The sequence below is a fragment of the Podarcis bocagei genome, assembly GCF_964188305.1.
Source record: "Podarcis bocagei genome assembly, chromosome: 9".
NCBI lineage: Eukaryota > Metazoa > Chordata > Lepidosauria > Squamata > Lacertidae > Podarcis > Podarcis bocagei.
The window spans coordinates 74,756,907-75,018,467 of record NC_138134.1 but is presented as its reverse complement, the minus strand read 5'-3'; the positions used below and the strand labels follow the sequence as shown (position 1 = coordinate 75,018,467).

The window sequence follows — 261,561 nt, the reverse complement described above, 5'->3', positions numbered from 1 at the left end:
CTAGCTGCGCTCCGCCAACTATTTGGCTGGCAGGTGCGCAGCTTCCCTCCCAAGCCTCTGCTAAAGATGGCCCTGCTCCCGGTCGCGCAGCCTTCCTGGGCTGCCTTTTTGGGCGCCTGACGCCGGAGAGTATGTCTGCCAGCACGTTTTCCTGCTTGATCGCCACTACCACGCTGGGGATCGGGGCAGTGGGGGAGGCAGAGGAGATTTTCCACCACCCTCTCCCTTGTTTTGGAGTTGCCGGGGGGGGGCGCCGGGGGGATCTTTGGACCACAGCGCCGGATATGCTTAAGACGGCCCTGGTGGGACAGCAGGGATGATAAAATTCTTGTCCTACAAACTCTTGCCACCTTTGCATACCTGAAATTGCGACCATGCACAATCTCTCATTCTGAGGCAGTACAAATGTCTAATGATCTAGGGATGCTTTCCCTTGCTTTCAGACTGATTCATCTTTGGATCATGCAAACTTTGAAGGACGGCTAGGTTGGGACAGGTCAGTAGGTATGTTCCTTGATCAGCATCTGAAAGTGGCTTTAAAGGTAAAGGGACCCCTGACCATTAGATCAAGTTGTGCCCAACTCTGGGGTTGCAGCGCTCATCTCGGTTTATTGGCCGAGGGAGCCAGCGTACAGCTTCCGGGTCATGTGGCCAGCATGACCAAGCCGCTTCTGGCGAACCAGAGCAGTGCACGGAAATGCCATTTACCTTCCCGCCGGAGTGGTACCTATTTATCTACTTGCACTTGACGTGCTTTCAAACTGCTAGGTGGGCAGGAGCAGGGACCGAGCAACGGGAGCTCACCCCGTCGCGGGGATTCGAACTGCCGACCTTCTGATCGGCAAGTCCTAGGCTCTGTGGTTTAACCCACAGCGCCACCCGCATCCCTGAAAGTGGCTTTAGCTGGTGGCTAAAAGTGAAAATGGTTTATCACTTCCCAGATTCTGCACATATTTTATGATTGATTGTCTTTCAATATTATTGAAAGCTGCCTTGGTAGAAAAGTAGGATAGGCATTTGTGGTGTGTGTGCATTATTGATAGGCACCCCAAAACAGAGGTGGGGGGGCAGCTCTCTCCCAACCCAGGGGAAGACCTCTTCATCCTTAACAGCTGCATAATCAAGGGGCTGAAAATTAAGCCTTATATGATGAACACTTGAAGGAGCTGGGTATGTTTAGGCTGGAAAAGAGGAGACTGAGAGGAGATATGATAGGCATCTTCAAATATCTTAAGGGCTGTGACATGAAGGGGGGAACACGCTTGTTTTCTCCTGCCCTGGAGGGTAGGACTCAAACCAATGGCTTCAAGTTGCAAGAAAGGAGATTCCGACTAAACATTCGGAAAAACTTTCTGACAGTAAGAACTGTTCGACAGTGGAATGGACTCCCATGAGAGGTGGTGGCCTCTGCTTCCTTGGTGGTTTTTAAGCAGAGGTTGGATGGCCATCTGTCATGGATGCTTTACCTGAGATTAGATGACCTTTGGGATCCCTTCCAACTCTTAAGATTCTATGATTCTATGAGAGGTTGCATTCAGCAAGCCCTGATTCCTCCAGACATCCACTTTCTCTCAAGCAGAGTGATGACAAACCAGTGCAAATATTTTTTGTCTGTGGTCTCATTGTCTCTTCTACTTAAGCAGATCTGAACTAATGTGAATTCATTCCGTAGGTCCATTCTTAACCCGAAACCGTTCTTAACCTGAGGCGCGCTTTCGCTAATGGGGCCTGCTGCTGCCACCGCACCACCGCTGTGCGATTTCCAGTCTCATCCTGGGGCAAACTTTGTAACCCGAGGTACTACTTCTGGGTAAGCAAAGTTTGTAACCCGAAGCATTTGTAACCTGAGGTGTTTTTAACCCGAGGTACCACTGTACAGTGATACCTCGGTTTTCGAACGTAATCTGTTCTGGAAGACCGTTTTGATTTCCAAAAAGTTCGAAAACAAAAAACTCAATTTGGAAAACTCAATACAGAGGCCGCATTTTCGACTTCCAAGGCATGTTTGAAAACCAAAGCATTTACTTCCAGGTTTACGGTGTTTGAAAACCGAAATGTTCGTCAACTGAGACATTTGAAAACTGGGGTACCACTGTGTATGTTCACCCAACTAAGGCAGAAGTGGAATCAAAGTACGCACCATAAATCATTCAGCTTTTCTCCCTGTTCAGTGAACTTTAACTCTGGAAAAAGCTATCCCGCGTCTCCAGCCTTTAAGCTAGACAGGAGCAGACAAGGGAAGGAGAACAGAGGCAGAGCACAGCAGCTCATAGCACAACACGGTGCAAATGAGCCAAGAGATCCTGTGCAAATGAGCCAATGCCCTCCTCATGTGATTAATTTGATGAAGGCTTTGCTCCCATAAGAGAGATCATCACCGCCTGTGAGGTTGCTGCCCCATCCACTGCCATGCTAAAACTAACATCTCTCAAAACATTCTTATTCTAATCATAACTGATTTATCAATCGCCTTCTAAGCTGCCTCCTCAAGGTGATGTGCACCGAAGATTCTGTATTTTTTGCACCATAACACTCACTTTTTTCCTCCTAGAAAGTAAGGGGAAATGTCTGTGTGTGTTATGGAGCAAATGCCTACGGATGGCGGGGGGATCTACTGTAGTCGTGAGCAGAGGATCCATGGTTCCCCTTCCTTCCCTCCTCCGTGGCTTGGTTTGAAACAGCAAAGCGGGAGAAGAGCCGCTGAGTGGGGAGGAGAGAGGGACAGAGAGCTTGCTTGCTTTAAAGGAGCAAAGCGGGAGAGGAGAGGAGCCGCTTACACAAGTGTAAGCGGCTCCTGTCCGGTTGGCTCCTTTAAAGCAACCATGCTCTCTGTCCCTCTCTCCTCCCCACTCAGCTCACTAAATAGCAGCAAAGTTTTTCAGCTTGCTAAGCCGGGGAGGTGTGAGAGAAGCAGAGCCTGCTTGCTTCAAAGGAGCAAAGTGGGAGAGGAGAGGAGCCTTCTCCTCTTATACCCCTCGCCTGCATTATTAGCAGTATCCTTCTCCACCCACCCCACGCGTGTTCCTTCTCCCCTTAAACCCCTCGCCTGCATTATTAGCAGCATCCTTCTCCACACACCCCACGCGTGCTCCTTGTCCCTTGAGTGCTTTTCCTTCCCTCCCCACCTAAAACGTGGTTACAAAGCATGGATCCACATGGATCCTCAGGATTTTTGCATTGGGCTACTCCAAACTCACCGTCAGATCACATGTCTGTGGCCACAGCATGAACCACAAAAATCATACATCCACTGTTTCGTTTAGAATTTTTTTTTTTCTTGTTTTCCTCCTCTAAAAACTATGTGATTGTTATGGTCGGGTGCGTGTTATAGAGCGAAAAATACGGTAATTAAAAACAGTTAAAGACGCAAAAAAGCAACAAATGCATTTGAAACAAGACTGAAACCCTGACAAGTTGACACTCTTGGTAAAAATCCACTTAGCCAGCCAGGAAAGCCTGTCAGAACAAAAATGCATTTGGCTGTTTCCAGAAAGGGCAGATGGCAGCTGTCTGTCCTATCATGACAGGACTGCTATTCCACAGAACAGGGGCAGCCACACTAAAAGCCCTGGTCTGAGTTACTCCAGAGAGGGGCTCTGAGATCTTGGGAACTTACAGGAGAAACTGCCCTGTGGACCACGGCCTTCTGCTGGGTGTTTAAGGGATAAGCCGGTCTCTCAATTATATATATGTTTAAGACAATAAACAGCAACAACAACAGCATCAAATTTAGTGGTGGGTTGCATGTTACTGTATTATTGCTAGGGTGGTGCTGTGGGTTAAACCACAGAGCCTAGGACTTGCCAATCAGAAGGTTGGCGGTTCGAATCCCCGTGACGTGGTGAGCTCCCGTTGCTCGGTCCCTGCTCCTGCCAACCTAGCAGTTCGAAAGCACGTCAAAGTGCAAGTAGATAAATAGGTACCACTCCAGCGGGAAGGTAAACAGCTGCTCTGTTTGGTTCACCAGAAGCAGCTTAGTCATGCTGGTCACATGTTATGTACTGAGTTGAATAGGATCCAAAATGCAGCAGTCTGGGGGGGTTCCGCTAGGGGCGCCACGGAAGATGGCCGACAATACCTTCTCTCCAGCTCACACGAGGTAATTTAGAGGCTGAGATGGAAGTAATCAGCCTCCCAAATTCTTCCCGGTGGAAGGGAAGATGCAGTCTCATCTGCGGCTGCCCACAAACCACCCCCAAGTTCATAAAGAAGGAGGGGGTGGGGACACTGGATGGAAAGCCCTCGAGGGAGCTCAGATCTCCTGGATGCTGTCTCTGTGAGCGCTCCAAGTTCCATTTCTTAAGATAAAAGATTGGATATAAGAATTATGGACATGCTTCGAGTGAAGAAAGGGTATTTAATCTGCTAATTAAGCCAGCCACTGAGGTGCCAAGAGTGATGGAGTGGAAGAAAGAAAATATCAAAGAATAACATCTATGCTGGTATGTTGAAACGGAACAGAAAGGAGGGGGGGGGTAAAACTTTTTCTTTTCCTACTACAATACTACTTAACAACCCTCCCCCCCCCCCGAAGAACCGTCTACATTACTTATAACAAGTGAGATCGGAAAATATAAACTGTGTGGAAATAATAATATTAACTAAAGCCTTTGTTCTTTGAAATATTTGGAAGAAGATAAAAGGCTCTCCTGTACACACTAGTTAATCGGGATCCACCATTATGAGACAGACTGAGTTGCAGAGATTGATAGTCATAGGGGGAGGCAAGCTCTTACTTTGATATTATATCTGTATTTCAAGATTTGGCAAACCTCCTCTGGAAAGACTAATGTTTGGTGCAACCTGTCTGAGAAAATTAATGAGCAAACGCCTAGATTTTATTTCATCGGAACTGAGAAAAGATGGCGTCTGCCACCCGAGAAGGACCTTTGGATGGATTCAGCATAAACACCAGCGTGTGAGGACCAGCTGCAAAAAAAAAAAAAAAAAAGGAGAGTCATACAAAGTTCATACAGAAGTATATTATTGCTCACTTCAGCTCGCCTGTGGAAACAACTCAGAGGCTATGAAAGAAAGAAGGATTACAACAAGAAGATTTAAAGAAAGGACTATTGGACACTCAAGGCAGTAGAAACATGAGATGATTGGACCCCACTGAACTCGAAGCATGGGAACCCCCAACAAAAAAATTATAATTTGGCAAAATATTTGGACTTTATGATATGTATTTGTACAATTTGGAATATTTAATGTGATTTGATTGGGTTGTTAAAATGGAAAACTTAATAAAAATTATTATATAAAAAAACCCAAAATGCAGCAGTCTGATTGGTCCTAGAACAATAGGATTCAGAATGCAGCAGTGTGATTGGTCCTAGAACAATGCAGCAGCATGATTGGTCCACAGGAGCCACCCAATCCAGCTCCAGGTGGAAGTGAACCCACAACCTGATTGGCCTACAGGAGAATCCCAAAAATAGCCAATCACGTGCAGCCCATAGTGTAAATAATGTATATAAAGCAAATATTTTGGGGGAACTTTCATTCCTCCTCACCATTATGAGCTGAATAAAGAGCATGAAATCCACTCTTGACTCCGAGTATATTTCACTACATGACCCGGAAGCTGTACGCCGGCTCCCGCGGCCAGTAAAGCGAGATGAGCGCTGCAACCCCAGAGTTGGTCATGACTGGATCTAATGGTCGGGGTCCCTTTACCTTTTGTTGTTGTTGTTTAGTCGTTTAGTCGTGTCCGACTCTTCGTGACCCCATGGACCAGAGCACGCCAGGGACTTCTGTCTTCCACTGCCTCCCGCAGTTTGGTCAGACTCATGTTTGTAGCTTCGAAGACAGTATCCAACCATCTCATCCTCTGTCGTCCCCTTCTCCTTGTGCCCTCCATCTTTCCCAACATCAGGGTCTTTTCCAGGGAGTCTTCTCTTCTCATGAGGTGGCCAAAGTATTGGAGCCTCAGCTTCACGATCTGTCCTTCCAGTGAGCACTCAGGGCTGATTTCCTTCAGAATGGATAGGTTTGATCTTCTTGCATTCCATGGGACTCTCAATAGTCTCCACCAGCACCATAATTCAAAAGCATCAATTCTTCGACGATCAGCCTTCTTTATGGTCCAGCTCTCACTTCCATACATCACTACTGGAAAAACCATAGCTTTTACTATACGGACCTTTGTTGGTAAGGTGATGTCTCTACTTTTTAAGATGCTGTCTAGGTTGGTCATTGCTTTCCTCCCAAGAAGCAGGCGTCTCTTAATTTCGTGACTGCTGTCACCATCTGCAGTGATCACGGAGCCCAAGAAAGTAAAATCTCTCACTGCCTCCATTTCTTCCCCTTCTATTTGCCAGGAGGTGATGGGACCAGTGGCCATGATCTTCGTTTTTTTTGATGTTGAGCTTCAGACCATATTTTGCGCTCTCCTCTTTTACCCTCAACAAAAGGTTCTTTAATTCCTCCTCACTTTCTGCCATCAAGGTTGTGTCATCCGCATATCTGAGGTTGTTGATATTTCTTCCAGCAATCTTAATTCCGGCTAGGGATTCATCCAGCCCAGCCTTTCGCATGATGAATTCTGCATATACGTTAAATAACCAGGGAGACAATATACAGCCTTGTCGCACTCCTTTCCCAATTTTGAACCAATCAGTTGTTCCATATCCAGTTCTAACTGTAGCTTCTTGTCCCACATAGAGATTTCTCAGGAGACAGATGAGGTGATCAGGCACTCCCATTTCTTTAAGAACTTGCCATAGTTTGCTGTGGTTGACACAGTCAAAGGCTTTTGCATAGTCAATGAAGCAGAAGTAGATGTCTTTCTGGAACTCTCTAACTTTCTCCATAATCCAGCTCATGTTTGCAATTTGGTCTCTGGTTCCTCTGCCTCTTCTAAATCCAGCTTGCACTTCTGGGAGTTCTCGGTCCACATACTGCTTGAGCCTTCCTTGTAGAATTTTAAGCATAACCTTGCTAGCGTGTGAAATGAGTGCAATTGTGCGGTAGTTGGAGCATTCTTTGGCACTGCCCTTCTTTGGGATTGGGATGTAGACTGATCTTCTCCAATCCTCTGGCCACTGCTGAGTTTTCCAAACTTGCTGGCATATTGAGTGTAGCACCTTAACAGCATCATCTTTTAAAATTTTAAATAGTTCAGCTGGAATACCATCACTTCCACTGGCCTTGTTATTTGCAGTGCTTTCTAAGGCCCATTTGACTTCACTCTCCAGGATGTCTGGCTCAAGGTCAGCAACCCCACTACCTGGGGTGTACGAGGCATCCATTTCTTTCTGGTATAATTCCTCTGTGTATTCTTGCCACCTCTTCTTGATGTCTTCTGCTTCTGTTAGGTCCTTACCACTTTTGTCCTTTATTATGGCAATCTTTGAACGAAATGTTCCTTTCATATCTCCAATTTTCTTGAACAGATCTCTGGTTCTTCCCATTCTGTTGTTTTCCTCTATTTCTTTGCATTGCTCGTTTAAGAAGGCCTTCTTATCTCTCCTTGCTATTTTTTGGAAATCTGCATTCAATTTCCTGTATCTTTCTCTATCTCCCTCGCATTTTGCTTGCCTTCTCTCCCCCGCTATTTGTAAGGCCTCATTGGACAGCCACTTTGCTTTCTTCCATTTCCTTTTCATTGGGATGCTTTTCATTGCTGCCTCCTGTACAATGTTACGAGCCTCCATCCATAGTTCTTCAGGCACTCTGTCTAGCAAATCTAAATCCTTAAACCTGTTCCTCACTTCCACTGTGTATTCATAAGGGATTTGATTTAGATTGTATCTTACCGGCCCAGTGTTTTTTCCTACTTTCTTCAGTTTAAGCTTGAATTTTGCTATAAGAAGCTGATGATCTGAGCCACAGTCAGCTCCAGGTCTTGTTTTTGCTGACTGTATTGAGCTTCTCCATCTTTGGCTGCAGAGAATATAATCAATCTGATTTCGATGCTGCCCATCTGGTGATGTCCACGTGTAGAGTTGTCTCTTGTGTTGTTGGAAAAGCGTGTTTGTGATGACCAGCTTGTTCTCTTGACAGAACTCTATTAGCCTTTGCCCTGCTTCATTTTGCTCTCCAAGGCCAAATTTGCCCGTTGTTTCTTTTATCTCTTGATTCCCTACTTTAGCATTCCAATCCCCTATAATGAGAAGAACATCCTTCTTTGGTGTCGCTTCTATAAGGTGTTGTAAGTCTTCATAGAATTGGTCAATTTCAGTTTCTTCAGCACCAGTAGTTGGTGCATAAACTTGGATTACTGTTATGTTAAAAGGTCTGCCTTGGATTCGTATCGAGATGATTCTATCATTTTTGAGATTGCATCCCAGTACTGCTTTCGCCACTCTTTTGTTGACTATGAGGGCCACTCCATTTCTTTTGCGGGTTTCTTGCCCACAGTAGTAGATATGATGGTCATCCGAACTGAATTCGCCCATTCCCGTCCATTTTAGTTCACTGATGCCCAGGATGTCAATATTTATTCTTGCCATCTCATTTTTGACCACCTCCAACTTACCCAAGTTCATGGTTCTTACATTCCAGGTTCCTATGCAATATTTTTCTTTACAGCATTGGACTTTCCTTTCGCTTCCAGGCATATTCGCAACTGAACGTCCTTTCGGCTTTAGCCCAGCCGCTTCATCAGCTCTGGATCTACTTGTACTTGTCCTCCGCTCTTCCCCAGTAGCATGTTGGACGCCTTCCGACCTGAGGGGCTCATCTTCCAGCGTCATAACTTTTATATGCCTGTTGTCTTTGTCCATGGAGTTTTCTTGGCAGGGATACTGGAGTGGCTTGCTGGTTCCTCCTCCAGGTGGATCACGTTTGGTCAAAACTCTCCACTATGACCTGTTCATCTTGGGTGCCCTGCTCAGCATAGTTCATAGCTTCTCTGAGTTATTCAAGCCCCTTCGCCACGGCAAGGCAGTGATCCATGAAGGGGCCCTTTACCTTTACCTTTACCAAATTCACCTATTAATACAGCAACTCTGAAGGGCAGTGATTGTATTGCAGGTCTTTGGGGAGGAGGAACAGAGAATGTATTGTGGACAGATTTCACAGCCTCCAACATTTCCCCAATGAAAATAGGGACGTCAATAATAATAATAATAATAATAATAATAATAATAATAATAATAAATGTTATTATTTATACCCTGCCCACTCTGGGTGGCTTCTAACGTATATAAAAACATAATAAAACATTAAACAATTTAAAAAATCTTCCCTATCTGTTGCGTTCGCAAAGTAAAGGAAGGACTGGACCCTGATTAAAAACAAGACACGAGGCTTTGACCAGCAAGGCTCTCGGAGAAAGTGCGTACACAACACCCCTCACCAGGCCATTTTATTAGCAAAAGAATCTTTTACACAGTGCTCGTAAGAACCAATCATATTTCCTCAGCATTTCATCAAACCCACGTGGGGAAAAAGTTACACTACAACACTAATTAGCATGCATATATTTTGGGGTAAATAAATTGAGAACTACAAAGGGGTAGTAAATAACTTGAGAACTACAAAGGGGTGCATCTGGCAACCCCAGAGGTGAGAAATAAACATGATAAGAAGGATGGCCAGAAAGACCAGATCACTACCACCTTCATGTGAGATCTGTTTCCTGGCTCCAAGATTAACATTTTAAGATTATATATAAGAAAACTACATCAAAGTAACTTGCCTACTATCTTTATGGCACAGGATGCCTGCCTGGCGAAGCAACTGCTGTGTACTGCTGTGTACGTGACGTGAGGAGAGAGAAATGGGCAGTAGAGTCAAAAGGGCCAGAGATGCAGAGGTGTAGATTGATCAAAAATCATATCAAAATAGTTTAAACCCAGTCAACGCAATGCTTTCATTGCTGACACAGATGGCTTACTCTATATTTGTTATAATTCCTCATAGCAATCCCACCTGATCACTACATCTCTGGATATTTGCACTCCTACACTATCAAGGGCTGCCTTCTAAAGGTTGTGGAGTTACTTATCTCCTTGACTTGGGGGGGGGGGGTCGCCAATACCCATACCCTCCAACATTTCTCCGATGAAAACAGGGACATCCTAAGGAAAAGTGGGGCATTCTGGGATCAAATCAGAACCCAGGACGGCTTCTATAAATCCAGGACTGTCCCTTGAAAATAGGGGCACTTGGAGGGTTTGAGCTTTTGCCCCTACCAAAACCAGATCTCCAAATGAAGCATAATTTGAGACTGTGGCACCTCTGGTTTTGTATCCCATGCTCTGTTAAATCTGTTCTGGGCTTCCTCCAACCCTCCAGGGCAGGTCTGGGGAAAGTGCAGGAGGTGGGCAGAGGTGGAGAAAGGGAGGGTGGTATTTCTACCGTGCACATAAATCATTGCACTAACAGAACAAGGGCACTAGGTATTTCTCATTGGTCCTAAGTATAGAGCAATGACAAGACTCCTGCATCTTTCATAGTACTAAATACTAAGGTGCAAAGTCCTGTCTTCTTTTGCAGCTGACTACTCTGTCCGAATGACCGATTAATCTGGATGAAGAGCAGGTCTGAAAAGCAGAGTGTGGTCCAATCTGAAGGCCAGCTTGTCTTTTTTAACACCATTCCACCAGCTCTGCTTTCCCTTAAGTTGGTTTTCTTCTTCAAGCCCAGCAAGAGGGAAACGCTAATTTGTTATGTTGTTCTGGTCATAACCACCTTGGCTTAAAGGCAGCTGTTAGGTAAGGAAGAAGATCAGTTTTCCAGACTGCATTAAGGAAATTACTGAAAAAGCAGTTGCATTAGAGAGAGCGGCAATCATGCAAGACCTTTTATTCCTGACTCAGAAGAGAATAAAGGAGATGCTAGGTCAGGGTGGCTGGTGCTTGGAGGTTATCTTCAAGTTATGGCCCTTTTGTGGTGTTTTTCTACAATCGTCTTGAAATATACTCGGCGTTGAGTGTGAATTTCATGCTCTTTGTTCAGCTCATAGTAGCAATGAATGAAACTTTCCCCAAAACGTCTAGCTATATATACATTATTTACACAATGGGCCCCACGTAATTGGCTAATTCCGGGCTGCTCCTGTAGGCCAATCAGGTCGCTGATTCACTTCCACCTGGAGCTGGATTGGGTGGCTCCTGCGGACCAATCAGACTGCTGCATTATGGATCCTATTGTTCTAGGATTCAGCTCAGTACATAACACATCTGAAAGTGGAACCAGAGCAGCACACAGAAACACCATTTACCTTCCCGCCGGAGTGGTACCTGTTTATCTACTTGCACTGTGATGTGCTTTTGAACTGCTAGGTTGGCAGGAGCAGGGACCGAGCAATAGGAGCTCACCCCATCACGGGGATTCGAACCGTCAACCTTCTGATTGGCAAGTCCTAGGCTCTGTGGTTTAACCACAGGGCTACCCGCGTCCCTAGGTACAACACTATATAGAATGCTATATAATCAGGCAATGCCCATTCCCAAAGCCAAGCTCCTTCTATTACATTTACTGTACTCAGAAGGAATTCTGTTGAGCAGCATTCCCCTGCAATCTGAATTAGAAGTTTCCTTCTTGTGACTTCTGCTTCTAATTGCTTCCTAATTGCAGGCTTCTGCTTCCAAAGTGCCTCTAATTTTATCTTAATTGCATGGGGCAGCTGAAGCATTACCGTATTTTTCACTCCATAGGGCACACCGGAGCATAGTGCGCACCTAGTTTTTAGGGGGGGGGGAATAAAGGGGGAAAACATATTTTTCCCCCAGCCCCAAAGAGCAAAGAAGACAAGACAGCGAGCGAAATCCATCCCACTGGCTGTCTTGGCTTCCTCTTTAGCCGTGCGCAACCTCTCCAGCCGGGAGAGGCTGTGCGTGGCTTTGGCAGAAGCCAAGACAGAGAGCGGGATGGATCCCGCTCGCTGTCTTGGCTTGGTTTTTAGCCGCGGGGCTGGGGCAGGGGAAGCCCAAGCTTCCCCCGACCCCAGCCACCAGAACAGGTTCGGGAGCGACGGCAAGGTTGCGTGCAGCCTTGCTGCCGCTCCCGGAGCTTGCGGGGCTGGGGGCGCGCTCCTAAGGCTTGTGGATAGCTGCCTGAAGCCCGGGGAGTGCAGTGGGAGTTGGCGCTGCGCTCCCCGGGCTTGAGGCTTCAGCCTGCAAGCCTTTGGAGCACGGCGGGAACTCCTGAAGCCTGGAGAGTGAGAGGGGTCGGTGCTCATCAAAAGCACGTCAAAGCACGGAGGGAGCGCACCCTCTGTGATTCGGAGGTTTCGCGTTGCTATCGCTGAAGCCAAGGAGCCTGCATTCGCTCCATAGGACAAACACACATTTCCCCTTCATTTTTGGAGGGGGAAAAGTGCGTCCTATAGAGCAAAAAATACGGTACATACAAATTGTCTTAGAATTGAGCCTTCTTCTTCCCTGAAAGGGGAAGGAACTTTTAATTACTGGCTTCCTCTCATCATGGTTTTCTTTCTTCCCTCTACAGCAAAATAATTGCACTCTATTGTTCTAACCAACTAAAGCAGGCTAAATTCACTACCAGTGTGGATTTGTGTCCAGAACACAGCTGCAATAAAACACCAGCGTTAAGGGGCCCAAAGTTTCCCCACCATGTATTTGAAAATATCAAGCGTTTCCCTGCATATATGACACAGGACAAAACATGCAACACAATGCAATAAAAGACTTTTATTATTTGCTGTGTGTTTACATTTCCGTCTCCAAATTTTTATTTTTTCTTTACGCTATTTAGGATATTCTTTGGATTCTTCTTTTTCTGAGGGCGTTCTGAAATACAAGTTGGAGAACCGATGTTTTGGAGGCTGCCTCCCCGCGGACTTCAGGGACGCACGCATTCCTCATCTTCGGTGCAGCTCTCTGTGGAAGAAAAGAGTAAACAAATATAAAAATTCCTGTGCTTTAATCTTCTGGCAAGCCTTTTGGGCTGGTCACAAAGTCTCCCCTGGTATTCTTGCAGTGAAGCTGGTAAACTGTGGCCTAGAGGATGTGAACTGTTAGGTGGATTTGTAGCTGTTTGACTAACTGAGGCCCAAAAGAACTCCCCAATGGTTCCTTGCAATCCTGGGAGAAAAGGACAAGTGGGGTGTCATCAAATTTGCAGATGACACCAAACTGGGAGGGGTAGCTAAAACCTCAGAGAATCAGGACTGAAGATGAGCTTCACAGATTGGAGAACTGGGCCCAAACTTTTTTAAAAAATGAATTTCCATAGGGACAAATGTAAGGTTTGACACGTAGGCAGGAATAACCAGGTGCACAAATATAGGATGGGTGACACCTGGCTTGACTGCAGAACATGTGAAAAGGATCTTGGGGTCTTAGTAGAGACCACAAGCTTAACATGAGAGAATAGTGTGATGCAGCAGCAAAAAAAGTGAATGCTAATCTAAGCTGCATCAACAGAACTCTAGTGTCCAGGTCCAAGGAAGTAACAATACTATTCTATTTTGCCTTGCTCAGACCCAACCTGGATCATTGTGTCCAACTCTGGTCACCACAGATTAATATTGACAAGCTGGAATGTGTTCAGAAGAGGGCGAACAGGGTGACCAAGGGTCTGGAACCCAAGCCTGATGAGGAATGGTTGAAGGAGTGTTGGGTATGTTTAGCCTGGGGAAGAGAAGACGGAGAGGTGAGATGAGCCGTCTTCAAATATCTGATGGGCTGCCCCATGGAAGACGCAGCAAGATTCTTTTCTGCTGCTCCAGGACCCAAAGCAATAGATTCAAATACAAGACAGAAGAGTCTGACTAAACATTAGGAAGAACGTTCTGAGTGTAGGAGCTGCTTGGCATTGGAAGTTTTTAATGGTAAGTCGGATGGTCCTCTGTCTTGTATGATCTAGTTGAGATTCCTGCATTGCAGGGGTTGTACTAAATGATCCTTGGTCATGACTTGTTAATGTGTCTTTGCCTTGGCGGTGGTTTTCCACTTGACTTTTCTGACTCACATTCCCCCTTCCTCTCTCCAGCACCCCCTCTTGCTGAGCTTCATCTCTCGCACACGGATACCCTTACCGACAGTGCAGCATGTGCCCGGCACTGCACATCTCCCGTCTTCACCGCACCACTTCCAGCCGGATGCGCAGGGGTCAGGCAGGTCATTTTCCTCCAGGCAGCGCTGAGTTTCCTCGGTGTCAATGAGGCAGCCAAATTCTTCTCCGCAGCAGATGCTGGGGCCAAAGCAGTTTCCTTTCATTTCAGGACCACAGGTGATGCACTGAGAGAGAGAGAGAGAGAGAGAGACAGAGAGATAGACAGAGAGAGAATGGGTGGTGCTGAGTTCGAGTTTGGCTACGGCAACGTGACTACAGGTATGCTGAACTAGATTGGTGTTTGGTCTGATCCAGCAGGGCTCACGAAAATCCATCCAGACCAACGTTCCCTGTCCCACAGCAACAAGCCGGGTGCTGCCAAGTACCCCACAAGCAGGGGAATCCCTGTCCCTGCCTTGGCTACTGGTATTCAGAGGTATATTACCTCTGAAGCTGAAGGTTTCATCCAACCATGCTGGCTAACACAGACCTGTCCCCTATGGGGTTTGGAACTTAACAGGTTAAGTTGTTCCCATGATGCCTCAGCATTCTGACGTCAGCTTTCGAAGCTGGGAGGAGTTTTCTCTCTTCTTCTCTGTTCTTTGAGGGAGAAGGTCGCAGTTTGCCATGGCTGCGGTGAGCCCAGGGGTTTTCTGGGGAATGTCGGAAGAAAAAGGACTGTAAATAGACAAACCGGGCTCTGTGTGTTTGTCGGAAGCTAAGTGAAGCTAAGTGACAGTTTTACCGCTGTGTTCACTCTGCTGAGGCGTGACTGGAGCGACTGGAGACGGAGCAGAGTCTCGCAGAGGAAGTGTGCCGGACCGGCCATAAAGAGCTAATTGGGGACCGTAAATCAATTAGCGGGGGTCACGCCAAATCAATAAATCGTACATCCCCCAGGATGGATTTCTCTAATTCCCCTTTCAAAACCATTTGAGGCTACAGTCCTATGCATATTGTCCTAGGTCTAAACACCATGGGTGACATCCCACTTAACGTTACTCAGGGTAGACACACTGAATTTAATACACATTATCATGATTATGACAACGTTTATATCCTACCTTTTCTCGAAGGAGTTCCAGGTGGTCACATTGCTCTCCCTCTCCCCATTTCATACAGGCATTGTATTAGTTAATCATTTTATATTTTATATTTCTCACCACATCTACCAGGCAGAGTGATGTGCCTCTCTCTGAATCTGTTTTCTATTTAGCAAAGTTCAGAAATGGACTTTCTTTTTACTCCAATCACACCAGGAATCTTCATTTGAACCGAGTGCCAATGTGAACGTTTGGCTCAACAAGCTGATCACAACCAATTAATATGTATTTCTTTAACAAATTTTATATCCCGCTTGATTGTAAGGAAGCCTTTAAGCAATTTGCAAAAAGTATTAAAATCATCTGAATAAAAGAAAAGTGTTTTAAGTAGGTGCTGAAGCTTAAAGTCAGGGATGGGGGACGTGCCGCTCTCTAGCTGGTGTTGCAATGCAGCTCACATCAGACCCCAGAGAACATGGCCAAATGCCCCAGAGGATACTGGGAGTTGTAGTCCAACAACATCTGGAGGACCTCAGCATCCCCACCCTTGCTTTACTTTACCATCCTGTACTTACTTACCTGGTTGCAAGTCCTACTGAACTCAATAAGGCTTACTTTTGAGTCGCTATGTCTAGGCTTGCACTGCACTCACATTTAATTAGTGAGGCATAAATTGAGGCCCTTGCAAAGGAATGGTCTTGCAGGAAGGCAGAGTACCTGCCATGCAGCTTGGAAAAGAGCGTTGAAAGGGAGTAAATGCTTCAGTACAAGTGCTGGTATGAAAAATACTTTAAAATCTAATCTGCAATGTTTCTAGTGCATGAGTTGTGCACAGAGCATGACCTTGTTGCTTCCCTGGAGGGAGGGTTTCACAATGTCCAGCTCACAGATAAATGAAGACACTGACACATGTCTAACCTATGGGTTAGTGGCAAGCTGTGGGCCAAATCTGAACCCCAAGCAACCACACTTGGCTCTGCTAGCCCTGCAAGCTTCTCTAGGGAACAGAAGTACAGAGAAGAGCAGCACTTAACACAGGCAACAGAAATGGGCCGGCATGGAAGGTTGAAAGCTGTGCTTCGAGATCCCTGCACCATTACTAAATTAAAGTCTTTCCTAAGATGCTTACTGTCTTATCTCCCTCTCATATAGACATATAAATCTACGGCAGCACACAACCCGTGTGTTCAGAACACCTTTAAAGCACCTAAATAATCCTGGGAATTGTAGTTTGTTAAGGGTCCTGGGAATTGTAGCTCTGTGAGGGGTAGACTGCCATTCCCAGGATTTGGGGCGGGTGCGCTTTAAATGTCCTTTAAAGCAGTGTTTCCCAACCTTTTTTGGGCAAAGGCACACTTGTTTGATGAAAAAAATCTCGAGGCACACCACCATTACAGCCCCGTGACGTCAGCGCGCAGCGTCGCGCCGGGAGGGACGCACGAAAGTGTAAGTTTCAATTTTTTTCCCTCCCCTCCTGTGTAAAGGGGAATGCACTCTGCTAAGTAAAGGCACTTGCCACAGCAGCGTCAACGTCACAGCACCCACCGGCACCCAAGAGAGAAGGGGTCTCAGCAGCCCTTTTGCCAGGAAGAGGAGCAAGAACTCTCTGTGAAGAGGAAGCCTTTAAGGCTTCCTTCTGTCCACTCTCTGTGAATTACCTGCCCGGAGCGGGTTTCTGGGGGGGGGGCGCTGCTGCCGGTGTCCTCCCCGTCGAGTCTGGCCTTGCCCGGCGCGTGGTGGCCGCCCTTTCCCACACTCTGCCGGCTGCGCTGCCAAGCCCCGCGGCTCGGCCTGTCAGCGTTACCGGGCTCGGCGGGCGGTAATTCCCGAAGAAAGCCGGCGGCGCTTGAAGAGCTGGCAAGCCCCCATTTGCATGTCTGTTTTCCGCAGCCCTTGGAGAGGATTAAGTTCCCTCCTTCCTGCCGGGGAACCTCCAAGCTTTGGGGTGGGGGGGGAGGAGGCAGCAAAGCGAGGCAGGAAGGAGAGCGCGGCTTGGCTGGGTGAGCTTTGGCAGGGGCAGGGAATGAGAGCCGCGAGGCGGGCGCTGCGGGCGGAAGCGCTGCCCGCCGAGCTCGCAGGCAGCCAGGTAGGCAGACGGCGAGAGCCCCGCGCTGGGCGGCCTCTCCTCGCCGCCGCCACCCCGCCTCTCGCCGCCCGACTCGCCCGCCTCCCTCCCACGGAGGTAGGCTGGTGTGCCGTGGGAGGGAGGCGGGCAAGTCGGGCGGCGAGCACACGCGGGGCGGCGAGCGAGCTCCCTCCCACATCCCATCGCCGCTCGCTTCGGCCGGCCTACTGGGCTGTCGCAGGCGGAAGGCCTGCGCATGCGCGAGGTTTTCGCGCCTTCCTCCAGTAGGCTGGCCGAAGCGAGCGGCGATGGGATGTGGGAGGGAGCTCGCTCGCCGCCCCGCGTGTGCTCGCCGCCGCCGCCCTGCCTCTCGCCGCCCGACTCGCCCGCCTCCCTCCCACGGAACACAAGGCAACGTTCCACGGCACACTAGTGTGCCGCGGAACACCGGTTGGGAAACACTGCTTTAAAGGAAGGGTCTTCTCTGCAGCCTTGAGGGAGCATTCCTTCACTCTTTTGCTACAGTAGTTGCAGCACCTCTCTCTCTTCCATAAGGAGCAGTGCTCCATCCCTGTAGAGCAGAAACAGGTCTGAGAGGCAGAGCAAAGCAGAAAAGGGATTAGGGACACAAAGACACCTTTGGAACAATTCCCCCAGCAAAGGAGCAGAGAAGCAGTCCCTTTCAGAGACAGGCGCATCAATTGAGATTTGCAGGTGCATCAATTGAGATCCTCTCCCCTCTCTCTCCCGCTCTCTCTCTCTCCCCCCTACCAGTCTGTATTCTTTGCGTTCTATGACTTCTCTCTTTCCTCGCCAATGCCAATTCTGGATGTCTGAGACTGATCTCTTTCCTCCCCGAGGGCAGTTTGTGATATAGCATGCCGAAGACAAGGTGAGTAGGCAGAGGACATAGACTAGAAGAGAGGTCTCAGGCATCTTGGTGGGCTTGCAAATCCCGCTCGCAGGCTGTCTTCCTCTCCTGGCTTCTGACTCCTTCCTGGACCACCTGGCTCTTTATACCCTTCGTAGCTCCCCTTTGCATTGATGCAACATCATGACCTTGATGGAGGCCCCGCCCCTCTCACTCTGGCCCCGCCCCTCAACTCCCTCCCCCCCTTTGCGTCCTCCTCCTCTGCCACGATTGCAGCCACCACAAAACAGCCATACGTCTGGAAGCTCAGGAATCAAGAAGTTTAAAAAGAATGGGAAATGTTTATAATGTATACACAAAATCATTGTAAACAGGTCAAAACATTAGCAGGATTTTAAATACACTTGTTGGGTCTTCATTGCGGTGGGTGGAGAAGGGACTGATTCTTCCTCATTTTCAGCCACCTTAGCTTCTGTGTGCAACGTTACTCCAGGAGATGAGTAACCTGCCTTGCAGAAGGAGGAAAGTCTGGAACGGGGATGTCTTGGCGATCTGAGGTGAGATACCCAGGTAGCGGAAGTTGCCCCCAGTTCCGCTCACCCCACAGAGGCAGCCTAAGGTCCCAATCGTTTACTGTGGCAGAAGACAAGGCTTCAGTAAAACAGTTCTGGATGTTGATACATACAGCTTTTGCAGATATATACATACCAGTAGAAAGTATCTCTGCTGCTCCAGCAGTTGAAGACGTAACACAGACTCCAAATCAATACTTCCGAACAGACTCCCTCACTTCACAAGCCTGACCCCAACACGCAGCACAAGACCCCGGACACAATGAGCTGATGTGCCAGAATCACTTATATGGGTGGCAATAGGCTGTTGTCATAGCAACTGGCTTGGCTGACCATGCGCCTGTTGGCTTATCTCATTCTTGGGGTGATTTACACTCATGAAGGAAATTAAACCCTTTCTTCGTGTCCAGTCTGCTGTTTATTCATGCTGGCATGTAACAGGGAAAGTGCTTTTGAAAATGAATTACAGTGGTACCTTGGTTCTTAAACGCCTTGGTACTCAAACGACTTGGAACCCAAACACTGCAAACCTGGAAGTAAATGTTCTGGTTTGCGAACTTTCTTCGGAAGTCGAAGATTCTCCGTTTTGAGTGTTATGCTTCCGATTTGAGTGCCACACTTCCGTTTTGACTGTTACGCTGATGTCTGTCTGTTTTTGCTATATATTTTTCATTTTTGCGGCTCTTTTTTGTTTTGCTTTTGTGACTGTGTGGAACCCAGTTCAGCTACTTATTGATTGATTGTGTGACTGCTGTACATTGTTTATTGCTTTCATTTTATGGATCAATTGTCTCGTTGTTTTAGAGGGTTTTTAAAAAAAGTTTCTGGAATGGATTAATCCATTTTGCATTAGTTTCTATGGGAAAACAATCCCTCTGGAATGGACTTGCGGAACGGATTAAGTTTGAGAACCAAGGTACCACTGTATCAGTATCAACAAGCAGGCAGTCATGTAAGAATAAGCCCTGCAACTAAGTTGGTGCCAAACATCTTGCTCTGCTTTCCTTTGGACCACATCAGCAAGGCTGAGAGGGGGTCTTGTCATCTGGGCAGGGTCATTATCCACCCTGCCCAGGTTTGCACCCCAAGGAGGTCATTTCAGTGCTGCGAAGGTAGAGGCACACTCCATTGTCTCGCAAGACAGACAGATGTCAACCACTAAAATTTAATAGTTACAGAATCTCTTTCCTTGCTGCATATAGCAATTGCTTATCCATATCAGATTTGTATGGTTCCACAGAGCAGAACCAGTAAAATTTAATAGGTACAGAATCTCTTTCCTTGCTTCGTATAGCAATTGCTTATCCATATCAGATTTGTATGGTTCCACAGAGCAGAAAAGAGGAGGTGTACATACGGTTGCCTGGATATCCCCATAGGCCCTCCCTGCCGCACAAAAAAGAGAGAGATTACTTACAACTGACCACCGTAAGATATCCAGTGCCTAGCTCCCCAGTTGCAACGTAGTGGCGGAGGATGCTTAACTCTCATCCTGTTGCAAAATGTTCAACAGTTGCATTGGAGACATTAACATGAGACTGCTGGGTGTGAAGGCTGTTTGATACCTCCATGTTTTGATTCAAGGACTGCCAATGTAGTGCCCATTGGTGAGTCAACCCTCACCAAACCTCCTCCCTCTGTTTTGCAGTGTTGTGCTTTGTTTGGGCCCAAAAAACTCCCCCCAACTCCAAGCAACTTCTCCTCAGATGCCCCCCCACGCCACCCCTGCAGTGCGGTCCCCAAAGGAAGACGCTTCCCAGACCTGACACCAGCAGGGAATGACCTTAGGAACGTGGAATTAATATGCAAGGGGGAATCTTTCAGTGCTGCGAAGGTAGAGGCACACTCCATTGTCTCGCAAGACAGACAGATGCCAAGCACTAAAATTTAATAGTTACAGAATCTCTTTCCTTGCTTTGTAGAGCAATTGCTTATCCATATCAGATTTGTATGGTTCCACAGAGCAGAACCAGTAAAATTTAATAGGTACAGAATCTCTTTCCTTGTTGCATATAGCAATTGCTTGTCCGTATCAGATTTGTATGGTTCCACAGAGCAGAACCAGTAAAATTTAATAGGTACAGAATCTCTTTCCTTGCTGCATATAGCAATTGCTAGTCCGTATCAGATTTGTATGGTTCCACAGAGCAGAAAGGAGGAGGTGTACCTCACAGTGGAACATACCCGTGTCTGGATATCCCCATAGGCAGTGGCGTAGCGTGGGTTGTCAGCACCCGGGGCAAGGCAAGTAATTTGCGCCCCTGCCAAGTAGGGGCAGAGAGCTTCGAGTGCGAGCGCGACCCCAGATGTTGCGCCAGGTGCAGCCGGCCCCCCTGCACCCCCCACGCTACGCCACTGCCCATAGGCCCTCCCTGCCACTCACAAAGAAGAGAGATGTCTGACAACTGACCCCCTTGAGATATCCAGTGCCTAGCTCCCCAGTTGCAATTTAGTAGCAGAGGTTGCTTCTTCTCAGATGCCCCCCCACCCCACCCCTGCAGTGTGGTCCCCCAAAGAAGACATTTCCCAGACCTGACACCAGCAGGGAATGACCTTAGGAACGTGGAATTAATATGCAATTTTGTGCTGACTTCCGGTTGGTCTCCTGGTATGGCAGCCGGGAGCTGTTTCAGCTGAAAAAGCCCCAGTGCTTTGAAGAAGGGCGAGACCACGAGAGCATCGTGGTTCCCCAAAAAAACCTCTCAGAGGGCCCATGGCTGCCCGGGCAGATTAGTATGGCAGATTCTGTGAAACGCCCTCCCATCAGATGTCAACAAAATAAACAACTACAGTGGTGCCCCGCAAGACGAACGCCTCGCAAGACAGAAAACTCGCTAGACGAAAGGGTTTTCCGTTTTGGAGGCGCTTCGCAAAACGAATTTCCCTATGGGCTTCCTTCGCAAGACGAAAGCCCATAGGGAAATCTCCGGGACAGCGGGGAAGCGCAGCGCGTCTTCCCCACTGTCCTCAGACCTCCTCCGAAGACTGGCGGTGGGGCGGAAAGCCCTTCTCCCCGTGCCAGCCTTCGGAAGGCTCCTCCGAAGGCTGGCGGTGGGGAGAAAAGCCCTTCTCCCCGAGCCAACCTTCGGAAGGCTCCTCCGAAGGCTGGCAGTGGGGCGGAAAGCCCTTCTCCCCGCACCAGCCTTCGGAAGGCTCCTCTGAAGGCTGGCGGTGGGGCAGAAAGCCCTTCTCCCCGCACCAGCCTTCGGAAGGCTCCTCCGAAGGCTGGCGGTGGGGCAGAAAGCCCTTCTCCCACCGCCAGCCTTCGGATGGCTGTCCTGAAGACTTGCGGTGGGAGGAGGGTTTTCCTTCCCACCGCCAACATTCAGAATGCTGTTCTGAATGTTGGCGGTGGGGAGGAAAAACCCTCCTCCCACCGCAAGCCCCGGGAACAGAGGAGAAGCGCTGCGCCCCTTCCCCTCTGTTCCCGTACGTGTCCTGAAGGCTTGCGGTGGGGAGAAAAGCCCTTCTCCGCACCGCCAGCCTGGCAAGCGGTTTCCATAGGAACACATTAATTGATTTTCAATGCATTCCTATGGGAAACCGTGCTTCACAAGACGAAAAACTCGCAAGAAGAAAAAACTTGCGGAACGAATTAATTTCCTCTTGCGAGGCACCACTGTATCCGACTTTTAGAAGACATCTGAAGACAGCCTTGTTAGGGAAGTTTTTAATGTTTGATGTACTTATTGTCAGTATTTTCACTGCCAACTATTGCAAAGGGTCACATGATCCAATGTTTACATTTCTTACCACTGTATGTATATGGGCGGAAGTCAAATCGACAACTTTTGCTCTTTGTTCTCTCTCCATACAGAGAGGATGTGTGAGAAGACGCTCCCACAGCACACCATTATTCTTTCAGTTTGTTTGTTTTCTTTGCTGTAAGTAAAATCCTTAATGCTACATTTCCTGCACAATCTTGTTTTTGCTGACTCTGCTAATGTGTGCACATATCTTTCGGATGTGTGTCGCTGCTGTGTATGGTACTCAGAGAACAAGGGGAGCGTCCTGTGATCTGTTATCGGTTATGGGTCCAGAATTGTGTGATTTATGGCGACATGATGGAAAGTGGGTCAAGTCCAGCTGCTAATTAGGCATGTCTGTCTGTTTTGCTGCTAGTTTGCCGATTAGCCTGAAAGAGAAGTGCTTTGCCAGTCATAAATATCTGCTGTTGTGGGCTGCATTTGCAGGCTGAAGAGAATGGCAGAGATGGCCGCAACCCAGGGTGGAAACAAGGCTTTCACATTTCCTTGCCTAGATGCGACGAACTACGCCACATGGAGCTTTCAAATGGAGAGTCTGCTGCTGCATGAGAAGCTATGGCATGTCGTGTCGGAGGACACCCCAGCCCCACTCATGAATGCATGGACTGCCGCAGATTGGAGGGCTAGAGGCATGATTGCATTGAGAGTCTCTGACGCCCAATTACTGATGATGAAGGGTCTTTTAGGGGATTCCCCGCATCGCCGGTCGGTGAAAGAGAGGAGGAGGCATCAGAGGATCTCACCAGGGGTGAAGGGGGTCCTGAGGAGGGGGTGGATGTCAGGGAACTGCCATCAGTGCCGAAGGGAGAGAGCAAAAGCCAGATGCATTATAGAGAGCCTCCAGGGATCGGGATAAGTAGCTCCTCTTCCGGGTCCAGTGGAGAGGAGGCGCAGACGTCGGAAATGGCGAGGCGGTCCCAGGACTCCTTGCCTGGGAGAAGCGAGGAGGGAAGGGGTCCTCCACTGCCCATGCCCTCTCTGCGCAGAAGGCATTCGCGCAGAGAGGGACGGTGCAAACTGGGCGTAAAGGAGCTTCTTTGTTGGAGGAAGCTCAAGAAACGCCCACTCACGGATTCTGCCAGCGATTGAGTCAGCCACGGGACGGGCGAGTGGTGCTCCGGACAGATAAAGTTTACTTTCACAGCCAGCCAGGGAGATATTTGCCTGCTTGCTCACGAGCAACCCCTTGGAACCATAACACCAAGGTAGCACTGTATCGGTATCAACAAGCAGGCAGTCATGTAAGAATAAGCCCTGCAACTAAGTTGGTGCCAAACGTCTTGCTCTGATTCTTTTGGACCACATCAGCAAGGCTGAGAGGGGGTCTTGTCATCTGGGCAGGGTCATTATCCACCCTGCCCAGGTTTGCACCCCAAGGAGGTCATTTCAGTGCTGCGAAGGTAGAGGCACACTCCATTGTCTCGCAAGACAGACAGATGCCAACCACTAAAACTTAATAGGTACAGAATCTCTTTCCTTGCTTTGTAGAGCAATTGCTTATCCATATCAGATTTGTATGGTTCCACAGAGCAGAACCAGTAAAACTTAATAGGTACAGAATCTCTTTCCTTGCTTCGTATAGCAATTGCTTATCCATATCAGATTTGTATGGTTCCACAGAGCAGAACCAGTAAAACCTATATAGGTACAGAATCTCTTTCCTTGCTGCATATAGCAATTGCTTATCCATATCAGATTTGTATGGTTCCACAGAGCAGAAGAGGTGTACCTCACAGTGGAACATACCCGTGTCTGGATATCCCCATAGGCAGTGGCGTAGCGTGGGTTGTCAGCACCCGGGGCAAGGCAAGTAATTTGCGCCCCTGCCAAGTAGGGGCAGAGAGCTGCGAGTGTGAGCGCCCCCCCCAGATGTTGCCCCCGGTGCAGCCGGCCCCCCTGCACCCCCACGCTACGCCACTGCCCATAGGCCCTCCCTGCCACACACAAAGAAGAGAGATGACTGACAATGTAAATATGACATAATAGGCATCACTGAAACCTGGTGGGATAAGTCCCACGACTGGAATGTAATAATGGGGGGATACAATCTATTTCAGAGAAACAGACCAGACAAGAAAGGAGGAGGAGTGGCGTTATATGTCAGGGATGTGTATACCTGTGAAGAGATCCAAGATTTAGAACCTCAAAGCCAAAGTGAGAGCATTTGGGTCAAAATTAAGGGAGAGAAGAATAACAGAGACCTCATTGTGGGAGTTTACTATAGATCCCCAAGCCAAACGGAGGACATAGATGATGCCTTCCTGGAACAGATGGCCAAGCATGCAAAAGGAAGGGAGATAGTAGTAATGGGGGACTTCAATTACCCGGATATTTGTTGGACGTCAAACTCAGCCAAGAGCATAAGGTCAAACAGATTCCTCACTGGCCTTGCAGACAACTTCATTGTCCAGAAAGTGGGAGAAGCAACAAGAGGAACAGCCATTTTAGATCTGGTCCTAACCAATGTTGATGACCTGGTTAGTGGGGTAGATGTGGAAGGATCATTAGGCGCGAGTGATCATGCTCTTCTGAAGTTTACTATACAGCGGAAAGGAGCAGCCAAGCATACTAGGACTCAATTTCTTGACTTTAAGAAAGCCGACTTCATAAAACTTAGGGAGGTGCTGGGTGAGATCCCATGGACAGCAATACTAAAAGGAAAGGGAGTTCATGATGGCTGGGAGTTTGTTAAGAGGGAGATAGTAAAAGCACAACGTCAGGCAATACCAATGAGACGGAAACATGGAAGGTGCCTAAAGAAGCCAGGGTGGCTATCTAAAGAACTTTTAACTGAATTAAGATTAAAAAAGGATGTGTACAAAAAATGGAAAAGGGGGGAAACCACCTGTCAGGGAACTGCCATCGGAGGAACAGGTGGGGAGAGGGCTCACGGAGGCTGGGAGGGAATCAGCAGCGAAAGCAGGGACCAGCAGGGGGAGAGATGGGTCTCTGGAGGAAGGTCTCATGAATGCGGAGAGAGACGCAGCAGCTAAAGCAGGAACTAGCAGGGAAGAGGGAGGGCTCAGGGACACGTCCAGCGAGAACAGCGGGGAGGTGTCAGAAGCTCCCATAGGGAGACCCATTCCTCGCCGGAAGCTGTCACGTCGTGAGTCCAGAAGACGTGTTTCCGTTAAGGAGCTTCTATGCTGGAAGCGCTTCCGAAAACAACCACTGTCGGAATCTGCAAGTGACTAGGGCAGACATGTCTGAGGAGCTCTGTCACACACAGAGGTTTGTGGAGTTGCACAAACTCTGAGGGATCACGATTTTACGCACAAGCAGCTAATCATCCCATCACAGCATTCCGACAGTCTCTGTAAGCTGCCTGTGCAGGAGAAGGCATCATGAGCGACCCAGCCGGAACCGGAGAGGCAGGAGTTGGAGCGGGTCCAAGCTTGGAAGAAAGGTACCGAGCGTTGGAAATCCAACTGGCGCTGCAGACGGCGAGGCTTGAGGAGAGAAGGGCTCAGGATGCAGACAAGAAGGGGAGAGCCACCCAGTTCAACAGAAAGGTACCAGGATTGGTGCAGAAGTTTGGGGGGGGGGACCCCAAGGACTACCATGCCTTTAGGACAGAGATGCAATATGCCCTCAATGTGCAGTTTGATGAATTCCCTGATGAGGAATCGCGAGTGGCTTTCGTGATTGGGCATCTTGAGAGGGGGGCGAGGGACTGGGTTCGACCCCTGATGGCAACGCACAATGACGTCCTAAAGGACACCATGAAGTTCTTTCGTGCAATGGATCTCATGTTTTCCAGCGATATTGAGGAGGGAGTGGTGCGCAGACAGCTAATGGCTTGCAAGCAGGGAAGCCGATCTGTCCGTGAGTACTGGACTGAGTTCACCATGCTGGTTCACAGATTGGGGTGGGATTTATCGGCGGCACCCATTCAAATGCTTTTTGAAGGCCTTGCTTCGGCTGTGAAAGACGAACTTTCCCGGGGTCCTAGGGCGGATTCTATGGATCAGCTGACTAAATCTGCGCTGACCATAGGAGCGCGCCAGGAGGCGAGAGCTTTGGAGAGGTGGGAAGGGAAGGGGGAACGCTGGAAGGAGTTCCGCATTCCTGACATTCCAGAGACAACTTTCCCGCCGGCAGAGCCGATGGAAATCGGAACAGCGCGCGCGCGCGCAGTTTCAAAACCCAGTGAGGGGGGAAAGAAGGAGGGAAAAGGCGCCCGGAAATGCTATCTCTGCCAACAGCCAGGTCACTTTGCCAGAGTCTGCCCCCAGAGGAAGGAATGGCAAGGGATGGTGGGAGCTGTTGAAGGAAGAGAGGAGGGAAAACCGGAGCAGGTAAAAGCCAACGCCTGGTTGCCACAGTCGGGGCACAGCAGCCAGGCCGAAGAGCAGTGAAAGTGCCCATGCCAGAAGCTCCTCAACCTGCTCTAGTGATTGAAGTGTCGCTAGAGCTGCAAAATGGACACCCCCTAAAGATAAAGGTGCTGTTGGACTCAGGCAGCTCCTGCAATTTTATGAGCAAAGAGTTTGCTGCTGAACACCAGATACAGACGATCCCTTTAAGCAACCCCCTGCAGGTGACCACGATCGATGGCAGGGAGTTGTTGGGAGGAGAAGTCAGCTTGCAGACCGTCCCAATGATAATGAGGGTGGCAAGGCACACAGAACTGATAGCGTTTAATGTGGCCACCTTGGGAGGGGCTCCTATTATTTTGGGGATGAGCTGGCTAGCGCTACATGATCCGCTGGTGGGCTGGAATCAGAGAGTGGTTTCCTTTGGTTCAGCACATTGCTTAGAACACTGCAAAGGGGGAAAGGGTTCAGCAGGGGCCCAAGCCACCCTAGCAGGGACGGAAGTAATGGAGAAGGTGAAGGTACCACCACAATACGCAGATCTCAGCGACGTGTTCAGCGAGAAGGAAGCTGACCAACTACCCCCACATAGGCCCTTTGACTGTCAAATCAATTTACCCCCTGGAGCACAGCTTCCTGTAGGCAAGTTGTATGCCATGTCAGACAGAGAAATGCAGGAGCTAAGAGAGTTCATTGACAAGAACCTGAAGAGAGGCTTCATCAGAGAGTCCAAAGCAGCGGGAGGTAGCCCAGTGTTTTTTGTGGATAAGAAACACACGGACAAGCCGAGACTGGTGTGTGACTTCAGGGGGTTAAATGCAGTGACAGAACCAGTGGCTTTCCCTATGCCCAGGATTGACGACATTTTGACCAGGGTGCGGAAGGGAAAGATTTTTACAAAGCTGGACCTAAGGGGGGCGTACAACCTGATACGTATAAGGAAAGGGGATGAATGGAAAACCACCATGTTCACCCCTTTGGGGGCATTTGAATATCTCGTTATGCCATTTGGCTTACAAGCAGGCTCGGCGTGCTTCCAATCGTTTATGAACCACGTATTGGGGCCTTTGCTTTACAAGAATTGCGTGGCCTTCCTAGATGACGTGTTGGTGTATTCTGAGAATGAGGAGCAGCATGTGAGAGACGTCAGAGAAGTGTTGAGCAGGCTGCAAGCCAACAGGCTGTGGGTGAAACTGGAGAAGTGTCAGTTTCATACCAAGGAGGTGGAATTCCTGGGGTACCGCCTGTCAGACAAGGGATTGGCCATGGATCCTGGCAAGGTCCAGGCAGTGCTGGAATGGAAAACACCCAAAACCAAGAAGGATGTGCAGAGGTTCCTAGGGTTTGGGAACTTTTATCGTAAGTTCATCCGAAACTTTGCCCACCTGACGGCGCCCATAACGGACTGTCTCAGCAGTAAGAAGAAATTTGTTTGGACTGCGGAGGCGGAGCGAGCGTTTGAGGAACTAAAAAGGGCCTTCGCCTCTGAAGGACAACTTCTGCATGTGGATTTACAAAAAAAGCTGAGAGTCGAAACAGACGCATCAGACCGAGCCATAGGGGCGGTGCTTCTTCTGCAGCCAGGGAAGGAGGAGTCAGAGTGGAGACCGTGTGCCTTTTTTTCGCGAAAGCTGAACAAATCCGAGAGGAACTACACGGTGTACGACCGAGAACTTCTTGCTATTCATGAGGCTTTCCGGAGATGGAGGCACCTGCTAATTGGTGCACAACATAAGGTGCAAGTGTGCACTGACCATAAGAACCTAGAGTATTGGAGAACGGCGCGAGTGCTCAACCAACGGCAGTTGAGATGGGCCCAGGAGTTCTCCAAATTTAACTTTGAGATTTGTTACGTGCCAGGCCCAGAGAACGTTAGGGCGGACGCTCTCTCACGCAAACCTGAATATTTGGAGGGGGAGGGAGTACCCGAAGAAACACATGTCATTCCAGAGGACCGCTGGGTGTGTGGGGCGGCATTGGTGGGGCAAAGGGAACTGGTAGAGGGTACGGTGCATGATGAATACGCCCAGGACAAACTCAGGGGTCTCAGGAGGGAGGGAGACAAACCCGGGGGTTTTGAGGAGAGAAACGGGGCGTTGTATTACAAGGGAGCGTTATATATACCTGAAGGTGATTTGAGGGAGAAGGTACTCAAGCAACTGCACAATAGCCCCACAGCAGGGCATTTTGGGCAACACAAAACCATGTGGCTGGTTACCAGGGAATTTTGGTGGCCCAAGGTCAGGGAAGATGTGCGGGAGTATGTGAGAGGGTGTGACCAATGCCAGCGAGCCAAGGGGGAGAGGCGGGCACCGGCAGGGTTATTAGAACCACTACCCACACCTGAAAGACCATGGGAAACAGTGGCAATAGATTTCATGACTGATCTGCCAAGGTCCAGAGGGAAAACAGCCATCATGGTTGTGGTAGACCTGTTAACCAAAATGGCCCACTTTATAGCCTGCTCACATGCTGTCACGGCAGAAGAAACCGCTAAATTGTTTGTAGAAAATGTGTTTAGGTTGCATGGCGCCCCCTTGAGGGTGGTTTCAGACCGAGGGAAACAATTTACTTCCAGGTTCTGGAGGAAGCTCATGAGCTTACTGCATGTAGAGGTCAATTTTTCGACTGCCCGGCATCCTGAAACCAACGGGCAGGCGGAAAGAGCCAATGGCATCCTCCAGCAATATTTGAGGTGTTATGTGAATGACAGAGAGAATGATTGGGTGGAGAAGCTGGCGTTGGCAGAATTTGCCTACAACAATGCGGAGAACGTGTCCACGGGGATGAGCCCCTTTTTGGCTAATTACGGGTGCCATCCCCGAGCTTTCCCAGGGGGGGAAGGGGAGAACTGGAGCGTTCCAGCTGCCGAACAGTTCGTAGAAGAAATGGAAGCGATCCATCGCCAGCTCCAACTTAACTTAAACAGGGCCAAGGAGGAATATAAGAGGCAGGCAGACAAAAACAGAAGAGAAGGTGAAACCATTAGGGTGGGGGACCAGGTGTGGCTCTCAACCCAAGGGTTACCATTCAAAGGGGGTTGTAAGAAGTTAAGACCCAAAAGACTGGGCCCATTTGAAGTCACGCAACAGGTCAACCCAGTGGCTTTCAGACTCCGGTTACTGAACCACATGAAGCTGCATCCAGTTTTCCACAGGTCGTTGCTGTCACCGTATAAAGGGGACAGAGAAGGGAGGGTCACTCGGGGACCAGCAATGGAGGAGAAGGAACACAGCTACCATGTAGCGGAGATTCTCGACTCCAGGTGGAAGGGAGATCAAGTAGAGTATTTGGTAACGTGGGAAGGGGAACCGGAGTCGGAAAACACCTGGGTCATGGCAGAGGATGTCAATGACGAGGTTTTAATAGAAACGTTTCATCAGAGGTTCCCACGTAAACCTCAGCCAGTGGCGAGGTTCCGGAGGGAATACTTTGCCACCACCGACGAAGAAGAAGAGTTGGAGGGGTTCACTGATTCCGAGGAGGAGGAGGATTCAGCGAGCCGGAACGGAGACCGATGGAGGGAAATGTTCGAGACGTCTGAAGATGAAGAGGATTCTTTTCGGGGTTTTACCTCCTCACCGCCCAGAGGAGAGGGAATGGGCGGGGGTGAAGGGGGTCCTGGAGGGGAGGTGGATGTCAGGGAACTGCCATCGGAGGAACAGGTGGGGAGAGGGCTCACGGAGGCTGGGAGGGAATCAGCAGCGAAAGCAGGGACCAGCAGGGGGAGAGATGGATCTCTGGAGGAAGGTCTCACGAATGCGGAGAGAGACGCAGCAGCTAAAGCAGGAACTAGCAGGGAAGAGGGAGGGCTCAGGGACACGTCCAGCGAGAACAGCGGGGAGGTGTCAGAAGCTCTCATAGGGAGACCCATTCCTCGCCGGAAGCTGTCACGTCGTGAGTCCAGAAGACGTGTTTCCGTTAAGGAGCTTCTATGCTGGAAGCGCTTCCGAAAACAACCACTGTCGGAATCTGCAAGTGACTAGGGCAGACATGTCTGAGGAGCTCTGTCACACACAGAGGTTTGTGGAGTTGCACAAACTCTGAGGGATCACGATTTTACGCACAAGCAGCTAATCATCCCATCACACCACCAAAGAGGAATTCAAACAAATAGCCAGCACGTGTAGACACAAAGTCAGAAAAGCTAAAGCACAGAATGAACTCAGGCTTGCTAGAGAGGTTAAAAGCAACAAAAAAGGCTTTTATGGGTATGTTCGTAGCAAAAGGAAGAACAAAGAAACAGTGGGGTCACTCAGAGGAGAAGATGGTGAAATGCAAACAGGGGACACAGAAAGGGCTGAACTCCTCAATGCCTTCTTTGCCTCAGTCTTCTCCGATAAAGAAAACAATGCCCGACCTGAAGAATTTGGAGCAAATGATTCAGCAAAGGAAACACAGCCCAGAATAACTAAGGAGATAGTACAAGAATATTTGGCTAGTTTAGATGTATTCAAGTCTCCAGGGCCAGATGAACTGCATCCAAGAGTATTAAAAGAACTGGCAGATGTGATCTCAGAACCACTGGCAGTCATCTTTGAGAATTCCTGGAGAACAGGCGAAGTCCCGGCAGACTGGAGGAGGGCAAATGTTGTCCCTATTTTCAAAAAGGGGAAAAGAGAGGACCCAAATAATTACCGCCCAGTCAGTCTGACATCAATAGCAGGGAAGATTCTGGAGCAGATCATTAAGCAAACAGTCTGTGAGCACCTAGAAAGGAATGCTGTGATCACCAATAGTCAGCATGGATTTCTGAAAAATAAGTCATGTCAGACTAACCTGATCTCGTTTTTTGACAGAATTACAAGCCTGGTAGATGAAGGGAACGCAGTGGATGTAGCCTGCCTTGATTTCAGCAAGGCATTTGACAAGGTGCCCCATGATATTCTTGTAAAGAAGCTGGTAAAATGCGGTCTTGACTATGCTACCACTCAGTAGATTTGTAACTGGCTGACTGACCGAACCCAAAGGGTGCTCATCAATGGTTCCTCTTCATCCTGGAGAAGAGTGACTAGTGGGGTGCCACAGGGTTCTGTCTTGGGCCCGGTCTTATTCAACATCTTTATCAACGACTTGGATGATGGACTCAAGAGCATCCTGATCAAATTTGCAGATGACACCAAACTGGGAGGGGTGGCTAACTGTTAGGATATTTCCGTTCCACCTTAAAAAGGAGCAGGCTTTGAGAGTCACAGAGTCTGCGCATGTCCTGTTCACAGGATGTTTATGCTTGCTGTTCCTTTCGATTTCTTCAGTCGGTCAGAGACGCTGACAAAGAACGGTCATGTTTTTCTTTGTTCTGTTCTACGCTAAATAAAGTCTGTAAATATGCTAAATATACTCTTCTGCGGTGCAGCTTTCTGCCTGTGTTTCTGCTGATAAACATTGTGCACAAGCCTGGAATGTGGCAATCTATTTCGAGGTTTCGTGTCGCTAACTGCTGGATCTGCCTGTCTACGGGAGATCGATGGACGTCCGGCAGCCGGCTTGGGGCCATGATGGACAATATCTCCCTGGCAGTTTCCCAACAACTAGGTTTCGGGCCCAGATTCACAGCACCTACAGGAGAGTAAATGCTGCAACAGACTGCGTTTGAGGTACGTGGGGAAAGCGAAAGAAAAGAGGGAGGCTTTTGGCTTTTCTGTTTACCTCGCAAGGAGCCTTTGGAGCTCCAGCAGCTTAATTGGCCTGGGAGCCGAGCCAGAGAGTTCGTGATTAATGAGCTGCCAAGATAAGGAGTCTCTGAAGTTAAAAAGGCTCAAAGACTCAACTCAAGAACTACCGTCCCATCTCACTCCTAAACGTGGATTACAAAATTTTTGCTGATATCTTAGCAAATAGATTGAAAAAAGTTTTAAACGAAGTAATACATAAAGACCAAGCAGGCTTTCTCCCTGGCAGGCATTTGTCTGACAACACCAGGAATATCGTTGACGTTTTGGAGTTATTACAGACAAATTTGAACACAAAAGCAGTTTTGATCTTTATAGATGCAGAGAAGGCCTTTGATAACATATCTTGGAAATTTATGAAGAAAAATCTGGAAGGGATGGGTGTGGGAAGGGCGTTCCAAAATGGTATTGAAGCAATTTATTCAGAACAAAAAGCTAAACTGATAGTAAACAATGTGGTGACAGAGGAGTTTAAAATTGAAAAAGGGACACGACAGGGATGCCCCCTATCACCCTTGTTATTTATTTCTGTCCTGGAGGTGTTGCTGAATTTGATTAGGAAGGACCAGCAGGTGGAAGGAATACAGGTCGGAGAAAAACAATATAAATTGAAGGCCTTTGCAGACGATTTGGTTTTGACAGTACAGGAGCCAGAAACTAGTACAAAAAGAGCTTTAGAGCTAATTTCTGAATTTGGTCGGGTAGCGGGATTCAAGTTGAACAAACAAAAAACTAAGGTTTTGGCAAAAAATATGACACCTTCAGAAATAGAGGGGTTTCAGAAGGAAACAGAATTAAATGTGGTAACAAAAGTGAAATACCTGGGGGTTAACTTGACCGGGAGAAACTTGAATTTGTTCAAAGACAACTATGAGAAATGTTGGTCTGAAATTAAAAGGGACTTAGAAATTTGGTCAAGATCGAAACTTTCCTTGTTGGGAAGGATCGCAGCAGTGAAAATGAATGTATTGCCAAGAATGTTATTTTTGTTTCAAACCCTCCAGATCGTGGACAGAGTGGAGTGTTTTGGAAAGTGGCAGAAGGACATCACGAAGTTTGTCTGGCAGGGCAAAAAGCCCCGAATAAAATTTAAGATACTAACAGATGCGAAGGAAAGAGGGGGATTTGCCCTGCCGGACTTAAGATTGTATTATGAAGCTGCATCCTTCTGCTGGATGAAGGATTGGTTTCTGTTAGAAAACACTGATGTCCTAGATTTGGAAGGGCATAGCAATGCTTTCGGGTGGCATGCATACTTGTGGTATGACAAGGTAAAGTCTCATAAACTGTTTAAAAACCATATTGTCAGGAAAGCTCTATTTATTGTCTGGACTAAATACAAGGACTTACTTGAAAATAAGACCCCGAGGTGGCTATCACCGACGGAGGCTAAAGCCATTAAACTACGTAATATGGAGAGTGGCTGGGCAAAATACTGTGAGTTAATAGAAAGAGATGGTGATACTTGGAGGTTGCAGAGCTTTGAAAAATTGAAGGGAAAGGTGCGAGACTGGTTTCATTATGCCCAAATTTTAGAGGTGTTTAAAAAGGATAAAAAAATTGGTTTCCAGGTGGAAAAATCAAAACTAGAGACAGAACTACTTGAACCTAAGACGAAAGTGCTTTCAAGAATGTATAACTTGTTGCTTAAATGGAATACTCAAGATGAAACAGTTAAATCAGCTATGATAAAATGGGCTCAGGACATTGGGTACAACATTATGTTTGAAGACTGGGAAAGGTTATGGACCACCGGTATGAAATTCACGGCATGTAGTGCCTTAAAAGAAAACATTATGAAAATGGTATACAGGTGGTACATGACCCCAGTCAAACTTGCAAAGATATACCATCTGTCTGACAATAAATGTTGGAAATGTAAGGAGGCTGAAGGAACATTCTTTCACCTCTGGTGGACATGCCCGAGGGTGAAGGCTTTTTGGGAAATGATTTACAATGAGTTGAAAAAGGTGTTTAAGTACACCTTTCACAAGAAACCAGAGGCCTTCCTCCTGGGCATTGTGGGCCAGAGAGTGTCAAAGAAAGATAGAACTTTCTTTTTATATGCAACTACAGCAGCAAGAATCCTTATAGCTAAACATTGGAAGGCACAGGAGTTACCCACGCCGGAAGAGTGGCATTCGCAGCTGATGGACTACATGGAACTGGCCGAAATGACCGGCAGAATCCGAGATCTGGGAGAAGAGGCAGTAGAAGAGGATTGGAAAAAATTTAAGGATTATCTACAAAAACATTATAAGTTATATGAATGTTGAGAATTTGCTAAGTTTTTGGGAAAAACATGCTTCAGCATTGAGATCTATAAATGATGGAAAATAAGTTATGATTTTGAAAAGTATAAATTACAGATTATATAACTAAATGAAAGCACAAAAACACATAAAATAAGGTATCAATTTGCTGTTTATTTTTATTGTAAAGAAAGCAGGGGATGGAAGATCTGGGGAAGTCCAGTTGATTACGAAAATAGATTTGGAAAAATGAATTTTCTTTTATAATTTCTTTTTTTTTCCTGTAAAATCGCTTTTGTTATGTTGTTGACGATGTCTTCTGACCTTGGAAAAAAAGCAATAAAAAAATTTATTTTTTAAAAAAAAGAAGTTAAAAAGGCTCACGGCTCAAGCAAAAAGCTGGAAATGGAGTTTTTCCAAGCTTCTGAGGCAAATGCTGACTGTCCTAAGTTAAATGCGAAAAATTATGAAACCTGGGCAAAATGGTGTGAAAGTTTGCTGCGTCAGTTTAGGGTGTGGCATGCCATATCTGAGCCCCCCCCCCCCCGGTTCCTCTGACAGAGAGATGGAAAGCCGATGATTCGAAGGCGATAGACGTAATAGTCTTATCCGTATCTCTTGAGGAAATTAAGATGCTGGCTGGCAACACCACTGCACATGGAATGTGGAATGCTTTGAAAGCTGCTCATTTGCCAGTAATCCCAGCCCAGAGTTTGACTGCATCGGAGGTCCTAGCTGTTTCCCAGAATGCGAGTGAATGCAGGGATGCTGAGGGCACCGGTTGCAAGCTGCAGGGGGAGCTGACCGTCACGTCATCCCAGGCAGCATTCCAGCCTCCAGGGGGAGCCAAGGAGTCAGCAGCTGAGAGCTCTGTTTCTCGTGAGAACCAAGGTCATCGCCTTTGCAGAGGCCGGAAAGGCAAAGGTAAACACAGGCAGACGCCTGCAGATGGCCAGGAGCAGTGGGAGGGTGAAGAGCCCGCGCCAGGGAAAAACAAAGCGATGTTTGCTGGCACAGCTTCACCAAAGACTAAAGGCACGTCTGCTGACCAGAAGCAGGGGGGCAAGCTGCAAAAGCCCACGCCAGTGGAAAACAAGGTTTTGCTTGCTGGCACAGCTTCACCAAAGGCTAAAGGCACGTCTGCTGGCCAGGAGCAGGGGGGCAAGCTGCAAAAGCCCACACCAGTGGAAAACAAGGGTTTGCTTGCTGTAAAGACTGCTCCAACAGCCAAAGGCAGATTTATTGTTGATTCAGGTGCGACCCGCCACGTCTCGAAGGACCGCCACCTCTTTATCTCCTTCAAGCCTCAGGAAGGTGAGATCCACCTGGCTGATGGAAGGACGTTGCAAATTGCAGGAGAAGGGACTGTGAAACTTGCAAGTCTGCACACTACCATCAGTAATGTACTTTTTGTTTCAGGAGCTGCGAGCAACTTGCTTAGCGTCCCACAGCTTACTGGGCGTGGTTTTCAGATTTCCTTCAAGAGGAGCGTCTGTGTCATCAGTAAAGGCAAAGAGGACTATTTGCATGCAAAGTTTATGGATGGTTTGTTCCATATAACTTATGATGACACTGCTGTTGTATCTAATGCTGATTCTTGTTGTGTTGCACAAACTAACAAAGTTCTTCATGCAGGTTGCATTCACGATGCACATCGAAGGTTTTGTCACCTCTCTTGGAAGGCACTGGCCAAGATGCCAGAGGTGGTTGAGGGTTTGAACATCAAACACTGTAAATTTCACATGAAATGTGTATCTTGTGCAGAGAACAAGGTGAAGGTTGCTCCAAAAGGCAAGGAGTCTAGCAGGCAGACTTCCAAACCCTACCAGCTAGTGCATGCGGACCTGGTTGGGCCACTTGCGCCCTCTTTAGGAGGAGCAAGGTACTTCATGATTCTGATTGATTCTTTTTCCAGGTACATTCATGTGTTTTTGCTCGAACAGAAATCGCAAGCGTTTCCGAAGTTTAAGGCATTCTGTGCTTGGTTGGAAAATGTGCACGGTAAACGTATTGCCTGTTTGTTTACTGATCGGGGCGGGGAGTTCACTTCTCAGCAGTTTGAAGCTTTCCTGACTGAGAAGGGAATCCAGCATGACATGTCAACGCCCAGATCGCCATGGATGAATGGGCTTGCGGAGCGGGCAAATCAGACATTGCTGCAAGGAATCAAAACCTTGTTGCATGATGCCAATCTCCCTGATAAGTTTTGGGGGGAAGCTCTAGGGAATTTGGTTTATTCTTTTAATCGCAGATTGTCATCACCCATTGGCTGTACTCCCTATGAGAAGATGTTTGGCAAGAAGCCCAACATCAAGCACATGAGAATCTTTGGTTCTGACATGTGGGTACGCACCCCACAAACCAACAAGCTTGGGAAGCGTGGGGCACATGGTTTGTTCATGGGGTACGAAAAAGGTGCATACAGGGTATGGATGACTAACTCTAAGTCCATTAAGTTCACAAGGAGTGTTGAGTACAATCCTAAGTGGGGGGAAAATGTGGGAATTTTCCAGAGTTACCCAGAGGAGGATGAAGGTGATGTCAAGCAAGCAGCTAAAGCTGAGGAAGCTGCTGATGATGATGAGGATGATGATGATGATGATGATGATGATCAGAGTTCGGATTCCAGTTCAGTGGGCGGCGCTGCTGCTGCTGGTGTCAGTGACAGTGATGACACAGCAGACTACAAGAGCGCAAAGGCCTCAGTCAGACCATCTGATGCGTCTGACAATGAACTGGAAGAACCACTGTTCACAATTGGTCACTTTTCTCCTAAGAAAGAGGAGATGAGTCCAGAAGACTTGCGTCTAGTACGTAGGTCTGAAAGGGTGACCAAGGGCAGACCTCCAAAGAGGTATGCTGATGAGTTTGCTAAGACAGCAACTGCTGTTCTTAGTAGCTCAGAGAAGGTATGGGAACCTTCAAGCTTCAAAGAGGTTCAGGAGTTGACCTCTAAAGATGCTGAGCCTTGGCTTAATGCCATGAAGGCTGAAGTTGATTCCTTGAACAGGAACCAAACTTGGGAACTGGTACCGGTAGTCCCAGGAATGAGACTGGTTGGCAGCAAATGGGTCTTCAAGGCCAAGACAGACCAGAATGGCAAGGTAGTCAGACACAAAGCCAGATTGGTTGCCAGAGGTTTTTCACAGGTACCAGAACAGGATTACCACGAAACCTACTCACCCACAGTCAAATATGAGAGCATTCGGCTGATGCTCAAGATCGCTGCGGAGGAGAAACTGCATGTTTCCCATCATGACATTAATACAGCTTTTTTGTACGGGATTTTGAACGAGGAGCTGTTCATGCTTCCACCTGATGGGATGGAGATACAGAAGGGAATGGTCTGTAAACTGTGGAAATCCTTATATGGTCTCAAGCAGAGTGCCAGGTGTTGGAACACAAAACTCACTGAGACATTGCTTTCTCTAGGTTTTAACCAGGGCAAAGCTGATCCATGTGTGTTTGTCAAGGAGGAGGGGCAAAACAAACTGTATTGTTTATGTTTTCTTGATGATCTTCTGATGTTTTGGAAGAATCAGGCTTTTTACCAAAGCACCCTAGCTCAGCTGAAGGAGCACTTTGACATGAAGGATCTTGGTGAGGTATCCAACTATCTTTCTCTGCAGGTGGAGAGAGACCAAGCAGGTAATTTTCTGGTACACCAAACACAGAAAATTGCTGATGTATTAACCAGGTTGAATTTGGTTGATGCAAACCCAGCAGACACACCGATGGTGACAGGTTACCAGGTAGACAGTACTGCTGAAGCGTTTTCTGACACAACGTTGTACAGATGCATTCTAGGCAAGATGAATTTCATTGCCAGATGTTCAAGACCTGACATAGCTGTAAGCTGTAATCTGCTTAGCAGACATGCCAACAATCCTACGGTTCAGGATTGGAAAGCTCTGAAGCGCATAGCCCGCTATTTGAAAGGGACTATGCACTACAGGCTGAGGTTCACCAGTCAGAAGACTGGAGGTCTTGAAATCTTTGCAGATGCAAGTTTTGGAAGTGACACCACGGATGGTACAAGCACTTCTGGAGTATGCTACATGTACAACCACTGCCTGTTTGACTGGTTGTGCAAGAAGCAAACAACAGTGAGCCTAAGTTCCTGTGAAGCAGAACTCAATGCTCTGTCATTTTCACTCATGGATTGTGAATGGTTGATGCAACTGTTTAAGGACATCAGAGTGTCTGTAAAATGTCCTGTACAAGTGTATCAAGACAATAGATCGTGTTTGGCTTTGCTGAACTCCGAGAGTTGCAAGCATAGAACCAAGTACTTGCAGATTAAGCTACATCGTGCGAGGGAGTGTATTCAGAAAGGACTTATTCAGGTGTCCTACATGCCAGGAAATGAAATTCCTGCTGCTCTGTTGTCTAAGGCAGTGTTTCCCAACCTTTTTTGGGCAAAGGCACACTTGTTTGATGAAAAAAATCTCGCGGCACACCACCATTACAGCCCCGTGACGTCAGCGCGCAGCGTCACGCCGGGAGGGACGCACGAAAGTGAAAGTTTTCAATTTTTTTCCCTCCCCCTTGCCGGGGAACCTCCAAGCTTTGGGGGTGGGGGGGAGGAGGCAGCAAAGCGAGGGACTGAGGGACGGCGGCAGCTGAGGTGGCGGCTGTTGTGGTGGTGGCGGCGATAGCGGGCGGAGGAGGGGGCGGCGGCGGGGCCGAGGTGGCCGGCGGCGGTGGGGGAGGCGGCGGCGGGTGGAGCAGGAGGGCGGCCGAGGCCGGTGAGGGAGTAGGGTTGCCCGGGGCTTGAGGAGCCGTCGCCGGGAGTTGCTGCTGGTGTTGTTGCTGCTGCTGCCCGGACATGCCGGCCTCCTCCTCGTCCGCTGTCTCGCGCTCCTCCCTTTTGCACGCACTGCCCTGCCGCCGCCCCATTGGCTGGGTCCTGTCAGCTGATCCTGTGTTATTTCCTGTGTGTGTGTGTGAGGGGAGAATGGAGAGAGAAACCTCGGCACCACCACCGCGGAGCCGCCCCCGGCTCGACGCGGATCCTCGCCGCCGCCGCCTCTCACCGCCCGACTCGCCCGCCTCCCTCCCACGGCACACCAGCCAACGTCTCACGGCACACTAGTGTGCCGCGGAACACCGGTTGGGAAACACTGGTCTAAGGTTGTTAACAGAGAACAACTTAAGGTTTATGTACAAAGGTTGCAATTGGGTTGAACCACAGGTACTACAGGTTACACGGAAAGGGGGAGGATGTTAGGATATTTCCGTTCCACCTTAAAAAGGAGCAGGCTTTGAGAGTCACAGAGTCTGCGCATGTCCTGTTCACAGGATGTTTATGCTTGCTGTTCCTTTCGATTTCTTCAGTCGGTCAGAGACGCTGACAAAGAACGGTCATGTTTTTCTTTGATTCTGTTCTACGCTAAATAAAGTCTGTAAATATGCTAAATATGCTCTTCTGCGGTGCAGCTTTCTGCCTGTGTTTCTGCTGATAAACATTGTGCACAAGCCTGGAATGTGGCAATCTATTTCGAGGTTTCGTGTCGCTAACTGCTGGATCTGCCTGTCTACGGGAGATCGATGGACGTCCGGCAGCCGGCTTGGGGCCATGATGGACAATATCTCCCTGGCAGTTTCCCAACACTAACACCCCAGAGGACAGGATCACACTTCAAAACGACCTTGACAGATTAGAGAACTGGGCAAAAACAAACAAGATGAATTTTAACAGGGAGAAATGTAAAGTATTGCACTTGGGCAAAAAAAATGAGAGGCACAAATACAAGATGGGGGACACCTGGCTTGAGAGCAGTACATGTGAAAAGGATCTAGGAGTCTTGGTTGACCACAAACTTGACATGAGCCAACAGTGTGACGCGGCAGCTAAAAAAGCCAATGCAATTCTGAGCTGCATCAATAGGAGTATAGCATCTAGATCAAGGGAAGTAATAGTGCCACTGTATTCTGCTCTGGTCAGACCTCACCTGGAGTACTGTGTCCAGTTCTGGGCACCACAGTTCAAGAAGGACACTGACAAACTGGAACGTGTCCAGAGGAGGGCAACCAAAATGGCCAAAGGCCTGGAAACGATGCCTTATGAGGAACGGCTAAGGGAGCTGGGCATGTTTAGCCTGGAGAAGAGGTTGTTAAGGGGTGATATGATAGCCATGTTCAAATATATAAAAGGATGTCACATAGAGGAGGGAGAAAGGTTGTTTTCTGTTGCTCCAGAGAAGCAGACACGGAGCAATGGATCCAAACTACAAGAAAGAAGATTCCACCTAAACATTAGGAAGAACTTCCTGACAGTAAGAGCTGATTCAAGGACTGCCAATGTAGTGCCGATTGGTGAGTCAACCCTCACCAAACCTCCTCCCTCTGTTTTGCAGTGTTGTGCTTGGTTTGGGCACAAACAACTCCCCCCAACTCCAAGCAACTTCTCCTCCGATGCCCCCCCCACACCACCCCTGCAGTGCGGTCCCCAAAGGAAGACGCTTCCCAGACCTGACACCAGCAGGGAATGACCTTAGGAACGTGGAATTAATATGCAAGGGGGAATCTTGTGACTTGCAAAGGCATCAATGAACCCCTCTCAGAGGGCCCGTTGCTGCCTGCGCAGATCAGCATGGCAGATTCTGTGGAACACCTTCCCATCAGATGTCAAGGAAATAAACAACTATCCGACTTTTAGAAGACTTCTGAAGGCAGCCCTGTTTGGGGAAGCTTTTAATGTTTGATGTATTTATCATGTTTTTAATATTCTATTGGGAGCCGCCCAGAGTGGCTGGGGAAACCCAGCCAGATGGGTGGGTATAAACAACTAAATAAATAAATAATGCACTGACAAAAGGCCAGACTCCGAAAACATGGGAAGAAGCGTATATCACATTAATTCCCAGACAAAGAACAGATTTAATGAATGTAAAGAATTATAGACCAATTTTGTTGTTAAATAATGATTATAAACGTTTTGCTAATATTCTAGCAAATCGATTTAAGTTGATTTTAAATCAGGGCTTTCTTCCTGGTTGAGAGACAGGAATGACAAGCAAGCCGCATTGAATTTCATAGACACAGAAAAGGCATTTGACAACATTTCTTGGTACTTTATGAAGAAAAATTGGGAATTGATGGGTTTGGGGAGTGGGTTTTTGAAAGGGATAGAAGCAACTTATTCAGAACAAAAAGCGATGTTAATAGTTAATAATGTTTTGACAGATAATTTTGAAATTTCTAAAGGAACAAGACAGGGGTGACCATTATCACCTTTATTGTTCATATCAGTTTTAGAGATTCTGGTACAAAAGTTAAGAGAGACACAAGGTGTAAAAGGAATTAAAGTGGGCACAAAGGAATACAAGTTAAAAGCCTTTGCAGATGACTTGGTACTAACGTTAGAAGAGCCACAAGCCAGTGTAACGGAAGCATTGGAAGCAAATGAAGAGTTTGGGCAATTAGCAGATTTTAAAGCCCACACAAAAATGATGGTTAAAAGTATGAATCAGGAACAAATTAAAGAATTACAAGATAAAACAGGAATTTTGGTGGTCAAAAAGGTAAAAATTTGGGTACCTGGTTGACTCCCCAAAACATAAATCTATTTAAAGATAATTATGTATCTGTGTGGAAAGAGGTCAAAAGAAATTTAGAAATATGGGGGAGATTGAAATTGTCATTCTGGGGAAGAATCTCTGTGATAAAGATGAATGTACTACCCAAAATGTTATTCTTATTTCAGACAATCCCAGTGATTAGCGGAATAGGACAGTTTAAATATTGGCAAAAAGCGTTGTCAAGATTTATCTGGTGGGGAAGAAACCTAGAATAAACTTCTTACAGATAAAAAAGAAAGAGGCGGCTTCTTGCCACCGGTTTTAAAGATATATTATGAAGCGTCCTGTCTGATTTGGCTAAGGGATTGGATGAAATTAGAAAACACAGATGTATTAGATTTGGAAGGTTATGGAAACAGATTTGGGTGGCATGCATATTTGTGGTATGACAAAGTTAAATTACACAGAGGCTTCCTGAATCATGCAATAAGAAAACTGTTCTATGAAGTATGGGTTAGATATAAATAATTATTTGAACACTAAAAACCATTGTGGGTCTCACCAGCAGAAGCAATTTCAGTCAAGAGGTTAAATATGAAAGACAATTGGCCTACATATAGGGAGTTGTTAATGGAAAGTGATAAAGTGTTAAAAATGAAACCATGTGACGAAACGTGTGATAAGTTAACAGGTTGGCTACAGTACCACCAAATAAATGACATATTTAAAAAAGACAAAACAAAGAACGGCTTTGAGACTTCTAGATCGAAGCTGGAAACCGAATATTAGAAAGTAAAACAAAAATCCTACCAAAAATGTATGAGTTACTTCTAGAATGGCATACAAAAGATGAGGAAATTAAGGAAGTAATGATAAAATGGGCAATAGATATTGGGCATAACACTGAATTTGATAAATGATCAAGCCTATGGAATATGGGTATGAAATTTACCGCATGCATGACAACAAAAGAAAACATAATGAAAATGATGTATAGGTGGTATTTGACTCCTACCAAATTAGCGAAAATGTATAGAATGAGAAATAAGAATTGTTGGAAATGTAAGGTAAAAGAAGGAGATTTCTATCACATGTGGTGGACGTGTGACAAAGTTAAACTATTTTGGTATAGTATTTATGGTGGAGCGAGATGAATAGTCCAATTAGGAGATGACCATTTTGGGCTATTATGGACCTGCAGGGGAAGCGCTAGGGCTACGCGTTCCCCTGAAAAAGCCCCACAGAAGAGTGGGGTCTCAAGGGCACCAGCCAAATGAGGAGCAACTTGCCGCAATCTCCCTGCTACCTTGCTGCTGTGTTAGCAGCTAGTGGGAGGGTGGGAGCAAGAAGCGGCTTGAGTCTGTTCATGGAGATATCGCAGTCTGGTAGCTGAAGCCACAAGTCGCCACCGAAAGCAACAGATTTTCCAAGCAAGGTTGTTAATGGCAAAATTTCTGGACTTTTTAAAGCTTAATTTGGACTTTAAAAGCAATTTGGCGAAGACAGAAACTAAACAGGAAGTTGACTTCCATCTTCTGACTGCCACCCAAGTTGGAAAGGGCTTCTTTTCTATATTTGAAAGAGGAAGGGAGGATGTAAAGAGGAAGCCCTGGGCAAGAAGATGGGGATTTTAGCTTCAACAGGAACCCTCACCCCCAGTCTATCAATGGCTGTATATGATCCTTCAAGCCATTTGATTTGGTCTTCTTTCTTCCAAAGAAGGGAACGAGCGACAAGTGACGATGACACCGAGAGGTGCTTGACTCAGAGACTTTTGGGGTCAGGCAGGGCTGTCGCTTGGTGATGCACAACATGCTTTCTGTGCATATGCAGACCGCTGTAGGCTGTCTACACATGTTGCCAGCTTGAAATGAGGCCGTGCTGTTCATTTTCTCGATTCGGATCGAAGCTGGTCTGGGGTGGGGGTGAGCAAATGCAGCATTTCATAATAAAACCACAGCACAGAGATGGATTGTGGCCACCAACACTGTGTGTACGCCGCTTCCCAAATCGTCATCAGGAGCACACTGGATGAAGAACCAATGGAAATGTGAGCACAGCATCATGCTCAACCCTTTACACCTTCCTACCTCCTTGCATCTGAGGTGACTTGTACTGGCAGACAACGATCCATAGGCGTAGCAAGCAACACTTACTAGCATCTCCTGCTTGTTCAGGCATTCCTCGACCTTAATGGGGGTGAGATCGCGGCTTGGCTCACTTCCTTGAGTCTTCCGTTCTGGAGCCACCTGCTCTGCTGGTGCTTCTTCAGTGCACAATGAGCATAAGAAGAGCTTGACCGCTGGATCAGGCCAAAGGTCCACGTCTCTTCTCAGAGGGGACTGCAAGCAAGGCACGAGTGCCACAGCGCTCTCTACGCCATGCTTCTGATTCCTAGCGACTGGTATTCAGAGGCTTACTGTCTCTGACAATGGAGGGACAATGTAGTAGCCACTGACACTCATCCTCCATGCAATGGTCTAACTCTCCTTTTAAAGTCATCTAGGTTTGTGGCCATCATTGTTTCCTGTGGAAGGGAGTTCCAAAGTTTAACTATGAGCTGTGTGAAGTAGGACCTCCTTTTGTCTGTCCCGAATTTTCCAACATTCTGCTTCATTGAGTGGCTCTGCATTTCATCCAGTTGCAGATATATCTATTCCCTTGGAGTCTGTCTGATCAGTCTTATCAAAGCAAGGCTTGCCAGTGTGGAGACGAGTCTAGCGATGGCGCCGTAAGTTGGATTTGCAACTTTCCTGCCCTCTCAGTCTAATGATGTCATAACAGTGGAGTAGATAACAGAATATCCTACATTACCCTCTGAATCTCATCCCTAATGAGTTGCCTTTTAATAGTCCTGACAATTTAAAGTCGGTGACCTGAACGTTCTTGAATTCACAAGTGAGGAACAAGGTCCTCTTTGACCTCTGAATCTGACCTCCTGCGCCCCGTTTAAGTGCCAAATATTAAGGCACAAGAGAGTAGGTAGCAAGTTTGCTTCCTGGACAACGGTTAAGAGCCTGATGGTCAATTAGTAAAGCTAAAAGTGCATTACAGAGCAAAGGCGTTCAATGCGATTAAGAGTTTCAAGTCCTTGTCTGCAGCTGCAGAGTTGATGAAAGTGCTAACTGACTCTAACGAAGGTCAGGCAAAAAGGAACAGGTATGGCAGCAACAGATATTAGCCCCGGTTTCATTAATAGTCAGTATTTCTCATTTATATTCAGCATCACTGTCATTGCACCCTTGAAGAAAAAGAACCAATCCTCTCCCAGTAAGCCACTCTAAACCTTGTTTGTAAATATGTGTGTAACAGCAATCATGGCAGCCCATGTGGACCACAAGGTTTGGAAAGTTGGGCAGATCTCCTTTTGCTACACCAGGGTGGGAAGCCTCAGGCCAAAGGGACAATTGCACCACTCAGGTCATCTCTATCTGTCCCTCAAAGTCTCCCTAAGCCAGATACAGTGGTACCTTGGAAGTCGGTTCCAAAACCAAGGTGTCCTTCCCCATAGAAAGTTATGCAAAATGGATTAATCCGTTCCAGACACTTTTAAAAACAACTCCTAAGACAGAATAGAATAGAATAGAATTTATTATTTATATCCCGCCCATCTGGCTGGGTTTCCCCAGCCACTCTGGGCAGCTTCAAAGAGTATTAAAATACAGTGGTCTGTTAAACATTAAAAGCTTCCCTAAAGAGGGCTGCCTTATCTGAAGTCTTCTAAAACTCTGGTAGTTGTTCTTCTCTTTGACATCTGGTGGGAGGGCGTTCCACAGGGAGGGCGCCACTACCGAGAAGGCCCTCTGCCTGGTTCCCTGTAACTTGGCTTCTCGCAGTGAGGGAACCACCAGAAGGCCCTTGGTGCTGGACCTCAGTGTCCAGGCAGAATGATGGGGGTGGAGACGCTCCTTCGGGTATACTGGGCTGAGGCTATTTAGAGCTTTGAAGGCCAGCACCAACTCTTTGAATTGTGCTCGGAAACGTACTGGGAGCCAATGTAGGTCTCTCAGGACCAGTGTTATGTGGTCTTGCCGGCCGCCCTCAGTCACCAGTCTAGCTGCTGCATTCTGGATTAGTTGTAGTTTCTGGGTCACCTTCAAAGGTAGCTCCACATAGAGCGCATTGCAGTAGTCCAAGCAGGAGATAACCGGAGCATGCACCACTCTGGCCAGACAGTCTGTGGGCAGGTAGGGTCTCAGCCTGTGTACCAGATGGAGCTGGTAGACAGCTGCCCTGGACACAGCAATTTAACATTACTTTTACTCTCTAACGAGACCATCGATCCATAAAATGAAAGCAATAAACAATGCACTGCAGTCATACAATCCATCAATCGGTAGCTGAACCGGGTTCCACACAGACACACACACACACACACACACAGAGCCGCAAAAACAAAAACACAAAACAAATAGCAAAAACAGACAGACCACAGCGTAACACTCAAAATGGAAGCATGACACTCAAAACAGAAGTGTGGCGCTCAAACAGAGCACGTTCGGCTTCCGAAAAAATTTCACAAACCGGAAGACTTACTTCCGGGTTTGCAGTGTTTGGGTTCCAAGTTGTTTGAGTACCAAGGCGTTTGAAGAACCGAGATACCACTGTACAACACTCCTCATCCTTGCTCGCATCCTCCTTGAAGGTTTTTGCCTGGCTGGAATATGTCATTGAATGTTTCTTCCTTGCCTGTGTGGAAGACAGAGAATGATGTGTCAGAGTAGGGGGTGGGAATAGCCATAGAAACACAGAACTGTACAGTTGGAAGGGATATCAAGGGTCAGCTAGTCTAGGGTTGCCACATTTGTTCTGGCCAAATACAGGGCGGGGGGGGCAGGGCAGTTGGGGAAGTGATTTATACTTTCTCCATTTGGAGCCGAAATGATTTCAAAGCAAGCCATTACAATCTATTATAGAATCATAGAATCATAGAGTTGGAAGAGACCACGAGGGCCATCGAGTCCAACCCCCTGCCAAGCAGGAAACACCATCAGAGCACTCCTGACATATGGTTGTCAAGTCTCTGCTTAAAGACCTCCAAAGTAGGAGACTCCACCACACTCCTTGGCAGCAAATTCCACTGTCAAACAGCTCTTACTGTCAGGAAGTTCTTCCTAATGTTTAGGTGGAATCTTCTTTCTTGTAGTTTGGAGCCATTGCTCCGTGTCCGCTTCTCTGGAGCAGCAGAAAACAACCTTTCTCCCTCCTCTATGTGACATCCTTTTATATATTTGAACATGGCTATCATATCACCCCTTAACCTCCTCTTCTCCAGGCTAAACATGCCCAGCTCCCTTAGCCGTTCCTCATAAGGCATCGTTTCCAGGCCTTTGACCATTTTGGTTGCCCTCCTCTGGACACGTTCCAGTTTGTCAGTGTCCTTCTTGAATTGTGGTGCCCAGAACTGGACACAGTACTCCAGGTGAGGTCTGACCAGAGCAGAATACAGTGGCACTATTACTTCCCTTGATCTAGATGCTATACTCCTATTGATGCAGCCCAGAATTGCATTGGCTTTTTTAGCTGCCGCGTCACACTGTTGGCTCATGTCAAGTTTGTGGTCAACCAAGACTCCTAGATCCTTTTCACATGTACTGCTCTCAAGCCAGGTCTCACCCATCTTGTATTTGTGCCTCTCATTTTTTTTGCCCAAGTGTAATACTTTACATTTCTCCCTGTTAAAATTCATCTTGTTTGTTTTTGCCCAGTTCTCTAATCTGTCAAGGTCGTTTTGAAGTGTGATCCTGTCCTCTGGGGTGTTAGCCACCCCTCCCAGTTTGGTGTCATCTGCAAATTTGATCAGGATGCCCTTGAGTCCATCATCCAAGTCGTTGATAAAGATGTTGAATAAGACCGGGCCCAAGACAGAACCCTGTGGCACCCCACTAGTCACTCTTCTCCAGGATGAAGAGGAACCATTGATGAGCACCCTTTGGGTTCGGTCAGTCAGCCAGTTACAAATCCACTGCGGCCTAACAGGATGGCCCCAGCACACTGGGGTGTGGAGAGGATTAAGGGACTGGTAGGCATTGGGGACCAATCTGAGTCGTTTTTGCATTTAATGGCGAACCTACCTAATTCACACTTTCTGAAACAATACGCCGAAACACAACCGTCCTTCAAAACCTGCACTTTTCCAAATTTTGCAATGTAGCCCAAGTAATGCATGCAAAAATGGATATCCTAGGGTTAGGTGTGCATATATTGGTGAAAATAGCGTACAGAAATGCACTTAGGAAGAAGACAAACCTATGGTTGTGTACAGTATATGTGGCAAAATGCATACGGAAATGTGTTCTGTTGTGAGAAAATCAGCCTAAAAAGCTGACAAGTTTTGCTGAGAACTTTAAAACAATAAGAAATAAAATTGCAAACTGAGAGAAACCGAAATTGACAGATCTGTCCATCCCTAGCAGAGGAAAGGGGCAAAGGGTGCAGCAAGAATAGGAATAAGAATAAAATTATTTATACCCCACCCTCCCTGGCCAGAGCCAGGCTCAGGGCGGCCAACAACAGTAAAATTACAGTAAAAATATAACAGGGGAGGGAAAAAACCAATTTAAAATAAAGGTTAAAATGCAATTTAAAATGCAGCCTCATCAAAACCATAAGGGGAGGGAAGCATAGGGGCCAGGCGGAACAGCTCTGTCTTGCAGGCCCTGCGGAAAGATGTCAAATTCCGCAGGGCCCTAGTCTCTTGTGACAGAGCATTCCACCAAGTTGGGGCCAGTACTGAAAAGGCCCTGGCCCTACTTGAGACCAATCTAACCACCTTGTGACCTGGGACCTCCCAAATGTTGTCATTTGTGGACCTTAAAGTCCTCCGCGGGGCATACCAGAAGAGGCGGTCCCGTAGGTAAGAGGGTCCTAGGCCACATAGGGCTTTAAAGGTCAAAACCAGCACCTTAAACCTGACCAATGGTTGCACATCCTTCTTCAAACTTGCAATGTGGAGATATCAGGAACAGGGCCTATTCCATTTTAAAGATCATTAGTTATTGAAACACCAAAGGCTGCAGAGAGTTAGATTTGGAATCCCTTAATTCTGAGAGTTGACCCTACCAAGCTACAAGAACTCATCTGACTTGGAGTGAACTTGCGCCTTATTTTTATCCAAGTGGGTGAGAGGAATGGCTTACCCTCTTTTTTCATTTATGCCAACCCATTTCTAGTAAACTGCACGCACGATAGAACATAACGCTAACTGGAATGGATTCTATACTTCAGCAGCCTAAGAAGAAGTTAAGGCCGCTCTTTGTGCACCATCTACTGGTTCAGTAGACACACTCTGTGCATAGAAACAACTTTTTGACTTGGGCAAAGAGATCCAAAATAACTATAAGCCCTCTTTGGAGAACGCCTGGCCTGAAACGAAAGTTTCAGGAGCATTAGCACAAGTGATTTAAATGTTTTTAATTGCCTTAAGTATGTTACTATTTTATTTTTAATAGTACGGCTTTACCACTTTGGTGTTTGCCGTCCTAGGCTCCATTGGAAGACGCAACCATAAACTTAGAAGGGACCACGAGGCTCATTGTTATTTACTGAGTTGAATAGGATCCAAAAGGCAGCAGTCTGATTGGTCCTAGAACAATAGGATTCAGAATGCAGCAGTCTGATTGGTCCTAGAACAATAGGATTCAGAATGCAGCAGTCTGATTGGTCCTAGAACAATAGGATTCAGAATGCAGCAGTCTGATTGGTCCTAGAACAATAGGATTCAGAATGCAGCAGTCTGATTGGTCCTAGAACTATAGGATTCAGAATGCTGATTGGTCCACAGGAGCCACCCTATCCAGCTCCAGGTGGAAGGGAATCCGCAACCTGATTGGCCTACAGGAGAATCCCGGAATTAGCCAATCACGTGGGGCCCATTGTGTAAATAATGTATATAAAGCAGACATTCTGGGGGAACTCCTATTCCTCCTCACCACTATGAGCTGAATAAAGAGCATGAAATCCACTCTCCACTTGGAGTATATTTCACTCATCCTAGTCCAAGCCCTTGCAATGCAGGAACCTTTTGCCCAACATGGGGCTCGAACCCACAACCCTGTGTTTAAGAGCCTCACGCTCTAGCCACTGAGCTATTCCAACAGGAAATCTTAAACATTTTCATTGTCTCCGCTAGAAGTTGAGTCTTTAGTGTTGGCAGGCCCAAGCTGTGGAACCCTCTTCCAGATGAGACAGGCCTATGCACCATTTAAATTTTAAAAAATGAATTTCTACCATTTAAAAGGTCATTTTGTACTGTTTTCATGCTGTTTTATATTTTACTGTATATTAACATCTTATATTGTATGAATAGTTGATATATGCTGGGTAAATACTATTACTGTACTGGGACGCAGGTGGCGCTGTGGGTTAAACCACAGAGCCTCTTGGGCTTTCCAGTCGGAAGGTCGGCAGTTCGAATCCCCGCGGCGGGGTGAGCTCCCGTTGCTCAGTCCCTGCTCCTGCCAACCTAGCAGTTCGAAAGCATGAAGTGCAAGTAGATAAATAGGTACCGCTCCAGTGGGAAGGTAAATGGCGTTTCCGTGCGCTGCTCTGGTTCGCCAGAAGTGGCTTGGTCATGCTGGCCACATGACCCAGAAGCTGTACACTGGTTCCCGCGGTCAGTAAAACGAGATGAGCACCGCAATCCCTGAGTCGTCCGCGACTGGACCTAATGGTCGGGGTCCCTTTACCTTTACCTTTACTATTACTGTATAAAATAAATAGATCTAATAATAATGGGTGGTGTTTGTGCTTTCCACAAACAGATGTCCTCCTAAAATCTCAGGAGGTTTTTTCCGAGAGGGCTATGGCCTAGGCCAGAGTCTCACACAGATCAGATCTCCCCCAAATCCAGGGGGAAAGTATGTCAGATCTCCCGAAAGCCCAATGAAAAGTATTCATATTCTCCTCCCCAACCTCGGGTGACATCAAAGACTTCTTCAATTAGGGAGAAGTCTTGGCCTTTGATGCATCTTCCACCCAGTTTGGAACGAAACGGGAGAGAAAATTGCCCATATTTCAGTGGCCTCACATCTGCGACCTTGTCTTATTAGACATGACACTTGGCGTGAAGAGCAATGCCTTCTGCTTTTTAAGAGAAATGAGTAACAAGGGCTATAGCACGGCTCAACAGGCCTGTCCACCAGTATATATATGCCTACGGCCGTAAGGGCAAAAACCAGAAGGACCTTCTCCATTCCTGCTCCTCAAGAGAAGCAGCTGGTGGCAACCAGGACGACCATGTCTTACAATATGCTAGCCTTCTGCTTGCTTTGGCTCCTGGCTCTCTCTTCGGCTTGCTACATCCAGAATTGCCCCATTGGAGGGAAGCGCTCCCTTCTGGACATGGAAGTCAGAAAGGTAGGTCATGGCAGGTTTACGGCAAGGTGGGAGAGGGCTTTGGCTCAGTGTTAAGAGCATCTGCATGCAGAAGACTGCAGGTTCAATCCCTGGGCTCTCCATATCAGACCGGGAAAGAATTCTGTCTGTTGGTGTGGGTGTTTGTGTTTGTGTGTGTGTGTGTGTGTGTGTGTGTGTGTGTGTGTGTGTGCTTTAAATGCATGGTTTGCATGCCATCCAAACCACTTCAACTGTAAACATCGCCAGACATCGGATTATGTAAACCAGACTTGGATGAAGCTACATTTTCCCCGTTTTGTGCCCCACACCAGTGCATCTCCTGTGGTCCAAGAAACAGAGGGCATTGCTTTGGTCCCAACATCTGTTGCGGGGAAGAACTCGGCTGTTACTTTGGCACAGCGGAAACCATGAGATGCCAGGAAGAGAACTTCCTCCCAACGCCTTGTGAGTCTGGAAGGAAGCCGTGCGGCAACAGCGGAGGGACTTGCGCAGCATCAGGCATCTGCTGCAACAATGGTGAGGACATCTCTCCATCAGAAACCCACCCTTTTCCTTTTCTTTTAAAAATATTTTTTATTGGATTTTATATCTTTATAAAATAACCAGCACATAACAAACAAAATACAGAGCCCTCTTTCCCCCCCTATGACTTCCCTCAACTTCCTTTTCTGGTTTTTTGCATAATAACTTCTCCTGCACCTTACTTTGTTTTATCTTAATATTGAGTTCTCTATATTGCTTGTTGTTGTACTCTTATCTTATTTAACAACCTCTTTGTAGTTTCTATATTTGTTTTAGTTGACTGTAAGTGTTCACTCAAACCCTGCTAGTGAGTTCATCTCTTTCCATTGTTTCTGTATATACAACATGAATGGTTCCCATTCTTTTTTAAAGTCTCTGCAGTATTGTCTTTATCTCTAAGTCTTTTCATCAGTTTTTACCATTTCAGCATATTCCATCAGCTTTCCTTGCCATTCTTCTGTTGTTGGAATTTTGTTGCTTTCCCATTTTGGGCTAGCAATGTCCTTGTCACGGTTGCAGCTTACATGAAAAGTTTATTCTTCACTTTTGGCTGAAACCCGCCCTTTTTACCCATAACATTCATTGCTATGCTGTCCGTATCTATGCAGCGCCATGTGGTTTCCGGCACTTGTGCTTTCCACAGTGCGCATATCGCCCTTTTTGCTTTTTCAAGTGAACGCGATTTGGTTTCTGCTAGTTGGAAATTGCTGTAGGCATAGAAAATTGCTGCTGCTACAGCTGCTGTCGAGCTCGGCTACATAAAGCCAGTTTAGATGTGGGTAGGAACTCTGTCCTTATGCAGAGGTTCAAGTCAACATGTGGATGATGGGGATGGGAACCCCAGGTGTTATGTACTGAGTTGAACCCATTTATATGCTTTTTAAACATCCACAAATTGCTGCCGGGAAACAGGCGTGAGTTCATTTGTTACCTGCTGTGGAATACATGCAGTGAAATGATATTTTTGAATGAAAAGTGGCTTTTCTTAGAATCATAGAACTGCAGAGTTGAAGGGAACCCAAGAGTCATCTAGTCCAACCCCCTGCAATGCAACTACTTCTTAGCACAAGGTTACCAGATTTTTTTCAATGAATCCGGGGACGCTTTTCAGCTTCAGTTAGGATTTTGTCAGTGGACTGATTTGTAACCTTATCTTAGCAACTAGTTGATGCCAGCCTAAGCAAATCAACATTACCCTGCAATATGCCGCTCCCCCTGCATCTTATGTGATGCCGAGGAGCATGAAAGAGTACTTAAAATGGCCAAGAGTTGGCTAGAATACTGTTTTCTCATTTTTACGTTTTCCGTTTCCCTCTTGACAACTGTCAGGGACTAAGGCTTGGGCAGCTGAAAGGGACCAGAACTCTCTTGATGAGGTGTGGGGAACCATCAGGAACAAGGGCAGGGTGTGTGTGTGTGCAAATGCAGCCCTCTAAGCCTCTCTGGCCCTTGGGTCTCTCCCCAGCCCACACCTGCTCCCCAATCCTGCTTTGCACCCTTCTTGAATGTTTTTGCACGGCAGGAATGTTCCTCGATTATGCCTCTTGCTTGTGTGTATGGAGAATAGAGAGGAGGGTATGTGAGAAACTAGGGACGCGGGTGGTGCTGTGGGTTAAACCACAGAGCCTAGGTCTTGCCAATCAGAAGGTCTGCGGTTCGAATCCTCGCCGGATCCCTCGGCCAGTAAAGCGAGATGAGCGCTATAACCCCAGAGTTGGCCATGACTGGACCTAATGGTCAGGGGTCCCTTTACCTTTTTATGTGAGAAACTAGCCAACTGTAAAACTAGCCAAAGGTAAAATCTGCATGCACCGCCCCACCCACTTTTGCCTGTGCCCCTGGAAGTTGTCTAGAAGAATATGCAGCTCTTGCCTTTAAAAGATTCCTCCTCACTTGACCATGTTCCCTGGAATTCCAGAGATATATTACCAGAAAGGAATTTGATAAGCTGCCTCTGTGTGTCTCCTCTAATCACGTAGGCAACACTTCTCCCCTCTCAAGATGTTGGCAGGTGCTCCTCGAATTTTGGCACTACAGTGGTACCTCGGGTTACATACGCTTCAGGTTACAGACTCCACTAACCCAGAAATAGTACCTCAGGTTAAGAACTTTGCTTCAGGATGAGAACAGAAATTGTGCTCCAGCGGCGCGGCGGCAGCAGGAGGCCCCATTAGCTAAAGTGGTGCTTCAGGTTAAGAACAGTTTCAGGTTAAGAACGGACCTCCAGAATGAATTAGGTTCTTAACCCGAGGTACCACTGTACAGACAGCTGTCCAGGTAGTCTCTGTTGTTGGGCTGGCTCAGTATGCAACCTGCCTTGGGCAGATCTGTTCCTATGATGATCAGAAACGGCCACAAAAGACGTGGCCCATGTTGGTTTCTTTTGACGAATTTCCTTGTCATTTCAGAGGGCTGCACGGTAGACTCTGCCTGTGACCAAGAATGAGAAGACAACAAGGAACAAGGATCACGTGAATCCACTTTTTGATTATGAATTTGCAGGCAACGCCAGTGGGACACGTCAAGTACACATGCTGGATGCCAACGGCCGACAAACATGTGCAAATTAAAAGTTGCATATCAGCAACAGAAGTCTATGATTTGTGTTCTCCTGGCTTTTCAATAAAGTTCTATTAGCATGTCTATTGCTTATGTCACTGTTCATCTGCTTAACAATATGGCATGGAAGGGGGATACATTTGTTTATTCATTCATTTACTTGGGTCATTGTTTGCCTGTTGGCAAAAAAAAAAAAGTCTGCCAAGACTACCATAAAAAGATTTTTAAAGCACACATTAAAACAGAAAAATGTATTATTGCAAATTCTCAAAAAATGCTACAAATCGCAGCAAGAACTAGTCACAATTCCAACCAATCTCAACCTCCCAAGACTTGGTGGAATAGAAAGGGCCTGTTTCAAGAGCACACATAGTGCAGGGTAGAATAGGCAATGATCAGCAGCTAGAGAAGGGCTTTTAGCAATGTGTAATAATTGGAGGGAGGCGAGGTAACAGGCAGTGTAAGAACTCAAGTACACAACAATGTCCCCATTTCCATCTGAAATGTTGGAGTGCATGGAAGAAACACTTCGTAAAGGAAAGCATGGCGGCTCTCTGAGGTAATAACAATAACCCTTTGACGGGGCCTTCTTGGTAGTGGCTCCCCACTTGTGCAAGGCTTTCCATCATTCTTAACATTCAGGAGAAATTTTGAAAGCAGGCACTTTGGAAAATTCTGTTCCCGGCATCCTTGGAATTATTAGCTGTGAGGATATATTACTGTTTAATTTTGTTATTCTTATTTTTAATTGTACTGCTTCGCTGTTTGCCACCCTGGGCTCCTTTGGTGGGACAGGCAGGTGAGAATAATGCTAATAATTTAGCAATAATAATACCCGTGAGGGGGACCAGGAGCTGAGGCGTGGTTCCCCCCGCTCGTTTTATTTTATTATTTGCTGCATCCCACCTTTTCTCCTCCAAGGAGCTCAAGGTGGGCTACATGCCTCTCCCCACTCATTTAATCCCCCACAATAACCCTGCAAGGCAGGCTAAACGCTTAACTTGAGTGACAGGGAAGAGAAACTACATTTCCCATCACGCCCACACCCTACTTCCGGTGCCCTGCCCGCCCTCCAGCAGATGAGGCGCCGTCTTTCCTGCTCATTTCCTTGATTGACAGCGAGAGGGAGGACTACGTTTCCCGTCATGCTCACGCCCTATTTCCGGTGTCCTACACACCCTGCCTTCATTCTTTCCGCCTGCTTTTATTTCTGAGGTAGGCCGCGCTCGGGTCTCACCCGCCTCACGGGCCCAGCAAATACGGGGCCTAATAGCAGGAGACGGGAGTAGCGAAAGCGAGAAAACCATCCGTAGCCCGGGTCTACTTCCGGTGTGTAGGCCACAAGGAATCGAGTTGAGGAGGAAGACTCCATTTCCCATCGTGCCTCAGCCCCACTTCCGGTGCTTGGAGCCGCTCGTGAGGAAAAAGACAGCGAGGAAACTACATTTCCCATACTGCCCCAGTCCAGCTTCCGGCGTGCGGACTTTTCCCTCAGGCTTTTGCTTCCGCTCTAACCGCCGCCGCCGCCGGGATGCTTCGCGGGCTGGTCCCCTTCTCCGGCCGGGGCGGCCTTCTGGGCCGGAGCCTGGCGCCGCTCCTGGCCGCGCCTTCGCGGGGCCGCAAGACGCGCCACGACCCCCCGGCCAAATCCAAAGCCGGCAGGGTCAAGGTGCCGCCGCCCGTCGACCCGGCCGAGCTGCTGGTGGTGCTGGGCCGCTACGAGCGCTATAGGCGGGTCATGACCGCCCTCAGGTGAGGCGCTGGGGAAGCCTGTCACTCAGCCCTGCCGGCCAATCAGGGCAGCCGGCGGGCCCCTGGAGGCGGGGCCACGCGGACCTCGAAGGGGAGTTTGGGGTGCAAGTGGGGGGAAGGCGAAGTGGGGGGCCGGGCTCTGGTTCCTTTCCCTTTCTCTGCTGCGCCAATTTATTTAGATTCAGGTAGGTAGGTAGGTAGGGAGCCGTGTTGGGCTGAGGCAGTCGAGATAAATTTTAAAAATTTAAAAATTGTCCAGTAGCACCTTAGAGACCAACTAGGTTATTGGGAGAAAAGGAATGACAAACCTAGACAGCATCTTAAAAAGCAGAGACATCACCTTGCCAACAAAGGTCCGTATAGTTAAAGCTATGGTTTTCCCAGTAGTGATGTATGGAAGTGAGAGCTGGACCATAAAGAAGGCTGATCGCCAAAGAATTGATGCTTTTGAATTCTGGTGCTGGAGGAGACTCTGGAGAGTCCCATGGACTGCAAGAAGATCCAACCTCTCCATTCTGAAGGAAATCAGCCCTGGGTGCTCACTGGAAGGACAGATCGTGAAGCTGAGGCTCCAAGACTTTGGCCACCTCCTAAGAAGAGAAGACTCCCTGGAAAAGACCCTGATGCTGGGAAAGATGGAGGGCACAAGGAGAAGGGGACGACAGAGGACAAGATGGTGGGACAGTGTTCTCAAAGCTACCAGCATGAGTTTGACCAAACTGCAGGAGGCAGTGGAAGACAGGAGTGCCTGGTGTGCTCTGGTCCATGGGGTCACGAAGAGTCGGACACGACTAAACAACAACAACAAAAGTTTGTTCTGGATATAAGCTTTTGTGTGCATGAACACTTCTTCATGAATCTAGAATCATGGAGGAATCTAGAATCTCCATGAATCTAGAATTATGGAAGGCAGCACATTGAGCTGCATGAAATGGAAGAAGTGTGCATGCGAACTAAAGCTTATACTCAAAACAAACTTAGTTGGTCCCTAAGGTGCTACTGGACAATTTATTATTATTATTATTTGTTCCAATTTATTTAGTTATTATAGACCACAAGCTGAACACGAGCCTACAGGGTGATGCAGCAGCAGAATAAGTGAGTGCTATTCTAAGCTGCATCAACAGAAGTCTAGTGTCCAGATCAAGGGAAGTCATAGGTAAAGGGACCCCTGACTGTTAGGTCCAGTCATGGACGACTCTGGGCTTGCGGCACTCATCTCGCTTTACTGGCCGAGGGAGCCGGCGTACAGCTTCCGGGTCGTGTGGCCAGCATGACTAAGCTGCTTCTGGCGAACCAGAGCAGCACACGGAAATGCCATTTATCTTCCCACCACAGCAGTACCTATTTATCTACTTGCACTTTGACGTGCTTTTGAACTGCTAGGTTGGCAGGAGCCGGGACTGAGCAACGGGAGCTCACCCTGTCGCAGGGATTTGAACCGCCGACCTCCTGATTGGCAAGCCCTAGGCTCTGTGGTTTATACCACAGCGCCACCCATGTCCCACAGCAAAGTCATAGTCCTGTTCTATTCAGAATTGGACACAGAATTCCAAGTGTGGTCTAACCAAGGCAGAAGGGAAGTCATAGTCCTGTTCTATTCTGCCTTGGTTAGACCACACTTGGAATTCTGTGTCCAATTCTGGGCACCACAGTTGAAAAAGGATGTTGACAAGCTGGAAGTTGTGCAGAGGAGGGTGACTGAGATGGTCAAGGGTCTGGAAACTAAGCCTTATGAGGAACAGTTGATATGTGAACCGTCATCTAATATCTAAAGAGCTGCCACATGGAAGAGGGGGCAAGCTTGTTTTCTCCTGCTCTGGAGAGTAGGACTTGAACCAATAGCTTCAAGTTGCAAGACAGGATCTGTCATGGATGCTTTAATTAATTAATTAAGTATTTTTAAGTAATTTCGTTGTCCCCGAGAGGGGGCAATGACAATAAAGATATTATTATTATTATTATTATTATTATTATTATTATTATTATTATTATTATTAGTTGAGATTCATGCATTGCAGGGGGTTGGACTAGGTACAAAGATGTGGTGTGACAGCCATTTTCAAAATTGTGTTTGAAAGTCCCATTGTTCTGGGTGCTTTTTTTTTTTTTGCTACAGGGAATTTCATTAGCCTGAGCAGTTTCTGAGCTCTGGGCTCAGTACTGTGCCTAAGAATTCAGATTAAAACTGCAGAGTGGAAGGAAAGGAGGATGTTTTTCTGCCTCCCCACTTCCAGATACTCTCTGAAAACTGGAGAAGAGACCCTCTTAAGAATATTAGGGGGGTGGGCAGGGGAAGGACTAGACCATGTGATAAATGAACATAATATTTTAGCTGCAGTTCATTCATTTTCAGCTTTGTATTCTTGTTATTAAAAAAGTGTGCCTAGACATTCCAATGTTGCATCCATAACCTAAGTTTAAGGTGCCATTTAGATCCTAGCTTTCATATCTCAGTTTCTAACACTGCTTCAAGTGTCTGAAGGGCTGTCACATAGAGGCCAGGACTTGAACCAATGGCTTCAAGCTCCCAGAAAGGAGATTCAAACTTAAACATCAGGAAGAACATTCTGATAGTAAGAGCTGTTTGACAGTCTTGCTCAGGAGGTGGTGGACTCGCCCTTCTTGGAGGGTTTTAAGCAGAGTTTGGATGACCACCTGTCACATTGATTTAGTTGAGATTCCTGCATGGTAGGGGATTCTATGATTTATATATTAAATGTGTATATCACCCTTCATCTGAAGAGTTCAGGCAGTTCACAGCATAAAAATACAGTGGTGCCTCGCAAGACGAAAAGAATCCGTTCCGTGATTCTCTTCGTCTAGCGGTTTTTTCGTTTTGTGAAGCAAGCCCATTGACGGATTAGAGGATTAGCGCTATTAGCGGCTTTTAGCGGCTTATCAGCTTATCGGATCAGCTGATAAGCGGCTTAGAAAAGGGGGGGGGGGAACCCCGCAAGAACTCGCAAGACATTTTCGTCTTGCGAAGCAAGCCCATAGGAGATTCGTTTTGCGAAGCACCTCCAAAACGGAAAACTCTTTCGTCTAGCGAGTTTTCCGTCTTGCGAGGCATTCGTCTTGCGGGGCACCACTGCACAAGATAAAAACGCAACTGCGCAAACATAAGTTCTGAATGATTGATAGGCATTCATCAGGGTTGAGGGACCTGTGATGGGAGCTGTAGTTCAGTGACATCTGGAGGATCACAACCCTGCATATGACACATGGGGCCCTTGTGACTCTTGCCTCTGCAGGGAAGATATCAGTAACAAAGGGGCAGCTGCTTTTTTAACATTCCCTCCTATGCTCTCTACCAGAGGCGAGTTCAAAGAAGAGGTGCTGCGGAAACATTATGCAGAGAAGTTTGGGGAAGTCTGGAAGCAGAGAGAGGAGGCTGCAAACAAGGAGCATCAAGAGCTGATGGCCTGGAATGACGCAGAGAACAGACGTCTACGGGAACGGAGGTGAGCATGGCGTGTTGATTTTTAAATCTGCTGTTGATTTCATTACTCTTCTTGGCCTTTGGCTGTTTCTGTTGTCTTGAGAGCAGCAAGTGCTAAGTTCCTTCTGTGTCCCTAACCCCAGGGAGGAGCGCCTCCGAAAGGAAGCAGCAGCTGATCAAGAACGCCGACTGCTAGGAGCCCAGAATCGGGCTACCTATATGGAAGAAATTCTCAAGGAGAAGGAGAAAGAGGTGCTCCAGTTGCAGGTAGGGAAGCCAGCATGCTGCAAGCAGCTGCCTTCACTTTGACGCTTCTTCCTTAGAGCAATCTTTTTGCTACTGCGGACTGGTTAAATGTCAAAATGCTACCTAGTTTTGGTGATGCTTGGGGGACACAAAATAAAAGAGAAAGTTCATAAGAGAACAGCCAGGACTCCAACCAGGGTCCTTTGGCTATTGTTTTAGGTTACCAGAGGAGGGTGTGGCTGGGTTAACAGTGGTAGTAGTCCAGGTACAGCACTGGGGGGTTTTACTGAAGGCCACTGCTGCCTTTTCTCCAACCCTTTGGGCGCTGATGCAATGACGAAAGACTTGAAACGGACAACCCTGTGTGTGTGGAGTGTTGTTCAGGGGGAGAAATACTGTGTTTGTAAAATGCCTTCTTTTCCTCTTTTGCTGATGCAGGAAGAAGCCAAGAACTTCATCACCCCTGAAAATATAGATGAGCGGATTGAGGAGTGCCTAGACAACCCTCGCAACTACAATTTTGCCATTGATAAGGAAGGAAGGATAGCCAAGCGGAGCTTATTGCCTTAGCAACTCATACCAGAGGAGCCGGGCGTCCTGGTATTCCCTGCCAGAGTGGTTGAGTGTCCTTTCCATCCAGATGCCAGAGTCACTGTGAGGGGACCAGGACTGGCTTGCTCAACTTCATCAATAAGACTGCTTTGAGACATTCACCCTGAAATATGTATATCTTTGGGGTTTTATACTTCCAGAACATTGGTGCCCTTCTTGAAGACTTTGTTGCCGTTTTTCTGTAATAAAATATTGGGTTTCTCTTAGAGGTGTCATTCGCTATGTCCTGAGCATTTTAAAGGTCTATGGCAAAGAGGGGCCACAAAACTTCTCAGTGAGGATTGGGCACAGAATGGTGAGTGACCGTTGGGGAGGAAGCATGGAAATGGGGGTGGAACAGGGTGGATTCTCGTTCTCAGGCTAACCAAACACCAATTAGTGAACATGCGGCAATGTGAGTGGCAAAGAAAGCATATTACAGCTTGGTACCTGATTGGGCGGTTTTTTTTAGGATAGTTCAGAAGGGGAAGGATCCCTGGAGCTCTTGAGGGCTGACCTTGGCCAATTGGCTGCACATTTTGGGTATAATGTCGCTCATCTTCTGAGAGACTTTGACTCCATAGTTGTTGCAGTTCCAACTGAAGCACCAGGAAAGTGATGTTCAGCCCTCTCGGAGTTATGCTGTGGGCCCTGTTTTATCCCCAATGCTATCTAATATCTATATGAAGCCATTAGATGTGGCCCTCCATATCTTCTTCTGTGCTATACAGTGGCACCTCGGGTTACATACGCTTCAGGTTACAGACTCCGCTAACCTGGAAATAGTACCTCGGGTTAAGAACTTTGCTTCAGGATGAGAACAGAAATTGCACAGCAGTGGGAGGCCCCATTAGCTGAATTAACTGAAGTGGTGCTTCAGGTTAAGAACAGTTTCAGGTTAAGAACGGACCTCCGGAACAAATTAAGTTCTTAACCCGAGGTGCCACTGTACTGGCTGGGGCTGATGGAACAGCAGGTTCCCCATCCATGGTCTGACGGTACAAAACACTCTTTGGAAAATCCCCTTCTTGCTTCCAAACTACCTGCAATCAGAAGCATGCAAGAAGAGCTTACAGAATAAGACCAAACGCCCATCTAGTCCAGTAGAGCACGAGACTCTTATTAATCTCAGGGTCTTGGGTTCGTGCCCCACATTGGACAAAAGATTCCTGCATTGCAGAGAATTGGACGAGATGATTCTCGCGGTCCTTTCCAACTCTACAGTTCTTTGATTCTATGCTCACAGTAGCTAACCAGATGCCCATGGGAAGCCCCCTTGCAGGACGTGGGTGCAACAGCAGTCTCCCCACTTGTGATGCCCGGCAACTGCTATTGAGAGGCATCGTGTCACCTTGGCTAGCAGCCATTAATAGCCTTACCCTCAATGAATTTGTCTTGCCCCCTTTTCAAGCCTTTCAACCTGGTGGCCACCACTAGGTCTTCTGAGAGAGATTCGACCATTTAACCATGTGTCGTGGACCATGCTTCGAATTTCCCTGCAACTTTAGATTAAGTGGCCTACGAAGTGCAGCTTGAAACCTGTAAATGGTGATGTGTCTTTGGACACACATGCAGAGTGCAAACACAGATGTGTGTGTAGCAAAATAAAGTATTTTATTCAACATAATTGAGTTTTACAAGTGCATAAAGAGAACTCCCTGCAAATCTTCATTCTGACTGGACAACAGTAAACACAAATGCTTTTTTCAGTCACTAAAGTAGTACGTTCACATGCTGGGAATTTGAGTAAAGACTGCTGCAGTGTTCTTGAGAATTTGACAATGGGCTGGGCACATCACTCCCACAAACAGAACACATTAAGCTGAAGAGGAGGGGTGGGTCATCTGTTCAGGTGCAAAACGTTTCCCCAAAAAACATGCAAAGGGGCATCATTTTTTCTTCTGAAGTTGTCTTGCTAGCATGTCGGCCTGTTAAAATGAATGCAACAGCATATCAGCAATAAGGAATTGAATGTTCCAGAATGATCAAGGATCTACTTTGGTCTGAAAACATCTTAGCAGGGAACAGGTGCAGAACTAGTCCCCATTCATGCAAATACTAGTTAAATGAGTCCTACATGAACTGATTCTGTTGAAAAGGGTTGTGCACGAAAAGGATGTAGCATGAGGAAATATTCCCTGATCTGTGGAGACGCATGCATGCCAAGTTGCCACCTGATATGTCAACAAAATTAGGCTGGAGTAGGGGAGGTCAGTTAACAGCTATTAATGCATGCTGTACTCCTTTCCTACAGACCCCCAGGTATTAAGATCTGCACAGGAAGGCTCTCTTGGTATTATTATTATTATTATTATTATTTGTATACTGCCATTCATCTGCAGATCACAGGGCAGTTCTCAACATAAAAATACAACATAAAAGCACAAAATACATGCTAAAAACAAGAACAAGAAAACCCAAACCAATATCCCAACCCTCCACATCCACCCTGTTTAGTTCATCCATTCAGGTTACTTTGGGATTGTGGTGGCCCAGGAGAGGCCCAGTCTCCAAACTGCATAATTCCCTCCCTTGGCACCTTCACGATACAGCTTTCATCATATGCTGAAGTTACGCCTTTTTATTTGACACCTGAGATAATTTTGTAAGGACCCACCTCATTCTTCCGATTGTTAATTGTTTTAACTGATTTTAGCATCGAATATATATATATAGTTTGCCTTACCCAAAGAGCAGTTAAGAAATCGTCATCACTGTCATATTACTCTTTATCACTGGAAACAAACACCACATTTAGAGATTTTTCTGAAGACCAGGTGCCGTGGGACAAAGATCAGCACTGGGGCAAAGCCCTCCTTCCCAGTTTGTGGTCTTCCTGGAAGCTCAGCCTTTTCCCAGTGCTTCCCCCCCCCCCCCAGCAGCTGGCCTTAAGTGATGTACTGCTGCCTCCGAAGCTTTAAGACCCAACTACCGTACTTTTAGTTGTCACCAGCTGCCTTAAATGAGCCAATCGCAAGAGGAATTTGCAAAGCCCTGCAAAGATTAATCTCACTCTGCTCTCCTCCAAAGAGGCTCTGAATCTACAGTGCCACTCCCTTGCTTACCAGCAGAGTCTTCACAATTTTATCCCTCGGGATCTTCAGATAAGTGCAGTCTTCCCCGTCACATAATTTGATATCTTCAGAGACCTGAATTCAGAGCAAGAGAGAGAGAGAAGTGTGCTAAGGCAGCTCAACTGACTTAGGCAGGCGATGCCAGGGTAAGGACAGCATCGGCGTACCTCTGGACTTTGTGGCAAATCAATCTCTCTCTTCCCTCCCGGGTACCAGCCGTGGGACCAGTGCTGAGCGCTTGATAGATGCATGCTGATGGTGAGCATTATGCACAGAGAAAGCAGGAGGGACCTTTGGTATGCCATAGTGATGCCTGGAGCCTCACTGCCTCAATAAAATCTGCAGAGGGAGGGAGGAAGGGAAGAAAAAAAGCACTGGGAAGCTCTGCAAAGGCAGGAATTGTAAGGTGTTGTTTTCTAGCACCTTGGGTTACAGACGCTTCAGGTTACAGATGCTTCAGGTGACAGACTCTGCTAACCCAAAAATAGTACCTCGGGTTAAGAACTTTGCCCCAGGATGAGAACAGAAATCGTGCGGCGGCAGCGGGAGGCCCTATTAACTAAAGTGGTACCTTAGGTTAAGAACAGTTTCAGGTTAAGAATGGACCTCCGGAACGAATTAAGTACTTAACCCGAGGTACCACTGTATTGGGCCATTCCTACAGGACTGCCATTAATAACCAAGTTTCACATGGGCAGACTATGAAAGCCACAGGTGTGCAGACAACAGGTGCTGCCCCTTAACACATACGTATCGTGCCGATGTTGAAGGACTTGTACACTTTATTTACTACCCACTGAGTCAGTTTCGAGATCTTGTTGCTTAAAAGCAAAGCCCCAAACTACTCTGGACCAGGTCACCGGAAATACCAACTTCCCCTCCCTTGGCCATTAACACCATTAAGATCAACAAATGGGACTTGGGTGGGCTTGCCATGGTCTCGTGTTAATGCGGAGATGCGCTCTTTCACTGGTAGCAATAGTACTGCAGCATGCGCTTCCTGCAATGGCGATTCCACCAGCTTTTTGAAGACACACCTATTTTCACAGCCATTCCCTTGATCTCTCATCCTGTCTCCTGTTTTAATTCTTGTGTTGTTTTAATGGGATTGCTTTAAGTGGGGGCTTGAGCAGGACTTGGAACGCTTTGGAAGAGAGGTTACTGGGGTCCACCAGTGGCAGGGAGCAAGGTTTGCAGCTGCCCACCCCACCCTAATGATGTCTCCAAGTACTGAATTGTATTTTTCCCCCTTGGACTGACTGGCTAGCACCTATTTGCTTATATGGGAGTAAAATAGGAGGTCCCTGGAGACATGGTTGCTGTGCTCTTCATCCCAGCCCACATATAACTGGGGCAGGTACATTTCCCTCCTCCATTCCAATCCCTGAAACTGGTCACACTTACATCTGGATAACTGCAGACATTCTTCCTAAGGCTGCTGGAAAAAACTGCTATTTCTTCCATGGGGAGTCAGAGTAACCCACTGCCTTTTACAAAAAATAATAATAATTGCATCTACTGATGCTCATCCAACAGCAGTATTTTTTAACTGCAGTGGAAAGTGCTCTTTTTGCAAAGAGTGCATTATTCAGGCATTCAGTGCTCACATCAGCAGAAACCTTATCTGCTGAAAAAGATCCCCTTTTTCAAGCACCCTCCCTGTTGATGAATCTGTGGGGAGCACTTTGCAGCTATAGCTAGAAGTAATTCACAGAGATAAGCAAGGAACTACCTGGGGGTACCTTCAGCACAGCGCTATCGCAACTTGGCAAAAGATGGCAAACACCCAAAGGTAGAAACAGCACAAATATTGTCTGCCCTGGGAGATATATAAAACACATTTGCAATTAACATCTTTAGAACAAATCCCCTCCAACAAAACTAGCCAGATGTGACGCTTGGATTGCAAGTAAGGACATTGTTCAAGTTACCTGCAAGACACGAATTGTAAGAGAAGCTTAATGAAAAGTCTACTCACGGTGACTTGATTGCTTTTGCTCTTCTCCCTCTGTCCTGAAATTCCTCGGATGCTCCAGCAATTTGCTCTGGGTATTTATATTATTCTTTGTGTACTTCAGCGCAAGCAACTGGTTGCCCCATTGGCCAAGGCTGTTTGCTGACGTTTGCTGCATCAGACTCTACGGATGGCAACATGCATCTAAGCCTCCCTCCCATCAGGACGGTGCTCAGCTAATACTCTTTCAGCAATCTGTCTTCTGACCCTTTCATTTGGCAGGAAAACTGGGGAACTCTGGAGTGAAAAGGTTCAATGCATTCCAAAAATAATTGTTAGATGGGACCGCTTGCTGGTTGGAACTTCTGCAGCTTTGCATGACCCAGGCGGCTGCAGAGTCTGCTCTTTAAAGCCCACTAAAGGGTTGGAAAATGTATGGAATAGCTGTTGATAGACTCGTAGAATTGTAGAGTTGGAAAGGGACCACAGGGTCATCTAGCCTAACCCCCCTCCAATGCAGGAATCTTTTGCCCTGGACTTGAAGCCAGGACCCTGAGATTCAGAGTTGCGTGCTCTACTGCTCACCTCTGTAAAGCTAAAGGTAAAGGGACCCCTGACCAGGTCCAGTTGTGGCCAACTCGGGGGTTGCGGCGCTCATCTCGCTTTATTGGCCGAGGGAGCCGGCGTACAGCTTCTGGGTCATGTGGCCAGCATGACTAAGCCGCTTCTGGCGAACTAGAGCAGCACACGGAAACGCTATTTACCTTCCCACCAGAGAGGTACCTATTTATCTACTTGCACTTTGACATGCTTTTGAACTGCTAGGTTGGCAGGAGCTGGGACCGAGCAACGGGAGCTCACCCCGTTGCAGGGATTCAAACCGCTGACCTTCTGATCAGCAAGCCCTAGGCTCTGTGGTTTAACCCACAGCGCCACCCATGTCCCTTAGAGCTCGATAAAAATTGGCTACCAACGCCAGAGTGCCTGTGATATCACAGAATCTTAGAGTTGGGAGGGACCCCGACGGCCATCTAGCCCAATACCCTGCAGTGCAGGAATCTCAACTAAAGCATCCATGACACATGGCCGTCCACCACCTCTCTTGGGAGTCTGTTCCACTGCTGTACAGCTTTTATTGTAAGAATTTTTTTCTCCTCCAGAGCAGGAGAAAACAAGCATACTCCCTTCTCCATGTGATAGTCCTTAAGATATTTGAAGATGGCTCTCATATCTCCTCTCTGTCTCCTCTTCTCCAGGCTAAACATACCCAGCTCCTTCAACTGTTCCTCATAAGGCTTAGTTTCCAGACCCTTGACCATCTTGGTTGGCTTCCTCTGCACATGTTCCAGCTTATCAAGATCCTTCTGAAATTGTGGTACCCAGAATTGGACACAGTATTCCAAGTGTGGTCTGACCAAGGCAGAATAGAGTGGTACTATTACTTCCCTTGATCTGGACACTAGACTTCTGTGGACGCAGCCTAGAATAGCATTAGCTTTTTTTCACTGCTGCATCACACTGTGGACTCACATTCAGCTTGTGGTCCACCAAGACCCCTAGATCCTTTTCGCATGTACTGATAGTAAGCCAGGTGTCCCCCATCTTATATTTGGGCAGCTGGTTCTTCCCTCCTAAGTGCAGACCCTGACATTTGTCCCTATTGAAATTCATTTTGTTAGCTCGTGCCCAGTTCTCCAATCTGCTAAGGTCATTTTGAATTCTGATTCTGTCTTCTGCGGCATTAGCTACCCATCCCAGTTTGGTGTCATCTGCAAATTTGATGAGCATCCCCTCAATTCCTTCATCCAAATAATTTATAAAGATGCTGAACAACAACGGGCCCAGGACATCTGTATCAACAGCTGTTAACCACATTATTTTTAACCACAGTTTTTATCCGTGGGCTGTTGGGCTGCTGAATGGAAAAAAACAGTGGTGCAATTGGCTTCCAACAAGCACACAGAGCGCAAACAAGACTGAGTGTATGGGGGGGGGGTCGTTTAATTTCACTACACACAGGTGGTATAGTTACAATAAAAATTATTATTATTATTATTATTGTCGCTGTTTGTCCTTTTCTGCATTTCATTTTTAAAAACTTGTTTGGCCTTCCCAAATTATGGTGGAATGTAGACACATTTTAAAAACGAAACAAAAAACAAAACCCTGTGAAAATGCTTATTTTAAATACAAAAAGGGGTTTGGAAAAATATATTGAATTTGCCATTCGCTCACCATCTCCATCTACTGTCCCATTTGTATAATGCACTTAAAACGTTATATTTACAGCTGTACAGCTGAGTGTTTCTTTCATATCCCACAATAAATTCATTAGCCTATCGGTGCTGCAAGACTCTTCGTTTCATATTACTGCATGGAATTCTTACTGTATTTTTACAGCCGGGGAGAGACATTTCTGGATTTCTTTTTGCCTCAGGTGTTAAAATAACGATGCCCTTTGACTTGGGAGGCTCACGCTGTTTGCTGTTCTGCCTCAGGCAGCAAAATGTTTTTTGCTGGCTCTGCTTCCTCACCATGGCTTTGCATGCCAACAAGGCAGACATGTTGGCAGGGTATAAATAATAAAATTGTTGTTGTTGTTGTTGTTGTTGTTGTTGTTGTTGTTGTTGTTGTTGTGTACTTGGGTGTCCTATCACAGCTGCTGTGGCCTGGGGGAAGCCCAAACAAGCTTCATAAACACCTCCTTGCCACTCACCCCATCCCAGTTAAAGGCTATTACTCTTCAGAAGAAGCCCTCAAATTGTACAGAAGGTAATATTCTTTTGCGCAATCCCAACAATATGAAACACTGGGAGCCATTAAGCAGTCAAAATGCAGGCTGGGAGCTGTTTGCTCAAAGAGAAAGTGATCTGTCAAATAAGCAGGGTTAAATTAATTTTGCACACTTCCAGGTAAACAGAATGTTTGTAAAGTCATTTATTCCTCAGACATAAAAGGCCACGGAGACTTCAGACTCTTTTCAACAGCACATCATCCCATTCCAGGAGCCTCTAGATTCTTACTTTAAATATTCCTCTTAGCAGCTCCATCAGAGCCTGTCCAAATTTGTTAGGTGAATATCTCTTTACTGTTTTCAACAGGATGGAGGGGGTAAATAGCAGCCTCTATATGTGAACGCATCAGGACTGTGGCTGTGGGCCTGGGACAGCTCAGTGGGTAGAGCATGAGACTCTTAATCTCAGGGTTGTGCATTCAAGACCCACATCGGGGTCATGCATTCCTGGGGGGGTTGGACTAGATGACCCTCGTGGGGAAGACACAAGACCTACCCACTTTGGAAGAATGGCAGATGAAGATGATTGACTGTATGGGACTTGCAGAAATGACTGGCAGGATCCGGGACCAGGGAGAAGAGTCGGCAGAAGAAGATTGGAAAAAAATTAAGGACTATTTACAAAAATATTGTAAAATTAAGGAATGTTGAATGATGCTGGATTGAAATTAAGTGGTTTCAAGCTGTAACTATGATAAAACGACTTTCTTTTTGCAAGTAAGAATTTAAAGTTATAATAATCTAAGATATTGAGATTAGGATTTGCTGTACAAATAATTTAAACTGGGTATACAAGAAGGGGAGGTATGAGGAGGTCGGGGAAACAAGTTACAAGAAAATAAGGTGTGAAATCTAACTGTTTTTAATATTTTTATGTTTGTTTGTTTTTTTTGCAAAAAATTTGGAAATTTTAATAAATATCTTTAAAAAAAATAAATAGATGACCCTCGTGGTCCCCTCCAACTCTACAATTCTATGATTCTAAGCTTCTCTGAATACACATGTGCAGCATATACATGACCCTAAACCAATACATTGGGCTACAACATTTAATTTAAAACTGGTTAATCGAGATTCAAAATGACCTGAACAGATTGGGGAACGGGGTCCAAACTAACCAAATGAATTTCAAATGTAAGGCAGGAATAATCCGATGCACAAATGTAACATAGGGGACACCTGGCTTGCCAGTAGGTTGTGCGAAAGGGATCTAGGGGTCTTGGTGGACCACAAGCGCAACGTGAGTCAACAGGGTGATGCAGCAGCAGCAAAAAAAAGCTACTGCTATTCTAGGCTGCACCCATAGAAGTCTAGTGTCCCCTAGGGCTTTTTGCAATAAGGAAAGTAGCAGGAAAATGCGCTGGGAAGTGTGGGATGACAGAAAGATGCGCCAAGTAGCAAAAAAACACACAAACAAACCCAAAAAGCATACAAAAATGTATTATATTAGGGAAAATATGCTTTGTAAGAAAAAAAGCGTATATTAGGCAAAATTGCTTATAAAAATGTGTATCTTTGCACTATTCTGATGAATTTCCACAAGGACTTTTTAAAATCACAAACTGATGTGGAGCTGCGAAGAAAACTGAGCTTAAGTTTGGGAAAAATGTGAAACTCAGAGAAACCCAAACGGACAGATTCCTCCATCTCTATTTCTGAGACAACTTGGCTTGTTGGAGTAGGAGTGCCTTTGATGCCTGAAGTTTGGAGCAGCAAAAACTTCCTTCCTTGTGATATCAGGGCCATTCCTAAATTAAAATCGTACACACTCATGGCCTGATTAATCCTCTTTTCCAACCCCATGATTAGCACCTGGAAAAAACAACCACCAGCCTCCAATCCAGAGATACTCCAGAAGATTCTGTTCTGTGATTTCTCCACTACTAGGCAACACCACCACATCTGGGTCAAAGTCCCCCTGCCTCTAACAGTCCCTCAAGTAATTAAACAATGAAATACTCTTAACCTGATGCAAATTAATTGGTATGTAATATCACCTGCTCAAGGACTTAAACACAACCTAGTTGACACAGAGATGCAGAAATTCCAGCCCGCTCTCTGACATCTGACCAGCACATCAAATCCTTAAGCTACTTCCAGTCGCTCAACAGCTTCTGATCCAGATGTGGGAGACCGATTTCCTCTGCATTTGGAAACGGCAGGCAGGAAAACATCTTGCCAGTTATCACTAGATGGAAAGAAACATCTGCCACTTGGGCAAGAAGGCAGTTTAAACTTGGATGCTCATAGGAATTTTAGGATTGCAGTTTAAATATGCCCTATCTTAAACTTTTCCCAGTAGTGATGTATGGAAGTGAGAGCTGGGCCATAAAGAAGGCTGATCGCCGAAGAATTGATGCTTTTGAATTATGGTGCTGGAGGAGACTCTTGAGAGCCCCATGGACTGCAAGAAGATCAAATCTATCCATTCTGAAGGAAATCTGCCCTGAGTGCTCACTGGAAGGACAGATCGTGAAGCTGAGGCTCCAAGACTTTGGCCACCTCATGAGACGAGAAGACTCCCTGGAAAAGACCCTGATGTTGGGAAAGATGGAGGGCACAAGGAGAAGGGGACGACAGAGGACGAGATGGTTGGGCAGTGTTCTCGAAACTACCAGCATGAGTTTGACCAAACTGTGGAAGGCAGTGGAAGACAGGAGTGCCTGGCGTGCTCTGGTCCATGGGGTCACGAAGAGGCGGACACGACTAAACGACTAAACAACAACAACAAATCTTAAACTAGTAAGCTCCATTGACTACAGTGAAACCAGGGCCGGATTTAGGTTTAATGAGGCCCTAAGCTACTGAAAGTAATGGGGCCCTTTATATGTCCAGCTGTCTTTTGTCAACAACAAATTGTCACTGTTTTATGTGTTGAATATATGCTATATGGTAATTTATGGACCTAATAGGTACCTAAAGCCATTTGCACATAACAAAATATGTATTTTATCAAAGTAATTGGTGAACTGAATTTTTTGGGGGTGCCCCAAGAGAGTGGGGCCCTAAGCTATAGCTTGTTTAACTTATACGTAAATCTGGCACTGAGTGGGACTTACTTCTGAGTAGGCAGTCAGGCTCCACTGACAATAAAGGAATCAACACTTTCCATGTTTCCTAAGAAATGGCTGGCTGTGGAAGCAATCAAAGAATTTAAAGTGGTTTGGTTAGGGCTCCCATACGTCTGGGATTTCCCGAACATAGGCATGTCAGAAGTGTAGGTTTTGCACAAAAATAAAACAAAACTCAACAATTTTCACTTTTTGGCAACCCTAGGAAGGGCTTCAACAACATTTCCTTCATTTGATGCAGGTATTTTATTTTCAGGATTGACAGGTCTCCATTTTTGCTCCTACACACACTCCACTTTTCATAGTTCTCCAAGACGTGGAGGAGAGGAAAAAGGAAACCTGGGACATTGTGGGATGAAATAAAAAACCGGGGTGGCTCCTGTAATTCCAAGACTGTCCCTGGAAAATTGGGACACTTGGAGGGTATGTGGGCTCAGGGATGTTTTACGTGTTGCATGCTTACCAGATACATATTAAAGGTAAAGGTAAAGGGACCCCTGACCATTAGGTCCAGTCGCGGACGACTCTGGGGTTGCGGTGCACATGTCGCATTATTGGCCGAGGGAGCCGGCGTACAGCTTCCGGGTCATGTGGCCAGCAGGACTAAGCCGCTTCTGGTGAACCAGAGCAGCGCACGGAAACGCCGTTTACCTTCCCGCCGGAGCAGTACCTATTTATCCACTTGCACTTTGACCTGCTTTTGAACTGCTAGGTTGGCAGGAGCAGAGACCGAGCAACGGGAGCTCACCCCATTGCGGGGATTCGAACTGCCGACCTTCTGATTGGCAAGTCTTAGGCTCTGTGGTTTAACCCACAGCGCCACCTGTGTCCCTAGATACATATTACACACCCACAATTTGTACCTACCCAGCCTAGAGCAATTGCAAGGCACCAGGTTAGCAAAGGCTGAAGTAACCAGGCTCTGGGCAAGTAGATTTAAAACTTTGCTATTTCTGTAAGTCTGCACTGCTGAAACACCAGGGCTGTTTAACTGTTGTTTATTAAGAAGCATGGAGATAATTGGACATGGAGCTCATCATAAATGCAAAGCGGTCGCATTAATATCCCAAGCTGGAAGGTGCGTTGATATCCCAGGATGAAAGGTGTGCCAGAGGCAGAAGTGATGGATGGCGCTTTAGAGTGCGCGATCAATGCAAATATACTCTGCTTCGAGATGGCAGTGACAAGTTGGCGCTAGGAGCATTTCCTGGGTATTTCAATTCAATCCGGGAAGATCAAAGTGGAGTAAGAATATTTCCCTCCACCGGTGAGAAAACTCGCAAATCCTTTCCAAAATAGAAAACTTGCAAATCAAAAAAGTTTAAATAAGGCCACAACTAATTTTATCTCCTCTTGCCTTTGCACCCTTGGGTCTTCTAAACACAAGACTTTAATTGGATGCTGTTGTTGAGAGAATAAGGGTAATGTATACCGAAGAACAAACACAGGTAGCTGACTGCTAAAAATAAATTGAATTAGAGGTCCACTGCAGCGAAGCACCTCATTTCCTCCCGTGTCGTCGTGACAATCTCATAAGTCAGGCACTCGACAAGTTCTAAGCCAACAGCAGCCAGACAAACATTTGACGCTTTCATATTCAGCTCCTGATTCAACTTGCAAAGTTATCATCTCGCAGGTCAAAGTCTCTGCTAGACATAATTGGGCTGAGCAAACGGATGGGCTGTTTTGTTTTGTTAAACCTGTTGTTGAGATTTACGCCGTGCAACCCAGGGCGCCCAAATCACACATGGCATTTGCTCCTGCATCCCAACAATATTTACATTTTCATACCACCATTTGATAAGCCAATAACATAACAAGCGAAAAAAGAAAACAGGTCAGATGCTGGGGGTGATCTCACCAAGCGAGGCCTCTCTGTTTTGCCATTTTTCAGCAGCAGACTTACGCATGCTCTGGTTTAAAATTATTAATATGGGACCACAAAATGTTTAACGTTAGTGGAATTGCTTCCTCCCCGCTTGAAGATATCAACAACCCCCGATTTCATTTTAATTCCACTTCCCTTGAAGCACTCTGGAGTGATTAACAATAAAGACATGAGCATTTATAAAAACAGTGTCTAGACCATAGAATCATAGAAATTTAGAGTTGGAAGAGACCACGAGAGTCATCTAGTCCAACCCCCTTGCAATGCAGGAATTGTTTGCCCAATGTGGGGTTTGAACCTGTTATAAGAAGAAACTGCTCCCTTTCTCTTATGGGGTATCCAAGAGCCCATATAGAGTCCTTAAAAGATAACGGGACCCCCGACCATTAGGTCCAGTCGCGGACAACTCTGGGGTTGCAGTGCTTATCTCACTTTATTGGCCGAGGGAGCCGGCGTACAGCTTCCGGGTCATGTGGCCAGCATGACTAAGCCACTTCTGGCGAACCAGAGCAGCGCACGGAAACGGCATTTACCTTCCCGCCGGAGCGGTACCTATTTATCTACTTGCCCTTTGACGTGCTTTGGAACTGCTAGGTTGGCAGGAGCTGGGACCGAGCAACGGGAGCTCACCCTGTCAAGGGGATTCAAACCGCCGACCTTCTGATCAGCAAGCCGCAGACTCTGTGGTTCCCCAAATCAACACAGACTGTAGAAACTTCACACTGGACTTCAAGCATCTGACATTGTGTGCCTCCCCATTCTTCCTCCAGACTCTGGGTCCTTGGTTTCCAAATGAGATGCAAAAGCTGCTCTCATCAGAAAAGAGATTTGGGGAGCCATGTCATCAGCTGGTGTTGGGCCATTGTGCTTCATTAAGTCCAGGGTCAACGCAGCCATCTACCAGGAGATTTTGGAGCACTTCATGCTTCCTTCCGCAGACAAGCTTTATGGGGATGCTGATTTCATTTTCCAGCAGGACTTTGTCACCTGCCCACACTGCCAAAAGTACCAAAACCTGGTTCAATGCCCATGGGATTACTGTGCTTGATTGGCCAGCAAACTCACCTGACCTGAACCCCATAGAGAATCTATGGGGCATTGCTAAGAGACAGATGAGAGACATGAGACCGAGCAATGCAGAAGAGCTGAAGGCTGCTATTGAAGCTTCCTGGTCTTCCATAACACCTCAGCAGTGCCACAGGCTGATAGCATCCATGCCACACCGCAATGAGGCAGTAATTGATGCAAAAGGGGCCCAAACCAAGTACTGAGTACATATGCATGCTTCTACTTCTCAGAGGTCCAATATCGCTCTATTCGCAGTCCTTGTTTTGCTGATTTCATTTAATATTCTAATTTTCTGAGATTGTTAATTTGGGGTTTTCATCAGCTGTATGCCATAAACATCACAATTATAACAAATAAAGGCTTGACATATCTCGCTTTGCATGTCATGAATCTATCTCATATATTAGTTTCACCTTTTAAGTTGAATTACTGAAATAAATGAACTTTTCCACAATATTCTAATTTTCCGAGTTTCACCTGTATAAACTTGGAAAGTATAAATAAAAACTTTTTTTAAAAAAATAAAAGCAGGGCTAGGGACGTGTGACCTTTCTGACATGGCTGGAACCCATTGGCGCCAGCCAGCAGAGCCAATGGTCAGGGATCGTATGAGTTGCAGCCCAAGAAAACCCCAGAGGCCACTGCAGAAAAGCAGGAGAAAGGAAAAAGAGATTACATGGGTTCAGCCAAGCAAAGGCTTGCTTGGGAGTGAGAGAGAAATATGAGCATCTTTCCAAGTATGGTCCATGCTCTGATGTCAGGGCAGATGAGGTTGTGGGATCCAATGCTTAATCCGTGGGCTGAAGGATGCAGCTTGCCAGAAGCTCCCCAAGGTATGACCATGACCAGTTAATTCCATAATGCAGTGTTAATTGGGATGGCGGTGACCTTTCGATCAGCGTTGGCTTGCAGTCCGGTGGAAGCATTGGAATTGTAGCTTTGCAGAGAGGCAGCGGGGAGCCGGGCAAGGAAATGTCACGCGGATCTCTCTCGTGGAAGACAGAGCACTAGATGCCCTCAGGTCTTCCTCTTGCAGATGGCAGAGCGGATTGCTCTACGAACTCAGAGAACCCTTAATGTTGCTTATTCAGGGAGAGGGTCTGTTGTTCTAAAAATTCTGCCAAATTGAGACGGTGACTTCCAGGCTGCCAATCCACCGTCTGTTTAAAATTCTGTGTACGCTCCTCACCACACTGTGGTTAGAATGTTCTTTTCCAAGTTCCTAATAATTTAAAAGAATACACAGGGAAATCTTATCCTGCCCCTCCATCCTGTCAGCTACCCCCCCCCATGGCAGGAAGACTCTAAAGTTAATCTATGGAACTCTCTCCCCCCAGGAAGCAGTGTTGGCCTTAAAAGTTAGATGGACTTAAAAGGGGATTACAAAAATTCATGGAGAAAGCTATCAATGGCTACTAGTCATGGTGGCCATGCTCTACCTCCACAGCAACCTGTGGGTTTCCCACAGGTTGGCCACTGTGAGAACAGCATGCTGGACTAATGAGCCACTGGCTTGATCCAGCAAGCTCTTCTTATCCAGCAGTCCCAGCTGCAGCCCCAGTAAACGGACCACAGAGGAAGACCACACTTAGCAAACCTTCCACCAGTATAACTTCAAGTCTGCAAAAGACCTGACGCGCAGTTGAGTCTGGATGAGACAATCGCAGCAATGGAACCAGTTAGCGGAGGATATTCATCGGTGCAAAAGGCACACACATTTTCCATGCGTATTTGGCAGCTCTCCTTAAAACTGATAGCAGCAGGTGTCCGCAACAATGCGCCCCTATTCAGCAGCCGTTGCTACCCAAGTTCATTTCTGCAGTGGCCTCTTTTCATGACTGCAACGTGATTCAGCGACTCGTAAGCCTGCATGAGAACTTGCCCTGTCACTTGGCAGAAAGGGGTTTCATAAAAATCGCAGAATCGTTGGACGGGACCCTAAGGGACATCTAGTCCAGCCCCCTGCAATGCAGGAATTTCAACCCAGGGTTTCAAACCAGCCAACCACTTTGAGCAAAGGTTAAAAAGGCAACAAGAACATGTTTATAGAACTCAGCTGCCGCTTGATGCCTTGGCGATATAATTCTAACCCTGTGACTCCAATATTAATTCAGTGTTACAAGCATATCAGGGGGCATGTTTTAAATTGAGACCCCTTTTAATAGCTGGAGTTAGTTCAAATGAAATGGAGCCCATGAGGCCATTAATGGTTTGACAAAGAATGTAGCACATTGAGGAAGAAGGTGAGGAAACAGATGTAGAGCTTCTCCCAGAGGCCTAGTGCAAGGTGCTATGTGAAAACTTTGATGAGAGTACACAAAAATTGCAGCCAAGAAAACCAGTTTTCCCGCTGCCCTGAAATTAGCTGCAATGGGATGAATTCAACTTATTTCTGCCATTTGTTGTTGTTGTTTAGTTGTTTAGTCATGTCCGACTCTTCGTGACCCCATGGACCAGAACACGCCAGGCACTCCTGTCTTCCACTGTCTCCCGCAGTTTGGTCAGACTCATGCTGGTAGCTTCGAGAACACTGTCCAACCATCTCGTCCTCTGTCGCCCCCTTCTCCTTGTGCCCTTTCCCAACATCAGGGTCTTTTCCAGGGAGTCTTCTCTTCTCATGAAGTGGCCAAAGTATTGGAGCTTCAGCTTCAGAATCTTCTTGTAAACTTTGGGGAGGAAAGCTTTGATAAACCTAGAGCTGCTTCAAACACAGGAAATTGTAGAATTGCCAAGTTGGAAGGGACCCCAAGGGTCATCTAGTCCAACCCCCTTCAGGCTTGAACCACCAACCTTCTGTTTAGCAGCCAGAAAGTCCTTAACAGCCACACACTCTTCTGACACACCTTTGGGCTTGGCAAATGATCAGTGGCAAAATTAGTAGTGTACACTCATTCGACTGTGGAAAAATAATCCACAGGAAGATTCTACTGGAAACGACATGGTCCTGGCTTCACCATGTTGGGAATCAACTGCAGTTATGTGAAAGCAAGGCTTCAATGGAGCCTTAGAAAAGGCCGAGCCCTGGGGCTTTGTGCCATCGGCTGTTCCTTACCTTGAAGCAGCAGCTCCCGCTGGCTCTTCCGGGAAATGCTTTGGAGACCACAAAAAGTAAAAACCAGGACACCTCGAAAATATATTTGTACAATTACAATAACACCAGGAAAACAGACGTTTTTACACCTTTGAAATCACGGACGTTACTGGGCAGCCCTAGGAGAACCCAGCTTCCAATCTGGGATTTTACGTGGCGCTTGTTCAATACACTCTGCTCCGAAATGACTTTGTAATCAGGACCCAAATTCCAGGGGGCATGCATAGCCTAGTAGTGGTGAAAAGGACTTGCAAATCTGGGGTGCATGTTGATGCCTGGGATCCTTAACTCTCTCTCTTCCCCCCAAAAAGCCGTATCACACTACTATCAAGGTTTGCACCCAAGGTGGTCTGGCTTAACCAGTGATTTAGGGTTGCCATATCTCCTCTTTTTCAGGGGTCTCATTTCTGTCCGGGCGAATTTTTAAAATTTGCAAAAAATATCCGGGATTTGTTTGTTTCTCCTTCCCTGCTGGGCTGCCTCCTGCTTCTGCTTTATCAACGTGATTGGGGGGAAGAGAGAAAAAGGAAGGTGTTATGAACCACTACTTAATAGGCGGCTTACTTCTGTGTGCATTGGGGAGGGGGCGTGAATCAGCCAAGGATCTTTCTTGCCCGCTTATTGGATTTTGAGGTTCCCGTTTTGTATCATCATCCTGTACATATATCACAGCTTCTATAGCTTACATATAGCAGGGGTATTTAAAATGAGCATCATTATAGCCACCCGTAGTCAAAAGTAGAAGTAGGCAAATGTGTCCTCTTTTTTGCTCTTCAAAATATGGCAGCCCTAGCATAGAGCTAACCTATAATGAAACCCAGACATTGTTGTCATTATTGACACTAGTATAACCAGTATAAACCAGGCTCCCACTGGGGTGGTCAATACAGATGACCATTCTCAGTCTGACCCTTATGTTTATGTTTCCCTCCCCTTATGGTTTTGATCTATGGGCTACTTTTAAAATGAGGCTGCATTTTAACCTTCATTTTAAATTGGCTCCCCCCCCCCCGTTATGTTTTTACTGTGATTTTACTAGTGTTAGCCGCCCTGAGCCCAGCTCTGACCGGGGAGGGCTGGGTATAAATAAGTTTATTATTATTATTATTATTATTATTATTATTATTATTATTATTATTATTATTATTATTACAGTGGTGCCTCGCAAGACAAAAAGAATCCGTTCTGTGATTCTCTTCGTCTAGCGGTTTTTTCGTCTTGCAAAGCAAGCCCATTGACGGATTAGCGGATTAGCGCTATTAGCGGCTTATCTTAGAAAAGTGGGGGGGGAGGAAAAAAAACCCGCAGGAACTCGCAAGACATTTTCGTCTTGCGAAGCAAACCCATAGGAAATTCGTCTAGCAAAGCACCTCCAAAATGGAAAACCCTTTTGTCTAGCGGGTTTTCCGTCTTGCGAGGCATTCGTCTTGCGGGGCACCACTGTATTATGCAGCTGCACGTGATAGGTGGCAAAAGTCTCTGTACTTCTTTGCCAAGACAAATGCCACTAAACTCTTTCCAGGTGAGAGATCTCTAGGGAGCTCTAAGTTCAAGTCAATGTTCTATAAATCCATTTGGGGAACAGATTGTTTGAAAGCTGAAAGTGGTTTGGGGAGAAGTCGGCTTCAGCTCAGGCCAGTGGTTCTCAAGGGGTGTGGCAGGAGAGAACAGCAAGGTGTGGCGATTCAAGGACAATCAAAGAAACATTTCAGTGTAGTATAGTATCGAAATATGTTTTTATTTGCAGAATATGAATAGGTATCTTTTCAAAATGAGAGCAAGAGCGATACTGAGGACAACATTGTTGTGAACAGGGATTTTCAACTCGGAGGAATATGAAAGAACAGAAAAGAGAAAGGTTTCTTTGTGTTGATGTGGATGTGAGAGTTTGTCTGTCTCAAATTAGACAGGATATAAATGAGATTACCTGGCACAAGCAAGCTCACACCTCTCACTGAGTTTGTATACGTGCTTAAGGTACATATGTAAGAGGCTCGTTTATATTTTGGGAATGGTTCATGTTCTTATGTAGCTGCATTGCTTCATACTTTCTGGATATCCAATGATCATATTATAAAGCAGTTGTGTTCTATGTTATAAAACAAGCACTGCTAGTTGTTTCCTTTTGTTTTCCAATGTATTTCTTAGGATTAAAAAGCAATGGTGTGCATGAGCAAATCTTTATTTTGAAAGTGTGTCCCAGAGAAAAAAGTTTGAGAGCCACTAGATTAAACTCTCATAAGAACCAAAAAACAGAAGGCCAGCCAATGTCTAAGAGCACACAGGGGTATTTTGGGGCTTGTTAGCCAGCACACTTGAAAACGAGGTGATGGGACAGCAAACCAGTCAATATATCCTAATGAATGAGGGTTCAAACCCCAGGCCATTTGGCTTATCGTCCCGCCAGAACACACCCACCCACCCACACCCTGGACAATGTGATCCACGTTAACGTTGCTGTAAAAGAAATACGCAGGCCACTTAAAAAAAAAAGCATTTACTTAGTCAACAAAAAATAAATACAAGATATTAAGACATTCAGAATGAAGGCAGCATGGAGTTACAGCTACTGAAAACAAACAGAAGGGAAACGGCAACTTTTGCTCTGGCCTGCCTCAGCAGCCCTGATATATTCATGTGGCAGATCTGCGGGGTGGGGGGGGGGCAGCGTGTCATTTTTGGCACATAAGGGCTTTGCCCCTAAAGCTAAGACACCAACTGCGTGCACTCGCAGCAAAAAAAAAAAAAAAAAAAAAAAAACCACCCCACAATGGCAGCGGATACTGTTTTAAGCAGCATACAGACACCACGCTCTGAGCAGCTGTACGGTTGCACCATAGGCAGGTGTTTGTTCTGGGCAGAAAGTGCCCTGGCAAGACTTTGCCCCAGAGGACTTGAGGGCAGAAGTTGGCGATGCGAGCTGCACCATCGCACCTGGATTATGAGGGGCACACCAGACCAAGACCTCTTTTTTTAACACGGCCCCCCTTTGCTGCTTGGGGTTAAACAGGCGGTATATATTGCCATATACAAAGTCAGACCGCTTACTCTGGCTGGCAGCTACGCTCCAAGGTCCCACGTCTCAAACAGCTGACAATCCTTTTAGTAGGAAATGCCAGGGTTGTTTCAGGGGCCTCATGAATGCCATTCGCAGGTCGTCCCCCCACCATCTCTTAATGCATGTAGCTGTTCTTCCAACAACCTACTTAGCCTTGTGTGCCACTTACGCACATTCCTTTGAAAAGCATGCCACCTCTGTGATAAACGTTCTGTTAGAAGAATGCCATGTGGAAGCTAACAGAAGTAGGGAACCTGTGGCTCCCCGTATTCTGGTTGGGACTTCCAACTTCCACCAGACCAATCTCCAAGCCAGAGTCAGGGAGAAGGGTGGAAACTGCAGCCTTGCAACATCTGGAGAGCCATAGATTTCTGCATTCCTCGTTTACAAGGGCACCAAACAGGGTGGGCACAGCTCCACTGACTGCCAACTTAAGATGGTGGCCTAAGAATGCAATGCCTTGGGCCCCTGACCCTGAGAGCAAGACCAATTATGGATGCTTGTTGGTTCTCCTACTTGTGCCACCTGGGGGAAATTTCAGAAAAGGAATGAGATTGGCATCAGGCTGGCGACGTTGGACTCTCCCTCAAAATGGCTTTTGGGCAGCTAACTGGTAAGAGCTGCTAAGCAATGGGACCGAGAGTCCTAAAGCATACATGGTGCTTCAAAAGAATAAAAGGAACTCAACGGCTTTTGGAGATCATATCTGGTTTAGGCCAAAATCTGATTGCCAATCAGCTTGGCCACTTACAGGAGACGTTTAAGACGCATTCCTTGAGAAGGGTAGAAGCAGCAAAAAAGAGAGAAAACTTTGTAAAGCCACACCAGTGAGAAACTTCCATTGGCTTCCAAACAATTTTTTTATCTTAAAAACAAAACCACCTCTTGCAAGATGAGGACGTTCCAAAATAGCCAGAGACCAAGTTCTGATGCGATTCGGCAAATCCCAGTCGCATCAGAAGAAGCCAGCATGTTTAATGGGATGTGTCAAAACTGCATCACACACAGAGAAGGTGCAGAGTGAGCTGATCGCGTGTCTTTTACAACAAAAGTGGGCTACATACACCTTACAGAGCCAGGCACAACACCTCTGGTCAGTGTTCAGGCAGATGGTTCATACTTTTACATCAGTTCAGTTCTCCCACCCCCACTTCCCTCTTTGCAGAGAATTTGCATCTCAAATGTACTATAAAATGTGGGTAACTCAGCCACCATCTAGTCTATTCTAGTGGCAGAAAGTGAAAGTGTGCTTGGTACTTTATATATATATATATTTGCAGATAGACAATAGGATACATCTACTATTTAAGCCATGTATGAATATTACACCAAATAACCCCAGACATTTTTATATGGACTCGAGGGGCTGTGTTATTCACATGTTGTAATAAATTTGTGATTCGTAAAAAAAAAATCTGTATAGTAACTTTTAAAACCCTCTCCCTTGCTTTGAGCTGGATTGGACTGCGTGTGGGTTGTGAACAGACTCACCTCCCAAAGCTCTCTCTGCCACACTGGACTGCTTTGCTGTCTCTGCTTAGATTGATGGCACTCACAACTCCTGGCCTTTTGATGACAACGAGCCATTAATTGGGCCATGCATGTTAAACATGCACCGGCCTGCCATCACCCTAATGTATAGTCATTCACATCGGCCTAAGCTGGTAGGGAAAATGTGGAATGCTTAAGACGATCTCAGATCCAGGCCACAAAAGTCACACCTATCTATTTATTGTTGAAATTTATATCCTGCTTTCTGGGGGGGCGGGGGGAATGTTCACAGTGGCTAAGCACTCCACATGCTATGGCCAGATGGGACTCCTAAGCAATAAATGGGCGTTCAGGCCTGTGAAGACTGCAAGGGATCTCTTTAATTCTATTTCTAATGCCCGGCTATCTTGCCCCAAGTCAAGTACGCTCTTTATGATTATCCCATCCATCCCCTTGAAGGCGAAGGGATGGAGGTCACGCTTTTCCCACAGAGGGGGGTTGGCTGGTCCCTGGCAAACCAAATGTAAAACGAAATGAGACAATACCTCAAGCATACCTTGATAGAGACCTGCTTCCACAAAAAAATTGGGGTGGGGGAAACAAGAGGCCGGAGTGGTCAAGCTATTACCAAAAAATGGACACGGGAGCTGCATTTGCTTCAAATAAAGTCGATGGTTTTGCAAGGAGGCTCCTTTATTCCTACCCCCCCCCCATTTCTCCAAAGCTGAAGAAACCTGGGCCCAACCCAACAGGACCCTCGGCTGCGCAAACCCCACCGAAATGAACGGCCGGATGCTGCACAGCTTAATAGTGCTTTTTAACGGTGTTGCATTAACGGAAGAGCAACTTTCCCTTCCCAACGGCTATTCCAAACATCGGGATACTCCAGCTATAGGGGTTTGTTGCTTCAACAGCAGCCCTCAAACCCAGAACCCTGCAGGGAGGCCCAGTCTTCTAAGTTAGGGAGAGAAAAAACCCTGATCTTGAACACTATTTATAAGCCACTGGTTTGTTTGTTTTCCTTTTAAAATAAAAGGCCGATATGCAGAATCTCTTTTGGTTTTTTAAAAGGCTTTACTCCCTCAAGGAAAGAAAAAAAAAGATTTACAAAACAAAAACAGCCTGCATCAACTCTCCAGGAGAGAGATTTGACAATATTAATCCAAATATCACGCTATTTAATTCCCCAATAAAACATTGGAAAAAAAGTGCCTACAATCTCTTTCTAACACTTTTGCTACATATAAAATCTCCAGCTAATAGGAATCTTATGGTACCAACCCTCTAAAACAGTTAAGATATATACACATTTTTTGGGGGGCAGGGGATATTAACAAACAGAATATTACAAAGTATTAAAGAAGGCAACTCTTCTGTTGGGTGATTTTCATCTTCACTTGAAGTTGGCGTAGTCTGAAAAGGCGTCAATATATTCCTGAACCACTTTGTAGCAGAATTCGTACTGTTCCTGGAGATTAGGCAGAAAAGAAAACGCTGAGTTGGTCACGGAATGAATCGTCACTCTTCAGAGATGCTCTGGTCGCAAGGGAAGCTGCCTATTAATTACAGGATGACCAAAACCAGGTACCCCAACGACAAACGCTACTTTCAACAGACCATCTAGCTCAGCCCTGTCTAGACCAGTGTTCTTCAACCCTGATTTGACAGATATTGTTGGACTGAAACTTGCACCATCCCTGAACACTGGCTAAGCTAGCTGGGGAGACGGAGACTGTAGTCTAACATCACCTGGTGGCCCAAGCTTGAGGGATGCTCAATCTGAACTGACTGGCAGTAGCTCTGCGAGGTTTTTGACAGGTGTCCTCTCCAGCCCTACCTGGAAGCGCCATGGGTTGGAGCTGGGACCTTCTACACACAGAGCTTGCACATCACCACCACAATTCGGTGTCCGCTGGCATGGACCGGTCAGTGGATGGCTGACGGTTGGAGGGTTTGACCTGGATAGTGTTTTGGTTCCTCCAACTCTAAATTTTTGGCTTTGAGCAGAAATGGCCATTTCCACAACCAGAAACTGATGCTGGCCATAGCAAGAGGCACTCTAGCTCAGTGGCAGAGACCTGGGGGGCGGGGGTAAGAGGGCTTGTTGCATTCAGGCCCTGCTTATGGGTGCCCCCGTGGGCTATGGTCTTATGGGCTAGAAAGTCTTTGTATCCCAGTTCCTTACGCAGGTACAAGAGAGAGAGGAAAGAGATGGGGCTCTGATGGGCAGGAGGGAATGATAGGAACAGCTCACACTTGCAGGAGGCACCTTAAAGACCAACTAAGTTAGTTCTTGGTATGAGCTTTCGTGTGCATGCACACTTCTTCAGATACACTGAAACAGAAGTTGCCAGATCCTTCTATATAGTGAGAAGGTGGGGAGGGGTATTACTCAGAAGGGTGGTGGGAATGGGAGATTGGCAGATAGCTGAGATGAGCCTGTTGACGACTCTTAACGACTGCAATAGGTCTTACAGGAAAAGGCAAGGGGTGAGAAGGTGAAAAATGGCTTAGTCATATATAATGAGATAAGAATCCAATGTCTTTGTTCAATCCTATCTTCTACCTAAAATACACAAACCAGGAAATCCAGGACACCCCATCATTTCAGGTATTGGCACTATTACAGTGGGTGTCTCCGGTTATATGGACTCTGTTCTGAAACCATATGCCATCAGTGTTGGAGAGACCTGGTTTGAACAAAGACATTGGATTCTTATCTCATTATACATGACTAAGCCATTTTTCACCTTCTCACCCCTTGCCTTTTCCTGTAAGACCTATTGCAGTCGTTAAGAGTCATCAACAGGCTCATCTCAGCTATCTGCCAATCTCCCATTCCCACCACCCTTCTGAGTAATACCCCTCCCCACCTTCTCACTATATAGAAGGATCTGGCAACTTCTGTTTCAGTGTATCTGAAGAAGTGTGCATGCACACGAAAGCTCATACCAAGAACTAACTTAGTTGGTCTTTAAGGTGCTACTGGAAGGAATTTCTTTATTTTGACTATGGCAGACCAACACGGCTACCTATCTGTAACTTGGAGGAGGGAATTTCTTGCTGCTCCACCCACTCAGCCACCCAGCCTCACCCACCCACCCACTCCACAAACAGCAGCCCATACCTACCAGTGTTTGGACCATGTGCGGCCTCTGTAACCTCAAACTCTTCACTGTCTGAAAGACATCTAGAATTCCTTCAGCCTTGACTCTCTCCAAAACAGTGCCCAACGCACAGAAGGTCCCTGTTCGGCCAGCTCCAGCACTGGGGGGGGGGGGGGAGACAAAAGACAAAACAACAACACACCTGTGAGTAACAAACACAGGCCTTCCTGTTGCCTGAACCGCTCCGCTGTCAAGCAGCTCTTTCTGACAGTAAGAGCTGTTGACGGGAGACTAGATCCCCCTTAGAATATGGTGGCCTCTCCTTCCTTGGAGGTTTTTAAGCAGAGATTGGATGGCCATCTGTCAGGGATGCTTCAAGCTGAGATTCTGCATTGAAGTGGGGTTGGGCTAGATGACCCTCGGGTACCCTCCAACTCTACAATTATATGATGGAATAATAATAATAATAATAATAATAATAATAATAATAATAATAATAATAATTTATTTATACCCCGCCCATCTGGCTGAGTTTCCCCAGCCACTCTGGGTGGCTTCCAACTGAATATTAAAAACAAGACAGCATCAGACATAAAAAACTTCCCTAAGCAGGGCCACCTTCAGTTGTCTTTTAAAAGCAAAATAGTTGTTCATTGCCTTGACATCTGCTGGGGGGGCGTTCTACAGGGTAGGCGCCACTACCAAGAAGGCCCTCTGCCTGGTTCCCTGTAACCTCACTTCTCGTAGCGAGGGAACCGCCAGTAGGCCCTTGGCGCTGGACCTCAGTGTCTGGGCCGGACGATGGGGGTGGAGACGCTCCTTCAGGTATACAGGACTGAGGCCGTATACCCCATCTCCTGATCTGTGGCCCAAGGGAAATACTGGCACCAATCTTAACAGTGGTTACTGTCTAACCAGGACCTCAACCCAATCCCTGGTACCCTTAGGAGGCGTTGTGGCAATGCCAGCAACTTCATGCAACGTACTCCTTGCCACTAAAGCGCCTCTTGGGTAGCATGTTTTGCCAAGTCTTGCTGCCCAGAAATCTCGCAGCCCGTTTGATTACCTGCAGTGCACAGTAATGGGGTGGTTTCCGGACTGTTGCTGCTGCTTCTGCACAGCTGCAATGATGTTGATCATTCCTTTTCCATCAGTGGGGATGCCCACCTCCGGCCAGCCGTGGAAGTGGAACTGTCTGATCTGCCGGGTTTTGTTTTCCTGGTCAGGAAAAAAAAGAAAAGAGAAAATCTCAGAAAAGCCTGAATCTGAATCCAGGCAGACTCGGGGATGGGGGTTCCTCTGTAACCTCTGGAAACTGTCAAGTAGGCAAGCAATAGCAAGCTTGCTCTACTTGCTTTGCTAACCACATTCTTCACGGAGTTGCTGCCTGGTGAATAATATTTTTGGAGGACTGCTAGCATCCTGAGATGCATTTGCAGGAGGAATTAAAAGTTATCTCTCCAAGTATAAAAATCGGGTATACAGCAAGAAAAGCACGTGCCCTTAACCAGGCTACATACTCCTAGGACAGAGCTCTCCAAACTTTTCATGTTGGTGACATGCTTTTTGGACATGAATCATTTCACAACACAGTAATTCAGTCTTACTAGCAAACCAGAGAATAAGCTAACCCCCTTCCAGCAAAGGAAGCGTTCGCACAAGGCGCCGACACACTAACGTGTCGCGGTACACAGTTAGAAAAACTCAGTCCTAGGAGCTAACAAAAGGGATTGTTGTTGTTTTTTTTAAAAAAATTATACTTTTAAAGTTTATACATTTCACTAATTTTACAATCATTTGGGCATTTCAAAACTTGACTTCCTTCCCCCCCCTTCTGCTGTTCCTTAAATTTTATTTTTAATATCTTCTGCATATCCCAATCAACTTAATTTGCTCATTTATTCATCTACTTTCAATAGATACTCCTATGAAACTGCTGGTTGTTACAATAATCCTGCCAATGTTCTTATCGGTTTACAATTTATCTGTAAGCATTCAATAAACCATTTCCATTCTTTTATAAAAAGTTTGTTATCTCGATTTCTTATTCTTCTGGTAAGTTTCTCCATTTCTGCATATTCCATAAGTTTTTAAATCCATTCTTCCTTTGCTGGGACTTCTGCTTCTTTCCATTTTGGGGCAAGTCACATTCTTGCCGCTGAGCAAAAGGGATTGTTGATAGCAAAGGACTACGAGGGAAACCTTGGCTCCCATAAGACAAAGCAGCATTCTGCATTAAGTGGAGATGGAGAGATACAAAGGCTTCCCCGTGACTATTTTGCATCTCTGGAGTGGGCAATAAACAGTCACCGTTTCCCATGAACACTGGTAGAAGGAGAAGTGTAGGACCTGGGAAGTCAAGAGCCACCATCACTTCTCCCAGAATGCACAAGTTGCCCCAGCACCTACCCTGGTATTTGATACTAGCAGGTCCCGGACTGTGTAACTCTCACATTCCTCCTCTTTCTTCAACTCCACGGTTATATCTCCATAGGACACAGAGCTGTCAGAAGGCCAATACTGGGCACATTTCTCCTGAGCAGTCAGAAAGCAGGCAAGACAACAAAGGGGAAAGCAGTTAGACAGACAGCATAAGGATCCATGAGAATCCTTCGGAAAAACAATCTCTCAAAGGACCTGCTGATGGCATTTTACCATTGTACTGTGGAGAGTCTATTAACTTATGGTCTGTGCGTGTGGTTTGGGAGCTGCACGGTCAGGGGGAAAAACAATGCTGTCCAGGGTTGTAAAGACTGCGGAGAGAATAACTGGGTGCACTCTTCCCACCATGGATCAAATCTATGCTTCCAGGTGCTATAAGAAAGCTGCAGAGATAGCGCAGGATAGTGCGCACCCCGGAAATGATCTCTTTCAGCTTCTGCCTTCTGGAAGAAGGTGCAGGGTTATAAAGACTAGGACTAGCCGCCTGAGAAACAGTTTCTATCCAAATGCAATTTTGGTTTTAAACGCAGTTTAAGGAGTCTCTATGGGATTGTATTGTATTTTTAAAATAGGGTATCAGGGTTTTTAGGGGGCTAACCAGGCTGGGATAGCAGGCTTGTTGGTTTTGAATGTCTTTTATAGATTCCCCCCCCCCCCAATTTTGTTGTTCTGTATGGAACAATGACAATAAAGATGATAATATCGTATCCTCTAGATGACCAAACATGAGTTCCTCCCTGGCCTCCTTTCTGCCTCCCCCCCCCCCCAGTTCTTCTCAGGAGGGGGAACACGTGACAGTTCTGAGGAAGGCAATGGTCCTTTATAAAAAGGGGAGCCTGGGACATATATCGCAATGCTGAGAATTCTGAGCACAAAGGTATGGGGACAGGGACCAAGCCTGCATAGGTCTTCTTGCTAGATGCAGTGCTTACCTCATTTATCCTCTTGCTGGCTGAAAAGACATGACGAACTGATGAATCTGCCTCATGCCCTGCCGGACTACTGCACTGCCTACCCGAGAGGTGGCTCTCCAAGGTCTCAGGCAGAGGTCTGTCTTAGACCCGCTGCCTGGGATCCTTTTAAGGTACAGGTGATGGGGACCAAACACGAGGCTTTTCACACCCGCAGAGTGTGCTCTGTCACACTCCAAGAAGGGTGCAGGGCTCTACAGTTTCTCCCAATGGTTGCGTAGCGGGAGAGACTGAAGCCCATTAAAGGATTCAGCATCTTTGACGCTGAGCAATAATGCAATTATTACTGCAATGTGTTAAGACAGTTAGGAAGCTTTAGCTGGTGCAGAATTAGGTGGCCAGGTTGCTCATTGGGGCAAGGCGGTTTGAGCATCTCACACCGACCCTGGCCCGATTGCACTGCCAATTAGTTTCCAAGCCCAATTCAAAGTCCTGGTTATAAACTATAAAGCCTTAAATGGCTCAGGACCGCAATATCTCAAGGACCCAGACTCTGTGTTCATCACCTGAAGCCCTTCTTCGTGTGCCTCCTACATGTGCGGTCCAGAGGGTGGCAACACAAGAACAGGGCCTTTTCTGCAGTGGCTCCCCGTCTGTGGAATGCTCTCCCCAGGGAGGTTTGCCTGGCGCCTTCATTATATATTTTTATGTGCCAGGTGAAAATGTTCCACTTCAACTAGGCCTTGGGATGATTAATATTCTATAGCCTTTTAAATGTTTCTGTGCGAAGGGGGGGGGGGTTATTGTTTTCATGCTTGGGTTACACTTATTTACCGTATTTTTTGCACCATAACACTCACTTTTTTCCTCCTAGAAGGTAAGGGGAAATGTCTGTGCGTGTTATGGAGGAAATGCCTACGGGTGGCATGCCTACGGATTTTCCTCCTCTAAAAACTACGTGCGTGTTATGGTCGGGTGCGTGTTATAGAGCGAAAAATACGGGACTTGTTTTTATCCTGTATTTTATTCTGTGAACCTCCCTGAGACCTTATGATGAAGGGCAGTATATAAATCGAATAAATAAATAAAATTGTTGGAGTTAAAGGTTTTTTTGTTTTTTAAAAACACACACCCAATGGGAGCTATGCTCAGGCTTGAGTGTAGAATGCAACACTTTGTACTTTGTAGTGCAATTTATCCAGAAGACCAGGGGCATATATATGCACTAAGCAGCTCAAAGTGGCTTGTATATGGTTGGCCAAAGGCAGGCTTAGAGGACCAGGCACACTGAAGTTTCTACATCAGAACTGCACCACCTGCCTTCAGGCTCCCTGGAGACAATTCTTGCCCACTTCCCATTTGCTCACCTGACCCCTTTCTTCCAGCTCAGTCAACATAACAATGGAGCAAGACTTCCACTCCCAGATCATCCTCCAGAAGTCCTCTGTCGTGTGCTGGAGAGGGCCTTGGCTGGCTATGTAGGAATCCTTTTGGCGATAACCCTGGAATTTCAAGACATGGTTACTAGGAAGGGACGCAGCAGCGAGACTGGGCATACCCAAAGGCCAGAGAAATAGCTCCAGTAACATCTAACAACTATATATATATATTCTCTCTTTCTTCCTCCCTCCATTCAAGAAGAGGACGCAGAGAGAAAGGAGCTTAGCCACTGGAATGTGCCCAGCAAAGGCAGGAAATTGAATTCCCAGGTAAAAGGCCTACCAGTCATGAAAGGGCTTTACAACCCAGATACTTGGCAAGTAATGAGAGGAAGGAGGTTAAATGAGGCGAGCGCTGATGCAGTTCTCTGCTTAACATTGACACAGACTGACACCACAATACAGAAGACCACACTACGGTAATTAACGCAAGCTTTGTCAATCTAGAATGACCATGGCTCTGTTTTCCTACAACAATCGTGGATTAGACTCTCCATCCCTCCTACGCCTTTGCTGCTCTTTGAAAGCCACCCTGGTTGCTGGAATGTAATGCACGTAATTGATGCCTGGAGGAGACTCTTGAGAGTCCCATGGACTGCAAGAAGATCAAACCTATCCATTCTTAGGGAAATCAGCCCTGAGTGCTCACTGGAAGGACAGATCCTGAAGCTGAGGCTCCAATCCTTTGGCCACCTCATGAGAAGAGAAGACTCCCTGGAAAAGACCCTGATGTTGGGAAAGATGGAGGGCACAAGGAGAAGGGGACGACAGAGGACAAGATGGTGGGACAGTGTTCTCAAAGCTACCAGCATGAGTTTGACCAAACTGCGGACGGAAGTGGAAGACAGGAGTGCCTGGCGTGCTCTGGTCCATGGGGTCACAAAGAGTTGGACACGACTAAACAACAACAAAAGAGGATGTGCACAGTCCCAGGATCAGGGAGCTCTGGGTGCTAACAGTTTTATGCATGAAGTGCAGTTTCTGTTCTCCAACACTCACATCAATAAAGGAGGCATTCACGTAATCCGTGTTCTCTTCACCCCTCTTCACTGGAATGATCACCCGGTTGAACTCGTCTACAGGAAAGACCAGGCAAACAAGGCAACAATTTTAGAAACATTTGGCAGCATGTGTTTAGACGAAGATATTGGGTCTGAAATACTGGAGCTCAGAAGAGATGGGTTTCCACAGCAACATACAAAAGTGGAGCTGTACGGCAGCACAACAGTCATGCAGGGAAGGCCTACTGAATGGCAAAAAATGGTCCCTCGCATTCCAGTGCTGAACTGCTTACCGCAGTTTTCGCTCCATAAGATGCACCTGACCATAAGAAGCACCTAGTTTTTAGAGGAGGAAAGGGGGAAAGCCCCGTTTTTTGGGGGGATTAGCTCACAGTTGTGCAGCTTCTTTTGCAAAAGGAAAAAGCCCCCTTTTTTGAGGATTAGCTCACAGTTTTGCAGCTTCTTTAGCAAAGGGGGAAAGCCCCTTTTTTGGAGGATCAGCCCAAAGTTGTTGAGCTTACTTTGCAAAGGGAAAAAAATCCTGTTTTTGTGGGGTTCAACTCACAGTTCTGCAGATTCTTTAGGAAAGGAAAGGGAACCCTTTCTACAGTTTCCAGACAGATAATCTTATCAGCCAGTCACATGTCGCTGGGGAAACAAACAGCCTCCGTCTGCAGAACATTCAACAATGGAGGCCTGGGCAAGGGGGTGAGGCCGGAAAGGGAGCCAGCGATTGACCACACATTCGCTCCCTAAGACGCACAGACATTTCCCCTTTCTTTTTAGGAGGAAAAAAGTGCGTCCTATGGAGCGAAAAATACGGTAAATATTATGTAAGCAAATGCTGATTGGATGTAACTAAATCAATTTTCTTCTCTGTAATTACAAATCATGATATATTTATATGACATTCACTCCCTCTTCCAGCAACTGCCACTACTGAAACCTTGATCACAATGGCTTTCTCTTTCCCCCAGCCCTCTCCACCTCATCTTGCTACTGCCGACGCAAAAGCCACTTCCTCTCAAGGTTCCTCCTGTGCCGCTGTGCCCACAAACAGCAGCAGCAGATGTTCCTCAGCTGGACTTCCCTCCCTCCCTGCAGGGCAGGACACTCACATGGAATTATCTGCAGCACCCGGTTCTTCTTCATGTTGGCCGGCAAATTGCCCGTTCTCATCTTGTCGTTCTGAATTTTGATCGAGGTTAGTTTCTGCAGAGAGAGGTTGGTGGAACGTGAGCCAGACCAAAAGCACCGAGGGCACATAGCTTACGGTTCAAAGCATGGGCATGCACGTGCAGAGCTTCGCAGTGGGGCAGCCAGCAAGGGCACATACTTGCCCATTACTGGCATGTATGTTAGATGTGTCCATTGCATTACACTCAAAAAGGCGATGCAAGAGCAGCAGATGCGCACTCTCACACACAACATGCCCTCCCTCCCTCTTTTCTACTCCATACACCAGAGGTCACCAATATGGCACCCGTGGGCACCACTGTGCCCATCAGTATATCCCGTGGCACCCACAAATGGTCCTCTTAAAAACGCATAATGCGCTAGAGACTGTGTGCTCTTGTGGCTCAGTTACTGTTTGAACTGGTTAGGTCTCTCCCACACTGAATATGCTCCCTTGGACATGCCCACAGTTCACTGGTTGCCATGACTGGATCCTCGCCCTCCCTTCCACGCTCAACAAAGAAGAGGTGCAGAGTGCTTCAACCTGTGAGCAAGTGCAGTGGTGACTGGCATAGGTACCTTTCCCCCATTCATAGGGGCGTGTATCATGCTATTTTGTGGCTTCTTCTCCTTTTGTGCTCTTTTGGATGTGGAAGCCGTAGCCCCATAGTAGCCATTTTGTGACTGGCACCCAAGGCACTTTCTCAAAATTCCAGGTGCGTTCACAATTCTAGAAGGGTTGGTGACCCCTCCTCTGCAGCCTGCCTGCCTTTCCGGGATCACAGAATTGGGAAGACCAAAAGCATTCTAGTTCAACCACCTGCCACAAAACAGGACATTCTCCCCTCCAGCAAAAAATAAATAAATCCTGAACAAAGTATGTAACAGTTTGCCACATACGGAAATGGGCCTACAAAATATGCAGGGATTTAAGATATGTAAAATGAACCATGGAAAGAGAAGAAGGGAAGTCACTGATATCTTAAGGATGTAAAATGAGTATTTGAAATTGTAAAACAGAAAATTTGATTAAAATTATTTTAAAAACACAAAAATAAGTAGTTCTGGGTAGCTGACTGGGGGGCGGGGGAAGAGACCTGATTACCGTATGGTTGGATAGAAAGACCCATGGCTTTGCCTGTTCTACTTCCAACAGCAGGATCAGATTCGTTATAACCACCTTGTACCTCTCAGGATAGGATAGAAATCCTCAAGTCTTGTGGTCTCCTGATTCCCCCTTGTGCTAGTTCTCCAAAGATATTCCCCCATGGAATTCCAAACCATGATCGCCATATGCACACAATATTAGCCATGGCTCTGTCTTCACCGTTAATGGGAAGCCAAATTTAAAATCTGTGCTGCCAATCGGGGACGGGGAATCTGTGGCCCTCCAGGAATTGTTGGGCCATCACTGTGCCAGGCTGATGGGAGTTGGGGAGTCCATCATTACTTGGAGGGCACAGGTTCCTTCTCCCAGCTGTAAATAATCCCATGACCCCATGGCTAAAGAAAAGCCACTTGGTTCACATGTGCCTGGTTGGTTAAGCCTTGCTTTCTGGCTCCCCATAGTCATCTGGTTGGCCACTGTGAACAGGATGCTAGTCTAGATAGGACACTCACCTGACCCAACAGGCTGTTCGTATGTTCTTCAAGTCTCGTTGTCCCTAGCTACAGTTGTCCCTGGTAATGGAGGTCCTAAGCTACTGTAGCTGCTGCCACTCACCTTAAACTCTTCCTCCAATCCGTTGCTGCTGGTCCCTGGGATCTTGTTGTAGATCTTCTGGAGGTGGATCTCCAGCGAGGTCACCTCCAGTTCTGTATCCCCATACAGATAATGCTCCAGAAGAGCTTGGTAGATGAACACATACTGCATCTGAAGGAGAGAAAAAGCTACTGTGAGACGATCACGCTCCACATTCAAATAAGGCCATTCTCTGAACAGGTTCAATGGGCTCACAGAGTATGAACATGAGCTAGGAATGCGTGACTATCTTAAAAGTTACTGAATAAACTGAACTAAATACAATAATGAACTAAGGGTTAAACCGATTACAAAGAAGTATATTAACAAATTATGGTTAAAACACTAAGGATAAAAACTTGCTGAACAAATAATTGGAGCTGGAATACAAGAAGGGGAGGTGTGGGGAAGTCATGAAAAGAAGTTACTGAAAATGAGACTTAAAAGGTGGAACCTTTTTTTTGTGTGTGTTTTTCTCTGTTTTTTTGTTTTGTTCTTTGTACCTTTTAAAACTTTAATAAATATTATTTTTTAAAAAATGGAATGTGTGACTATCCCAGCATTTGCCCTGAGAGGGTCGTGATGCTTTGCATGGAGTCAGGGTGGTACACGCTCCAAGAAAGCATGTTGAAAACATTATCTCAAACTTTTCTGTCTCCCCTCCCACTTCCCCTGCCAACTTAACCCAGAGCAGCAGGAGGAAGATTCAGGGGCAGTGACTCCAGTTCCTTGGTTCACCTTCCCTGCCCTGCCAAAGAGCACTATCAGGACCTTATGCCCCAGTGTTTCCAACAGGGAAATGTGAGGCGAATGGTGATGTTTTCCTGCCAGGTATGCTGGGCGTGTGGTTCCAGAGCTCTCCTTGCTGAGAATGGAAGCTCTGCTGATCAGGCACTCTGCATCCCCTAGGTAAGTTCGGAATAGGCTTGCCAGAAGTCCAACAAATAGGAAAAAGAAAAAGAAACTTGCAGTTTGTTTGTGTGTGTGTGTCTGTGGTCCGCAATGAAAATCAGTCAAGAAGTTATGGTCACTATTCCTTCGCAATGCTATGGTTGGCTATTTTAAGTCCACAAATGATATGCAATTGACGACTTTTTAAAACTTTGTTATGATGCTACCTTTAAATTGAAGAGAAAGTTAGTTATGTAAATAGCTTCATAGCTTATGCTAAACAGTGGACAGAAAGGCAAACAGCATAGGAAGTTTTTATATGTGTTGGAAGCTGCCCAGAGTGGTCTAATTATTATTATTAATAATAATTTGGTTGAAACAGAACTGCAGCAGAGCAGAAGCAGCACTGGTTGTAATAAATAGCAGTTGTAACAGAAGTCGATGCCTTCTTACATTCTTAGTTATGAAGAGGAGGCAGCAGGTGGCAGATGGAATGAAGGTGCAATCCTGCATTGCATAGCAGGGAGAGGCATGAGGAGCAAACTATATTATGTCCTTGGAAGGCACAAACTAAGTTCCTTATCAGGGGCAGACTGTGAAAGTGTGAATTTGAAGTGTTGGGACTCCCCTTTTCAATGCAGTCATGATCTTGGAGCCCTGGCAAAGCTGACTGACCTGTCTGTTAAGCAGGCAAAAGGCAGAAAAAGGACCAGAGAGACAGGCTTGGAAAGAGAGGCTTCATTATTCTTTGCAGGGGGAAGGAAGGAAATAATTCTCAGGGATTTGTCCTGCCTGAGTTCTGCTGAAACGTTTGAGGGAAATCTCAGGGTCACATGATTAAGTCTGCTTACCTGCTCATTTACACACAGTAGCCGGTTATATTTTGGGTTCTTTTGCAAACAATAAATGCAAAGGAGAGTATCTGGCCTACATATCATGACTGTCCTGCAGGAGAAGAGACTTACATCGGTCTGTACCATCTGGCAGCGCTGCGCCCGGATGCGGCTGACGAACCCGTAAACGTCCACCTTTCTCTCAGTGAGCATCATGTCCAGCATGGCATCAATGACAATGAAAGTCCCCGTTCGTCCCACACCAGCGCTGGGGGGGGGGGGGTGGAGGAGAAGAGAAGGGAAAAAGGTCTCCTTTGAGAATTCGGCCCCGGCAGGCGGTTTCAGCCAAGCAACCCACACATGCCAGATCACAGCACGCAAGTGACAGGCAGAGAAGATGATTCATTAAAGAACAAAGAAGCTCAGGGGCCTAACATCTGTCTGCTTAGCCACCCTTGATGAGCAGTACATGCAGGGGATTCCCTGTGGGAGGAGATTCGGAAATGGTAGACATGCCTTCTGACAGCTTGGTTGGATAGCTCGGTTGGTTAGAGCGTGGCACGGATAACACCAAGGTGGCAGGTTCAATCCCCGTAAGGGACAGCTGCATATTCCTGCATTCTTAGATGATTCCCAAATCATTCCTAGATGATTCTCAGGGCCCCTTCCAACTCTACAATTCTATGATAAACAAAAAGGGCAGTTCCCTGATCCTACCATCTAAAACCACAAGTCAAAAGGCTTGAACTATCAGAATTTCGTGGGGCTAATGGTGGACTGAGAAAGTACATTTCTTGATCAAGGTGTCTATCCTGCCAGGTAAGTATCTGCTTGTACTCTTGGTGACTGCCCTGAACATCACTCAGTGATTAGTAAGTTAAAAGTATTTTACATTTCTGCTAGATCAGGACTCCCCTGTTTGGTGCAAGTGCTTTTTCAGGGTCTGAATAGTGTGAAAGATTATGTGTCATTGGGGGGCAGGGGGAAGTGTGTGTGTCTCCGTATGAACTTATTTTTTTAGTTATTTTGTTAATATTGCTTCATAGCAGTGCTTTTCCCCCCCCCCTAGGGGTACTCAAGCGTATGCAATATTGGCACATTTTGTTCTAGAAGAAAAGTTGTAATTGTGATATTTCACTTCTTTTTAGTTGCTGGTTTGCTAATAGTGTTTGGTAGATTGTAATTGTTTTACTGGTTATTTTCTAATTATGTTTTATGAATTATGCTGTACTTGTGATGTTCAAATATATTGTTGTTCTTTACTGTTTGTAAGCCGCTTTGAGAAACATTTGAATGGAAAGCAGTATGGAAATACAATAAATCAATACCCAAAGAAAATAAAGAAAGTAAATTTATTAATGCTCTTGTTAGGGAAGGGGTAGTACTTCTGGTGGGGGACACATCATGTGCCTTATGGGACAGTTTGTCCACCTTCATATGATTAACTCCTTTCCATTACGTATCTGACAGGCTTTGTCTCCACTGTTTTTTTTGTGCCTATTGCAGATCCTCCCCTTTCTGCGTGGCTTTTAAGTGGGAATCTTTATTCCAGTTTTTGCTCAGTCACTAGAGCTTGAGACTCTTAATCTCAGGGTTATTGGTCCAAACCCCACATTGGGCAAACGATTCCTGCACTGCAGGGGACTGGACTAGATGATCCTCAGGGTCCCTTCCATCTCTATGATTTTAATGTAATCAATTTAATTTAATATCCTCACATGGAGGCGCAGGTGACCCATCCAGCTGTTTTTGGACTACAACTCCCATCATCCCTAGCTAGCAGGACCAGTGCTCTATTTAAACACTGGTCATGGGGACGTGGGTGACGCTGTGGTCTAAACCACAGAGCCTAAGACTTGCCGATCGGAAGGTTGGCGGTTCGAATCCCTGCGATGGGGTGAGCTCCCACTTTTCGGTCCCTGCTCCCACCTAGCAGTCCCACCTAGCAGTTCGAAAGCATGCCAAGGTGCAAGTAGATAAATAGGTACCGCTCTGGCAGGAAAGTAAACAGCGTTTCCGTGAGCTGCTCTGGTCCGCCAGAAGCGGCTTAGTCATTCTGGCCACATGACCCGGAAGCTGTCTGCGGACAAATGCCAGCTCCCTCGGCCAATAAAGCAAGATGGGCGCTGCAACCCCAGAATTGTCCATGACTGGACTTAATGGTCAGGGATACCTTTACCTTTTACCTTTAAGGGAAGGAAGGAAGGAAGGAAGGAAGGAAGGAAGGAAGGAAGGAAGGAAGGGACTGACGAGCTCCAGACTGACCTGCAGTGTACGACAATGGCCCCTGCATACTGGGGGTTACATGTCTTCACCTTCTTCAGGAACTTCAGCATCCCAATGGGAGTGAAAGGGACCCCGAAGTCAGGCCAGCTGGTGAAGTGGAATTGCGTCACCAGGCGCTGAGGCTTCTTATTGGTGACATCGCCTACCTGGGTGGAAGGGTGGGGAAACAGATTGGACATATTGGTTAACTGTCAGGCATCTAGAGTCATGCCAAGCTCTCCGAATCCCTTCCTTTCATCACCTGTAAAAGCCTACTGTAGAGATCAGAAATGACAGGTTAGACTAAGGGAGAGGGGAGTGTGGCGAGCTCCCTTCTCTTCCATGCCCAAAACTGATAAAGGTTGCCTCCTCTCTGCTGAGCAAGCAAATTCTCCATCATAATCTGGCACCAGGCACACCAACTATGCCTATGCCTACATCTCTCCAAGGCTGGTCCACTTTTGCTTGGGCTATGCCACTTCAGTATTTGGGGTGGGGGAGAAGAGATGTACAACAACAACAACAAAACAACAACAACAACGCTCTTCATACAAAAAGAACAATAACATCCATAAAGAACAATAACATCCATACGGAAGAGAACTTAGATGGTGGTTTCTCACCTGGTCCCGCCAACCCTACTGATCTCCAGCTGCAGCATTCTGGAATCAACAGACTTACATAAAAAGGGAGTAGAGAGGGGATCAAAATGAGATACCTGCTGAATGCAGAATTTCCGCACCGTGTAGTCAACTAAGACCGTCACATCTTCCACGGACACTCGGATATTTCCGTACGTCCAGCAGCCCTGATCTGGCCAGTACTGAGCACATTTGCACTGGAGAGAAATACACATTTGTTAAGAAAACACGGACCAGCATTTTGAAATTATTAATTACCTGCCCTTCACATAAACATTCTGCTTTTACGCGGCTCTCGTTTCACTTGCCACAGAGCCTCCGACAGCCACTTGCCTCTTTCCTCTCTTTCAGGTTGGTCACCATGACAATTGTTGCTGTGTTTTGCTCCCAAATCATCCTCCAGAAGTCATTCACAGTTTCTTCTTTTGGTCCTAAACAGACCGAAGGGAAAAGAAAAAGTGGTACAGGAAGGTACTTGCAGGTGGGTGGGAGCAGGGCGTGTTTGTTTAACAAGACCTTTAAGTGGTATAATAATTCTTCCATATTGTCAGGGCTCTGTCAAGGAATAACGATCCCTCCCTCGGTGGCAATCAAAAGGCAGATAACCAATAGGAGTTCTTACCACGTAATTTATTCAGTATTCACAGAGAGCGACAAAGGAACACTGTCTCTATAATGGTGGCTCCAGGTCAAGTCCCACCCCTTCAGTCCGCCTTAATCTACATCACTCCTGTGGAGGCTGGTCAGTGCCTTCTGCCTCTGAGATTTGTGTTCTGCTACTTGCACAGCCCATCTATCGTACTTTTCCATCTATAAGATGCCCCCATGTATAAGACTGGACCTAATGGTCAGGGGTCCCTTTACCTTTTTATCTGTTAAAATAATTTTTTTTTTCCAGTAGCACCTTAAAGACCAACTAAGTTAGTTCTTGGTATGAGCTTTCGTGTGCATGCACACTTCTTCAGATACCTGTTATCTGTTGTTATGCAACTGAATTCCTGCCTTTTGCCACAGGGTGGCAGCAAAGAGGCACTCGCTCGTCCAACTAAGAATCCACTAGCTACCCTTTCAAACAGCACAGCCTTCCCAGCACCTGACTCCTTCCATCTTTCCAATTCCAGAATACACCTGACTTCTGGAAAACAGGAGTCCATTTTGACAATATGGTGGGGGCCAAATCTTCATGGGCGAAACCCTAGTGGTTGACCCACATGAGCTGTAGATTAAGTTGTAGCTTTCCTGGCACCAGAAGAGATGGGTTGATGTTTACATGATTTAATCGTTGCAACTTCCCACTGTGCCCATGATTGATTTGATGAGGGCAATATTCCCCTGAGCATCCTTCCTAAGGCTGGCTGCCAGAGCGGTACGGGAACCAACTTGGAAACTCAGAAGAACGTTAACGCACTGCAAATATTTTTTGCTCAGCATAAAGCCTCCCAGCCATTTGTCATCTCGGGACAGAAATCCAAAGGAAAGCAAGTGTGACTTACCTTGGGCTGCAATGAACTTGTTCTTCTCTTGGTACCCCTGCCAAAAGAAAAGAAAACAAGAGAAAGAGGGAGCTCATTTGTGCCTCTGGCATGCGAGTCAACTTCAAAGTATTCCGAAACATTGGCACCTTCTCAGGCACCACACAGAGTGAGATCTTTACCTTGCCAATTTTGTATTGTACATAAGCTGTATGAGGGCCAATGAGAGGGGTTAGAGCAGTTGCGGGGGGGGGGGTGTTACATCAGCACCAAAAAGCATCTGTTTTTCATGTTTTTGGTGTGGTGCCTGAAGGGGAAGAATACTCATCACTACCAGGGGAAAAGATGTACAGTACGTAGCGCAGTCACACAGACAGAGCTCTCTCTCCCTTGGAACATTTTACTGGAAACACAAAAAAGTGGATGTGTGACATGATCCTGGTGGCAGACAGAAGCATGTTGGATATCTAAACACAGTGGACCTGATTCTCACTCCACCGCTCACAAAAAAAACCCTCTTGAACACAGAACAATTTATGTGTGGTGATCTGGTTAATGCAAAGTAAAGGTAAAGGAAAAGGTAAAGGTAAGGAGCCCTGGACGGTTAAGTCCAGTCAAAGGCGACTATGGGGTTACGGTGCTCATCTCACTTTCAGGCCAAGGGAGCCGGCATTTGCCTGCAGACATGTGGCTGGCATGACTAAACTGCTTCTGGCGCAATGGGACTCTGTGAAGGAAACCATAGCACACAGAAACACCGTTTACCTTTCCGCCGCAGTGGTACCTATTTATTTACTTGCACTGGTGTGCTTTCGAACTGCTAGGTTGGCAGGAACTGGGACAGAGCAATGGGAGCTCACCCCGTCGCAGGGATTCGAACTGCCAACCTTCTGATCAGCAAGCACTAGGCTCTATGGTTTAGACCACAGCGCCACCCTGTGCTACTGCTCTGGTTAATGCAAGACGGATGGTCCAACAATAAATGCCAGGCAATGATTCTGCTCCTGACTTTTCTGTCTTCTTGACAAGTGCAGTTGAGACTGTACAGGTTAGGGGTGCTTTGGGCATACAAAAGTAGAGGCGGGAGACGAGAGAGAGACAGAAAAGCAAGGCAGTGAAGTGGAGATTATGCATCTAGCAACACTGCAAAAACAAAACACTGCACCTCTTTAAGGAGCTGCTGTATGCAGAAACCACTAGCACATCTAGCTACACACTGCCTACTCTGATTGGTATATAACGGTTCTCCAAGATTCCCACCCTCCTTATCTCTAATCTTTAACTACAGGTACCAGGGGATCAAACAGCATGGCTCCTTCTGCAAGCAAACCATGTGCTCTCCCACTAAGCTATAACAGAAGGCAAAGCATCTGATGCGGGGATACAGCCAGGACTGTGATGACACCACAGCCTCCAAAAATCCACGTTCTGCACCAGGAAAATAGTCATCCCTCCAGGGATGAACTGCACACCTCCATATTAGAATGCATCTTCAGTAGCACTCATTTAAAATAATTAAGGTTTTTTACAAAGTGGTTTGAGGGAGGTGGAAAACAGAAGGGCAGAGCTTGGGCAGGAAAACAAAACATACGCACTACAATAAAGTTTGCATCCCACCGATGCCCCTTCCTGCTTCAGCCAAGCCACGTCCACCCTGTACCCAACATCATCAGGCATGGTGAAGATGTGGTTCTCTGCCAAAAGTGGGACTCACAGGCATCTCCATTCAGCTGATTAGTGCGGCTTGCAAAGAGCTATGCCTTTGCCTGGGCGTTTGATTTTCAAACCATATGGGCAAAGGAAAAATGGGTTTCCTGATGTCATTTGTAATGTCAGATAATTGACAGGTGGGCAGCTGCACCCATCTGCCAAAACTGGCTTACAAGGAGGGTGGGCAGGTAAGAATCTAGCCAGCTGGCTGGATCCAGTTCTCCACCCCTGTTCACAGCACTTGAAGGCTCCTTGCTTTGGAGACTTTTAGCTGGCAGTGGGCAGGATCCACAAATCATAACTGCTGCACAACTGCCCTTTCGAGAAGGAAACCTGTGCAAGGTCAAGGGAAATGAATGGAAGTTGTGCGACAGCAATGCCAGGTGAATCTGACTTACTGTCTGTGCACTTTTCAAGCTATGGAGAACTAGAAACTTGGTGTCTGTAGGGAGCAGCATGAAGCAACCCAATTTTGCCTACACGACTGCAGCTGCACATGTCTGTAGATCACCTGCAACACTGCTATCAAGGCAAGCATGGGAGCTGGTTAGCATTCTCGTTAAAATAACGAAGTCTCATTCTGCTTCATTTCCCTTGCAGATACTTACATTAATAAAGGAGGCATTGATGTAATCAGAATCTGGAACCCCTTCGAGAGGTGTCAGATGAACCCTGGAATGATCATCTAGGAATGAAGGTAAGAAGTGGCCCATTAAAAGAAACAAGTGTCAGGGCGACATTTAAAATGTAGGGGCTTCAGAAAGGTTATATACGGCCAGAAGGAAGTGAAACCTTCAAGAGGAGAAAATTCAGGCTTCCCCTCAGCGCACAGGGAAGCTGGAGAAATGGCAACTCATTACAAACTTCGGCCCAAGTTTATTGTCAACACAGGATAAAACCTTAATGCAGTGGTTTTGAATTGTAGCGGGGGACAGAGGGTAAGAAGAAGCCGACTCTCCTGACCTGTGCACATTATATAACACATTTGCAGGAACCATGTAAGGGGAATAATAAAACATTTGCTTCACATTGCTTGTCTCACACCGCTGCCTCCAGTTGCATTCGTGCAGGGTTTCCCTAACTTGAATGTCCAGCTGTTTTTGCACTGCAATTCCCATCATCCCTGACCACTGGTCCTGCTAGCGAGGGATGATGGGAACTGTAGTCCAAAAACAACAGGAGACCCAAATTTGAGAAACACAGCTTTAGTGGAAAGATGCCAACTACCACATTTTCTGGGTGGGGTAGTAGGGAAGTGGGGGGCTGCAAGAAAACGGGGGGGGGGGGGAGATGTTCCTTTGCAATCTTTATGGCATGCAGCTTAAGAAAGAAGTGCTGTAGCTGTGCCAAAAGTATGCCTTGACTGATAATTTTTTGTTCAATTTTATATCCTGCCCTTCCTCTCAAAGGAGTAACATGTGCTTAGGGTGGATGGCGAAGAGGGGCAGAAAGATAAACGGTCCTCTTATCTCCAGGGAAAAATATTCCTCTCTCCAGGCCACCAAGTTTGGACATGACCGCAAGGGGGTAAGAAGTGCCAGGGCCTGGTATGAGTTTTTTGGGCGCTCACTGGACCAGGGAGAACTTGCCAAAGATAATTCTGGATTGGTCACAGGTGGGGCGGAGGCCGTAGAGGGGAGGCAGTCAACCCAGGGCCCTCCAGGTGTCATTGGACTACAAATCGCACCATCCCGGGCCACTGGCTATGCTGGTGGAGGCTGATGGAAATTGAAACAACATCTGCCATAGGATGTGTGCAAGAAGCAGAGAGTTTCTACTGCAATCAAAGTTGCTGCCCCACAGAATGAAACTTGGCTGGTTTTCATCTGATCGTTCCATCACTACTTGGGCAGCTTGCTTTTCCTGGTGGCGCAGCTGAAGGCGAATGTGTGGCTGCAAACAACACAGCTGCATTCCAGGTATTTCCCCATACTTTAATCACTGCTCTTCTGTGGTGTGTCCTTCCTTCCAGACCATGATTCCAGCGGCTTCTTGGTATGGAAGACATTGGACCACGAAAAGAGTTGCCTCTGGGACAGGGTCAGGACTGAGAATGCTCAGCTTCTTGCAAGGGAACAGGCTTCAGCTGAGCAAGCCCCTCTTTTGTCTGCAAGTGACCTGGGTCCAGGGTGCGCCATCCATGTGGATCTACTAGCAACTGCTGGAGCTGCAGGAAGAGCAACAGGCTCTTCCCCTCAAACAAGTCCTTTGTTGTGTGGTGTGTTTTTTAATGAACATACTCTCGAAATAATGTTCTTTTGCCTCCAGCTTCCAAAACGAATGCGTTTTACCATATATGGCTATTGTTCTCATTCTTGTGTTACAGGAACTGCTTCTGCTGCTCTGCCTCTCCCCCTGGTTTGTGCCACCCCCTCTGTTATTCCCCTTGACACCCACAAGCAACACTTCTCCTAGGCAACCTCCCTCCCCTCTAATAACCGCTCCATCATTTTTGGCATAGCGAAAGAAACAGATGGAGAAAGGTTGACTGCCATCAGGCTAAAGCACTACTAGTTCAGCACCCTCATTTTATGGGTGTCTACCCACTGGGAAGCGCAGGCACCTCTACAAACAAGACAAACATGGGGGGCATTTGGATCCCCTGGGTTCTTTTGAGCTTACTGCAATGAAACCAGGAGACAAGGCCACCTGCAGAAGAAGCGTTCTGTGTCACACTGCAACGTACAGTGTTAGCTGTGCAGGGCAAAGCAAGAGCTATATATGGCTCTGCTGGGTCTCATCAGGCTCACTTGAGCCTCGATTTGAAGCAAGCCTATGCTGGGCACAGGATGGATCGATTCTCTTTTGCACAGACCCTTTATGTGGGTGGAAGTAGTAGCTGCATGCCATGGCTTTGGGTTATCAATCTCTGTCTGTGGTTTTGTTCCCCTCAGATGGTTTTCTCGCTCTTCCTTGTGAGAGATGACTAGACTGACTTTTTTAAAGAGAATGTTTGGCTACAAAGGCGCAGGCAGTGTGCATCATTCCCTTTAACACCATGGTAGCCAACCACCCGAGACCATCTTGGGCAATACTTACAAGGCAAGATGTTTACGTATCTGTTCTTCTCCTTGTTTTCTTCCTTGGAGGCAGCTTCACAGGTGGCCTGGATAGGGCACGCCGGGAGAGCCTGGGAGGATGGGGTAGAAATAAGAAGACGCTGTACCTTCGTTGAACAAAAGGGAGCAATCCGCACCCAATACACAGCCTCTGTGGCTTTTTATTCTGATCCTCTGAAATGGGCAGTGATAAACAGTCAATGATACCAAACTGGAAGTTGACCAGAATGTGCATACCTCACCAATTGATTCTATGATTCTATAATTGTTGGCTGGGCTGCAGGCTTGGCTGCTTTTACATTTCTCCCTCCCAGAGCTCTAACTTTGTATTTGCCTTCTGTCTCATCCTGCGTCATTTGCGATTTATTTTTTTGTGGCCTTTTTAAAAAGCTGCCCTTTCATTTACTTCACAATTTTTATTTTTGCCTTACGACAAGAGTTCTAAATTGGCTAAAAGCCTTCCAACGCCCGTTGTACATTGTAGAACAGGACCACACTGTCAGTGCACAATAACAGGGAGACTCAGAGGGAAAGAATTTGTCCCCACCCAAATCCTGGACTATGTCATTCTTGCAAAAAATGTTGAAAAAGGAAGGATGCCAACACAAAACTTTGCACTGCCTGGGATTGACCTAGTAAGGTAGTTGTTTGTATAGCGCTGGCTGGGGCTGATGGAGGTTGCAGTTCAAAACATCTGCAGTGAACCAGGTTGGGAAAAGTGCCTGAACTCCATAGAGTAATTGTTGAGCCATATTAGTGCTATTTAGCATGATACATAACAGTTTGTGCTCAACGGCATCAAAGGCCACTTTAAAATCTACAAAAGGTGCAAATCGTCCTTTGCTAAGAGATGCATAGTTGTATATTACATGCTTTGGCACAAAACAGTTGCCCGGAGTGGAGAACTCATTTCTGAATCAGCTTGTTTTCTCCTGAAAATGCTGTTCCTTATAGTCCAGGCCTCAGGTTTAGCTACAATATTAATCAGGCTAATTTGTTTGTAATAAGGAGAGGTTCAAACTCTCCCTCCCTCTCTCTCTTTAACAGGTGGTGATAATTGTATTTTGATTCCTGTCAGTTGTTAGGTTGAAATAATAAAAAAGCTGGTACAATACTGGAAGCCAACAGTATTTTTCTTCTTAAAAACTTCACTGCAAATACCATTTTCCCCTTGGGCCTTGATATTTGGTAAATTTGATATAATATACTTCAAAGTGCTGGTATTGACCTATAAAGCCTTAAACGGCTCAGGACCGCAATACCTCAAGGACCGCCTCTTTCCATATGAACCTACCCAGACCCTGAGATCATCTTCTGAGGTCCTCCTTCGTGTGCCTCCTCCTCAAGAGGTCTGGAGGGTGGCAACATGAGAACAGGGCCTTCTCTGCAGTGGCTCCCCGTCTGTGGAATGCTCTCCCCAGGGAAGTTCACCTGGCACCTTCATTATACACCTTTAGGTGCAGGGCAAAAATGTTCCTTTTTAACCAAGGCCTCTAGTTGATCTGATTTATATCCTATGCCCTTTTAAAACATTTTTTTGGGGGGGGGTGCTATTGGGTTGTTGCTTTTATTTTTATTATGTATTTTGTGGTTTTGTATCTTGATTTTGTTCTGTGAACCACCCTGAGACCCATAGCTGTCAACTTTTCCCTTTTCTTGCGAGGAATCCTATTTGGAATAAGGGAGTTTCCCTTTAAAAAAGGGAAACGTTGACAGCTATATGCTGAGACCTCCAGGTATGGGGCGGTATATAAATTCAATTTTTTTAAAAAAATTCACCGTTTCCTTGGTAATTGGTGGAATAGACAAAATGTCTGATGGTCCCATGTGTTAATTTTTGACCAGCATCAAGGCCTCCATGAAGAGTGATTTAACTTTATCTATAGAGGATCAAAGCAGAGACATCACCTTGCCAACAAAGGTCCGTATAGTAAAAGCCATGGTTTTCCCAGTAGTGATGTATGGAAGTGAGAGCTGGACCATAAAGAAGGCTGATCGCCGAAGAATTGATGCTTTTGAATTATGGTGCTGGAGGAGACTCTTGAGAGTCCCATGGACTGCAAGGAGATCAAACCTCTCCATTCTGAAGGAAATCAGCCCTGAGCGCTCACTGGAAGGACAGATCCTGAAGCTGAGGCTCCAAGACTTTGGCCACCTCATGAGAAGAGAAGACTCCCTGGAAAAGACCCTGATGTTGGGAAAGATGGAGGGCACAAGGAGAAGGGGACGACAGAGAATGAGATGGTTGGATGGTGTTCTTGAAGCTACCAGCATGAGTTTGATCAAACTGCGGGAGGCAGTGGAGGACAGGAGTGCCTGGCGTGCTCGGGTCCAGGGGGTCACGAAGAGTCAGACACGACTAAACGACTAAACAACAATAGAGGATCAAATGTGCTGCTTAGCCTTAGGAGGCAGGTTATAGTGTAGTGATGGAGACACCTCATGTGAGCAGACTGCCTACAATTACAGTACAGATAAAGATAGGTAGCCGTGTTGGTCTGCCATAGTCAAAATAAAAAAATTCCTTCCAGTAGCACCTTAAAGACCAACTAAGTTAGTTCTTGGTATGAGCTTTCGTGTGCATGCACACTTCTTCAGATACCATTCCTTCCAGTAGCACCTTAAAGACCAACTAAGTTAGTTCTTGGTATGAGCTTTCGTGTGCATGCACACTTCTTCAGATACCTAGTATCTGAGATACTAGGTATCTGAAGAAGTGTGCATGCACACGAAAGCTCATACCAAGAACTAACTTAGTTGGTCTTTAAGGTGCTACTGGAAGGAATTTTTTTATTTTGAGTACAGATAAAGTGTTTAATGGGTTAATGAATGGGGGAATCACCCTTTCATTACGGGCTTTTAGCTAATCCCATCAACTCTTTGCAGACAGAATAGGAGAAGCAAGTAGTTACTTCATGCTATCTTGGCACACAAGATGGCAGCAAAGTCCCCTTCAGTAAAACCTCAGATTGCATGAGCTAAATCGCTATGGACTGGCCCCGGTACAACCTTCTGAAAGAGGCAGATTTCCAAATAACAAGTAGCAACTGAATTAGGAAAGTGAAAACTGGATAGAGGAAAAAACCTGTTTGGAGCAGCAAAAAGCGAGGAGGGGGAGATGAGCTGAACATGAAACTATGAAGAATAAAACCCTGACTCCGCAAAGGTGAATAGATCCAGATCTCCAGTAGATCTTCACCCAAAGGATTGTTGTGCAGGGGTCAGAGTGTCAGTAGGGTGTTGTCCCCTGATCTATATGGGAATGATCTGAACCCATAAATTTCCTTTGAAGCTTGGGAGGCACTGAAGATGTAACGCGATTCTTGGAGTAGGGAAGGAGACCTAGGTTCAAATCCTAGTTGGGACAAGAAATTCACAAGAGCATCTCAGCAGTCACTAACTCACGGCCTAAATTACTTTTCAGGTTTGCAAGTTGTTCTTGTTTCTTTTTTGGAGAGGGTGGGGCAACAATAGAATGGGGAAGATATAGGACATTTTTATGCTGAGAGGGCTGCCCAAAAGCACTTATTTATAATCACATCACTGAACCGAGCAATCCCAGCCAAGTAGTTACTTCTATCACTATTTAGAGACATCACCTTGCCGACAAAGGTCCGTATAGATAAAGAAGGCTGATCGCCGAAGAATTGATGCTTTTGAATTATGGTGCTGGAGGAGACTCTTGAGAGTCCCATGGACTGCAAGAAGATCAAACCTCTCCATTCTGAAGGAAATCAGCCCTGAGTGCTCACTGGAAGGACAGATCCTGAAGCTGAGGCTCCAAGACTTTGGCCACCTCATGAGAAGAGAAGACTCCCTGGAAAAGACCCAGATGTTGGGAAAGATGGAGGGCACAAGGAGGAGGGGACGACAGAGGACGAGATGGTGGGACAGTGTTCTCGAAGCATGAATTTGACCAAACTGCAGGAGGCAGTGGAAGACAGGAGTGCCTGGCCTGCTCTGGTCCATGGGGTCACGAAGAGTCGGATACGACTAAACAACATACTTTGATCCAGCCTTACCAGGTTGGAATTAAAGGCAACAGGTTGGGGAAGTCTGATAACTGCACACAGTGTCTTTCCTTCCCCTCTTTTGCACTTTCCCAGTGACAAAGATTGCAATGGACCCCAAAAGCAGGGGCCCTCTTAACGTGACCTCACTCATAACCGTGCATTAGCAGCATCTCCTCATTTCCATAGCTACACTTTGCTGTGCATGTAACCAGCAGTGATTGAAGTGTGGCGATGACGTGGAAATCTTACTGGAGTCACAATCGGCCCTCAAATGCTACTCTGGTTTGAATCAATAATGCAGGGAACAGATTTTCTCCAGGAAAACAGGAAGAGGGCGTGAAGGAGCCTGGACAAGGGCCCAAGTAAGGGCAGGGTCAAGTAAGGGCAAGCTAACAGCCCTGCTGATCTAGAAATATCTGATTGGGAGGCGGAGCATAGCAGAGAACCAGGGACTGAGCCTCAGACATTTGAGCACGAGGCAACACCCATTCCTGCCACCTCTTAGATTTTCAAATGCAAGCCAGAAACATAAAAGCATTACTCAGGTTTGTTCTGTACAATTGGTACAGGGGAGGGAAGTCTTTCAGCAAGGTAGAGAAGGGCATTTCACTGCTTTGTGTGCACCATCCGACTCTTGACTTCTGCAGTACAAGCAGTAACCTTAAGCACTTCTGTGCATCAAAACAAACAAAATTCTACAACCCACACTGCCACATTTCTAAACGGCTTTCAGAATCAGCTTAGCAGGAGCTGTTAACCTTCACCGGTAAACAACACGGTGACTGCAGTTATTCTCACTACGTCAAAACATGGCTAGCTTTCGAGCTCAACAGAGAAATGTTAGTTCCTTAACAGCTGGGGTCTAGGGAGAAGCAGCTTGGACTGGTCTGGGCTTGATTTCATACAACTGGCATTCAATTTCAGCAAACAATCCTTTTCTTTTCCTTTTTCTGCCCAACCCCAGAACTCAACAGGTATAAAAGGAGTGGGCTGAGAGGGAGGAAAAGCAAACTAGCAAAGGACTCACATTGAACTCTTCGCGGAAAAGTTTGTTGTCATCTGCCATTCGCCGGTTAATCTCCTCCTCCAGTTTATCCACAGGCAGTGGTGGGTACTTTCTGTTGGTGCTGGGAGATCTGGCAAGCAATGGCATGCTCTGGGGCTCTGCAACAGAAGAGGAGTCCGCTTGTTTTTGATGCACTAGGCAAGGGCACTCAAGAGACTACAACTTGGGTTACATGCACAGACAACCACACACACACACACACACACACACATTAGTTCCCAGAAATCCATCACACTCTAGCATCACACTCTAGCATGATCAACAACCCCTCCAGGTTGTGGCCATGCAGATAGGGATGGGGAAAGGTTAGCCCCCCCCCCATCCCTCTGTCTTCCACAACTAAATTTCCTTACTTTCCGCCCACTCCCAAGGAAATGAATCACTCCAAGTGGGGGGAAAGTAGCAGTGCTGCGCCTGGGACAACCGAGAGCTCTGAACATCCCCGTGGAAATTGCTCAGGCACAGAGACACTCGTTCCATTTGCCTCATTGCCGAGGCGTTGTGCCGCTAGCCGGTACAAGAATAAGAAGAGAAGACAGGGAGATGCAGCTGCTTCAACAAGTTGTATCAGACAGAACTCAGCATTCCCCCCCCCCCAAAAAAAAACAGAGCCATTTTCTGCAGTGGATTATTTTAGCAGCAAAAGCTCGACAATCTGCCACATCCTAGTTTAACTGCACAGAAATAGGGCAGCTAGCTGGTAGATGACCTGAGGCATGATGAAGAGCCAGGACATCATTCTTCATTCATGTGAAGGGAAAATAAAGAAGAAGAAGAAGAAGAAGAAGAAGAAGAAGAAGAAGAAGAAGAAGAAGAAGAAGAAGAAGAATTTATTTATACCCAGCTCTGGGCGGCTTCCAACAGAACACTAAAATACAATAACCTATTAAACATTAAAAGCTTCCCTAAACAGGGCTGCCTTCAGATGTCTTCTAAAAGTTTGGTAGTTATTTTTCTCTTTGACATCTGGTGGGAGGGCGTTCCACAGGGCGGGTGCCACTACCAAGAAGGCCCTCTGCCTGGTTCCCCGTAACTTGGCTTCTCGCAGCGAGGGAACCGCCAGAAGGCCCTCGGCACTGGACCTCAGTGTCCGGATAGAACGATGGGGGTGGAGACGCTCCTTCAGGTATACTGGACTGAGGCCATTTAGGGTTTAAAGGTCAGCACCAACACTTTGAATTGTGCTCAGAAACGTACTAGGAACCAGTGTATGGTCTCGGTGGCCGCAACATTAAGGTGGAATTGGGGTGCTGCAACCCTGGCCAGGAGGGGGAGCTGAATGGCCAGGCCATGTTCTGGTGCTGGGGGGAAGTCAACTGGACCGGCATATGGGAGTTCCCACAATCCAACCACCAGTATGCAGTTGTAAGATCAGAAGGCAGCTGTGCAACTGATCCATCCAATCCCTTGGACACACTGTTGAGGTGACCTCCGGTGAGGACTATGACATCCCTCTCATATGGCATACCCCACGGAAGGAAAAGGGTTGCCAGGACTGCCACACTGTGGTTCTAGCTTAAATTGTGGGAGAAGAAAGCCCAGACTTACCCATGTCATCTGTCCGTCCATTAGACAAATGAAAGGAGTTGGAATGGCTCCCGGCTTGCTTGTATTTTTTGAACCTAGCAATGAAAATACATGGAAAATCAGCTGAGCCAGGTTCATATCTGAGTTATCTAATATGCTATTGGGAGCAGGTCTTTCTACCTGCACAAGTGATCTTTTTCAGAGACTTAAATAGGACACTCTCCCGATGCCTGGCATAAGAAGATGAAGCAGGAGTTGTTTACCTTGAAAGGGTGGTTGATGTGAATGGACACAGAGAGTGCAGCTACTCACAAGGCTGCATTTGAGTGAGGAGAACTCTCAGTGTGGACACCCAAATTTTCAGAACCACTTTGCTTCTATATAGCATCTTGAACTTCAGTGAACTTTGCACAACACAAGCACTGCAGGGGGTTGGATTAGATGAAACTAGAGTTGTCCCTTCCAACTCTATAATCCTATGATTCTAAGCATGCTCTGCTACTGTAACAGCTGCAACACTGATCTGCAAATCAGGAAGCCCCCAGTCCAAGTCTTGCCTCTGACATTAACTCACCAGGTGGCCTTAGGCAAGTCACTCCCTCTCAGCCTCAGATCTGCAATATGGGGACAACAGTACAGGGGGCTAGGGCTGTTCTGATGATTACAAATCAGTGTATGTGAGGCACTCTGAACATTTGAAAGCACTAATTAAGTACCATCCGCAGACAGGAGATGGGTGCTGAGAGTGAAGCCACCTAGCAAGCGATTTGAACCAAGGACTTCCTGCTCAAAGCTCACAACTATATCGCCTCCCCTGCCATGAATTCATAAAAATCATTTAACTAAAGGGGACAGAAACAAGTCAAGGAGACAGTATCCACAAATGATCACGAAAGGGGGAGGGAAGCAACAGCTGGAGAAGCTGAGAGGTCAGAGTGCCCACTCGTACACAGTAGGAAGTCACAACAGAGATGAAATTACAGATCGAGAAGCTGCCTTCCTTCTCTCACATCCACACCCAAACAGCGTTTGCTGTCTCAAATGCAACACTGCATATCACCTTCTGTTTCAAACATATGGTCTTGGATTCTGCCTTGGTCAGACCACACCGGGAATACTGTGTCCAGTTCTGGGTGCCACAATTTAAGAAGGATATTGACAAGCTGGAAGGTGTGCAGAGGAGGGCAACCATGATGATCAAGGGTCTGGAAACCAAATCTTGTGAGAAACAGTTGAGGGAGTTGGGTAGGTTTAACCTGGTAAAGAGGAGCCTGAGAGGAAATAGGACCACCATCTTCAAATATCTAAAGTGCTGTCACTTGGAAGATGGAGCAAGCTTGTTTTCACCTGCCCCCGAAGCCAACTGAAGCACAGGTGCCAAAACATGTAAGCCAAATAGCCAAGCTTGTGGCTGATTTGCAGGCAGAATCGCTGGCTCAAGAAAGATGGCTGCTCTGGTGCAGGGGGGAGGGTGCTGCTTAGTCCAGGCCTGTCTCAGGAAAAGAAAAGAGGGGGACTGAATATCTGGCTGGAGCAGGTTCTGTTGCTGCTGCCCCACAAGCCAGATTACTTCCCTTTGCCCTTTCCTAGGTGGGAAAGACGCAAGGCAGAATATGAGGAAGGCAGCAAGAGCTTTTTGCTTCATCCTCCTCTTTGCTCAATGAACCCTCCTCAGGTTCTTTCCACCCTGGATAGGAAGACAAGTAATGGCTGGTCAACCTGCCATTATGCATCAGGCCAATTACCCAATGTGAGGGGAGAAGGCATCAGCTGAGGAATCTGGAATCTGTGTAACTTGAGGGGCAGGTACCACACACCATCCCCAGAGGAGCTGCCTGTGGGCAAGAGAAGCAGTGCTTACTTGACCTCTTGTTATCGGCACAGATGTGCTTACGAGGGTGAAGAGGGGGAGAGAGGAGGCTGGTTTGGTGCAAATGCACTGGCAGGAGTGCTGGATTGGCTCCACCGGCGAGTTTGCACAGTGCTGACCTCCCCACTGCATCTCTCTTCTCCCCAATCCAGTAAGCGCAGCAACACCAGAAACAGGAGGTCAGGTAACCACTACCCCTTCCATCCAACTGCTCCTGCACCTGCAGCAAAGATTGCCTCGGGGATTGGGAGCAACTAGAGCCCATTTTTATTTTGTTTTAATGATGCGTCTCTATTTGAAATGAATTAAAACTGGTCAAGGTGCAGCTCTAAGAGAAGTATGTCAAACCACAGGAGCCCAGCAAAAGGAAGTCAGGAGGTTTGCCAAGCATCACTTACCTTAACATATACAGGACAATAATAATAAATACTATGACTAGCAAGGAAGATAATGCCACCATTACGGCTATGATGGGTGTCTCATCTAGAGGGAGGGAAAAAGAGAAAGAAATTTGTTTCAGAAACAGTAATACCAGGTATTTCAAAGGACATAAGGAAACAATTGGGAGTTCCTGATTATTTCCTTAAAAGTTAAAGTCACTTGATGGCATGATGGTATCAGGGAACTGATGGGTGGGAATCGCCATCATACTGGCTGGTGGAGTGTGTGGGAGCTCAGGATCCAGGCTTCCAGCCATGCCTTGTTCCCCATCCCTGGCATAAAGTATCCCGTCAGATCTGGAATTTGGATTTCAAGCTAACCTTGGAAACCTGAACTGCATAAAGCCATGATCACAGAGCCATGTTAACCCAGTGCTTTTTTTTCTTTTTTTAAAAAAATGTTTAGGGGTACTCTCATTTTCCTACTCATTTTGAAATACTGCCCCTCAATGAGGCCAAACCTAGATTCACAAAATGTTTAGGGGTATGCGTCCCCCTGTGTCCCCCCAGGAAAAAGCACTGTGTTAACCTATGTCTCATCATCCTTTGTACTGCCTGAAATGTCATGTTTTCAGTTCCTTCTCAACTGCAGCTGCAAATACGCAAGGGGCACACAAATTCCTACATGGCCAACTAACTTAGATGGTAATTGCCTACTGATCCATGCACAAAGTAACACTTGACAAGGGAACTCAACATGGTAGGACAGAGACTTTTAAGACAATGCATTTATTTATGATTGCACTTGTATTCTGCACTTTCTTCAAGTACGTGGCTATTCTTTGCTTCAGCTCTTCACAACAACCCTGTGTGATAGGATAGGCTGAGAGATGAGTAACTGAGCCTGTAAACTTCATGGCTGTTTGAATCCAGGTCAAGCAATCTGTCCACGTTAAGTAATCCAAAAGAATGTTAGATGAGTCAAAGGGGGGGGGGGGAGAAGCTGGACAGATTTCAAGGAGTAAAGGAAAAGCAACCATCAAGAGTGTGACACTCCCCCCCCCCCTGTAGAGAATAAGTTAGATGTACGGTTTGGTCTGATGCAGTCCAATGAGCTGCTGGAATTTGGAAGTGTGAACTGGCTGTGAGTTCATCTCTCCAAAGAGAATTCTTGTACAGCGAATTTAGATTCCAGGCAAGTCAAAATTACATGCTGACACACAACAATGGAAGGCTGTTTTGTGCATACTTAAAGCATTTTGCAGCCCTGCTTTCCTACACGTTCTCTGAAAAGTAGGGGGGGCAGGCCCAAGGTAATTCTGTTGTTAGCTCACAGCAGACAGAGCAGTCACACACTAAGCATTTTCTCCCATTCTTTGAAATATGCAACAGGTTTACAAATGAGCTGCAGCCTTGGCTGTTTGTGTCCTTGAGAACTGCTGAGTTTGTACCTTTGTCCTAGCAACTCCCGTACTGGAAAGAGGATTGAGAAATGACAGCAGGCAGAAAGCAATGGGGGAATCTGAAGAAAGCAGTTGAAAGCTCACCGTTCTGCTTCCTGGCTGTGGTTAACGCTTGCAGTGGAAAAAGCTCCAGCTCTGAGTCAGATGTGTCAAAGAGGGAAGGTGCAAACCCCAAAGACCAACATCTCCTTGCCAGATGCATCCCCTGGAAGTGCCACCGTAGTCCTTACCTTCTCAACCGTCCTTCCCACTAACTGGCCAACCCCAGATGAAGTTATCACAAGGCCAGGAAAAGGAAGCAGCTTGCCCATAGTGCTCTCTCTCTCTCCCTCTCTCTCTCATTAGAGCAGCCTGCAGCACCAAAGGCAAATCACGCTACCCACCTATTCTCTCTCGTTCTCCCCAACCCCTAAAGGTGAGGCTCCACATTCCCTGTTAGATGCAGGAGAGTCTGACATGAACGAGTAAGGGATATTTGATGTGGAGAATCCAACTGCAACCCATAATTTCCTGTCCAGGTATATCTGCGCTCTCTCTATTCTTTCTCTCCACCACTGTGAAAATCCTCTTTACACATAAGAGCTTATCTTGGTCACAAAAAGATGAGAGTTCTCTCTCTCTCTCTCTCTCTCTCTCTCTCTCTCTCTCTCACACACACACACACACACACACACACACAGAAATGGATTTATGCAGCATATCATATTTGTGGAGTCAGTGTTGTGTTTGACTAGGACCTGGGAGACCAGGGTTCAAATTCCCACTTGGCCATGAAGCTCACTGAATGACTTGGGGCCAGTCACTGTCTCTTAGCCTAACTTACCTCAAAGGGGTGTTGTAAGCATAATATGAGGAGGGAGAGAACCATGTATGAAACCTGAGCTCCTGGGAGAAAAGGTGGAATATAAACAAACACATATATAATTTTGGGTGCTTGCGAACCCAAAGAACATGTGTCTAGTAAGGATTTAAGAACATGTGTCTAGTAAGAAAATGACAAATACATCTTACTTTATTAACCCCACATCCCAAAAGGTGGGAGCTTTCTTAAATATGCCATTACCAATACATACCAGTCTGAAATTAAGAAGGTGTGAAGATACAATTTTGTGATTGTGTTTTTACCCTGGACTGAAAGTGAAAAATTGAACAAACTGGTAAATTTCTTATTTGAGGTCTCTACATAAGGACTGGTGAGAACAGCAGGCTGGTTCAAAAAATGTAAACTTGGACGCAAGTCCAAGTTTTCTGTATATCCCCTCCACACATGTATGACTTTGGCATGGGTGGAAACTTCCTCAGTAGGAAATATTCCAGAATTGATTGACAGATGGCAGAAATAATATTCAGCTTTATATTCTCCAGGCAGGATGCCAAAGCTAGCACAAGTATGTGAACAGCATGGCGGGCAACGGGGAGCAGAGGTATTGCCCCATGCTCTGGAAATGGACACAATATAAAGGGCTGCAACCATAAGCCAACATCATACACCTGTGAAGACTGTGGATTTTGTTTTATTCATCCCTCCCATGAGGAAGAGACATTCTCAGCTCTCCAAATATCAGCTGTGCCTGAAATCTACTTTGTGAGTTCACCCAGAAAGAATAATACACCTGAGCGCCTGTTGTTATACAATAAAGAGTTTAACGCTGCCCAAAAGACAGCAACAGACTTTTCAATACAAGGATGGATCCTGAAAGGCTGGAAAGACCGACTACCTGTGCAATTAGGTAAGAAACTGCGCCAAAGTAACTCCCCAACATTGCAATTAAGTCTACAAAATTTACCAGCCCACTGAAATAAATTGCTAGCCTGTTTGCGCCTCCCCTCAATCTTCCAGCTCGTTGCAGCCTAAAAGAAACACAACTTTTGTGAGGCTACTTTGCTTGGTGGAGAGAGTCTTGCTTGCCAAGCTAACCATGCAGATGGCTCTTTATTTCCCCTCTGTTCAGGCCAATTTCGTCCACCTCACTCCTGCCAAATGCAGGGAGTGTGGAAATGAAACTTTTGAGTCACTAGAAGCACCCTCGATGTAAAAGTGACTAACGTTATCTGACATGGAGGTGATCAGATGCACTCATGTTCATTTCTTGTAACTGGCCCTGGAGCTCACTATTTTTAAACTGAGCTGGCAAGGCGGGCGGAAGACGCTCTTGGAAGCTCCCTCCACCCTGGAGGAGAATGACATGATAACAACCAATGCAGCCAACGGACACATTGCCTGTTGCTTCCTCTGTAACGTTACTCAGCCGCAGACCACATTGCTGGGGTGGAGTGTGGGAACAGAGAAATGCACAACCAGGTGGGTTCCGTTTGGATATTTTGGTTGAAAAGGCTGCATTGATATTAGCAGTCTGTACAGGCCAGGCCAAAACCAACAGCAACCCATCACTGTCATGCAGTCTGGTTTAAAAAACAGGAGGCAGTGAACTATCCTGCCTTGTTTATAGACTCCTTCATGCACACACAAACACACACACACACAGAGAGAGAGAGAGAGAGAGAGAGAGAGAGAGAGAGAGAGTGTACTGGTGGGAGTTGGCAATTTCTTGCTGGCACTGCAAATAAAGGGGACTGATATGATGATGCGCATATCAGAATACACAAAGTGATGTTGCAGATACTATTATCGGAATAGCACGTGTCAAAAGAGTTGTGCCTATGAATTCCCCTGCTGTGAGACAGAAGGTCGAACAGTTTCGGTGGTGCCTTGAAATAGAGAATCAGGGACCAGAAACAACTGAGCATCCAGCCTGTGAGAGGGATGTGTGCCTTGCCTTACATCTTGACAGAGTAAAGGCTTGGAACGTTCCGCAGCGCTGGATAACAACCCATTGTATTGCTCCCATTTGCTCAGGGTTCCTGAAGTCTGGATGGGGTTGCAAAAAAAAAGGGGGGGCGGGAACCTTCCTATCTTCACTACAGGATGGATATGGACGTACCCAGAATGGGTGGAGAAACCTGACTGCTTACACCAGGAGTTGTCAACCTGGTCCCCACCACCCACTAGTGGGCGTTTCAGGATTCTAGGTGGGCGGTTGGGGGTTCTATGGCACAAACTGAATCCTCCTTCCATCAAGCACTGGTGGGCAGTAAGGAAATTTTACCACCAAGAGAGATGCATTAGTGGGCGGTAGGTATCAAAAGGTTGACTACCCCTGGCTTACACAATATATACTGCAGGGCCATACCAAAGTAATTGCCCAACTGATACCGTTCTCTCTAGAGCTGAGTTAAGAACTTCAATAAGACTAAAATGAGCCAGAAAATGTAAAGAGGACTTCTATTGCCAAATCAAGCCAGTGTGGTCTAGGGCAGCCTTCCACAACCTGGTGCCCTCTTAGATGTTTGGGATACACCGCTGTGCTGGCTGAGGCTGATGGGAACTGTAGTCCAAAATACTCAGAGGGCAACAGACTGGGGAGGCTGATATAGTGGATCAGGTATTGCGGTTTTGATGCGGGAGACCTGGGTTCAAATCCCTGCTCTGTCATGAAACTTACTGGGTGATGCTTAGTGTGCCACTATTGTAAACTAACCAACCTTGAATGGTTGTTGTGGGGATAAAATTGGATGCCCTAACACATGCTGTAATGAGTTCCTACAGAAAGTAGAAAGCTGCAACAATCAAATAAGCCCTGGAATCGGAATGTTCACAAGAGATGCCATTTTGACACCTTAAATGAAATGCAATGTTCCATAGCGACGACAAAGACATACATTGTATGGGCAAAAAAGTTGTCTAAGGAGAATGCCTTACCTCGTCCGGTATCACTATCACCTGCATAAATGAGAAAGCAACAGGTAAGAACATAAGGAGAGTCCTGCTGGTTCGAACCAAACCCTATCTAGCCCAGCAAACCTGGTATCCACATAGGCCAGCCAAAGCCCCTGGGAAGCCCCCAAAGCAAGACACAACGGCAATAGCTCTCTTTTACTGCTGTTCCCCAGCAACTTGGCATCTGGAGGCAAATAACCTCTGATATTAGAGGTAGGACACAGTCATCATGACCAGCAGCCATTGATAGCTTTACACTCCATGGATTTGTCTAATCCCTTTATAAAATCCATCCGAGTTGCTGACCATCACGCAAGCGTATGAGATCAAATGACATGGTTTCAACTCTGCGCCGTGTGAAGACCTTCCTACTGGCTGTTCCGACTGTCTATCAGCTTCATTTGATGACCATGGGTTGTTATTTGGGGAGAGGGAGAACAATTCTTCTCTCTCTCTCCACAACTTATTTCGGATCCCTTGCCTGTTGCTTCCTAGGAAGAAATTTGCCTTTTTTTCACAGCAACCACACATCGGGTCAGCTTTTTCATTGACACTGATTCTATCAGTGCATATACAAGGCCCCCAAATAGGCATCACTTTATTAGCCATGCCCCACTCTGAAGATATTTGTCACAATATCCTTTTTGTTTTTATCCCCCTGAATTATTAGGTGTAATTTAGACACTTGGTGAACTCAGTGCTCAACCCTAACTCTAGGTCATCTATGAACAAACTCAAAAACAGCGATCTCAGACAGATCCATAGGCTTCCCTACTTCTTATATTCCACCCTCGTCCCCCGGCCATTGCAAGAGCTATCCACTTATTCATATTGTTTTACTTCCTGTTCATTCACCAGTTACCAGCCCAGCTGTGAATATGGGATTGCAGAGAAAAGGGGAGATAAACAGGCAACTGGGAGAGTGGGGGATAGCACTACAATCTTCACCTTGCCAGATCCAGCAGGGCCAAGGGGATAAGGGTGGCACTTGGGGAGGTGGCACTGCGGGTTAAACCACAGAGCCTAGGACTTGCCGATCAGAAGGTCAGTGGTTCGAATCCCCGCGACAGGGTGAGCTCCCGTTGCTCAGTCCCTGCTCCTGCCCACCTAGCAGTTTGAAAGCACGTCAAAGTGCAAGTAGATAAATAGGTACCACTCTGGCGGGAAGGTAAACGGAGTTTCCGTGCGCTGCTCTGGTTCGCCAGAAGCGGCTTAGTCATGCTGGCCACATGACCCAGAAGCTGTATGCCGGCTCCCTCGGCCAATAAAGCGAGATGAGTGCCGCAACCCCAGAGTCGGTCATGACTGGACCTAATGGTCGGGTCCATTTACCTTTACCACTGGGTGTAAGGATGCAAAACGTTGCATTGGTGCAGTGTTGCCACCTTGAGATGGGGAAGCAAATCCTCCAGTATGAATATGGGTGCCAGTTAAAGGGATGTTCTTTTAAATGGAGTGGGATTCAGCAAATGTTGGCCTGCAGCGGAGTGAACTTTAATGCCATTTATCCCCCTGAAGAGCATTCACATAAAGCAGGGCTTGGCTTGCAGGTGGCTGAAGTTAAAATTAGTATTAGCTTGATGGACTGAATGACCCATCTCTTCTTCAAATGTAGCATAAACCTCCGGCACCTCTCTCTCCCTGTCCCCAAAATATATATAGCAAAAAATGTAAAAGCCTACCATTGCCTTTAGTCTACTTCCATTCACCTGAAGTGCCCTCCTACTTGCCAGCCAGATCAATAAGAAAAGCTGTATGACACCTACTTGTGTTGACTTCCAATGTGTATTGTGCGAGCTGACCTCCCACCCTGCGGGAACCTTAATATATGTTGTGATCCCACATGATTCTGCTTCTTCCCTTTCCTTTCAACTCCTTTCCCAACCTACGAAGAATACTGACACTGGGTCTCTTCTGTTTGTCTTGCTTATTATCTTCTGAGAAGCTCAGCACATTGGCTACAGACTGTGGTTAAGGAGAAGAACGCTTAACCACAGTGCTGGGTTTGGACAACACATTAAGCCAAACACCTTGGCTTAGCTGCTATGCCACACCAAGCTACAATGGCTGGGGAGGAGCAAAGTAGCTGTAATCTCATCCCTGGGAGCCAGCATGATAGTAGCAAGCCAAAGTTTGGCTTAGCATTACGTGCAAACAACACAGTCATTGACATAGCATGGAAACCATTAGTTCAATTGGGGGTGGGGGGAAGAAAGCTGTAGACAAATATGCTTACCTGAGTCTTTTGTTATCTCAGCTAAAAGCAGAATGCACACAGAGGAAGCATTAGTGAATAATCTTCAGAAAGCAACATCACCCCAAGTCTTTTATAGTTCCCTGCACCCAAAAGTAAATTTTGCTTCATTTGGGGGGCGTTTCCTCATTTCAAAAACTGTCCTTCCGTTGCCCAGACATAGGATGCTTAAATCTTTACATCAGGCAGAATGAAAGCCACCATTATTATGGGAGTCACGAAAGGGGAATGTGTTGTTGCCCTCAAATCCTACTGGTGGACTTTCTGTAAGAATCTGGTCACCATAAAAATAGGATGCTGGACTGGGTGGGACTTTTGCCTGGTATAGCATGGCTCTTGCCACATTCTTAACCCCCCAATTCAGGCCACTCTTAAGGCCTTGTTTACATGATTGAGGCAGCTGAAGTTGCTTTTGAGGTGGCAAATCAAAAAGCTGATATTCTACAAGTAATTTCTGTGATTCAGCTGCAACAAGAAACAGGTGTGTGTACTATTTGTGCACACATATCTATTAGCAAATATCTATTTGTGCAAATATCTATTTGTGCAAGAAATGGCCAAATGCACACACACTCCTACGACTTAATACCAACAACTTAACGTGATGTTATTAGCAGAATCTCATGGTTAAGTTTTTTCTTTTACTATTCTACTTAAGAAGGCAAGGGATTTGTGCGTATCTGTTGCATATCAGACTACTCAGCATGGAATTAAATCTCTGCACACAGAAAGTTTGTATGTCGGGGAGAAGGGACGTCTGACATGCAATTTTTTATGTTCGATAAACAAACCTGCAAGTCCCTCCCTACACCCTTGTAGTAATGGAGTGGCCAGTAACAACTTTACCACTCAGTTCTGTTACCTGTATGAACTGATTCCAGTGAGCAGATTCTAAAGAGACACCAGCACCAAGTCTCCCACACCCATAGAACAAAGAACCCTGGGGAGCCAGACACACTCTTTCCCTGCAAAGCAATACACAGATACACACTTGCTTTGTGGTGTAGTCTTGTGCATTCTTTGCCTGGAATCAGCAGTGCATTCTCTGCTCAGTTGACTGCTTGTGCTTTGCTTCCTGGGAGTCCTTCCCTCATTCTTTTGAACATAATGAAGGACCATAAAGGGACCCCTGACCATTAGGTCCAGTCGTGGCCGACTCTGGGGTTGTGGTGCTCATCTTGCTTTATTGGCCGAGGGACCCGGCGTACAGCTTCCGGGTCATGTGGCCAGCATGACTAAGTCGCTTCTGGCAAACCAGAGCAGCGCACGGAAACGCCGTTTACCTTCCTGCCAGAATGGTACCTATTTATCTACTTGCATTCTAACGTGCTTTCGAACTGCTAGGGTGGCAGGAGCAGGGACTGAGCAACGGGAGCTCAACCCCGTCGCGGGGATTCAAACCGCCGACCTTCTGATCGGCAAGCCCTAGGCTCTGTGGCTTAACCCCTCAGTGCCACCCCCGTCCCTATGAAGGACCATAGCTCAGTAGTAATCGCTTTGCATCCAGAAGGTCCAAAATTCAATCCCCAGTATTTCCAGGAAGGGCCTAAACCCTGGGGAGTCACTGTAGACCAGAGTTTCCCAAACTTGGGTCTCCAGCTGTTTTTTTGGATTACAACTCTCATCATCCCTAGCTAGAAGCAGTGGTCAGGGATGATGGGAATTGTAGTCCAAAAAATAGCTAGAGACCAAAGTTTGGGAAACTCTGGTGTAGACAACCAGGAGCCAGGTGTTCCTAACTTGGGAGAACACACGTGCCTATTTCCTGCTAGCCTTTGTGGAGGTGGGTACCAGCTCAGTGCAGCGCTGTTTGCTCACATTCATGGCTTATGCTGCCCACCCAATGTTGCTAGGGGTGCTTCCTTGGCCCGGAAGAGTTGTGCTGGCCTACAGTCACTTTAAAAAAAAGAGGAAAGATGTATAGGAGAACTGGAGGCATCTGGGATTCCCACCTATTTGCGCACCTTCATGGCTTCTGAGCCTGAATCAGCTAAGGTGTTTGGGGAGGCATCAGATCTATAATCTATTTTCTCTCTTTTCTTGAAGGAGGTGAATCAGGAAGGGTGAGGGAGCCGCCACCAGGTAACCATTTGCCTCAGGCAGGGACTTTGCCTGATAGCTGTTTGTTTGCCTGCCTGCCTTTCCCTCCTGCTAGCCACCATCCCGTAATAACATTCTCCTTTCGCCCTCCATCAAGGATGGAGAGACCAGGATGCACAGGAGGAGAAAGGTGTGTGTGTGTGTGTGTGTGTGTGTGTGTGTGTGTGTCTGCCTGCCTGCCTGCAAATGAGAAAGGGACTTCTCAGCTCCTAGATAGGCAGGAAAATCTGAAGGAGGTTGAGGGGGTGGGGGGTGGAGAGAACTCTGGGTGGACAACAAAAAATGGATGGTGGGAGAGAAGAGAGAGAGAGAGATCTGCTCTGTTGCTAAGAGCTGCTGGCCTGGCAGAACCCCCATTTGTTAACACCTTGGAGGAAGATGCTGTGCTTTTCTCCCTCCAACTGCACTTTGGCTAAGATTTAAAAGGGCCTTCTCTGGCTGTCTTTTTCCCATATTGCGTCTCTTTCTTGTCTTCCCAACTCCCCTGTGTTTTCCTTGCCCTCATGATTCACCATCAGTCTTGGACCAAAAGTTCTTTTTCTCTTGCTAAGGATATAGATTTGGGGAGGGGGGGGTGATGCAATTTGGCATATGCTTCTCATCAGATTTGGCGAGATGGCGTTTCTCTTTTCTTGTGTCAGATTATGTGAGTGAGCGACTGGGCCAGGATTCTAAGTGAGTCATGGCTAACTGGGGTTTCTTTAGCCAGTTGTGAATGTGGGGCTCTTGCCTTTTCCATGGAATCTGAGTAGAAGTCCAATTCAGTAGAATTAAAACTGATTCTTTTGCATTGGCATAGTTTTTACATGGGTCCACACACACCCCAACCACCATCAAATCACAGGTGTCATCTGCATCTCTGTGAATTGTACTGTAAAATAATCAAATTTGATTAAATAATCAGATCCAGCACTTTTCAGTGTCACCACGGCACAAAATCATGGATTGGAGGCAGCACTGACAAGCATGTACCTGTGAACTACAGGAAAAGCTTCACACAACAGGGAAAGCTTCACTTTGATGGCGGCCCTTTAGTTCATGTTAGTGACAGCAAAGCAGGAGTTGTATTCCGGATTAGCAAATCAGGTATAACGAGTGCAAGAATTTGCTAAATGCTATTGAGAACGGAGTATTTTTAAAAGAATTCAGTTTGAACTAATTGATCTAGAGTATGACAACAATTGTGAGTAGGGCTGGGCGATATCTCGATATATTGTCCAAAACTAGTTTGAAGTCCACATCATGATGTCCATTTCATAATTTTTGATCTGGCAATATATTGGGAATCATGATGTGTGTCTGTCTGTGCTATGCAAAAATCACAATGTGGGGGGAAACGTGAAGCCAGCAAGTGTTTCTCTTGATTCCTGCAGCCCCTGTTAACCCTTCTGGCTCAGCTCTCCCGCCTCCTGCAGTGAATCAGAAGAGCAGGTGCCAGGAAACACAGTGAAGCCAGTCAATGTCTCTACATCGCTCCATCCTTATTTTGGACATCATGATATATTGGTATATTGTGAAGTTTAGCTGGTGATATATCACAATATTGAAAACCAGGTATAGTCCAGCCCTACTTGTGAAGGGACAACTTTTAAGACAGTCCCAGTCTCAAAAGATATTTAGCATTAACCCACCAAGTAGGTCTGGAGCAGTTTACACTAACTGTGGACCACACAAAAAAGTTGAAGGAATCAGAGGACTGGATCCATTATCTAGTCTAATTTTTTTGCCTAAAGCAAGCTCCTGAGTGTGTTCCCCTCACATTTTAGCATGCCATAAAGCAGTGACCCTAAGTGAATAAGATGACACGACACTAGAAAAACAACAACACCCAAACTAGAAATAGAGAGAGTAACTGAACAAGCCGCACACTACTCACAGAAGCTGCTAAACACACATAAGCTACTGGTCATAACATATGTATGGGAGCACAAATGAAATATAGCAAAGCTCTTCCGTACTTGAGGTGTCAAAGGCTTTTGGCGTAGTTACTGCTGTTGTGGTGTTGACCTCTACAGTCACCAGATTTGAATTTCCAGCAGTCGTGTGTGGAACTGAAGGTGTGGCATTTGTCAAGAGGGAGGTGGGCGCAGAAGTGGGCCCAGTTGCTGGCAAAACTGTCGCCTCCGTGCCTGGAGAGCTGACCATCGTGGCAGGCAGGAAGTCTGTGGCTGTAGGAGGAGGAGTAGTACGGTTTGGTGCCATAGCAGGAGACGCTGCTTGAGAAGGAGCGTGGCTACTGGTGGGGCTTGTGGGCTTCCTGCTAGCTGGTTGCGTCTTGGCAGTTTTCATGGAACTTGTGAGCAAGGAAGAACCCGTTGAAGGGAGCACTAGAAGTAAAAGAACAAAAGGGAAATTGGCAGGATATGTTGCTCCCCACACCTGATCTTACACACACAGACATGAGCGCCAGGTTTTTCTCCACAAGTAGCAGGGCCTCCCAGTTTAAGAATGAGATTTATTTCATCCAAAATTAACAAATCTAAACCTACAAGCCAAATAAATATTTGCAGAAGACAGCATGCAAACTGTTAGTACTACGTTGCCCTTTATAGGTATTGGAAGATACTTTCCAAGGATCATTCTATTGTATTTTGGCTGCTCAATCCCTCCACACAAACCCCCAACAACACACACACTCTCCCCCCCCCCCCCGGTATCTTTCGTTCCACATCTAGAACCGTTACCCTTATTATAAAGTGTTGCACAGAACTACAGAATAGAGCTCCCTTTCCCCTATCTTTGGAAAGCTGCTCAGACTGATGCCAAAGTTCTAGCAGTCTTGTTTACTTAAGACACCAAACCAATGACTGCTTAAAAAATATGCAGGCTTCGATCTGGAGAAGAACTGGTGGAAGAGGATGGCAGGTGCTTCTGTCCAATTTTTGACAGCCACTCTCCCCAGCCCAGCCCAGCCCATTTATCATCTTAGACTGCAGTGCTGGAAGTTTTTTTACTTACAGTTGTTAGAAACCAAGATATGAAAGCTAGGATCTAAATGGCACCTTAAGCCTAGGTTATGGGCACAACAACGGAATATCTAGGCACGCTTGTTTAATAACAAGAATACAAAGCTGAAAATGAATGAACTGCAGCTAAAATGTTATGCTCATTTTTCACTGGGTCTAGTCCTTCCTCTGCCTACCCCCCTAATATTCTTAAGAGGTCTCTTCTCCAGTTTTCAGGGGAGGCATAAAAACATCCTCCTTTCCTTCCACTCTGAAGTTTTAATCTGAATCTTAGGCACAGTACTGCACCCAGAGCTCAGAAACTGCTTGCGCTAATGAAATTCCCTGTCGCAAAATGCCCCTAGAACAATGGGCATTTTTGAACACTGGTTACTTAAAACACATTTTTAAAATTTGAACATTTACTAAAAGTTATGTCTGCAGTAGGAAGGTAGTCATGCCCATTCCCCCTTGATATGTTCAGTGATTATACTGAAAATGACATAATGCTTTACCTGTGGTCATGTTGGCTGCTGCTCCCAGGAATGTCAGGCAGCTGCTGAGCAGGATGACAAGGAAGCATGAACCCATGTTGGCCTGAGCGGTGAGGAAGAGAAACAAAACAGATGGGCTTCATTAACAACTCAAGCTTGCATTGCCAGCAAGAACTACCATCAGAAGTACCTAAGCATTGACACCTGTCACACTTTTGGAAGGGAGCCAAGAGAGATCTTTACAAGAAGCAGTGTCTCTGTTATGTGCCAGGGAATTGCAACATTCAGAACTAGCACATTTATAGGGCAGAAAATGAGATACGAGGTACAACCCAGGAAATCCTCAGTTCAATTTGCTCCTTAGCCATGAACTTATTGGACGGCTTTTTAAGGAAGGTACAGTGGTGCCTCGCAAGACGAAATTAATCCGTTCCGCGAGTCTCTTCGTCTAGCGGTTTTTTCGTCTTGCGAAGCAACCCTATTAGCGGCTTAGCGCTATTAGCGGTTTAGCGGCTATTAAAGGCTTAGCGGCTATTAAAGGCTTAGCGGATTAGCGGCTAAAAGGCTATTAGCGGCTTAGCGGCTTAGAAAAAGGGGGGGAGCGGAAAAAAATCGGAACACTTGCAAGACGTTTTCGTCTTGCAAAGCAAGCCCATAGGGAAAATTGTCTTGCGAAGCAGCTCAAAAACGGAAAACCCTTTCGTCTAGCAGGTTTTCCGTCTTGCGAGGCATTCGTCTTGCGGGGCACCACTGTATTAAGACTCAGAACCTCCTACTTCTAAATACAATTAACAACAACAACAATGACACCCTACTATATAGAACCAAAGCAGACTCTTAAGAGTCCCTCACCAAAACAAAGCTTTCTTTTGGCTTTCAGTAAGATAGGGATGACAACCAACAAGGCAAGTTTCATAACACTGTAGGCCATTTGGTTTCGTAATAAGCCCTTTCCCACAGGATTCACCAACTCCTCTTTGGAGACTTTCCTGCAGGGTCAACCACTGCAACGCCAAAGCAGCACATCTGTGCTTACAACTTGGCCAAATCTCTTGCAATGGCTTCTGTTACCGTACTCAGTTTCTATCTGCTTCAGCCCAGGCCCTTCCCAACCTCTGGATGCACAGACAAGAATGAAGTCATAGACGACCTGAACACACCACCCAAACCCTCCCAGCTACAGACAGCTTTGACTATCTGCAGGGAGATCTCGAGGCCCAAACGAGATGCAGTGCTAAATACATAAATGAAGAATGCACCCAGCAAGGAGGCGAGGTTTTATCCTTCCATCCACACACAGCTCCAAATGAAATGCCCCCTCCCAAAGACAGCTTTTCTCCCCTAAGAATAACAGTGGTGCAAGAAAGGGAGGGATTTTTGTTAGAACCAAGGCGGGGGAAGAAAAGGTTGTGCCTCCCCTCCCTGCACACTGCAGTCTTGGATGAAGATTGGTCCCTCCTGTGCCCAATATTAAATTTAGAAAAATAACCACCCTGACACATTCAGCATCACATCCATTTTGGCCCTTATAGTCAACTAGGTCAAGAATCCTTTGGACCAAAGAGGGAAGCATGAGCCCTAAACGCACCAAGTCCCACACATAGAGAATTGGCCATGGAATGTCTTCAAAACTCGTTTGCCCAGCATGTTAAGTCCCTGAGAAGTGCCTCTTGGGTCTCTGGAGATCTGGGATGACTTCAAAGAGTTTACACCTATATATACAGGCACAGGAGTGAAACACCCTGTTGGCAAACAGGGTGAAACAGATCTGCTGGGTGCCTGAAGTGCAGTGTGGAAAGCTAATTCATAGATGTTCAAAGTATAGCCAGTGCAAGCCAGACGTTACAAATATTGTACATTGACACATGAAGGTCTGAGAGTTCAGAATCTAGTGGTTTTTCTGCAAGAATCCTTGCATCACCTAATGATTACTTTTTCAGATTTTAGGATGTGTATTTTTTCTCTCTGAAGATTATTTTCATTTAGAGTTCCCACCTGTTGTATCAGAGGTTCATAGAATCATAGAATCATAGAGTTGGAAGAGACCACAAGGGCCATCGAGTCCAACCCCCTGCCAAGCAGGAAACACCATCAGAGCACTCCTGACATATGGTTGTCAAGCCTCTGCTTAAAGACCTCCAAAGTAGGAGACTCCACCACACTCCTTGGCAGCAAATTCCACTGTCTAACAGCTCTTACTGTCAGGAAGTTCTTCCTAATGTTTAGGTGGAATCTTCTTTCTTGTAGTTTGGATCCATTGCTCCGTGTCCGCTTCTCTGGAGCAGCAGAAAACAACCTTTCTCCCTCCTCTATGTGACATCCTTTTATATATTTGAACATGGCTATCATATCACCCCTTAACCTCCTCTTCTCCAGGCTAAACATGCCCAGCTCCCTTAGCCGTTCCTCATAAGGCATCGTTTCCAGGCCTTTGACCATTTTGGTTGCCCTCCTCTGGACACGTTCCAGTTTGTCTGTGTCCTTCTTGAATTGTGGTGCCCAGAACTGGACACAGTACTCCAGGTGAGGTCTGACCAGAGCAGAATACAGTGGCACTATTACTTCCCTTGATCTAGATGCTATACTCCTATTGATGCAGCCCAGAATTGCATTGGCTTTTTTAGCTGCCGCGTCTATGCCGCGTCTTTTTTATTATTTGAAAGCATAGGTTCTATGCTTTCCAACAATAAAAAAAGTGGTGTAGCTTTCTCCAACTTTAAAATACCATCATATGGGACCACTACAGTCACTGGACTACTTCCTGCTGCAGTTGAAAGCATAGTAGCCTCTGTTGGGGGAAAACCAGTGACTACAATTTTGAAACGTCTTTTTTTAAAGCCGTTTCTCTCTTACATGTATGGAAACATGCTCAAGGTATGCAATGGATTCTGGGCTGTGATGCTGGCTTGCTTCCCTAAGAAAAGTGTGGATCTTGGGTTTTAATCTCTTGAGCATGGTAGCAATCACTGTTTAAGTAAGAATAATTCAAGGGTGACTGACAGCAATTAAGACAGCCTCCCCCTAACTAGTGTTTTCCAGATATTTTGGACTACAATGTCTATCAGTCCTAGCCAGCACAGCTTGAGGAAGGTTGGAACAGAATGTGGAGTTCTTTATTTGTGTAGACAACAGTTATTTCAAGATAGTATCCCCAAGATAGCAGCCTTGAGGCCATGAATTTCAATTCTTTATTCTAGCGTAAACAGATACTCGTTTTCCCAGTTTCTGGCATTAGCACAAAAAGAAACCCTTGCTCCAACAGCACTCCCACTGCAAATCTGGTCGTCACTTGGGGAGAGGGGAGGAGGAAGTTGTAAAAAACAACAACCACAACAACTATCTATATATCACCTAGAGATCTCTCACAAGGTTTTATAAAAGGTAGTATGACTACATGTGGGTTGTGCATCAGTGCGGAAATTAAGTACTGTATCTAAATCACTTTAGACCAGAGACAAAAATGGGGAGCAAGTATTCCAATCCTGATCATCACCATATGATAACTTAGAGCAGAGATGGGGAACCTGTGACCCTCCAAATATTGTTGGACTACAAACCCCATCATTCCTCACTACAGGCCATGCTGGCTAGGGCTGAGTTGGTCCCAGCATCATCTGGAGGGCAACTTGTTCCCCTTCCCTAATTTAGAGCTATATGGATTTTCAAGACAAGGAGTTCTGGAACTACCCTGCTTTAAAAGTGCACAGCACTTGCCTTGCATGTTTGGGTCTGTGCCAGAATGGAGTTATCATTTAAAAAAACATGCAAAAACCCAAAAGCCTACCCCATAAATGGACAATGAAGGATAAATAAAGCAAGTTACTGAAAATGATAGTGACACATTTATACTGAAGTCATACATAAGATAAACACTACTTTCCTCCAACTGCCCGCTCAGACATCTAGGCGGAGTCATCTCTCTCTTTCTCTGAAATACTCCTTAAAACCCACTCTTTCTGTGAAGCCTTTCACTTGACCCTTATCCTCACCACCAATGGAGCAAACCCAAAGTATGCAAAACCAAGTTTTTGTGTTTTCATTCCCTACTACCCTTGCCTTCCTCTGTAGTCTTCTATACTGTTGAAATGCAGGTTGCCAGCTTCTCTGGGCAAAGTCCCCTTATTTTGCTTATGTTCAGGGAGAAACTGTTATTAGCAACAGCTGCATTTTTCCTTTGCCATATGCAACCATCAGTATAGATTGTGGGCATGAAGATTTTGATTCACATCAGTAAAGAACGAACACCACGGCCTAATATTCTCTTCACAAAGAGAGAGGACTACCATTTTCATCACATGGATACACTCCAAACAGTTTGGATTGCTAAACAGTGCCAACTAGTAGCAAATCTGTTTCAAACGAATACAGATTTTTAGCAGGGCTGCAAATATCCCGGGTTTCTAGAAATATGACAGCAAGGACTTTATATTAAAAAACAACAAATTGTCCTTATGCAGGGCTGGAATCAGGGGCTTGTAAGATTTTTCCAGTGGTCCTTGCAAGTGTCCTTCAGCATGCCAGAAAGCATTAGGACAGCCTCTACGTCACAGAATGGTTTTATGCTCTCCATAGCAAAGAAAGAAAATCCTACTTTCACTTGGGAGTTTTGACTGTTTCGAAAGAAGGGAGGGGAGCCATGCCAGCAAGTTTCCTTTTCCCTTTGAGAACCAAGAAATCATAAAACTGAGCAGAGTGGCTCAAGTCCCTCTTTGTCCGGCAAGTTAGCTAACATAGCTCTGACGTGATTTAAAATTACATCAGTTTTAAAACACAGCTGCCTGCTCCTACAGCCCCCTCAGCAGTATCATTTTAAGAATCGACTGTCTCCTTTGGTAGAAATTACTCAAGGTAGGGGTAAAGCAGATGTTTTGGAGGTGGGGGAAGGATGATCAGTTCAGAAAAGGAATCTGCATGCACACACTTTTCCAGCGATCTGGCTAGGATCGTAAGATTGGAGCTGAAGCTCAAGCCAACCCCGGAAATAATATGTTATGGATATCAGAGGGCTTCTTGACAAATATCAGGTGGGAACCAACAGCATCTGATAATACGGACTGATTGATAAAGATGAGCTCCAGGGGCTGCAGGTGTTATCATGTCAAGCAAAAAGGGACCACACACCCTCTCAACATTGTTTAATTTAGAGAACAAGATGGAAGTCACTTTATCACAGCAAAGATGTTTGCTAGTCAAAACTTCTCTCAAATCACCTAACGCTGCAAAATAAATTGACAGCAGCATCTTAAAAGTAAAGGGGGTGCCAGGAAACTGGGGGTTATGTTCACATGTGGTGGAGCGTGTAAATATGTACAATTTTTTTGGTAAAGGGTGTTTAAGGAGGTAACAGAAATCACTGGGTTAAAGCTGACCAAAAGTCCAGAGGTAGCATTATTATCAATTTACGATGGGGTGGAAGGTTCGCAGGCTATGAAGGACTTGCTCACAAATTCATTGGCAGTTGCACAAATTATAATAGCTAGGAAGTGGAAGGTGAATATAAAATAGAAGAATGGTATAAATAGGTGTGGGATATAGCTATTAATGATAAATTAACATGTGGGGAATATGCAGGAGAAATGATTTTGAGGAGATATGGAAGGTGTTTGTAGAATTTGTACAGTGGTACCTCGGGTTAATAACTTTTTATTTTATTTATAAATATTTTTTATTGAATGATTTTATGTTACAAAAAACTATACAGCCATACTACCACTAAATATAATTAAGAAATAAAAATTACATACATCAATATTTAGTTTATTTGTTATTTACCGTCTTATTTCCTCCCAAACACTGCATACAAAAACACTTATATGTGCAGACGCCCACACTTGCACACAAAATAATAATAATGAAAGTAAATATTTTCCCCGTTTTATCTTCCAAAATCTTTTCTTCAACTTTGACTTCCTGTCAAGTCCCTTTGCATATATTTTATCTTACCTTTGAATGTACACAATAAACCTTTCTATATAATTTTTCCAATGCATTCTGAAAACATAATAAATCCTTAATTGTTGTCCACCTCCTTTTAGTTCCTTCAGTTCCTCGGGTTAAGAACATAATTCGTTCCGGAGGTCTGTTCTTAACCTGAAACTGTTCTTAACCTGAGGTACCACTTTAGCTAATGGGGCCTCCCGCTGCTGCCGCGCCGCCATTGTGTGATTTCTGTTCTCAACCTGAAGCAAAGTTCTTAACCCGAGGTACTATTTCTGGGTTATTGGAGTCTGTAACCTGAAGCGTCTGTAACCTGAAGCGTCTTTAATCTGAGGTACCACTGTACTGTTAAAATGGAAAGGGGTCAAACCATTGCAAGAGGTGTTGGAATTTTGGGAGGCTGGATAGTTGCAATGGAATGGTATTGTGGGTGGGGTGCACATTTTTATTCTTATTTATTTATGATTATTACTTTGTCAAAATAAAAATAATAAAATAAATGTTTGGTGTGGATACAAAAAAAGAAGTTACAGTGGTGCCTCGCAAAACGAAAAGAATCCGTTCTGTGATTCTCTTCGTCTAGCGGTTTTTTCGTCTTGCGAAGCAAGCCCATTGACGGATTAGCGCTATTAGCGGCTTATCTGCTGATCGGATCAGCTGATAAGCGGCTTAGCGGCTTAGAAAAAAGGGGGGGAAGGGGAAAAAACCAGCAGGAACTCGCAAAACATTGTCGTCTTGCGAAGCAAGCCCATAGGAGATTCGTTTTGCGAAGAACCTCCAAAACGGAAAACTCTTTCGTCTAGCGAGTTTTCCGTCTTGCGAAGCATTCGTCTTGCGGGGCACCACTGTATGTCTTAAGTCTTATTATGGCTCCCTCCCCTGTGTACACGCCTCCCATACAGATACAGAAACTGAGGGGAAATGCTTGTAATGTTATCAACATACACACAGCTGTTGGCCAGATGCAGCATCCTGCACACTTCACAGAAAAAACACACATACCCTGACATCATGCCTCTGGTTTCACACAAGGCGGAGGGGGAGGGAGGAGCAGGAAGGGAAAATGCATTACACCACAATCATTTTTGCAAAGAACTCAATAATAGGCATCAGCAAGACTGTGCAAGGAGAAACAAATAGGAAGTATTGGGGTTTGGTTCTTTAAAAAGAGTCGCTAGGCTAACTGGATGTGACCTTCTTTGACTTGGAAATCCTATCAGCTGTTTCCACATGACATTGTCCCTCCAGGATGAGACCATGCACTCTGCAGGTGCTCAGAAACACTCAGTTTGTACCCATGTTCAAACATATTTTGAAATACCTTTTCGTGTGGTCAGATATGGGATAAAGCAGCCCATGCTAAGCTGGTTCCAGAGTACACAAAACACAGCAGTTGGTAATCCTCACCATATATCATTGCTTAGAATGTAGGCAAGTATCTGGCTTACAAAGACTTATTCTGGCATTAGGTAGACACTCAGAGGTTTACTGCTGTAACGAGAGCAAAGTAAGTTGGTGAAGCAACTCCATCTTAGTCCCTTTAGGCAGTAGTTTACATTAACTACACAGAATTTATGCAGTGCTTGCAAGTGCTTCATATGATTCTCACAAGAACTGTGTAAGGTAGATCATTTTTACTCCTTGAAGAAAGGGGAAGGGCTGAGAGAGGTGAGGTCACTGCAAAGACTTTCTGTGCACAGAGAACGCCTTACCACACCAAGCCATCTGCCATGGGACCCCTGCACATTGCAGAGGATTCTGCGGCATGTCCTAGGGTGCTGGTCAGATCCATCGGTCTTTGCTATCCCATTATGTGCTACAAAAGCACATCCTCGAGCATTTGCCCATTTGGAGGCGCAGTTTGCAGCCACAGCAAAGGTGGCATTTTTCCATCTCCGCCGTATTAAGCAGTTGGTCCCTTACCTTTCTCGCCCTGACCTAGCCACTGTGATCCATGCGACGGTCACCTCCAGGCTTGATTATTGTAACTCGCTCTACGCGGGGCTGCCCTTGAAGCTGACCCAGAAACTCCAGCGGGTGCAGAATGCCACTGCGAGGCTCCCTCCTTGCCGCGGGATCACATTCATCCAGTGCTTTACCAACTGCACTGGCTCCCGGGGAATATAGGGTCAGGTTTAAGGTGCTGGTTTTGACTTTTAAAGCCCTATGCGGCCTAGGACCCACATACCCACGGGACCACCTCTCCTGGTATGCCCCGCGGAGGCTCTGGCCGGGGAGGGCGGGGTATAAATAAAATTTATTATTATTATTATTATTATTATTATTATTATTATTATTATTATTATTAGCTGTGCACTGCACAATGAAAACCAGCAGTGGTTGAGGGGCAAGGTTCCTCTCCGCAATCTCTTATAAGTTCCAAAGAACCCCAGTTTGGAAGGCACCATGATTAAGTTTTGTAATTAGAACACTCAACCTGAAAGTAAAGGGAACTTTTCCAAAGTCAAACCTGCTCATTATGTTTACAGTTTTAAAATCTACTCTCGTGAGAGTTGTGTCCATTACACTGTCTTCTTGCACCCTCTGTCAATTACTCTGAAAGGCAGATTACATCAAGACAAATCTGCTTAAGGTAACCCAGGTAAGTTTCATGGCTGAGTGGGATCTGACCCTGGACTCTCCCTCCCAAATCCAAGCCAAATCTTTTGCTTAAAAACAGAAAGGTGCATTTCTAGTACTCGGAATTATGCAGGCTAAATTGAAAATGTGATAGTAAAAAAACAACAAAAAACCAACCACTGAAGATTAGGCCCACACTAAAATTAAGATGTGACTACGATGGCTGAAAAGTATGAGCTACATGCCATTAACTCATATGAACTGCTCTGAGCTTTCATTAAGCATATGATGCTCTGCACCCGTCTTTTTCTTTTCCATTTGCCTATCAACTCACCCCTTCCAAATTCCTTTCTAACACATCAGGAAGCAAGCACGCTGCATTGCTTGCCAATTCATTTCTGGACACAGTTCCAGCTGCTGTTCGTTACTGTATTGATATTTATTTATTTACCAGAGTTTCAATACCACCTTCATTAACGCAAAAATATCATGGTGACTAACAATATAAAGCCAACAATAGCATTCCATCAATAAAACAAATGCAGAATACATTATAAATCAACAGATCAGATTACTGCATCAACATGGATCATTCCTCAGAGAAAGTCTGGGTGGAACAGATATGTTTTAAGTAGCCAGCTAAATGCCAGTACTTTAGGGGCCGGGATTTCATTTTTTTAATATGTTTTACTTCAATTCTTTGTTCTGTTTTTGATATTACCTATTGCTAATGTAGGTTTGATTTTGTGAGCTAGTACTTCCAGTTGGAGAGGGAAATGAGATATAAATCTCTGTATAAATTGAATAGGCAGAATAGCCTAGCCTCTCTCAAGACAAAGGACAAGTTTATCCTGCTTCTCCCAACACACGAGACTCTGTAAAAAAGAAATGTTTTATTGTTAATCCTTTAGTGTATTTTTCTGTGCACTGAAATGGATTGGTGCCAAAGTCCCACTTGGGTCTCTGTGGCTTAGAGCTAGCCTTTGATGTGTTGCCAATAATCATCCTTTAACTCCCCTGACCCACTTTCTGTAGTTAAACAGAAAGGATGAGTCATCACGGCACTCTCCAGCTCTTGGAAAAAACCAAACTAGGAGAAAACATACAAATTACCTCCCAATATTTCCGGACATTTTGCATGTATACTCAAGGTTGAAACCTATGCTGGCTTGTGTTTCATTTTAAATACAAAGAGCTTTCTGAATAGACAGACCACCAATGGCTATGAACGTCTGCACCTGTAGCCAATCCACTTTAGATACCCAAGATTTAGTTACCAACCACCTGCACATTTACACTCATTTTCTAAACAGCCACTTGCCTGTGGCAAGTAAGAATTGCCTCCAGGTGACCAGGCAGGGAAGTGTTTGTAAAAGCGGAACAGACATCCTCATTTGTGCTTTCGGACTGTTGGTGTATCACAAATGGCTTGCTTTAATATGCATGGGCGGGAGGTTGTGGTACATGTTGTGGATTTTAATTAGAAAGCTCTCCTACGCCAACAGAATTCAGAAAAATAAAAGGGCACGTTTTCTCTCCTTGCTGGGAAAGAAACAGAAACACAATATAGCCAATGTAACCCAACTGTTAAAATCTGTCAGCTCACACCCTGAATAAAGGACATTGTGCATACAACCTCCAAAGCCTCTGACAGCTTGAACTGCAGAATTATTTCATGGTTGGCAGGGGAAAGCTGTTAAGATATCATACTGCAGGGGTAGCCAATATGGTGCCACCCAGATATTGATGAACTACAACTCCCATCAGGCCCAGAACACATAACCAATGGTCAGGGATGATAGGAGTTGTAGTTCAACAACATCTGAAAGGCACCATGTCTACCATCCCTGTTCTAAAACCTTCAGATGGGGAAGGGAGTTCCTTAACTACTGGCACATCATGGCAGCTCACCCCGAGCCTCACTCACTGTACTTTGATGATGGTACAGACCACTGGCAATGGTTTTGGATCCCAAGGAAAGGGAGCAAGCCCACCAAACCATCCACAGCCCTGAAGCCATAAAGAGAAGGAAAGACTAAGCACAAGACAAGGTCCCTCAGCAGTTTCAGGTCCAAGATCCCTCCCCCCTTCAGTCAAAAGAAAATCACAGAGAAAAGAGGAATAAAATATCACTCTTTGCCGTGGTATACTTCCTCCCCAACCTGAATGGGTGGTCCCCAACATGCTTATGTATATTTAAATCACAGCTTTTAAAATAAAAACGCTGTGCTCATTTTGCAAACTGCAATACAAATGATTGCTCATATTAGAAGACATTTGCTTTTAAGTCAAATGATGCTTAATTGTGGCTCTAAAGATCTATCCTGAACATGTATCATAACGGGAGGAAGTTTATATTTAACTCAGCGACGAACATCAGTGCCTTGGTAATCTCAGTTTTGTTGCCACAGCAACACTCTCTCTATATATATATAAATATAAAAAACGTAACTGCTATGATGATACTGGGAAATCAGTAATAAGATCAGGTCAAGTCACAGGTGGCCCAAAAGCAAAACAATTTTAATATTTGAGCTAGAAGATCCATATGGGACAACCAGGGATGCTGGAAATATAATTGATAAACCAAATAATGGATAATTTGCTGCCTGTTAATGGTATTCCAAGATCTGACTAGTGGCAAAGCTGACCCCAGTTCCCATTGTTTTCTGCCAGGGGTGCCAACTTGAATAAAATATTGGGGGGCGGGCAGGTAAGCCACACCCTGCATTATTGATCACATAATGTGGTGAACGCACACCATTTGAATGGCAATGCCTATCAACTTTGGGTAGGCCCAGGCCCCTCAATTTTGGGGGGGGGGGGAAGAAGGGTCTTTGACCCCAAAAAGTTGGTTCCTATGGTTTCAGCCTACCAAGACAAACAATTTTAATATGTAATTTTATTATGTATCATTGTATTTAAATTGCTGGTCATACTTAAAGATTTTATGTTAGCTTGTTTTTAATGTTTGCTTTTATCAGTAGTTTTAATGAATGTTTTAGATAGCTCCTTGTTAAACTACTAAGAGGTCTTCTGTCAAGTGAGAGATAAATTGATTTTGTTAATAAAAATAAATAAAACCAAGAGGAGGATACAGAAAGGAGCAGCAAACCAGGATCCATGGGCTGAACTCTTGAGGCTAGGGTACAATCACTTCCCACAGACTGCCTGCTCTTACACAAATGATTTATAAGACTATTCTCCTCTGAATACTGAATGAACATAGAACTTGACTTGTGGGGTCAAATCACTCTGTATTAAAGAAGGTATTCTCTTCTGTCTCACAAAATCAGAGAATCATAGAATTATATTTTTTGCTGGTGCACAGTACTATTTCTAAATTCATTTTTTAAAATGAGAGGAATTGAAGGAACCACAAAACATGTGTACAGATATTGATGCATTCTAAACATAGGCAGAAAGTGATTAGCACCTAAAGTGAAATATGTGGTGTATGGATTACATGGCAGTGCAGGATACCAATAGAATACAATTAGCCTCATAAATGAGTTTTTCTGCAAGCAATTATTTGAAGATTGAGGTTAGTTTGGTACTCTTTGATAATCAGGGTCCCCATCAACTCCCCTCTGGGCTCAACTGCTGACCCAGCTGGTAGCTGTATTGGATTTGAATTGTTTTATACATTTGCTGTTGCTATTTCAAGCTATTTTTATACATATAGTCATGTTTTTAGAAATGTTTTATATATGCAACTGTTTGTATATATTTAACTATTTTATATATGCTTTTATTACATTGGGCGGGATTCACCTAAAAAATCCAGTCAGCCCAAGCCCTGTGTGGAGGCTTCCGCTTGACCAATTAGGCTTCACTTCTCTCCCCCTGTGTCTCCCCCAAAATTAGCTTGGGATGTCAGGAGAATCACCAAAACTTTTTTGTGTGGGGAAGGAGGGGGGACTGTTCTGCCTGCCAAGCTACAATGCTTGCGCTGATGGGACGCTCATCATAAAACAACGTTGAATTCCACCCACTGTAAATTGTTTTTGGGTGTCTAATGGGAAGAGATTCATAAATGAAATAATTAAATATAGCAAAAATTATATGTTTTTTACTATGTTTTATATATGCTGTAAGCCACCTAGAGTGGCTGAGGAAACCCACTCAGACGGGTGGGGTGTAAATAAAACTGTTGTTGTTGTTGTTGTTGTTGTTGTTGTTGTTGTTGTTGTTGTTGTTAACCTCTGTGACACTGCTCTAAAGCCTGGTTAGACCCAGTCCCTTTCAGCTATTATGTTTGCATTTGCCCCCCTTCAATTCTGAATCAACAGACTATAGCAGTAGTGAAACGAAGCACTATTGGCAATGCCCAGTCCAAGGAGTACAGTTGCCTGGAAGAGATCTGGTGGAACGCTCTGTCACAAGAGACTAGGGCCCTGTGGGACTTGACATCTTTCCGCAGGGCCTGCAAGACAGAGCTGTTCCACCAGGCCTTTGGCCAAGGCACAGTCTGACCCCCTCCTTTGGTAATCCTCACAGAACTCTAGCCCAATGGTTGCCATGAATTTGATTTTGAATTGATTTTAAAATGAATTGATTTTAGAATGTTGTGTTACTTTTGTTGTTGTTGGCCGCTCTGAGCCTGGCTTCGGCTGGGGAGGGTTAGGGGAGATAAATAAATAAAAAAAAATATTTTTTTATTATTATTATATATGTCTTAGATCAGTGCTACTCAATGTAGCAGCCCATGGATCAGTGCCAGTCAATGAACCATCAGTTGCTGGATCCGAGCAACCCCACAGCCTAGGCTGGATGGGGCACTTCAGGAACAAAATACTGTATGGTACTGGTCCCTAGCATTGTGTGTTTGTGTGTGTGTGTGTAAATTGCCAGTCCAGCAATCAGATAGCTTGAGAAGCACAGTCTTGGGTAACCTGGCTTCAAGTTGTTTCAGCGCTTTAAATGCTAAAAGCAAAACCAACCAAGCACGCTGAGGTTTCCATGGGAGAAAACTTCAAGGCTCTTTTCTAAAGTCTGTCTCTCTGCTTGGAGAAGGGCAGCCGTGCCAGTGTTTATGGAATGATTAGACTGTTCCTCAGATGACAAAGACACACACATTCAAAATCTCCAAGAACTTTCTCCCTTTCAGGACTGAACCGCGGCTTACAGTAGCAGTTAGGGGGGAGAGGAGGAGAAATGGACAAAAACAGAAAACAAGGCAGGTTTGGACAATGCTGCCCATTGAAAGTGGGAGGAAATGAAAAAACATCATATGATGAGAAAGAGGTTAAAATGCCCAGCACCACTTTAAACAGGGTGCCTTTTAGAAAGCCATAAAAAGCACAAACTCATGGGAACCTTCTGTGAAACCCAAAGTAACTATTCCATTACCGGCTGACAGCCAGAGGATTTGCTATTAACGGAATCAATCAGCACTCTTACCTATTGAAGGAAACAGCACATATTATTAAGGTTACCAATTAGACAAAATACTTATCAAAAGCCGGACTTTGCTATGTAATTCAAATAAACTGGAGAAGTGCAACATCAGAAGTCTGTTTCACCCTTAATACCCACAGCAGTGGTTTTCAAACTATGGGCGGGGTATAAATAATAAATTATTATTATTATTATTATTATTATTATTATTATTATTATTATTAGGAGTTTCTCAATGAGAATTCCAGGGTGGGAGGGAATGTCAAGCTTCCTATCTTTCCTGCAATGCACATACGCAACATGGCATGCAAAGGTCTTGCATTAACTTAGCTGGTGCAAAAAATACGTCTCAGAACACACTGGCATTACTCAGGAAATGAGTAGAAGTGGAAAGGGTTACTTGAGGGTGGACAGTCTGAAATAACTGCTGGCCTACGGAGTCATCTGTATTGCTACAGGTTTGGGGGACCAGAGTCTGCGGCTGCAAGCCACCCACGATTCCTGAACTTGTTAAAAGTTAGAATTGATAAAGGTTTGACTAAAACAGTGCCAAACACTGCGGGATAACAAGCCATGCCAGCCTGACATGGCTAGCGGGGAAATAAGCTATTAAGAAACAAAGGCTGAAATGGGCAGTTCAAACAGAAGACACTGCTGGGCACAGAGGAAGAGGTTGCCAGGGTTACAGTGCGCCATGATGCAAACGGAAGGGGAGGTCAAGTTTTGGCAAGGGTTTTTGGAAGGATGGAAGGGCACAGAAGCCAGGTAGGCTGGCTGGAGCAGGCTGCTACAAAGAAGCTCTGAACCATGCTGGCTGCTGCTTGAAGCCAAGGCTCAGGGCAATGCTGGCTGCCTGTTTGGCGAGGTTGCTGCTGCACTTATGTCAGAAGCTGGCTTCTCTTGGACTATATCTTCTCTTGAAGATGTATCTTTTGCTACCATGCTACTGGGCAAAGCACCAGATTCACCCCGGCAGCACAGCAGCAAAAAAAAAGACACGTACCTGTACACCCCTCTCCTTCAATTAAAGGTAAAGGGACCCCAGACCATTAGGTCCAGTCATGAACGACTCTGGGGTTGCGGCGCTCATCTCGCTTTATTGGCAGAGGGAGCTTCCCACATCATGTGGCCAGCATGACTAAGCCGCTTCTGGCAGATCAGAGCAGCGCACGGAAATGCCGTTTACCTTCCTGCCAGAGCGGTACCAATTTATCTACTTGCACTTTGATGTGCTTTCAAACTGCTAGGTTGGCAGGAGCTGGGACCAAGCAACGGGAGCTCACCCTGTCGCGGGGATTTGAACCGCCGACTTTCCGATCGGCAAGTCCTAGGTTTAACCCACAGCGCCACCCGCGTCCCAAGGTTGTATACATGTGTGAATAAAACCATATGTCATAAAGACACCATAGCCCCTGCTGTGACTCATTCCAAAGAAAACACAAGTGCCTGGTTAAGTGCCAAGACCCCTGGCATTTCACACTGCTCAGAGATTGGGGTGGCCTGTAATAGTATCCTACCTCCATGCCTTCAGTTATGCTGCTTGTTTATGTTTGCAAACAGACAATCCCTCTCAAGACTCACTTACATAGCAAAGTCCCGTCTGCATTCCCATCTTTCCTGCTTCTCCATTGTATTCTGCTGCACCCATTTCCATCTCCACTCTTCCTCAGCCTTCTCTTCAGGTGTTCCAAAGAGGTAACAGTAAACACATGTGGGGGAAGCAACCCCATCCTCATGGAAATAAGTTTGAAAATGACAGTGGTGGTGGAGTTGGCATGCTTGTCCCCAGTGCCCCCTTCCTTATGTGTTTACGGGTCCTAAAGTTTCGTTTGGATGTACAGGCCCATATAGAATTCTTTGTGATAAGGAATGCCTCCTAATTTTCCTCCACACTTTTCATTCTTATGAGCTATTAACAAGTATAAATGGTTAAAAGAATGCTTGAAACTACAAGGATGTGTAAGCAGAGCTTAGAATGGCATCATTCTCTCTGATTGGTTTACACAAGCCTTTTCACCCCGCTAACTGTGGCTGACAGGGGCTGGCTTGTGTCCAAAGTGAGTTGGTCCCTCCCTCTTCCAGTAAACTGTTTTTTTCTATTAAGAAGGCAGAGCTGGAAGATTGAAGGCAGAAGCTTTCATTTAAAGAAAGGATCTTTGTGTGCCAGAGAACTTCCTTTCTGGCCTAGGAAATCATGAGATGACTTCCTTTTTCTTCTTGATTCTTTATCTAAGACACAAAGTGCTTGGAGCCAACTTTTGAGATGGCGCAGAGAGGAGGGATTTTAACTAAGGACTTGAGAACCCATCTAGAAAGAACCACCAGGACCTAAATGTGTTAAGAAAATTCCTTTATTATCCTTTAACTTTCTTACTTTCTTCCCTACACACTCTTTGACACAGAGATACACTCTACATATTTTACTGATTTGCCATCAGTAAAATTACAGCAGAAGAGTTGTAGGTAAAACATTTAATTTTTATAGCGTTTAATATGTGTACACTGCTAAATCATATAAATATCTGCAAGGGCAAAGTAGGATACATGCATTTTATTGGTTTTTCAACAGTGACACCATGAATATAACATAATAACAAAAAGAACACATGGACCACATGTTATTGGATTGTCATTTACACAAACTAACATTAAAGTACATACATAATAGATATTCTGCTTCTAAAAAATTCTAGATAAGACACTAAGAATTGATCTAGTATGTGACCAGCACAGAATCCGAAAGGAAGCCAGTAGGCTATATTCTGGCCTCGTTTGCCTTTCAGAAGACACACATGAGGTTGTATCCAAGGGAATGAAATGAGGTCAGATTGTGTTGCGTTTTAATTTTGTGAAGGCAACCTCTGTAACGGGTTGTTTGCCTGTGGGCTGTATCCAGCCCTCACATGCGTGTTTTGTAGGTCCCAAGATCCACCCCCCCATTTGTCCATTTTAATTTCCTGCTTATGGCAAAGAGAACAGTGGCTGCGCACTTTGGGAAACATCTTGAAGGAGTTACAGTAGAAACCTGGTACAAGAAGGCTTGGTTCCTACATATGTCAGATAATCTGACACAAAAGGCTTGTTTGCATAGGGACCAAATAAAATAGGGTGTGTTCTACTCAGGAAGGTTTAATTTTATTCAGTTTACATTGGAACAGAAGAACCAAAAGAACGAACACTATGCAGCCGACTCGCATCTTGCGTGGGTGTTATGTTCCTGGGATAGCACATAAGGCTGATATTGTGCATAGTCAAAACAACCCATTGGAACCACAAGCAATCTTACCTTCCAGAGGTGGTGCACCAAACAGGTCTTACCTCCTAAGCAAGGCAGAAAAGCTTAAAAGCTCTTTCCATGCCAGTAAAAACCTGCACAAGAAGAGCTTTTAAGATCACTGCCTTCTACGTGTTTAAGTTGTGCGATTTCAACTGGCCATTTGGCTGTTAAGAGTGTAAAATTGAAATCACCTAAGTTAAACCTATGTAAGTCGACTATGCATTCTTGTGGAATAGACAATAGAGACAGTTCTTCATTCTATAGGGTGTGTGGGAAAAGAAGGCATAAAGGGCACACGGTAAACATAATTATGTGGACAGACCAGGCAATTTATAAATAATTATTATTGTTTTAGCCATGGGTAGGCACACTAAAGCCCAGGGGCCAGATCCAGCCCAATTGCCTTCTCAATCCGGCCCACGGACCGTCTGGGAATCAGTGTGTTTTTACATGAGTAGAATGTGTCCTTTTATTTAAAATGCATCTCTGGGTTATTTGTGGGGCATAGGAATTCGTTCATTTTCCCCCCTTCAAAATATAGTCGTTCCCCCCCCCCAAGGTCTGAGGGACAGTGGACCAGCCCCCTGCTGAAAAAGTTTGCTGACCCCTGCTTAGCTTTATGTTCTAACTGTTCATTTTTGTGGATTTCTTTCATATATTCAATATAGAAAACTCTCTCTCTGTGTGTGTGTGTGTAGACACACACACACACACACACACACACACACACACACACACACACACGCCTCTCAAGGATCCCCTGCTGTGGTACTCTGAGTCCAAAAAGTCTTTTGTAGCCTCCCCTCCAAGATTTATTTCTAAAGATAAAAAATCAGACCCATTTTTACAGAAAAAAGTCATACCCAGAATGATGTATGGTGTTTGCCCCAAACAAGGTTAGCCACCTACAAACCAACACATAAAGAGACATTTTTAGTTGTGTATATAAGCTGGTACAGCCAGGTTTTCAGTGAGAATCAACCCTCGTAATCAGATGTCAACACTTGACAGTGGTTTTTGCAAACCTATGGGTTGACGTAAACGAAAGGCAACTGCGCTTGGAAAAGCTACTGCCCATAATACATAACCACAGCACTTCCTCTCTTAATCAGTAGTTTCATGATGGTGTTTACAACTGGGAATTTTGGCTCTGACCTGCTCACAGAGTACTGATTAATAGAAATAAATGTCTGCTGCAGACTTAAAGGGAGGGACTGGAAACCAGCAGAATCTGAAGCTGGCAAAGGAAGGCAGATATGCCGAGAGCTGCTAGAAGCAGCAGATTCCAGCCCAGCCTGGAAGCGGCATAATTCAGTGCCATTACATGTATGAGATGGCATGATTAGAAGGGAACGAGTGCCAGCACTTGACCCCAGGGGTTCCTCTCAAGATAACAGCACACAAGGCAGACACCTGCAGCAAACCACTGTCACTTCCAGCAGGGTTATGAATGCACAATGGAGCAGTTCCAGCTCTCATCAGAAAAACCAGACGTCAAACACTTAATGAGTTAGCAAGTTCAGGAACAGAGCCAGGCTAAAAACCAGCCGGGTTAAAAGTTCAGGAAGTTTTAGGATATAGAACACAGGTGGAGATTAAAGGGACAGCTCCAGATATTAAAATGCCCCCCACCTTCCGACACAGGAGTAGACTTTTCAGCTGAGTGCTATGGCTATGTTAAATCCCTAAGTTCAAAGCAGCTGGAGTAACTACTTGCATTACAGTGGTACCTCGGGTTACAGACGCTTCAGGTTACAGACTCCGCTAACCCAGAAATAGCTGAAGAAGTATCTGAAGAAGTGTGCATGCACACGAAAGCTCATACCAAGAACTAACTTAGTTGGTCTTTAAGGTGCTACTGGAAGGAATTTTTTTATTTTGACTATGGTAGACCAACACGGCTACCTATCTGTAACCAGAAATAGTACCTCGGGTTGATAGTACCTTTGCTTCAGGATGAGAACAGAAATCGAGTGGCAGCGGCACATCGGCAGCAGGAGGCCCCATTAGCTAAAGTGGTGCTTCAGGTTAAGAACAGTTTCAGGTTAAGAACGGACCTCCAGAACGAATTAAGTTCTTAACTCGAGGTACCACTGTATTACCACTGGCTACTGATGGCAGGACCCCTAAGGATCTGCTCTATGGGGAGCTGGCTTCAGGCACCAAGCCCAGACCAACTCTGTGTTACAAAGATATATGCACCTGTGATATGAAGGCTGGCAACATCAGCCCTGCTTGTGAGAATCCCTTGCAGATGGCCGCAAATGCCTGGAGACAGTCAGGTCATGCATCCACAGCAGTGATCAGAGGAGGAAGGAGTACAAGAGAGAAGAAACAGCATGGAGCATCTACAGCTGCGCAACCAGATCCCTCCATCTGTCCCAGATGCAACAAAACATGTCCCTCCTGTATGGGTCTCTACAGCCACAGCAAGTGCAACAGCTTGGCTTCACTCCCCACAGGCACACTCCTCCGTGGTCTCCAGAAACAGACGGATGCCAACCAACCAACTGCGATCTCTCTCATGTAGGCTTAACCACCAGCGCATTTCGCATTCTCTTGGCTGCCCTCTAAACCTTCCAGCGGTTCCAGAACTCAAACTCAGGTCTGCTGCCCACATGTCATCAGATACATTTGTGTATTTAGAGTCAACACTGCACCACACGTAGCACCTGCCAGAGCAAGTTCCTGCCCAGTGGGCTTATAACCTATTAGGTGTCCAGTTCTTAAGAGAAGAGCAGCAGGCAGATTTTATCCAAGGTGCATTCACTGCATTGGGTTTTGCAGAACGGAGGATGAAAAAGACAGCCATCCCCAAGCACCTGGTCCTGTGCTTATGCCCATGTGCCATTAATTATTTTTATTTTAAACCACCACTTTTCGCTGACATATTACCGATGCTTTTACCAATGTTATTATTGCTCTATTACGTTTTTATGCTGTATACCACCCTGGTATATTTCTTATGAAAGTGTGGTATATAAATGTTTTATAAAAATTAAGAATAGCTCTCCCGAACAAACCAAAAGCATATCTAGCCCATCATCCTGCTCTTACAGGAAGCCCATAAGCAGGGCCTGAGTACAACGATCCTCTCCCATCATGTGGTTTCCTATAAGTGGTATAACAGGGGGATATTGCCTCTTACAGTGGAGGCAGAGCATAGTCATCCTAGCTAGAAACCTTTAGAAAGTAAAGGTAAAGGACCCCTGAAAGTTAAGTCCAGTCGCGAATGACTCTGGGGTTGTGGCGCTCATCTCGCTTTATTGGCCGAGGGAGCCAACGTTTCTCCGCAGACATTTCTCCAGGTCATGTAGCCAGCATGACTAAGCCGCTTCTGGCAAAACCAGAGCAGCACATGGAAACGCCGTTTACCTTCCCATCAGAGTGGTACCTATTTATCTACTTGCACTTTTGACGTGCTTTCGAACTGCTAGGTTGGCAGGAGCTGGGACTGAGCAACGGGAGTTCACCCCGTCACAGGGATTCGAACCGCCAACCTTCCGATCGGCAAGCCATAATTCTCTTTTAAAGCTATCCAAGTTGGTAGTCATCATCCTGTGGGAGGGTATTCCATATTTTAACTATGCATTGTGTGTACATAACTCTGTGTTAGAACTGCAGCAGCTAGTATCCATTTATAGATCTGCACTACCTGAGTTTTCTAATCATTATTTTAAAACAAGAAAGAACTGTGGCAATGTTCCTAGAGGCATATATTCATAAAACACGGAGCTGGGTGCATCGAAAGCTACACGAGTGTTGAATCAAACAGGTAGGAATGTAATGAATATTTGGGATGGGAGGCCACCAGGAGCGCAAGAAGGCAGCTCAAGAGTTTTCCAAAGAAGAGCAGGATCTAAGTATATTAAAAATAGAGGAATAAATAGCAAGACTTAACCATGGCTAGTTTGAACAATCTTTTGAAGTCTAGCCCCAGTGAAGGTAATGGCAAGATCTCACAGGTTTCTTTCCAGAACTCCAGCTGTGCAATAAATCATGGGAAAGAGTGCCATTGCTGTGGACAATGTGGTGTCTGGAATCTCTTGTGGAATTCCCACTGATGAGGAATGCCAGTTTACCTTTTAAACAACCAGTTGTAGACATCACTGCCGCAGAGTGCCTAACTTTGATGTAGGCTTCAAAAACCTATACGGGCGTGTAGGAATTTGAAACATTTCCCCAGCCATGTTTATTGAGATGGGGGAAGGTAACTAGCCTAAAACTGGAGGAGGATTTTCCTTCCAATTCCAATTCAGCCTACCAGACAGTTTCAGTGGTCAGTTGATGCACTCTGTAAAATACAGGCTGAGAACACCGTCAACCCCCCCAGCTAAAAGTAAAATTCAACTTATGTTTGTCAAGAAAGGACCTTCCTCATCACCTTTCCACTAAAGCAGAGAGCTACATCTGTTAAATCTTCCATCAGTTTCCAGAGCATGCTGAAGAATTTATCAATCTGAGACCTCCAGTAGAGAGCAGCTGAAAGGAAACCAGAATTACAGAGGCAGACGGAAACATTTACTTGAAAAAATAAATTATAACAGAACATCAAATATAGCTTCCAATATCAGTTGTCAGATAACAGTACAAGAGGACAACACACCAATGAACCATATAAAATGCACAGCTGAAAATCAGCCAAATAAATCAAATAGGAGGGAAACATTTACTAAACGCGTTGAAAAATGTGAAGCTTTTAAATAACATTAACATTTTGCTAAGCAACTGGTGGAGAAATGCCCAGCAGAGAGCATTGTGGATAAAGGCCTTCCTCTGTAAAGCACTGCAGGAAGAAAAGGAAATCGTTTACATCTCCCTGCCCTGAAATGCAAGTCAGACAACCACACACGTACATTTCCTAAGTGAAACCTTAAAAAGTTAAAACCCTGAACATGTTCCAGTATTACTATATTTATTTACATTTATTTGTTTGTTATTAAAAATGCATTTAGATATTTGAAGTTTCCCACAGAAAGATATAGTAGTAGATTATTAGGTTTATATCCAGCCAGCCATTCTTACATCATGGAACCCAATGCAGTGTGTGTGTGTGTGTGTGTGTGTGCGCGCGCACACACACACACACACACACACACACACACACACACCAGCTGAAAGTGGTAGCTTTTAAGTGGTTTCCAGGGGGGTCACTCATCCAGACCCTGACCAGACTCAAGAGCTCCATAGCTTCAGCGAAGTGGTGGTCTTGTGTGCCTTCAGACCATATACTTTGGAACAAAATTCTTGGCTTAGTGCTGCATAGTTGATTCTCTGTTCAGCTGGAATCAAACCTGTGGCTACTGCCATTGACCCAAGGAGGGCAGTGCAGTGTTACACTAGAAATAATGGAGACATCTAGGATGTTCTTGGGAATCAGTTTGTCTGTGCCACTGTGCTTAACCTTGAACCAATCCATGGTACACAGGCATTCTGCCTAAGGATGGGGCCTGTAAGAGTCAACCTTGGTAACTTCTTGCCCACACCGTCCAGCCTGCAACAGACCATTTCTAATGGCTTAAAAGTGGGTATAAATCTAGCATAGTTTTGTACTTTTGCACTCGCTCCATTCCAGACTGGGAGTGGAGGCCAGGCAAGCATGAACAGGCCCAGGGGATGTGTATCAGGAGAGGGCCTTTATTCTTCACAATGTGCCTGTGGCAGTCTGGCAGTCACGAGAGAGTCAATAAAATTCATGAAAGGGCCTTTTATGCCACAGCAAGTGTACAAGGAAGAGGGAGAGGGGAACGCCAAATGACCCAGTTTGAGAAGGAGCTATTACCAACAGGCTTAACTCTTCTTATCCCAGATTATGCTCTTTGAAACCCACAACTTCAGCAGTTACAGGAGAATGTTTCTTTACTGGAAAAGTTTGTGCTTTTTGTTATCAAACCACAGCTAGCTGTGCTTTTCAATACACAGGAGAGCTGAAAACTGGTGCTTCAAATTAGAACCCCAAAGCCATGTATATATACTTTACGGTCAACAAGATGAAGTGCGGTCAAAATACCTTGCCTACTCTCCGATGCAGAAGAACAGCTTCGCATTCTTCAAAATATATTATTCCACTATGGTATAAACAGCTGCCTCAAACATGTAAAACACAAATGAGAGACAGGCTTCCTTAAACAGCAATACATATATCATTGCTGATGGTGACTGGACAGCAATTCTGAGAAATGCACATCTAATGCATACAGATGTGAGTTTTAAGGATACCTTATGTCTCTTTTTCACATTTTACACATTTGATGCAAATGACTGATCCTGGGTCTGTGCACATCCTCTTTTGTTGTTGTTTTGTCATTTCCAACTCTAAATGATCCCATGGACCAGAGCACACCAGGCACTCCTGTCTTCCCAGAGTTTCATTAAATTCATGTTGGTAGCTTCTATAACACTGTCCAACCACCTCGTCCTCTGTCGTCCCCTTCTCCTTGTGCCCTCAGTCTTTCCCAACATCAGGGTCTTTTCCAGGGAGTCTTCTCTTCTCATATGGTGGCCAAAGTATTGGAGCCTAAGCTTTAGGATCTAGCCCTCCAATGAGCACGCAGGGCTGGTTTCCTTCAGAATGGATAGGTTTGATCTTCTTGCAGTCCATGAGTCTCCTCCAGCACCGTAATTCAAAAGCATCAATTCTTGCACATCCTCTTGCACAACATCTTGCACATCCTCTACCACTGGGCTATGGGCCACTTCCTCCTCGACCTCCTCATAAAACAGCAACTTTGGCCCCGCTCATATATCTAATAATGATATGCTGTTTACTGGAAAACTAGTCATCAGGCTACAGATGGAAGTATCAAGGATGGCCAATCCATCCATCATAACAATTATAATGGAGGACAACATTCACATGGAAACATTGTAACAATGAAATGATTATAGGGGATCTGCATAATCAGATCACAGTCATTTCCATCACTGGAATATTATTATTATTATTATTATTATTATTATTATTATTATTATTATCATCATCATCATCATTTATACCCCGGCCATCTGGCTGAGTTTCCCCAGCCACTCTGGGCGGCTCCCAATCAAGTGTTAAAAATAGTACAGCGTTAAATATTAAAAACTTCCCTGAACAGGGCTGCCTTCAGATGTCTTTTAAAGATAGGATAGCTGCTTATTTTCTTCACATCTGAAGATATGGCCATCAGACTGGCACTCCCAACTCATACATTCATACTAAAATATATTCGCAGTGCTAAAAAAGAACAGAGAAAAGTCAAATCTAATACAGTGGTACCTTGGTTGCCAAACGTAATCCATTCTGGAGGTCCATTCGGCTCCCGGAACCATTCGAAAACCAAGGCACAGCTTCCGATTGGCTGCAGGAGCTTCCTGCATTCAATCGGAAGCCGCGTCAGCCATTTGGCTTCCAAAAAACGTTCACAAACTGGAACACTTACTTCTGGGTTTGCGGCGTTCAGGAGCCGATTTGTCCGGGCGCCAAGCCATTCGACAACCAAGGTACCACTGTACAACCTTGGAAAAAGTTCCATTTTAGCCAAGACTTGCTAGTAGGCCACTTTTAGTCAACAGTCGCCTCACAGGATTTATTAGAAGTGTGATTTTACTCTGCACATCAATATCCCCCCCCCAAATAGGGAAAAGTATTTGGCTTAGTGAAATTTGTAAAATAACGACAATAGCTAAGTGAATATACAGTACATCTGGTAATAGTAAGAATTAGGCAGCAAAAGAGGCAAAAAGGTAAGAGGAAGTGAGAGCTGAGAGAAAAGTTGATTTCTATGGAGAAATGTGAATGAATTACCGTATTTTTCGCTCTATAGGATGCACTTTCCCCCCTCCAAAAATGAAGGGGAAATGTGTGTGCGTCCTATGGAGCGAATGCAGGCTTTTGCTGAAGCCTGGAGAGCGAGAGTGTGCACCGACCCCTCTCACTCTCCAGGCTTCAGGCAGCTATCCGCAAGCCTTCGGAGCGCTCCGAAGGCTTGCGGATAGCAGCCTGAAGCCCGGGGAGCGCGGCGCCAACTGCCACTGCGCTCCCCGGGCTTCAGGAAGCTATCCACAATCCTTCTGAGCACGGCGGGAGTTCCCGCCGGGCTCTGAAGGCTTGCAGAAAGCAGCCTGTTCTCCGCAAGCCTTCTGAGCGCGGCGGGAGTTCCTGCTGGGCTCCAAAGGCTTGCGGATAGCTGCCTGTTCTGGGGGCTGGGGAAGCTCGGGCTTCCCCCGTCCCCAGCCCCGCAAGCCCCGGCGAGGTTGCGCGCAATCTCGCCGCCGCTCCTGGACCTGTTTTGGGGGCTGGGGTCAGGGGAAGCTCAGGCTTCTTTTTTTTATTATTCCCCCCCCAAAAAACTAGGTGCGCCCTATGGTCTGGTGCGCCCTATTTAGCAAAAAAATACGGTAAATATACACCAGGATTATCCACACAACTCTTGACCGCCCAAAGGAAAAGATGAGCTTTGGTACTATTACTGCCCCATTAACCCAGATTTTCTTCAGCTATGTCACTGGAAGAGTCCCCACCCCAAGGTGCCTTTTTTTTTACATTGATTGCATTGCTCACTATCTTATAGCAACTTTGACCCATTAACAAAGCCTTCAGACTATACATGATCACAGAACTGGAAAGGCATTCAAGATGGCCTGGAAGTGTAGGATGATCTCTCCCACCCCCTCCAAGTTTGCTTAGGGGAGGCCACTCTTGCCAACTGATTGACAATAGGGGGAAGATAAAAGCTTGGCAGCTAAGAGCAAAGCAGAACGAGGCACATGGCACAACTAGAAAAGCCCTGCCTTAGCAGCTCCCATTGTGAACACAAATGTTTGTGATGGCTATTATGAGCAAGCAGCAATCTGGAAAACTCGTAATGGGGAGAATTCTGCTCCCACCCAAGCATGTGCCAGAGGAACTCCTTCTAAGATAAACTGTAGCACGGGCAAATGGTGTTTGGTTTTTTACACCGGGAATACCCAGTTTCCAGCACACCATAAATTGTATTTTGCTGGTATTGTGGGTTTGCAAGGTAATATTGCACCAGACATTGGAATGAATTTTTAGCAGCATAGCAACAAGAGTAGCATCAGCAACAGCACAATCTGTCACCTATGAGGCATCTGAATGAGGTGGAAAAGGGAAAAGATCACATGGGTGAAAAACAGATTCAGGAGGGGGATACATTATGGGAGACAAATCTTTGTGTGGATTAGCTAAAATTTGTAGAATTTTGGAACTGAAGATAATGCCAGTATGCCTGTGCTCAATTTGAAATGCCTTGTAATCAGAACAGAATGGTTATTTTATTTTATAGTGATAGCACTATTCAGTAATAATATAAATGGAAAAAAGAATTGAAAGCAGTAAACTTCTGTGCACCAACCCTAGCTTGATTAGGGCAGTAGCAACCTTATTTTTATTTATTATATTTATATCTATCCTGCCCAACGTCCTAAAGGAGCACATACAGAAATATAGATACAGATAGATAGTATTTGTATAATATATATATAGTTCTAACTGAAAAGGCATTTCCATGCTCAAGAAAATGGCCTGAGAATGCAAGCCACTGCACAGACGTAGAGACTCAAGTCAAGGCAACGTGAACCAGTTGGCTAAGCACAGAATTAATGAACGGATTTCATGGCTAAAAGTAAGCCCAGGCAAGTGCCAAAAACAAGCATGAGAGAAAGATGGAACTCTGAAGTATGTAAGATTCCTCCACAGAAACACAGTTAAGAGGGGAAATTCCTCCTTAAGAGCTCTCTAACCAGCCTTCCAGGCAGTCAACCTTTTTTTCCTGAGTTCTCTCTCCCCTTTAAGTTGAGAAGGCCAGCTATAAATTAGTAGCTCCTAAAATAGAAGTCCCCCAAGAGCAAAGACAAAGGCAATTAATGATGATGACCAAAATCTGCTTAATTTGGCATAACTGCTTGCACTCTTGGGAAAAGCCAACTGAATCTGGCAAAGGTGTAAAGAACACTTTATAACATGCCAAAGAGGAACATTATACTGAACCTATGTGCCTGCTAGTCAATATTTACTTCATTTACTGCAGAACTCTACAGCACTAAATTTCCAACAGAAAATGTAGAGTTTTAGATTCTCTTTCTACGTGAACAAATTGTTCAAAAGGGCTGCTGTGAATAAACACAACTTAGCCAGAATTTTATTCCTACCTCTCTCAATTATGGGTGAAATAGGGGCTACTTCCTTGGGTGTGTGTGTTTTTTAATGTTTTCATCATTAATTATTACACAGTTGTAATGGGTTTAGGGGTTGCTCGTGCATAAGTTGCCGCCACTCCTGGCTAGGTTACCTGGTTAACCCTTTCTGACTGAACAGCCTCCAGCATCGTGACTGTCTCAGTCGCTGGCAGAATCCGTCAGTGGGCGTTTCTTAAACTTCTTCCAGCACAAAAGTTCCTTGACGCCAAGTCTCCTCCTACTCTCCCTGCGCGGAAGCCTTCTGCGCAGGGAGGGTGTGGGAAGTGGCGTACCCGTACTCTCTCCGCTGGTCTCCGGCGAGGAGTCTTGGAGCCTCCTCCCCGATTCCCCCATCTGCCCCCCTTCTTTACTGGTGTGACGCTGATTTCCTTCCCCAGCAGACGGGCTCCCTCTCTCCCTACTGGGACCCTCTCCGCCATCCCTTTGGAGCCTTCCCTCCGCTTCCAGCTCCGATGGCAGTTCCCTGATAATAGTTTATTACAGACAAGTAAGTATAAGATAGTTAACCTGCACTTATGTTAAATCTGCAGCAGAATCCACACAAAAATGGGATCCTGTATTCCCCCATCTTCCTGGGGAGGGAAAAGAAGTCTGGTTATCTTGCAGGACCTTTAGCATCAATAAGACATAAGACAACTCCCTGTTTTTTTGTTTTAGTTTTTTTAAAACAAATGATATTCAGAGGCATGGATAAGACCCACTGATAGTGTTATCTTCATTTGGCTGATCATTTGTACCCAGCTCCACAATGATATTGTTTGAAACAGAAGTCCTGTGTTAGGTCACTTCAATGCATATGTGATTTTAATATACAACTAGATAGCTGGCATGAAATTTTGTAGTATCGTGGAACACATTGTTATACGCCACCCCAATCTCTGACGGATGTGAGATTCCAGGGGTTCAGGTGGTCTGTGGTTCCTTTTCGACAATGATGCACAGTGGAAACTATGGCGTCTTTATGATATATGGTTTATTTACAGATATATACAGCCTGAGCCTAGACAGAGGAGCTCCCAGAATTATACCCCCAACAGATATTTTGCTTCTTCCATAGGGGCAGTAATCTTGGGCTCAAAATAGAAATTAGCCATGCTCTCTGTCTCCTACAGCCTGTCATAGTCAGCCCACCTTGTATACTGCCCCCCACCCGCAGCAGCCTGCCTTGTGCTGTATCCCCCCCTTCCTGCCTGTCACCACTAACAGACTGGAACAATTTCTCTCTAGCTTACTTCATCCAAACTGAAATCCTACACCCTTTAAACCCTTTTTGTCTCTACCCACTAACACACAGACAGAGGAGGTTCTCCACTGACTATGCTGTTTGGTGTAGCCTTGCCTTCTTAATGGCTTTCCTGATGGGATAGCTTTCTTGATTATAGCTATTACCAGGCTGGTCTATCTTGCAGTGGCGTAGCATGGGGGTGCAGGGGGGGGCCGGCTGCACCGGGCGCAACATCTGGGGGGGGCGCTCGCGCTCGCACTCGCAGCTCTCTGCTCCTACTAAAATCCACGGGTTAGGGGGCACAAATTACTTGCCTTGCCCCGGGTGCTGACAACCTACGCTACGCCACTGCTATCTTGCTAAAATAAACTTAATCCAGGGGTTCAGTGTTTGGCACAGTTTAACTGCCCAAACCTCGATTAAAATCTAACTTTAAATAGACCCAGGAATTTAGGGTGTCTCACATCCCACAAACTCATAACAATAGAATTCTGCAAGAAATTACTAATACTAATCTTGACTTGACCACTTTTCCACACACACAACTGCCTACTCCCAGCCACACTCAGAAGCAAATGGTGGATAAAGTTGAGTTGCAGCGGAGGAAATAGGAATAAGCAAAGCAGGTGTCATAACAGATTTCTCTGGGGCTGAAACTGAGGAAATGGGCTGGGAGGGGGAGAAGCTCTGAATTACCCTTGCAGGAGAAAATCAGCCTAAAGTGAGTGCCAAAAAAGTAAGGAAACTCACAGGAAGGAGCTCCCTGGGAGACCCTAGTAGAGAACAGCTGGTCCAAGAAAGGCCACATGTGTTCTCCTCCTCCCTCCCCTCTCTCCAACATGCACTCTCTCTATACTGGTAGAATTCAGTTCCTGACCAGGTATTTGTGAATGTGTGACAGGGAGTGCGTATACACACATGGAGAGGATAGAAAATGTCCATGTACATTTTAAAACAGGAGAATGTACTGAAAGTTTCACATTTTTCTCCCTTAAGAGAGGCCACTTGGAAGAATAAATTGAGTGGGTCTTCTGAAATGGGGTCTCCCAAGTGAAAAATTCAGGGAAGCTACTTCCTGCCCACAAGCAAATCTAATCTTATGGGAAAAAACTACACAAACGTAACTTTCCAAAAGCTGATTTAAAAATCAAGTCAACAGCACGTAAGTAATGGGCAGGAAAGCAAACGACCATAATTTGCTCTGTTTTGCATACAGGATGGGCACTATACCGTCATGATCAATCAGGAACAGAATAAATTGTAATAAATGTTAGTTAGAAGATGTCTGTAAGTGACCCTTTCCCTCTACAAAATTTCACAGTCCAAATCATGTTATTCAAATTGAAGTAATTCATTTTGCCAGCTAGAACAAACAGAAAGCTAATGGACAAGTAAACTCATCAAGGTGACTCAAACAGCTAGAAGAAAGCTCATTTCAACAACTCCATCACTTCAAAGGATAGCCATCTTAGCTAGTATAAAGGGGTCAAACTCCTGCTTTTTAAAAAAGAACCTATGAAAAGGATAAAGCCTGTATGCCTTTCGATTAAACTAATTCTATAGTCTCTTTGCTCAGTGTCTAAAAACCAATGAAGGCCTGGAAGATTAAATTAACATCTCCTTAGTTTGCGGAGGAGGGGTTGAAGAGGGCTCCAAGCCACAAATAGTGTACCAGGGACCAAGAAATCCTGTTAGCATCCCTGTTCGCCCCCGTCCAGGTGGAGCCAGCAGAAGGTACAGGACTGTAAAAATATATAAGGAAGACCACTACACCTGCAGAAGCAAATGCTATTGAACCGGAGCAGACAACATTTTGTTTGTACTCAAAAATTAATAACCAAATGAAATATCTGGGTGAAACGTGCAAAAAAAAAAGAAGTATCTGTATCAAATTTTATTTTGGTCACGGACATAAGATAAAACATATGGATGAACTGAACACATAAGACTTAAAACAGGTAAGGAATTAAAGTTAATAATAAAAAGGTGATTACACCATACATAACTTAAAAAGATAAAAACAAGGACAAACAGGTGAAAGCGACAAAATGTACAGGTCTTGCATTTTTGGCAAAAAGCTTTAAATATTAAATTAATTCTTCTCTTTACCTTAATTATCTTAGGCACATCATCCATCCATCAGGCATTTGGATCCCATAAAGGTTCTTCAAGCTCTACCTCCTGTAAAGAAACAGATGATGAGTTTTTCAGTTGAAATAAAAATTCAGACAGGGAAGGTGTAATGCTCTAAGAATATGGCAACTAAATTAGAACACCTGGCTGGCAATTGTATTTTCTGGAAGGCTTTGAATGCTAAGAAACAGAACTTTGAAGCAGCAGGAAAACCCAGATTTCCCAAAAGGACCGTGTTGTGTGTATGTGTGAGAGAAGATATCTTGGAGAATAAAATGGCATTTGCTTAGGTTTGGAGTCAAGCCGTGTAGGTGCCAGGCAAGCCTCTCAGGAGAGAGATTTCAATGAGAAGGGCACGACAAACAAAAATGCTTGCTCTCCAAGCAACCAGAGGAACATTTCAGAAAATTACCACAGACAGATACGGGAGAACAGGCTTTCCTTAAAATACCTGGGCTAGAAGCATCTCCTCCTGGAAACAAAGACTTTGTGCATTACAGAGAATTTAAATAGCAACACTTGAACACACAAACTGCCCGCTGTACTGCCTTCAAGGCAGCATGAAATATCCCTTGCAAAACTAAACCCCAGTGGGGGTTTGAACAGTGAAGTGCAGGTGAAGATAAAGCAATGGAGCATGGCATATGGCGAGCCACTACTGGAGACCTAATGGGAGGCAATGGCCCTATTGTTTGACCCAACGAGAAAATTATTTTGCTCTTGAATAATTAATTAAATTGAGTATTTGTTTATTTATTTCGGTATTTATACAGGTATCTGTATATAGTCCTCTTAAAGTGGTTCGCATCATAATGCAAATTTCACAATAAATGCCACAATTAAATTTTAACGCACCAGGAAAACACAGCACAGCAACAGCTATTAAATGACACTTAAAAGTCTGGGACAGCCTCAAATTAATAAGTTAAAGAAGATATAAACAGGCAGGTTTGTTTAAATGGGTTTTAAACACTTATATATTGCATTCTAGCCTCATGCATGTGTCCTTTCGAGACACTGTTTGCTATGCATGTTCTGGCTCTCCCCATGCCCCCATCAAAAGGCCGAAGATTACTCCAACAGGCCAGCTATTACATAATTCATCACTGTAGAAAAAAGGGTGACTTGCTGACATTAGCTTTTGTGTTATAGATTTCTGTTCTGACTTGCTGTAGTACTTTCAAGTCATTAAGCAGCAGCACACAACATACAGTGATCTGCGGAATATAGAGTTTGAGGCTTGCCTCACCTCTCATCTCTCTTTAATCATCCTGCCCCCAACCTCCAGATCCAGTTCTACTCCCCCTCATCCTCTGATCTGCCAAGCAGATCAAAAACAAAAGATCCCACATGAACGTAATGTACAGAACTAACAAGCATGCTCTGAACTAGTACATGACAGCCTGCCAGGGAGAATAAGGGCTGTTTGCTTATTGATATTTCTCATCAGCTAGAAAGATTTCCAAGTTAAGCAAGCTGGGGGAAACGGCATCAAAGGAAACTACTTGGGGGCAATTTGGATACAAAAAATGGGGGGTGGGAAGAAGAGAAGCAAAAGCAGATCCACAGAAATATTTAATTGGTTCATTTAGTACCAACTTCCCTTTGCTCAGAAACACAATCATTTACATATCTTTTTCAGTGTGTGCTCTCAGCTGCAATTCCCATTTTAGCAATCCTAAATCCTTGTCTCAGGTCAGTCAGTTGGTGCGTTACGGAATAGGGTGTTGAATCCTTATCTTTTAGTTCAAAACCAACACATTATCCAATAAATAAAAACATTATGCACAGCCACAATTATGTGGCAGGTCTATGAAGGAGTAGGAAAAGCGTCAAATGTGGTGCTAGGTAAAAAAAATCAGCTTCAAGAGTCAGATTAACACTGTAAACTGAGCCTCTAGCCCTTTTGCTTAAGCTTGCATCTTCAATGACTCTTAGAAGCCTGGAGGATTTCCAGTTGGATAAAGTCTGCAGATGTATAAAACCAATCATTTAGGAGAAAGAACATGCTTGCAGGTTTCAAGCTATGGAGAATCAAGTCAATCTTTTTTCAAAAATGTTTACTCCCAAGGCAATGAATTACAATTTTTGAGCTTGTTCACAAGTGTGCAGTGGGAGGTCTTGGCTGAATAGTGGGGGACGGCAGGTGAATACTATTTTTTTCTTCCTAGAGGAGGACCAGAACTGGTGCCAAGAGACAGGAGTTCTTGAAGGTTGTGTGGAAATGGAAATATACCTCTTAATTAAGAGCTCCTGATTTTAAACTGTGCATCATAAAAACATTGTAAACGCTTTCATCAAAACAAACACTGCACCCCTAATAAAAAAACCTCCTGCATATAGTAAAATTTGCAGAATTGTGCAAACTAAAAAGTCACGCAAGTTGCATAATTGACATTTCACAAAACGCGGCTTTCAGTACAATTTCGAATTTTTGGGGGGGAGGTTGTGTTTGACATCCGAGTCCACAAAGCCCTGACCACATGTCCTTTCCTGCCACTAATTTCCCCCAAAATTAACCACTATGCCCCACCACATGAGCTTCCTATGGCTCAAGGTGGGAGAAAGAGCACTGGCCTTTAATCTTTGGCCTGTTTCTACGCCTACATGTGAGAGTCTGGTGATGCAAGAAAAACCACTCAAGATGTCTGGCTTCTACTCAGGGTCAAGCTAGACCTGGAAGTTAACCACATCTCTTAATCACATGCTTGGGACTGTGTGCGTCAGAGCAGGTGATGTTAGCCCTTTTCCCCCTATGCTGTTCTCCTGCTGAGAACTGTCCCTCCAGAGGGAGTGCTTCTAGCAAGCAGCAGCTTGGGTTGGGAGATTTCCTACAAGAACCAAGATGAAGTGGGGAGGTTAATCTAATTCCCACTCTTTGCACTGCAGTCCCAATCCAGGTTGGGACCCCCTGAAGCTGTTGTTACTTTTTAAGAGGAGGAGATTTATAAGCACTGGATTCAAAGTTAGCACCATGTATTAGCAGCAGTAGTGATGTATGGAAGTTAGCACCAGTAGTGATGTATGGAAGTGAGAACTGGACCATAAAGAAGGCTGATCGCCGAAGAATTGATGCTTTTGAATTATGGTGCTGGAGGAGACTCTTGAGAGTCCCATGGACTGCAAGAAGATCAAACCTCTCCATTCTGAAGGAAATCAGCCCTGAGTGCTCACTGGAAGGACAGATCCTGAAGCTGAGACGCCAAGACTTTGGCCACCTCATGAGAAGAGAAGACTCCCTGGAAAAGACCCTGATGTTGGGAAAGATGGAGGGCACAAGGAGAAGGGGACAACAGAGGACGAGATGGTTGGATAGTGTTCTCAAAGCTACCAGCATGAGTTTGACCAAACTGCGGGAGGCAGTGGAAGACAGGAGTGCCTGGCGTGCTCTGGTCCATGGGGCCACGAAGAGTCAAATACGACTAAACGACTAAACAACAACATACTTTGACCCTTCCTCTCCCCCCCTCCTCTTAATATGTTATATTTGAAGGGGACATATGCTCACATCAAGGACCAAAGAGGAAAGGCTCAGTAGTAGAGCACCCACCATCTCTGATTCAATTCCCAGCATCTCCAGGTAGGGCTGGGAGTTTTCCACTGCCGGTCAGTCAGTATAGACAAAACTGACCTAGATGGGCCAATGCCTCTGACCCAGTATAGGGCAGCTTCCTATGTACCATTTGAGAGTTTGCCTTCTCCACTGTGCTAAGCAGAGTCCTCTTCTCAAACCGTCTCTTGCTCAGGCTCCCCCAACCCAAAAAGCACCATAATTTGAATTAAAATCACATCAATTAAAGGCTTCCACTTTTTCAGAAACTTCCTTTTCCCTCCAGCATTCTCTCTGTCAAGGGTCAGGAAATACGACACAGCAAAGTAAGGCAGCCTTTTGGGAAATGAAACACAAAATGCTAGCTAAAATGATATTTTAAAACAGGTCATTCTTCAGATGGCAGTAGCATGCCCTTTCTTCCTTTGCATGTGGATCAGTAAACTTTTTCAGCAGGGGGCCAGTCCACTGTCCCTCAGACCTTGTGGGGGGCCGGACTATATTTTGAAAATGCAAATAAAAATGAACGAATTCCTATGCCTCACAAATAATCCAATGGTGCATTTTAAATAAAGCACACATTCTACTCATGTAAAAACATGCTGATTTCCGGACCATCTGCGGGCCGGATTTAGAAGACGATTGGGCCGGCCCCGGCCCCTGGGCCTTAGTTTGCCTACCCATAATCAAGCCCTTAGACCCAGGGCCAGTCAATGTGTGTCATGATAATTAAACATAGTTAATCTTCCAGTGATGGTTTGCTGGAGATTCATTTCAGATTAGGTACTGGTAGATGAGGACTCCTGATCACACTGAAAAAAAACTCTGCTTAACGTGATCCAGTGGAAGAACGAGCTGGAAATTGTAGGCACTTAAAATTGATGGGGACTGTGAACAGTTCTGTGGGAGCACAGTATGGTAGTTGGCGCCAAGTTAAGCTTTTGGAGAAATCTCAGCTTCCGTCATTTAAGAAAAGCAAGTTTCTAGCCCTTATGGTTGCAAAGTTAATTTCGAAAGCATATGACAATGTCTGTTGAAACCTCTGAAAGTTTCCAACGGCTGGGGCATCATTTCAAGGCACTTGCTCCTTTTTTTGACCAGGAAAGCCAGCTTATTCCAAATGAGAAGAATTATGCCAACTTGCATAATGTATACAGGCCTAAGAATTCAGCTTTTCTTAGGGCAGAACTTAACCTTTATTAGCATACTTGCCAGGGCGGTGTGGGGCTGCCACTGCTCAACAAAGAATCTAAAAAGCGCACAACTAACTTGGGAAGCCAACCTCCAATTTCCAAACTCTAAAAGTGTGTCTTAGCGCCTTATAATTATTAGCAGATCAGACTATGTTGCGCAAAAGAAAGCAGGTGTGCCCAGTTTTTTAATCACTCTTATGCTCAAAGGGTTGGTTGGCTTTTGTGGTTATGTTTTGTTTAGAGAATGAGTGCAAACCACATAGTGCTGTTTGGACACTGGCAGGATAAATGTTTAATCATTTGCATTTACACAATTTGCCACCTAACTGCTTTTTCATGAAACAGAATTTGGACTACAGTACCTTGATAAAGAATATTATTGTTTTATACTACGAATATCAACATACAGATTAAGCTATGAAAAATCCATTTGAGCTCTACATTGTCACCCTTGTGAAGTAGTCGTGCCCCTAAAATTTGCAGCAAAACTAGTCCTAGCAACCAGAACTGAGCTACGAAACAGGACAAAAGGTCTATAGATGAAGGTTCACAGGAAAGCCACAGCTCAAGATAAAGCGTTTATGTCTAGAGATGTGCCAGATTACTGGCTCAAATCCACAATAGGGATCCAGGAGTGGAAAGAAGCCTACCTCAAGCACAGCTCCAGATGTTACACACAGCTGTGGCTTCTCACTTTAAATCTGCATTGGTCTGCTAATGTTTCCCTGGAATGTGTTTTCACATGCTCCTGCATTTGAGAAATCTGTGCACCTTTTCCATGAATACAAGCAATACGAAACCCAGGTCACATTTGCAGCAGGTGTTTGTGACAAGAGACAAGCCACACATTTTGCCAACTCTTGAAAACCTCTACGTACAAACACGGCGCTCCTTCAAACAAAAAAACTAGCAACAACATAAAGGGTTATCCAAAGAAGCAAGTGCTCTCTCCCTTTTTCTATGAAAGACAGTTCTATATGGAAGCCACATGCTCCTATCTAAAAGACCTATCGCTGATGTGTGAAAGTGGGCCATCATTACTCTGCAGAAAGAAGGCATCTGCACATACTCACAGACACTACTAGTATTAGTCGTTCCAAGATATGGAAGACAGAATACAGGACTGAGCCTTGGTTCAAATATGCAATAGGTTGTGGAAAAGTGCAATACAGTACATTGATAAGCAGAGAGGCAAGTTGCCTATTGTACATGCCCAGGGTGAGCCGATTCAAAAACAGTTTAAATCACCCATTTAAACCCAATTGCCCACTGTGCTCAGGAGATATTCAGCAGTAAATTGCAAATATGCATTTTAATTGGTTGCTATAGCTATTAAAGCATACTGTTTTGCAATAAATGTCTAAAGGCTGTCACAGTGTCACCTGGAAGATGGAGCATGCTTGTTTTCTCATGCTCTGGGGGCTGGGACGTGAACCAATGGATTCAAGTTACAACAAAGGAGATTCCGACTAAACATCAGGAAGAACTTTCTGATGGGTAATAGCAGTTTGACAGTGGAACAGACTCCCTCAGAAGGTGGTAGACTGTCCTTTCTGGAAGATTTCTAAGCAGAGGTTGGGTGGCCATAATAATAATAATAATAATAATAATAATAATAATAATAATAATAATAATAATTTATTATTTATTATTTATATTCCACCCATCTGGCTGGGTTCCCCCATCAGTCATGGATGCTTTAGTTGAGGTTCCTGCATAGCAGGGGGTTGGACTAAATGACCCTTGGGTCCCTTTCAGCTCTACAATTGTGTGATGCTATAAATTGTCTGCAGGGAGATGGCATTTACATGTACATCTGAAGAATTCCCCACAACCTGGAATTCTGCATGATCAGGGTTCTGGGTTGCATGGAAAGCTCCCTCCTTGCAGATATCCACATTATACATGCGAGAGGGGCACACATATTCCCGAAGGGGGCAACTGGGCAGGACTCTATTCCTTCCTCACAAGTTGATCTAACCAAAGAACAGAACACCTGGATAGGGCAAAATAAAAGACAGCCTTTCTTTCTTGGGATGAAATCCTGTTAGCCTGATGCTATCAGCTTGTCACGGTTACCTCCAACACACTGTGACAGCAAAAGGGTTAAAACAGACTGTCCGCTGTGTAGAAATTGAAGCTGGCATTTAAAACTCAGGATACTAGGAACTGTCTGCTCATCATCCATTCAGGCTGCCATCAGCAATATCCTCCATACTCCAATCATTGCACATCATCTCGTTACCAAGGGAATACAAAGTGATGAGCTGGCTGGGGTAGCGGGGGGGGGGGCAGACTCAGAGGGAAGCTTTCTGTGCACAGTGTTAGCCTACTTTGGAGGCTTTTTCTACATCTGCAAAAGAAAAGAAAGTGACACCACAGTTCCAGCAATTGCACTGGCTTCCTGTTGTCTGCAAGACACAATTCGAGATGCTGGCTTGACTCATACAAAGCTTTAGGCTAAAGAATGAGGCCCAACCAACACAAGAGACTCTCTCTGTGTGATCCACTGTAATATCTTGGACTCAGAGCGCTCTTAATACAGTAGTACCTTGGGTTACATACACTTCAGGTTACATACGCTTCAGGTTACAGACTCCGCTAACCCAGAAATAGTACCTCGGGTTAAGAACTTTGCTTCAGGATGAGAACAGAAATTGTACTCCAGCGGTGCGGTGGCAGCGGGAGGCCCCATTAGCTTAAGTGGTGCTTCAGGTTAAGAACAGTTTCAGGTTAAGAACGGACCTCCGGAACGAATTAAGTTCTTTACCCGAGGTACCACTGTATAGCCATCCTAGGCCCAAGCTACAGGTGCAGGAACATCCTTGGTACCTCACTCACCCCGCTCTAGTCCTGAAACTCCTATCTCTCCTCCTGGGACACAAACCAAACCCTGAGCATCCTTTGGAAGCTTAAAAACGTCTGTATTTGGACTAGTATTCAATGGCAGAAAGAAATGCCGGTGGCATTCAGTGGTTCTATCCTACTTAGTGTACATGACTAACAATGTTCCCAAGTTAGTAATGGCCATTAATTTAAGTGGATCTTCTCTGAGTAAAACTTTGTTGAATGCAACCCTGTGGTTTTTAAAGAGGAGGAGGAAGTGGTGACTGGGATGTGAGCAGGATGAGGGAAGGAGGGAATTGTTAACATCAAGCCATTCACTGTCACTTCACTACTCCAAATCCCCCTGGAGAAAAGCAGAATGCCTTTCCTTGGCTGAGGAGAGGAGAAGTGGGAACGCCTGCAGTCTGGAAGCTGGGATTGTCCATACTGCCTGAAAAGAAGCAGTCTGGGGACATTTCATAGCCTTTGCCTAAACATGGTTTATATACACTGCTTAATCATGTTTACACCTTTGCATGGTTTGCATTATTGTTGCTAATGATGTTTTAAAATTAGACATGCAACAAAGCATTGCAAAGTACCTTCACCTTATGGCAAGAATGCTCCTGTTCAGGTTTTCAGACACCAATACCCTCCTCCATAATATTATAAGCTATAACCAGCTCAAGCAGGCCACTCTTTTTTCTGTTTTGATTTCCAAGCGATACTCACTGTTCTGTGGTTACTGACCATGAGGCATCCTAAACAGGTTTCTTGATTTAAAGGGGGTGGGGCAGGTTTCCTCCATTAGGATTTGCCGTACATCTGCAAACCTCTAGGTTCCCCCAAGCTTGCTGAAACTTCCCCCTTGTTTCTCGGTGTTCCCATTTTGGCTCCAATCTTGTTGGAACTCAATTTGCTATTAGAGGAAGTGATGTTTGAGATATTTAAAATCTCATTTTATTAACGAAACTATTTCCATCTGGCTGCAGCAGAGAGAGAAACTGAACAGCTGGGTGGACTCCATTGTCTTGGCTGAGAGAGAGGCTAGAAACCATTTGGCTGTTCTCTTTGCTCAGCAGTCTCCATTCCAGCTTTTCATTATAAGAATAATTATATAACTTTAAGAATGGGTGTCTGAGCTCGCTTTCCCCTCTCCATCCCCTTTTCCTCTTGTGCCATATATTTTAGATTGTAAACCTGTGATTCAACACCATTTAATATTTTCACAGAACCTAGAGATTACGGGCTTTTTTTCCCCCACACCTCCCTCGCCTTGGTCTCCCTTGCTCTCTGTCCAGTTTGCATCTGTAGCACTAAGTCAAACCAGCGTGAATGAGCAAATGTGTGAGTTCCCAGAGCAAAGATCACAGCAGCTGCACTCCTCTCCCAAGTCCTGCTGATGCTGCCATGCACCCAGGAGCTAAGCCATGGTTTAGCTCATGGGTAGGCAAACTAAGGCCCAGGGGCCGGATCTGGCCCAATCACCTTCTAAATCCGGCCCGCGGACGGTCCAGAAATCAGCATGTTTTTACATGAATAGAATGTGTGCTTTTATTTAAAATGCATCTCTGGTTTATTTGTGGGGCCTGTCTGGTGTTTTCACACGAGTAGAATGTGTGCTTTTATTTAAAATGCATCTCTGAGTTATTTGTGGGGCATAGGAATTCGTTCATTTTTCTTCTTCTTCAAAATATAGTCTGGTTCCCCACAACGTCTGAGGAACAGTGGACTGGCCCCCTGCTCAAAATGTTTGCTGACCCCTGGTTTAGCTGAATGCTACATCTGAACCCATAGTCTCTCTCACTCTAGACCAGGGGTTGTCAACCTGGTCCCTAACACCCACTTGTGTGTGTTTCAGGATTCTAGGTGGGCGGTGGGGGGTTCTATGGCACAAGCTGAATCCTCCTTCTATCAAGCACTGGTGGGCGGAAAGGAAATTTTACCATCAAGAAAGATGCATTAGTGAGCGGTAGGTATAAAAAAGTTGACTACCCCTGCTCTAGACAAACCACGTGACCCCAGATCTGGGTATACAGTGGTACCTCGGGTTACATACGCTTCAGGTTACACACTCCACTAACCAAGAAATAGTGCTTCAGGTTAAGAACTTTGCTTCAGGATAAGAACAGAAAACATGCTGCGGCGGCAGCAGGAGGCCCCATTAGCTAAAGTGGTGCTTCAGGTTAAGAACAGTTTCAGGTTAAGTACAGACCTCCGGAACTAATTACCGTAAGTACTTAACCCGAGGTACCACTGTAGTGCTAAGCAAAACCATGGCTTAGTGGCAGGTAAGTGAGAAGCCACAGGACTGCTTGCTGCAGCAGAGATCCTCACACTAGGAACCCATTCATTCATGCTAAGCCATGGTTTGGCTAAGCATTGTATCGACCACTCTATTACACCAGGCACTTTTATACATTTCTCTTGAACTTTCCATAAAAGGCTTTCAAAGACAGGATGCTTTGCTGGAAGGATCATTTTGACCCACGAGATCCAGTTCTATTTCTGACCCTGTTCTATTGTCTGAGAACTATGCGCTTCCTTTCTGTTCTCTTTCATTTCCCCCACCAGATCTTCTGCAAGGCAAGTTTCATCAGCCTACATACATATACATCAAGGAATGAGCCAGACATTGATGCGGCTCATACTGAAGTCTCCTACTGTATATGATGGTGTAAATTAAGGGTTGATGATTTTTTATTCTGCAATCACAGCATCCAGTTATGCTCCATTCCTATACAATTATAGTTATGTTTTTATGAAGGTAGCTCATAAAATCATGCTTGTCATCTCTTCCTAAATAAAGTATATTTTTAGAACTCTTGGGAGGTTGCATGCCATGAACTCTACAGCTCAGAAACATCCAGTTTTTAAACCATGTTACATCTCATGTTCTCTTTATTAGAAATGCATACAGAACGCATGCTAGACATATATTCCTACCTTCTTCTTTTTTTAAGACAACTTACTGCATATTGCTTTCAAAATGTATCTGAGTTTTTTAGTTGCTTCCCATGAACAGTCTAGTGTGAAACTTACTTCAAATTCTTCAAAATAAAAATAGACAATCTGGGTGGGCTGGGGTCAAAAGATTTAAGACCAACTAGCTACTCCTCTCTGGCCTTGCAGAATAGAAACTTGGAAGAGAAATGATACTAGTGTTTTTCTGAAATAAGCAAAAAAAAAAAAAAAAAAGCGCACATTTCCCCACAGGGCAATTATTGCATTAAAACACAAGCTACGCAACCAGCAGCAGAATCCACAAGAAATGTACATGCACCAGGACCCAGCATAATCCCTGAAGAGGCCCTATACTTTCGAAAGTAAAGCATCAGACACTCCAGTTTCAGACAACAAAATCATCCTCCAGAAAAAGCCTGTGTGCCACACAAAAATAACTTCCCTTTTCCCTTATTAGTGGTGTGTCTACAGAAAAGCCCCTCTAATACAGTGAGTCAATTTAAACACCAGCTGCCAGTCTTCATTATAAGTTATGCCACACAGTTTCTGCAGCCTGGCCTTAGCAAACAGGTACTGCTTTGCATCCTCTGGACAGGTACACTCTCAAGGCTGGAGAAGAACGAGTTAGCACAGGGGTGAGTGGGAAAGTCTAATGAGAAGGAGTCTCTTGTTGGGCAGTTTGCAAGCATCCCTACTTGGCTTCCTAAAATGGCATGGAGGAAAAATTAAAAATTGGTGGGAAATGCAAAACAGTAATTTTGAGACTCTACCTCTGTGGAGTGCAGATAAATTCACTGAACTGGTGGTGGCGGCTTAAGGGCTTAGTGGTTAGCTTGATAAAAGGTATCAACCACTGTGTAACACACAAAATCCATGTTAGGGATCATTAGGAAAGGGACTAGAAAGTTAAACTGCTAATATCATAATGGCATTATACAAAACTATGGCACAAATGCACTTGGCATAACGCATACAGGTCTGGTTGCGTCACCTCAAAAGGGATATTGTAACGTTAGAAAGGGTTCAGAAAAGGGCATCCAACATTATCGTGGGACTAGAGCAACACACCCCTGTGGAGGGCTTTTTAGTGGAGGTCGGGGTATAAATAATAATAATAATAATAATAATAGTAATAATAATAATTTAGTTTAGAAATAAGGCAATGATAAAGGTAAAGGGACCCCTGACCATTAGGTCCAGTCGTGGACGACTCTGGGGTTGCGACGCTCATCTCGCTTTATTGGCCGAGGGAGCCGGCATACAGCTTCCAGGTCATGTGGCCAGCATGACTGAGTCGCTTCTGGCAAACCAGAGCAGCGCACGGAAATGCCGTTTACCTTCCCACCGGAGCGGTACCTATTTATCTACTTGCACTTGATGTGTTTTCGAACTGCTAGGTTGGCAGGAGCAGGGACCAAACAACGGGAGCTCACCCCATCACGGGGATTCGAACCGTTCACCTTCTGATCGGCAAGTCCTAGGCTCTGTGGTTTAACCCACAGCGCCACCCGCGTCCCAAGGCAATGATAGAGTTGTATAAACTTATACAGTGGTACCTCAGGTTACGTACACTTCAGGTTACATACGCTTCAGGTTACAGACTGCTAACCCAGAAATATTACCTCGGGTTAAGAACTTTGCTTCAGGGTAAGAACAGAAATCGTGCTTTGGCGGCGCGGCGGCAGCAGGAGGCCCCATTAGCTAAAGTGGTGCTTCAGGTTAAGAACAGTTTCAGGTTAAGAACGGACCTCCGGAACGAATTAAGTACTTAACCCGAGGTACAACAGTACATAGTATGGAGAAAGCGAATGAAATTTTTCTACCTCTGGAACCCAGGCCTACCCAATGAAGTGTACATTGGAAAACTCAGGATAAACAAAAGCAAGCACTTTTTTCACATTGTACATAGTTAACTCCTGTCACCAACTTCATGATGACCAACTCAAGTGGCTTTAAAAAGGAAAATTCACAAGGGATAAGCCGCAATGGCTATGTTCTCCCTCCACTGCCAGAGGCATTATGACTATGAAGACTAGTAGCTGGCAATCACGGGTGGGGAGAGTGTTCTGCTTCCAGGCTTCCCATAGGCAACTGATTGGCCACAGCAGGGCGCTTAAGTTCTGAAGAATGTTTGAAACTGGAGCTGAAATGAAGGGAAACAGTGCTGCTACTCTAGAGAGGGAACGTGCTGGGCTGCTGTGAATAGAAAGCAGAGCTGGCGTGCATTTAAACTAAAACTGAAAGCGCAAAACTATGAGCAGCATGGTATATCCCATTCTCAAAGTTCTCCCCCCAATATTTACTTTTAATTGAGTCTTCCAGATTTGCCCATATATCTTCCTTCTTTAAGCAGTAGGAGTTTATCCATACCATAATCAGAAATGAAGTTTGGTTACAAAAAACACACATTTTCAGAATGAAAATACAATAAAATACACCTGTATAAATAGCAAACAGGTGCTATCGATAACATAGCAAGCTTCTTCACAGAAGGGCAGGCAGCAATCCTACTTGTATATATCCAGAATGCCAGTTTAGAATGAAAGCCCAAATTCTCACAATTCTTCATAAAAGGGTATGTTCTGTATTTAATAAAAATGTGGAAAATTCCAAGATGCTAACATGCCCAGTAGTATCCTCCATGTTGCAGATATGAGGAAGGGCTTACCTAAGGTCACCTAGTAAAAACATACAACTGAGGGATAATTTAGTTGCCTGCCTCCCAGTTAGTATATTGTATGTTTAGCTACTATTCCATATCAACTCTCTTAGTAATCTGTCCTAACAGAAAGTCTGAGATTCACAGGCAGATTGCAACTTGCCAAAGGCTACCCAGTGTGCTTTACCTGCTAAGGAGAGCTGAACTCTTCACCCCAACCTCCGAGCCAAATTTTCTTTCTACTGACACAAACTCTTTGTTTACAAAATCAAACAGGTTAAAAGTCACCTGGTGGGAAGGAACAGAAATCTTTCAGCTATCCTGTGTTGTGTTTTTGATTGCAAAACATGAGTTGAAAAAATGTTAGAGGGTTTTTGTTTTTAAAAAAACTTTAAAAGGTTCTCTTGCACAGGGAGGTTAAAAGTACATGGGGATGTTTTCCTATGCAGGGCCAAAGGTTCATCATAAGAGGCTATGCTCCTCCTAATTAGTTATAAGGCTGGGAAAGGAGTGGAAATATTGCACCAAATTTTTCTGTGTATAAGACGCCCCTATGTATGAGATGACCCCTGTATTTTGGGACCACAACAAAAAAATTGGGGGGGGGGATTGCTCGCCACCAAAAGCCCACCTGCTCACTCGACACAACCACAGTCAACTGCACGCACGCCTCGCCGCTGCTGTAAATCAACCGCCCAATTGCCGCAGCCACAGCCAATCGCCAGCGGGTCTTGCTGCAGCAACCAATCACACACCACACTCAGTCGCCACTGCCAATCCCCTGCTGGTTGCTGCCTCCAATTGCCTGTTCACTCTCTGCTATCCATGTACAGTGGTACCTCAGGTTACATACGCTTCAGGTTACAGACTCCGCTAACCCAGAAACAGTGCTTCAGGTTAAGAACTTTGCTTCAGGATGAGAATAGAAATCGTGCTCCGGTGGCGCGGCAGCAGCGGGAGGCCCCATTAGCTAAAGTGGTGCTTCAGGTTAAGAACAGTTTCAGGTTAAATACAGACCTCTGGAACGAATTAAGTACTTAACCGAGGTACCACTGTATAAGACAACCCACAATTTCTCCCTATTATTTCTAAGGAAAAAATATTGTCTTATACATGGGAAAATACGGTATGCAGGTCAGCAGAGTCCTCACCCATGTTGGAAAAAAGAGTACAGCAGGGGTGTGGAACCTCCAGCCAAGGGGTCAAATACAGCCTTCCATACTTCTCTCTCTGGCCCTTGGAACGCACCCCATTCATATACTGAATAGGAAAGCACTCGCCTTGAAAACTCCAGTTTTGCTTTTCTGGGGGCTGTTATATCCAGTTCCATCTTGAAGCCCCTTTTACTAGCCAAGGCTGGTGCACCACCTGCAACTCTATTAAATTCTGTTAAACCCGGCTGCAGCTATTACCGCACTGGTATCATCTTGCTTAGACTGTTGCAGAGCATTGTGTGTTATGCTTGCCTTTGAAGACAGTTTTGGAAACTGAGATGAATATTAACTGGGACCAAACCTATGAAAACATATTATGCCAGTTTTGAAACAGCTGCACTGGCTGCATGTCCATTTCCAGGCACAATTCAAAGAGCCTTAATAATCTGGGGCCAAGGTGCTAATCTGCCTGGCCATGAAGATTTGCTTTCAAGGCCAAGCAGGTGGCAATAAACCCTTTTCTCTTGTGGCATCCCAACTTACTGAATTTTCCACCCAGAGAGGATCACCTGGTGCTGTCCCTGTTCAGCTCTTGGTGCCGGGTGAAAATCTTTGCTGTTTTTTGGTGGGGGGAGGTTGGTTTTACATTGGATTTTTACTGCCTGTTCATTGTTCTGTAGGTTTTTTAAAAAAATTATACCAACATATTTTTAATCCGTAAAGTATTCTGGGAGTGTTAAAAGATCAGCTAACCAACTTTTATTTAAATAAAAAATGAGTTGTCTCCATGAAATGTCTCTCCTCCCTTCCCCCCCCCAAAAAAATCTCCACCTGTTTGTAATATTCGTGCTTGTTTCTCAGGCAACATGAATTTAGTCTGAGTTCACGGTTTCAATAGATGCTGTCAGATATTTTCCTGAAAGCCAAATATGGCATCTACTGCCTTCCTTCCTGCAGTGATTTAATAATCCTGTCAGAAAGAGAAATGACCAAGTGTTTGTGGCAACATTCATAAGGCAGAGTTGCTTAGTCTTCAGTCCCTGCAACTGTTGGGTTGTATACTTTTTCCAATAAAAAGGCTGGCTCAGATCACTCTGTCGTCACATAAATCTTGGTTTAATTTATTGGCCCTCTTGGAACTTTCATAGTGTGCACACATTTGAAAGCCTGTAGCTCCAACTGCAGTTATAAGTAGGGCTGTTCTAGCTTCCAGAAAGCCCAACCTGTCAGGCATGAAACCATATTGTTTTGTAGTCCCAACAGTTTGGTACAGTTGCCTATTGCATACAACTCCTCCCTCTGTTTCTCCCCAAGAAACACAAGTTACCAGAATACCTGGGGTAAACTAGAGGTATGCACAAGTATACTGCTTCCAAAAATTGCCCACACATATCCAAGCAACTCAGATATATAAACTAGGCACCAAATAGCACCTTAAACCTGGGTTGCAGTTCCCACAACTATCTATTTGCCAGGGGGCTGGACTAGATGACCCACAGGGACCCTTCCAACGCTACAATTCTGTGACTCTATGATCGCAACCACATTGCTTGACTGTAGCTTGCTCTTATAACAATGCACATGTCCCCGTATGCAAGATGGAGAAACATACACAGTGGAAATGGGATAAGGCAGATGTTTTTAAACTATGGTCTGTGAGTTTCTGTGGAAAGGCTGTAGCACAGTCAAATATATCTATATTCAGCCCTGCACTTACGTTCCTTAATGTGGTGATGGAGAACTAAGGTGCCCAGCAAGGGGTCCATGATTCACAAAGCACAAGATGTGCATCTTTTGTTGTGCACAACTCAGCTGGCTCGATGGAGATATCCGTGGCCAGCCTGGTTCCCACAAATTTCATATGGACCCATGCCAGTAGCAAAATGTGTCTGGTGCCCGGGGAATTTCAAACACTGTATCCAAGAATGAAAAGGGGGGGGGGGTGAGGAAGAGAAGAGTCATGCCATGACTGTTTCATTTCCTTTTATCATGACTTGTGCAGGGTGGTGCACTCAAATCTTCAACACTCAGCAAGACACACAGATGCGAGTGGAGGGAAGGTAGTGATAGCAACATGAGTAGCAGCACTGCTGCTGACTGAGAAAGATGGACACACTCTGCAAAAGTAGGGCAGGAGCACATCATGGGTCATTCATTCACACTCTCAAGCCCACAACTATTCAGTGCCACAACACATCTGCTGAGAGAAAGACAAAATAAAAGAGTGCAGGTATCCAGGCAGGGTGGCTGGATATGAGTTGCTTGGCCAGAACATGCAATGAAGGGAAGGAGCTTCCTGCCCCCAACTTCTCCATTTCATAAGTAAGAAGGAGGACCCCCAGCAGCTGCCAGGTGAAACCCAGACATAGGACTACATTTTACAACAGGTCCCATTTGCCTGTATCTCAAGTACTGGTAATTGGGGAAAGTACATACAGAATAAGGAAAAGCATTTTTTAAAGTGTGTGTGTGTCTCCTGATAGCAAGTGGTATGAAACATCTTTGGTGCTGAATGATCTGGGTGATACAAACCAGTTTTCCATGCATGCGTACTACTCTGTAGAAGACCAGAGGAACTCTGATAGTAGTAGTAGTAGTAGTAGTAGTAGTAGTAGTAGTAGAAGAAGAAGAAGAAGAAGAGGAGGAGGAGGAGGAGTTGTTTGGATTTGATATCCCACTTTATCACTAGCCTAAAGAGTCTCAAAGCGGCTAACAATCTCCTTTCCCTTCCTCCCCCACAACAAACACTCTGTGAGGTGAGTGGGGCTGAGAGACTTCAGAGAAGTGTGACTAGCCCAACGTCACCCAGCAGCTGCATGTGGAGGAGCGGAGACGTGAACCCAGTTCCCCAGATTACAAGTCCACTGCTCTTAACCACACCACCACAATGACTCTCAATATAGTATTGGAAAAATAAGGAGTATCACTCATCAGCTCAACTCACAATTGCCTCCATTTTAACCTATTAAATTGAGACCTAAGTTACTTGCATCATCAGAAGGTTTGGAAAATCAAGACAGAAAGACTTCATTAGAGCAAAGCTTCGCCATCATACATTGTTTCTTAGGAATGCAAAACAGAACAGGCAAATGTCACTGGAAAGTGTCAAGAAGCCTATGTGGTCCTCATCTGACAAAGCACAGCAAAACCCAAGCAGGAAGCAGTTAATTATAGAACAATGGTTTCAGCATATATAGGATGGGGGAGATTAGGGCACTGAGTCTTCACAACCGTACAGTAGGGAAAAAAGCTGTGAGTAGTAAGAACGAGTAGTAAGAAAAGTCTTCAGAAGAAAAGGCTTGGTGATGCTGCAGCCATCTGACCAGAAGAACAACATATATTAGTTGTCTTAATTTCTTTACCAAGACCTTGAACTCCTCTTCAAAATCCTTGCCCTAAAAAAAGGTACTTAACAGTTGAAAAACATCAACTGTTAAGTACGTTATTCAAGCAGATGGATACATTCTGGCCTACAGCCCCCCCCCCCCCGGCCCCCAAAAGGAAAATATGGATTCAAATTATCTTCAGGGTTGCTACCTCCTTCTTCCACACATGCACACACATTCTGTATCTAGTGCCTAGGGCCACAAAATATTTTCTCTACAGCATTAAAAGGATTAATTCATTCACCAATGTAATTTATTCTCTATAGTAGCCCCAACCAGTCCCTCTCTAAAAAAAGAGAGGATGCATCTACAAGATCGCCACTTACTTGCAAACACCTGATTATATGAAATGTTAAGAGTATTACTGAATACATTTCTCTTCTAAATGATTTTGAAGGATGAAGACAGATTAACAGTAACCAATAAGCAAATAGTCATACACAAGAGAGATGGCCCTAGACTCTCTATTTACATTTAGAAACATCCCAGTTAGCATATGCCAGATCAAGCATTTGTTTTTAGTCTGCCATTTCCCCAGAGGTATCACCACCTATAGAAGAAATTGCAAGGAGAAATTGCAATTACCAGAATCCCTATGTCAAGAATGTAATCTTACCCAAAAGCAAGGCAAAATGTAAAAAATTATCAACAGCACAATTCTAAGCATGGGTTTTTTTCTAATTAAAACACACACACACACACACACACACACACACACACACATTATTTGTTACCTGCTCAAAGGCCATTGAAGGAGACAGGTTAACAATTCAACTAGATGTGTGAAAACAATACTTCATTTTTCTGTCCAGCTTTGCTAGACGTTATGGACTTCTGTCTCAACTGCCTAAAACAGGGGTCGGCAACCCGCGGCTCCGGAGCCGCATGTGGCTCTTTTACACCTTTGCCGCGGCTCCGGGGCGCCTCTTCCCTCATGGTGCAAGGAGCGAGGAAAAAGAGGAGGAGGGCGGCGGCAGGAAGGCGCGCCAGGACGCAGCGGCAGTTCTCCCCTCAGGTGGACGCGGCTGCCACTGCCACCGCCGGCCACACACAGGCGCGTCCACATGCAGGCGCGCTCCCTTTCGCCGTCCGCAGCCCGTCCTCAGGCCCCGCGCGCCGCCGAGAGCCGCCCACCCAGGCCACGCTCTCCTCAGCCCCGCGCGCGAGGCACCTGAGGCGAGGGAGAGAGAGCGTGCGCACGCTCGAGGGAAATGCAGGGCGGGGTTTTTGTGTGTGTGAGAGAGAGAGAGAGGGGGGTGGCGGTGGTGCTTCGGGATCCTTTTCCGTGCCTTGCTTCTGAGTGGCCACCGAGTTGAGGGAGAGCACCTGAGGTGAGCCACAAAATGGGCCCGCCCTCCCTGTCAGGGAGGAAGGGGTGAATTACGTCAGTGACGAGGAGGGGGTCCTGAGGTAGCCAGCAGGAGAGGTGGGGAAGCACGAGAGCAATTGCAGAGGGAGGGGGGGGGCTGTTAGGCACCAAAATCCTGCATGCGGGATTTCCCCCGTTCTCTCGTGCCTATGCAATTCCTGCCCTTCTCCCTTCCCCCTCGAGATTTGCTGCAGAGACAAGCAAATGAAGAAGAAAGGGAAGAGTATTAGCTGACATGTCCCCGGATCCCATGGAAAGCACCACAGATTCCTTTGCTTACCAGCTCTTTTTATTTTAAGTTGGCTTCAAACCTGTAATTGTATAGGTGTATGTATGTATACATATACACACATAAATATTCAGTGGTGCCTCGCAAGACGAAAAGAATCCGTTCTGTGATTCTCTTCGTCTAGCGGTTTTTTCGTCTTGCGAAGCAAGCCCATTGACGGATTAGCAGATTAGCGCTATTAGCGGCTTATCGGCTTATCGGATCAGCTGATAAGCGGCTTAGCGGCTTAGAAAAAGGGGGGGAGGGAAAAAACCCTGCAAGAACTCGCAAGACATTGTCGTCTTGCGAAGCAAGCCCATAGGAGATTCGTTTTGCGAAGCACCTCCAAAACGGAAAACTCTTTCGTCTAGCGAGTTTTCCGTCTTGCGAGGCATTCGTCTTGCGGGGCACCACTGTTCATATCTCTTCCCTCTCACCTTCCTTTCACCCAGTTTCTCTGGCATTGGTTTATAAATGCTGCTATGTAGAAATGATGAGAAAGTTGCACCAGCAGAAGGAATGGATATGTGCTGTTAGTAAAAAGAGAGGGAGTTGAACTGCAGGGAGGGACAGACACTTTCCTATGTATTAATTTGTATAATGCCCTCTATGCACATGGTGCTTTGCAAACAATGGATATGAGAGGTACCATACCCCTCTTTGCTATCTGAAATAGACTCAGGGAAAAGAGAGAGAATGGGGGAAGGGGAAGAATGTGTGGTTATTTACATTTGGCTTGTTTCGCAGCTCCCAGTTTTTTTTTCTCTTCGGAAACGGGTCCAAGTGGCTCTTTTTGTCTTAAAGGTTGCAGACCCCTGGCCTAAAACATTTCACGTCCTACAGCCCAAGGCCAGAATAACATCCAATGTGATCTGTTTCTGAACCACCATGTCTTTAGCACTGCCAAGAGATTTTTACTTCCTAAAGAATTATGACCACTTTAAGTAGGATTTCAAAACCCCAACTTCCTTTTCCATATGTTTTAATGTGCAGTTGGGCTACAATCTGACATTGCCACAAATCGCAGTAGTGCTAGAATCCTCAATTATTCAATTAATTTTCATCCGTTTTAACTACTTACAGACTATTCTTCTCCCACAGCTTCCCACTGCTTCTTTAATTTGAAGCCTACAGCCAAGTAGTATCAAAGCAAATTAACACACTTGGGGAACATGTTCCTCTCACGAGAAATACATTCTGATTTGTATTACAAAGAAAATAAAAAAGAGTGCAGAGATGCATGTATCCTCCCCGGTTTTTAAAATGCGTATTTTACTGAATTGGGGTTTCTTCCGATATTGACACCACACACAACAAACCAAGAAGGGGGAGGGGAAGGGAAAAGGGGAGAGTTGTGGGCCAATATTCATTGGCTCTGCTCATTTTCCATTTACAGGGCTATTGCAAAATACACTTACATTCAGCTAGGGTTAGAGTTCAGCAGAGGTATCATTCTAGCAACTCATGTTCCCCATTAAGTGAAGAAGTAAAAAAGACACACTAAACACATTAACCAAAATGATCTGTTCTAGGGGGCATTCCAGCTGGGAGACAGGCAACACTTCTTCATGCAACACTATCCCAAAAGCTCAAAAAAGAGGATTTCTCGCCTTAAATTCCAAACATTAAAAGCCATTTCTGAAGCCATCAAAGCTCCATGTAAGCACAGCCTGTGCACAAACAAGGACGCAAGATTGCTAGTGCATACACTTTTTCACACTGTTTATTCACTTCCAGTACTAATGCATTCCAGACCCCCCAAGTGTTCCTATTTTCAAGGGATGTCCCTGATTTAGAGAAGTCGTCTCAATTTCTGATTTGATCCCAGAATGTCCCACTTTTCCTTAGGACGTCCCTACAGTCATACCTCGGGTGATGAACGCTGCGGGTTGTGCGTTTTCGGGTTGCTGACCGCGCCGAACCCGGAAGTACCAGAAAGGGTTACTCCTGGGTTTCGGCGCTCACGCATGCGCAGAAGCGCAAAATGACATCACACGCATGCGGAGAAGCGCCAAATCGAGTCACGCGCATGCGCAGACACGATACTTCAGGTTGCGAACGTGCCTCCCGCACGGATCACATTCACAACCCGAGGTATTACTGTATTTTCATTGGAGAAATGTTGGAGGGTATGGAGTTATCCGAACCCTGAGCTGTCTAAAGGCAAAGCTATATAGGGAAGTTATTTTAATATTTAATGTTTTATTATGTTTTTATATATGTTGGAAGCCGCCCAGAGTGGCTGGGGCAACCCAGTAAGATGTGCGGGGTATACTGTATTTTTCGCCCTATAGGACGCACTTTTCCCCCTCCAAAAATGAAGGGGAAATGTGTGTGCGTCCTATGGGGCTAATGCAGGCTTCAGGAAGCTCTCCGCAAGCCTTGGGAGCCCGGCGCGACTTCCCGCCGGTCTCCCAAGGCTTGCAGACAGCAGCCTGCAGCCTGAAACCCGGGGAGTGCAGCGGAGTGCGCCCTGGGCTTCAGGCAGCTCTCCGCAAGCCTTGGGAGCCCGGCGCGACTTCCCGCCGGGCTCCCCAGGCTTGCGGATAGCAGCCTGTTCTGGGGGCTGTGGTCCGGGGAAGCTTGGACTTCCCCCGCCCCAGCCCTGCGCCTGGGGGGGGGGGGTGGAAATAAAAAAAATTTTCTTTATTCCGCCCACCCAAAAAAACTAGGTGCGCCCTATGGCCCGGTGCGCCCTATAGGGCGAAAAATACGGTAAATAGTAAAATGTTTGTTATGGAATGGGACGTCCCTACTTTCATCGGAGAAATGTTGGAGGGTATGGCATGCTAGTACATCCCGCACGCAGCCCCACTTATGGGATACTCACAAGGGAGCCTCACCTGGCACATAAATATTTTCACTGCTTGACAACCCACCCCAGCTCCAGCACTGAAGTGTTAATCTTCTTGCAGTTGGTGGTTTTGGGGATGGGGGGGTTATTATGCAGTGGTTGGGCTGGTGGTAATGGAATGGTTTTTATTGCTTTAGTGTCTCAGTGTTTTTTATTGGTTTTTTGTATTGTATGTTTATTCTTCAAGGTGCTTTGAGACTTACATATAGCAAATACAGTAGTACCTCTGGTTGTGGACGGGAACCATTCCAGAGATCTGGTCGGATCCCGAGGTTTCCGCAACCAGAGGGACTGCATCTGCGCATGCACGCGTGGTGGAGGAGCGCTTCTGCACATGCAGCAAAACCCAGAAAAATACTTCCGGGTAGCAGTGTTTGCATCCTGAAGGATACGCAACCGGAAGTGTGTATCCAGAGGTACCACTGTAGTAATTACTGTATTTTTCCATGTACAACATGGCCCCTATTTTTGGGGACCCCAAGTTAAGAAAATGGGGGGGGATGCCCAGAGTTGTTGAGCTTTTCGAGGGGTGTGTGCTGACAATCGCACGCCTCACAGAAGGCACCAATCCCAACCAGACCTTGCTGCAAACACCAATCACCCACCCAATCACCGCTGTATATCTCCTACTCATGGCTACCAACAATCGCCCGTCCACTCTCTGCACTACCCGTGTATGAGACAACCCCCAATTTTTAACATTCTTTTTTGATTTAAAAAAAAAAACCCTCGTCTTATACATGAAAAAATACGGTAGTATCCAAGTAACAGTGGTACCTTGGTTTACAACCATAATCTGTTACGGAGGTCCAGTTGTAAACCAAAACAGGTTGTAACCCAAGGTGCACTTTCGCCAATGGGGCCTCCCCCCCAAAATGGGTTGTAATCCAAAAAAGGGGACACCCACTTCCGTGTTTGACATGGTTATAATCCAAAGCAGTTGCAAACCAAGGTACCACTGTATTTGTTTCACTGACTGCAGGTTCTTTCCGTACAAGTGATTATCAAATTATTTTAGGTGCCATATACAGGGTTGATTTTACATGTTCTCATCACATACTGTTTTCCACCAATATACACACACCTAGCTTCCTGCTAGGAGTTCTGGTACACAGTATATTTTGGGTATTTCTTTTATTAAACAGAAGTGTTATTAGAACAGCTAGCAGGGGGCATTCCCTGGAGTAAGGGAGGTGGCCTTGATACCCAAAAGAAAGCACCTTCTTTCATCAAGCATTTAATATCTTCAAAGTTATGAAACAGTCATCCTCTCCAAATTTCATAACAGAAAACCCCATCAACAAGTATCCACCCCAAGCACTGAGGACTGGATTGCAGCTTGGGGGCTCCTTTTTTACTTATACCTGGTGCAGAATTTGATCTGCAATAATAAAGCTTGCTTTCAATTTTTAAAAAAGTCCCCAAGCAACCACTGGTATACACTGGATTGTCCAGTGTCATGACAGTGGATTCAGACAGATGTATTATTACTTTCCTCAAAAAGAATGCTGAAAAGCAAGCCATTCATTATGGATAGCAATGATATCACAGGTTTCTCATGAAAATAACATGAATGTTTTTGCCTGCTCCTAATGCTGAGTTAACTGGCCATACCCTTTCCCTCCTCATATCCGGCTTGTGTAAAAGAACAGGACTCTCTTTTTGCCAATTAAACCTGTTGCAGCTGGACTCTCCAGCTAATTGAAGGCAGGAGCAAAGACTTCCAAGCCCAACCATTTTCCTGCCAAGGAAAAGACGCATTCTTATGCATTCATTAAGAGTGCTACTCTCTATACAAAGACTGTTTCAGTTCACACAATAGCAATGTCGTCTCTCATCACCCAACACCTCAGGAAAAGCCAGGGCCAAAAGGCAACTGATTCAGGACCCAGGTCCTGGAAGCCTGGGAGAGATCATTACCAAGCCTCATTACTTCCAAAACATTCAAGAAGCATCTTAGATTAGCATATTTGCCATCTACTTTTCTGTCCCTCTCCACTTCTGACGGCTGGGGTCACAAAGCGAAGAAACTACCGTGGATCAAACAATTGGGTCAAACAATTCTGAAAACCAAAACTATTCCAAAATCGATTGAATTTCAAAATCATGATATGCCAACAATCATTACAGTGGTACCTCGGGTTACATACGCTTCAGGTTACAGACTCCACTAACCCAGAAACAATACCTTGGGTTAAGAACTTTGCTTCAGGATGAGAACAGAAATCGTGTGGCGGCAGCGGGAGGCCCCATTAGCTAAAGTGGTGCTTCAGGTTAAGAACAGTTTCAGGTTAAGAACGGAGCTCCGGAACAAATTAAGTAAGTAACCAGAGGTACCACTGTATTCCGTAATTGCTGGAAGCCAATTTTGACCATTTAGAGTAGCTTTCATCAGTCTGGTGCCCTCTAAATTGGACTACAACTGCTGGCTGGAGCTGATATGAGTTGTACTCCATCATATCTAGAGTGCACCAGCCACCATGTAGGGTGCAAACATGGCAACACCAACTCAGCATCAGCAGCCAGAGAAAATAATTGGCCTTGGGCATGATCCTTCCTTGCCCTTGGGCAGCTCCCAGACTCATGCAGGAGATGCTGTCAACAGGATTCAGAGTAAAACTTCATCATGCTGACTGCTTAAATACCACTCACACATTTAGAAAGGGAAAGATATTCAATCCCCCTGGTTGCCCAGAGATACACCCTCCTACTGAGGAGAACCACCAATTTAGAAGTCAAGCAGCCACATGAACTGCTGCTATAGACACCTTATGTATGTCCATCACTGCCTGAGGTAAGACATACCACCTCTTAGATAGTGTAGGGGACCATCTACGTTTGACTGGTTTTCTCTATTCCTCCAATGGAATATGGGGGAGAGAATTAGGGAAAGGAATCACTGGGTCAGTAGCACTCACTTTGAGGAAAACTTTCTGACAGTAAGAGCTGTTTGACAGTGGAAGAGACTCCCTTGGGAGGTTGTGGACTCCCATTCCTTGGAGGTTTTTAAGAAGAGGGTGGGTGGTCATCTGTCATGGATGCTTTAGCGGAGATTCCTGCATTGCAGGGGGTTGGACTAGATGACCCTTGGGACCCCTTCCAGCTCTACAATTCTATGATTCCAATCCTCCTGCAACTGGTGCACCTATAGCCTGATCCATCAGGGCTCTTATGTCCACTTTTCCTTTTTCTTTAAAGTGAACTTACAGTGCTAGATTGTGTGACACATTTGTAAAGTGACATCATAGAACACAAAGCCCTGGCCATTAGATGAACTTGGGAGGGGGAAGAAAAGGGCGGAATCACTCCTAGTTGAAGACAGGATTCTATGCTGCAGTAAGCAGGGATCTCTTTTCACTTCAAGGGCTGGTACCGCAGCAGGTCTGTGCCCCCCATTCTCTCTCTCTCTCTCTCTCTCTCTCTCTCACTCACACACACACACACACACACACACACACACAAACCAGCACAACCTTTCTGAGTCAGGGTGGAAAAATGTTTTACACAGAGGTGTTCTGTATAAAGTCACAGCTATTAGGAGCAGAGCAGAATTTCCTAGAACTGTTTAAACAGACTTTTCACATCAGAGAAAGTTTTCCCTTTACTGTAATACTCTTTAGCCACTTAATATGCATTTTACAGTTTTGTACTGCTAGGGGGAAACCCCTCTCTTTTCAAAGACTCTACCCAGCATTTTTCCAAAGCTCTTTTGGGCAGACTAGGCAAGTCATGCTTGGGAAGAGAAAAATGAAGCCACTTCCCTCACATTGTTGCTGAAAGAATCCATGGAAGCCATCCAAGCCCCAGTAAAATCAATGGACAGAAAACAAACAAACCCATCTGACTTTAAGAAAGTAAGTCTCTTTTGCTTCCCAAAATGCCAAACCCTGAACAAAAGTACAAGAAGGAAATGAAAACAAGGCCAATTAATTAAACTTACAGATCCCAAGTGGCAGTTTAAAGCATTCAGAAGTTAAATAGGTTAAAGAGAAGGGAAGACATGGAGTCAATCTCAAATGTTCTAAGGGACACCCAAAATGTAGTACATAGTTCGCAGGGCTGCACTTTCATGAGAAATGGAGCCCGAGGGTTAAAATGTTGGATCACATCTTTATGCACACTGATGGCCCTGTATAAACTATTAATAATGCCAAATTATAATCAACCTCAAATAGTCAGTGTCTCTCTGCCCCACAAATCCCCAACACAAATTAGAAGCCACACTACACATAAAAAGGTTGAAAGATGTTCCCTTTGCCATTAGACACTCGTTGTTGTTATTATGTGTTACATTTACATACATAATATACATACAGTAGTACCTCTGGTTACATACTTAATTCGTTCCGGAGGTCCGTTCTTAACCTGAAACTGTTCTTAACCTGAAGCACCACTTTAGCTAATGGGGCCTCCTGCTGCCACCACGCTACCAGAGCACGATTTCTGTTCTCATCCTGAAGCAAAGTTCTTAACCCAAGGTACTATTTCTGGGTTAGCGGAGTCCGTAACCTGAAGCGTGTGTAACCTGAAGCGTATGTAACCCGAGATACCACTGTACACACATATATTTCCATACATAAATCCATTCCTCTTCTCTCCTTTTCCTCATATCATTTAGTCATTTTCCCCAATCTTGAAGTATGGAAACTGCTAACTCATCAGGGCAGAAACCTCTTTTGCATTTATGCTCTTTTACACAACAACAACACACACCAATGGCACTGTAAAAAAATCATTAACTCTGGGATCCTGCTTCCAACTGCTGGCAGCTAAGAGACAGAGGATGCCTACAGCCACAAGTCAAGGTGTACTCATTTTCACTCTTGCTCAAAAATCCCCCTTTTCCTTCAGAAAATCTGCTAGCTCATTGTGCAATTAAGGGGAAAGGAATTGCAAAACAAACCAGGCTTCCAAACAGAATGGCAACAACCCATTTCTTGCATTATAAATATCTATATAAAAGGCAACCAGAGGGAAGCCATTTCCTGCTGCAATCCCAGCTGTTATTTACGGAACTTGAAATGCGCTGGAAGAGAGGATAAAACTGTTTTAGTGGTCCGGTAAACACTGTCTGTGTCTGCTGCCAATTTCAAACCAGGACCCAAACCAGCCTCTGTGGGAGGATAGCATATGCATGCAAGACTATGGGGAACTATGGGATTGTCCCTTCCTACAATCTGCATCACAAGCTAGACAAAAAGGTCCAACACTCAACAGTGGTGGAGAGCACAGATATTTGTTTTTACAAAAATCTTATTAGAGTAAGGTAAACAATGTAAAAACTCTTATCAGTAAAAACAATGGAGCTTCTTTATCAAGATTATTACCACTCAACGGATCACAGACTTATAAGGGCAGTGATGGTTGTTAATGCTAACACACGACAAGCGCAGCTCACCCTAGCATGAAAGATGCTACATGGCTGTGAATCTGAATAAGTCCCAAAAATATCCCCTCCCTACTGTCAGTTGCCAACAAAAGTGCAAAAGGCATATGGTGGGAGCTTCCAGAGGGGTGGGCCATGCTAATCTCCTGTAGCAGAACAGTCCTGTCACTACTTAAAGACTTAACACTTTTTAATTATTATTTACTATTATACACTTAGACCACTTCACAGCATAAAACCATCAGAGCAGTGTACATGTTAAAAAGCAAATTCAGCTCTAAAAGCGATGAGATCTATTCAACAAGCTGTAAAAACTCTAAAATCATCAGCGCAAACTCTTTTTACAAAAGGAAACCATTCCACCAGATATAAAATTGATCTTCCATAAATGACTGGGTTGCACCTCAGTGAAAGCCTTCCTAATGTTTAAACATTACCACTCAGGCACCTGCCTGTAATCGGCTCCAGATTGCTGGAGCTGTAGAATTGAAATCCCAATTTCTAGTATATGCTGTGAAAGGGCTATCCGGAGCAACACATGTTATTTATTTCAAGTATTTATAAATTGCTTAATATTCAGAGCTTTTAAGCAGAGTGCATCAATTTAAATTTTTAAAAAACATACAAAGAACAATTAAAATTAATGATAGACACAGATAGCTACATTAACATGTCTGTTGAAATAGAAAAGTCTTTCCTGGGTGCCTGAAGTTCAGCAGGAGGGAGTTCCACAGGATTGGGCCCGCTAAACTTAATGCTTGTCAGCAAACTTGGGCATATGTGTTAAATTAAGGCCTTGGGCCTTCACTGTCCCCTTCCTGTCCCTGATAGGAACCTTCTAAGAAATCTAGCATGTTCAGGGTGTTCTCAAGATAAAGCCACACAGCTGCAGATAAATTTTCAAACAAGGGGGAAGTTACTCCATTAGCCTACTATTTTACTCACATTTAGAAAATGACTATTTTCTCCTAAACATTCCCTGTCCCTAAATCCACGTGGCACGCCACTTTAAAAATCTGTGCTTTTGCCAAATTCTTCTCACTTAGAATAATGATGAAGCAAAGTTTCACTCTCTTTATGGAAAATGTTTTTCTAGAGAGAAGTAGATCTTCCCAATGTTATCTAACAAAACTGACCTTGAATACCCCAGCAGATCTCAAAACACAGAAGTAGTTATCAGTTTCTAATGAGCAATTCCCCATGGTTCTCAAAAGCTGCTTTTAAAAAAGGAGCCCAGGTTGCTTTCCACATAATAAAATGAAAACCTCCAGTTTATAGCTAAATTAGTCAGTGAATGAAAGTTCAGCTGCGAAGAAAAATGGACCTTTTTGCAGGCAGGCATCAGAATGTTCTACGCTTGGTATTCCTGGCTAAGAACCATACGCAAGTCGCTTCTGTTGCCATCTTAGGAGGTTGAACTTTACATAGCTAAAGGAAAATTTCAGAGGATGTTTGGAAGTGCAAGAGCTGCCAAAAACATTAAATTAGCACAAAGTTCTTCATAATACATACACCGAATCAAACCAGAGATTTGTTCAGCTACTGTTGTGGTTGAAGCTGAAATAAAATGCAAACCTCTATGAAGTGATCACACCCAATGACACTTCCTGCTTGTGCATTCGTCTTTGCATTGTCTGAGTTTAAAGATATGAGCAGCAAGAGAAGAAAAATATTTTAAAAAGTAACCTTCCAAACAGAACTCACTGTTTTAAGTTTTGACTCTAACCTGTTTGATCAGTAAGGTCAGACTACCAGAACATGAGTGAGTGCCATGCCACCATCAAATTAAAAAGTCACTTGAGGACAAAAACCTTACAGATCAAGGAGTCCCTGGACTTTGCAACGCATTTTATGAGAAAGGAAATGCATCAGCCAAGGCTATCTCTTCTATGCCATTCTGACTGTGAAGAAGTAGAAGCACCTCACAACCCTCAAGCAGGCATTATAGCACACACAGATTTCCCTGGCATACTTAAAACTGTTGCACATAAATTAATACCTTCCTTGGTAGTGGAATGGAAACCAGTTTCAGAAGCATTATCTAGTAATTGTAATTTTTCTGGATTTATTCTGCACAAATAAATATATTTTTGACATGGATAAATCAGCAGGCGAATAAGTTGCTACATATTTTTAAAGTCGGCCTAAAAAGCCACCTGCACATTCCTTCCCAGTCATGCAACTTTTGCCCTAGCTCCAATTACCTTAGGTGCCAGGCACAAGTGAAATTATTCTCCAATTCCTTGGAAAAGCCGAGCTCATGTCATTTGCACTTTAAATATTTAATCACTAGGAATTCAGCATCCGTTTTGCTCTGAGGCATTATGCTTTTAACAGAGTTTCATCTTAAAAAAAAAAGGTGTTATCTACTGATCTGTCCTACCAGAGGAAAGACTTCCTGTCAAAAATGTTCCTAAATTGTTTAATAATACAGAGTAGGCTTACCGTATTCTGAAGAGCAAAACAGAGGACACCGTGACAGCCATTCAAAGCAAATAAATGCAATTTGTCTCAAATTTTACCCCTGAAAAAGAGGACACACAGCAACCCAAGCAAGCTACTGTCAGAATGAAAGGCACAAGCCAGAACTCTTTGGGGAAACTCTATGAGCAGAAGGAAATCAGGAAAGAGTTAACAGCACCCTAGCAGGATGATTGCCAAGTGCCACACCTACGTAATTAATAAGGCAAGCAGCAGCAAAGATAAATGCAGCTACATAGAGCTGACTGTGTCACTATGCAATGCTGCATCTGGAGCCAGATAACTGGGCCACTTCATGCACTAAGCCAAAACAGCAAAAATCCTAATTCTGCACTGGGTAAACTCGAGCGCCACATGTGTAATCTGAATCAATTACATTCACACAAATGACTCAGGGCTCATCCACACTTCTGTTTGCCCAGTGATTTCTGTTTGCCCCGCCGCTTGCCCCGGGAAAACTCACTGCCTACCGCTGAACTGGAACAAACATCAATCCACAGAAAACCCAATTGACATTTGCTCCAATTCAGCGGTAGACAGTGGGTTTTCCTGGGGAAAGCCGTGGGCAAAAGATAAACCTCTTGGAACCATGCCTAGAAATCACGGGGCAAGCTGAAGTGTGAATGCGCCCTCAGGTACACCCCCTAAATCTGAATGTGATATGCAGCACATTTGTCATAGGATTAGCATACATTCTGGACCTTATCCCACTCTGCTGCCACAGTGCATAGCGTTATTGAGCAAATTAACACAGACCATGAATTACTAGCAACCTACAGGGGAAATGTCATGGCTTGAGTGTGCAGTACAGTTCTATGTACAGGATAGGCCGCCCAAAGCAACCCAGTTCCGCACCTGCAAATATCTGCGTGGCATCATTTAGTCTAGCTAGGTGAAGAAGAAGAAGAAGAAGAAGAAGAGGAGGAGGAGGAGGAGGAGGAGGAGGAGGAGGAGGAGGAGGAGGAGTTTGGATTTGATATCCCACTTTATCACTACCCTAAGGAGTCACAAAGCAGCTAGCAATCTCCTTTCCCTTCCTCCCCCACTACAAACGCTCTGTGAGGTGAGTGGGGCTGAGAGACTTCAAAGAAGTGTGACTAGCCCAAGGTCACCCAGCAGCTGCATGTGGAGGAGCGGAGACGCGAACCCAGTTCACCAGATTACGAGTCTACCGCTCTTAACCACTACTGAGTGGCTGGGGAAACCCAGCCAGATGGGCAGGGTATTAATAAATTATTATTATTATTATTATTATTATTATTATTATTATTACACCACACCATGCAGGATGCTAAAGTCCCATCTGCAGCGATCAGAAATCCTACTTTAGACCTACTGCACACAACCCCCAAATTCTACTTCTGTGCTTTCACTAAGCAATGTCCATTTTGCTTCATGCCTCTACTGTTTACAAAATAAAATAGGATTCTCCGGATACTGAATTCTGTAAGGTAAAGGTAAAGGGACCCCTGACCATTAGGTCCAGTCGTGGCCGACTCTGGGGTTGCAGCACTCATCTCGCTTTACTGGCCGAGGGAGCCAACGTACAGCTTCCGGGTCATGTGGCCAGCATGACTAAGCCGCTTCTGGCGAACCAGAGCAGCGAACAGAAACGCTGTTTACCTTCCCACCGGAGCGGTACCTATTTATCTACTTGCACTTTGACGTGTTTTCGAACTGCTAGGTTGGCAGGAGCAGGGACCGAGCAACGGGAGCTCAACCCCATCACAGGGTTTCAAACCGCCGACCTTCTGATCGGCAAGTCCTAGGCTCTGTGGTTTAACCCACAGCGCCACCCCTTATTTCTGTGCGGAAGACAAAATCCTGGTCAGAGACAAGGCAACCATAGACCCACCCCCTGCATATGAGACAAGTGCCATTCTCTCAGTCCCCAACTGAACCCTACTTCACCTTATAGACTATTCTATGGATTAAAACACAAATTTACTATGCCATTTTGGAAATGCAGCAGGGGGCACATGCACAGAGTCTGGGCATCTAGTGGCCAGATTCAGTAAATGTCTCTGGCATTTCCCATAGCTCTTTTGCCTTCCTCATTGCACCTACAACCATATTACTGCCCTCCACCATGTTTTATAGCTAGCAATCCTTTCAATACAGCAAAAGCCCAGACAAAGTATCCAACCTCATGGGTGAAATAGTAGTCATAAAAACCATTTTCAAACATGTATCATTTATTCTAGCGGACACATTTGGGGTTGTTGTTTTTTAAGCGCAAAAAATCAGATTGCTGCCACCACCAAATTCCTTTAATGTCGTAGAGTAGACACATACCGTATTTTTCGCTCTATAACACGCACCAGACCATAACACGCATGTAGTTTTTAGAAGAGGAAAACAAGAAAAAAAATATTCTAAACGAAATAGTGGATATATGATTTTTGTGGTTCATGCTGTGGCCACAGACATGTGATCTGACAGTGAGTTTGGAGTAGCCCAATGCAAAAATCCTGAGGATCCATGTGGATCCATGCTTTGTAACCATGGAGGAGGGAAGGAAGGGGAACCATGGATCCTCTGCTCACGACTGCAGCAGATCTCCCTGCCACCCGCAGGCATTCGCTCCATAACACGCACAGACATTTCCCCTTACTTTCTAGGAGGAAAAAAGTGAGTGTTATGGTGCAAAAAATACGGTAAATATGAAGCAAAATACCAAATACGCTGTACAGGTTTCCTCCTCCCTAAGAGACTCGTTTAGTATCAAAGTGCTCATCAGTAGCACAACAGGCAGCCCGTCTGCTCTCGTGTCAATCCCCAGGGCTTCAGAATAAGCAACCAGCTCATGAAGCCTCTTTGAGTGAGAAATGTATTTATTCCTGAGCCCCAAGGCCCTCACAGTTCTAGGAAGAGGAAGCTGACTAATAAGCAGCAGGAAGCGCTGGGCACACCAAGGGGTCCAATTAATGTAAGCACTAGCATCCCATTGAAATGGCCAGCACCATGCGCACACAGGAGGATACGCCATGTAAGAGAGAAAGAGATGCACTTTGAAGAAAAGGAACAGAATGGGGGTGCTTTATAAGCACAGAAGTAGTCAGAGCTGCCTTTTCACTCAGGCCTTTAGGGAAAGTGGAAGGGAGAAGAAATGGTCACACCCAGCCAAAGTTCTGCATGCCATTTGTGAACTGGTATCTTGGCTACATCCCAACTGGGGTAATTACATTCCAGCTAACCTGAAAAGCTCCCTGCTCCACATTATGCCATTTTTCAATCACTGCTGTATTGAACATTTGCAGTACGGCTATACCATGGCTTGTTATGGATATGTGAAACTGTATAGACCCTTGGAATCCAATGAGGGGCTTGGTGAGACTCTGCTGAATCTGAGCTATGCCAAAATACTGGCTCTCAGTTCTTTTCCATGTCTCAACGTTTTTCCAGCGTTCAAAGTCTCAATCCTTCTTACAAATGTTTTATTTTAAGACACATTTTAGAAATTCTAAATGTTCTTTGAAAACTGTGTGCTGCAAAACCAAGCTCATTACATTATTATTGGATTGTATCATAATATTGTATTTTATTTTCGTTAAGCTGCCCAGACAACATATGGGGATGGGTGGCCAATTTGTGCAAAAAATTTAAATCAACTAAGCATTCCCTCTTCAAAGATGGGTAACAAGCTTGCAAAACAGCAGTAAGCCTCAGATAGTACCGTACTTGCCACAAGAAAACTCAACTACCATCTCTAGAGAATTATCATGAGCAGAGACATGGAAGAATTGATCCGAAAAGAGTGAGGAAAGAACTTGTTGACTTTTGATAGCATGTCTAGTCAGTGAAGCACAAATGGAACATAAGCCAGTTTGCTTTCCGCCCCCAGTTCCCCATCTGCTTTGGCTTCAGCTAAGCTTCTGCCCATGAATGCAAGCAACTCTTTCCAAGAAAGCCTCTCCAGTCTGATGAGCTATGTGCAAGTCAGAGCCGAACAGAGGGCAATTGCCCTTTCACCAAACATGTCCTCTCCTTCCAAGTATGTCTCTGAGCACAGGAAGAATGGAAAAAGATCATCATCATCATCATCAGTGGCAAAGTTCAGGTGACAGCAGGTACTAGTGAAATCCAATGAAGTTGTTGTTGTTGTTGTTGTTGTTGTTGTTATTTATTATGCCACCCATCCGACGGAGTTGCTCCAGCCACTCTGGGCAGCTCCCCACAAAATATTAAAAGCACAGCAAAACTTCAAACATTAAAAACTTCCCTGCACAGGGCTGCCTCCAGATGTCTTCTAAAAGTCAGATAGTTGCTTGTCATCTGACTGGAGAATATTCCACAGGGAGGGTGCCACTACCAAGAAGACCCTCTGCCTGGTTGCCTGTAACTTCGCATCTGTCAGTGAGGGAACCACCAGAAGGCCCTCGGAGGTGGACCTCTGTGTCCAGGCTGAGCGATGGGGATGGAGACGCTCCTTCCGGTATACTGGGCCGAGGTTGTTTAGAGCTTTAAAGGTCAGCACCAACACTCTGAATTGTGCTCTCAAGGCTAACAAATCTAAGGAATTCAAAATCCTATCAGGTTTTAGATTGTACGCTCTTTGGAGTAGAATTTACTATTTTAATTGTGCACAGAGCCATGTACATTGATGGTGCTTTATAAATAAATGATGATGAAGAAGAAGAAGAAGAAGATACAGCTTTGCCTACACAGCACACTTGAACATGTTCATTTGTCAAGATTCCCAAATCAAGGAGGTCTGAAAACAGCTGTCCTGAAACCAAAGTCTTCAGCACTTACAAAAACTGATCCCCAGAGTACTTTCAGGAATGTCAGGCCAAATAAGCCGACATAAAGGCTATATTGCAGGTGTGCCCTTGGGTCAACCTTCCAGGTCCCCTTTGGTACAAGAATATGCCTACAGAGCATTTTAACGTCAGTGCCACTCTACAAGAGAATAAGAATGTGTCCTTCCAGTGGCCGCCACTTCTACAACAGCAATGTGGCAAATGTATTTGTAAGAACCCCAAAGTGTCAGGATCCATTCATTTCTGTGCAGGCCTCTTGTGGCCCTTGGCTGCAATGGGAACATATTAATTCTGCTGGAGAGGGGGCATAACAAACAATATTGGTTCATCTACAGGAACAGGACTGACATGTCTCATTCACTTTCTCCCAACTGCACGCTGGCTTCTCCTCATTATAAACAAGGAATGAACTGGAAAATTGGTATATTCAATCACTGTCTGTCTTCTCCCATACACAACACACATGCACCAGACTAATATGAAACCCAGATAAAGTTGAAGTTGTTCTGTAATAGGTATAAGGGATTCTAGTGGCACCACCACATTGAGAGGAGGCAGACAAAAATATTCAGGGACCACTTTATGAGGCAAGTCTTATAAGCCCCATAAGCTTGTACATTCAGTCTTGGAATTATAAGATCAATGGAAGGGTGGGGGTGGGAACATTTAGTTTTTCACACAGGGCTGCAAAGTTTAAACAAAAAATGTATCAGTCCTCAGTATTCAATATACCATAAAGTCTTGACATGTGGAAAAACCCTTGAAAACTCTCCTCAATATTGTAAATACAATGTGGGGTTCTTGCAAATGACACATCCTGCCCCAGATTTGGAAAAGGGTGCTTTCTAATCCTCAAGAAGTCCTATTGGTTAGAATGGAGTTAGCAGTTTCCTCTCAGGAAAGGAACGTTCAAACCTAAAGTCAGTAGCCGAGTTGCACATTCCTCACCCTTCCCAAGGTAAATTTCAGGACTCTATAACATTTCAGAATTCACACACCTCAGAAATGATTTATTTTCCAACTTTATACTTCCTTAAAAAAAACAAAAACCTCTTACCTAGACACTTCAAAAACATGCAAAGCCTCATTAAAAATATTAATGAATGGATTATTTTTAGCCTAGCATGCCTTTTGGGGCAGTTAGCAAAAAAAGAGAAAAATAATAAAAGCTGAAAATGGAAATGATGAACGTTGTGGCAAACTATGAAGGAAGCTTTATTCGGTCTTAGAAAACATAGTTAATGTAGTTTTCATGTCTTGAAAGAAGAAAGAATTTCTTGGGAGATTTTCAGTGCAATCCCATGGCCCTGTTCTCACTCTATCTTCTTAAGCAGTGTTAGAGACTAAGCTATATAAGCTAGGCACCAAATGGCTCCTTAAACCAAGGTTGCAGTCACCAAAATGGAATGTCTAGTTGCCATTTGGGGGCAAGGCGGCTCTAAAGTCTTATTTTTCAAATGATGGACTAACTGTGATTGATTCTCAGTTAAACATTTGACTAGCTCAGATGACAACCTTGAGCCAGGTTAAGAGCTCTGAGAACTTAAAGAAGAAGAGTTACTTGATCCAGAGACAGTCCACATATATATTGGCCTACTCTGACCTCTTTTTCTCAATAGTGACTGTTGGTCATAAGTAGACAAACTCCAGGTGGAAAACGTGCCCGGCTATTTCTGAACACTGTTCTTAAGCAGCCACCACTGCTCTGGGCAGGGTCCAAGAGTGAGTGCCATTAAGGGAACTGTATTTGTTGTGCATTTGGAACCTAGGAAGCTGCCTTATATGACAGGTCAGACTGTCTCTAATCCAGCTTGGTTGACTCCCAATGAGACAACAATTCTCATAGTTCCTGATCACTGGTCATGCTGGCTGGGGTTGATGGGTGATGGTAGTACAACAATATTGGAGAGGGGCACAGTTGCCCACCCCTGGTCCACTCTGGAGAACAGGTGCCTTCCTGGGTCTCGGGCAGAGAGAACTATTTTCCCAACACTTGTTACTTATTTGGAGGTGGGGAGTGATTGGGGAAAAGAATTCAGATATTCCTCAATTTGGTGAGAGTCCATATCATGGCCTTGGGAAGGATGCTATGCTAACCCATCGTATCCAATAAAAGAATAAAAGACAAATGACAACCACAGTAAGGCCACAACGGTCAAATGTGGTAACCCTCAGAGAACAGACTGTACAATCTACTGCAGAGCTCTGCTGGAAAGAAGTAATTTCCTGGTTACTCAAACAATTTTCTCATCTGTCAGAACACAGGATGCAACACACACCTCAGAATTTTTAAAAACACTGCAGCCTTCCCCTCTCAAATACCTATCACAGGGGTAGGACCCTGCTTAGCCAATTTATACTCTAAGTTTCTGAACCCTGACCTGACAAGAGTGTTTTCCAGTACAGCATAGGTTTGGTTTAGGAGAAGATATTTTTAAAACGAGAGACAACTTTATTGTAGTCTAGAGACTAAGCTCCAGCAACCTCAAGACTTCCTGAAACCAGCTCTTCTTAATGGTGTACTGCAGATAAGCTCAAATGTAGTACAGTGTTGATGGAAGGCTAGCCATACACACTGGCCTCTGAATCAGAAGATAACAAAAACAGCCCCTGAGGGGTCAAGAGAAAATCAATGTGCAAAAAATGCTTAGCAGGTGAGCATTTCTCCCCTCCATGTCATATTCAGTTATGTCATGAGAGAATATTCCAGAATTCACCTCTGTACTGCTTTTTAGAAGGGGAGTATATGTTCTGGCAAGCTGGGTGAACCACAATTCAGAGAGAATGGGACATGGGTCCCATACGCCCATGGGCAGGGCCAAATAATGTTTGAAGGATTGCTTAAATAGTGAGGCGAACTGTGTGAGCATAGCAAAAACACAACACATGACTTAAAATGGGAGAGCGTACTCTCCATCTAAGAATCTAAAAAACCAACTCCATGGGGAAAACACTTGTATATAGGAATTGTTTTACCAGATAGCCAATAGGACACCCACAGATTCCACTGATATCAACATAGGAGAGGTAAAGGCCCATATCAAGATAAACATTAACAGGCCTGGGGATGGCTGAAAAAGCTTTAAACCTTCCCTAGCAACTGTTTCCTTCAGGCTGACATGAGTTTCAGCTCTAAAGCAGCAAGCCGCCAAGGCAAAGCATAGAATATTTCACCGTCACTGATTCCATATGACTGTTTCCAGAACTGTGTTCTACACCAGCTTCAGCTTTTTCACTCCTGTATCATTTGGACTAACGAGGATTACCAGACGGTAGCTCCACATGCTCTCTGCTGGGGTGTTGTGCGGAGCAACTGTGACTGTGGGAAGTGTCCAAGAGAGAGGGAACTACTTTCATGACATCCCAATCATGGTTAAAGTCTAACTGTGAAGACCACACAACCCACACTGGCCCAGACAGCTGTGTGTTCTGATGTAAGGGGTACTTGGAGTGTTGAAAATATAGACATGCAGGGAGAGGGTGGCTGGCTGGGCCAGGGAGATGATTAATGCCTCTTTGTGGTCCCTGCTTGCTTAAAGGTGGCAGTGTTAAAACCACTCCCCAAGAAACCCTCTCTGGATTCAGAAAATCTAAGTAATTTCCAGCCAGTTGCCAATCTCCCCTTCTTAGACAAGATTCTTAAGTGGATGGTTTTGGCCCCAAGCGTGCCTCTTGGTGGAAGGGGCGCATGCAACTAGCAGACAGCCACCACTGAGAAAGCCTGTTCTCAGGTTGTCATCCTCCACACCTCCCTCAGAGGGGGCACAAAGGAGGCTAATACAGGGTCCAGGTCTGTTCATGTGGGAAGTGGTGGTCCTTGGAAGTATTGGAGTTATGAGCCACTTAAGACTTAATAGGTTAAAACCAGCACTTTGAATTGAGCCCCGAAGCTACCTGATATCTATGCATACACACAAAGTCTTGCAAGTATCTTGAGATTAGCTGATACTATGGAATAAGTGGAGTAGAACCCACTTTATGAAATGAGGTGGGCTCTAGTCCACAAAACGTATGCCATTAAGGTGCCATAATACTCAGTTGTTTCTACTGCAGTACAAAGGTACTTCTCCGGAAATTGTTGCTCTGTGCATAAGGCCCATTGTGTGTATTAAGTAGTGGGTTGACATAGCAGCCGGCACAGCGATTTCTTCAAGTAGCTCTTTTATTAAGATAAGCTGGAATAGAACTGACTGCGAACAGCTCAGCCGGCCTGTATTTATAGGCAGCCGGCTGTCAACATTGTAACACAACAGCTCAGAGTTCCCGCCTAAACTAACTGCCGCGGACCTGAGTGAAAACTATCTACAGACCTGAGTGAAAACTATATACAGTATCCCCCTGTTGGCCCAGGGTGAAAATACACTACATAACACCCCTCCCCACCGAGATAAGGCGTTAGTTACAATCGTAATGGTTTCCTTATATACAGCACTACGCGTAATGGTTCAATTAGGCACAAAAGCATATCGGTTACATTTCCCATACTTAGACCAACAGTGATACCTGTCCAACAACGTAGTCCTTTAAATGAGTTGGCCGCTTGGAAACTCTGCCAGACCGCCGGGGACTGGTAGCCAAGTCCGGAGGGCCACACAGTTCTCGCTGAGGCTGTGGTGCGACCCTAGGTGGCGTTGGAACCAACTCCCCTGGATCCGCTGCTGTGGGTGGAGCCTCCGCAAGTGGAGTGGTCTAAGTCTGTTCTGAGACGGCTTGGTTCGGCTCCACGCTGGCAGTTTGCGAGGGAGGTGTAGGTGGGGCCTCGCCATCTGTACGTGTCTCTTCTGGAGCCGCAAGCGCAGTTGGGGGCACCTCGGTAGTGTCTAAGTCGCCAACCCTGCGCCTAAGCTGGTCTATGTGCCGTCGCCACAAACGTCCGTCTTCGAGTGCCACCTGGTACGAGCGAGGTCCAGTGACTCCCACTACTGTGGCTGGCACCCAAGGGATGTCCCCCACATAGTTCCGGGCAAAGACCTGGTTTCCTGGGACAAATGACCGTGGTGCGTTGGCACAGCCTGGGGGTTCAGCCACGGCAAAGTCTGGGTGTAGCCGGTCGAGCGGTGACCTGAGGCGGCGGCCCATAAGCAGTTCAGCAGGACTCCTCCCTGTGGCCGCATGAGGCGTGATGTGTTGCACGAACAAGTATTCGGCGACCCGCTCATGCCAGTCTCCCCGGTCCAGGCGCGCCAGTGCCTCTTTTGTCGAGCGCACCATTCTTTCCGCTTGCCCGTTGCTGGATGGATGAAAAGGTGCCGTTAGGGCATGGCGGATGCCCAGTCCCAAAAGATACCGCTCAAACGTGCCTGACGTGAACTGCGGTCCGTTGTCAGAGACAAGGACATCAGGACACCCATGCGTTGCAAACAGGCCTCGCAGCACCCGGATGACAGCTTCGGTAGTGGTGGAGGGCATCAGGGCGACCTCCAGCCATTTGGAATAGGCGTCCACCACTACCATAAAGGTCCGGCCGTGAAAAGGGCCAGCCAGATCGATGTGTACCCTCGACCAGGGTGTCTTTGGCGTCTCCCAGGTGTGTCCCTTAGCTGCCGGTGGTGCAGGCCTCGACTCTTGGCACGCTTGACAGGCGGATACCCAGGCAGTGATGGCATCGTCCATATTAGGCCACCAGACGTAACACCGAGCCAACGCCTTCATTTTGACAATTCCCGGGTGGCCAACGTGCAGAGCCTCCAGGACGCGCTGACGGAGTCCCTGGGGAATCACGACGCGGTCTCCCCACAGCAGACAGCCGCGATGAGCTGAGAGTTCATGTTGTCTGGTTGCGAAGGGCTGGAACTCCGATGCAAAAGGCCCTTGTGGCCACCCCCTCCACACCCAGTTGAGCACCCGGCTGATGGTGCGATCCTGGGCAGACGCGGAGGCCACAGTGGCAGCCGATACAGGCGCTGCCGGAAGATCCTCAATCAGAAGGAGCGATGAAGCTGGAGCCGGGTCTTCCACAAATGCTGGAAGAGGGCAACGGCTGAGGGCGTCGGCATGGCCCATCGATTTCCCCGGGCGATGGATGAGCCGGTAGTGGTAGGCAGCCAGGAAAACAGTCCATCGCAGCATGCGCGGTGAGAGGACCGGTGGAGTCGGACGATCACCGGCGAGGAGGCCCAGGAGTGGCTTGTGGTCAGTGATGAGGTCAAAAGTCCTGCCATAGAGGTATTCATGGAACCTCTTCACTCCAGCCACAAGTGCCAATGCCTCCTTGTCGAGCTGGCTGTAATTCCGTTCCGTCGGAGATAGTGTCCTGGAAAAGTAGGCGAGCGGTGCTTCTCTTCCATCTGGGAAACGGTGACTAAGGACAGCACCGATGCCAAAAGGTGAGGCGTCGCAGGCAAGGACCAGCGGCCTGGATTCACTGTACTGTACCAGTACACTGTCTGAAGAAAGGAGAGCCTTGACTGCGTTGAAGGCCGCCGTCTCTCGATGACCCCAGGCCCAAGGCGTCTTAGTGCTAAGGAGTTGGTGAAGAGGCTCTGCCACAGTGGCTTTGTGGGGCAGGAACATGTTATAAAAGTTCAGCAGCCCCAGGAATGCCTGCAACTCCGTTTTGTCCTTTGGGGTGGGGGCCTGCTGGATAGCGCGGATCTTGGATGTGGTTGGATGAAGGCCGGAGGCATCGATAAGATAGCCCAGGAACTCTACCTGTGGAACGGCAATCAGGCACTTCTCCCTCTTTACCTTGAGCCCGGCCTCCTGGAACCTGGTCAGCACGGCACGGAGGCGCTCGAACAGCTGCTGGTGTGATTCTGCAGACACCAAGACGTCATCAAAATATGGTACCACGCCCGGAAGCCCTTGCAGGAGACGCTCCATAAGGCTTTGGAAGATGCCAGGAGCCACACTCACCCCGAATTGCAACCGGCGGCAACGGAATGCCCCCCGGTGGGTGACGATCGTCTGGGCTTCAGCAGTGGCATCATCGACTGGCAGTTGTTGATAGGCTTGGGCAAGGTCCAGCTTAGCGAAGACCTTACCCTCATCCAGGGAATGCAGCAGGTGTTGGACAACAGGAACCGGATAAGCGTGCTGCTGAAGTGCCTTGTTGATTGTGCACTTGTAGTCAGCGCAGATCCTCACCGACCCATCTGGCTTGACAGGCGTGACGATGGGGGTTTCCCACTTTGCGTGGTCAACGGGCTCCAAAACTCCTTGGGCGATCAGTTTGTCCAGTTGTTCGTCCACCTTAGCCTTGAGAGCAAAGGGAACCCGGCGTGGCTTAAGCTTGATGGGGGCGACTTGTGGATCAAGGCTAAAGGAGATGGGCGTACCAGTATATTGTCCCAAGGTGCCGTCAAAAACCTCGGCAAAGTCTTTGACCAGACCCTCAGTCTCTGCGTTAGAGATGCAGTTGATGCCGGTGACTTCCAGGCCGAGGGCATCAAACCAGTCTAGCCCTAGGAGGCTTGGCCGCTGACCTTCGACCACCACCAACCGGAGCAGGCCCGAAAAATCCTTGAAGGCGATCCAGAACCGGCCAACGCCTACCACGGGAATGTCGTTTCCCTGGTAGTCTCTCAGGTGTACGCGGTGAGAGTCGAGTTGCCTTTTGGATACTCTGGGTACCAGTCTTTTGATGGTGCTCCATGACACGACGGACAGGGCAGACCCGGTGTCGATCTCCATGTCACATGGAGCTCCTTCAATGAGCACCGTGACGTTCAGCTTGCGTCGCGTAGACGAGTCGGTTTGGCCAATCGTGGTTCCAGACGGGCAGCGGCAGTTGGTGAGAGCGAAACAACTTTCCTTGGCAGACTGGAGTGAAGACTTGGACTTGCGAGTCGATGAAGGGGGGGTGTCAGACGGAGCTGATCGGCAGACCTTAGCGATGTGGCCCCTTCTGGAACACCTCCTACAGATGGCGTCTCTGAATCGACACTTGGCACGGGAATGGTCGCCTCCGCAGCCAGCACATTCCGGTTGGCCCTTGGACTTCTGTTGGAGCTTCCTGCGCTCCCGCTTTGTCTGGTGCACGTCATCGTCTTCACTGGAGGATGCCTCATCACTGCTGGCCTCTTCATGATGCACCGGAACTGGCCCCCTAGCAAGACGCGGGCTGCTGGACTTGCGGATCTCCTGGGCGGAGCGTTCAGCAGCTTCTGAGGCCACAGCCTCCTCAATGGCTTTCTGTAGCGTGAGGTCTGGCTGGGCTAGGAGACGCCGTTGCAGATGGATGTCCCGGACCCCGCAGACGATTCGATCCATCAGGGCATCGTCTAAGTCTCGGAACTCACAGTGCATTGCAGCCTGTCGCAGGGCGGTGGCGTAGTTGTTGATTGACTCCCCCTCTGCCTGGTTCCGGTGGTAGAACGCATGGCGGGCAGCAATCTTGGACGGCTTTGGTGCGTAGTGGTTGCGGAGCTTCTCTTGGATCGTGTCCCATGGTGTTGCCTGGACTGCTTCCGGCGCAACCAATGCTCGGGCCGTCTCAAACACCTCAGGCCCACAGAGGCTGAGGAATAGGCCCCGCTTCCGATCCACTGATACTGCTGTCAGCTCGTTGGCTTGGAGGTAGCAGTCGAACCGAGCGAGGTAGGAGTCCCATGACTCAGAGGCTGGCGCAAACGGCGGTAGAGGCACAAATGAAGCCATGATTCCGATGCCGGCGTGAAGGGCGATGGATGGAACACAGTGCTCTAGCCAGAACAGTCAGCTCTGAATTGGTTCTGCCCAGTGATTTCGCTCAGTGATTTCGCTCAGTGATTTCGCTCTGTGATTTAGCTCAGTTCAGAGGCTGGCCGCATCTGGCTGTGCTCTGATGTCCATCCAATCCCATCCTCGTCGCCAGTATTAAGTAGTGGGTTGACATAGCAGCCGGCACAGCGATTTCTTCAAGTAGCTCTTTTATTAAGATAAGCTGGAATAGAACTGACTGCGAACAGCTCAGCCGGCCTGTATTTATAGGCAGCCGGCTGTCAACATTGTAACACAACAGCTCAGAGTTCCCGCCTAAACTAACTGCCGCGGACCTGAGTGAAAACTATCTACAGACCTGAGTGAAAACTATATACAGTATCCCCCTGTTGGCCCAGGGTGAAAATACACTACATAACAGTGTGGGAGGACGGAAGAGAGAAAGAAGAGCTTTCTTCTTGCTTTTCTAGCTAAATATTTCTATTCATGTACACAAAACATTTTTCAGCACCTTCCTACAGTGATTTTATATTTAATTAAGTTTGTTAAACCATTAAACAATTCTCCTCATTCTTTAAGCTGTTATTTGTAATACATCTACAGCAACAGCAGCAACTCTAGTGTAAAGGCCACATTAATTCCTTGTAAAATGCTAGTTTTAACGCCATAGGAACCCATATGACAAAGCAGAGACATACATTAGGAAGCTGTCGCCCATCTACCACAATATCATTGTTTGAGATTTGCGGTAACAGCCCAGAAGGTTCAGCCTGCTGGTCAAACTAAAAGTTATGCAGTCCTACCAGGTGTTCATTTTTCCACTTTGGCAGCACTGCCCACAAAAAATTCCAGGAAGTTCTGAATCAAATATAAGCAACCTCATGGTCCTTTTCAGCACAGAGGTTACACTTGCCAAGTGCATAGGTGAGCCTCAAATTCCTTTAATATATGAGCCAAGCAGCAAGAATCCCAGGGTGGGGGGTGGGGAATATTTAGTTTTAAATTCAAGCAGCAGCAAGATGGTTTTCACATTTTAAAAAAGCAAAGCATAAATACAGATACCATACACTTCATTATCAGTCATATCCAATAGCACTTTCTGGTAATCACCAGTACTTTAAAAGGAAAACCAAGCCAGTATAAAAGGGAGGTATGAAATCCACATATATGCACAATCACACACACACACACACACACACACACACACACACACCGGGCATGTCTCTTGGAGATTCAAAGCACTGTACCTTCTGTTTCCACTTTGTCCTGTGTATCTGCCATACCATGCTCACTCTTTCGATCCAAATAAAAAAATTTCTTCTAGTAGCACCTTAGAGACCAACTAAGTTTGTTATTGGTGTGAGCTTTCGTGTGCATGCACACTTCTTCAGATACCTTCCTTCAGATTCGTGCATGCACACGAAAGCTCATACCAATAACAAACTTAGTTGGTCTCTAAGGTGCTACTGGAAGGAATTTTTTTATTTTGTTTCGACTATGGCAGACCAGCACAGCTACCTACCTGTAACTAGATCTTTCAATCCAAAATGGGATAGATATCCTCCTATCACAAAATCAAGTTTGTTGCCTCTAAAAAAGAGGCCCAGGCTAACTGGAAAGAGTCTAAGCGGAACTAAGAACCACCTTTCCTGTACAGTCTATTTGCATACACCTCCAGCAGGTCTTTCAAACAAAAGGTGTGGGTTAACTAATCCCCTTCCTGCTTCCCTACCTACCAGGACACATGTTTACTATAAAATACATGCCATTTTATTCAGTGGGCAAGGTGGCAGGATGTAAAAAAAAAAAAAGGAAGAACACAGTAAATTAGCACAATAAATGCACCAATAATACAATATCATAGCAAGTAATTAAAAAGGACAACTTCACCAGGCACCTAAAGATAGGTGCTTTGTGAACATGACTCAGGCAGGAGTTCCACAGTCTGGCTGTCACCACAGAAAAGACCGTTTCTTCAGTAGCAATCTGTTGAAGCTCAGAGCAGCGAAGGGCTTCTGAATCAGTTCTTAACAAGAAGTTAAGCTTCATGTACAGAAAAGAGACTCTCCCAATACCCAAATCCCAAGGCAAAAACCAGCACCTTGAATTGGGCTGGGAAGCCAACTAATAGCATGCAAAGTTCTCCAAGTATTGGTGTCAGAGTTTGCAACAGCCAGCTCCAACAGACATTGAGCCTGCTGCAATTTCCAAACAGCCTTCAAGGGTTGCACCATGTCTGCCACTCTCAGGGCCACTCTCAGGATCTAATTAGCAGCCACAGGAAATCCTAATCCTAGTTCTCCCCCATTCAGTCTAATTTGGCCCTTAAGGGAGTGGACTTGTTTAGTATCATTCCTTGTGTACAGAGAGCCGAACTAAAATCTGTCCCTCATCTCCGAGTAAAAAACTCTGCAATTTAAAAGGCATGTGGGCAGCCTGGCTGAAGGTTTTAGATTGTGCTTCAAGGTTTTATGAAGGCACTGATTAGCTGCAAACCAAATTGGTTTCTATACCTATAAATATGCATACTTGTTCAGGAAATATACGAATTTCCAAATGGAATTTGAGCTTTTAAAAGTGCTTAATATTATGTTTCCTACTGCAGTGTGGTACAGTGGTCACAGTATCAGACTAGGACCTGGGAAACCTGTACAGTAGTATCTGACAAAGCAGTTCTGTTAGTGCAATGACTTTTGGCAGTGCAAAATAACTTCTCCCTCTCCCCTCATGTCCTCCCAATCTGTTCTGGGGTTTTTCCCAATCCTCCAGAACATTATTTTGGGAGGGTGGATGGAGAAGAGAGAAAGGCAAAATTTAATTGTGCAAGCGGAAATCCTTGTGCAAGCAGAAATACTTCTTTGGATATTGCCCCAGGGTTCAAATCCCCACCCTGCCATCAATCTCACTGGGTGAACTATCTCAGAGAGCTTTTTTGAGGATAAAATTGGGAATGAAGGAACCATGCATGTCACTTTGAGCTCCTTAGATGAAAGGTGGGATATAAATGCAGTAGTAGCAGTAATCATCATCAACAGGAATTAAGAAAAGTCAATAATAACCTCCTCTGGATATCTAGGAATTTTTGCATTTAGAAAGAACCAGCATTAGTCCTCAAAAGAGAGGACAGCATTTGGTTTTTTAAATAAAAGAATTGGGATATTTCTGACTTTCAAGTTAAGCTTGGGTGTATCTCGTTTGTTCTCATTGTTTGGGGGCAGTGGGAGGAAGAAATGAAAATAGATGGTTTCAAACAGGAAAGCTTCCGGTGCTGTATAATTACCCAATACAGGCAACATGTAAATCCTTGCAGTGTCAGACCTACAATGACTCTCACACATTTGAGAGGTTCATTTTCAAAATGAATAATTAGTAGGGACAACTCACAGACTGGGTAGATGGCTCCTTTGAAAGTTCGCCACAGCTTGTTGCAGCAGAAGGAACCAACTTTCCTACCAACTGTTGAGTTTTTGCATATTACAATTAAAAAGGCACCCAGCCAGCTCACTGCCAGGTAGGGCAAGGATGCCAGTCATCTGACAGCCAAATATGGCAAACTAATCCTATTACTGTATTTAATGTTGTTGTTGTTTAGTCGTTTAGTCATGTCCGACTCTTCGTGACCCCATGGACTAGAGCACGCCAGGCACTCCTGTCTTCCACTGCCTCCTGCAGTTTGGTCAAACTCATGCTGGTAGCTTCGAGAACACTGTCCAACCATCTCGTCCTCTGTCGTCCCCTTCTCCTTGTGCCCTCCATCTTTCCCAACATCAGGGTCTTTTCCAAGGAGTCTTCTCTTCTCATGAGGTGGCCAAAGTACTGGAGCCTCAGCTTCACGATCTGTCCTTCCAGTGAGTACTCAGGGCTGATTTCCTTCAGAATGGAGAGGTTTGTTCTTCTTGCAGTCTTCTTGCAGACTGTCAAGAGTCTCCTCCAGCACCATAATTCAAAAGCATCCATTCTTCGGCGATCAGCCTTCTTTATGGTCCAGCTTTCATTTAATATTTAATGTATTTAATAGTTAGCATTTATAGATCACCTTCAAATACCTACAGTTCTTCACACAGAATGCTTAAGAACATCCATGTGTAAACGTTATCTTATTTTATTATATCATGGAGTAATCTTCAAATATCTGAACGACTGTCCCATGGAGGATGGAGTAAGCTTGTTTTCTCCTGCTCCGAATGCTAGGATCTGAACCAATGGCTTCAAGTTACAAGAAATCAGATTCCAACTCATCATGGAAGAACTTTTTGGTGATAAGAGCTGTTCAACAGTAGAACAGACTCCCACAGAAGTTGGATGGCCATCTGTCATGTATTATTTAGTTGAGATTCCTGCATTGCATGGGGTTGGAATGGATGATCCTTGGGGTCCCTTTCAACTCTAGGATTCTATCTAATAGTACTGGTAGGAAATCTTGCTTTCCAGAATTCAGGTCTACCCATCTGCACACAAACTTTTAGAACCACAATCTAAATCTCCCTAAAAAGCTTGTTTTGCCCTTTCATCTTCCTAGTTAAGCTCCACAACACAGCCTTCCTTGCTAGCTTTCTGAAAAGGAACACAACTCCAAAGATTTAGAGATGAGGAACATGTGGCCCTCCACTCCAGATGTTGGATTACAACTCGCATCATTCCCAACCCATGCTGGCCAGAGCTAATGAGGAATGGAATCCAACAACATCCAGAGGGGTATAGATTCCCCATTGGTGGTTTAGGAAGAAATATGAAATACACACAAAAGTGGTCATCTCAGCAGTATAGAATACAAGTATGCAAGACAGAGGATTACTACTGAGACCATTCTATTGCACTTGCCCTTTGAACTGGCATGACATTTTTTTCTTGATTAAATGCTCTGAATGACTTGAAGGTCAGTGTCACCAATAAATCTGGTCCATTAAAATGAACACTTTTAATTAATTTAAAGGGTAGGGTGATTATCATGCAAGTTAATCATCTGAGGCCTCCATTTTTCCATACCTTTTTTTAATTTGGGAAAGAAAACCTACCAAAAAAATTCCATTGGCATACATTATGAACACAACACAATCAGAGTATCTTGCATCCAAGAGAATCAATACTTAAGCTGCAACATGTTGGGGGAGATAAGACTGAAAAATGTAATGCTGATTCTGTTAAAGCTTCAGAAACAAAGCAGCCCAAATTCCTTGCTTTTAAAGTTTTAGGATCCTCAAGCCTACTGAAGGTTATTTCTTTGGGGGGGGATGGAGTTAGGATAACAAGGCAATACTAAATTATTCTTGAAAATTAAAGCCTGGTTCTCATACACTTATATGAGAAAAGTGGGGACGGTTGTAAAAAGCTTAGCAGAATCTCACAATAAAATTAAATCCAGACAAAATCCTCACAAGTAAAAATCCTGCTTGTTTTGTCACAGATGCCATATCAATTTCTCTCCTCAGCCCTGGAGAAAAATCTGCTCTGGGAAATTAAACATGCAGCAATATACAATCCATCCATGCAGCTGTAAAGACAACCCAGAGTTAATCTCCTCCAGCCAACTGCCAGGTATATTCTCCAATATAATCAAAGCTACCTAATCTACAGTGTGTCCAGACATTATAGCTGTATATCTGCAGGGCTTTGGTGGAAACCAAATCTGCTATCATATCTGTGCCACTGAGTGATTAATTCCATGGTTTTTTCTGACCTAGATGAACACATACATGAAGACATTTTGAAATACTGATTAGATATGTATTGCTGAATCCTCTGAAAAGTTCCTCCTGGGAGACTCTAGAGAATTTATCTGTGGCTTCCAGTTTAATGCATTATATTTCATATGGATAGCAATGGTGGTTAAGCAGGATAAAGAAGATGGTTAAGCTGAAGTCACTAAGGATGGAGTTGGTTTATGGGACAAGAAAAATGCAAAGGATAAGTTGCCAGAAACAGCTTTGGTGATCTAAGCTTCAAAGTACTGATTTTCAAATTGTGTTCCAGGGAATACTAGGGTTCCTCAGGAGCTCATCATGATTTATCTACTGAAAATAACAGCACTGGGGATCATGTTTTCCTGAAAGGCAGCTTGCTCACCACCACACTTCCACTTCTGCAGCCACAGCAACATTCTAGGACAGTGGCTCCATAACTTTTTGCATAGATCACTTGAAAATTGCTTAGGGTCTTGGTGGGCCACTTAAAATATTTTCTGCCTGCTGCAGCAATTGCAATACATTGTGCTAGATGCTGCATGAATTTCAATTGCATTTCTATACTTCTTTTATCTCTGCATTACAGTTCGTAGTCCATAGAATTAAAATTGTAATACAATAAAATAAAATACAATGTAATTAATAAAAGAAGCCTTAAAAATACAATTAAAAAACAATATAAATATTTAAGGTGGACCTGCTGCAGAACACCTGAATGAAGCTCACAGACCGCTGGTGGTCTGAAGAATGAAAGTGAATGAAGTCCTACAAGAAAGGTCCAGGAACCTCTATCACCCGAATACAGTGGTGCCCCGCAAGACGAATGCCTCGCAAGACGAAAAACCCGCTAGACGAAAGGGTTTTCCGTTTTTCGATGCGCTTCGCAAGATGAATTTCCCTATGGGCTTGCTTCGCAAGACGAAAACGTCTTGCGAGTCTTGCGATTTTTTTCGCTTCCCCCCCTTTGTCTAAGCCGCTAAGCCGCTAATAGCCTTTTAGCCGCTAAGCCTTTAATAGCCGCTAAACCGCTAATAGCGCTAATCCGCTAATAGGGTTGCTTCGCAAGACAAAAAAACCACTAGACGAAGAGACTCGCGGAACGGATTATTTTCGTCTTGCGAGGCACCACTGTATGTTGCCCATAACTCTTTAAAGAATCGTTTTAAATAAACACAAATCACAGTAAAATGGATTCCTTAAACACAAAAAGTTTGGAAGCAAGTTCCCAAGAGGTTGTGACAGGTACCTACTATATATCAGATTGTTTGTCCCCTGCCAGAAACATGCCCCCTACTGTCTAAATAAAAAGCCACATAAAAATAGCATGTCAGTGTTCTACGTCCTGGTCATGCCATTTCCCTGTGTATAGAGAGTTATACCCGTGAGAGCATGGGTAAACATGCATCTCCACAACAGGCATCCTGAAACTCTTCATCCCCTTCTGTAGCTGAAATGTAGGCTATTTTGCAAAATCTAGGGCATACATAATTGATACTTGGAACACTATTAACCAACTCCATTGGATACCAAACTAAAACAAGCCATTAAAAGGACCCACTGGATCCTTCCACTTCCAAGATGCTGTACAGCGACCAACTTACCACCTCAGGCCCGGTTTGGAAAAACGGTGGGGAGGCGGGGGTCAGAATCGGAATGGGAGAAATCACTTTATAGTGTCCTACCATTAACCAGCAAACACAGAAATCAGAAACACTGAATCAATGCTTTAAAAAATATTACTGTCCCTATGAGATAGCAGAGTTCTCTTTTGGAAAACAGATGTGCATTACGATTCCCTTTTAAAAACAACACCACAATGCAGTGTAATTGCCCGTAGTGAATGCACAGCAGACATCACGGGGGGGGGGGGTATCCTAGAGCTTTCTGCTGGTTGTATCAACTTACATGTTTTCCCTTGTTTCAAAACACTCTACCTTCCCCCAACCCATACACACCCTTCCCCGAGAGGCCTTCCTGTTGAGCTCTCCACTCAAAACAAAACCTCACACACAGGAATTCCATAAGAGTCATCGAAGCTTAAGAGATGAATGCAACATTTCACTATTTTCCCCCTTAACCAACAGAAAACCCCTTCTGTGGCTGCAATCCTAAGGACAGACTGGGAGCCACACTGCACTGAGCATAGCAGGACAGATGCATTTCCAAGGCATAGTTCTAAGGGCCAAACTAAACATTAGGAGGGAAAGAAAGGCAGAGGCAGCTATGGGAGGCTGCCCACTTCTTCATAACAGCAACAGGAGGAGGGAATTGTATTTAACCCCCAAGATGCTGTTTGCCTCCTAGAGAAAAAATATAGGCCTCCTTGGAGCAAGTTTCACTCTAGAGAGGCTTCTAACTGGGAAAATCATGCGGTGGGAAGGTAGCCCCCCATCTGCATTTCCTTTTTAAATAAAAACCCACACATATGCCTACATTTCCTTACACACACGAAATTTATCACAAGCAATCCTATATAACATGGGTAGGCAGACTAAGGCCTAGGGGCCGGATCCGCCCCAGTCGCCTTCTAAATCCAGTCCACGGATGGTCCGGGAGTCAGCGTGTTTTTACATGAGTAGAATCATAGAATCATAGAATCACAGAGTTGGAAGAGACCACAAGGGCCATCGAGTCCAACCCCCTGCCAAGCAGGAAACACCATCAGAGCACTCCTGACATATGGTTGTCAAGCCTCTGCTTAAAGACCTCCAAAGAAGGAGACTCCACCACACTCCTTGGCAGCAAATTCCACAGTAGAATGTGTCCTTTTATTTAAAATGCATCTCTGAGTTATTTGTGGGGCCTGCCTGGTGTTTTTACACGAGTAGAATGTGTGCTTTTATTTAAAATGTATCTCTGGGTTATTTGTGGGGCATAGGAATTTGTTTATTCCCCCCCCCCCAAATATAGTCTGGCCTCCCACAAGGTCTGAAGGACAGTGGACCGGCCCCCTGCTGAAAAAGTCTGCTGACCCCTGCTATATAACATGCACTTTTGGTCATGAGGCAGCCAATTCCTCCTTTGGTAATACCATTTGCAAGCAGGGGGAGCAGATTAATGATCCACAGGCCAGAGGTTTCCACCTGTGGCCTAAGCCCGTTAAGCATCTTGGGCAGAACTAGGTCAATGAGGGGGTGGAACAATTAGGCCCATCAGGATTCAAAGGTTGGCTGCCAGGACATTTTGGTCTAACCACACCCACATATTTAAAAGAAGATTCTTTCTTTGCGCCCCGGCTTGACCTTTGAACTAGCCAATGGCATATAGATATCAGGTGATTGCTAGGTGGCAGCCCCAACCCACTGTCAAAGTTGTGCACTTCCCCATCCTGATGTAAAGGAGCGGGCTTTATAAATGCCATCAAATTACAATTTAGGCTTGGTACAGTTCTCCCAGGTGGGGCACAGAACTCCTGAATTAGGAGGTGGTTATGAATACCTGGACTGTGAGAATCATCTGCTGGGTTCCTGGATAATAAGCAGCAACTAGGAGATGATCACTCCATCTCAGGGGGGTGCAGTCTCCCATAAAAGCATTTCCCCAGTTGGCAGTTATGCATGCACATAAAAAAAAAGCTCTGCACATTTGCTTGTCAAACCGATGAGATACACCAGGCTGGTCCAGAAGGAGGCAACAGTTAATGTGAAATTATTTTCAAAACCTCTCCCTTTTTAAAAAAATAATCCTTCCCTCCTTGTTCAAGAAGTTTAACAGCATTTAAATGGAGCAGCCCTTTGTACACAAGTTAGGATGTATGCTGATAAGCATGGACACTCGTCTGCTACACATGGTTGCATGTACTCAAGCAGCAGTGAACACAAGAACTGATCCTCTTGCATGGACTAGCAAAGTTTCCTTAAGATTTGTTAAATTACCAGAATACCAATGTGAAGTTGCAATTATAAGGAGATGCCAAACTGGACCTGCATGTGACCTGAACCATAATCTGCTTTATAAAGATCCCATTCATAGAATGTCCTCAGAGTTGAAAACAAAAGAGAACCCGCAGCTACCCTACAGGACATTTAGGCCAAGGGAGGATCCCATGACTGTCAAAAACAGACAGCACATGGTTGTTAAGCTCAGCAAAGCAGGGAAAAGGCCACACCTCTGTGTGCTCCCAGTCTGTACTTTTTAATACTAACTTGCATCAGTAGAAAAAGAGCAGGCACTTTTGCCTTTAGGTATGTCCTACAGACAATTCTAGGCAACCTCTCTCCAATGTGGACAAAAAACCTCAAGGTGATTGAGACTAAAAAGATCATGTCTGCTCTCTCATTCTGTTGGCAAGCAGAAGTCACTTTCATATTCCTGTAATGCTATCTAATTTACTGGCACTTGTTTTAATAAGTGATTTTGTGGTACTGCAGATAAAATCCAATTTGCCAAACACATCTAAAGTCCTGGGATTTCTTATGCATATGTGTGTACTGATGACAGTATGCTGAAATCCATTATAATGAACAGCAATATAAGACTTTTTCATCATCATCATCCCAATGCTAGTTAGGAATAGAGTCCCTGCTCAGACATGACACTCACTGGGTGAATTTGAGCCAGTCCTCTATCTCTCAGCCTAACTTACCACAGGTATGCTGTAAATATACGTAGAGAAGTAAAAGAGCCACATATGCTATCTTTGGAGGTAGAATGGAATTAAGACTATTCCAGTAGAAAAGTTCACATTAGCTACAAAAGGTCAGAACTACACCCCAAAGAGTATTATCTGTGAAATGAGATAGACTGCTGATTCAGAAACAACATTTCCGCTTGCCTATTGGTGGTAGCAATCACAGTATTACTTGGATTTATTCATCACTTGTAACGAAATGCCTCAAAGCAACTTACAATGATAAAAGCCTATATAGCAGAAGGTATTTTAAAATTTGTCAACAATATGCTGGTCTGGTTTGCAAGCAATCCTGCAAAACTACAGAGGCAGTGTGAACTTCACTGAGGGTGGACCATGAACCCCAGAACTCCACACTGGTCAACAATGCCCCCATTCCAAATGCAGAATATGTACCTATGCAACAACCACAACAGAAACAACTTAAAAGTCCATAATATGACTGGAGAACAAAACACATTGCCTCAGTCTGGCCTGAACAGAACTGGCAAGTGTTACACAGCTGCATAAAAATGGCATAAGCTTATTAAAGGGTAAGCTTATTAAATGGCTAACAATAAGCACTCCTGGTTCCCAGTAGTAAGGCACACACAGTTTCAATTGCCCGGCTTTCATGACAAATAAAAAAGTTAAATCAGTCAATACGCAGAATGCACATGCATTTCCTGTGCATTCTGATCAGGATCAGAAAAGGAGCCCAATGAGCCCGGCTGCTCTTTTTGCCAACAGCAAATCCACTGGAAGCTGGACACTAGCTGCACTATGAACTAGAGATGTATGCACATTTAATTCTTAAACCCAGTTATCTTTGATGCAGCTGAAACTGTAACTCCTATTCACATTCGGAAATTTAAGACAGATTGTTTTTGCTAGCAAATTTCAAAATACTTTCCCTCTAGAAAGACTGACCTGAAGCTTTTTTTCCACAAAAGCAAAAAATAAATAAAATCCCCAACAATTCCTGCCGTTGCATCTGCTGAATTGTTTTGTAGCACTAAGCATGGCAGGTTCTAGTGATCCATGCACGCCATCCGCTCCCTTCCCATTATGCCTCTCTCTTCTAGAAATCCCCAGACAAAAAACAGAAAAGAAAACCCACAAGCATTTTCACAGCATCCGGTACATTCTCAAACTTTCCCAGAGATGGAGGGAGAGAGAAAAGTGGTTACCAATTCCTAACCTAACACAGAAATTCAAGCATTGGAAGAACACTGCATGCAGCATAGTTTAGCCCCAGAGGCCCCTGGCAGGGCCAGACCCATCCAGTTTACAACAAAAAGTCACCACTTCGTAACAAATCAAGTATGGAAATAGACAACATTAAAATGGGCCAGAATTCCTTTCACACCAATATCTGCTGCTCCCAGGTTTTAATGTCATTCTATATTTAGCATGAGAAAGAGAGAAAAGAATCACTCCCTTCCTTCCTGTCATTTTTTCCATCCCTGGATGACACCCCAGAATATAAAAAAAATAAGTCAATTATATCTGAACTGGACTTTTGCTCTGCCCAGTCAAGCACTACTAACTGGAAGTGGAGCAGGCTTCTCTACAAATGTCTGAAAGGAACAGTACATGGGAGTACATCAGCACATGTGTATGTGAACACACAGCGTGAACTAGAAGACTGTCCTCACCCCACAACAGGTTTTGCTTATGAGTGAAAACTTGATCCAAGTTAAAGAGAAAGATATGATGAGAGAGTTGTGGAGGTCAACAGCTGAGATGTGGGGAAGGGCCATAGCTCAAGAGCAGAACATCTGACTGTATGTAGAAGGCCCCAGGTTCAAATCTCAGCATCGTCTTTTGGACTGGCAGAGATTCCCTGCTCGAAATCTTGGAGAGCTGCTGCCAGTCTGTGTAGCATCTACCAAACTAGATGGACCCAACAGTCTGACTCAGCATAAGGCAGCTGCTTGTGTGCCAAAAAGAATGATGGAAAATGCGAAGCCATAACTAAATCTAGTTTTGTCACTTCTGTGACCAACTAGATTCCTAGCCCATCACTCTTACACACTTATGCAGTTTTGCCCTTGGTCCAATGCCATTACCGTCTTTTTCGCTCTATAAGACACACCAGACCACAAGACGCACCTAGTTTTTGGAGGAGGAAAACAAGAAAAAAAATATTCTGAATCTCAGAAGCCAGAACAGCAAGAGGGATCACTGCACAGTGAAAGCAGCAATCCCTCTTGCTGTTCTGGATTCTGAAATAGCTGCGCAGCCTGCATTCACTCCATAAGACGCACACACATTTCCCCTTACTTTTTAGGAGGGAAAAAGTGAGTCTTATAGAGCAAAAAATACGGTATATTGCAAAAAGGTAGTGTTCTTAACCACCAAAAGAATCTAGTAATTCCAAAACTTAGTTTGTAGTGCATGTTTTGTTTCTATTGCCTACTGTGTCTTTCATTTCCATACCTATGCATAGGTACCATATATATTGGTCATACAATGATAGGACCTTTCCAGGAATTTCGAGGCAACCTCCACAATTAACTGTAATAAAAAGCAACACAAGAGGAAAACCCCTTACGCATTTCCACAAGCGAGGTCATTGTTTCCTTTATAAAGCTAAGGCTTGTTCTCAACCAAGTTTCACTTTCAAGGTGGTGGTTTGGATGAATAACAAATGATAGTCCATTTCAGCAGCTTTCGAAATAGCATGGAATTGGCGTGTGTTATAAGTAGTTAGTCCAATAAGGTCATATTAACCATTCTGGAGCCACTGGGAACCACATAAATACAAGCTTTGTGAATGCTTCGAGAAGGTAAATTGACTGGAAGATGGGCGTCATGTGTACATGTTAGTGCAGTGAGTGCTGTACATAAATCAGGATGTGCCTCTGCAAGAGGTAGGGTAAAGAGAGAAGGAATGGTGCTCCTTTTCCTGGTTATGGGTAGGAGAGATTATGGTAAGTAATGGCAGGGAGAAAGAGATATAGTTGGAGATGGGTGGGGCCCAGATGGCTGCTGACCATACCTCTCCCTAATCCTCCATCCACATTGCAGTTATTTGGTGGACAAGCTATTGAGTTATTTCCCTGACTCTGTTTTTAAAGTGTGCTGCTATGTTTTTGCTTTTCTGGGATTTGATTGTTTCTTCTGGTGTTATATTGTTATTACCTGCCCTCCACCCTAAGGTGCCATGGTGGGTGACAACAAGTAAAACACAAAATTGAAAACAGTTTAAAACAACTTGCAATCACAGAAATATGGTGGATGCTAAAATATGCATCTCAAGCATCAAAAGCCAAGGGCAAAGAGGCGCTTATATTTTTAAAAAGTTTGTTTGTTGTATATAGGGTGCCTTTGTCATTGTTGTTGTTCTAAACCACTTAAGAGACTGGTATTAAGTAGCATTTAAATATATGAAATAGGTAAACGAACCTTAAGTAACTACTACTCACCTGCTGGGAGTAAGAATTACTTTCAGATGGCTACATAAAGAATGTGTATATTCAGGCATGCTAGTGATTTTTGTAGAATAGTAGTTTTTGTAGGCTTCTGTGCTACGGTACACAGTGGTACCTTGGTTCTCGAACGGCTTAGTTGCCGAATAAATCGGCTCCCGAAAACCACAAACCCGTAAGTGAGTGTTCCGGTTTGCAAACGTTTTTTGGAAGCCAAACATCTGCCGTGGCTTCCGCTTGAGTGCAGGAAGCTCTTGCAGCCAATCGGAAGCTGCGCCTTGGTTTTCGAACGGTTTCGGGAGTCGAACGGACTTCCAGAACGGATTACGTTCAAGAACCAAGGTACCACTGTACTAATCATATGGCTGTTGCCTATATGATGCAGCAGAGCTAGGAAACTCCAAAATATCTGGTCTATTAGAAGTTTAATGGTGGCTTTTGAGAACCTTTACACAGCCCTAAGCAGAATGCTTCTGAATTCCATTACTTACACTTACACACACACACACACACACACACACACACACACACACACTGCCCTGCTCATGGGTGAGGCAAAACTACATAGTGCAAGAATAGGGTTGAGAGACAAAGATCAATTCTGCACCTGTTGCTATATGGAAGAATCACAAAGGCAAAGCGCCTAATGGGGTAGACTCATATAGTCCTGGGCAAGATTATAGTGTAATGATTCCCATCACCCTTCCCCTCTGGATTTTCCCTTCATGTAATCTGCTTCATTTCTCCCCCAGAACATAGGGTAGCCAACATGGTGCCCTCCAGATGTTGAAGGACTAACTGCTAAAGATTCCATCATCCCTACCCACTGGCCAAGCTAACTGAGGCTGATGGGATTTGAAATCCAACAACATCTGGAGGGACACCAGTTCTCTGCCTGAAACCCTGGGAAGCCACAGCCAGTCAGTGCAGACTCTCCTGAGCTGGGTGAACCAATGGGTCTGACTCAATAAAAGGCAGTTGCATATGTTCAATAGGGTAGTATGGGCTAGGCAAGGCTTTTCTAAAGACGCCAAACCACCTTTTCCCTAAGGGATCATACTAGGCTGGAGGAATTACACTTAGCAAAGAGAGAGAAATGTTTCCATTTCTAAGCCACCCTGTCCCTAGGGCTTGGGAGAATGGTGTCAACATGAAAACACAAACATTGCATGCAGAGTTGAAAGCACACAGAAAGCTGGAAGACAGGATGAGATTTTGATGCCAGGGCAATAGCGAGGGTGTAATTTGGCAAGCCACATCTTAGAAATGTCCATGTCGGGAAACCTTACTATGGTATGTGCCTTAGAAAATCATGGTAGGTGCCTTAGAACACACATAAAGCACAGCAAACCAGCCCATCCAGTTCTTACGCTTTGGGAGATGGAAAAGAACCCAGTGTTCTTTAATCTTGCATCCCCAGATATTAGGCTACAACTCCCATCACCCCTGACCATCAGGTAACCTTTTCTAGGATGATGAGGGTCCAACAATATCTGGAAACTAAAGTTGAAGAGCACTGTTCTCATTAGCTGGTTCAAAGGGGCTTCTAAAGTGCTATCTTGTCCAGTGATTTGAAAGGGGCTTATGAAGGCCCTTGCATGCAAAAAAAAAGGTCACCTGATGTCATTCTAACATCACACTGACATCAGGTAATTGGCAGGTGAGTGCAGACTCCTACACCTGTCAAACATGGCCCAGAGAGGTGGAGGAGATAATGATCTAGCCTGTTGGCCAGATCAGGAACTATTGCCCTATACCTTTGAGGACAAGCGAACATGTTTACTCTACATTGAATGCTATGAAACCTGGCTTGTAAAAGCTACTTTGTTGGTCACCAGCGCTGAGTCCAGAGGTGCCTCCAGATGAACAGATAGGGAAGTCCCTTGTAAACTGGAAGCTGAGTTCTCCTCCCCCCCCCCATCATCAATCCATCAGTGTACCATTAGCCTGCATATGTTAGCCATTAATTTTTTTTTGAGATAGTAACGTTTGATTTATTTATTCGCAAAGCAACTATGAACTAATCAGACTGTGGATAAAATGTGAAAGACGACATCCGGTTTGCCAGGATGTGAAGAGAGATCAGCAACAACTGTATTTGATACACAAGAGTTTTTCACTGCTTAAAACTGATATACTACAGAAGCAGGGCAACTGTTTTCTCTCATTCATACAAGCAAGAACTACCCCAAGTTCCACAATCCTGACAGAGTGAGCATTTGTGTCACAATCTCTTGCAATCAGAAAGGCATTTTGCTGAAAACCATTACAGCTGTTCGTGAAGCCCTGTAGATATAAAGCGCTGGTTAAGCCACATCTACTAAGCACACTCAGAACCAAGACGTTTCCGGAAAAGACAGGGCCTTTAATGAAGTCAGAAGACACGACAGCTCGTATGTCACCACCTTGGATCTGCAATATGTCTCCAGGGGCCTAGATCTTTTCCGGAACATCAGCTTCGGAGAGAATAAGCCAGATTTCATCCTGCTATGAAACACAGCCTGCCTGAACAGCTACTTTGGGGATGAGGAGGGGCCGCATTTTCTTAATCTATGCCTTAGCCCATACTATAAATACTCCCTTTAAGGAATTAATTTAATATGAGGCCAGGAAAACAAATATCGTTATATCCACTGAGTGAAAACAACCCTCTGTGAAAAAGGTAATTCTAATTGCATATTGCATTATTAGTACCTTTCTGCCTGTTTCTCAGATACAAGCACATTCCCTTCCCTTTTCTCCCACATTCCTGTAGATGCAAACTTGTTGTGATCCATCTGAGAACAAACTGAGGGCATGTTGTTAAATACAAGCATTTTACAAAGCACAGCTGAATCTCCCCACTTTCCATTATGAAAACAGGTATGGCCTCCCAATTTTAGGCTGAATGGCTAAACTGGAATAATTTTCCCTCCTTTACATTTCACCATATAACCAGTAATCCAGTTAAAATAACATTTGCAGCCCACCTGTCCATACGCACTTAGATTATGTGTGGCAGGTCAGCAGGCCTAGAAGCAAAATAAGCCAGCTCTCCAAAGTACAGCAGCTTAACTATTTGCTGCTGGCAAGCAGGCAAGTAACTCAGGCAAGACTGAGATAATTAATGCTGGATTTTGAAGTCGTTTATTTAATTTACTTCTATGCTTCCTTTCCACAGTGAGCTGTGCCCAGGGTTGTGCATTATACTAACTATATTAGCCCATGCATCTGACTACATACCACAAAATTTGTTCTGTCTGAACTTTGAACAATTATAGCTACAACTTGCCATATGACCATCACATATGACCATCACCTGTGCTGTAACGTGTAACACACAGCCCAGTGGTAGAACATCTGCCTTGCATGCAGAAGATCTCAGGTTCAATTCCCCAGGATCTCCAGCTAGAGCTGCACGAGATCCTGGCCTGAAACCCTGGAGAACTGATGCCAATCCTGAGTCAGAAAGACCAGAGGTCCGACGTATCATAAAGCAGCTTCCTATGTTCTTACCTAGCACAAATAAACCTCTGTGCACATTTATCCCAGCAATCCGTGATATAATGAGCGCATGCTCCAATCCAAAAGGTGGTTTACTCAGCAATCAGTGCCAACCGCTTCATGTGCTACTTTAGCCTCTAAAATTGTGCCAATTGGTTTACTTGTGGAATTTAGATGCGTACACACACCTTACATCTATTCAAACAATAATTATAAAACAATTATGAATATAATTACATAAATTGGAGATACAAGCTGCTGCACCCTAAGGATGTAGGTGTATTTTAGTTTTAGCTAGCTAGGCAAATAAAGTGAACAGGTAGAAAATGAAAGCAATATTTTAGTGAACCAAGTTTAATCATCAGGTTTTAGAAACAGTAATTCAGGTTTTTTCACTATCATACATCATCATAAGAAACCCTTAATTTTGGAGAAAGTCCAAAAGGCAATGTAATTGAATGGTAATATCAGCACAACATTTTTCTACAAGGAAGTTGAGCTGAAGGCTCATTATGCCTTCTAACAGCAAACTCAGGTGGCCGAGTTCTGGCAAGAGGAAAATTTAAGTTTTGGCTGGGTGAAGCAGGATATGCAAAAGTACAACACCTTCATTAAAAACAAAAACCCCAAACCAGGCCAATGTGGACTGAGCATGCTCAGTAGCCTCCAAGCCCAAGAATGTTTTGTGTCAGATGGGAGAAACAATAAAAAAGCAAAGCACAAAGGGAAGAGTGGGGAGAAGGCAATGTGATTTGTGATGCTTGAGCCCTTTGCAGTTCATAGCATCATATAGGATAGCATGACTTTCTGAAAGCGCTTCTATTGGTGAGTTATATACCAAACATTTGTTGCAGATTCTGCTTCTACTCACTTTGAATAAAGCATGTACAGAAGCAGGGTGTAAGTTTTACAGTTAGCATCAAAGTTAGCTATCCCAAACCCATTTTTATTTCATTCATGTCCTCATAAACAGTAGTTCCTTGAAAATTCCATAATAACTCAAAGTTTATTTTGACCCTAAAGCTTCACGGCTTTCCATTCTGCAATTTCACAAAATTCAGAAAGCAGAAGGTCTGCATGGATTGAGAAGTTTCTCTGCTTTTACACACTGGAAGTTTATTTCAAATAATGGTGAATAAGAGGCAAGTGAGTCTAGGAGCTTGAGGCTGTATTGTCCCTTGCCACCAAGTTGCAGGAACAATATGCTTGAAAGGCTCCTAGTTTGTTGGTTTTTTTGTTTTTAAGTCATCCAAGCATCCAAGTAGCACTGCTATTTCCCACTAAAATTATTCTCTTTCCATCCTGGAGCTAAAGCCTTTTAACAGAGTAACAAGTTAACAATGTAACTCATAACAATATCTTGAAACACTGTATTTCACAACCCATTCTGAAAAGCCATTGATCTACAGAGAGGCATTAGTCCATCTATTGTCTCTATACTGAAAGGCAGTGGCTCTTCAGTCAGGAGACTTCCCCACTCCTGTGTATTCATCTTATGACATTTGCATGCCGTCCTACAACATAAAGGTATCTGGGTGCTTTACAATAAACAAGTACAAAAGAAGGCAAAAGATAAAACCATTAAAAATACAGAGACTGGGCCTCAGGTCTTCTGCATGCTTTTGCTCTAGCATTGACCTACAGCTCTTTCCCCACCCAAAAACATATAGATGAAAGCCAAGAGAGATGGGGAAAGTCAACAGGGAAAATGGAAACAGGGAAGGAATAAGACTGTTCACTTGAAATAAAACGCATCAGGGCAGCCAAACATCATGGATTGGCCTAGCTTTACTTTCAAGTAGGGTGCAGTCCAAGGGAACCATCTATGCATAATCTTTGTGGATCTCCATCTCTGAGGCAAATGAAACTACCCTACGGAGTTCAATGGTTTTTCACACACACACTCTACAGGGGATGGAAATAACGATGTGGCCATAAATAGGCTTGAACACAGCACATGCTCAGTGCCCCTTGAAGTTAAGGCCCCCCACTACATTTATCGTAATGTATACAGAAAGAGGGTGTGATCTTTTTGCACCTGACATTCAATGCTACAAAGATGCACTGCCAGAAACAGAGGTCTACAATAGGCAGGTCAATAACTATATCTATTCAGTCCAGAATGGGTTTTTATGTTCAGGAGGGACCAAATACTTGGAGAAGAGCACCACAAGGTGCTTATTGCACACAGTGTCTATGAGGCGGAAGGTTACCTGCTAATGTGAAGGGACTAGGGCTCAACAGCAGAGCACATTTATTGCATGCACAAGGTCCCAGGACTGATCCCTGGAAATCTCCAGCAAAAAGATCAGGTACCATGTTATCTGCTGAAGACCCTGAAAAGCTGGTGGCAAAATGAGTAGACCAGGGGTCAGCACACTTTTTCAGCAGGGGGTGGGTCCACTGTTCCTCAGACTTTGGGGGGGGGACTATATTTTGGGGGGAAATGAACGAATTCCTATGCCCCACAAATAACCCAGAGATGCATTTTAAATAAAAGGACACATTCTACTCATGTAAAAACACGCTGATTCCCGGACCATCCGCGGGCTGGATTTAGAAGGCAATTGGGCCGGATCCAGCCCCTGGGCCTTAGTTTGCCTATCCATGGAGTAGACAATACTCAAGTAGCCTGTGTTGGTACAATCCTACATTCCAACAAGGAGACAGGAAAGGGCCTGTAAACCTGAAGGGTACTTCTTCAAGCATGTGGAGGAAGAACAGAATAACTAGTCTAATAATGACCTCAGAAAGCGGAACAAAAGCCACAGCAAGGGGCATTTTCTAAACCAAGTTCCACCACTATCACCCAAATAGAGAAGTGTTATGCCAATATATCAACCACAGTGTATTGGGGGGAAGATGACATTGTAGAAGGGGATGAGGAGAGGGACACAGGCATTAAAGACTCTCCTCCATTAAACTCAGCCCTTAAACAGAGATCAATATGCATTTATTGATTCAAGCAAATGGAGACAGAGTGAGGAAGAATAACTGCTGAAGCAAGTAACATGAAGAGGGTATTCTTCTCCTGAAGTGTTCAGAGCATAACATTGTGCATGAAACCAATTAATAAGCTAAACATAATTTCTCATTTATCACATATGGAAAAAATAAGCTGCATAAATAAAAAGCAAGAGGAGGTTAAACCTGTAGCCCTATGCACACTTTCCTAGGAGTAAGCACCAGGGAGACTTCCTCCCAAGCAAGCGAACTCCCAAACCCTATTCCACAATTAAGATAGAAAGAGGGGGAGGAGCCTGGGCATCCATCCACAGGAATCTTTTTTCCAGTGGCTGGGTGAGGAAGGGGGAGGAGGAGAAGAAAGGGCAGGCCAGCTTTCGACTCTCAAAAAGAGAGGCCTGTATATTGCCTGTATGTTTTACCTCATATCTCAGCTTCCACAAATGCTAGAAACTGTGAGCTGTACCCAATGCTAGCCACACTCACAACAGACCCACTTGAACTGCATGGGCATAACTTAGGTCCACTAAGTTAGTCATGCTCATGCATTTCAATGGGTCTACTCTAAGTAAAAAGTTAGTTGAATACAACCTTAAAAAAAACACCTGTGGGTTGAACCCAATGCTAGCCGTACTCAGAACAGGCCCATTTGAAATGCATAGGAATGAATAATTTCACTTCACTGTAAGGTTCGCCATGCCCGTGCATTTCAGATGGGTCTACTGTATTCTGAGTAAAAAGTTACTAGGCTGGAAGTATTATTATTAAAAGAAAGCTGGCAACTCGTTGGGGTGGGGGCAATTTGGGGATTATAGTTCATTGGAGGGGCAATCTAGGGGGTACAGTAATAGCTCACTGGGGTGAGGGCAAACTGGTACAACACATTGGAAGGGGCAGTTTGGGGATTATGTTTTATGGGGTTGGGGAGATCTGGGAATTATAGCTTATTAGGTGGTGTGGTGGGGGTGACAGCCCGTTTCCCAAAAATGACTGAAGGGGGGGCGTTGGCTAATAACCAATCTAACTTTCCTTCAGACACCCACACAAATATATGTATATACAGTGGTACCTCGGGTTAAGTACTTAATTCGTTCCGGAGGTCCGTTCTTAACCTGAAACTGTTCTTAACCTGAAGCACTACTTTAGGTAATGGGGCCTCCTGCTGCTGCCGCGCCGCCAGAGCACGATTTCTGTTCTCACCCTGAAGCAAAGTTCTTAACCTGAAGCACTATTTCTGGGTTAGCGGTGTCTGTAACCTGAAGCGTATGTAACCTGAGGTTTCACTGTGTGTGTGTGTGTGTGTATACACACACACACACAGAGAGAGATATGTATGTATGTATCTACACACACATACATGTTCGCATCATAGGGGCCAAGGGACCTTTAGCAACCGCCCCCCCCCAAATATTTGAGGACGCCAGCCCCTTTCCCCTAGTTGATGGGCACTACCACTCAAATAGTGTGTGTACCCCCTCGTGAAGTGATTATGTGGGGGGGCCTTGCCTGGCACCGCCCCCCAGTATTTTATCCCAAGTCGGCCCCAAGCACGCCCGCGCGCGCCCTGACTGTGGGCGTGGCCAGCGGGCGTTGGGGGGCGGAGCAGGCGGCGGGATGACTCAGAGGGAGGAAGACTTACGGTTGCCAAGCGACGGAGGCCGTCGGGCGGGGGGCGGTGAGGAAGGCACGCGGGGCTGGGGGTGTCGCGCTCTCTCCCTCTTCCCCTCAGAGCCCCGAGGCGGGCAGGCTCCTCCAGTCCCGGCTGCTGCTGCTGCTGCTCCTCCCCTTCCTGAGCGGCGGCTCCCGAGCCTGCCCGCCGCCCTCGCCACCGCGGTGCCGCTCCATGCACGGCGGCGAAGGCGACTAGCCCAGCCTGAGGTAAATTCCCGGCGGCGGAGCGGCGGCTTCAGCGGACGGCAATCCTCCGGGTCCCCTCTCTCCTTCTCCTCCCGCGCTCTCCTCTTCCCCTCACGGCCGCGCCAGCTCCCTCCTCGCTCGGCTCCCTCGCCTCGCCCGCTCGCTTTGCCCGCCTTTCCTTCCCTCACAGGAGGCGGAGGAGGCCGCGGCGGCGCCGCCCCCCGCCAAGGCCCGCCCACGGGCCGCCGCTTGGAAGCAGCCCGCCGATTGGACGGCCGAGAGGACGGCGCTGGTTGGCTGCGGCGCGCCAGGGTGGCTCCTCCCACTTCCCACCTCGGGTTCGGCGGGCCTCGGTGATTTCCCCCCCGCTCCTCTTCCTGGACTGTTACTTTGGCCGCTGCTGCTGCTGCCGGGCCACGACGGGGGCTCCTTGTGATTACGATTATTGTCATGATTATTATATTACGGTTAATGTTACGCTCAGCCCCTTTGCAAGAATCGCAGCATTTTATCCATTTTATTCGTTTATTTTTCTGCTCTTGCAGAAGCAGAATTGGGGCTCATTATTCTTACGTTAACGTTATATAAGATATTATTAATACTAAATAAAAGGTAAAGGGACCCCTGACCATTAGGTCCAGTCGTGCCTGACTCTGGGGTTGCGGCGCTCTTCTCGTTTTATTGGCCAAGGGAGCCGGCATACAGCTTCTGGGTCATGTAGCCAGCATGACTAAACCGCTTCTGGCGAACCAGAGCAGCGCACGGAAACGCAGTTTACCTTCCCACCAGAGCGGTACCTATTTATCTACTTGCACTTCGACGTGCTTTCGAACTGCTAGGTTGACAGGAGCAGGGACTGAGCAACGGGAGCTCATCCCATCGCGGGGATTCAAACCACCGACCTTCTGATCGGCAAGTCCTAGGCTCTGTGGTTTAACCCACAGAGCCACCCGCGTCCCTTATTACTAAATAGTATTGTTATTAATACTGACATTATGATCATGCAACCCCTATGTCGGAATCACAGCATTGCACAAGGCCCACTTTCTTGCTTGCAGAAGCAGCCGAATTGGGCTCATTTTTCTTATTATAGCATTATATAATTATTTAATATGTTGATACTACTAAATGATATTAATATTATCACACACACCCTTTGTAGGAATCACAGCATTGCGCAAGGCCCACTTTTTTGGTTTATTTTTCTACTTCAGCAGCAGTACAGTGGGGGCTCGTTATTTTTATTATATTATTACTGCATTATTTTAATGAAGGATTTTTTGCTAGTTAAGGAAGCTTTAGGTTGCAAGCTATGCAGCCAGATTATCCCTGTTTTACCTAGCTCTCGGTCTGTCTAGATTCACTAATTCTGTCATAGTTACAGCTGGAGGCAGCCATGCTTCCGATGTTCCATAAGCAGTCTGGACCATACACAACAGAGCTCCCTCTCTACTAGCCATACAGAGTTCAGGTGACAAACATAAAGGAAACTGTTGCTCCTGGAGAGCGTCGTTTGCAAGCACAACATCCGGCCTGCTTTAGAGTTCCCCAAATGTATCTGGACAGAACTGTGGGCTGTGTGTAACGCTGGCCTCATTCAGCGCATGGACTCTTGCTTGTTAGTCTCTCACCCCTCACCCACCCACTAGGAAATGAATTTCAGCTGCATGAATGCAACCCCCACCCACTAATGAGACATGCCAGAGCAGAATGTACACTCTCTGGAAGCCATCAGTGTTGTAGGACATGCCCTGTGCATGCACGAAACTTTCCTTCATCAATAAGATTCCTTCATCAATATTTTCTGAGAATCCTCCAGAAAAACAATCTCTCAAAGGACCTGGTGATGGCATTTTACCATTGCACTGTGGAGAGTGTATTAACTTATGGTCTGTGTGTGTGGTTTGGGAGCTGCACGGTCAGGGAGAAAACAATGCTGTCCAGGGTTGTAAAGACTGGAAGAGAATAATTGGGTGCACTCTTCCCACCTTAGATCAAATCTATGCTGTCAGGTGCCATAAGAAAGCTGCAGAGATAGTGCAGGATAGTGCACACCCCGGAAATGATCTCTTTCAGCTTCTGCCTTCTGGAAGAAGGTATAGGGTTACAGTGGTACCTCGCAAGACAAATGCCTCGCAAGACAAAAAACGCGCAAGACGAAAGAGTTTTTCGTTTTTTGAGTCGCTTCGCAAGACAAATTTCCCTATGGGCTTGCTTCGCAAGACGAAAAACAAAAACGTCTTGCAAGTTTGTTTCCTTTTCCTTAAAACCGTTAATACCCTATGGGAAACCGTGCTTCGCAAGACGAAAAATTCGCAAGACAAAAAAACTCGCAGAACGAATTAATTTCATCTTGCAAGGCACCACTGTATAAAGGCCAGGACTAGCCGCCTGAGAAACAGTTTCTACGCAAATGCAATTCTGGTTCTAAATGCAGCATAAGGAGTCTCTATAGTATATTGTATTTTAAAATGGTGTTTCAGAGTTTTTAGGGGGTGTTGAATGTTTTATGTAGTTTTTCAATTTCATTGTTCTGTATGGGACAATGACAATAAAGATATCGTATATCATGCAACAGTCACTGAAGATTATTCAGCTGCCAGGACCTGCTTGGTTCCCATACCATCTGTACCTGAACCACAGCTGTGTTGACTGGGACTGATGAGACTTGCATCCCAAAGCTTCTGCTCCTCCCTCTTCATTCCTCGACTGGTCCTGGGAGCCAGTGGAGCAGGAGAGGTGCGGCAGGAGGTGGAGGCATAGAAGCTCCTGGTTCTACACCGGCCTGACCTCTCTCTCTCCTCCTGCACCTGTTCTTCACTCTCCAGTCCTGCAGCTTCTCTTGCCTCTGACTCTTGGCTCTTACAGGCTCCCCCAGATCATTGTTCCCTTCTTCCAAGTCAGTCCCAACCACCTTTCTCCCAGTGCCCCCTCATCAGAATCCACCCACCACTGCTCAGTGTCCACTCAGTCCCTGACACCAGCTCTCAGACACCTCATGGCCAAAGTAGCTCTGACACCAGTCACATTGGTCTTTGCAAACTTTGCCTCCTCACCCCATCCTCTACTAACATAGGAACAGTGGGGAGCAAAGGGTTAAATCCCCTCTTGCACATCCGCTGGTGCTGATCAAGATTAACACCCACCCACCACAGCTGCTATATGGTTAAAAAAACAACAGAAGAGAACTGCTCACATGATTCTCATCATGCCTAGTTTGGCCACCCGTTTTTTTGCCACTCCGCTCTTAGAATCCAGATACAAATCCACATGATACGTCTGTAACCCCGACAGCAGACTCAAGCTCACCCCCAGGAAACCTGCTGATGTTGCTGCGGCATTATCGCCTTGCAACACCATGTGATGACCAGCCACAGAAGCAGAAGTGGCAGCATGTGATAAAGGCAGCCCCGGAGGGTATCTTGCACTGCCAGCACTGTGGCAATTTCGCGAAGGGGAAGGGACTAAAGGTCAGCACTTCGGTGGTTGCCTAAAGCTGTTAGAGGTCATCAGGCGAGCCTTCCCCAAGCTGGTGCCCACCAGAAGTTTTGAACTCCGGCTCACATCTGCCCAAGCGAGCATGGCCAGTGGCCAGGGATGAGGGGAGCGGTTGCATCCCATCTGTGGAATCATGTGACTGATAGTCCACCTGACCTTGGGTTATAAAGCTTCTCATTAAAATTTCCTATACTTTTGTTTTTGTCAGGGCGCCTTTAAAGCCACAGCCTAAAATCAGTTTTGGAAACTCCAACATTTTGGTAATTTGTTACTATAAATTGTTGCAAAGTTTGGGATTCAAAATGACCCAGTGAAATTTGCACATTTCACCAGTGGTGGCGTAGCGGTCAGAGTGTCAGAACAGGTCCTGGGGGAGCAGGGTTCGAATCCCCACTCAGCAGTGAAGCTCACTGCATGAGCTTGGGCCAGTCACTCACTCTCAAGCTAACCTACCTCACAGAGTTGTTGCGGGGATTAAATGAGGAGAGGGAGAACCTTGAGCTCCGTGGGAGATAAACGCAAATGCAATGCAGTATATGAAACCAGTTAGTGGAAGTAGTCTGCAAACAGAATAATAGTAGATGGCGCAGAGTGCATCTGACGTGGAAAATATTTCCATTAAGGTTTTCTCCTCTTTCTTTCTTTCAAAAATAATATGTGGAGCTCAGCATTTTGGCCTAACTGTTGCAATGTTATACACCAAAACTCACCACCCTCCTCTGCTATTCAGCCTTTACTGAGGTGCTAATACGGCACTCGGCTGTCTCTCTATTGAAGGTTCTAGGACAAAACATTACTCCCACCTCCACCTGTCTTTGCCCATAAGCAGAAATACTTGTATGCATCATTTTAATCCCATGCAAAGTAGGGGGTGCATTAGTATTTACAATAGTTTATTTTTTAAAATGATGAAGCTGGCCTATGCTCTCATGGTGGAATTGCAACAGAAGCAACACGCTATTGAACAAAGACAGTGCATACAAAAACAGCATACACAGCAGGCTTGCAGACCATGTGGCATTGCCTCAACGGAAGGTTATTATAATTTACAACTAAATAAAAGGCAGATAAAATTAACGGAAATGTTAATACAGTGGTACCTCGCAAGACAAATGCCTCGCAAGACGAAAAACACGCAAGACGAAAGAGTTTTCTGTTTTTTGAGTCGTTCCGCAAGACGAATTTCCCTATGGGCTTGCTTTGCAAGACGAAACATCTTGCAAGTTCTTGCGAGTTTGTTTCCTTTTTCTTAAAGCCGCTAAGCCGTTAAGCTGTTAATAGCCGCTAAGCCGCTAATAGCCGTGCTTCGCAAGACGAAAAAACCGCAAGACGAAGAGACTTGCGGAACGGATTAATTTCGTCTTGCGAGGCACCACTGTATTCATACGCTGTGTCCAAAAAAAATATCTGTTGCATCTGCTTGGCCACTGTGAGTACAGAATACTGGACTAGATTGGCCTCTGGTCTGATGGGGCAGGACTCTTCTTTTGTTCGTAGTAGTTAGAGGAGTGCATCAGTGTCAAAGTCCCAGAGCTATTAAATGATTAAAACATTTCTGGAAGCAGCTTCAGAACTGAGCTTGTGTATATACATATTTATAAAAGTTACCAGTGATGGCTTATGTGGTTTCTGGAAGAGAACTGCATTAAAATAATAATAATGCTGTCTCTTTTCTTCTAGTAACTGAGGCATCACCAACACAGAAATTCATTGCCCCAAGTAATCTGAAAACGTCGATACAGAAGATCAGCTTGGACTTTCCAAAAAACAAACAAACAAAAAAACACCTTACATGAGTCCAGTGGAATTTATCTGGATGTAAAGATGTGAAAGCCTTCAGGGTGGGGAAAGAGAATTATTATTATTTTTTGAATATATTTTTTTAAATATTTTTTTGGAATGAGTTTAATGTTTTTTTTAAGATCAGGTTTAACTTCCTCAAAATGTGCAGTATGAAGATTTTTATGCAGTACAATATACCATTTTCCCCATAGGAATCTGGTTAGCCACTGTGAGAACAGGAGAACAGGCCACTGGCTCTGGCTTGACCAGCACACTTATGGTGCTTATGTACATAAGGAAAGCAAGCTCAAGCACAAATCATCAAGACAGATATAACTCAAGCACAGTCTATGCAGATTCTGGTTTTCTAGAAAACTCGCAGCTCCTCACTGATGTCTGCGGCAGCTCTGTCTGTCTTGCCCTCCCCAGAAATACCTCCCCTGTCCCAGCCAGATCCAGAAGCAGAACAGGGCAACACATGATGTTCCTGACTGTGACTTTCCCCCACATCTCTCCAGTTTGTGACATCATTCTTACGGCTGCATGAAGATATATTGCATCATATTAATGGGAAAGGTGAATCTGCTACCGTCAAACCAATCATACCACAAAGAACCCAGTCTGTAAAATCAACATGATTTTATGGGCGGGGGGGGGGGGGGGCGACGATGATGACCCATGAATCCCTCCCATCCTCTGGAATTGAAGTGGAAACCTCTTGGCCCCTTCTGCCACCTAGTGTCAGGACAGAGAATTGCATGAATGCATGTAGAATTTGTACAGTATATAAAACCCCACCTTTCCTACCACATGGCAAACACCAAACTGATGCAACAGTACAATTAAAGATAGGATTTCAAAACATATATATTAAAAACCTTTAAGAACATACTAAACAGTAACATACTCTCGGAGGGGATAATTTCGTGGATGCCAGATACAGCATCTTTCAGCCAAAAACAGAATGAGTGAATAGGAACATTGTTAAATAAAAAACCAAATAGATGTCACTGGTATTCTATCTCTTGTTAGCCAATTTTAATTCATCTTTTTAATGTTACGTTTAATGTTATGTTTTTATATATGTTGGAAGGGTATTATGATGGAATAGGACAGCCCTATTTTCATCGGAGAAATGTTGGTGGGTATGTCGCCTAAGGCCAGCCAGTGAGTTCATGGCAGAGGTAAGATTTGAACTGTGCTGCCTGATCACTCTTGCTTCGCTCCTTCCCCTGGGAGCAGGGAAGATAAGCAAACTAGGAAGCCTTGGCTTCCCCTTATGTCTGAACCAGGGACCATGGTTTGTTGCTTCCTGTCAAACACAAGATCAGCAAGGCAGCAACAAACCAGGTTGGCTCGCAGCTGTGGCTTGCACTAAGAGGGCTGTTGATTGGGCAGTGTGCCCAAGCACACTGTTCCTCAGTAAACCAAGATAAGTCACAGAGCATGGATTAGCGTTGCACGCAAACGAGCTGATGGCTTCACATGCATTGATTTTTTTTTTAAAAAAAGTATAAAAAAACCCCTTCCTCTATCTGATCTGCCACATTCTTCTATGAGGAGTTTCCATTTCACTCAGGTCATCAGAGCAAACTCAGCTACCACTCAAGAACAAACTCTGGATGCATTTCCAAGACAAACTGAACCTCGGACCACAGGCTGGAGAGGAAAAGGTAATTAGTACCTTGTTTGCAGAAGTAATTAGCAGTTTACTGAACTGCCGGTCTCTTTGCTAGGATTGCCAGATCAAAATATCAAAAACACAACACTGCAGCAGTACAGCATGTTATTGTTTTTCTGATCTAAAGAGTTCAAAGGGGTCATTGTGTTTCTCAAATAAGGAGCCATCCATTATGTGGAACTGTAAAATTATGGAGTAAAGAAGAACGTTCCAAAATTTAGGACACCCTTTGCCATCCTGAGGGCCCCCAAATGTTCTGGAGCTGTAGTCTAAAACATTTGGAGGGCCCCTGGTTGGCAACAGCTGATGTAGGAAGGTTCTTAAAATGCAAAGCATCTTACAGCTGTTTTTCCACTTTTTTGAACATTCTTAGTGGCTCTTCCTCAAAAGCTTGGCCGTCACTGCCACACCAGACAAATCCTTGAATTAAAAGAAGACTTTGCTACTGTGCATATGCAAAAATCATCCTCGGGTGACATCTGCTTCCTTCATCGGGTAGCTTGGTGCACTTGCGATTTCTGAGTACTCCCCAGAGCTGAATGAAAAAGAACAGCCCAAGAGAGCACCCAGGCACACACGGCCTTCAGTGGAAACTGGGAATGCGCCATATTTTTGCAGTGCTTGAAAACAGGTCCTCCCAGAAGAAGACAAAAGCTATGTCTGCTTACTCTGGATCCAGTGAGCTCCCAGTGATGGTTTCTGAAGCCATGTGGACACAACAGGAGGCACAATCCATTTCAATCCTGTTTTTTATATATATAGAAATACTGTGTTCTGGTGCTTTCCCCCACCCCTCAGTTTGAAATGTGGAGAGGGGAAAGGACCGCAGTGCATTTTAAGCCAGTAATGTGTACACAGCCAAAGTCCGGAAACCACAGAAGGGCTGTGATAGCTTGATTCACTTTTCCGTTTTCATACTCCTATGTTGTTGTCCGACTCTTCGTGACCCCCTGGACCAGAGCACGCCAGGCACTCCTGTCTTCCACTGCCTCCTGCAGTCTGGTCGCTCCGAGAACACTGTCCCACCATCTCGTCCTCTGTCGTCCCCTTCTCCTTGTGCCCTCCATCTTTCCCAACATCAGGGTCTTTTCCAGGGAGTCTTCTCTTCTCATGAGGTGGCCAAAGTATTGGAGCCTCAGCTTCAGGATCTGTCCTTCCAGTGAGCACTCAGGGCTAATTTCCTTCAGAATGGAGAGGTTTGATCTTCTTGCAGCCCATGGGACTCTCCAGAGTCTCCTCCAGCACCAGAATTCAAAATTCAAAGCAGCAGGAAGGCTCTCCCCTCCTCCTCACTTTCTGACACTGGGTGAGCTCAGCCTACCTCGCAGGGTTGTAAGTTTACATTTTTGTACCCTCCTTCCCCCACCCTTCTGCCTATTATTATATGCCACCAATCTGACTGCATTGCTCCAGCCACTCTGGGCAGATTCCAGCCAAATATAAAAACACACTGAGACATCAAACATTAAAAACTTCCCTAAATAGGGCTGCCTTCCGATATCTTCTAAAAGTCAGATAATTGTTTATTTCCTTGACATCAGCTGGGAGGGCGTTCCACAGGGTGGGCGCCACCACCAAGGAGGCCCTCTGCCTGGTTCCCTGTAACTTCACATCTCGCAGGGAGGGAACTGCCAGAAGGCCTTCAGCGCTGGATCCTAGTGTTGTAATTTTGTTGTTGATGATACGGTCCTGTATATTGGGCTTCATATGAGTTTGTAAATTTTGTACGTTGATTTTTTATTTGTATATTCATTTTCTGTTTATTTTTATTATTTTGTTCCCTGCTCTGTGATTAAAAATATTCAAGGACAAGCTGGCTATAAATATTGTAAGTAAATAAAATACATTAAGCCCAGACTGAATTGATTCTCGTGGAAGTCATGTCTAATAGTAAGTCCCCAGTAGTTCGATCTCCCTAGAAGTTTCTGCATTCTTCTGCTCCAACAACTTTTATAATTCTTTTTTAAAAAAATAAATAAATTACATTTTCAGTTTTACAACAATTATACAAATTCAATAAAGTCAACCCATCAAATCGGCTTACTTCCCACCCCCTCTGGTTTCTTACATTTTGTCTTTATTACTGCATATTCTAATTATTACCTTACAGTATTTATTTATTTTTTCCTTTTAAAGTTCCCTTTCATTTATATCTTCACTGTTCATTCTATGTTAATCCTGCTAAAGTACTGAGTTGTTACTAATAACTTCTCAGGGGCAACTTTTAAAATTATTATTATTACTATTAAAGTTTTTATTTATACTTTTCAAATTAATACATTTCATTAATTTTACAATCATTTAAACATTTCAAAATTTGACTTCCTTCCCCCTCTTTCTGCGGTTCCTTAGATTTATTTTTTATATTTTCTGCATATTCCAAATTAACTTTACTTACTCATTTATTCATCTACTTTAAATATATATTCTTATAAAACTGAAAGTTATTACAGTAATCCTGCCAGTGTTCTTTTCTGTTTACAGTTTGTTTGTAAATATTCAATAAACCATTTCCATCCTTTTTTTTTGGTAAAAAGTTTGCTATCTTGATTTCTTATTCTTCCGGTAAGTTTCACCATTTCTGCATATTCCATAAGTTTTTGTATCCATTCTTCCTTTGCTGAGACTTCTGCTTCTTTCCATTTTTGGGCAAGTAACATTCTTGCTGCTGTAGTAGCAAACATAAATAAATATCTATACAGTTTAGGAAGTTCTGTCCCTATAATTCCCAAAAGAAAAGCTTCTGGTGTTTTTTTTTACAAAGATTATTTTGAACATCCTTTTCAATTCATTATATATCATTTCCTAGCAACTTTTATAATTCTACCCAGCTTGGCCTGATTTAGAAATTGAGGAGGAGGAAGATTTTTATTTTTTTTAAAGCTAGGTTAGCAAAATCCACTAGTGTGGCCGCCTGCTCTTTTGAGGAGGACAGTCCTCTGTTGGAGAAAGGAAATCGCAAGGAGGTAGAGCTTTGATGCTGCCAACACACAGCCATTTCTAGGGCATCAGACAAAGGGGCCACCCAGTCACAATCTTCCCTTCTATGCTGATACACATTGCATTGCATTTCTAGTCCTGATTTCTAAGTTTATACTGATGCGTATAAATTAGCAGCTGTCCGTCGCATGCAAATAGCTGTCCCATTGTGCGGGGGAGGGAATGAGCGATGTATAAGCAGCCACCCAGCTGCCCTACTATGGTCAGAAAACGACTCATGCAAACCCTTTCCCACGAGCAAACCTGCCCACACTGCGCACAGAGGAACTTCCTTTGCGGGCTGCAGCTCGACCCCCGTGCAGTGCCCGATTTATGTACTGTCAGTGGCGGAGCTTGATGCTCCAACACCAGGGGGGCGGAGAGCAGACGGGGTGGTGCCCAGCACGGGCAGGGGGGCAGCCGCAATGGCACCCCACCGGGACTGCACTGCCAGGAGCAGTGCGCTCACCCCGCACTCCTCTTCCTCTGCCAGTGTGTGCAGTGGTACCTCTAGTTGTGGACACAGTCCATTTTGGGGTGCCGCTCACACCCCGAAAAGTCCGCAACTAGAGCGGCGCTTCTGCACAAGCACAGAGCGCAATAGAGCACTTCTGCGCATACGCGAAGTGCACAGAATGCTTCTGTGCGTGCGGCAAAACCCGGAAGTGTACACTTCCGGGTTTGCCACGTTCGCAAGTCGAATAGATGCAACATGAACCTAATGCAACATGAGATATGACTGTATAGGCTAAGTATTTGGTACAGTGGTGCCTTGCAAGACGAAATTAATTCATTCCACGAGTTTTTTCGTCTAGCAAATTTTTCATTTTGCGAAGCACGAAATCCCATAGGAATGCATTGAAATTCAATTAATGCGTTCCTATGGTCAAAAAAAGTCCAAACAAAGCCAAATTTGGTACAACAAGAGTTTATTAAGTGCTCTTTAAAGTCACACATACTGTAAAGAGCATTTCAAAAATTGAAGGAACAATAAATTAAGTTTCTAAACATGACAGAAAAACATTTAAAAATCAACAAAGTGTACAGTACATTTTCTAAGACTCTGGGGGACAACTCGAAGAAGGTTCCTCTTCCACTCTTTGCTTCTTGCTGAAGAACCCCCTCCTCAACTGTTCCCCCAGCCACCCACCACACAGAAATTCAAATCCAGAATTTTTTTTGAAAAACAGCAGAGTGGCCCAATGGTCACAGAAAATCATAAAAATGCAGAAAAAAACCACACAAGCTTCCAGATTCTTGCAAACCCCTCCTCAACTGTTCCCCCAGCCACCCACCACACAGAAATTCAAATCCAGAATTTTTTTAAAAAAACAGCAGAGTGGCCCAATGGTCACAGAAAATCATAAAAATGCAGAAAAAAACCACACAAGCTTCCAGATTCTTGCAAACCCCTCCTCAACTGTTCCCCCAGCCACCCACCACACAGAAATTCAAATCCAGATTTTTAAAAAAAAAAACCAGCAGAGTGGCCCAATGGTCACAGAAAATCATAAAAATGCAGGGGGAAAAAACACAAGCTTCCAGATTCTTGCAAACCCCTCCCCAACACCAAGTCCTTGAATTCCAAACACCCCAACCCAAAATCCAAAAACCCCCAAAAAAGTTTTAAAAGTTTAACTTACCAAATGGCTGCAAAAGAAGTTTTGGAAAAGCTTCAAAAATCACCAAAAACCTCAAAAAAGGCTACTATATACACTGCGTTCTATGAGTTGCTCCTCAAAGTCAAGTCGCAACTGTATTAACGCTGTTAAGAAAAAGGAAACAAACTTGCAAGACGTTTCCGTCTTGCAAAGCAAGCCCATAGGGAAATTCGTCTTGCGAAGCAGCTCAAAAACTGCAAAACCCTTTCGTCTAGCGAGTTTTTCGTCTTGCGGGGCACCACTGTAGGTGGTTAAGGAAAGCCTACCTGATGTGGCACCTGCCACTTAATTTGACATACGACCTGGGGGGGGGGTGCGGGGAAACTTGCAGAAACCGTAGGTTGCTGCTTCCGAAAACCAAGTAACTCTACATATGAGACGCTTGAACAGTGACAGTGGCCATTTTCATTAGTTGTGCAATCTGTATAAAAAGTCAGCGTGTTTACACACAAACGCAAGCACATACACATCTATTATCACCTCTAGTTGTGGACACAGTCCATTTTGGGGTGCCGCTCACACCCCGAAAAGTCCACAACTAGAGTGGCGCTCCTGCGCAATCACAGAGCATAATAGAGTGCTTCTGTGCATGCGCGAAGTGCGCAGAATGCTTCTGTGCGTGCGGCAAAACCCGGAAGTATACACTTCCGGATTTGCCGCATTCACAAGCCGTAAAAAGGCAACATGAACCTAATGCAACATGAGATACGACTGTATAGGCTAAGTATACTGTATAGGCTGTATAGACGGTATAGGCTGAAGCCTATGTAGGTCCTTTAAATCTAGGGGGCCTTTGCAGCCCATCTGCCCCCCCCAACGAGCAGTCTCTCCTCTCCCAAAATTGCAAACCCAAGACTTCATGCGAGGGCATTTTAATCCTAGTGGGTCCCAATTTGAAACTCTAGGGCCCAACTTGAAATTTTTTTGTGGGGCCCTAGTTCACAGCCAAAGTCTGCAGAATCTTAGAGATATAAATCTGTGTGCTAGGTCATTTTCACAAGGTCAGCAAAGCCCTTCAGAAATCAGGCCTGTTATTGAGTTCTTGTGCAAGTTTGTACAGTTCACTTCTGGATTTTTTAAAGAGAAGATTTTGATGAGCTTGAGAAACAAGCAAAAGCCACCTTGCCAAATGTTAACTACAAAATAAGGAGACAAAGAGTGAGGGAACGGCAAAGAAATGACAGAAGTTCACCCGATGCCTTAGAGACTCTTTCTTCGAGAGTTAAGTTTAGGATAAAATCCTTTATTCCTATACAGTGGTACCTTGGGTTAAATACTTACTGGTAATTCGTTCCGGAGGTCCGTTCTTAACCTGAAACTGTTTTTAACCTGAAGCACCACTTTAGCTAATGGGGCCTCCCGCTGCTGCCGCGCTGCCAGAGCACGATTTCTGTTCTCATCCTGAAGCAAAGTTCTTAACCTGAAGCACTATTTCTGGACTAGTGGAATCTGTAACCTGAAGCGTATGCAATGTGAAGTGTATGTGTAATGTGTAAGTGTAATGTGAATGTAAGTGTAAGTGTATGTGTAATGTGTAAGTGTAATGTGAAGTGTATGTAACCCGAGGTACCACTGTATTAGATGCACTTGAAGCCAATTTTAAAAAGTACTGTATACTGTGATGTTACACAATTGTTTTTTCCATTCTTGCTATTCTGATAGCATCTAAGCAAGAAATTCAGCACGGTGTTGAACTGTTGATGGAACTGTTGACTATACCCAGAAAATATTGACCTGAAACTTACTGAACTTTTGCACTTTCACCTGTACGTGAGACAAAGCCCATAGGCTTACAGCAGAGCACTCTCTGTCTCATGCAGACCTTTATCAAATTATATACAAGGGAAAAAATCAGATGGCCTTTCCTAATGTGGAGGCAATTTTGCGGCTATTTCTTAGCTTTATGGTCACTAACTGCTCGGAAGAGAGGAGTTTTTCAAGACTCAAAAGAATTAAAAGTGAATTAAGGGCCACAATGTCTCAAGAGAGGTTGTCCACACTGAGCATTCTGTACATTGAAAGTGACAAACTTAGACAAACAAATTTTGATGAAGTTTTGTGATGTCCTTTAGAGGAGAAATTGTGAATTGCAGAATTTTAAATACCCATCCTCATTCAATTTTGTTTATAACCCTCTTCCATTTTCTTCTAGTCGTGAGTGTGGGGAATTGGGAGGGGCCTCACAAGTGGAGCAGCCTAGGGTCTCTCTTCATCTAAATATGGCCCTGACCCTGTGTATGCTTCCTCTTCTTCAGCCCCTTGTTTTCTCCCAAGAAAAGTGAGCAGGGGGTCGCTTAAATAAATAAATAAAAATTCTGAGTAACATCAGTTTGCATTTCTTAGTACAGAAAGTATTGATCTGATGTGTAGAGATCTTCCCTGTCCTAATTGATTCAAGAGGGTTCTGGAAGCTTCTCTGTGTGAAAGAAACAAGCAGAAACTTCATGATGTTTGGGTTATCTCTTCAGAGAAGCTGAGTGCAGCTGGCTGAAACTGGTCCTGTTATCTCTTCTGTCAAGGTCGTGCTGACTATACAGTCATACCTCATGTTGTGTTCTGCTCTCGTTACACACTTTCAGCTTACGAATGCCGCAGACCTGGGAAGTGTTTACTTTCGGGTTTGCTGCATGCGCAGAAGCGATCTGCCGCTATTCACATGCACAGAAGAGGTGCTCTAGTTGCGGATCAAAACGGCTTAAGTCCACAACTAGAGGTACCACTGTAATAGGCCAGAAGGAGTCTAGGTTTCACTTCCTCTTTCAATCTCTCTTCCTTCTGGTGTGGTGTTCTGTACATAGTACGCTTAGTGTTAAGGTTTAGACTTGTTATAAGTTATTGTAAGTTTAAGTTAAGTCTACTGCAACTGGATTTCTTATGGCCAGTGCCAACCCTGAATAATAATAATATAATAATAATAAACATTTATTATTTATACCCCGCCCATCTGGCTGGGCCTCCCCAGTCACTCTGGGCGGCTTCCATAGAAACCAAAAATACAGTAAAATATCACACGTTAAAAACTTCCCTGAACAGGGCTGCCTTAAGATGTCTTCTGAATGTCAGGTAGTTATTTATCGCTTTGACATCTGCTGGAAGGGCGTTCCACAGGGCGGGCGCCACTACCGAGAAGGCCCTCTGCCTGGTTCCCTGTAGCTTTGCTTCTTGCAATGAGGGAACCGCCAGAAGGCCCTCGGCAGAACGATGGGGGTGGAGACGCTCCTTCAGGTATACTGGACCAAGGCCATTTAGGGCTTTAAAGGTCAGCACCAACACTTTGAATTGTGCTCGGAAACGTACTGGGAGCCAATGTAGGTCTTTCAAGACCGGTGTTATATGGTCTCAGTGGCCGCCCCCAGTCACCAGTCTAGCTGCCGCATTCTGGATTAGTTGTAGTTTCCGAGTCACCTCTCCAATTGCATGGAGCCCGGACAGCCCCGTGGTTTTCCACAGATCTGAGGGCAATGAAACAATCCAAATGTATTGGATTTGTGACCATTATGCTCATTTGCCTTCAGTAGCAGTAAAGCTCTGCTGGATGAAATACAATTGCCTCTGGTCTATTTTTTGGGAATCATGTAACGTGTTCCAGTTTTTATACATCGGAGTTCTGCTCTGGATCATACTGAGTAGAATTCCATGACATGACTATGGTGAACAGGACAGGACTGACCGGGCAGGCTGCAAAACTGACTTCAGAGCCAATCATGCAGCAGTTTCCGCAGCTTTTGGTCAAACCCTCCTTTTTGGTTGGGAGAGTGTCTCCAGCCAGCCTCCGGCCAGTGCGCGCTCCCAGGGGCCACCCATGTGGTGGTGTGTTTGTTTTTCTGTCTGTCTCTCTGTTTGTTTAACCAACCCCACCCCGCTCTGTTCCGAAATCATGAAATCAGCAACTGCAACCTCAGATATGTAGATGACACAACATTGATGGTAGAAAGTGAGGAGGAATTAAAGAACCTTTTAATGAGGGTGAAAGAGGAGAGCGCAAAATATGGTCTGAAGCTCAACATCAAAAAAAACGAAGATCATAGCCACGGGTCCCATCACCTCCTGGCAAATAGAAGTGGGAGAAATGGAGGCAGTGAGAGATTTTATTTTCTTCGGCTCCATGATCACTGCAGATGGTGACAGCAGTCACGAAATTAAAAGACGCCTGCTTCTTGGGAGAAAAGCAATGACAAACCTAGACAGCATCTTAAAAAGCAGAGACATCACCTTGCCGACAAAGGTGCATATAGTCAAAGCTATGGTTTTCCCAGTAGTGATGTATGGAAGTGAGAGCTGGACCATAAAGAAGGCTGATCGCCGAAGAATTGTTGCTTTTGAATTATGGTGCTGGAGGAGACTCTTGAGAGTCCCATGGACTGCAAGAAGATCAAACCTCTCCATTCTGAAGGAAATCAGCCCTGAGTGCTCACTGGAAGAACAGATCCTGAAGCTGAGGCTCCAAGACTTTGGCCACCTCATGAGAAGAGAAGACTCCCTGGAAAAGACCCTGGTGCTGGGTAAGATTGAGGGCACAAGGAGAAGGGGACGACAGAGGATGAGATGGTTGGACAGTGTTCTCGAAGCATGAATTTGACCAAACTGCGGGAGGCAGTGGAAGACAGGAGTGCCTGGCGTGCTCTGGTCCAGGGGGTCACGAAGAGTCGGACACGACTGAACAACTAAACAAAAACATTCCAAATGGATTTGACAAGCAGCGCAGAGCGGAAGCCGAGCGACCAATCGGAGGCAGGCGCGGGGCGGGCTTAGAACGATCCCCGGGAATCTGCGCGCGCCGCCGAGGGCCGGCCTAAGGCAGCTGTTCTTGCTGAGTCGCCTGCTGGTTACTTCCCACCGCCTGCACTTCCTTTCTTCTGAATCCGGATTCTTCCTCTGGAAGCGCGTGGAGACCAGGTAAGAAAAGAGGCGTGCCGAGCCGCCTTCCTCTGCATGCAACTCTTTCCTCGACTTGGAGAGTTTTCGGATTTATTTTTATTTTTTTGGCCCCGCCATATAGAAACTCCCACTTTTCCCTCTTCCGGGCTCACTTTGCCGGGCAGGGCCTAAGACAAGAGAGCGGGGGTTTCCTGCCCCATCATGCATCGCCACTTTCCGCTGTGGATATGCAGTGCGCTGCAGTGGGGGTGGTGCAAGGAGGCTGTTTGCGTTTTTCGTCATCGGGAATTCCCCGCGGGGATTTCCAGCGGGACGGGGGGGCGTGGGAATAGATAAGAGGCCTGTTCCGGCGACCGCGGGTCATTAACCCCTCCCAGGGTCCTGGCTGTCCTCGCGCATTCAACTTCTGAGTAGACATTCATAAGTTTGCGCTGCGCAGGTAAGGTAGCAACGGGGATGTGCCTTTACCTATCTTGAATAATGCAGCAGGTGTATATATTGCTTGCTGAGAGATGGGCAGAAAGGGATTCCCGATTGCGCGTGCAGAAAGCAGTTATTCCCAGTATCATAACTGGGATGTTCTAACCAGAATGCCAGCAACGAGCCGGCTCCATCTGGGTGTCTCAAATTGAAGTCAGTGGATAAGAAAAACCTGATTTTCTCTGTCTGCTTGTACTGTACTTATTTTGGGTCTAACTAACTTCATTAAAAAAATCAAACCCTCAAACTGCTGGGAATTGCATTTCTCTTTTCTTCCACTTCCTGGAGGTGAGGGCAGAATTTGTGAAGCTTTCCGGATGATTTCTTTTCTAGCATTGCAAATAAACTCTTACATGCTCCTGCTCCACCCAGTCTCGGAGTGGTGAGAAGTTCCAGAGGTCCCAGAACTTGCCACAGGAGTGAAGATCAAAATTCATAACTTAGCTCAAGGTTGTCATTTGAACTAGCCAGATGTTTAACACAACCGGTCCATCATTTTTAAAAAGAAGACTTGAGATCCGTCTTGTCCGAAAATGGCGACTAGACATTCCGTTTTGGCGACTGCAACCTTGGTTTAAGGAGCCATTTGGCGCCTAGCTTATATATCTGAGTTTCTAACACTCCCTTTTGGACAGCCCTGTCCATCTCCCACTGCAATCCGGAGCCCCTTTGTTAGATATGAGCAGCTTCTTTCAAAGATAGCTCAGTTGCTGGAGCACGAGACTCTAAATCCCAGAGTTCTGGATTTGAGTCCCACATTGGACAAAGTGGGGGGTTGGACTAGATGACACCCCGGAAATGATCTCTTTCAGCTTCTGCCTTTTAAGGTAGTCTCTATGGGAGTATATTGTATTTTATATATATATATATATATATATATATATATAGATATAGATATAGATATAGATATAGATATATATATGCTTTCGTAGATTTTCACGGGTACAGGAATGTAGGTTTTGGTGTCTTCGGGTGTCTTCCCGTGTAAGAGTTGGGGTGTCTAGGCGACGTTTCGACGAGGTCTCACTCGTCATCTTCAGGCTGGTGCTTTCGGCTTCTTGTTACTAGAACAGAGCAGGATCTCAGTGTTTGAGTTCCTATAAATACTGTTGAGGGGGTGTGGTGTATAGCCTCCAACGTTCTGGGCAGAGAGGAAGTTCCTAGGTTAATGTGCCTTTTCTTCTTTTGTTCATTAATTACTTGAGGGATATCTTGAGTGATTACTTGAGTGATATTCTGAGTACCACTTAGGAGGGTCATTAGGTGTGGATTAGTTGCTAAAGCTTTCGTGTCTTGACCTCTTGAGCTGGTGTGTGTTTTTTTCTGAGAAGATGGCTGTACTGCACTTAGTTGTGCTCTGGCTTGGCTTCGTGTATAGGGGCGAGCTGTGGTTTTGTGCCCTGTGCCAGCCAGATCTGTGTAGGGATTGCAGGGGGGTGCAGCATCCGGAGGTGCCACTATGGTTTGGCTACTGGATGGTGTCTGTAATTTATCTGTGGAGAGATTCCAAATTGCTCTTTAACATGGAACATCACCACAAGAGAATAATCATGGAAGCCATCAAGATAGAGAAACACCCTCACAACATGAACAAGCGTGACGACACGTCCCGCCTGCCAGACATCTGGAAATTAGCCCTCCCCACAAAAACCGACACCAGAACCAGAGGCACACAGAACGCCATCTCCAATCAACCACACCAGACCCAAACCCAGACCCTCTCCACAGATAAATTACAGACACCATCCAGTAGCCAAACCATAGTGGCACCTCCGGATGCTGCACCCCCCTGCAATCCCTACACAGATCTGGCTGGCACAGGGCACAAAACCACAGCTCGCCCCTATACACGAAGCCAAGCCAGAGCACAACTAAGTGCAGTACAGCCATCTTCTCAGAAAAAAACACACACCAGCTCAAGAGGTCAAGACACGAAAGCTTTAGCAACTAATCCACACCTAATGACCCTCCTAAGTGGTACTCAGAATATCACTCAAGAAATCACTCAAGATATCCCTCAAGTAATTAATGAACAAAAGAAGAAAAGGCACAATAACCTGGGAACTTCCTCTCTGCCCAGAACGTTGGAGGCTATACACCACACCCCCTCAACAGTATTTATAGGAACTCAAACACGGAGATCCTGCTCTGTTCTAGTAACAAGAAGCCGAAAGCACCAGCCTGAAGATGACGAGTGAGACCTCGTCGAAACGTCGCCTAGACACCCCAACTCTTACACGGGAAGATACCCGAAGACACCAAAACCTGCATATATATATATATATATATATATATATATATATATATATATATATATATATATAATATTTATTGAAACTAAAGAATTTTTTTAAAAAAATACACACACAAAAGAAAGACAAAATTACAAAAAAGAAAAAAAAACCAAAAACATAAGAAGAAAAAACAAAAATAGAACCATCCTTTTCAAATTCTCCAATTTCCATTACCTTCTTTCCATGACCTCCTCCTCCTCCCATCTCTTGTATCTTGATTAATAATTGACACAGCAAATCCTTTTCAAAGTTCATAATATTCTGTCATTACTTTACCTTACTCTATTATCATCCTATCTTATAAAAAAACCTTAATGCTTAAAACTTAAATCCATAATTCATAATATTTAATCATTACGTTACTTACTCTATTCTCATTTTATCATATAGAAACAACCTTAGAGCTTACAACTTAAATCTTTTTTACCAACTTCTCATAACCATTACCTTTTTTACCAAATTCTTTAAACATTTTAACAAGAGCCAAATAATTTCATTTCAACATTTTCCCAACATTCATCAAACATTTCTAATAATAATAATACAGAAAAGAGAATACAATAAAATAAAAGCAATCCAATCTTCTTCCAGCGTCCCCTCCCCCCGGTCCCGGGGTTGTCAGTCCTTTCTTTTCCCCATTAGTCTGGCACATTAACCTGGTGCCCTAATATCTGAGGCCTTCAAATCTCTTCCATGTCCCTTTCGCAGCTCTTCTTCATATTTTCCTTTCACTCGCGGGAACTCCAGCTTTGTAGTGTTTTTGACCCTTTTCAACAAATCAGCCCCTTTCTCATAGTCCAGACTAAGCTCCATATGGTGTTTTAAAGCATATTTCAGATTCCCTCCAAAATTGGAAGTCCCAACAGCTCCAAACCTCTGGCGACCCATTTCCAGACTCGGAAAGTCCAAATATCCCTGCATAGGGTGGTCAGTCCAACCCCCCATTTCCAGTTCAGTCCAAACTTTATCTTTCCAAGTCTGTTTTTTTCCAAGTTCATTTGCCAAATCCAAAAGCTCACTTTCCTGCTGGGCCGAGAGTCCCTCCATCCCTGGCGTCCCAGATTCAGCAAGGTCCTCTTCTTTCTGTTGTTCTGTCATGACACGCTCCTGTTTTAGTTCCTCAGTGGGCTCCATGTAATTTTTCACTACCTGATCAAAGGCACTGGCAGCTTTTGTCATAAAATCCATCTTCTGACTTAACTGATCCAATAGGGCACTTATATTACAGAGAGCACCCAACAGTGCTTCTGAAGGCATTGTTCTGCAAGGTCACAAAAACTCTTTTCCCACAGTTGTACAGTAAACAGCCGCAAGTTCCCAGGAATTAGTTACAGTTTCATAGTTCCCCTCTAGGGGGAGAAACTTCTGATTGTTCTTTTCCTTAGAAACAATAGCAACAGAGTTTCTTCTTTAAGATATTTTGTCCATAAAAAAGCGAAAGGAAACAGTGGAATCACAATGTTTCCCTCCTTTTGACTATCTGTCAAAGCATTTATTTCTGGTCAATGAGCTTCAAACGTCAAATCTGACACCCCGCTCCAGGGTCAGGACAGTGGAAAGTTACTTTACTTTAGCTTTATTTCCGCAGGTTTAAACAACTCAGTAAAAATCCCCCTTCTTCTCCTGCTTCCGAAGGGGGGTTCCGCAATTTTAAATGGTGAAAGACGATCCTTTAAAAGTGATTTTTAAGGCTCCAGTTTACATTGACTTTGCTTTGTTGTAACTACAAGAAAAACGGAAGGGTGACTTCCTGTTTAACCCTTTCCGTATCAGTACCAAATTAGGATAAATTTTTAGAGTCCAAGTTCCTTTTATTTCGCCAATGCTTGATTAAAATCCAGTTGTGTAACGTTCCAGTACTCACAGTTAGTTATTTTCAATGCCAAATTGTCCCAGGAAAAAGGCAGCGCTCTCCAGCAACGGCTGTGCGGCTTCACTCCGCAGAAAAAGCAGTCGACTCACAGCACAGCGCCACTTCCCCCTCTTCACTTCGGAGCCCGTTTCTGGGTTCCTTAGTGGGTTGGGGGGCGCTAAAGGTGCCCGCCGAGTCCCACGGTCACAGGCTTCATCCGCCTGTGATTTTCAGAAGGGTCCCCGCTACGCCGCAGCGGAAAAGACCCGTTTCTTGCGGAGCTTGTCCCTCCAGTTCAGAGGGAGTCTTCCATCACCGGAGGCACCACCCCGGAAGTTTAATTATAGGGTATCAGAGTTTTTAGGGGGTTAACCAGGCTGGGATAGCAGGCATGTTGGTTTTTGAATGTCTGATGTAGATTTTTTCAATTTCGTTGTTCTGTATAGGACAATGACAATAAAGATTATCGTATCATTATCATATCGTATTGTGGCCTTTCCCAACTCTACAGTTCTACCTGTGATTCTCCTAGTTCTAGGTGCTGACTGAACATGGGGTTAGCTGAGGAGAAAGTGAAGGAATACATCAGGACCCATCAGTGCAACTTCCGATGCATCCGTGTCCTTCAGATGCTCGACTATCTCAGCTGCCTCACTGAAATAGACAAGGTAACTTTCCCCCTGATTTCCCTGCTCTTGTTGGTGCCAGAGTTTGGATTGGGGACCTGCCCAGGGTAGTGTCTTTAGGCTGTGGGAATGTTGTGGATAATAGGAGAGGATATATTGATTAAATATCTAATAATAAAACAACAACACAGTACAATGAAATGAACTGAGCCTCCCCGCCTCACGAACACTCAATCTCATTGCACTCTGTGTGCTTGTCGCACAACACACCAACCCTGAAAGTCAGTTGCACTATATTATTTTCTGTTCAGCAGCCTAACAGCTCATGGACAGAAACTGTTTTTAGCCTGTTGGTATGACTGATTCTCCTTCTATATCTCCTGCCTGAGGGTAGAAGATTAAAAAGGTGCCGGCCGGGGTGTGAATTGTCCCTGAGAATTTTTCTCGCTCTCCTAAGACATCGATTCCTTGCGATGTCATCTAGCGCGCTCAGGGGAAAGCCCATGATATCATGTGCTTGTTCACCACCCTCTATAGAGACCAGTGGCGTAGCGTGGGTTGTCAGCACCCGGGGCAAGGCAAGTAATTTGCGCCCCCTAGCCCGTGGATTTGCGCCCCCTAGCCCGTGGATTTGCGCCCCCTAACCCGTGGATTTGCGCCCCCTAACCCTAACCCCCAGATGTTGCGCCCGGTGCGGCCGGCCCCCCCCTGCACCCCCCACGCTACGCCACTGATAGAGACTTTCTGTCCGTGGCTGTCAAGCCAACGTACCACACTGTGATACAATATGAGAGGACACTTTCTGTTGTGGACTGGTAGAAGGAGGTCATCAATTGTTGTTTAACATTGTTCTTTCGCAAGACCCTGAGGAAATGGAGTCTCTGTTGGGTCTTCCTAACCACCTGAGTTATATTGTTTTTCCAAGTGAGGTCTTCACTAAGGTAAACTCCCAGGAATTCAAAGGAAGAGAGATTCTCCACACAACCCCCCCCCCCAATATACAATGGGGCTAGTTCCCCTGTCTTCCTCTGCAAGTCCAACACCATCTCATTTGTCTTGCTAATATTTAGGTGCAAGTTATTCTCTAGGCACCATGTAGATACTTGTTGAACCTCCTCTCTGTACGCTGATTCATCTCCACCTGTAATTAGACCCATTATGGTAGTATCATCTGCAAACTTAATAATTGCAGTAGATGGATCAGATGAGATACAGTCATATGTATACAACGAGTACAGATAGGGACTCAGCACACATCCCTGTGGGGTGCCGGCGCTGAGCTTCAGGGAGGTAGATGTAACAGGCCCAATCCTCACTGTTTGTGTCTGATCCCTCAGAAAGTCTTTAATCCAGTCACACATGGTAGAAGAAAGGTCTAGTTCCATCAGCTTTTTGATAAGAATGTCTGGAAGGATGGTATTAGAAGCCGAGCTATATCCTTCCTCACTTATGCTAGTGAGCTAGTAGCAGAGCACATTCCCTTGCACATTGCTGGAAACAAGTTGATTGATTGATTCGTTAGAATCATTTGAGTTGAGCAATCCAGTCTGGCTTGTCCAGATTGGATAGTTCCCTCTTAAAAACAATAATGACACGACAGTCTTCTTTTAAAAGGAATGGTGAAGTTTACTTACATTCAGTTCACAGTATTGTCCTGAAGGCAACCTTTGTCTTGTAGTTACAGGTACATGTGTAGAGAAAAGAAGTCTGAGCTAGGCCTCAGACTTTCCACCTTGTGGCTTCCATTCTCTGTAAGCATGAACCATGTGCTGCTGGCTAAGAACCAGCAGAAGGAAGATGGCAAAAGTGCAGGTGCAAGAGCCAAGGGGCCAAAAGAGCAAGAGAGGGAGATGGTTGCATACTCATCCTTACAGAGAATGGAAGCCACAAGGTGGAATGTCTGAGGCCTAGCTTTATAGGGTCTGCTAGGGTCACGCCCATCTACCTGGACACACACAGAGGAAGGATGCTCCAGAGCAGGTATGGCAGGAAGTCTTCCCCGTCTGTGTTCACGGTCGGGGAGGACTTCCAAACACAGTGGAACACAGTGTATGACGAGCTTAAAAAAATGTTTTAAGTATAACTTTATGAAAAATACAGAAGCTTTTCTTCTTTTTTTAAAATATTTTTTATTGAATGATTTTATGTTACAAAAAACAATACAGCCATACTACTACTAAATATAATTAAGAAATAAAAATTACATACATCGATATTTAGTTTGTTATTTGTTATTTACCGTCTTATTTCTTCCCAAACATTGCATACAACAACACACATATGTGCAGACACCCACAGCCGCACACAAAATGATAATAATGAAAGTAAATATTTTTCCCCCTTTTATCTTCCAAAATCTTTTCTTCAACTTTTAAAATGTTTTAAGTATAACTTTATGAAAAATACAGAAGCTTTTCTACGAGGGATAACGGACACAGGTATAGCAAGAGAAGATCAGAAAATATTCCTCTATGCCACAGGAGCGGCAAGGATCCTAATTGCTAAAAACTGGGGGGGGGGGGGGACTGCCAACAGAAAAAAAATGGCAAGATAAACTGTTAGAGTATATTGAACTGGCTAGATTAACAGAGGCAATTAGAGATCACACTAGACAAGAGTTTCAAAAAGCATGGTGGAAATGCAGAGAATACTTCACAAAACAGTGCCCTAAAATACATACCTGGACTTGCAACCCATGACGGCAGCGCTGTGTCCCCACAGCTGGGCACTGGGGGCAGAGAAACTCGTGAGTGGTGGAAGTTTCACCCTCCACTTGCAATATGCCACTGGGTTAAGGCGCCATCGTGCTCTAGCCCTCAGACCAGTCCCGCGTGATGTATTGATACATTACCTTTTCATTCTGTTCAGCTCACGCCCCCCCCTTCAGCAGCACAGACTTGTTTTGAAGCAGTTGCAAAGTTGCTCTGGGTATTGCAAGGGAGCAGGTGTGTCTGTGCTTATGCAGGCACCCAAATTACGTTGCAAACCCGTGGTTCTCATTATCACCGTAGCTATTTGACAGTTAATTGTGGGAGGGTTTTTCTTAACCGTGGGACAGGCATGTCTAAACCTTTCCTGCGGCTTTCTGAGACGTAGCGATGGCCACAACTTGGACGGCTTTCAAAGAGGCTTCGGCAGATTCATGGAGGAGGAAGCTAGCAATAGCAACTGTGTGGGAAACAATTTGCCTCCTGGATACCAGTTGCTGTCGCCCTCGGCTCTGACGTTTGGGCTTTCCAAAGGCATGTGGTTGGCCACTGTGAGAACAGGATACTGGGCTGTATGGGCCTTTGGCCGGATCCAGAACGGCCCTTCTCACATGCATCCATCCAACTCCACGTTGAGAGCTCTGGTCAGGAGATGCTGGCTGCAGACCAAGCCGGGGACCTGCTGGCATGTTTGGAATATGCCATGGGAATCCCAATTTTAAACCTTCCCAGGGCTTCGGTGAGGCTGTTCTGTCTCTCTTTCTCCCCCCACCCCCTCGTTCCTGAGCTTTGCATTTTCATGTCCCCCATTCCCGCAGCAAGAAATTAAAAGTGAATTCTTATTGCGAGGGAACGACCAGACGGTGTGGGAGCTGTTTCAGCGCCTCCAGACGAGGAGGGGCTGGGTGACGCTCCTCATCAACGCTCTTGAGGACCAGAATCAAAGCGAGCTGGCGAATGAAATCAGAGAAGTTTACGACCGCTGGCAGCTCCGTAAGTTGCCCTTCCGCCTTTTGCATTTAATCTATTATTATTATTATTATTATTATTATTATTATTATTATTATTATTATTATTTTGCTTCTTAAGAGCAATAATGGAGATCGTCAGCTTTGCAAAAGGGCAGTATATAATCCAAATGAATGAATGTGTAAATTGGTGGTCTTCTTTTTCGGGGGCAAAAAAATTGCAGTTGTTTTGATTTAGAGTCTAGACCATAGAACCCCGTGTAATAATAGACCACATATCCTTTTCCTCTTGGATTGTTTTATTATTGACTCTGTAAATCACATAGCTGTACCCTATACAGTGGTACCTCGGGTTACAGACGCTTCAGGTTACAGACGCTTCAGGTTACAGACTCCGCTAACCCAGAAATAGTACCTCAGGTTAAGAACTTTGCTTCAGGATGCGAACAGAAATCGTGCGGCGGCAGTGGGAGGCCCCATTAGCTAAAGTGGTACCTCAGGTTAAGAACAGTTTCAGGTTAAGAACGGACCTCCAGAACGAGTTAAGTTCTTAACCCGAGGTACCACTGTAATTCCTTATTGGCAACTGTGACAACTTTTCTCTTCTTTCTTTCTTTCTATTTTATTTTAAAATCCTTTTTGCTATTAAAATTCAGTAATCGCTATTTGGAAATAAAGGAAAAAGAAATTAACCTCTGTGCTGCTGGTGTGTCTTCCTCCTCCAGCCCCTCGAAGGAATGTGCCGGCAGTTGCTGCCTCACCAGTTGTGGTGAATAGCTCCCAGGTGCCAGCCGTGAAACCCAGCCCACCCTCTTCTGACGTGCCCCTGCCAGTCTGTAGTGGAGTCCAGCCCCCGTTGCCCACAGGCGTCTCAGACCCATCCTACTTCGCCACAAATGCAGCCTCTGAAGACATGCCTGATTACAGCACTCCTGTTCAAGAAACTGAACGTCTCCCTCGGAGCCCTGAGGTAAAGCCTAAGATTGGTTTCTCTTCCCTTGCCTTTCATAGAATCATAGAGTTGGAAGGTTCCCATAGGTCATCTAGGCCAACCCCCTGCAGTGCAGAAATCTCAACTATGGCATCCCTGGCAAATGGCCATTCAACATTTGCTCAAAAACTTCCAAAGAAGGAGAGTCTACCACCACTGTCTTCCCCACCCCCATAATTTTTTATTATTTTCTTTACATATTCTTTCTTATCATACTTTAAACAACATACACCGTAATTTTTGCTCTACAAGACGCACCTAGTTTCTGGAGGAGGAAAACAAGAAAAAAATATATTCTGCATCTCAGAAGCCAGAACAGCAAGAGGGATCGCTGCATAGCAATCCCTCTTGCTGTTAGATAGATAGATAGATAGATAGATTCTTTATTGTCATTACACTAGTGCAACATTGCACAAGTGCAACGAAATTGGATGCCATCCCTTAAAAACAACAAAAGCAAAACAACAACAACAACCAAACAAACCACCTTCCAACCACACCCACCCCCACCCCCAAAAACTCCCAGATCTCACTATCGAGTTACAGCATTCAAAAAGGCCACAGCTCTTGGATAGAAACTGTTTTTCAGTCTATTTGTCCTTGACTTGATGTTTCTATACCTCCTGCCAGAAGGCAGTAGTGCAAACAGACTGTATCCCGGGTGAGATGGATCCTGCAGGATGTTGTTTGCTTTCCTAAGGCAACGGGAACCGTACAGTTCTTCCAAAGGTGGGAGAGGGTGACCAATAATCCTTTGGGCTGTGGTTATGACCTTCTGGAGCGCCTTCCTCTCCCTAGCTGTACAACTGGAGAACCAAGCACAAATACAGTATGTAAGTATGCTCTCTATGGAGCCTCGGTAGAAGGACACCAGCAGTCTCTCACTCAGATTGTTCTTTTTTAAAAGTCTGAGGAAATAAATTCTCTGCTGGGCCTTCTTCACCAGAGCAGTGGTATTTGCGCTCCAAGTCATGCCCTGATCCATAGTCACTCCCAAAAACCTGAATTCCGCCACCCTCTCCACCCGTTCCCCGTTGATATACAAGGGCTGAATGTCCGCCTTTTTTTTTTTCCTGTAATCCACCACCAATTCCTTGGTCTTAGCCGTATTAAGAGCCAGATTGTTCTCTCCACACCAAACACAGAGCCGCTCCACCTCGTCCCGATAGGCGGACTCATCCCCTCCTGAAATGAGCCCCACCACCGTAGTGTCATCAGCAAACTTGATGATTTTGTTGCTGGAGTAGATGGCTGTGCAGTCATACGTATAGAGAGCATAGAGCAGGGGACTCAACACGCAACCCTGTGGTGAGCCGGTGTTAAGGCTAAGGGCTGTGGACACATGTGACCCTACTCTAACCCTCTGAGAACGTTCTGACAAAAAATCCAAAACCCAGAGACAGGTGGAGTTGGGGAGCTCTGTTCTGGCTTCTGGGATAGCTGCGCAGCCTGCATTCGCTCCATAAGACGCACACACATTTCCCCTCCCTTATAGAGCGAAAAATACGGTACATCTTTTTGCTCTTCCAAGCTTGTGACTTCAGATGGTATCCTTTATTAAACCCACGCGCGTATTTTATCTTCTCACATCTTACCTACACTGTAGGAGTTACTTCAGCCCTGCTAGTGTTTTTAAGTTTTTACAACTGTCCTGTAAAGGTAAAGGGACCCCTGACCATTAGGTCCAGTCATGACCAACTCTGGGGTTGTGGCGCTCATCTTGCTATATTGGCCGAGGGAGCTGGCGTACAGCTTCCGGGTCATGTGGCCAGCATGACTAAGTCGCTTCTGGCGAACCAGAGCAGCGCATGGAAACGCCGTTTACCTTCCTGCCAGAGTAGTACCTATTTATCTACTTGCACTTTGACATGCTTTCAAACTGCTAGGTTGGCAGGAGCAGGGACCGAGGAACGGGAGCTCACCCTGTTGCGGGGGTTCGAACCGCCGACCTTCTGATCGGCAAGTCCTAGGCTCTGTGGTTTAACCCACTCCGGCGGGAAGGTAGACGGCATTTCTGTGCGCGGCTCTGGTTCACCAGAAGTGCCTTACTCATGCTGGCCACATGACTCGGAAGCTGTACAGGATGAAGTCTCCGCAGGGGAGCAGCTATCCCTGGCTTTTGCGGGAGGTGGGGGAAGGGACAGAGCACACGGCTCTGTCCCTTCCCCCACCTCCTAGAAAAGCCCCCAGGAGCCGCGCTCCCTTTAAAGAGTGTGCGGCTCTTCCCGGAGGAAAGCCAGTAGGCTTGCTTTCGCTGAAGCCAGGAAGGCAAGAGGGATCGGTGCGCACCGATCCCGCTTGCTCTCCTGGCTTCAGGGGTAGCCCTGCAAAGCCTCGTGAGCGAAGATGGAGGAGTGCTCCCTCTTATTCCCTTTCTTATTTCTTGTTTTCCTCCCCTAAAAACTAGGTGCGTCCAATCGTCCGGTGTGTCTAATAGAGCAAAAAATATGGTAGCTTTTGTGTTACTGCTGTTTTGCTGGACACGAAGGGAAGGAGACATGTTTTATCCTTTGTTCCTGAACTATGCTGAATAAACGCTTATGCTTACACACATCTCTGTCCGCCACTTCTGTTGTGGAGATTTATTCACGTGCTCGGTAGCTTCAGAAGGCTACTGAGGCTCAAGTCGCTGATTGATTGATGCTGTACTGGAGATCATCCGGCTGCCGACTGGTGGCTGGAGCAAGCTTGGGGGCCTGCCAAATGCCCCCATCTCCTGGCAGTATCCCAACCGATCCCTCCATTGCGAGGGGCCGGGCTAGAAGACCTTTGAGGTTCCCTTCTAACTGTACAATTCCATGATTCTGTGATTTATTCTTTTCAGACCAGAGGCAATGTTGTAGCTGCTCCTGCTGAGGATGCCCAGGCTATTCCGAGCCAAGGCCACCTTGGAGAGGCGCCTGGGGAGGTTTTGCCGAGCAACACACCAGCATCCTCAAGGCCCGACGCGGGTCCTTCGGTGCAGAAGTGGGACGGCCGACAGCCCCGCCCTGTTTGCGTGAAGAACGGCTATTTTGGGAACAGGAACCACCCCATCGACAGTGCCGTTTTGCCGGGGCTGGCTGCCCCTCCTGATCCCGGAACGCCTGGGAACCAGCCAGTGGAAGATTACTACTCCTCTCCCGACAGCAGCTCCCCGCTGGCTTCGAGTGGTCAAGACAAGGCATCCCTGCGGGAGCAGAAGATCCAGGCCTTGCGGGGCTATCACAACGAGGATGTGCTGGACGGTCCAGAGGATGTAGGCAGCCCTCTCCTCCTGCAAAGGCAGTTCGACGCAGAGCAGGGAGTAGGCCTGGGGCGCGAGGAGAAAGGAGATGGACGCGCCCCCTCTGCCCCAGTGGGGTTTGGAGCGAGCCCAACAGACTGCCTGCCTGGAAATGGCCTGGGAAGAGGTAAGGACGTGGCCCGGTTTTGTTGGTTATTTTGCAGATCAGTTGCGCTGCAGAAAGCGTGCTGGGGAGACCACACATTCAAGGAACGCAAAATAACTTTTGCTAGATTTCAGTAACAAAAGCAAAAACTCCTTTTACACTAAATTACAATACATCAATAAGCGTGACCCATCCGCCAGGGTACTGAGAGAGCTACATGCCGCTCTTTATATACTATACCCACGTGCTTAATTAACATAACTTAACAGCACCTGCTATACTGCTTCACAGCTGTAAAACTAGGTCATGTTATTTGCTCTGGTCTTTAAAGACATCCATATCTTGTGAAACAATAATGAAACCTAAAATTTAAAGAAACCATTAAACAGGTTTGAGTCCCTTGCAGCAATAATAATAATAAATATAATAAATTAAATAAATAAATAATTTATGCCCCACTCATCTGGCTGGGTTTCCCCAGCCACTGTGGGCAGCTTCCAACCAAATATTAAAAATACATTAAAACATCAGTCATTAGAAACTTCCCTAAACAGGGCTGTCTTCAGATGTTTTCTAAATGTCAGATAGTTTCTTTATTTCTTTGACATCTGGTGGGAGGGCGTTCCACAGGGCGGGTGCCACCACCGAGAAGGCCCTCTGCCTGGTTCCCTGTAGCTTCGCTTCTCGCAGTGAGGGAACTGCCAGAAGCCCTTGGCGCTGGACCTCAGTGTCGGAGCTAGACGATGGGGGTGGATTTAGACCACAGCACCACCTGCGTCCCACTAATTAAGGACAATTTCCGCAGCCTCCTTTTTTGCATGGTTTTCTGTTCTTTTCCCTAGTTGTTGGGTGGGTTCGGGGCGGGGGGGGGGACGACCAGTGTTTTAAAGTCCTTAAGCTCTGCTGTCTTGACTGTTCGAAACCACCTTGTTCAGCCTCGATTCTAGGATTTCAGCCGCACTCTCAGTCCTGTTTTCCCAACCATGAGGACTATAAACTTGACAGGAGGTTTGGTGCATGCTTCTCAATGAAAGCACAGGTGCCCGGGAGCCAGATTCTGTCTCTAAAGCCATATGGCTACTTGCTCTTCCTGCGCATATAAAACATAGCATGTGCACCATGGTGGATTTGATTTCAGTCAAATCAATTTAAATCACTAGTCAGTAAGACATGATTTAAATTACTAGACAGTGAAATTTGATTTACATCATTTTTTTTTTACAGAAAGACTCATTCTTGCTAGTATAATCTTAATATTTACAACCAGATGAAGGCTTCATTTTTGGAATAATAAATTTCCAGAGTAGTTTTTACAGTTACATCAAAAATTACTGATTTGGTTATACTATTGGCAATACATAGACTGATAATTATGAAATTATAGTGAGGCTTCATAAGTTAACTGTTTATATTTGGACAACTTTTTTGCTGTACTTTATTGGAAGGAGAAAAATAATCATTTCCTTAATAACAATATAAACAATTTATTTAACTAAAACAATAGCATTATAGCATATGTATCCATTTTTGTTAACTGACTTGGTTAAACGGTGGGGGGTTTTTTGTTTTAAGCAGACTGAGTTTTAGCACACATGAAAAACTTAAAACAAATCCTTATTTCCTGATGAATAGCCTTTGGACTATAATGTAAATTAAATAGAAAACTATCTATAGAAAGATTTTTCCTCCCAAAGCATTTTATTTTAAAAATCCAATTTAAACCCTCCAAATGTGATTTTTTTATTTTAAAAAAATCATTGGTTTTTATCCACCCTGATGGGCAACCATCCCATGTGCTGATGAATAATTTCATGCATTGTTCCCATGCAGGTCCCCGCATTCCTGTGAAGGTTGCTGCCCCCCTCCCCTCAAATGCAGAATTTCTTGACAGCCCTCCCTCTGGCAGCTCCCCGCTCCTCAGTAGCCCTTCAAACAGAGGACAGACTCACTCCACGCCCAGCACTACACCTTTACGGCAGAGTCGACCTCCGCCTTCCGACTTCGACAGTTCCTCCTCCACCGACGTGATCCCACCTAACTCGCCTCCCTGGCTTTCGGCTGCTCCAAGCGATGCGTCTAAAACTCCCATTCATAGTGGGGGTTTGACTGACACAGCCGCCTACAAGGTGGCGCCAGAGGAGGTAAGCCGGTCCACACTTCTGGGGGTGCGGAGCTTGCGGCGGTGTTGCAGCCGGTCACGGGGAACGAAAAGGGAAAGGCCGGGGAAATTGGGAAACGAGGAGCCCATCGCCCCCTTTGAGCACCTAGCCTGCTCTGACCGACAACAGCTCACCTGTCAACAACCTGTCCCCGTCACTGGGCACCTGATCCCCTAGGGAAGGCCAAGCAGACCTCAGGGGTGTAGGGAGCCACCAGAAGTACCCCATGTGCTGGTCCCGGGGGGTTACTGTGCGGCATGGTCTGAGGCTGAAGCGGGGTCCAAGGTAGGGAGTTGGGTGAGGTCAGGAACTCTGGCAGAAAGCAGGACAGGGTGCCGGCCGGAACAGGTAACCAACGATGTTGCTCCCGCAACCTGGGGCTGGGCTGACTGACCTTTATCTCCTCTGAGGCCTAGGGCGGTCCCGGCCCACAGGTGACTCGCCTCCCCCGGCCTGGAGGCGAGCACTCCTCCTCCGGAAACCTAGTTCCCTCTGCCTCTCTGCCCTGAGTCTCTGCAGCTCAGGAGAGGCTGGAAGGTTACTGGATCCAGAGGCAACCTCACCTTCCCCTGACAGGGCTGGGAGAGGAGCACCTGCAGGCAATGGGTCCTCAATCACCTCCGGAGCCAGAGTGGATTCATCTGGTGTCTGCTCCTGAGGGTCCAGCACAGGTGAGGGCCCTTCAGATTCAAGCCCCTGCCCCGGCTCAGCCGGCCCTGGAGGTGGGGACTCCTGTGCAGGCTGGGATTCCTCCAGTTCAGCCTCTGAATCAGATTCCCAGACCATCACACCCCATCAGAGGATCTCGGTGGTGTAGGTCAGGGGTCAGCAACCTTTTTCAGCAGGGGGCCGGTCCACCGTCCCTCAGACCAAGTGGCGGGCCAGACTATACTTTGAAAAATAAAAATGAACAGAATCCTGTGCCCCACAAATAACCCAGAGATGGGTTTTAAACAAAAGGACACATTCTACTCATGTGAAAACATACTGATTCCTGGACCGTCCGCAGGCCGGATTGAGAAGGCGATTGGGCTGCATATGGCCCCCAGGCCTTAGGTTGCCTACCCCTGGTGTAGGTGGAGCATAAGGAATTGGACAGTCCTGAAGGCACTTTGGGGCCTGGGTTGTTTGTGAATTTGTGGATTCACCTTGAACCTGGCCCACTAGCAAATTTGCAACCAGTACAGCTCTCCTAGCAGCAGAGTAACATGTTGACAGTAATCTGCCCCTGCAAGCCGTTTGGCCCCTGCGTTCTGCATTAGTGGCAGCTTAAAAAAATACCTGGAGGGCATCCCGTTGGCTGCCCCTGCTCTAGAGGCCCTGCTATCTCAGATGCTTCCACCGAATAATAATAATAATAATAATAATAATAATAATAATAATAATAATAATAATAATAATAATAATTTATTTCTACCCTGCCCATCTGGCTGGGCTTCCCCAGCCACTCTGGGCGGCTTCCAACGGAATATTAAAATACGGTAATGCATCAAACATTAAAAGCTTCCCTAAACAGGGCTGCCTTCAGATGTTTTCTAAAAGTCTGGTAGTTGTTGTTCTCTAATAATAATAAGCCAGGGATTGCACATTATTATTATTGTTACAGTGGTACCTTGGGTTACAGATGCTTTAGGTTACAGACTCTGCTAACCCAGAAATAGTACCTCGGGTTAAGAACTTTGCTTCAGGATGAGAACAGAAATCGTGCAGTGGCAGCAGCAGGAGGCCCCATTAGCTAAAGTGGTACCTCAGGTTAAGAACAGTTTCAGGTTAAGAACGGACCTCTGGAATGAATTAAGTTCTTAACCCAAGGTACCACTGTATTATTATTAATCTGATTGGACTGTCCCAGCCACGTGCTACAAATCCCGTGCTCTGCATCTGAATGCATGGAATCAGAGAGTTGCTCCGAACCCCAGCAATGCAGGAATTATGGAATCCCAAAACTCTTGTGGGATAAGTACTGAATGGTGAATCATTGGGGGGGTTGGACGGAGGGAGGAAGGCAGGCAAAGAAGTGTGTAGGTGGGTTTTTCTTACCTATTGTCTTGTCTCCTGAAGGTGATCCAGCCCTCTGCTGTGAGTGGAGATTCAAGGCCAAGTACGAACAAAGTCTTTCACCGTCCCAGAGATCACGGTGTCTTCTCTACCAATCACGATGACGACGAACCCTGCAAACCGGGCGTTCTGCGTTCAGGACAGAGTGTAAATACAGTGGGGTCGCCTGATTGGCAGCTGAGTGAAAACGAGACAAATCCTGCATATTCAGGGAGGTCGGATAGGCTTCGCCTCAGCAATTTCTCTGAGGGCAGCGACCCTTTGATGATCAGCAATCCCAGCTCGTCCGAAGAGAGATGCTCTGGTCCAGCCAATGTTGCTGTTCCAAGCAGGGATGAAGCCCACAACGCTTCCCGTCAGCTTTCACGCGGCAACCACCAGGACGGCGATGGTTCCATCCGAACCTTCACCTTCAAAATGGAGGAGAGCCCTAGTGTGGATCTCGAAGGAGCCCCTGGTTTGCTGGGCAGCCCTGGCGAACAATCCCCGGGTGCCTCGCCCGGCTCGGACGACAGGCAGCGGCCGGTCAAAAGCGCCAGGCCCCGCTCCGAAAGTGCGAGGGATTCCCTCCCCAGCGAGAGAGGTGATGCACTATTGACTTCACGCAGTTATACGTGGCTCCTCGCAGGGTGTGCCGTGGTGGTGGCAGTGGTGGCTTTTGCACTTTACAAGAAGAAATAGGAATCTGGGGAGGGAGGCGAGGAAAGAAGGGAGAGTTCCTGGCCCTCCAAATAGATTGATTCGTTCCCTGGCAAGCGTTAAGATCGTCATCCCTCCTCACCCAGTGCCTCTATATCAAGAGTTGACTCCTAGGCCAAATACGACCCCCAGGACCTCTTTATGTGACCCATAAAGACTGTTGACCCTCTTCTGCACCCTCGTTGAATGCTCTTTCATGTCTGGAATGTCTCCTTGAACTGGTATAATAATGCCTTTGGATGGAGAATCGATGGGGGAAGGTCTGTGTGTGAATAAATATCTCCACCTTGCAAGTGGCTCTGTTACCTACTGTACAAAAGCAATAGACAGAGCAACAGGTGTGACCCAATTTTGGGGATGGTTCTGCCCCCGACAGGTAGCCCCTCCCCTTGCATTCTATGCAAACACACTCCCACGCAGAGTTTTGCTTCTGTTTGAATCCACTTCCTCCACGGGCGTCGCGCGATGCTCACGGCAATTATTTGCCGTTCACCAGTTGCCTTCCTGCACGCTTCCTCTGCTCTGCCCTGGCATACCTCTTAAGAGAATAGGGCTTCTCTTGATGGAGGACACGTAACCTACTCCCAGTGGTGGCCCCTGATATGGGTGGCTTTACAAGAGTAGTTGGGTGGCGCTGTGGGTTAAACCACAGAGCCTAGGACTTGCCTATCAGAAGGTCAGCGGTTCGTATCCTCGTGACGGGGTGAGCTCCCTTTGCTCGGTCCCTACTCCTGCCAACCTAGCAATTCGAAAGCACGTCAAAGTGCAAGTAGATAAATAGGTACCACTCTGGTGGGAAGGTAAACTGCGTTTCCGTGCACTGCTCTGGTTCGCCAAAAGTGGCTTAGTCATGCTGGCCACATGACCCGGAAGCTTTACGCCGGCTCCCTCGGCCAATAAAGCGAGATGAGAGCCACAACCGCAGAGTTGGCCACGACTGGACCTAATGGTCAGGGGTCCCTTTACCCTTTACCTTACAAGAGTAGTTGGCAAATTCATGAAGGGGGAGAGGGCCATTGATGGCCACTAGCCAGGGTGGCTATGCTCTGACTCTGCAGAGCAGCAAGCAAAATCATTGAGAAGAAGCGAGGCAGCCATAATGCATTTTTTATCTTGCAACATTAATGTACCACTTGATTAAAAAATCCTCTGAAGTAGGACTGGGCGATGCATCGATAATATCATCCAAACCTGGTTTCAAGTCCATACCACGCTATTGGTTTCATTTTTAAAAAAATCATTTTTATTGATTTTCCAATAAAAACAACCAATCAACATATCCGCATCATAATCCAATTAAAAACAAGAAACTGAAATTTAAAAAGACCAAATTGTAATCCAAATTGTAATTATTAATTTTTCCGGGCTCCCCATAGTCTGGACTTCTGAAGCATATCTCCAAATCTTCAGTCCTGCCTCTTCTCGTTGTTTTCACATTTTCCGCCTTCTGGTGGTTTCATATTTTTTGACCTGGCATTATTTTGCGAATCATGATGTCTAGCTGTACATTTGCTATCCCAAAATCACAATGTGGGAGAGACTGTGAAGCCAGCCAATGCCTCTACGTAGCTCCATCCTTATTTCGGACATTGTGGTATATCGGTGTATCACGACTTTTAGCTGGTGATATATCACGATGTTGGAAACCAGATACCGCCCAGCCCGACTCTAAAGCAGTTTGTAAAAAACGGTATAAAGCATTCAATAATAGTAACAAATAATACAATTTGTGTGTGTGTACAGTGAAGGCACCTGCCGGGCATTAATAGGCAGGGAGGCACAGAAGGCAGGTGATGCCATACTAATAGGCTTAAAATGTGGAATGAACCCATGGCACTCATAAAAGTGCCCATTCCACAGATCAGAGTGGAGCAGTGGGCACATAATTGGGCAAAGTAAGCTAACAGCAGCACTTTGAATATTTTTTAAAAATGGTTGCCACAACTGCACTCTTTTCCCCTTCCTAGAAACGGCCTATTCTTTCTTTTTTATCAGGCCTGCCTTTTTCTTTTCTACGAAAAAATAGATTGTACAGTGGTACCTCTGGTTGCAAATGGGATCCGTTCCGGAGGCCCGTTCACAACACGAAAAGCCCGCAACCTGAAGCGTCGTATCTGTGCAGGTGCGCACCGTGATTTGGCGCTTGTGCACATGCACAGAGCGCGATTTAGTGCTTTTGTGCGAGCGGCGAAACCTGGAAGTAACCCTTTCCGGTACTTCCGGGTCGCCGCGGGACGCAACCTGAAAAAACGTAACATGAAGCAAACTTAACATGAGGTATGACTGTACCATTTTTAAAATCCTGCCTTGCCATCCCCCCTGGTGCACCTGAAGCAACACAGCCGGACGCCTTCATCTGTCCTGCTTGCAATAAAACACGCCTCTCCCTTATTGGCAACAAACGCAGGCGCTGCAACTCTCCTGCGGTTTGACTTCACCGCTAAAGGAGCTTTCTTCTGTTGTCTCCTAAGGCAGCCAGATACCAACACCACCATTTCTCTTACTGCCACCCTCCCCCCACTTGTTCATCTAAATGCTGCTCGTTTCACTTGCTCATGGTAATTAAAAAAAAAACTAGCTGAAAGCCTTTTTTGGCTGCTTCGTGACCCCATCTTGGTGCACCGATGCATTCTACAAGTGCTACATAAGATTAGTTTCTTGCAGGCAAGAAATCAGTCCTTTGGTGTGGCAGAGCCTACCCTTCGGAACTCCCTGTCCATTGATATTAGGCGGGTGCCTTCACTGTACTGCTTTTAATGCCTGCTAAAAGCCTATTTGTTCTAGGAAGCCTGCCCAGGCTTGACATTTTAGTAGGTATAATTGGTGTTTTCTTTTAATCACTGATTTTATTTTGTATTTGTTTTTTTATGTTGCTTCTTTTTAATGATTCCTTTTCTGTTGGCGTTTTAAATGAATATTTTAGTCTGCCTTGTTAAATTGCTTAGGGGTCTTTTGTTCTACTAAGACTTTTTGTTAATAAAATAAATAAGAGTGTCTCCCTCTCTCTGCGTGCTTTTGGAATTCTTCCCGAGGAGGCAGTTGCAAAGAAGTGCTCTTCTCTGAACTTTTCGTCCGGTTGGATTTCTGCTTTTCCCAGGAAAAGGCTTGTAAGCAAGAGTCATGAGCAACTGCACCCTAACTCTTTTTGCAGGTAGCATTCGATGAGAAGTCTTTCCAGAAGATTCCTGGGCCAGATGATATCAACGGAGCTGTCCTTCTGATGGTTTTGGATTGCACCAGATGCCTTCTTAAAAATGCAATTAATCTTCCGTAGTAGTGAAGGGACAGGATAACCAAATCACCCCAAAAATCACCCCAAAACCACCTCAGGCCTCAAAACTGTCCAAAATTCCCTTTCTCTCTTCTAAAAATCCACAGCAGCTTCAGCTCTTCTCTGCTTTCTCACAAGATGCTGCTGCACAGGCAAAATATAACTTTTATCAGTACGAGAGAGCTTCAAAAAGGCTAATGAATAGGCTCTGTCAGTGCCAAGCATAAAGCAAGCCTGGGAACTGAGTCTTATCTCATCCAGTTGCAACACATCTTGGACACGCTGAACCGCAAGGCTCTTCAACCCCCTTGGCTTCTCATCCCCCTTTCCTGGGAAGGTCGCCAAGAGTCCCAAAGACAGGAGCTTTCTGTTCATGCTCAGGAAACTCATCATGGGGCAGGGCTCCTGAGGAGGAGGAGAAAGGGGAGGAAACTGGAGGGGAATATATGCTCTGTGCAAATGGCTGTGAACTTGTGCTAAGCTTGTGAGTTATCACGCTTGCTCCTTCTACCAGTCCGGATGGTAGAAATAAAGCTCTTTCTCTGAAATTATTACTTGAGTGTATGTTTGACTCCCATTTCCCTGTCCCGGGCGCAATGCTCTTCCCACCCAAGGGCAAAGCCTAAAATGTCTACCATGGCCAAGACCTAGGAAAATAGCTGCCTCATACTGGGTCAGGCCTATTCGTATTGTCTCTGCCACAACTTCATCCTTGAGAGATCTTGTGATTTATTTTTTTTTACTAGA

At 45.5% G+C, this 261,561-nt stretch overlaps 5 protein-coding genes, 2 long non-coding RNA genes and 1 pseudogene across 12 annotated transcripts; 5 read left to right on the top strand and 3 right to left on the bottom strand.

Moving 5' to 3' along the window:
• Positions 1 to 12,590: 12,590 nt before the first annotated feature.
• On the bottom strand, positions 12,591 to 18,061 carry LOC308594459 (oxytocin-neurophysin 1 pseudogene; annotated as a pseudogene). The gene is made up of 3 exons (XR_014013357.1): positions 17,851 to 18,061; positions 13,955 to 14,156; positions 12,591 to 12,794 (listed from the first exon to the last, which is right to left on the bottom strand). The product of XR_014013357.1 is annotated as an oxytocin-neurophysin 1 pseudogene (transcript).
• A 33,156-nt stretch (positions 18,062 to 51,217) lies between these two features.
• LOC308594813 (neurophysin 1-like) lies at positions 51,218 to 54,574 on the top strand. Its single transcript, XM_081208244.1, has 3 exons — positions 51,218 to 51,409; positions 51,721 to 51,925; positions 54,340 to 54,574. Exons 1-3 carry the CDS (start codon positions 51,290 to 51,292, stop codon positions 54,375 to 54,377), a joined length of 363 nt encoding a protein of 120 aa, XP_081064370.1. The 5' UTR covers positions 51,218 to 51,289; the 3' UTR covers positions 54,378 to 54,574.
• Positions 54,575 to 55,989: 1,415 nt separating this feature from the next.
• MRPS26 (mitochondrial ribosomal protein S26) lies at positions 55,990 to 60,748 on the top strand. The gene is made up of 4 exons (XM_081207457.1): positions 55,990 to 56,242; positions 59,560 to 59,706; positions 59,828 to 59,951; positions 60,369 to 60,748. The coding sequence occupies exons 1-4, from the start codon at positions 56,022 to 56,024 to the stop codon at positions 60,498 to 60,500; spliced, it is 624 nt and encodes a 207-aa protein (XP_081063583.1). The 5' UTR covers positions 55,990 to 56,021; the 3' UTR covers positions 60,501 to 60,748.
• A 1,364-nt stretch (positions 60,749 to 62,112) lies between these two features.
• LOC308594369 (progonadoliberin-2) lies at positions 62,113 to 65,766 on the bottom strand. The gene is made up of 4 exons (XM_081207498.1): positions 65,574 to 65,766; positions 63,763 to 63,934; positions 63,587 to 63,670; positions 62,113 to 62,449 (listed from the first exon to the last, which is right to left on the bottom strand). Exons 2-4 carry the CDS (start codon positions 63,898 to 63,900, stop codon positions 62,411 to 62,413), a joined length of 261 nt encoding a protein of 86 aa, XP_081063624.1. The 5' UTR covers positions 63,901 to 63,934; positions 65,574 to 65,766; the 3' UTR covers positions 62,113 to 62,410.
• Positions 65,767 to 83,064: 17,298 nt separating this feature from the next.
• PTPRA (protein tyrosine phosphatase receptor type A) lies at positions 83,065 to 223,072 on the bottom strand. Of its 2 annotated transcripts, XM_081207028.1 has the most exons (24): positions 222,641 to 223,072; positions 157,314 to 157,385; positions 126,610 to 126,691; positions 125,108 to 125,476; positions 121,032 to 121,052; positions 118,778 to 118,798; positions 113,573 to 113,657; positions 111,326 to 111,399; positions 109,739 to 109,875; positions 104,679 to 104,769; positions 102,248 to 102,324; positions 99,951 to 99,987; positions 98,791 to 98,888; positions 98,535 to 98,654; positions 97,817 to 97,983; positions 95,684 to 95,819; positions 93,810 to 93,959; positions 92,029 to 92,122; positions 90,909 to 90,985; positions 89,838 to 89,972; positions 87,527 to 87,652; positions 86,184 to 86,335; positions 85,142 to 85,277; positions 83,065 to 83,478 (listed from the first exon to the last, which is right to left on the bottom strand). In XM_081207028.1, the coding sequence occupies exons 2-24, from the start codon at positions 157,338 to 157,340 to the stop codon at positions 83,404 to 83,406; spliced, it is 2,487 nt and encodes an 828-aa protein (XP_081063154.1). In that variant the 5' UTR covers positions 157,341 to 157,385; positions 222,641 to 223,072; the 3' UTR covers positions 83,065 to 83,403. The 2 variants fall into 2 exon arrangements, with proteins under 2 accessions (XP_081063154.1, XP_081063155.1); XM_081207029.1 differs by lacking the exon at positions 121,032 to 121,052.
• LOC308594392 lies at positions 222,742 to 232,169 on the top strand. Of its 3 annotated transcripts, XR_014011423.1 has the most exons (4): positions 222,742 to 222,879; positions 228,037 to 229,811; positions 230,193 to 231,155; positions 231,812 to 232,164. It is a non-coding gene; the product is annotated as an uncharacterized lncRNA (long non-coding RNA). The 3 variants fall into 3 exon arrangements; XR_014011422.1 differs by having other exon boundaries at positions 228,037 to 231,155; positions 231,812 to 232,168; XR_014011421.1 differs by lacking the exon at positions 222,742 to 222,879 and adding an exon at positions 226,885 to 227,391 and having other exon boundaries at positions 228,037 to 231,155; positions 231,812 to 232,169.
• A 7,041-nt stretch (positions 232,170 to 239,210) lies between these two features.
• MAVS (mitochondrial antiviral signaling protein) lies at positions 239,211 to 258,647 on the top strand. 2 transcript variants are annotated; one of them, XM_081207069.1, is made up of 7 exons: positions 239,211 to 239,355; positions 244,496 to 244,631; positions 248,116 to 248,290; positions 248,991 to 249,235; positions 252,081 to 252,648; positions 254,458 to 254,768; positions 256,848 to 258,647. In XM_081207069.1, exons 2-7 carry the CDS (start codon positions 244,515 to 244,517, stop codon positions 257,523 to 257,525), a joined length of 2,094 nt encoding a protein of 697 aa, XP_081063195.1. In that variant the 5' UTR covers positions 239,211 to 239,355; positions 244,496 to 244,514; the 3' UTR covers positions 257,526 to 258,647. The 2 variants fall into 2 exon arrangements, with proteins under 2 accessions (XP_081063195.1, XP_081063194.1); XM_081207068.1 differs by having other exon boundaries at positions 239,220 to 239,355; positions 244,502 to 244,631.
• Positions 246,507 to 247,101, top strand: LOC308594444. Its single transcript, XR_014011485.1, has 2 exons — positions 246,507 to 246,666; positions 246,976 to 247,101. It is a non-coding gene; the product is annotated as an uncharacterized lncRNA (long non-coding RNA).
• Positions 258,648 to 261,561: the final 2,914 nt, after the last annotated feature.

What these genes read in the sequence shown, in the direction of transcription:
- LOC308594813 (XM_081208244.1), top strand. Translation starts at nt 51,290, where the DNA reads ATGTCTTACAATATGCTAGCCTTCTGCTTGCTTTGGCTCCTGGCTCTC. An exon ending in TGGACATGGAAGTCAGAAAG is followed by an intron (nt 51,410 to 51,720) that starts GTAGGTCATGGC and finishes GCCCCACACCAG; the next exon opens with TGCATCTCCTGTGGTCCAAG. An exon ending in AGGCATCTGCTGCAACAATG is followed by an intron (nt 51,926 to 54,339) that starts GTGAGGACATCT and finishes TTGTCATTTCAG; the next exon opens with AGGGCTGCACGGTAGACTCT.
- MRPS26 (XM_081207457.1), top strand. Translation starts at nt 56,022, where the DNA reads ATGCTTCGCGGGCTGGTCCCCTTCTCCGGCCGGGGCGGCCTTCTGGGC. An exon ending in AGACGTCTACGGGAACGGAG is followed by an intron (nt 59,707 to 59,827) that starts GTGAGCATGGCG and finishes CCCTAACCCCAG; the next exon opens with GGAGGAGCGCCTCCGAAAGG. An exon ending in AAGAGGTGCTCCAGTTGCAG is followed by an intron (nt 59,952 to 60,368) that starts GTAGGGAAGCCA and finishes TTGCTGATGCAG; the next exon opens with GAAGAAGCCAAGAACTTCAT.
- PTPRA (XM_081207028.1), bottom strand. Translation starts at nt 157,340, where the DNA reads ATGGATGATGTGCCTAAGATAATTAAG. An exon ending in ATACGTAAACATCTTGCCTT is followed by an intron (nt 102,325 to 104,678) that starts GTAAGTATTGCC and finishes CTTCATTCCTAG; the next exon opens with ATGATCATTCCAGGGTTCAT. An exon ending in TCAATGCCTCCTTTATTAAT is followed by an intron (nt 99,988 to 102,247) that starts GTAAGTATCTGC and finishes TTCTTTTGGCAG; the next exon opens with GGGTACCAAGAGAAGAACAA.
- LOC308594369 (XM_081207498.1), bottom strand. Translation starts at nt 63,900, where the DNA reads ATGGCATACCAAAGGTCCCTCCTGCTTTCTCTGTGCATAATGCTCACC. An exon ending in ATTTGCCACAAAGTCCAGAG is followed by an intron (nt 63,671 to 63,762) that starts GTACGCCGATGC and finishes CTCTGAATTCAG; the next exon opens with GTCTCTGAAGATATCAAATT. An exon ending in AAATTGTGAAGACTCTGCTG is followed by an intron (nt 62,450 to 63,586) that starts GTAAGCAAGGGA and finishes TCATTTTAACAG; the next exon opens with GCCGACATGCTAGCAAGACA.
- MAVS (XM_081207069.1), top strand. Translation starts at nt 244,515, where the DNA reads ATGGGGTTAGCTGAGGAGAAAGTGAAGGAATACATCAGGACCCATCAG. An exon ending in GCCTCACTGAAATAGACAAG is followed by an intron (nt 244,632 to 248,115) that starts GTAACTTTCCCC and finishes CCATTCCCGCAG; the next exon opens with CAAGAAATTAAAAGTGAATT. An exon ending in ACAAGGTGGCGCCAGAGGAG is followed by an intron (nt 254,769 to 256,847) that starts GTAAGCCGGTCC and finishes TGTCTCCTGAAG; the next exon opens with GTGATCCAGCCCTCTGCTGT.